Here is a 287,674-nt window from a genome sequence, read left to right as displayed (position 1 = left end):
ATTGCTATTCATAGCTATGCAGAGTCGGACACAAGTGAGCACTAACACTTTCACGTGCTTTGTCTCTCAGTCATGTCCAGCTCTTTGTAACCCCATGGACTGTAACCCTCCAGGCTCCTCTGTTCATGGAGATTCTCCAGGCAGGAATACTGGAGTGGGTTGCCATGGCGTCTTCCAGGGGATCTTCCCAATCCAGTGATCGAACCCAGGTTTCCCACATTGCAGGTGGATTCTTTACCTTGTGAGCCACCAGGGAAGCCCCAGGGGCACATCCAAAAGACCGCTTGCTGGTACAAAGGAGCTCCCAAAGGAGGACTGGCCACGGGGCCCACAGGTCAGGGCCGCAGCACAAGCTCTCTTTCCCTCTTCCCTCTCTCAGGCAGCATGTCCCCCCAACATCCCCCAGCCCCCGGCCTCAGACGCAGAGGTAGGGGGACACCGTGTCTTCCAGAGCTATGCAAATTGCCATTTCTTATAAACATAAATATAGAAAACACTTTCATAGCTACGCAAATTACCATTTCTCAAAGAGACAGGAGCCATTTTCCTACATACCAAGTTCTCAAGTTTATGGATATAAATTCTAGAATCTAAGATAACAGGATTTTGCTATATGGCTTTGAGAAAGCCTGTGTTTGTCTCAAGAATCCCCAGAAAGTCTGTAAGAAGAGAAAAGCCCAAATAAGAGGTAAGTTCAGAGACTCATTTCCCACTCTCACATCCTTATGCAGGGTAGATATTGAGCAAGAGTGTCAAGACGACCCACCATTGTTGGGGCCTGCTTGTGAACGGTCTGGCCCCCTGGAGTAACCATGGGCCATGAGAGGAAGGCTATTATTTAAACTGCCTGGAGTGTGTGTGTGATCAGTCGTGTCAGAATCTTTGCAACCCTGTGAACTGTAGCCCACCAGGCCTCTCTGTCCATGGGGTTCTCCAGGCAAGAATATCGGAGCAAGATTGAACCCACATCTCTTGTGTCTCCAGCATTGGCAGGCAGATTCTTTACCACTGAGCCACCTGGGAAGCCCCACACTGCCTGGAATCCTGCTGCAAATCTTTACAGAAAAACAGACTCCCGTTGGATCAGGCTTTCATGGGTCTCCAGGGAATGCTGATTTTGTTTGTTAATGTCACAACAAATGTGTCCCTGAATGAGAGAATTGACAGGACACCTGTCTCTGCATTGAAACCTGATTAAAAGCAAGTCCAGCCCCTACTATTCTCAGAAGTCTTCACAGTTTCTAAGCTGTTTAGTCCTTTGTGATTTAGTCATTTCTATGGCAGGAAGTTTCATCCTTGTTTCTTCTAGGGATAATCTATCCACAGCACAGCGTGAATACTTAAGGAACGGGCTGCCTCTCAAATAGAGACGATTGCCTAAGTGGAAGGACTTGATAGGAATGAAAATGCATCCCCGTGACACCAAAACCCATCCCAACAAATAAGAATTTTTACCTACCTCCTGTCACTGACACTGTGAATTCTCCTCTGGAGGCAGAGTGGCTGGCAGGCAGCACCCCAAACGTTTTCATGAAAGAACTCCTCATAAAGAGGGTAGTAGTGAGGCGGTTGCACAAAATTGTGAATATACTAAAAACTACTGAGTTGTAGACTTTAAAGTGGGGACAATTATGTTATACAAATTTCAGAAACGGGATATTTCCTTCCATACCAGTAAACAAGAATGGCACGGTCCTCAGAGATTGCAGCCACCACAGATGGTGAGCTGGTGAGCCCTGAAGGAACCCAGGAAAGAAAGAATACCTGCCATCTAGCAGCCATCAGACTACAGCCGCTCCCTAAGGAGAGCCCTGAGGAAACTCAGGGTGAGACAGCACAGGATACTGGCCCCAGAGAGCTGAGGTGCAGATCAAAGGAACAATTTCAGTAATCCCAGACTCTTGAATGTTCTTATACACAGAAAAGTGCTAAATTCCTTAATTTGGGATATCTTGTTTTCTCTAATTAACAGTAATTTTTTATGTTCCCAACTACCTGCCTTTTGTTGTAAAAACTCCTAAATATCCTAGCTTCTCCCCTCACCTCCTCAGAGCAGTTTCTCAGCGCTATCTGAAACACTGTCTCCCAGGCTGCAGTCCTCATTTTGCCCCAAATAAAGCTTAACTTGCAGCTCTCACATTGTGCAATTTTTTTTCAACAATTATATCTTAAAAAAAATTTTTTTTAAACATGTTTTTTAAAAATAGAGAAACTCAGCATAGGGAAACTTGTCCTTGAGAGAGCTGGAGAGCCCAGACTCAGTTACAGCTCTAGATAGGGACTCATTGCACATTGCATTCTGTTCCACAATATATCTATACTTATAATGTTTTAAGAGTTAAAGCTAGTTTAAATGTTCAACCTTTATCCCCTCAGATATTTGAATAAAATTGATAGCCCAGGAAGATGTGCCTTGGTTTCCTGGCTGTTTGGAGAACCTTGTGGCAGCACCACTTGCCCGTGGGCTTAAGAACCGTGAGAAGACAGCCAGGCTTACCAGGATGTGATCCTAGGTGTTAGCATCCCAGGATCTCAGGATGCTATCCCAGTGCTTACCAAAAAAATGTTGTCTGCTGTTCCAGTAAACAACAAATGGGGTCCACCATCAAGCCATCAGCCACTGCAGCCACCTCCGATGGTGCTCTGTGAAAGGAATTCTGGATGAAGAAAAATGGGGTCCTGATCCTAGTTAGGATGCAAATCTAAGGAATAATTTCGATGAGTCCAAATTCTTGCCTTTTCACATATACAGAAAAGCACTATTATTAACTTGAGATTTCTTTTGTGGTTAGCAGTAATCTTTCAATATTCAACTAAGTTTCATTTTGTTTTTCAGCAAAAGTTTCTATATATCCAGGCTCCTCTCTTACCTCTTTGAAACAATTCATCAGAGCTATCTGAGAGGCTGCCTTCTCAGGCTTTGCTACTGCTTCTAAGTCACTTCAGTCGTGTCTAACTCTGTGCGACCCCATAGACGGCAGCCCACCAGGCTTCCCCGTCCCTGGGATTCTCCAGGCAAGAACACTGGAGCGGGTTGCCATTTCCTTCTCCAGTGCATGAAAGTGAAAAGTGAAAGTGAAGTCGCTCAGTCGTGTCCGACTCTAGCAACCCCATGGACTGCAGCCTACCAGGCTCCTCTGTCCACGGGATTTTCCAGGCAAGAGTACTGGAGTGAGGTGCCATTGCCTTCTCCCAGGCTTTAGTCCTCAGTAAGGTCCCTGAATTAAAACATAACCTGCAACTTTTAGGTTTGCTTTTTTTTGGTTGACAGTCCTAATGTGTGATTTTGTTCCCAGTGAATGCAAGTTTCTTTCTCTGTTGCAAAAGGATTCAGAGACAAAGCAGAGAGATAAAGAAAGTAAAGTGAGAGTCTATTTAAGCAAGGATACACTCTCAGAGGGAGAGCAGACAGATAGATGAGGAGCTAGCCCCCTGGGTTTCTTTGGCAAGCTGGTCATGAGGGGCATGCAAATGAAGGGACGGAATCGTCACTGGGGAAGAAGGAGTTTGGATGTCTTATTTCTTGATTTTCATCCCAGCTCCATTTTTCAAAGGGGAGGAGGGATTTCTGTCTTTATTTAACTTAGATCAGAAGTGTTGTTGCATTGGTGCATGATGGGTACTTCTTAGCTGTAAGGTTAATTTTATTGTAATAAGAGCATAATAAGCAACAGGTGACATTCAGAAGCTGGAGAATTCCAGGTGAAGCAAGAAAGAAAAGTTCCTCCATCCAGGAATGGAGCCCTGTGAGGCGAAGTTTAGGGCTGACTTCTGCAGATGAAAGGACCATCCTTTCCTCATTGTAGGTTCAACCTGTACATCAAGAACAAAATAAATGCTTGTTTTCACAACAGTGTTCACTCTAATAGATCAAATGATAAAAAGAAGTGATGATTCCAAAGAGAAGACTTAGAGGACCTGGGTCCATCCTCACCCACAAAACTGGAACTCAGCCTGACTTCCTTCCTGTGCCAGTATGCAGAGGCCGAGGGCTGACTCTACAGTCACAAGTGTGGAGGTGGTCACTGTCATGAGGAGACCAGCAGGAGCAGTACAGGGCTTAGGCCTGGGCAGGCAAGGGGCCCTGTGTCTTCAGATGCCTTCGTTGACAGTTTCTAAGTCCCCTTCGGGGCCTGGGATCTGCTGGGGCCAGCAGCTCCATCTGACCAGGTGCCTCAGGTCCAGGCCCAGGACTCAGAGAACTCCATCCATCTCTCCCCTCCTCAGTGCTGACTCTCTACCCTGGATGTGAGGATGCCCAGAGGGCTCTGGAGTGTGTGTCTATATGTCCCCAGGCCAGCAGTTGGGCCAGCAGCTCACTCTTCCTACTTAATGCAGTATTTCTCTGTGATGACATGCAAGATCAGGCCCTTAAAATGGTGCTAACATACTGATCTGGGGGTGACACATTTTCCACAAAACAAGTTCAGGGCCACCCCCTTCCCCTCCCTCATGTTCTCTGCCCAGTCCCACCTCAGATCTACAACATCAGGCAGCAGCAGGTGTGACTTATCCTGTGTGTCCCTGCTGCTGGAGCCCAGGGAGGTCTCCCAAGCCCTCACAGGCTCTACGCCACACATCCAGCAGTCCTCTGGGGGTGGTCTCACCCACAGCCTCTAAAACGTCTTCAGATCACCACTCTGCAACATCAGCAGGTGCTTTAATTGACGTCTCTGGCTCAGTCTTCAGCTGTAGAATGCTCACAATGCTCATACCTTTCACTTCTCACTCACCCCTTAGGTCCCTCACCCATCCTCCCTGCAGACAACATTGTCTAACAACATTGAAAGAGACCACATTCTAGGAAGGAAGTGATTCAAGCCTAAAAATTTCAAGAAAGGATGTGGTCTACCTTTAGGTTAAAAAAATTCCAAATGGTAAAGGCAACAAGCCCAGAAAGCTATCGCTCTCATTTTCTTATATGCTCTGAGTAAGATTTTTGTGCTCCTCCACCACGAAGCATGGCAACATTTGAGAGAGTCATTGAAAGCCAGGATTCACAGATAGCCTGATGCAGATGTTGACTGTGAGGGCTACTCCATTTCTTCTAAAGGATTCTTGCCCACCATAGTAGATATAACTGTCATCTGAATTAAATTTGCCCATTCCAGTCCATTTTAGCTCACTGATTTCTAAAATGTTGATGTTCACTCTTGCCATCTCCTGTTTGACCACTTCCAATTTACCTGGATGCATGGACCTAACATTCTAGGTTCCTATGCAATATTGTTCTTTACAGCATTGGACTTTACTTCCATCACCAGTCACATCCACAACTGGGCATTGTTTTCTCTTTGGCTCCATCTCTTCATTCTTTCTGGAGTTATTTCTCCACTTTTCTCCAGTAGCATATTGGGCACCTATCGACCTAGGGAGTTCATCTGTCAGTGTCCTATCTTTTTGCCTTTTCATACTGTTTATGGGGTTCTCAAGGCAAGAATACTGAAGTGGTTTGCCATTCTTGCCATTCCCTTCTCCAGTAGACCATGTTTTCTCAGAAATCTCCACCATGATCCATCCATCTTGAGTGGCCATACACGGGCATGGCTCATAGTTTCATTGAGTTAGACAAGGCTGTGGTCCGTGTGATCAGTTTGATTAGTTTTCTGTGATTGTTGTTTTCTTTCTGTCCACCCTCTGGTAAGGATAAGAGGCTTATGGAAGCTTCCTGATGGGAGAGACTGACTGTGGGGGAGACTGGGTCTTGTTCTGATGGGCAGGGCCATGCTCAGTAAATCTTTAATCCAATTTTCTGTTGATGGGTGGGGCTGTGTTCCCTCCCTGGTTATTTGACCTGATACCAAACTATGGTGGAGGTAATGAAGATAATTATAGTCAAGGCTGTATATTGTCACCCTGCTTATTTCACTTATATGCAGAGTACATCATGCAAAATGGTGGGCTGGGTGAAGAACAAGCTGGAATCAAGATTGCCAGGAGAAATATCAATAACCTCAGATGCACAGATGACACCACCCTTATGGCAGAAAGTGAAGAGGAACTGAAGAGCCTCTTGACAAAAGTGAAAGAAGAGTGAAAAAGCTTAAAACTCAACATTCAGAAAACTAAGATCATGGCATCCAGCCCTATCACTTCATGGCAAATAGATGGGGAAGCAATGGAAACAGTGACAGACTTTTTATTTTGGGGGGCTCCAAAATTACTGTAGAAAAGGAAGAGGAACCAGAAATCATGTATGGATATGAGAATTGGACTATAAAGAAAGTTGAGTGCCGAAACATTGAGGCTTTTGTATTGAGGTGTTGGAGAAGACTCTTGAGAGTCCGTTGGACTGCAAGAAGATCCAACCAGTCCATCCTAAAGGAGATCAGTCCTGAGTGTTCACTGGAAGGACTGATGTTGAAGCTGAAACTCTAACACTTTGGCCACCTGATGTGAAGAGCTGACTCATTTGAAAAGACCCTGATGCTGGGAAAAATTGAAGGCAGGCAGAGCAGGGGACGACAGAGGATGAGATGGTTGGATGGCATCACTGACTCAATGGACATGAGTTTGGGTGAACTCTGGGAGTTGGTGATGGACAGGGAGGCCTGGTGTGCTGCAGTCCATAGTGTCACAAAGAGTCGGACACAACTGAGTGACTGAATTCACCTGAACTGAAAATCACTGCAGATGGTGACTGCAGCCATAAAATTAAAAGATGCTTGCTCCTTGGAAGAAAAGCTATGACCAACCTAGACAGCATATTAAAAAGCAGAGACATTACTTTGCTGACAAAGGTCTGTCTAATCAAAGCTATGGTTTTTCCAGGAGTCATGTATGGATGTGAGAGTTGGACCATAAAGAAAGCTGAGCGCCAAAGAATTGATGCTTTTGAACTGTGGTGTTGGAGAAGACTCTTGAGAGTCCCTTGGACTGCAAGGAAATCAAACCATTCCATCCTAAAGGAAATCAGTCCTGAATATTCATTGGAAGGACTAATGCTGAAGCTAAAACTCCAATACTTTGGCCACCTGCTAGACCCTGATGCTGGGAAAGATTGAAGGCAGGAGGAGAAGGAGATGACAGAGAATGAGATGGTTGGATGGCATCACCAACTCAATGGACACAAGTTTGAGCAAGCTCTGGGAGTTGGTGATGGACAGGGAAACCTGGCATGCTGCAGTGCATGGGGTCACAAAGAGTCGGACATGACTGAGCAACTGAACTGATGCATATGTAGCATTGTAAGCAGTAATGTCATGTTACAAGCATTTAATTGCAGGTATCAGGAAATTTCAGGAACTAGAAGATGTATGTTGCTTCAATACAAAAAGCCACAGTAATGGGAACAGTAGCAGTATTGCTAACTTTTTCTCATAATGAGGAGTATGAAATTAGCCAAGAATGGTGCATTTGACAATAAAAAACATGAAGAATGGTTCCTGGACCTGAACAGGATGGGAGGATGCCAGGCCACCACAGTCTTCACATGTACCAACTGGACAATGAACAAATCGATAAGTACCTCTTCATCCATTTTTCTGTGTTCCAACAACAAATCACTATGACACACAAGCCCCTGACCATGGATTTTAAATTCTTTACAATTAATTAATTTAAACTTTAAATTATTGCAATTCTTTGTCTTAAATAGTTTCATAGCTTTACAAAAAAATATTTGCTCAGAGTCCTGCACATGCTAGAGGTTCCCTGCCAGGAATACATCTTTCTAAGATAGAGGAGGAAAGAGCTGGGCAGAAACATGCTTGGGAAAGTGCATTCAAATGTGAGAACAGGAAAACCTAGCTATGAGTGGAGACTTTTGTCCCCTTTAAGTAATCTTTATTAGCCCACTAAGAGCTTCCCCAAATATAATAAAAATAAATTTTATAAAAGAAAAATAAACATACTAAGTTTAAAAACTTGAGGCTAATATCAAGAGGAAGTATAGCAAGAATAGTAGTTGCTAAAGCATATTGCCCCACGTTTAAACCCTTCCTCTACTATGCATAGCCATGTGACCTTGAACCTACCTGGGCCTCAGTGCTCCATTCTGTAAAATGGGAGAATAATAGTACTTCTCATCAAGGCACTTACTGTACAATAAATTATCCACCACTGTCAGCTGCTATTATTTGTTTGTGGAAGGAACTAGCTAACCATATGCAGAAAAAAAAAAATCCTACATCAGCTTCTATAAAGTCCAATTTATATCTTTATATATAGAATACTTCAAATTTTAAAGTTTTTAAAGATATAAATCCTCCCACTTAAAATCATACTGTGTCTTAGTAAAGACAGACAAAAACAAATTAATCCAGGGACTTCCCTGGCAGTCCAGTGGTTAAGACTTCACCTTCAAATGCAGGGGGTGCATGTTCGATCCCTGGTCAAGGTGCTAAGATCTCACATGACTCATGGCCAAAAAACCAAAATACAAATAGAAACAATATTGTAATAAATTCAATAAAGACTTTCCAAAATGAAATCCAAATTTATAAACACCATAATTAAATTGTAGAATTGCAGCAGTAAAGAGAAGATCATAAACTTAAGAAAAAAGACAGATTGACTGCAAAGCAATAGCGTTTAGAGTGACGATAGATTTTCTAGAACACACTAGAATCACATCTTTAACGTAATGATGGAAAACAATCATCATGGTGCTGGAGAAGATTACTCAGAGTGACTGCAAGGAGATCAAACCAGTCAATCCTAAAGGAAATCAGCTCTGAATATTCGTTGGAAAGACTGATGTTGAAGCTGAAGCTCCAATACTTTGACCATTTGATGCGAAGAGCCGACTCATTAGAAAAAACCCTGATGCTGGGGAAGACTGAGGGCAGGAGGAGAAGCAGACAACAGAGAATGAGATGGTTGGATGGCATCATCGACTCAGTGGACATGAGTCTGAGCAAACTCTGGGAGATAATGGAGGACAGGGAAGCCTAGTGTGCCGCAGTCCATGGGGTGGTAAAGAGTCAGACATGACTGAGCGACTGAACAACAGCAAATTCTACACCTAAGTATTCTATAATTTAAGAATGAGAGGGAAATCTTTTTATTTGCTATTTTCACTGACTCTAATGCTTTGGTCACCTAATCAGATCATCACCCCTAAACCCCTTCTACAGGGAAACTGGCAACCACCTATATAACTAAAGAATATATTGGGAATGCCTGAATCCACATCTAGAATGAGAAATATAGACACAATCAGGGAGCATTAAACCCAAGTGTATTTGCCACCTCACCTGCAGCAGCTGATGAGTAGGAATCATGTGATCATTCATACACAGCCACACACCAGACATGGATGCTCCAAACCCTGTGCCTTTGACTAATAGGAATTCTCATGCTTTGCTGCAGTATCCTCCCTAAATGTTTCATATCTCTCAGAATTTACATGTGAAATCCAAATGTACCTAAATCTACCCATCTGTGGGTACCAGGTAAGGTCTTATTCCTTCCTGGAGGGCCCGGAGTGCCCTGCATCAACACAGAAATTCTGCCTGAGCCACTGTTGGCTCTCACCTTCCCAGAGCTGAAGCTCCAATAATTTGACCATCTGATTCAAAGAGCCAACTCATTAGAAAAGACCCTGATCCTGGCAAAGATTTAAGGCAGGAGGAGAAGGGGACAACACAGGATGAGATTGTTGGATGGCATCATTGACTCAATGGACTTGCGTTTGAGCAAAATCCTGACCTGCCTTCTGAGAAATCTGTATGCAGGTCAAGAAGCAACAGTTAGAACTGGACATGGAACAACAGACTGGTTCCAAATCGGGAAAGGAGTAAGTCAAGGCTGTATAATTGTCACCCTGTTTATTTAACTTATATGCAGAGTACATCATGCGAAATGCCGGGCTGGGTGAAGCACAAGCTGGAATCAAGATTGTTGGGAGAAATATCAATAACCTCAGATACACAGATGACACCACCCTTATGGTGAAAGCGAAGAACATAAGAGCCTCTTGATGAAAATGAAAGAGGAGAGTGGAAAAGCTGGCTTAAAACTCAACATTCAGAAAACTAAGATTATGGCATCTGGTCCCATCACTTCACGGCAAATAGATGGGGAAATAATGGAAACAGTGACAGACTTTATTTTGGGGGGCTCCAAAATCACTGCAGATGCTGACTGCAGCCATGAAGAACATGAAGAATGGTTCCTGGACCTGAATTAGGAACGCTTGCTCCTTGGAAGAAAAGCTATGAACAACCTAGACAGCATATTAAAAAACAGAGACATTACTTTGCTGACAAAGGTCCGTCTAGTCAAAGGTATGGTTTTTCCAGTAGTCATGTATGGATGTGAGAGTTGGACCATAAAGAAGGCTAAGCACTGAAGAATTGATGCTTTTGTACTGTGGTGTTGGAGAAGACTCTTGAGAGTCCCTTGGACTGCAAGGAGATACAGCCAGTCCATCCTAAAGGAAATCAGTCCTGAATATTCATTGGAAGGACCGATGCTGAAGCTGAAGCTCCAATACTTTGGCCACGTGATGTGAAGAACTGACCCATTGGAAAAGACCCTGATGCTGGGAAAGCCTGAAGGCGGGAGGAGAAGGGGACGACAGAGGATAAGATGGTTGGATGGCATCACCGACTCGATGGACGTGAGTTTAAGTAAGCTCCAGGAGTTGGTGATGGACGTGCTGTGGTGCAGGAGGTTGCAGTCAGACACGACTGAGCGACTGAGCGACTGAGCGACTAAACTGAACTGAATGGGAGAGTTTGCTCAACTCCGCTGCCCCCTGCTGGTCTCACTGGACATATTCATCCCTTCCCCTGGAGTTCAGACTGCCATTTACTAGCTTCTTCCAGGCCACCCTTAAACCGCTATCTACTTCTTACAGACACCACCTGCCTCTGGTCTCAACTACTCCCTTCTCTCTTCCCAGAATGGGATGCTCTCCTTTCTGAGACCTAGTTCTCTCTCCGTGATGTGTGGGCCCCTAGTGACACAGTTATGAACCCCAGAGTTCCCACAGGGCTTTTTTAAAAAGTCATTTTGTTTCTGTTATACATTAACCACAAAAGAACTAATTCCAAAGCAAAAAAAAAAAAAAGACAATTATGTGAAAAACGGCTCAGAACCATGAAATAGATGTTGATTATAAATATAAGCCTTAGGCATTACGAAATGAGGCAGCTCTAAATTTTCAAAGAACTAAGAGAAAGCAAGAGGATCTTTTAAATATCAAAAGGACTTTCAGGTTATAATTAGTAAATTGACTAGCCTTTTTAAAGGTAAAAGTGAATTTCCAAAGCCTAAGGCATTCATGGGATTATAGAATACTGTAAGTCTAGAAGATCGTCACTGCCAAGCTTCTCACTTTACAGGTGAGAAAACAAATGTTACATGACTTTCCCAAGGTCACAAAACAGGTCTGTGGCTTTCAGGATTTGAATCAGGGCTGCCTAGTTCCCTGCTTCAGGCTCTTTCCACTCAGTCTATGGTAGAAGCTATGTTTACAAATGAGTGACCGTCCCCAGAATTATGGTACAGTGGTGATGGTTGTGGAGGTGATGGTGGTGGTGGTGAGGAGGTAGTGATGATGATGATGGAGATGGTGGTGGTGGTAGAAAAGATGGTGGTGATGGTGGAGGAGGTGTGGTGAGGGAGGTATGCGTACGCGCTGGAAAAACTGAAAAGTAGGGTGCGGGGAGCCGGTGAGGCATTCTGCTCATGACAAAGGTCATGAGGAAGGAGGCTCGGCATACGCAAGCCTCAGGAGTCCGCCCAGATATTCTCGAGCATTTTCCCCCAAAAAACCAGAGTCTGCCTACTTTATTGCTTTGTGCTCTCACCTCTGACTTTACTGGGGGCTGTCCCCTACCACCATCTCTCTCTCTCTCTCTCTGTCAAAGAGTTAACTTACAGCTCCAATTAATAAAGTTCCTGGGCAATTAGGAGTGTTTAAATCCAAACCCCTCAGATGGCTCTCTAACTCGCCTGACAAGTTGACCCGGACTCCTGCAGCTGTGCATACGATTGTTTACAGTCTCCCAGCCTCGAGAGGCACGGGAAGCTTAAGATATTCAAATAGCTTAGAGCCTCTCAGAGAGTTAAAAACTGTCAGAATAAACTAGTAAAGGATTTCATTGATGAGTCAATGCTTGTTGCCAAGTTTTCACATCCCCTGAATTGTATCCTTGAATGTGTATTAATTAATAGTTGGTATATAGTAAAAAATAAGTAGTGGCCTTGGTGTTAGTAACTTTAGACCCTTAAGGTAATAAATTCTTTTCTTTGTTGTAAACCCATTACACATCCGCCCTATAGGAATGCAATTTTATCTTTGGAAGATGGTGCCAAACCTTAAAATAATTACTCTTAGAGAAAATAAGTCTTTGTTGATAAGTCCTTGTCAACAGTCATAAAATGTTAGTAGGCCTTCTGGCCAGAAGATGATGTAAATCACCTAAACCATTTGTATATGATAAATTTGCAGGAAAGAAACCTTGGTTTTTGATAGGAATCAAAGACTGCTGACTTTGCATCCCCTATTATCCTCTATGTGTAACTTAGGGTATAAAAGCCCCTGTTAAAAATAAAGCTATGGGCCTTGTTCACCAGCGCTTGGTCTCCCCATGTCATTCTTCCCTTTAACTTCCAGCTGAGTCTCCATCTGGAGCGCGGAACCCACCACGCTTACTAATTATGCCTGGGCTTCTAAGACCCACTCGAGAAGGTGTCTAGGGTGAGGCACCTTCCGCTATTCGAGAGGGCGCCTGCGGCCTACGTAAGTGGTGCAAACTTCTTGTCTTGAAGTTTTATTGGTCTCCCGCGTAAACCAAGCTACTCAGCCTCTTTTCTCCACTGAATTTTCCTACTGAGCTATCCTCATTCTATTGTTCTCTATATCTCTAATTAGCATATAAATAGTCGCCTAGGCCGTCTCTCCTTCGAATACCCTGGATCAGCTGGGGCTGGTCCCCAGCAGTAGGGGACATTCATCGGCAGCTCAAAGGCATGTCAGCCCAGACTGAGATTCAGTCATGACTGGGTTTATCTAGCAGATTGATGGAATGAGGCCTGGATGTGGCAGGTATGGGCAAATCAATTAGATGTATCTATAAACAAACTGAGAGAAATGGCAAAGAACTGAGGAAGCAGTGAGGTCATAAGGACTTTTCTGTGCAGGGTTGTCCCCTGGTGTTGGATACTTCCAGGCTGGGGAAACCTCCTGAGAGTGAGTCTCCTTGAGAACACAGGTTGTGAAATCCCATCTGTATCTATTGATTGCCTTTTCCACACAAGACTCTCTGCTGGGCTTTGGCAACACAAGGGTAAGCAGGAAAGCACGACAAGTCCCTGCTCTACACTTATCTTCAAAGGTTTTTGATTTTTGCTTTTTTATTGATAAGGCAGTTGCCCAGTTGAATAAGACAATCTGCCAAGTCCTGCCCACCTGATCTGAGTGGTGGTGAAGGATGGAAGAGCCCTGGTTATCTCTTGCAGAGGGGTCCACATGCCCTTGAGAAGTCCTCGTGAGCCATCCAATCCGTGGCCCACAGTGCCACTACACGGTAGGCACCCGTGGGCTGATTTTGCAGAAAATAAAACAAGCAGTAGCAGCTGCTAAGCCTACATACCACTTCTGATCAGGAACTCAAAGCACTTTCTCTATATGACTATTGTGCTGAACTATGGCAAAGAAAAGACACTTGAATCTTGGGGCTCGATGGACCCTTTATGATTTAGCTATCGGTCCCAAGTTCTCCTGGATCTCCTCTATAAGATCTCTGATTACGATCAAAATCAAGGAATCAGGACTTCCCTGGTTTTCCACTGGTTAAGACTCTGCACATCTACTGCATGGGGCATGGGTTCAATCCCTGGTTGGGGAACTAAGACTCCACATGTCACACGGCAGGGCCAAATTACAAAAAAATATTAATTTAAAAGATAAATAAATAGAGCTTTCCCTCAGGTTAGATTGTTGCTAATGTTAAAAAAAAAAAAAAAAGAATCATAGACTTAATGAGCAGAGGGCAAGCCTCCACTCCTTTAGACCATCCATTTGATCCATGCCACCGATGGGCTCTGTTAAGTATGCAGCACATCTTCATTCCTACAAAGGTGTGACACAGACCAGTTATTGCAGTGGCAGCAACAGTTCAGTTTATTATCTCATCCTGGTCCAGGTCCTCCCATTGACTCCCCTCTGACCTTTATTCTGAGTCCTCTCTATCCTTTGGGAATATGTTTCTTTCCTTGCTTAGGTTGGTTCTTGTCTCTTGTCATTAGGTATGTCGTCGTGACATACATATGAAGACACCCCTGGCACAATAACTGACTTGGAATCGGCCCTGTCAGCGTATCAGATGGCGAGTGTCTAATCTCTGCAGAAACAGATGGTACAAGGATCAGCGACACATCCCCGTCCCTAAAGAACTTAGCAAATGTTAGTGTCTGGCAGCTCTATCTTCTATTATTCTAATGCTGAACCTGCACCATTATGTCCAGCAGGGAGTCGGGTGTGTAAATGTCTATAATAGCCACAGGCACAAGGACAGAGTAGGCCATATGGATCAGAATGATTCTTTCCACATCCTTTCCTCCCACAGAGGATTTGAAGGATCTCAGTATCTCCCCTCACAAGCTGGCAGGAGACACACATCAGGTAGAGTGAAAAGTGCAGGATCACACCTGAAGTTTTGTTGACTTTAGAGTCTGCTTTACTTCAATTCACTATAAACTGAGAATTGATAACAGCGTATAAATCAACTTACGTCATTTCACTTTAGATTTTCCAAAACTGAAAATGGTCTTACTGTGTATCTCAGGTTCCCATCACTATTAGATTCCAGCCATGATATCAAAGCATCTTCTATTTCCTAAATTGTAGGTTCAGATTTTTAGATGATTAAAAAAAAAATCTTCTTCAGGACGTAGCCATCAACCTATTACAAACTTCCAGTCATTATTATCCCTACATGCATGTTAGTCGCTCAGTCGTGTCCAACTCTTTGTGACCCCATGGACTGTAGCCCACCAGGCTCCTCTGTCCATGGGATTTCCCAGGCAAGAGTACTGGAGTGGGTAGCCATTCCCTTCTCCAGGATATCTTCCTGACCCAGGGATCGAACCCAGGTCTCCCACATTGCAGACAGATTCTTCACCATCTGAGTAACCAGGGAAGCCCCCTATATGCGTAAGTTAAGCTTATTATTGAAGTTACATCAGAAGATACAACTTATTACACTTTTGTTTTCATGTTGAGTCGTGCAATCAGGGAACGGATGGTCCACAGATACAAACTGTGCTTCCCGAGTGCCAGGCTGGGGACCAGAGCTGGTCCATAACCAAGCCTTTGTTTGTTCACCACATCTCAAAGTGAATGAGTGAAATGAGGGATGCATGTCGTTGTAAGGGGCCTATTCTTGGGAAGTTGAGTTTTCTATTCCAAGACTCACCCCATCTCATTCTTCTGGTATTAAAAATCTTCTATAAAATAATGGTGCTAGTGTGTTAACTGTTGCATACTTTCTGTTATCGGCAAAATAAAAGCCGTTAACCTTGAATCACATTTTGTTGATTGAGCCTACAGCACACTGGCGCCCCACACTAACATGGACTCTGCTCCCCTCTACAAAGAATCAGCCTGATGGAAATCCAGAAAGAATTGTGAGATCCAGAAAGAACTGTGAGAAACAGAACACTTTACTTAGAAGTATTCAAAAGATACCCAATTAAGGTTCAAGATAGTGCTTTGCTATCAAATGAGTTGTAATTAGGATTTCAAATGAGTTGTAATTAGGATTCATGAAGCTGCATGTTGAGCCATCCATGTTTATTTGTTCACTTATAAGAATCTGATATAATTTCAACTTTGAAAATTAGCCAGTAGTAAAATTCTGAGAGGTAAAAATAATTTTGTGTCCTGCAAGATGATGAATTTTAATGATTAAGAACAGTACAATTCCAGTGCCAAAACTGTCAATTAATGGAATAATAAAAAGTCCAAAAACAGACTTAAGCACATACAATGATTTACATTTGATAAAGGGGATATTTTTTTAAATGAAGAAAGAATAAATTGTCAAATAATGTTGGTGAGACCCCTGGCTAATTTTTTGGAAAAAAATAGGTAACATCCCTAACTCACAGCTTATAGCCATCAATCCTCCACACACAAAGTCCAGATATATTAACAGTCAAATTTTAAATTTTGTAAAAGAAGTAAAAGAAAAATATATTTGAAACTGTATGAATACTGGAATGAAAAAAGCCTTTCTAATTCTGACACCAAAGACATACATCAGTTGGATATAAAGGAAAACATCAGTTAGATATATAAGAATTTTAAACATCTCTCTATGAGAAGGAACCTATAAACAAAAAGACAAAAAGCAGCAATGTGACAATGGATTAATATTTTCAATATGTATAGACTTTTAATATAATAGTATAATTTTAATATTTTTATATATTAGCAATACATATATATAAGCTATATGAAGCAAATTAATTAAGATACAATCTCTAAAAATCAAAAGTATAATGAAGAAGCAAACCAAATTATATAGCCATTCAGTAGCATAACCACAGAGAGAAACTATTGGATGTGATTTTAAAACATAGTAATTTAACTGCACATCCCCAGTGGGATATACCCTAAGGACCCCAAAACTCCAAAATGTAACAGCAATAAATGTTAAACTGTTTCCAATTATCATACTGTGGACAATAAAGTTGGTGTTGCTATTCTGAGACTGAGATTGTGCTGTTGGGAGCCAAGACTCTTTAGAGCGGAAGAAAAAAGATACAAATAGATGTTAGATCAATGAAATAAAGTAAAAATCCTGTAGTCATAAATTTGAATGGGAAATATCAGTATGAACTTACCTTTTCTTACTTGTTTATTTCCTGTCTCTGTCCACTGAAAGGGCTTAGAAGTAATGACAAGACCAATAGTAATCAGCACCCCTTGCACCCAGATTGTGTCTGTAAATACCACTTTCCTCTAAAAGAAATCAGGATTCACCCAGAGAAATTACTAATTTCAAATCTGAGGCAGGAAATGTATGCTATGAGTCTGGATCACTCTCATAACAGATAGCAAGGAAGCTATCAGATTACCAAGGTCATTCAAAAGGACCCAGGAACCAACTTGAAGAGGCACCCATTGGCCAAAGATGGGACAAGTTCAGCAACAATAAGGATAACAACTACAATCAATTTCAACAAATCAAATATATTTCAATGTAGGAGTTCATATGGTACCCATGGAGAATGCTAGGAAACCATCTTATTATTTTGAAAGAGGAAAGAATCAGTCTCTTAGGTGCCTTACCTATATAAACTATATCTTAAGGCAACCAGGCAGTTCTATTTGGGGAATTTCCCCTTATAGAAGTTTTCCAGCTAGTAAATGCCAAAGGAATTTTGGAAATCCCTAATCAATAGATTTAGGCAATGATCTTCAATATATCATCAATGTCATCACCAACACCATAAAAAGAGAGAACCAGGCATTATGTGCCTCCTACCAGAGGTGCATAGTGCTACATAAGAAGTTCTTGTCAAAAAAGAATCAAAAAATCATAAAAGTTGAAACTGATCACGTATTGGGTCTTTATTAGTCCCTCAGTCATGCCAGACTCTTTGCGACCCCATGGACTGCAGCCTACCAGGCGCCTGTGTCCATGGAATTCTCCAGGCAAGAATACTGGAATGGTTTGCCATTTCCTTCTCCAGGGGATCTTCCCAACACAGGGATCAATCCAGGTCTCCTGAACTGCCTGCAGATTCTTTACCAACTGAGCTACCAGGGAGGCCTGATCATGTATTTAGATCTAACTATAAATTTACAGATAGTTCAGGGGAAAGAGGAATGCATTAGACACCATCATAGCAATGTAGTAGCAAAATCCAGACCAGGGGAATTCTTCTAGGCAAATAACCGAATCTCTTTAGCAACAAAAACAAAATAATAATAAAGATTGTGAGGAAGAAAATGTGGGAGGGAGGGAAGGAAGGGGAAAGCAGAGAAGGAATCTATGGATTAAAAGAGTCTTAAATATACAGGGAAAGAGAGGACACATGAGCACAGTAGATATTAGATGATATTTAGAAGATATCACTGATTTTTTTTTTAGTGGTGGTGGTATAGTGGTTATTTTGGAAAGAAAATACATATGGAAGATACATATGAAGTATTTGTAGATATAATAACATGACTATTTGGGGGAGGTTGCTAAGAGATTTGCAGGAAATAAGAGTCATCACATATTGATAATTATTAAAGCTGAGTGATGAGAACATCAAGGCCATTATACATTCCCTGTATTTTTATATATGCTGGAAATTTTCCATAATAAACACATAAAGAAAAAAGCAACTAGGAAAATTGCATCAACTGACCAAAAAAGCACTAAGAATATAATCAGGCAATTAATGAAAGAAAAAATAGAAATAATCAATAGGAAAATTAAAAAAAAAAATCCTGCCTTAGGAGAAAAATAAAAAATGTAAACTTTTTCAAAGATGAGGTTTCATTTTTTACATATCACGTTGTCCAGGCATTTAAAGATGAATGATACCCCCTGGTGGCAAGGGAATGCTCAAAGGAGCATCTCAAACCTTAGACTCAAGTGGCTCACGTTTTCTGGAGAACGTTTATGTAACAAAAATTCCCTAAAATACATGCTGAGGAGCCAGGGCTCCAGGGCTTGCCAGCCCCATTGGATCCCAGTCATACCACTTACTGGAGACAGGATTCAAGGCAAGTTTCCTGACTGCTCTGTGTCTCAGCCCCTGGTCCCCAAATGACTGTAAGAGCATCATCACCTCAAAGAGTTGCTGTGAAGTTCAGTGAATATTCATAAGAAGCTTGGACCAGTGCCTGGCATACAGTGCTGGCTTTCATTACCATGTTGGTTCAGCAACCTCACTTCTAAGTACTTATCCTAAGGAAATCTTAATTAAGTGCACAAAGATGTATATACACATTTGTTTATCATTCCATGATTAATCAAAGGCCCAAAGTAGAAATGCCTGGTTAAATAAATTTTTGTAATCTTTTCCATGTGATACTATGTGGTCATTAAATATAATTAAGTTGATACATATGTACTGATGTAAGGACATTTATAATCTATTTTCAAGAAGGAAAATCAAGTTAGAGAAGAATAAATATAGTTGAACTGTAGGAAGGAGACATATGTATTTTTTTAATCAGTGCTTGTATATCTAGTAGTTGACTCTGGAATTGGGGGTTATTCAAATTTATTTTTCTTTTGGATCATCTGTGTTTTCTAACTTTTCTACATCAATCTTACTGTTTGGATAATTTTAAAATAATTTAATACATTACATATTGTGATGGTTAATTTTATGTGTCGACTTGACTGGGCAAAGGAATGCTCAGATAGCTGGGAAAACTTTATTTCTGGGTATGTCTCTCAGGGTGCCTTTGAAAGAGATTAGCATTTGAATCAGTAGACAGAATAAAGAAAACCACTCTCACCAGCCTGGCTGGGCATCATTCAGTCCACCAAGGGCCCAAATTGAACGGAAAGGGAGAAAAAAGAAGGAAGCGTGACTTAGCTCTCTTTTCTTGAGTGGGATGTCCATCTTCTGCCCTTGGGCATCCCAGCTCCTGGTTCTCCAGGACCAACACCAGGGACTCTCCGGTTCCCCACCCTGCATACAGCAGATCAAGGGACTTCCTGGCCTCCATACTGTATAAGCCAATTCCTATAATAAATTTCTTCTGTGTAGTTAAATCTACATCTGTATCTATATCTATATCCTATTGCTTCTGTTTCCCTGGAAAAGTTGAAAGTTGCTCAGTCATCCATGGACTTCTCCAGGCCAGAATACTTAAGTGGGTAGCCTTTCCCTTCTCCAGGGGATCTTCCCAACCCAGGGATCGAACCTAGGTCTGCCGCATTGCAAGCAGATTCTTTACCAGCTGAGCCACAAGGGAAGCTCAAGAACCCTGATTAATACACATGTTCCAAAGTTCTTATAAATCTTGCCCCTAAATTTTTCAATGTATTTGAAAGTGGGAAGGGGTAAACAGCATTTGCTCAGTTGCTAAGTCATGTCCAACTCTTTGTGGCCCTATGGACAGAAGTACACTAGGCTTCCCTATCCTTCACTATCTCCCTGAGGTTGCTCCAACACATATCCATTGAGTGGGTAATGTCATCCAACCATCTCATCCTCTATAGCCCCCTTCTCCTCCTGCCCTCAATTTTCCCAGCATCAGGGTCTTTTCCAATGAGTCGGCTCTTTGAATCAGGTGACCAAAGTATTAGAGCTTCTGTTTCAACATCAGTCCTTCCAATGAATATTCAGGGTTGATTTCCTTCAGGATTGGCTGGTTTGATCTCCTTGCAGTCCAAGGGACTCTCAGGAGTCTTCTCTAGCACCACGGTTCAAAAGTATCAATTCCTCAGAGCTTGGCAAATGAAAAACTAATACATTAGTCTCCAAAGTAGAAAAACAGATTTGGAAACACAGAATTTAATTATGAACATTCAGGAATAGAGTCATTCTTCATGGGTGATTATCACCAGTGTGTGTGAAAACACACGGGCTTTCACATCTATTTCACTTGGGTCACCATGAAAGCAGAGCCTGAGGCAAAGATTTGGGTACAAGTGAATTTATTTCAGAGGTACTCCCAAGAAGCAAATGTGAGTGAGAAAAGTGAAACCAGATGGAGAAAGGCCAGCAACTGGGATTCACCTACCCTGGGGACTTTGAAAAACTGTGGAATAAACCTCCGAATTGTCAAACCAAAGCGCAGGAAGCTGGAGCAATTATTCACCAACTCCCACTCCACCTCGAGTGCAGGCTGCCCTGGTAGAGTCAGCTCTCTGCCACTTCCAGGCTGTACCTGCATGTAGTCCGTGCAGCCTCCCACATCAGAAACAACCCTGAGGACAAGTGGCAGAGATCCCAGCGTGCACAGTGATGTGGGGAGCTGGCATCTGTAGTGCACTCAGAGCTACAGGAAACCAGGAGGTGGCAAGGGACCCCACAAACATCTTTTTTTTTTTAACCTCCCTCGCCCAAAGCCTGTGAATAGGAAAGCATGACTTTGTTGGCAGAATTCTGAGAAAGGGATGAACCTCACTAACACTCCCTACTCACTGCCCCTTCCTTCCCCTCCTCACTGAGTCACTGGGATAATCCATACATATTCTCAGCTGGTCAAAGGTATGAGACCCCAAAGGGAATTTACGCCCTAGCAGCAGAGGTGGGCTGACCCCGGGTCCCACATAAGGCCCTTCATAAACCATGCCCTGGCCTCACTGAACAGCTTGGTACCATGATACCCCCAAGCCTCCCCACCCCCGGACCCCTTTATCCTCGGCAATGCCTTTCCTCCTCACTTCCCCTAGTTCTTTCTGCTAGAACCTCAGGGCTTACCACCCAGAGGTCAAAAGAAGCCCGGATGGAGATCCGGGGAGAGACCCGAGGTAGTGGGAAAAGACAGATGAAGCCAGATTGGCCATGAGCTGAGTTGATAAGGGTTGAAGCTGGGTATCAGGGATAGGCTCATGGGCTCATGAGCTCTGCTCATGGGCTCATCTCTCTGCTCCCTCTACTCATGAGGCCTGGAGGTGAACGGCTGGGCTTCCCTTTAGGGAAAACTATGGCTGCTCTACTAGTTCTCTCTTCTGGGCACTGCAGTCCATGGCCAAGCAGGGTGGGGTGCCTGGCTCTGGCCATCCTGCCCAGTGGGGACTCCCTGGTGGGCTGGGCCTGCTCTGGAGCTCCCACTGACTTGGTGGGGCTGTCAGCTACACAGCGGTCTGGCCTCCCCTTGCCCACTCCTGCTGGCTGCTCTTCTCCTCTCCTGGGGGTCAGACCCGCACTGCATTTGAGCACTTGCCCTGATCCAGCTTCTTCTGCCTTCACCTTTCACAGGAGTGACTCCCCAACAAACCCATTGTACTGCCACCACCATCTTGGCAACTTCACCCCAAAGTCCTAAACTGACAGCTGGGGTACAGATGGCTCTGGCCCCCACCCAGTCTCTGCTGAAGCTCCAAAAACAAGGAAGAAATACCAGAGAGTGATAAACATGCTGTATTTAAGGGTTTATATATAATAAATTAATGCTCTTTACATTAAAAAAATACTATAGATATGTATATGTATATAACCTAATTTTAGAAATATTATCAAAACTTAATTTGTGGTCCCTTGGGGATATGAGGCCCCAGCCAGGTGGCCCGCCTTCCCTCTCACCCATGAGCAGGTCCTGAGGACATCAGCTCCGGGCAGTGCTCCACATTCACACCCAGCTGCACTGAGAGGCTCTGTCTGTGCTCCCATAACATCCCAATCTCTGTTATGACCCCATACTTTTCGTCTCCCCCCTCATCTCTGCCTACACTCTGGCTCAGCAGTAAGAGGCCAGACGACCTCAGTAAATGACTTTGGGTCAATTACTGAATGGCTGACTCAGGCATAAGTCCCCCAAAGGACCCCATAAAAGACCCAGCTCTACAGTGTTGCCAAGGTTTACAAAACGCTGAAGAGTAGAGACCAAGTGTCTCCTTTCAGTCTGGAGCGAACATGGAGGTAGATGAAGGATGCTCTTTCAAGGTCCTGTTACAACCCTTTCTCAGCCCTGGGACCCATGGGACACTGCCAGAGCTCTCACGGGGGATGGTAGAAATCATATCTGTCTTCTACTCTGCTTCTGTCCAAGGAGAAGACCTCTCAGCTTCTGGAGAAGACAAGAAGCCCAGCAGCCCCATCGATGGGGGGTTCTGAGCCAGCCCCACCCAGCTGGGTGACAAGGCTGGTCCTCTGGCTGCCAGAATCAGAAGCGGGCTCACCAGCCAGGGACCCTGGGTTGACTGGGGCTCCAAGAGCTGGTGCCAAACTTCTCCGGGAGCTTTGAGCGAGACAAGGGCTTCGGTTTCTCTCTCTGGTTTAGGTTCTGTGGGAGATCTTCCAAGGAAGAGATCTCCAAGTCACTCTCATCCTCAGAAAGCTGCAGGGAGAACAGGGGAGAAGAAAATGCATCTGACCAGGGAGGACGGATGCGGGGAGAAAATGCAGATCTGGAAGAAAGCAGGAGGGGCGCTACTCCTCCCATCTTCTCATGTCCATGTCTTTGAGAACCTGCTTCAGAGACCTGGGGTCACAGCCATTGCAAAACACCCCTGAAATTCCACTGGCCACACTGAGGCCAGCCCCAAGGCCTGTAGAAGATCAGGTTTCTCTTGTTGAAATTTAAACTTTGTCCAGATTTTTGAACTGCCCACAGTGAGGAAGTCCAGGGACTTAACTTCTCCAAACTCCTGAGCTGACGTACCAGTGCCTAATGCACCTACCCCACCTGCCACAGGCTGCTGGTCCAGGGCTGGGAAACACTCTGACCAAAGGTGCGTGAGGGGAACTCCAAGTGCAGGGATCCTTCAGCCTGGAAAAGGTCTGAGCTAGGGCCAACAGGGGAGCCAAGAGTGGGCCAAACTCCCAGGCTGTCCCGGAACCAGAATCACGGTCACCCCACCCCAACCTGAGCTCTCAGTGCCCAGACCATTTGCCTTGGAACGTAAGGACAACCAATCAGAAACCTCCAGGGCCCCAGGTGGCAAGCAGGCTCTGGACAGTGCCTCAACTTGCATTGGGCGGTTGGTGCTCTCTCACAACTGACGATGAATTCTTTTTGAATACATTTTGAATCATTTAGACTCATTACTCACAAACACACATGAGCTACATAATAAACCGAACATATCACATAGCACAGGGTGGGTGTCGGGGTTGCCAGGGGAGGTGTATTCTGGGAAAAACCAAAAAGTGATTGCCCATTATTTCTGAATTTTAGAGCAATAACATAGGTCATCCTAGGATGCATCTTTCTGATTGAAGGGAGGGTAAAATTACAAGAGCCAGAAATGTTTTTGCCTAAGAAAACACAACAGGAATACAGAAGTGGTTCCCTTATGGGGAGAGGGGAGGTGGCAAGGACATCCTAACAGGAATGGTCTGGGAGGCTGAGCATCTGAGCGATAAATCTGATGGCAGCTGGAGCTGGAGAGAGGCAAGGCCATTAAGACATTCTTAGTGATGAGGAAATGGCCTTGGATATTTGGAACAAAGGTGCCTAATATCCCCACTGTGTACTGTGGAGCAGTCTGCTCTGCACACAGTCCTGCGCTGGGGTCCTCGGGGAGTGAAGAAAGGGGAGAGCTTGGCTGTGGGATGAGCTGGAGCCCGAATAGAGCAGCTACTGCTGGAAGCCAGGCACAAAGCCAGGTCCAGGCCCCATCAGAGCCAGAAGTGGGGGTGTGCGTGGCTGGGAGAAACAACCCGCTGAGCAGTGGTTCATGTAATGAACCACGAGGCTTTTCGATGTTAACAAGGGACACGAACAACAAGCACTGGAGAGTGGGCATCGTGCCACTCCTGCAGGGGCAGAGGAGGCGAGGGGCAGGAGGGCAACTGTAGTGTCACACACGGGCCCTCCCTCAGGCCCCGTCCAGGGCCCCAAACTCGAGCTGGCTCGGTAGGAGACTGCAGGGGAGCCTCCTAGGTCCTCCAGCCTACCTGGGGCTTTCCTCCTGGCACAGCAGCTCTCTGTGGCCCGGCACTGGGCACTGAGAACAGACTGACCCCTCCAGCAGGCTTCTTGGCTGGAGCCTCCAACTGCTTCTCAAGGTTTCTGACCATCGATTGCACCAGTGTTCCTGGAAGGTAACCAGAGTATGACTGCATCATCCCCATGGGTCACGTCCCAAGTCCAGTGTGGATAAAGGGAGCATGGAGAAGAGTCCGAAGGGAAAAAGGAAAGACAAAAGCAGTAGAAGACAGGCAAAGAGAGAGAGGCTCAGGCCAGCATGGGCGGGGAAGAGAGGCTTGGAACATCCAGAAATGTACTATGTCCTGAAGGGCACAGCTGGGCACAGCAGCTTAGCAAGCTGCCCTTTCCTCTTAGCAGGAGGAACCGCTGCTCAGTCGGTACATGAACTGCAAGATTAATGTGTAGTTTTTCCTCCAACATCTTCACAGAGAAATGAAGAAATATCATCAATATAAATTCGCTCAGGGCTGTGGGGCCAGATCCACTTTCTATGACCTCCTCACAGGAAGGGGGCTAAGCAATGACTACATTTTCAGTGTGAGAAAGCAAGGTGGATGTTCAGACCTCAGGACTGGCCAGGAAGCAGGGAGCCAGCCATGGCCTTCCAGGATTCAAATGTCTGGGGGCCTGAGCAGAGGTCCAGAGTGATGATGACCCTTGGCTCACTGATTGATTAAAAACCAGTTAGTTAAGGGTCTATTATATTCATACTATGTTCCTTGCCCCTCATCACTCATCTTATCCAGATACCTCCCTTTACAACACAGGAACCAAAACTCTCCACACCAGCACACAGGGAGCAAGTGACAGAGCCCAAAGCGTGTTCAAAGACTCCACATTCCCAGTTCCTAGATGTTTACACCCTATCATCCACCTGGCAGGTCATCAGTTCTTCTCCAGAGATCTGGTTCTGGTGGGTTAGATGGGCTGGCAGGCTGGGACCATGCCATGGACAAGATGAAGTTCCACAGAATTCATGACACTGTAGACTTGACAGATGGCACAGAACTGGGATTACCCCCTAGCTTGTCCACTTTCTGCCTTTGGAAAGACAAAACCTAAGCTCTATATTCTTTAAACTTTGGCTAGAAAATGCAACTGAAGCCCAGAAGCTACAAGCCTCATTAATAGTCTTATAAGAAAACCTTCCTCACCTGAGGAGGCCAGCCCGCCCGAGCCCTTGCCAGGGGACTGGGCACTCCCCTCCGAGGTCTCGGTGTCAGACCAGTCCCAGTCATCCTGCGGCCGGGGCCCCACCCTTGAAGGAACTCTCGGGGGCTGCAGGGATGCACGAGGCCCAGCATCTCCCTCTGAGTCCTCTTCAGAACTGAACGGGGGCGTACTGTCAAGAAGGAGAGGAAATGAGGAGTGCGTGAGCTGGAAGGAAGATGGTCAAAGCCACACTTCACCACTTGCAAGCTGGTTGGCCCAGAGCCAGTCCTGCCCCTGGCACCCCTGGGCCCAGACACCAGCCAGGAGTCATCTGGAGAGGGGCAGCCACCCTCTGTTAGAAGATGAAGACCCAGCCCCTCCAGGGTGGCAACTGGGGCTTGGGGATGAGTCGTAAGAGGAGGGGAGGTTTGCTCTGGCCTGGCTCCTGGAGTCCCAGGAGCAAGGGACTCCAGTCTCTTCATGGGTTGGACCCCACCTGAGGCCCCTCCTGTTCACTTCTTTCTCTGCCCCTCACCTGTCTGCGGAAGCTGGTGGGGGGCCCAGGACAGGGTGGGAGTCACACCACGGACCCTGTGAGAATGCAGAGCCCAGCTCACCTCAGCCCAGGCCCTGGGGAAGCAGGGGTGCCGGGGGGTCCAGATGCTCTGGAGCGAGGAGTAGGGCTGGGCCCCGGGGCCAGGCCCAGGCTATGGCTGCTGCGGCTCTGAAGACTTGTCACAGGGGGCTCTGCCGGCTTGGATGGCTGTGCCACATGCAGGGTCCTGGCCTTTGGCTGGACCTCTTTGGTGACCAGCGGGCTCTGCTGGCTTTTGACTAGAAACACAGATAAGAACGCGTTTCAGGGCATATCCATCTGGACTCTCAAGCCCAAGAGGAGGCAGAAAGAGGCTCCAACACACTGGAAAAGAACAAGTCACTCTGTGCAGTGTACTGCTATTACCACAGCAGATTTAATTATTTCCCCCACCCCAAGTATCCCACGGCCAGCCAAGCCTGGGCACCAGGTTCTATCAAAGACCAGAAGAGCAGCTGGTGTTCCGGGGTCATGTCATCATTCCAGGAGACCCAGGGGAGGCAGCAGGTCTAAGGAAGCCCAGCGTGTCTGCAGCCCACCCCTGACACAATCCGAGAAGCTGGCCCTGCCAAGGCCACCTACCCTGTCTACCCAACTCCAGCGGCTGCTACTGGAGTTCAGGCAGCCTTGCAGGAAGGCCTTGATGCCACCAGAGGGCACTGTAGGACCACCTGGGCTGTCAAGATCCATACACCTCCTCCCAGAAGGGGCCTGTAGCTGGAGTGTTTAAGGCAGGAAATCAGACACAGCCCCTCCCTTTTCCCAATTACCAGGAGGGTCAAGCGTGGGGGCGGGTTGTGGTGGGGGCGGGGAGTGAGGCTGTTCTGCAGGACCCACGATTTTTTTATGCAAAGAGAAGAGCAGAGAAAGTACATCACAGGGAGGCAAAGTAAGTACTGGTTCATGAAACTCCAAAGTATGGACTGAGCCACAGCATAAAATGCATTTCTTACTGTAGTTCAAAGTTAAAAGTGTTTGAAATGCACTACTCTCGGAGGATGCATTCACACAGAAGTGGGCCTTCTAGGAAAGAGTAACCTAAAGGCAACTTGTTAAAGTAAACTTGCTGAGGGAAAATAATAATAGCTACAGTTACAGTGGACAGACCAAGCTAAGCACTTTACATCCAACATCCATTTAGCCCCAGACAGGCTTCCAGAGCTTCAGGAACTTGCTCAAGACCCACGATTCCATGGGAATCCATGGCAGATGCCAACCCAGGTGGTCAGTCACCCCAAATCTCAGGCTTTTGCCACTAACAAGACTACATCCCCCACCTTTGCCTCCAGATAAAAGAGGCATGGTCTGAGCAGAGACAGGAGGTGCGCATTTGTACAGCACTCCTGAGGACTAGAAGGAGAGCACATGGGGGTGCAGAGCCAGAAAGCGGCCTACGAAATGCCAAGAGAACAGAGCTCATCCCATAGGTCAGTAACGGGCCCTGAGAAGGAACAGCCCCCCACCCCGCCCCAGGGAAGGGGAGAGAGACAGTGGGGGGCAGGGATGCTTCCACCCCAGGTTCTGGGACCACAGGCACAAGCGCTGGGGGAGGGGGTGGCACCACAAGAGCAAGAAGCCTTTCTCTTCTCTTGGAAACCAGGACAAGGAGGGGCTTCCATCCACCCCTCCAGCCCTCAGCCCCAGGGCCTGTCCCCTCTCCTCTAAGCTGCCCGGGCCTGTGCTGGGCCCCATCACATCACCTAGTTCTGGCTGGTTTCCAGCTGAGGGGCAGGCCCTGGCCCAGATCAACTTCAGTAAAGGGAAAAGTGAAAGTCTCTCAGTCATGTCTGACTCTTTGTGACCCCTTGGACTGTGGCCCACCAGGCTCCTCGGTCCATGGAATTCTCCAGGCAAGAATACTGGAGTGGGTAGCCTAACCTTTCTCCAGCAGACCTTCCCGACTCAGGAATCAAACCAGGGTAAATACTGCACCTCAGTAAATACTGCACTAAATTAAACAAATTAGGAATGAAGGAGCATTTGAGGCAGAGGGCTTTGTGACAAATTTCCTTCGGTCTGAGATTTCTTTCTGTGTGAAACTGAAAACTATCCTTTCCTTAGTGATTTTAAGGTCAGGTGTTTAAACCAAATAGAACAGAGTTACCCAGACCATTGATATAATTTTTACCATATTCTCATACCAACTGTCCTGTTTTCTATGTAACATTTTTATAGAAAATGATACCACTTTTAAACATAAAATTCCCACTTTATACTTACCCAAGTAATCATTTCCATGAGCTTTCAGGGTTGCTATGTTAGTAATATTTTTCCAATGTACATAAAGAAAAATAAAGATTAAATCTTAAAATTATTGATTCGTGTACCAAATAACAGATAACTAAAGTACGGATAACTAAAATCATCTTGCATACCTCCCAGAGATGTGTGGACCACACTTTGGAAATTTCCTTTGCACAAAGAGCTCAGGTTGGGTCTGCCTGGACATGAGGAGATTACACAAGTGACCCTCCTCTGACCAGCTACTCCCATGACTGCAAGGAGCTAGGGCATCGCCCTGCATGAGGATCTGGGACCCCTCTAGAGATGGGGGCTCCTGGTGCAAAGACACAATTCCCTTGCTCCCTAAGTTCCTTGAGGACAGAGACCAGAGGGTCCTCACTCACATCCTTCAGTCTTCCACAGGAACCACAGGGCCTTTCCTTGTCACAACTCCCAGGGACAAAGCAGCTGGCTCGCCCAGGGAAGGAGTCTGAGCTCTGAGGATATGTCTGCCTGCTGAACTGGCCCAGCCTCTCATGCCCTCCCACTGCTCTAGGGCAGAATATTCCATTTGATTGATCCTTGCTTCCATCTGGAGCCCCTGTGCTGACAACACTCTGTTGGAGCCAAGTTCAGCCTGTGGTCCAAACAAGCAAAACAGTGCAGAACTGAGCTGCTGAGGAGGCCTTGTGTCTGAGCAAGGACAATGGCCCTGGTTCTCCTCTGCTTCCCTGAGGGACCCGGGTGACCACCCCACCCCTAGACCCTGTTTTTCCAACAGAGGTCTTTTGGACTCAGCCACCTGCAAGAGCCCTATGTCTGGACCTTCTGAGCAACAGGCAACACCCCGATGAGGACAGAGATTATATCCCTCCTCCACACAAGCCTGAACCCTCCCAGCTCCCAGTCCCAAGCAGGCCCTCTTGCCAGCTCACCTGGCACCTCGCCCTCTGGCTGGGACACTGGGGCCCGGTCCCTCTGTCTGTCCTTGACTCTGCTGGTGGCTTCCTTAATGAGCTTCTCCCTCAGGCTCAGAAACTCAGAAAACCTCCTGGCCTTCTGCTCCCGCTGGGCTCGCAGGATGGACTCCAGGTGTCTGAGGGTCTGAGCGGGAATTCCCTTGGCATCCTGGAAGACACAGAGGTCCCCTTTGGAGATGGGCTCCCCTCCTCCCTCCCTCGGCCTCTCACACCTGCTGCTGGCCTGGGAGTCGCTGGGATCCATGCTGGTGCCTCTGGGAGAGATGAGCTGAGCATCAGGGCAGGGCGAGCAGGCTGCTGAAAGTGAGGTGGGCTAGGGCTTGGGAGCCCCAGCAAAGCACGAGCAGAGAGATGATGCAGAGGGGCTACGCACAGTTCTATCAACATCAAGCATACAGGCTGAGATGGGACATGCCTCTCCACTATCCTTGTGGGAGACTGCGGCTTGCTCCTTTCTGTACTTGCATCATCATCTGGCCAGAAACATTGTCCTCCGTGGCTGACAATGGTTGAAAACATCAACTGCAAAAAATCGAAGCCAGGCACCCTTCCAACACTTAATGGAAGTTTCTTGGGCTTTTGACATCCACCCTTGAGGAATAATTTAAGATTAGAAGAAATGTTTTAATCAAGTCTGAACATAAGGCCAAAGTTAGATTGACCGGTAGTTGAAAAAAGTCAATGATTAAGGGGCATCTTTGCTAAATTAAACCTAGGTGTTTGGGTTTTTTTCTTATTTTACTCTATACACAAAGTATCCTCAATGATGTGATATTCCAGCTGCCTTAGTAATAAGGTGGGTGTTTTTAATCATGGATTTCATTGATGCCTTTAATGATAATATCCATACTCTGGTTGAACAGGAGCATGAGAAAACAATGGTGTTCAAATATTAATTTGTACCAGATAGGACTTTCAGAGCCTGCTCCACCCACAGCCACCTGCTGAGTGGGCATGGCCAAGGGTGCTACTGATGATAGACACTTCACCGCTCCAAAGGCCAGATTGAGCCAATTAAATTCCTCTTGTCAGAAAATACGGTCCCTTTGTCCAATAGAAGATGGGACATCTTGTTTAATAGATCCACCAAGACTATCTAATTGTAAGTTGTCAAAATAATATCAATATGAAAAGTGAAAGTATTAGTCACTCAGTTGAGTTTTTTGGCAACCCCATGGACTGTAGCCCGCCAGGCAGCTCCTCTGTCCACGGAATTCTCCAGGCAAGAATACTGGAGTGGGTTGCCACTCCCTTCAGGGGATCTTCCCAACCCAGGGATCAAACCCAGGTCTCCTGCATTGCAGGTGGGTTCTTTACCGTCTGAGCCACCAGGGAATCCCTTGTCCACTTAATGTCCACCATCAGACCCGGACCTTCAAACTAAGGCACATCCCCTTATTATTCATTCTTATAGTATCCAATACTTCACTTGCAGAGCATTTCACAATGTTAAGTTATTAAATTCTGGAAAAGCATTGTTTAGTATCTGAGTTCCCTACCATCTATAAACTCCATGAAAAAAATTTTCAGTTCTAATTCATCGCTGTATTCTCAGCATGCGTGTGTGCTGTTACTTCAGTTGTGTCCGACTCTGTGACCCCATAAACTGTAGCCCACCAGGCTCCTCTGTCCATGGAATTCTCCAGGCAAGAATACTGGAGTGGGTTGCCATTTCCTTCTCCAGTTTTCTCAGAACCTAGTACAACAGTTAGCATAAAGGTGCTCAATAAATATTTGTTGAATATGTGAACGACAACAAAGAAAAAGCAATAGAGACACAGAGAAAGCAGCCAGTAAGTGGAGAGCACGGAGAGGTCAGGACACGGGATGACATCTCAGGAAGCCACTGGAGGAAACAGAAGAGATCGCAGTGCCAGCTGCGTGGGTTTACATTCCCGGACACCAAGGGTGCCCCACCGGAACGAACGAGATGAATAAGCCTACACTATAAAGAACAATTGACCCTTTGTTGGTTTAAGAACGCCCTGCGTCCACATGGTAGGTGCGGCCCTGCCACGGTGGTACCGGAACTCACTCTCTTTATCCCCATGCTTTCCAGCTTCTCCTCCAAGGTGTCCTCCAGGACTGGCCTGAACTGCTTCAGCAAGGTGGGGTTTCGCCTCAGGGCTTCTAGCACCTTCTGCTGTCCGCTGTGGGAGTCCTCCAGCTCTGCAGCACAAGACACCACCAAGGTCAGCCGGGGCGCCCAGAACCTCCGCTCCCAAAGCCCCAGTGCACCCAGCCAGGAGTCATGGTCTCCAGCCTATGACCCAGGGCCACCGACCCCACCTGAGGGTCCATCCCCAAGTTGTTCCTCTGGGAATCACGGCAGCAGACCCTCCACCCACCTTTGAGATCCTCATCCCCTGGACCTTCAAGATCTGGATCAGTCCCGTCCCAGGTTGACTCAGAACTTTTGGGGTTCTGACTCTCAACAGCAGCTTGTTCCCCCGGCTCCATTCTTCCTCCCCTCTCTCCCCACCCAAATTTATTGAGTATAATTTACATACAGCACTGTATACATTTAAGATGCACAGCATAATGATTTGATTCACATTCATGATATATGTATACACATATATACTGTGGACAGACAGCTGCCTGCTCCCCTCGAGTCTACTGTCTAAATTAGGTGTTCTCCCTCCAACTATACACAATAGAATTGCATGGGTTTAAAGTACAGATTCTCTGGCCCCACCTTCCAGAGTCTGATTCCACGGATCTGGAGAAGGGCCCTGGAATCTGCATTTTTACTTGCTCAGATGATTCTGATGGAGGTGACCCACAGACCACTCCTTAAGAAATACTGACCCAGTGTGCATGCGTGCTAAGTCGCTTTAGGCATGACCAACTCTTTGCGACCCCATGGACTATAGCCCACCAGGCTCCTCTGTCCATGGGATTGTCCAGACAAGAATATTGGAGTGGGTTGCCATGCCCTCCTCCAGGGGATCTTCCCAACCCAGGCATCAAACCTGCGTCTCCTGCAACTCCTGCATTGCAGGCTGATTCTTTACCGCTTAGCCACCAGGGAAGACCTACTGACCCAGAGGGTAATGAAACAGGCAATTAAAATACAATGTGATTACTGCTATAAAGGGGCCGTCCAGGGTGAGTCAGGGTAGACCTCCCAGAAGTGCTCTTCAGGTCTAATGCCAGGGGCCACTGTGGTTAGAGGTGGACCAGCCTACTGACAAGTAATATGAGTGTGAACAGGCCAGCACTGGGGACACGAAAGAAAACCGTCAAGGAGCTCAATGTCAAGTAGTAATCTTATCCCTTGGTTGCTTATTTGAAACACCTGGGCTCCATCCCAAGCTAAGTACATCAGAATCTTGGAGGGTTAGCCCCAGGCCTTAAGATCTATTTGTGAAACTTCCCAGATCTTCTAACAACAGTCACGCCTGAAGACCAATTGGTCTAGAGCAGCGGTTCTCAAAGTGTAGTGTAAGCCATGGCACGGGAGCCACCTGTCACTTATTAAAAACCCAGATTCTCAGATCCCCACTCCAACCTGTGTGTGAGTTAGTCGCTCAGCCGTGTCTGACTCTTTGCAACCCATGGACAGTAACCCACCAGGCTCTTCTGTCCATGGAATTCCCCAGGGAAGTTGCCATTTCCTACTCCACCACTTCAACCGGACTGAATCAAAATGTTAGGAGGTGGAGCCCAGCAGTCTGTGTTTTAATAGATCCTCCCTCGCCCCCAGGGTCAATTCTCTGCTGAGTCTGCACAGGGCATGAGCCCCAACTGGGCTGTATATTGAAATCAGCATTGGAGCTCTGTGTACTACTGCTGCCCGAAGGTCTGCCCCGCGTGTGGTGATCTAGGCAGCAGGCGGCCGGTTGCTCCTCCAGAGCTGCAAGCAGCCCAGGAGATTCTTAGTGTGCGACCATTGCAGAGAGCTGTGGGACGCACAGAGGTCCTCAAACTTGAGCAAGCACCAGAATGCCCAGGAGGGCATTCAGACAGAAATGGCTAGGCCCTGCCCCAGAAGTTCTGATTCAGTCTGTGCAGTCTGGGACTTGAGAATCTGAAAATCTGCATTTCTAGCCAAGTCCCCAGGGGATGCTGCTTCTGCTGGTCTGACACTAGAAGAGTAGAAAAGCAAGTGAAGAGGAACAGCAGAGTCTGACCAAGGTCTGGGTCCTCCCTGCAACGGGATGGGGTGTGGAGGAGGTGGGGAGGGGTCCCCCTCACTCGGTGACCGCCTCCTAGAACTCTGTGCCCCACTGGAGGATTTGGCTCATCCTCACTGTGGACCTTGTGTTACTCAGGGTTACCTGTATAACTTATTTTTACTACTATATTCCAAGGTTAAATGCACTGGGGTGGGAGAGTGGCAGAGGACTGATTAAATTTTGGTTCATCCATCCAATGGAGTACTTTGAAGTCCTGAAAAAATAATGGAGCAGCTCTATATAAAGGGATAAGAAATGACCCCCCATATGGTTAAGAAACAACCATAGAACAATATGTATACTGTGCTCCCATTTAGGGAAAAGGAAAAGAACGCATACATGGACGTGCCTGTGTTTGCACCAAGTGTCTCTGGAAAGAAACGTGACAAACCATTAACAATGGAATCTCTGGGCGGAGACTGGATGGCCTGGCAGGAGGGAGACCTACTGTGCACCCTTCTGCTTTTTCTGCCAAAAGCATAGATAACTGCCTCAAAAGTACATTAAAAAACAACAAAATACCCCCATGATGAACTCTCTGGTGACACAAATAAAACCCATTCCTCAGTGCACCTGTTGGGTCACTCTGGAACTGTCACATCACAGCAGGGCTGGGCATGCGGGCCTGGTCAGCAGGCTGGCTGTGAGCTCTCTCTGATCTTTCCTGGGAGTTCCTCCTCCCCGACTCACCCAGGAGAGTCTATTTTTTTCACTTCTCCTTTGCATCCCCTGGAAACATTCTGTTGAGAGCTCTGCAAATCGGAGTCAGTCACTGAACAGAGTGAATAAAAGTGGCAGGCTCCCAGGGCTCCGCAGAGGTCGCCGAGGAGGATTCCTGCACATCAGGTTGGCCGGTGTGATCTGCCTGCTGCATGCTCGCCACGCAGAAGAAAACTGCAAAAGTCACCTAAGCCCACACAGTGAGGCCACATCCACTGCTCTGGGTCATACCAGGCGAGAGGCGGTGGGGTGGGCACCAGGGATGGGCGAGGCAGCAGGCGGCTCTGGGCAAGCCACTGGTCCTCTCCGAGCCAGGGAGAACCAGGAGGTTGCACATGTGTGCCTTCATGTCACGTGCCTGACAAGCAGCGGGTGGTTAAATATTTACCGCTTATCCCTAGTTCCCTGCACCCAGATTCAGGCAGCCAGATCCAGTTAAGTAGAGACAAAGTCAACAATGAAGAGGGCAGCCCCCAGGGAAGAAATCGGAGCCTCACCTTCCTCGGAAGAGTCCTCATCTGTGTCCACAGCCTTCGGGCCTTCACAGATCCCTGAGGAGAGCAGCAGTAGTTAGTATCTCCAGGGCCTTGGGCCCCACCCCCACCTCAGAGAAGAGCCAGGACAGCATGTGAGTGCAGGCCAGAAACAGCAAGGACTTGAGTCAGTCCTCTAGCAGACAGGGGCAGGACGAAGCAGTGGTCACAACCATAACCTGGGAGGCAGCAAGATCAGAATCCACATTCCAGCCCTGCCCCTCACTGGCTGCCCATGACAGAAGCCCTTGAACTTCTCTAAGCCTCACGTGCTCTTCTAGAAAGTGAGGACAGTCATACCCGCCCCACACTAAAATGTGGGCACAAAGTGCTGAGACAACGGATCTGAAGTCTATGACACACAGCTCTCATTAATGGCCCACCCCAGCCCTGGGCTTCCCAGGTGGCTCAGTGGTTAAAAAAATTGGCTTGCCAATACAGGAGACGCAAGAGATGCGTGTTCGATCCCTGGGTTGGGAAGGTCTCCTAGGGTAGGAAATGGCCTACCCACTCCAGTATTCTTGCCTGAAGAATTCCAGGAACAGAGGAGCCTGGTGGGGTCGCAAAGAGTCGGACGTGACTGCGCAACTGAGCACACACGCACATGCCCCAGCCCCAGCACTCAGATCACAGCCATAGAACGGCGCCTCTCCGAACTGGTTGCAAGACTGCAAAAGAAACATCTAACCTCAAGGCAGAGGCTGGGAAGATGTGTGGGTTTGCCAGAAAAGTCAGAAGGGAAGCTACAGGCATAGGGCAGCAGAGGTGGGGTGGAGTCGGAAGGTTTCACAAGGGGCTAGCCAGGTCCTCCAAGCAGGCTGGTCCCCCATAGGTTACTGTCGCCCTTTAGACATCAGCACCTCATCTGTCAGACATGCACACTAAGAAGCACGCACATAAGACGAGGAAGGCAGACTCTAGACAGGCATATTCACAGAGATTTGGGGTCAACTTGCTGTAGGATGGAAACAAGGTAAAGTTGGATGGAACTGAATCACAGTTGTGGTGAATTAGAAAGAGCCTGTTCATGAGCCCATCACCTCCCGCCCAGGATTCTCACCCCTCACCCCACCTCATGTCTCCACCGTCCTACAGAGAAGAGCAGGCCAGACAAGAAACCCTGCTACCTGCACAGAATGCCTTCAGCATGAACCTGGGCTGGAGCCCTGTCTGTCCCAGAAACAAGCATCTTCTCACCCTCCCTTGTCCAGCCAGAGAGCCTGATGCCACAGGTCCCTGAGCAGCTGCCACCATCCTCATCCTATACATTGACTGGTATAGCATGACAGAGACAGGAGAGGGGACCAGAGGCAGGAGAGACAGGAGACAGGAGAGTCCAAGACAACAGACTCACCCTCCACCTTCCGGAGAGACAGGGCCTGCATCTGCAAAGACATGGAACAAAGCAGGTTACAGGCAGCAGGGGGCTCTGCTGTGAGCGGTGGGGCTGCCTAGCTCTATAAAGAAGGGACAGCCAGTGTTTCCACACCATCCACTGTGAGCTGGAGCTCAGAATACTCTGCCCTGGCCCCGCAACATACCTCCCGCTGTGCAGATGTGAGGGCATGGCGTCAAGACTGAACAGTGGTAATCAGGTTGGCACCATGCTCCATTTTCCCATGGTGGGGAGGCAAGAAGGCCCCTCTACAGAGAGGGACTGTGGCCTGAAGGACAGGAACCCCCATGCAAGCAGAGGGGCACAAGCACACAAGTAACCTCAGCCAGGACAAGGGAGCTGCCCCTCCTGAGATGTGGGCTCTGAGCTGAGTGCCCCCTGGGGGTAAGGGGGCATGATGTGAACAGCCACTGACTCTCTGCTCAACCCCTCTTTTCCAGGAAGTGCCTCTTCTTCCTTGGTTTACATAGTCACAGACAGGACAGCCCCTTGTAACTTTGTGACCCCCACACCACAGCCATAGCTGACTGTCCAGGTTTGGGCAGAGAATTCTGGATTGGTGACATGTCAACTCATGAGCTCTGGGCAGCTAACTGGTTTGAGTTTTTATTTTCTTTGTTTGTTTCTTTTGCCACGTGGGGCAGACATGGAGTAGAAGCTGACCTTCACAGGGAAAATCAAAACAGTTACAGAAGAAGGAACAGAGACATATCACAGAGCAATGACTTGACCACATTTCATGTCTCTGGATTCAATTTATTCCTAGACTTAGCTGTTCCGCTGCCTTGAGCTTTCTGAGAGACCTTGTTGAACCTTATGACAAATCTCCTCTTCGGCTTAGGCCTGAGTCGCTTTCCACCACTTACTGATGAATGATTCATCCAACGTCCATTTCCATTCCTCCTTTGCTTACCTCTATCCTAGAAAGTATAGAGCTAATTATTTCTTTTCTAACCTCTCTCACAACTATAGTTTCCACAGTTTTGACTAGTAAAATATAAGTAGAAGCCTTGAGAAGAGCCTTTCATCAACTTTCTCCATTGAATATGGTTGTGATGGTTGGGGCTATGGCAGCCATTCTGCAACTATCAGAGTCAAGCCTAAGTCAATATGCTAAAGTGAAAATGAAAGTGTTGGTCACTCAGTCACTGACACTTTGCAACCCCATGGACTATAACCCATGAGGCTCCTCTGTCCATGGGATTCTCCAGGCAAGAATGCTGGAGTGGGTTGCCATTCTCTTCTCCAGGGGATCTTCCTGACCCATAGATAAAACTGGGGTCTGTCGCATAGCAGGCAGATTCTTTACCATCTGAGCCACCAGGGAATATGCTAAAGACGGCAATTAAAAAAATAATAATAATAACAGTCTAGAATTCCAATGGCATAATGTTGCTGCTAAATCAAATGTGACCTCTTTTGGTGTTACAATAAAAATAAACACCAGTTAACCTATTCTATTATATTTAGCCAGTGGGTTCCTAACTGAAACAACTATAAATAAGAATTCTGGTAACAAAAGGAGGAAACCTCCAGGCAGCCACAGCTTTGAAGAGCTAAATGTGTTAGGGGAAGTAGTGAAAAAGAAAAGCAGCAAGGAAGTGGGTTAGATATGTTAACAGCTGGAAGAACAGAAAGGGACAAATAGCGAGAGGATCAGTGGATTAGATAGTGACAGTAGGTGTTCCGCCCAGGAAAGCTCTGGGGAGGGTGGTTCACGGCAAGGACCTGAGGCCACAGCAGGGCCCAGCTGGGGACAGATACACGTCTCCACTGACCTGGGGCTCAGAACGGGGAGCTGCACCCTGACTGGGCAGAGAATGGTCCACATTAGATGAAGAGTCAGAGGGGTGGTTTTAGAAGAAGGGTGCGTAGTAAGTGATGTCTTCTCGTCATACTAGCTTATCTAACAACCTCCTCAGAGGCTGTTAACTTATGAAAAAGGAATTAGTTAAGAAATGTGTCTGAGAACACAGCGAAAGGAGCACAGGCTTCACATTCCACCTACCTGGCTAGGGTTGATTCTCACCCCTGTCATTTATAACATGCACTGTGTAGACTCAAGCGAGGTGCTTAAGTTCTGCAGCCTGCCTCATCATCTGTCAAAGGAAGCTGGGGAAAAGGTAATGTCTACCTTGAAAGGCAGCAGTGAGGTTTACATGGAGGAATAAACAAAGTATTAACCAGGCGCTGGCATTCACATGGTCTCTGCTGGTACTGTGAACCCACCAACACAGCCCCTAAGGACAGCAGTCACGTCATCCTCATCGCTTTCTGCCCCTCAAGTCTGAAGACCCTTCCCTCTCCTCAGAGACCCTAACTAATGAGACTGGAGCCAACAAGTCCAAGAGACTCTAAGGAGATCCTCACAGGGAAGGGGTCTATGGCTCCAGGTCCCGACTGGGAGGAGGGACACGCCTATGAGGAGGGACACGCCTACCATCTCCTCCTGGGAGGCAATGAGCCTGGCTTGTTCCTGGAGCTGGGTGCGGAGGGCATGGATCTGGCGCTGGGCCTGGGCGGCTGCTTTCCTCTGATCCTGAGACAGGGTAGCCTGGAGCCTCTCGTTCTGCTCCTGCAGCTGGTGGCACAGGGTGGCTGGTCAGTCACATGTCTGCAGGGACCTCTGAGAGCTCAGTGCCTGCAGGACCTGCACCTGCAGGCAAACGCTGGCCGGAGCTTCACCTGAAGTAGGTGGAGGGTTTCCAGACCTGGGCGAGTAGCTTTCTAACAAGACTGACTTCCTTCCTATTTGAGGACATATTAAGTGGTACCTGAGAAGTGAGAATTGAGTGCAGGCCCCTAAGCTCAGGGCAAAGGCTCTCTGTCAGCTGTGTCACCCACGGAAGGACAGTCAGGTAAGCTGAGGTCATTCAAAAATCATCAAATGGGTGCTTTTAGGTGAAGACAAAAAATGAAGGAAATGTGGTTACAAGCAACCTCTGATGTAAGAGCAGAGAGAAAATGACACCACTTATTTCTGCATAAAGAACCTCTAGAAGAATACAAGAAAGCAATAAAAGTGGTCACCTGTGGGGTGGGTGTCGGGGATAGGTAGATGGAAATGGAGCAGAAGTGAGACTACTCCATGTACCTTAATATAGTTCTTCTGCTCTTTGGAATAAACTTGAATGCATTTCCCATTTTTTAATTTTTCAAATAAGATAAACCTATCAGGGACTTCCTTGGTGGTCCAGTGGTTGAGACGCTAAGATCCCACAAGCCACATGGAACAACCAAAAAATAAATACATAAAGATTTTTTTAAAAAGATAAACTTATCAGAGGGGAACCACTTGAATGGGGGGCCATCCATCATGCACCAGACTCAGATCTAAGCACCTTTACCTTCTGAGCTTTCTGAAGCAGAACCTAGGGCTCTTCTTAACTGGCTTCTTCCACTTGCCTTCTCCTCAGGGACATTTTTATATAAGCTGAGGACTACTGCTCTCTCCCCACTGGTCTCAGTGTCTGAACCCTTCCATTTGAGCTGCCCCTGAACTATCGCTGAGGTCCACAACCACCCGGATCTCTCCTGGGTGGGGTTTCAAAGGAGGGCCCAAACACTGAATGACCAGGCAATTCTCTGAGTTTTATAGCACAGCCCTACTTAGAGAGCCTTAAGCAGTCACTGAAGAGGAATCCATGGAGAAAGGATGTGCTGGATTCAGAAGAGAAGGCCTTGAGGCTCCTGCTCCCAGCCAGGGAAGCAGCCCTCTGGGCAGCTGACCCCTCTGTGTATTGATGGGGGTCAGCAACGGGGAACCGTATCAGCAACAAAATATCTGCCAAGCAGTTCAAGGCAGGGGGCAAAGGATGGGGAGCTGAAGGATGAAAGGAAGTCACCGGAAACCAGGCTCCCCAAGACAGTCCGGTGAGACCTACCTCTCTCTTCTGAGCTGCATGCTCTTCCTGCAGTGCCTTCATTTTCCTCCTCCATTCTGTTTTCTGAAAAAGATTAAATGCTTATCAAATGGGCCCCTCCAGATATTAAAATACAGTACAAAGCTAAAAGAATTAAAATGTACTGGCTCACAGAGTAGGCAGACAGAGCAGTGAAAAGACTAGAAAGCCCAAAGACACAGGGCGGGGGTGGGGCGGGGGGAATGGAATCTCCTCTGGGGGGAAGATGCATTACTGACAAATGGTGTTCAAACAAGTAGTTAACTACTTGAACTTGGATTGCAAAAAAATATGAACTTGTATCCTTATTTCACATCTTAAATGAAAACAAATTCTAGGTGGTCAAAGATTTCATCTTAAAAAATGTAAGAGATGTCAGCAAGATGATGGACTAGTAGGCTCCAGTTCTCAAAATACCCACAGATGAGAATACCTTTATGAGAGCTTGGGAATCCAGCTAGAGGTCCTAGCACCTTGATGAAGCAAAAAAATCCAAGAGTGGATACACTGAAGAGGGGAAGAATAGTTTCACCTTACCTGTGTTACCCCTCACCCAAACCAGCACAGCTTGGTGCTAAGAGAGACCCCCTCAGCCCACAGTCTCTCCCACAAGGAAAGTGAGTGCAAGTGAGCACCTAACTGCCCAGGGCTTGAAGGATGCTGCCCAGGAGGCCCACTTCTGTCTCACTCCACCAGAACTGAGGGAATCAACATAGCTGAACTGGTTTTCAGCGCTGGCACACAGATCTCAACGCCAGCTTCAGATCCTACTGGCTAGCTTGTGGACACCAGAAGGTGCGGAGGAAGAGAAGGAAAAGTGTAGACTATTTGTATGTAATCAAAGTTAAGTTGTTTCCAGCTTAAAATAGAGTGCTGTAATTGTAAGATGTTTTATGACTGGAAAAGGTCAGTTTTCATTTAAATCCCAAAGAAAGGCAACGCCAAAGAATGTTCAAATTACCATACAATTGCACTCATTTCTATGCCAGCAATATTATGCTTAAAATCCTTCAAGCTAGGCTTCAGCAGTACACGAACTGAGAAATTCCAGATGTATAAGCTGGATTTAGAAAAGGCAGAGGAATCAGAGATCAAATTGCCAGTATATGCTGGATCATAGAAAAAGCAAGGGAATTCCAAAATAAAAATCTACTTCTGCTTGATTGACTATGCTAAAAGCCTTTGAGTGTGTGGATCACAAGAAACTGTGGAATATTCTTAATGAGATGGGAATACCACAACACTTTACCTGCTTCCTGAGAAACCTGTATGCAGGTCAAGAAGCAACAGTTAGAACCAGACATGGAACAACAGACTGGTTCAAAATTGGGAAAGGAGTACATCAAGGCTGTATATTGTCACACTGCTTATTTAACTTATATGCAGAGTACATCATGAGAAATGACAGGTTGGATGACTTACATGCTGGAATCAAAATTGCTGGGACAGGTATCAATAACTTCAGATATGCAGATGATCCCACTTTAATGGCAGAAAACAAAAGATGAACTACAAAAAAGATCTTCACGACCAAGATAATCACAATGGTGTGATCACTCACCTAGAGCCAGACATCCTGGAATGTGAAGTCAAGTGGGCCTTAGAAAGCAATACTACAAACAAAGCTAGTGGAGGTGATGGAATTCCAGTTGAGCTATTCCAAATCCTAAAAGATGATGCTGTGGAAGTGCTGCACCCAATATGCCAGCAAATTTGGAAAACTCAGCAGTGGCCACAGGACTGGAAAAGGTCAGTTTTCATTCCAATCCCAAAGAAAGGCAGTGCCAAAGAATGCTCAAACTCCCGCACAATTGCACTCATCTCACATGAGTGGAGAAAATTCTTCAAGAGATGGGAATACCAGACCACCTGACCTGCCTCTTGAGACACCTGTATACAGGTCAGGAAGCAACAGTTAGAACTGGACATGGAACAACAGACTGGTTCCAAATAGGGAAAGGAGTATGTCAAGGCTGTATATTGTCACCCTGCTTATTTAACTTATATGCAGAGTACATCATGAGAAATGCTGGGCTGGTAGAAGCACAAGCTGAAATCAAGATTTCCGGGAGAAATATCAATAACCTCAGATATGCAGATGACACCACCCTTATGGCAGAAAGTAAAGAAGAACTAAAGAGCCTCTTGATGAAGGTGAAAGAGGAGAGTGAAAAAGTTGGCTTCAAGCTCAACATTCAGAAAACTAAGATCATGGCATCCAGTCCCATCACTTCATGGCAAATAGATGGGGAAACAGTGTCAGACTTTATTTTTCTGGGCTCCAAAATCACTGCAGATGGTGATTGCAGCCATGAAATTAAAAGACACTTACTCCTTGGAAGGAAAGTTATGACCAACCTAGACAGCATATTCAAAAGCAGAGACATTACTTTGCCAACAAAGGTCCATCTAGTCAAGGCTATGGTTTTTTCAGTGGTCATGTATGGATGTGAGAGTTGGACTACAAAGAAAGCTGAGCGCCAAAGAATTGATGCTTTTGAACTGTGGTGTTGGAGAAGACTCTTGAGAGAGTCCCTTGGACTGCAAGGAGATCCAACCAGTCCATCCTAAAGGAAATCAGTCCTAGGTGTTCATTGGAAGGACTGATGTTGAAGCTGAAACTCCAATACTGGCCACCTGATGTGAAGAGCTGACTCATTTGAAAAGACCCTGATGCTGGGAGGGATTGGGGGCAGGAGGAGAAGTGGACGACAGAGGATGAGATGGCTGGATGGCATCACCGACTCGATGGACATGAGTTTGAGTAGACTCCAGGAGTTGGTGATGGACAGGGAGGCCTGGTGTGCTGTGGTTCATGGGGTCGCAGAGAGTCGGACACGACTGAGTGACTGAACATTAGATCCATGCCAAATATCTTCAAAGCCAGGAGACTGTCACACTTTCAAAGAATAGTTTTCAACTGGGTTGGACTCAAAGTGAGGGCAATGGTGTCCAGTAAGATACATGGCTGAATGTATTTTCGAAAAACTCCCTGGCAAATCTGACACTGCACATTTGAATGTCACCAGCCACACCTGAGAACCCTAAGAACTCTACTCTATGCTTTCATTAATTGGCACAAGGTCTGAAATATAGAACTGTGATGTCTTTAATCTCCCTAAATCACTTGGCCAACAAAGGTTCAAACAGTCAAAGCTATGGTTTTTCCAATAGTCAATGTATAGATGTGAGAGTTGCACCATAAAGAAGGCTCAGCACTAAAGAATTGATGCTTCTGAACTGTGGTGTTGGAGAAGACTCTTGAGAGTCCTTTGGATTGCAAGGAGATCCAACCAGTCCATCCTAAAGGAAATCAGTCCTGGGTGTTCACTGGAAGGACTGATGGTGAAGCTGAAACTCCAATACTTTGGCCACCTGATGCGAAGAGTTGACTCACTGGAAAAGACCTTGAGGCTAGGAAAGACTGAGGGCAGGAGAAGGAGACAACAAAGGATGAGATGGTTGGATGGCATCACCAACTCAATGGACATGAGTTTGAGCAAACTCTGGGAGATGAAGGACAGGGAAGCCTGGCATGCTGCAGTTCATGGGGTCACAAAGAGTCAGACACGACCAAGGGACTGAACAACAGCAACCACCCTAAAACCAGAGTGAAAACAAGAAACTCTGTTGGGAGACAGCACATTTCTTGCCTGGTTCAGGAAGAAAGGCATGGGACCTTGGCTCACCTGAATTTCCATCTTCTCCTTCAGAGCCCAGAGCTCCTGAGCCTGCCTGAGTCGCTCCTCGGGCTCCTCATCCCGCAGGGACCCCAGGTTGGACTTCATCACACTGTGGGACTGCAGTGCCTGCAGCTTCTGAAAACGCCAAAGTGTAGTTTCATTCGGATGAAGATCTAATCGTGACATTGTCTTTTATATCCTGAGCGGTGTCAGAAGGGCATACTTACCCCAACCACAAAGCCCCAACTTGAACTTACTGGGTATCTGCATGCCTGCAAATGTTCCCACAAGTCCACACTCCCCTTCACTACGGTTCTCCTGAAAGCTCAGTTCTTGCACAGGAGAAGAAAATCCCATGGAAGAACACAATTCAAGAGTGTCATTTCCATTGCACTGAAATTCTGCTGTACTTCAAGCCCAAAACTTGTCTGACAACTTTCCCATTTCTTCTTCAGTCTCAAATAGGCTAAAGAGAATCAGACTCTCAGAGCCTTGAGGAGGGTCTCTGGCATTCCAGACCACTCCCTGAGGACTCCTGCTCCTCTTTCAACAAAGAAAAAAATCTTGGCTGTCACCAAGAAGTCCTGGCTTCTTCACAGCTTGGAGTCATGTCACCAATGCCTAGTGAGTGCTTCCTGAGCTAACAGTTCCTGAGCTAATGTGAAGGAAAAGGTAAGGAAAAGTGGATCAAAGAGAAGATACCTTTCCACCTCCTCCCCATAGTTATGTTTTTAAATAGATCACTACTGTAGTGACAAAAGCAATTACCTACATCTCTATTACCATATAAAACTCACAGACCCTGTTACAGCTTTAGAGAACTGGTAAGCCCCTGAGTTTAACTTCACATTCTTATTATCTTTAACTCTTCTGCTCAAGCAATATTGGGTCCAAATGTTAACCATTTCTCATACAAAATACAGTAGTGCGTTCTCAGTCATGTCTGACTTTTTTGAGACCCTGTGGACTGTAGCCCACCAGGCTCCTCTGTTCATGGGATTTCCCAGGCAAGAATACTGGAGTGGTTTGCCATTTCCTTCTCCAGGGGATCTTCTTCAACCAGGGATCAAACCTATGTCTCCTGTGTCTCTTGCATCACCAGGTAGATTCTTTACCACTGGCACGACCTGAGAAAATCATTTCTAAACCCCTTGAATATTTTTGTAGCATTAAATGCTTTATCAGATGTATGCACAACTTTCAGCCTCCAATGCGTCACTTCTGTCTTCACACAGCTGCTTACGACACACTAGAGACCGGCTTTCTTGATGTTACAAACCATCGTGGTGCTTTCCTTTCAACTGGGGCCTCCTTTGACAACTGGACTTAACCTACGTCTAATCTAAAGTTCTCTCTTTAATGAGATGATTTAGCCAAAGTAAGCTCTCTGACTTCTGTAACAGGGAAAAAGTTATGAGAACAAATATTTTCAAAATGCACTTAGCTCTCACTGGCACTCCAAACATCTCTTGTGCTTTGAAAGTAGACTTACAGTGTTTTACACAATCATTCTAAATGCAATCTTACCTGTTTCCCCCACTCCCAGAATTTTTAAAAAGTAAACTAACAAAATAATTATCCAAGTACACTGAGAATTTTGTATCCAGTTTGGTTCCTATACTTTAATAAAATTAAAATAATAAAATTTCAGGTGAGAGGAGATGAGGGGAGACACACAAACACAAAAATTCAACAGAAGTCATCCTACGGGGGAAGACAAAAAAATGGATGTTCCAGTTTAAGACAATGCAATCCCGGTTAAAAGGAAACCATGGATGGTAATAAGAATTATGTCCTTATTCACCACAACTCAAAATTTCCTAACAGATGTAACCTTTTAAATTTTGAGTACGTGGTTTATGAACAACAACTCCAAATTTAAATCAGTACCTATTTACAGAACGTGTCTAGTCAGTGAGCAATGTCAGGGGAAGCGTGGGAGTCAGAGGTTCAGATGAGCTCAGAGATGATGAGTGTGGAGCTGGGGTCAGAACCATGACCACATGGTGGAGCAGCATCCTGTCTTCCATAAACCATCCCTGTCCACGCTAGGGGACCATTTAGGATGGGAGGGCTCAAGTCCCTACACACACACATACATGCATGCACACACACACACACCCTTATCTCTCGTTTCAACCCCACCACCCTCCATCCTTGGTTTTCCATCTCAGATTGAGATGATGGATCACTCAAGGCTCCCTCCATATCCTACAACAATCCCCTTATGGAAAAACTGCCTAGGTGTTTCTTTAGGCAAAATGTAGAATGATCGTGAGAAACACTATTAGACAATTCATTTTCAAAAATAAGAAAATATATTCCTTGCTGTTCGGAGAACCAATAACAGCTGAATACATTCTGAAAATACTTCTCTTCAAACCTTTTCCCTGATACAGCTCCCCCAGTGACTCAGCAGTAAAGAATCTGCCTGCAATGCAGGAGACTCAGGAGAAGCGCTTGATCTCTGGGTCAGGAAGATCCCTTAGAGAAGGAAATGGCAACCCACTCCAGTATTCTTGCTTGGGAAATTCCGTGACAGAGGAGCCTGGCAGGCTACAGTCCATGGGATCCCAGAGTCAGACGTGACTGAGTGACTAAAACACAACAACATTCTGAAAATATTTTTCAAAATGTTTCCCTTACACAGGTTTATATGGGAAGATACAGTCCAGGGATAATTTTAATAAGTTTTTTTGTAAATAAATTTGATAATATTTATCAAAGGAGCAGAGCTTTGAAGTTTAAGGAGCTGGGTTCAAATCCCAGTCTACCTCTTAAAACAGCTGTTTGGGCAAGTTATGTGGCCTCAACGTGTTTGCTTGAAAAGGGGGAATGATAATAGCTTTTCCTTTTTTTTTTTTTTAAAGGCATTTTATTTTTTACCTTTTGTACTCACTGTGGAGAAGGAAATGGCAGCCCACTCCAGTGTTCTTGCCTGGAGAATCCCAGGGACGGGGCATCCTGGTGGGCTGCCGTCTATGGGGTCACACAGAGTCGGACACGACTGAAGTGACTCAGCAGCAGCAGCACTCACTGTGCGGCATGTGAGATACCCAATCGGGGATCAAACATGCACCCTGTACAGTAGAAGCCTTACCCACTGGACCACCAGGGAATTCTTTTAAAAAATAAATTAGGGAGGATTTCCCTGGTGGTACAGTGGATAAGAATCCACTGCCAATGCAGGGGACACGAGTTCAGTCCCTGGTCCAGGAAGATTCCACATGTCGAGGAGCAACTAAGCCCCTGCATCACAACTACTGAACCTGTGTGCCCACGCTACTGAAGCTTGCATGCCCTAGAGCACGTGTTCCACAACAAGAGAAACCTCCATGATGAGAAGCCTGCACATGGCAACGAAGAGTAGCCCCTGCTCGCCGCAACTAGAGAAAGCCCACATGCAGCAACGAAGACTCAGCACAGCCAAAAATAAATAAATTTTTTAAAAGCAAACTTAGGGACTTCCCTGGTAGTTCAGTGGTTAAGAATCCACCTTGCAATGCAGGGGACACAGATTCAGTCCCTGGTTGGGGGAACTAAGATCCCATCAGAGCAACTAAGCCTGATGCTGCAACTAGAGAATCTGCACCACAATAAAAGATCTCTGGGTGCTGCAACTAAGATCTGATACAGCCAAATAAATAAATCTTTTTTAAAAAAAGAAATTAACAAACTAACGACATGCCTACCTTTAGAATATTAGAGTTGTTTGGTTGTTATGAGAATTAAAAGCTAGTGTACATAAAGAACTTTGTACAGGGGTAGAAATGTTTCAGTAAATCTTAGTTACTGTGTGACTCCACAGGTCCCAACAGAGTGCCTGCTTGTAACCAGCGCTCAGCAAATACTTGTTAGAAGAAAAATGTTTCCATTTACATTTTGCCTCATTTCTTGTCCAGTGAAGCCCTTTGCAAAAATAAGCATAACATCTCTGGAGCTCTTACTATAATATATGCCAGATAATGTTAGGTATTGTTGATGTGCTAATTTAACCCTTTCAGAAACCTATCTTACAGAAAGGAAACTGAGGCAAAGAAGATTAAGTAACATGCCCAAGATCACACAGCCAGTGTGTGATGAAGCATGGGTTCAATACCAGCCACTGCCGTCTTTGTCTGGACTCAGAACTAGTACAAAGAAATAAATGTTGTGAACAAATAAGCAGGTTTTCAGCTAAAGAACTCTGAGAAGTCTTTTACGTTGGGTACCTCCTCTAAGGTAGAGTTCTGGTTGGCAACACTTTTAAATTCATCCCAAAATAATTTTTTGAGCTTGTCTATTTCCCCATATAGCTTGGCCCGCTCTTTTTCTTTCCATTCATCAAATTCTTTCTTAGTTTCTGCTTCCCTCTGGCGAATGATCTCTGCTTCCTACAAAGAAAAGCAAGAACAAGAGAATCATTATTAATTCCACACTATGACAAATATTTACTAAGAAACTGCCAGGGCCCCTTTTCCATGTAAGTCACTCTGGAGACCCAAAGAACATTTATCCCCCAGTCCCCAGTGTTTGGACTGGGAGTGGAATTAGTCTTATCTGAACTGTAAAGGATGGGGATCACGTCTCTTCTCTCTTTATATTCTTCATGATGCCTGGCAAGGAGTGATGAATGAATAAGTGATGGAAGGCATGACGCAAGTGTATGTATTTTCATTCTACAAATATTTACTGAATGCCTCCTCTGAGCTGCCTTCTGGAGTTTACCCAGTCTTTCTCCTCCTGTTAACAAAAGCTAACAGTATGTTTTAAGAAGTTAAAATTCAGGCTCAAATGCCCTCAGAGGGTGCAAACACAGGAAGCTGCAGCTCTCTTTTGGCCACACAGTTCTGGCCAAATAATTGAATTTTCCTTCCCAGACTACCTAAAATCACTTGGCACATCCAGGAAGACACCATCCTAGCCCTGAATCTCAGCTCTGGGAAACAGCCAGAATTGTCGACTCTGGGATCTGAGCACATTACGGGTCTCCTGGCCAGTCTGTGACTGAATCCCCTGTCATTCCTCCTCCACGCCCACCTGGAGCTGCCGCTGCCTCTCCGCCTCCCTCTGGGCTTCCAGCTCCCCTTGGGTCCACTTCAGTTTGGCCCGCAGCTCTTCTAACACCTCCTCCACTGGCTGCTCCTGCTTCCTCTGCTTTCCTGTGGGATCCACGCAAAGCGAGGGTGACCAGCACAAGTCAGAGTCAGTGGTGTGTACAGTTCCTTGTGTGCAGTCACACCTCAGTCTGAGACCAGCTTTGCCACTTACACTGTGTACACTGACTCTGGGCAAATGACGTAACCTCCTTGACCCTCTGTTTCTCCAAAGTAGAAAATGGAAGCAATAACAGCACCTAACCCAGAGGGTCAGGAGGAGAAGGGGATGACAGAGGATAAGATGGTTGGATGGCATCACCAACTCAATGGAAATGAGTTTGAGCAAGCTCTGGGAGTTGGTGATGGACAGGGAAGCCTGACGTGCTACAGTCCATGGGGTTGCAAAGAGTCGGACATGACTGAGTAACTGAACTGAACTGAATTGAAACCAGAGGGTCACTGTGAGGATGAAATGTGATAATGCCAAGTGCCTAGCATAGCACCTGGCAGGACAGCTCAATACATGTGAACTATAGTTGTCATTTAAAATAACTATTTTTTAAATATGTATTTATTTTTGTTTATTTATTTGGCTGTACCAGATCTTTGGTTGCAGTATGTGGGATCTAGTTCCCTGACCAGGAATCGAATCTGGGCCCTTTGTATTGGGAGCTTGGAGTCTTAACCACTGGACCACCAGGGAAGTCCCTAAAATAACTATTTTGACAGTACTTACAAATGGGAAATATGAATGCAAAACTGGTAGAGTAACAGAATCGGGATACCAAATAGTATGTACACACTGATTATTAATACAAAGAGGGGAATTTAAAGTAATGATAAGAACTGTAGTTTTAAAGTTCATTCTTTTCAATAATGTAGTACAGTTCAAATGTGTAGTTTTAAATTTCAAATTAAAAAAAAAGGCACTGTGCACTATGAAGAAAACTTGAATTATAGAAGAATATTCTAACTAAACCACATACTGATAAACTAAGAGTTAAAGGTTAATGAAAAAGACACCAATTGTACTTGGACATCTGTTACTTTTCAAAGTACATTTAGGGATTATTAGATGGTACTTTTATTAAAACTTCAAGCTTTTTTTTTTTTAAAGATATATGGCTTCTCTCAAATGGGGCTTTTTAGAAACAAGCAACTTCTAGATGCAGTGAAAATTAATTTGGATTAATAAAGTGATTTGAGGGACTTCCCTGGAAATCCAGTGGTTAAGATTCAGGGCTTCCACTGCCAGGGGCACAGGTTTGAACCCTGGTTAGGGAACTAAGATTAGGCATGCCATGTGGCACCGCCAAAAACATAAAATAATAAAATAAAAATAAAGTGATTTGAGGTGAGTCTGGAATGGGAGAACTGCAGTATCTGAGAAGTCAGCTGCCTGATAATAAATTACTGAACATTAATGTAGCCAAAGTTGTCTTAATTGTTGTTGTTTTAGTTAAGTCACGTCCAACTCTTTTGTGACCCCACGGACTGTAGCCTACCAGGCTCCTCTGTCCATGGGATTTCCTTAAGAACATATTTTTCCTCTCCGTATTTTCCCACCACTGTACATTAAGGAAGTAATAAGGAACATGCACAAGGATTTATGCACAAGAATGTTGCCACCATGTGATTTATAATTGGGGAATGTTTTAGTTATCCAAATAAATTAAGAAATAATTCAGTTTTGAAATAAATTATGATCAGCACATGATGAAATACTATTCAGCCATAAAAAACCATGTTTACAAAGATGATTTAATGATTTTGGAAAATATGATATATTCTTAATTGAAAATAAGCAGTATCAAAACTGCATCCTATATGATAATATTCATACACAAAAAATAATGACCACAGACACACCAACATATTAGCTGCAGATGATATCATCCATGGTTTTTATTTTCTCTTTTCTACCTTTCTGCATTTAAATTTTCTATGTGAAAGGCATGTATTTTCCAATTTTTTACTGTAGTAAATATACCTAACATAAAATTTACCATCTTAGCCATTTTTAAATGTACAGTTCGGTAGGATTAAATACATTCATAATGTTGTTCAACCATCACCACCACCCATCTTCAGGACATTCTTCATCTTGTAAAACAGAATCTCTGTCCTTACTAAACACGAATTTCCCATCCCCTCTTCCTCCAGCCCCTAGCAACCTCCATTCTACTTTCTGTTTCTATGCATTTGGCTATTCTATGTACCTCATATAAGTGAAATCATATGGTATTTGTCCTCTTTTAACTGACAGTTCACTTAGCAAAATAACCTATTGTAGCAAATTGCAGAAGGACCTTTCTTTTTAAGGCTGAAAAATATTTCTTTGTATCTCTCTCCCCCTCTCTCTCTCTCTCTATATATATACACACACATACATATACCACATTTTGCTTATTCATTCATCTGTCAGTGGACATTTGGGTTGCTTCTACACCTTTAGTTACTGTGAATAATGCTCCTATGAAGATGAGTGTACAACTATCTCTTCAAAAACATATATCTTTTCCAGAAAAAAGTATTTAATAAATAGAAAATCTGTTTTTCTTTAGTTGCCTCCAATGTAGAACTAAGAAGAATCAGATATACAATAAATGCATAGTAATTAGGTGACTAGTGCTATTTTAAAACTCTGTTCTTTCAAAAGGAAATTAAAATAAAGGGAAAAATGTTTTATTCAATGAAATTTTATATTTAATTTATATTACATTTTATCATAATATATTTGCATTAACAGATATTTTTTACTGAACCTCAAAAAAATCTCTTAAAGGGGAAAACATATAGCCTTGCTACTTGTTTTAGAATTTGAAACAGTAAAATGACAGTGATTAAATCATAATGAATTCATGTACATTAAAAAGTCAAAGAACTGGTCTGACTGCTCCTTAGGCCCAGTTAGGCTTACTCACAGTCAGCACCAGATTCACAGAAGGCTGGGAGGTAAGGGCCCGTCCAAGTCACTGTGTCTAACTGCCCCAGTCACAGGCAAGGACACTGAGATTCGGAGAGAAAAACCACCCTAACCATGGTCACATAAGAGTAGGGGACAAAGTGAAGGCTGGAACCTACCTGTCTGACTCCCAGACCTTTTTCTCTAAACATGGGGTCAGAAATGTTCCTACCCGCTGTGGGATCCCTCCACGTGGATGGTGGGATCACCAGCTCCTCGACTGGATGATGAGGTTCTGACCTTTGTACACGCCCTCCACCAGCTGAGCTGGGCTGGGAGTCAGACAGGCAGCGTCCAGGCTTTGTTCTGTCCCTTATACCATGTGACCATGGTCAGTGTTTCCTCTCTGAGTCTCAGTGTTCTTGACTGTGAATGGGACAGACTGAGTGACTCTAAAGGGCCCTTACCTCCCAGCCTTCTAGAGAAGCCCAGGCCCTTCCACTCACCGCCTTCCACCATGCCTGTGTGCCTGCGCTGGATGTGACCCCGGAGAAAGGTGGCGTTCATGAAGGTCTTGTCACACAGGTGGCACTACACAGAGGGAAGCAGTGGGAAGTGCAGGATCAGCTCACCTGAGTCATCCTGGGATGATTCTCCCTCTATCAACACTCCCATTCCTTCGGAACCCTGGGCTGCTTCACAAATGAAGAGTTTGATTTACAAAGTAATGTAGTGATGCAAATCATATATATATACATATACATATATATGTATACATATATACATATATAAAACATATATATATACATATCATATATGTATACATATATACATATATAAAACATATATATATATACATATATATGTTGCTGTTGTTTAGTTGCTAACTCATGTCCAACTCTTTTGCAACCCTATGAGCTGTTGCCCCCCAGGTACCTCTGTCCATGGGATTTTCCAGACAAGAATACTGTAGTGGGCTGCCACTTCCTTCTCCAGGAAATCTTCCCAACCCAGGGGTCAAACCTGCATCTCCTGCATTGCTGGCGGATACTTTACCACTTAGCCATTAAATACACATATATATTTTTTATACAGCCCCTTCAAAATATTTATTTTCTGAGCTTTAAAACACTACCAGTGCTGTAGGGAGCTATGAACAAAAACTAGGCATTTGATGATACTAAGGAATTTTTGTTGGTTTTTCAGGGCATGATGATGGTATTATGCTTATGTTTAAAAGCGGGAGTCCTTGCCTTTCAGAGATACAAAGTGAAATATTTACAGATAAAGTCATATGACTGATACACTTCAAAATAATCCAGGGGTGGGGGGAAGCATGTAGGGGAATGAATGCAACAACATTGGCCATGAGTTGAAAACTATTGGGCTAGGTAGTATGCAGATGAAGGTTCGTTATATTATTCTCTCTACTTTTGTATACATTTAATATTTTCCATAATTTTCCCCTCCTCCCCCACTTCCCTACTTCCCCTTTCCCACCGCAAGCAGCACATTCACAAACCAGGCACCAAACATGGCCCTCTGCCATGCCAGCTCTGAACCTGGGAAAATGAAGTACTGGCACTGCAGTGGCCCAACTTGCTACCACACAGACAGACTCTTTCTGAGAATGGAATCCACACTGACAAAGAATTGCCAAGAGCTGCAGAGAGAGAAACCAGATTCTGGTGCCATTATCTGAGTCCACCATAATCCATAAACCACTGAATTCCTTATTGGCCTAAGCCAGGTTAAACTGCTGTTTTGTAATTTACTACTGGAAAAGGTCTGACCCTTTTATCATAATTAACATTGTATTAATTGCATCAATTACCATTCTAGTCACTAACATCATATCTTAGTGATTCTTTCTGTCCAGTCACCCTTACTATGTGAATTTCTGAAAAATCTGAACCAGCATGATTGATGCCTTCATCCTCAGAGCCTGCCAGAGGATCTAGCCACCAACAATTCATTAAAGGGCAACTGATCCCAATCTACACTTTTCATGGAAAGAGACGCAAATGCTCAAATGCCACTTTGAATGATAAGCTGTCACTTGGTTGACTAATGGGGTCACTTTTCCAGAACAGGCTTGTCTTCACCAGTTCCTTGTCACACACTGATTTCACACATACCCTCACACATCTCTTATACATGTTTATCACATCACACCTCTACACACACACAAAGCCTTCACACATACACACTTAGGCCTCTACACACATACACACCCTTCATACATCCACACATGCGACAAAAGTGTATCTTTACATGCACATTTTACGTAAGTGTGTTATATGCCACACATTCTACATACACACATGCACACCCATTCACAGACATAACCTTCCAAGCAATCATATACACACCTTAGGTATGTTTACCCACCATCTGTAAACTCACACACACCGTACGTATGTTCACACATGCACACACGAGACATAACACATAAGACATCTATACTCTGAACTCATACACACCTGCCACACAACTCCACATGCATTGTAGACCTAACCAGACTGCAGGGGGCTCTCTGGTGATGAACGGCATCTCTAAAACCTGCTCCCAGCCCCAGTGAGAATGGCCACAGCTGCCTCGGGGCCCAGGCGGCACTGCCACAGAGGTGGCCACTGGCTGGGCGCAGAGCCCTCCCAGGGTCCCCGCCCCACAGAGGTGCTCACGGTGTGGTAGCTGTGGGCGCCCGTCTGCAGGAGCAGCTGCTGCAGGGCACTGATCATCTTGCGCCGCCGCCGGCTCTCCTCCCGCACACCCTTGAGTTCGTCGGCCTGGCGGCCCAGCTCCTGCTGGCCACGCTCCTGCTGGCCCAGGCTGGCCTGCAGCCGCGCCTCCAGCTGGGCCACGCTGGTGCTGAGGCAGTCCTGGCAGTGCAGCAGGTACTCGATGCTGAGCTGCGCCAGCCGCAGCACCTTGAGCAGCACTGGGTCCACGGGCTGCCCGCAGCGGCCGCACACCTCCCGGTCCAAGTTGCAGAAAGTGACACCGGCGATGTTCTCCTGCAGGGTAGCCACGTCCAGCTCCCGTGCCACGCGGTCCACATCCAGGGCACTGATGCGCCTCCAGTCCACACTCTCACGGCGAGGCTGGAACTTGAAGGTGGGGAGAGTGTAGGCCCCAAAGAGGGGGCCGCTGAGGCCCTGGGCAGTGGTGGTGGGAGACTGCATGGGTGGGGGAAGCCCTGGGCTGGCCACCGGGGAAGGGTGCCACCAAGGCCACGGCAACAGGCACAGGAGCTGAGAGAGGGCCTGGAAAATGAGAAGAGAGTCGAAGTTAGGCCTGCCGCATGTGGCTGCGTGTACCATACTGGACAGCAGGAGCTTTAGTGTGCAGCGTGCGCTGACATGGCCAAAGCAAGCTGTGGGCTTTATAACACACAAATGTGGGTTCAGATCCTCAGCCTTGAGCAAGATCCTTTGTATTATTAAGCCTCCATGTGTACTGGGAATCATGGTGCCTCCTCTGCAAGCCTGTGGTTAGGAATGAGGAAGGAAAAACACCCAGCCCAGTGCCTGACACACAGCAGGTCCTCAGTGTACCCCCCCCACCCCCGCCCCACCATGCCCAAGTGCACTGCAAGAGTGCCTGTCAGAGGGCTGGGTCAGGAGGGAGCTGTCAAATGCATATGGAAGCCTTTCTGCAACCCTATACTGATCACAGGATAAAGTCCAGTAACTTTGCCTTGGGAGGTAGAGCCACTTAACAGTGGACATTAAATGGTTCTCCTCTGGTAATTGCAAAAATTTAATGGATGGGATGGGCTACAGTTTCCAGTCTCCCCGGCTGTAAGGTGGACCAATATGACCATGTTTTCTTTAGTGAGATGTGAGTGAAATGATGTCCACCTCTGCCATGAGGTGGCGCTCAAGACAGCAGTTGGGTCTCTGCACAGAGATCTTGTTCGGTCCACAATGGTCTCTTTTCCAATCCTTATGGTTTAGAAAACAGCTCCAGTTTGTTGTTAAAAGCCCCAGATTCTACTCACCACTCTCTTGTTAGACAAAGAAATTGTTCTCTTTGTAACTTTACAATAGCAACTGGAATTTAAAATGAACATTCCATTACTAAGAATTATAGTTTATTCCACAGATAAACTCATACAGGTGTGCAAAGGTGCTTGTGCAAAATTTGTCATTGTAGTATTATTTGTAATAGTAAAGTACAAGAAAATTATAAGAAAGTACAAAGTAAGGTATCTCTATACATGAAATACTACGCAGCTATTAATAAGAAGGCAGCCTTTTATGTACTGATAGAGAATAATGACTATATATACACACATATATATGCATTTCTGTTTAAATAATATATTAACATGACATGTAATAATAATTTGTAAAAATAAAGGAGATCGGTGTATCTCACATATGTATGGGTATACACACACACACACACACACACACACACACACACACATATATATATATAGGAGCTTTCCAGATAGTTTAGTGGTAAAGAATCCACCTGCAATACAGGAGACATGGGTTCGATCCCTGGGTAGGCAGGATCTACTGGAGAAAGAAATGGCAACCCACTCCAGTATTCTTGCCTGGAAAATTCCATGGACAGAGGAGCCTGGTAGGCTACAGTTCATGGGGTTGCAAAGAGTCAGACATGACTGAACACACACACACACACACACACACACACACAGGCTCCAAAGCTTGTGGACTTTGAACTGCCCTACATCAATTCTTGAGGCTATCTGTCCTACAATTTTGCTTTGATCAGATCATCACTCCTTATCCATCAAATTCATCCACTCATTCACTTAACCTCCCCCCGTTTAGAGCATGCTTACCTTGGCCAGGCCTGGTGCCAGGCACTGGGGCCATGGAGATGCATTAACCACACAGCTGCCCCCCATTCCTCACCCCAGCAGCTTAGCACACAGCTCCTTGCTGCCACAGGACCCAGTGCAAACCCTTAGCCTGGTCTTGAAGCTGCCCCTGGATGCCACTGACCCACCTTTCCCATTTCAGCTCCCATGCTTCCCTTTCTCAGATACTCCTCCTCAACACAAACTCCAGGAAAAAAAAAAAAATCCAGCCACAAGCATACCAACCACGGCCATGAGGAGACTAGCACGTTTCTCTTAATAAGGTACATTATTTTTTTAAAAAAAGAAGGCAGGTGACATGACACTCACCATGCTCAGCTGCTGGCTGCAACCTTGTCACCAGAGCCTCAGAGACAATTGCCACAACAAGCTGTACCTTGGAGCAACAGAGGTTACCAGGCGTGCTGTGGGCGAGGGTAACAGGACTCCTGCTTCCTGTCCTCCCACAGACCAGGAGCTCACCTGAGAACTTGCTGTTTAACTATTTAAGCTTTGGCCTCAGATGTCTGCCCACAGCCCCTCTCTAATAATAAGGCCAAGAAAGTTCCGTCAGCCACTCTCTCGGCTTGCCTCCCACCTCTTTGAATGCCTCTCCCTTGAATAGTTACTATCTTTTTGCCCTTCCTTTAAGGCAGAGTATGCCGTGCCCCCGTGACAGTCTGCTGTTCACCCCCCACCTGTCACTCCCAGCACATGCTCCCTGGGGATGAGCTCACACATACCCTTAGCTTCAGCTACCATAAGCTTCAGCCACTCCCAAATCTGTTTTTCACAGGCCTATCTCTTGATATCTTTAGATTGACCTTCCAATATTGATTATTCTGGCTTCCCTAATAGCTCAGTTGGTAAAGAATCCGCCTGCAATGCAGGAGACCCCGGTTCGATTCCTGGGTTGGGAAGATCTGCTGGAGAAGGGATAGGCTACCCACTCTAGTATTCTTGGGCTTCCCTTGTGGCTCGGCTGGTAAAGAATCCGCCTGCAATGTGGGAGACCTGGGTTCAATCTCTGGGTTGGGAAGATCCCTGGAGAAGGGAAAGGCTACCCACTCCAGTATTCTGGCCTGGAGAATTCCATGGACTTTAAAGTCCATGGGGTTGCAGAGAGCTGGACACAAATGTGTGATTTAAAAAAAAATTGATTATACTGAAATAGCAACGGAGAAGGCCAATGGCAACCCACTCCAGTACCCCTGCCTGGAAAATCCCATGGATGGAGGAGCCTGGTAGGCTGCGGTCCATGGAGTCACTAAGTTGGACACGACTGAGTGTCTTCACTTTCACTTTTCACTTTCATGCATTGGAGAAGGAAATGGCAACCCACTCCAGTGTTCTTGCCTGGAGAATCCCAGGGATGGGGGAGCCTGGTGGGCTCCCGTCTATGGGGTTGCACAGAGTCGGACATGACTGAAGTGACTTAGCAGCAGCAGTAGCAGCAGCAGAAATAGAAAATCTAAATTCCATCAGGACCAGGAAGGTAATGTTAGTTAAACGTAGGAAACATGCCAGGCATAAGAAAAACCATAAGTTTGATGATAAGTGGCAACTAATTCCCTAACTTAGTGTCCAAGATGTAACTGGGCAGGGACTTCCCTGGTAGTCCAGGGGCTAAGACTCCATGCTCCCAATGCAGGGGGCCCAGGTTCGAACCCTGGCCAGGGAAGTAGATTCCACACGCCGCAACAAAGATTGAAGATCCTATGTGCTACCACTAAAACTAGGTGTAGCCAAATAAATATTTTAAAAGATACAACTGGGTTGTGGTTCTCAAGTGTGGTTGCTGGCCGGCAGCATCAGCATCAACCGGAAACTCATTAGAAATGCAGATCTTCAGACTAACTGACTGAGAACCACTGCAGGGAGTGTTGGCATAGGCAGCGTCAGGGACTGGCAAAATAGGGAGTGCATGCCCTGTTTACAAGGGGCAGCCACCACTGAGCTTCAGCCATACGGGAAGGGATGTTCTGTGTTCCTTGTGGGCTAATTCCAAATTCATTAAGAAGATATTCAAGTAGGTATGGGCAATACGGTGCAGTAGGAAGACCCCAGCTCACCTCCTCCCACAGACACACCAAAATTACAACTATTTACAGGAATAATTATTTACAGGAATGACCTGAACACTAGCAGAAAAGATTTTCCACAACTAAAGATATAAAGAAGAAACCATAAGCTAGGTAAAGGGATTGGGGGGAGTGGGTGAGTGAACCACAAACAAAAGGATAATGACAATTGCGGAGGTTCTCCCCAAGGAAGAAGGGGTCTGAGCCCCACCTCATGGCTCCCAGCCCAGGGGTCATGCACCATGAAGATGAGTTCCCAGAACATCTGACTCTGAAGGCCAGCAGGGCTTGCATGCTTGCATATGGGAGCGCTGCCACTAGCCCTGAGCCCCACAGCCAGCTGTTCCAGGACTCACCCCTGCTCACCAGGGGGCTGGCAGCCACCATGGGAGGCAGGGCCACCCACGCCTACCAGCACACTCACAGCAGCTAGCCCAGCCACACAGAAAGGCCCACTCAGCCCACATAGCTGGCACCCCTAGAGCAAATAGCTCTGGTGACCAGGGGGAGTTCGGTGCTAGGCTCCATGGACATGTCCTATGTAATGCCACTTCTCCAAGATCTGGAAACAAAACCTGACCTACCTAATACAAGAAATAAACAGAGAATTAGACAAAATGAGGAAGAGACTCATTTCAAAACTCATTTGAAATGAGTTTCAAATGAAGGAACAAGATCAAACCCCAAAAGAATAAGGTGGAGATACGCAATCTACCCAATGAAGAATTTAAGATCATGATCATAAAGATGCTCCACAAACTCAGGAAAAGAATGCATGAACACATTGAGAAGTTTAACAAAGAGCTATAAAATATAAAGGAGAACCAAACAGACCTGAAGAATTCAACAACTGAAATAAAATATATACTAGAACAGGGGTCCCCAACTCCCCAGATTGTGGACCAGTACTGATCCATAGTCCGTTAGGAACCAGACTGCACAGCAGGAGGTGAGTGGCAGGCGATCTAACGCAACTTCATCTACTGTTCCCCATCACTCACATTACTGCCTGAACCATTCCCCCGACCCAGTCAAGGAAAACTGTCTTCCATGAAACCAGTTCCTGGTGCCGTAAAGGTTGGGGACTGCCACACTAGAAGGAATCAACAGTAGGTTGGATGATACAGATGAATGGATTCGTGAACTACAAGACAGAATAGTGGAAATCACGCAAGGTGAAAAGAAGAATGAATTTTTAAAGTGAGTGCAGGGCTTCCCTGGTGGCTCAGTGGTAAAGAATCTGCCTGCCAGTACAAGAGATGTGGGTTCAATCCCTGGTCTGAGAAGATCCCACATGCCAAGGAGCAACTAAGCCCATGTGCCACAAGTATCAAGCCTGTGCTCTAGAGACCAGGAAACACAACTACTGAAGTCGGCCCGCCCAAGAGCCAGTGCTCAGCAATGAGTGAAGCCACTACAGTGAGAAGCCCACGCACCGCAACCAGAGAGCAGTGCCTGCTCACTGCAACGAGAGAAACAGCCATGCAGCAACAAAGACCCAGGGCAGCCAAAACATTATAAAAATTTTTTTAACTTTTAAGTGAGGGAAGTTTAAGAGATCTCTGGGACAAAATCAAATATACTAACATTCACATTATAAAGATCCCAGAAGAAGAGAGAGAAAAGGGAAGAGAATTTATTTGAAGAAATAAAAGTTGAAAACTTCCCTAGCCTGTGAAAGAAAGCAGACATCCAAGTCCTGGAAGCACAAAGAGTCCTAAACAAGACGAATCCAAAGAGTTCCATACCAAGACACATTAAACTTAAAAAAGAAAAACATTCAAGATAAGAAGAGAATCTTGAAAGTGGCAAGAGGTAAGCAACTAGTTAGGTACAGGGAACTCACATAAAACTATGAGCTGACTTTTCAATAAAACTTTTCAGGCCAGAAGGGAGTGGCATGACATGAAAAGATGCTCAGAATCACTCATCATCAGGGAAATGCAAACTAAAACTACAGTGAGATATCACCTCACACCTGTCAGAATGGCCATCATCAAGAAGACAAGAAATAACAAGTGTTAACAAGTAGAGAAAAGTGAGCCCTCAAGCACTGCTGGTGGGATTGTAAACTAGTACAACTCTATGGAAAACAGCGGAGGAGGGTCTTCAAAACATTAAAAATAGAACTACCATACAGTCCAGAAATTCCACTTCTGGGTATTTTTCTAAGGAAAACAAAAGCACTGATTCAAAAAGATACCTGCACTCCTGTGTGCACTAGAGCATTATTTACAGCAGTCAAGATATGGAAGCAACCTAAGTGTCCATCAACGTATGAATGGATAAAGGAGATAAATATATATATATATGTATGTATGTATTACTCAGCCATAAAAAAGAATGAAATCTTGCCATTTACAACAATATCGATGGGCATAGAGGGTATTATGCTAAGTGAATAAGTCAGACACAGAAAGACAAATACCGTATGATCTCACTTAGTATGGAATCTAAAAAACAAAACAAGTGAACAAACATAAAACAGAAACAGACTTATGGATACACAGAAAAAACTGGTGCTTGCCAGAGGGGAGCGGGGCGGAGGAATGAGTACAGCAGGTGAGGGAGATTAAGAGGTACAAACTTTCAGTTACAAAATAAATAAGCACTAAGATGTCATGCAGAGCATTGAGAACACAGTCAATAAAATTATAATACCTTTGTGTGGTGACAGATGGTAACTAGACTTATAGTGGTAATCATTCAGTAAAGTATAAAAATATTGAATCACTATGTTGTACCCCTAAAACCAATATAATACTGTAAGTCAAATATACATCAATAAAAATTTAGATATTCAAACATTTCTATAAACTGTTTCCCAACTACCTTTCTAACTGCATTTCCCACCTACCATTTACTTGCTGTCCAAACTTTCATATCTCTGGGTTATTTATCAATAGGCACGGTTTTTAAGTGCTTTATAAGGAATAACTCGAGACTTCCAGTTCAAGATGGTAGAGTAGAAGGAAGTGTGCTCGTCTCCTCCTCCAAGAGCACCAAAATTGCAACTAGTTGTTGAACAATTATCCACAGGAGTGGAGCAGAGCAGGACCATATGGTCCTTCCCCACCCTGCACCATGTCCTCTGCCTGCCTTTTGCCTGCGGAAAACTTTAGTCAAAAAATAAGTTTAATCAGAGAAGTGAGAAATGCTGAAACAAAGGAAAACCGTCTAAGGAAACTAAGTAATAATAATGTAGTCATTAAGCAGAGTCAAGGACCTTTAGTTCTTTCTCAAGGGCTAAAGATAATATTCTGAGCCATATCCTGTGAGCTGTCTTATAGATATACCAAAACACCAGGCGGAGAAGTTAACTACTTGATGACCACAGACTACCCAGGACATGAGCTGCCACAATTCAGGGAACTGATGCAAAGAAATGGGAACAAGTGCACCCAGGAACTGAAGATTAACTATACCTAAAACAATCAAGATGATGCTAGTCAGACAACTGATGACCATTTGGAAGATGACTATTAGAAATGACTGTACTGGTTCTGCATCTTTCCCAGACACACACTTTGTCCATAAAAGCTCTCACCCTCTGCTTGGGGGAGAGGGCCACCCACCCCAGTTGCCAGCATCTGAAATAAACCAAACTTTCCTTTCCACCGACCTGGCCTATTTACTGACTTTTGAATGGCAAGCAGCCAGGTCCCTAACGCACACCTTTTGGTAACAGAAGGACACTGGAACCCACCAAAAAAAGAAACTCCATGTCCAAAGACAAAGAAGAAGCCACAGGAATGACACAGAAATTGCTAGGCAGTCAGTGAAGGACTCTGAGACCTTGGTTTTGTTTTCAATAAACATCTCACTCCATTAGCCTGAAGCTATACCTGTTGTCACAAATTCCTGGAATGTGTCCTTGGTCTGATAAAACTATCAGCAGTGGGATCCAGGGAAGAGCAGTAATTAACTTCCCATCCATTTGCCTGAGAAAAAAACAACCCGAGATCATTAATCTTAAGGCCATTCAGATCAGTTTGGTCTCAGTCGTTTCCAACTCTTTGCGACCCTATGAACTGCAGCACGCCAGGGAAGCCTGTCCATCACCAATTCCCAGAGTTTACTCAAACTCACATCCATTGAGTCGGTGATGCCATGCAACCGTCTCATCCTCCATCGTCCCCTTCTCCTCCCCCCTTCAATCTTTCCCACCATCAGGGTCTTTTCAAATGAGACAGTTCTTTGCATCAGGTAGCCAAAGTACTGGAGTTTCAGCTTCAGCATCAGTCCTTCCAATGAATATTCAGGACTCATTTCCTTTACGACTGACTGGTTGGATCTCCTTGGAGTCCAAGGGACTCTCAAGAGTCTTCTCCAACACCACATTTCAAAAGCATCAATTCTTCAGCACTCAACTTTCTTTCTAGTCCAACTCTCACATCCATACAAGACTACTGAAAAACCCATAGCCTTGACTAGACAGACCTTTGTTGGCAAAGTAATGTCTCTGCTTTTTAATGTGCTGTCTAGGTTGGTGATAACTTTTCTTCCAAGGAGCAAGAGTCTTTTAATCTCATGACTGCAGTCACCATCTGCAGTGATTTTGGAGCCCAAGAAAACAAAGTCTGTCATTGTTTCCACTGTTTCCCCATCTATTTGCCATGAAGTCATGGGACCAGATGCCATGATCTTCATGTTTGAATGCTGAGTTTTAAGCCAAGTTTTTCACTCTCATCTTTCACTTTCATCAAGAGGCTCTTTAGTTCTTCACTTTCTACCATAAGAGTGGTGTCATCTGCATATCTGAGGTTATTGATATTTCTCCCAGCAATCTGGGTTCCAGCTTGTGCTTCACTCAGCCCACCATTTCTCATGATGTACTCTGCATTTAGTTAAATAAGCAGGGTGACAATATACAGCCTTGACGTACTTCTTTCCCTATTTGGAACCAGTCTGTTGTTCCATGTCCCATTCTAACTATTACTTCCTGACCCGCATACAGATTTTTCAAAAGGCAGGTCAGGTAGTCTGGTATTCCCATCTCTTTAAGAATTTTCCACAGTTTGTTGTGATCCACACAGTCAAAGGCAATAAAGCAGAAGTAGATGTTTTTCTGAAACTCTTACCTTTTCGATGATGTTGGCAATACATCTAGTCTATTTTAAAATGGCCAGGGGGCATGAAAAAGGATGGTGATTTAATCCAAGGATCAAGAAAAGTCATAAAGATGTTAAATTAAACATTGTGACCTTTAAACTGATTGGTTAAAAATGATGTATTTTAAGGACAGGAGCCAACAAAAAATGTACAAATTAATACTGGTAAGGATATAAAACTGCTGTAATATCCACCCTTTGGGAGACTCTTTACCCCCTCTCAGTGCCTATGCTGAGAGCTTTGTACTTTCCTTCTCTTTAATAAATCCTATTCACTTGCTACTGTGTTTGCATGTTTGTGAAGTTCATGTTCCACAAACAAGAGCTCGGATTCCCAATTCAGTGAGATGGTAGAAGGGACACAATCATGATAACAACAACTCTCACAGCTGCTGGATGGGTGACCTACAGCCTGGACCGTGATACCAAAGAAGTTCTCACACTACTGTGAAGGTTCTGAACCCCACATCAGGTTTCCCAGCCTAGGGATCTGACAAAGGACTGGGAATCCCCAGGGAATCTGGCCTTGAGGGCCAGAGAGATTTGACTGTAGACCTTCCAGAGGACTGAGGGAAACAGAGACTCTAGTCTTGGAAGGCATAAACAAAATTTTGCATGCACCAAAACCCAGAGGAGAGGAGCAGTGATCCCACAGGAGACAGAACCAAAACTACCTGCTAGTATTGGAGGGCCTCCTGCAGGCATGGGTCGGCAGGGGCTCACCACAGGGATGGGGCACTGGAAGGTCCCCCTTGGCCTAAGTCCTCTTGGTCACTCACTCAGTCATGTCCGACTCTGTGATTTCACCAGGCTTCCCTGTCCATCACCAGCTCCCGGAGCTTACTCAAACTCATGTCCATCAAGACGGTGATGCCATGCAACCATCTCATCCTCTGTTGTCCCCTTTTCTTCCCACCTTCAATCTTTCCCACCATCAGGGTCTTTTCAAATGAGTCAGTTCTTTGCATCAGGTGGCCAAAGTATTGGAGTTTCAGCTTCAGCATCAGTCCTTCCAGTGAATATTCAGGACTCATTTCCTTTACAATTGACTGGTTGGATCTCCTGGGAGTCTAACACCACAGTTCAAAAGCATCAATTCTTCAGCGTTCAGCTTTCTTTATAGTGCAACTCTCACATCCATATATGACTACTGGAAAAACCATAGCTTTGACTAGACAGACCTTTGTTGGCAAAGTAATGTCTCTGTTTTTTAATATGCTGTCGAGGTTGGTCATAGCTTTTCTTCCAAGGAGCAAGTGTCTTTTAATTTCATGGCCGCAGTTACCATCTGCAGCGATTTTGGAGCCCCCAAAAATAAAGTCTCTCAAACTGTTTCCATTGTTTCCCCATCTATTTGCCATGAAGTGATGGGACCAGATGCCATGATCTTAGTTTTCTGAATGTTGAGTTTTAAGCCAGCTTTTTCACCCTCCTCTTTCACTTTCATCAAGAGGTTCTTTAGTTCTTCTTCACTTTCTGCCATAAGAGTGGTGTCATCTGCATATCTGAGGTTATTGATATTTCTCCAAGCATTCTTGATTCCAGCTTGTGCTACACCCAGCCCACCATTTTGCATGATGTACTCTGCATATAAGTTAAATAAGCAGGGTAACAATATACAGCCTTGACGTACTCCTTTCCCTATTTGGAACCAGTGTTTTATGTTCAGTTCTACTGCTGCTTCTCGCCCTGAATACAGAATTCTCAGGAGGCACATCAGGTGGTCTAGTATTCCCATCTCTCTAAGAATTTTCCACACTTTGTTGTTATCCAGACAGTCAAAGGCTTTGGCATAGTCAATAAAAAAGCAGATGTTTTTCTGGAACTCTATTGCTTTTTCAATGATCCAATGGATGTTGGCAATTTGATCTCTGGTTCCTCTGCCTTTTCTAAATCCAGCTTGAACTCCAGGAAGTTTACGGTTCATGTACTGTTGAAGAATTTTGAGCATTACTTTGCTACCTTGTGAGATGAGTGCAATTGTGTGGTAGTCTGAACATTCTTTGGCATTGCCTTTCTTTGTGATTGAAATGAAAATTGACCTTTTCCAGTCCTGTGGCCACTGCTGAGTCTTCCAAATTTGCTGGCATATTGAGTGCAGCACTTTCACAGCATCATCTTTTAGGATTTGAAATAGCTCAACTGGAATTCCATCACCTCCACTAGTGATGCCTCCTAAGGCCCACCTGACTTTGCATTCCAGGATGTCTGGCTCAAGGTGAGTGATCACACCATTGTGGTTATCTGAGTCATGAAGATCTTTTTTGTATAGTTCTTCTTGCCACAGTGTATTCTTGCCACATCTTCTTAATATCTTCTGCTTCTGTTAGGTCCATACCATTTCTGTCCTTTATTGTGCCCATCGTTGCATGAAATATTCCCTTCAGTTCAGTTCAGTTCAGTTGCTCAGTCATGTCTGACTCTTTGCGACCCCATGAATTGCAGCATGCCAGGCCTCCCTGTCCATCACCAACTCCCGGAGTTCACTCAGACTCATGTCCATCGAGTCAGTGATGCCATCCAGCCATCTCATCCTCTGTCGTCCCCTTCACTTTCTGCCCCCAATCCCTCCCACCATCAGAGTCTTTTCCAATGAGTTGACTCTTCGCATGAGGTGGCCCAAGTACTGGAGTTTCAGCTTCAGCATCAGTCCTTCCAAAGAAATCCCAGGGCTGATCTCCTTCAGAATGGACTGGTTGGATCTCCTTGCAGTCCAAGGGACTCTCAAGAGTCTTCTCCAGCACCACAATTCAAAAGCATCAATTCTTCGGCCCTCAGCCTTCTTCACAGTCCAACTCTCACATCCATACATGACCACAGGAAAAACCATAGGCTTGACTAGACGGACCTTTGTTGGCAGAGTAATGTCTCTGCTTTTGAATATGCTATCTAGGTTGGTCATAACTTTCCTTCCAAGGAGTAAGCGTCTTTTAATTTCATGGCTGCAGTCACCATCTGCAGTGATTTTGGAGCCCCCAAAAATAAAGTCTGACACTGTTTACACTGTTTCCCCATCTATTTCCCATGAAGTGATGGGACCAGATGCCATGATCTTCGTTTTCTGAATGTTGAGCTTTAAGCCAACTTTTTCACTCTCCTCTTTCACTTTCATCAAGAGGCTTTTTAGTTCCTCTTCACTTTCTGCCATAAGGGTGGTGTCATCTGCATATCTGAGGTTATTGATATTTCTCCCGGCAATCTTGATTCCAACTTGTGTTTCTTCCAGTCCAGCGTTTCTCATGATGTACTCTGCATAGAAGTTAAATAAGCAGGGTGACAATATACAGCCTTGACGTATTTCTTTTCCTATTTGGAAACAGTCTGTTGTTCCATGTCCAGTTCTAACTGTTGCTTCCTGACCTGCATACAGATTTCTCAAGAGGCAGGTCAGGTGGTCTGGTATTCCCATCTCTTTCAGAATTTCCCACAGTTTATTGTGATCCACACAGTCAAAGGCTTTGGCATAGTCAATAAAGCAGAAATAGATGTTTTTCTGGAACTCTCTTGCTTTTTCCATGATCCAGCAGAGGTTGGCAGCTTGATCTTTGGTTCCTCTGTCTTTTCTAAAACCATCTTGAACATCTGGAAGTTCACAGTTCATGTATTGCTGAAGCCTGGCTTGGAGAATTTTGAGCATTACTTTACTAGCATGTGAGATGAGTGCAACTGTGCAGGAGTTTGAGCGTTCTTTGGCATTGCCTTTCTTTGGGGTTGGAATGAAAACTGACCTTTCCCAGTCCTGTGGCCACTGCTGAGTTTTCCAAATTTGCTGGCATATTGAGTGCAGCACTTTGACAGCATCATCTTTCAAGATTTGAAATAGCTCAACTGGAATTCCATCACCTCCACTAGCTTTGTTCATAGTGATGTTTTCTAAGGCCCACTTGACTTCACATTCCAGGATGTCTGGCTCTAGGTCAGTGATCACACTATCGTGATTATCTGGGTTGTGAAGATATTTTTTGTATAGTTCTGTGTATTCTTGCCACCTCTTCTTAATATTTTCTGCTTCTGTTAGGTCCATACCATTTCTGTCTTTTATCCAGCCCATCTTTGCATGAAATGTTCCCTTGGTATCTCTCATTTTCTTGAAGAGATCTCTAGTCTTTCCCATTCTGCTGTTTTCCTCTATTTCTTTGCATTGATCGCTGAGGAAGGCTTTCTTATCTCTTCTTGCTATTCTTTGGAATTCTGCATTTAGATGCTTATATCTTTCCTTTTCTCCTTTGCTTTTCACTTCTCTTCTTTTCACAGCTATTTGTAAGGCCTCCCCAGATAGCCATTTTGCTCTTTTGCATTTCTTTTCCATGGGGATGGTCTTGATCCCTGTCTCCTGTACAATGTCATGAACCTCATTCCATAGTTCATCAGACACTCTATCTATCAGATCTAGGCCCTTAAATCTATTTCTCACTTCCACTGTATAATCATAAGGGATTTGATTTAGGTCATACCTGAATGGTCTAGTGGTTTTCTCTACTTTCTTCCATTTGAGTCTGAATTTGATAATAATGTCAGAGCTTCTCTATCTTTGGCTGCAAAGAATATAATCAATCTGATTTTGGTGTTGACCATCTGGTGATGTCCATGTGTAGAGTCTTCTCTTGTGTTGTTGGAACAAGGTGTTTGCTATAACCAGTGCATTTTCTTGGCAAAACTCTGTTAGTCTTTGCCCTGCTTCATTCCGTATTCCAAGGCCAAATTTGCCTGTTACTCCAGGTGTTTCTTGACTTCCTATTTTTGCATTCCAGTCCCCTATAATGAAAAGGACATCTTTTTTGGATGTTAGTTCTTAAAGGTCTTGTAGGTCTTCATAGAACCGTTCAACTTCAGCTTCTTCAGCGTTACTGGTTGGGGCATAGACTTGGATGCTTGTGATATTGAATGGTTTGCCTTGGAAACGAACAGTGATCATTCTGTCGTTTTTGAGATTGCATCCAAGTACTGCATTTCGGACTCTTTTGTTGACCATGATGGCTACTCCATTTCTTCTGAGGGATTCCTGCCCACAGTAGTAGATATAATGGTCATCTGAGTTAAATTCACCCGTTCCAGTCCATTTTAGTTCGCTGATTCCTAGAATGTTGACATTCACTCTTGCCATCTCTTGTTTGACCTCTTCCAATTTGCCTTAATTCATGGGCCTGACATTCCAGGTTCCTATGCAATATTGCTCTTTACAGCATCGAACCTTGCTTCTATCACCAGTCACATCCACAGCTGGGTATTTTTTTGCTTTGGCTCCATCCCTTCATTCTTTCTGGAGTTATTTCTCCACTGATCTCCAGTAGCATATTGGGCACCTACTGACCTGGGGAGTTCCTCTTTCAGTATCCTATCATTTTGCCTTTTCATATTATTCATGGGGTTCTCAAGGTAAGAATACTGGAGTGGTTTGCCATTCCCTTCTCCAGTGGACCGCATTCTGTCAGACCTCTCCACCATGACCCTCCCGTCTTGGGTGGCCCCACACGGCATGGCTTAGTTTCATTGAGTTAGACAAGGCTGTGGTCCTAGTGTGATTAGATTGACTAGTTTTCTGTGAGTATGGTTTCAGTGCCTCTGCCCTCTGATGCCCTCCTGCGACACCTACCATCTTACTTGGGTTTCTCTTACCTTGGGCGTGGGGTATCTCTTCACGGCTGCTCCAGCAAAGCACAGCCGCTGCTCCTTACCTTGGATGAGGGGTATCTCCTCACCGCCGCCCTTCCTGATCTTCAACATGGAATAGTTCCTCTAGGACCTCCTGCGCCTGTGCAGCCACCGCCCCTGGCCTGGGCGTGGGGTTGCTCCAATTTCTTGAAGAGATCTCTAATCTTTCCCATTCTACTGTTTTCCTTTATTTCTTTGCATTCATCACTGAGGAAGGCTTTCTTATCTCTCCTGCTGTTCTTTGGAACTCTGCATTCAAATGGGTTTATCTTTCCTTTTCTCCTTTACCTTTCATTTCTCTTTTTTTCTCCAGCTATCTGTAAGGCCTCCTGGGACAACCATTTTGCCTTTGTGTATTTCTTTTTCTTGGGGATGGCCTTGATCACTGCCTCCTGTACAATGTCACAAACCTCTGTCCATAGTTCTTCAAGCACTCTATCAGATCTAATCCCTTAAATCTATTTGCCACTTCCACTGTATAATCATAAGGGATTCAATTTAGATCATACTTGAATGGTCTAGTGGTTTTCCCTAATTTCCTCTTGGAGGTCACCATTAACCTTACCATAGAGCCCTTAGACCCTAGGGCTGGGTCATCTCAGGCCAAACAACTACCAAGAAGGGAAACAATCCCACCCATCAGCAGATGGCAGATAGGCAGAGTCCAACACGACTGAAGCGACTTAGCAGCAAGGATTATATAACAACAATGTATCCTGCTTGAGGACAGTTTCTCCTTCCTGAAAACCTTCCTGCTAATCCTGTTATCTTAAAATGTAAACTATGGGAGTGGGTCTAGTAAGATCTTTACAACCTTGAGACATTCTTTTGATTTATTGTAATAATTAATTAAAAAGTATATAACTCTCTTGCTAACACTAGTGAGGGGGCATTCTCCGATCCCTTTCTGATGTCTATGTCAGAAACTCTCTCTGTCCCTTTTCTTACTTTAATAAAACTCTGCTACACACACACACAAAATGTAAATGGATTAAATGCACCAGCCAAAAGACACAGAATTACCAGGTAGATAAAAACATGTGCAAGTATGCACTTCCAATTACCACATCACTCTGCTTGACCCACCCCCACCCCCACCCCCGCAAATAACTGTATGTAATTATTTTATAGTGTTAAGTTAATCATGTTCCCATTATGGCTTGCAATTATAATTGTCTTTTAATTTTTGTCTGGCTATTGATTGTGAAAACTGACAAACATCTCTTATGCTTGTAATTATGTAATTATTACTCACTAAATACCATTGTCCCCACTCCAGTACTTTTGCCTAGAAAATCCCATGGACGGAGGAGCCTGGTAGGCTGCAGTCCATGGGGTCTCTAGAGTCGGACACAACTGAGCAACTTCCCTTTCACTTTTCACTTTCATGCATTGGAGAAGGAAATGGCAACCCACTCCAGTGTTCTTGCCTGGAGAACCCCAGGGATGGGAAGCCTGGTGGGCTGCCGTCTATGGGGTCGCACAGAGTCGGACACAACTGAAGCGACTTAGCAGCAGCAGCAGCAGCAATACCATTGTATCATTATTGATCAACAGCAAAATTATAGAACTCTATCTCACCAAAACTAGGATCTAATAGAAAAGCTTGTAATCATTTATTAAAATCCAGATGCATATCAAAAAAATCTTGAAATTTTTTGAAAAATGCTAATGCTCAGGTATTGCTTATTTTCTCCAGAGCTCCAGATATGTTTCTAATGAGCAATCATGTTTAAAAACAACTGTACTATATGATGATCTTTTACTTTTATCTAGTTTATTTCACTTTTTCTATTTCATATTCACTGTGCCAATTTCATTAAGTTTATGCTCTCCAATTTCTCCATCTCTTCTTTTTTTTTCTGATGTTCTTTCTCAAGCCTTTATCAAGTGTAGTAGAAAAACTTTTGTGTATATATATATATATATATATATATATATATGTGATTGAACAAGGAGCGCATGAATGAGGAGCCTTGAGGCCCCCTGCAAGGCTGAGTTCAAGTTTGATGCAGATGAATATGAAAACATGGCTCATCCCAGAGGTCAAATATATCCCTAATCATAACCCTCTGGACAAACAGCAGACCCCACACTCATGAGAGCCTTGGCACTGTCCCCTCCTTACTCATGCCCATCAATAAATCCTACTTTCCTATCAAAAAAAGAAAAAAAGAATTAGGACAAAGAGTAAGAATGGAATTGTACTTAGTTGCTCTTTGCAACCACATGCACTGTAGCCCACCAACCTCTTCTGTCCGTGGGTTTTCTCCAGGCAAGAATACTGGAGTGGATTGCCATGCCCTCCTCCAGGGGATTTTCCCAATCCAGGGATTGAACCCAGGTCTCCAGCATTGCAAACGGAATCTTTACTGACTGAGCCACCAGGGAAGCCCAAGAATTGAGTTAGGGTGAGTTAATTTGGACTCCTTGGAGAGAAATGCCATTTGGACAGTAAAATGCTCGATTTGTTGACCATCTGTGTCCTCAGCTTAATCCCCCAGGCTGCTAATGAAAGCTTAGCATGCAGGAACCCTTATGGGTGGGTGCAGGCTCATCAGGGAGATGCCCCAGGGTACACATTGACTGTCAAGAGGTAACAGCTGTGTTCTAGTTGGCCTTCTAAGCAGCCCTTAAACCCTCATGTTTACACTCTGAGCACACTCTGTAAATAGCCAAGGTGGCAGCCCCAATCTCAGTTATAGAAAATACTGAATTAGGGGGTCTGTGTTCATGAGTTTTTGCATTGTGTGGCATGCTCAGTCATATCCGACTCTTGGCAACCACATGGACTATAGTCCAGCATGTCCATGGAATTTTCCAGGCAAGAATACTGGAATGGGTTGCCATTTCTTACTCCAAGGGATCTTCCCAACCCAGGGATTGAACCCACCTATCCTGCATTGGCAGACGGATTCTTTACCACTGCACCACCTAGGAAACCCCTCGTGAGTTTTTACTGAACCACAAAAGTATCATCCTTGTTTGTCACTGAAACCCTAAGAGTCCAATTCTCAGAAGTCCCAGGGCTCTGACATAAAAATATGAGCAGAATTCCCTGGTGGCCAAGTGGTTAAGAATCTGCCTGCCAATGCAGGGGACACGGGTTTGATGCCTGGTCCAGGAAGATTCCCCATGCCACAGGGCAACTAAGCCCATGAGCCACATCTACTGAGCCGGAGCTCTAGACCTCAAGAGGTGCAACTACTGAAGGCCATGTACTCTCCGCAACAAGAGAAGCCACCACAATGAGAAGCCCGAGTGCCGCACTAAAGGAGACCCCCTGCTTGCTGCAACTAGAGAGAGCCCACGCACAGCAATGAAGACCTAGCACAGAAAAATTTATTTATGTATTTTAAAAGGTGAGCAGAACTGTGGAAATCTGAAGCTGATTAAGATGACAGCAGCTATTACTTATTAACTACCCATGTGCCAGGCACTGTGCCAGCATTTTATAGTTCTATTTCTAACCATCATACAGCCTTGTATGTGGCTATGATTTGCCTCATCTGATAGATGTAGAAACTGAGGCTCAGAGAGACTAAGGGATCTGCCCCCAGTCCTTCAGTTACCAAGTTAGGAAACCAAGATCGAAATCAAGTTCTGAGTCCAAAGCTTCTGAATTTTGCCAAACTACCTCCCATTGGTGATGATGATAATACAAAAAATCCTTTCCCATTTTGTAAATTATAATACCTGAGATTTCTTGATCAAACTGCAAGGACTGAAAGAGTTTACAGTACATCATAACAGATCAGTGCTGGAGACCCTAACGTTTCCCTGTCTTCTTGTAGAATTTAGCCAAACACAACTCAGCTCCTCAGCTTGCATCCTGGTGCAGATGGGCAGAAGACAAAGCCAAGTGAGAGTGCTTCTGGTTACCTGGAGACCACGCGCCCCAGAGGCAGGAACGCTGTGTTTTCTTCAAACTAAATTATCAGCAGACTGCTTTCCCACACCTGGGAACAGAAATGCAAAGCAAAAATGACTCCCCATCATTAGGAAATCAGGAACTATTAACCATCTCTAGATGTTTCAATGGGGTCCCAGGAACTTCCCAATACTAGACCACTATCATTAACTAGTGGGATCCAAAAGAATGATATTTGTGCTAGCATTCCAAATCATTCATCATTGAAGAGACAGTTTCTACTTGGAGTAACCTCACAGCTGAAACAGCAAGCCATCTACCACCTATCTTTGCACACTCCCAATGATGGGATGCTCACTACCTCAAAAGGGAGCCACCTCTCAGTGAAACAACTCCTGGAAACTTTAAAATTCTTCTGAAACCTGCCGCCTATCAACTGTCAAAGATGGTTTCCACAAAAACGACCAGTTTATTTTTTCAAAATAAAATTCTGATTTTTTTTTTTTTAACATAAATTAACAACTAGTGTACACCACCACCACTGCAACCTTGCTGTCTGTCCTGCTTCTTCAAGGATGCTGCCAGCACTTCCCTGGTGGTCCAGTGATTAAGAGGCGAAAGTCAAAGTCACTCAGTCATGTCCGACTCTGTGACCCCATGGACTGTGGCCCTCCAGGCTCCTCTGTCCATGAAATTCTCCAAGCAGGAATACTGGAGTGGGTAGCCTTCTCCAGCGGATCTTCCCAACCCAGGGATCTTACCCAGATCTCCGGCATTGCAGGTGGATTCTTTACTGTCTGAGCCACCAGGGAAGCCCAAGAAAACTGGAGTGGGTAGCCTATTCCTTCTCCAGGGGATCTTCCCGACCCAGGAATCAAACCAGGGTCTCCTGCATTGTAGGCAGATTCTTTACCAGCTGAGCTACCAGGGAAGTCCAGTGATTAAGAATCTACCTGCCAACGAAGAAGACTTGGGTTTGATCCCTGGACCAGCAACTTAGTTGCCTCACGGCAACTAAGCCCACACACCGCAATGTGCCCTAGAGCCGGGGCTCTGCAACTAGAAAAAGGCTGCGAGCAGCAATGTAGACCTAGTGCAGACAAAAATAAAAATAAATAAGAAACAACCTCTCGACAATTTTTTTTTTTTTTAAAGAATGCTGTCAAGCCAAGAGGAGCATTTGGAGGAGCCAAGCTTCCAAGGCAACTGCCAGGCAATCATTTACAAGCCTGCCCTGACTACCAGCTAACTTGGCAGTGCAGGCCCCGGGGAACTCAGGTGTGTCATTAGCACTAATTGTTCTGGCTGCCAAGGAAACCCTGGCAGAGTTTGCAAACAGGCTGTGCACACATGGTAGGCAAGGGAGCACTAGAGACCCCAATGGAGACAGGAGTGACCCAGGAGCACTTTTGGAGCACTACCATTACAGACCTTGTTCTGCCTTGCTCTTTGTTTCTGCTTTTTTCTAAAACAAGGAGACTTCCCTCCCCTTTTCAGTCTTTCTTGCCCATTATGTAGCAAGAGAGAGATCCACTCGACCAGGCACACAGCTCTCCCTTTATAGAACATCTCCAATTTTTAAGAGACGATTCCTTGTTTTGGTTAAAGCTTATTTTAAGTTTGCCACAAAAGAATTGTCTTTAAAATAAAAATGGGATGGGACTTCCATGGAGATCCAGTGGTTAAGAGACTGCACTTCCACTGCAGTAAACATGTGTTCGATCCCTCGTCAGGGAACTAAGAGCCCGAATGCTGTGCAGCTCTGTCAAAAAATAGAAATAAATAAATAAAGTAAAATATAAAATAAAAATGGGAGATAAGGATTTGATTGACATCTCTTCGAAGTATTTTAGACATGACTACATACTGATAAGATCTATCTCTCCAGGTGCAAAACCGTCAAAAACCAACACAACTTTTCACATCTAAAAGAACAACAGTTTAGAACATACTGGGCTTCCCTGGCGGCTCAGATGGTAAAGAATCTGCCTGCAATGTAGGAGACCCAGGTTCGATCCCTCAGTCAGGAAGATCCTCTGGAGAGGCGCGTGGCAATCCATTCCAGTATTCTTGCCTGGAGAATTCCATGAACAGAGGAACCTGGCGGGCTACAGTCCATGCGGTCGAAAAGAGTCGGACATGACTGAGCAACCTTTTTCTTCTTTCCTAGAACATACTGGTGTTTTTCTTCTCCATGGAGAAGCCATTGCTTCTCAGTAGAGTTTTTCCAACTTCAGATCCTGGGACACCAGATCCCCTTCAAATCCTCCCTAGAGGTAGGAGGTCCAGTGACAGATGGCATGCAAGCGGTTAGCCTGCTGATCAGGACTGGCCCTCCCTGCAAGGGGCCCACAAGGAGGGCCCATCAAATTACTTCCTTCCCTCTTTCTGTCAGTTTCAGCTGAGCAACCAAGAAGTTGGACCAAACTTCAGTTCCCTGGCAGAACCCAGTTATGCTGCACAAGTGAATTCAGGTTTCTGTTTCCACCTAAAGCAAATAGCTTCATGTGACCATCTTATCAAGTTGGATGGTATCCAAAAAGATTTCCACGTGAGGGAAACGTCTCCAGAGCATTGGTGCTGACAGAGACGACGGAATACCTCTTATCAGTCACTTGACTGCAGAACCGGCCTTCTCTAGGTGGGGTTGTCCTCACAGGCCAGTTCTCAGCCCCAGGAGGAGGTGTGAGAAACTGAGGCAAAGGAAAGAAAGACCACCCACCCAGTCTGCCTCTGTGGGAGGCCGGTCAGAGCACCGCCCACTCATCAGGCCTCTCTTCAAAGTCTGGTTAGAAACGTTACAAGAGACCCTGCAGGGGCAGGGCCTTAAGGAACAGACCTGGATAACTCCTTCCCAGGTCCCGGACCCCCTCCTCTGACGGGCCTCCTGGACACTTGTCAGGTACTAAGCGAGTTCCCCTGGGCTTTTATCTGCAGCCACCCCAAACGAAAAACATGGTTGCTGCCTCCTCCTACACTCCAGCCTCGGGAAGCAAGGCGGAGGAACCAGAGATGCTAATCCGTCTGTTTTTACATCACCTCATTACTAGAAGATCCCCCTTTACCTACAGAACGCAAAGCAGCAACCCCACCCCCACGCCAATCATTTTACTTTTTCCCAAAAGTGAAAATCCGAGGCCGTCCTCCCAGGGAAGCCCAGTCCTGCGGGTTCAGTCATTCCTTCTACCCCGCCCTCGAGTACCTCGGTCCGGAGTGGGCCAGGCACCGGGGATGGGGAAGCCGCCGGGCGCAAGGGGCGGTGGGTCCGGAGGCAGAGCTCCCCGCCGGACCCCGCTGGGCGTCGGAGGCGCTGCTGTTGAGCCTACTGCGACCGAGGCTAGCGTCTTGGACTGCACGCCGCTCCCGCTCGGGCCAAATTCCTGGCATAGTTTTCCCACGCGGTCCGGCTCACCTGGGGGTCCCCGGAACCCAGGCAGTGGGCAGAGGTCGCGAAAGAGCGGCTCCGCCCCTCCGCCCCGGCCCTGCCTCCCGACTCGCTCCACCGCCCTGGACGGAGGCTGTTCCCGGAATCCTCGCCGCCGCGCCGGCCTGGGATGCTTCCTCCGCTCCCCGGCCCCCCCACCCCCACCCCGCGCGGCAGCTCGGGCTCTGAACGGCACGGGGCAGAGCCGCCCGGCCACCTGCTGCCAACCTGTGGGACCGGGGGCACAGAAAAACCTCTGGGCGCCCGCAGCTGGAGGCTGGGGTCTCCGCTGCCTCCTGCTCCCGCGAGAGCCACCCCACCCGACCCCAAGGAGGGGCGGAGCCTCTCCCCAGTCCCTCCGGGACAAGCTATTTTTAGGTCCGTTACGGAAGCGGGAAGGAGGGAATGCCACGTTTAATCCTTCAGGAAAATCCAGGATCCTAGTGAGTGGCTCCCAGGCCTTGCTGAGAAGCAGGGACTCTCTCCCGTCTACACACACACACACACACACACACACACACACACACACACACACACACACACCCCCCCTACACCCAATCCAGGATCCTAGTGAGTGGCTCCCAGGCCTTGCTGAGAAGCAGGGACTCTCTCCCGTCTACACACACACACACACACACACACACACACACACACACACACACACACGACCTGCTGAATGCTGGGGTCCACCAGTACCAAAGTAAAGGGACCTTCTTGTTTTCTGATGGAGAAGGAAATGGCAATCCACTCCAGTATTCTTGGCTGGAGAATCCCATGGACAGAGGAGCCTGGGAAGGGGGCTGCAGTCCATGGGGTCGCAAAGAGTCGGACACGACTGAAGCGACTTGGCACGCACGCAGCCACTTGGTTTCTGATCCGAACCCATGCTAGTCCTTTGAGTAAATCCCAGGTCTGTTCAGATGGCCACCACTTTCCCCGCAACCCCCAACCATCTGGTCAGCCCCGGGAATCCAGTTGGGAAATCCAGGACCATAAAAAGCTCTTTTTGGGTAACGGTCTTTGACACCTTCCTATAGCCATTTGTTGTTTTACTGAGACTCGAATTTCTGGGTTTGTTTTTTTTCTTCCCCCCTTTAAGCCTTCTTCCCACCCCAGCTACTAAGCTGTATGAGGGGATATTCAAAACAAAACTGCATGGAGAAAAGTATTGGCAATAATGTGGAGAAATTAGAACCCCTGTACACTGCTGTGAAAGTGTAAAGTGGCATAGCCATTGTGGAAAAGAAAATGATGACTTCTCAAAAAATTAAACACGGAGTTACCATACGATTCAGCAATTCTACTTCTGTGTATATACACTAAAGAATTAAAAGCAGAGACTCAAAAAGATATTTGTACACCCATGTTCATAAAAACATTATTCACAATAGCTAAAAGGTGGAAATAACCGGAGTGTCCATTAACGAACAGAAAACAAAATGTTATATATACATTCATATATGCACACACACACATATATATAAGTCCTTAAAAAGGAATGAAATTCTGATACATGCTAACACGAGTGAATCATGAAAACATTATGCTAAATGAAATGTCAGGCACAAAAGGACATAGATGATATGATTCCATTTATGTAATGTACCTAGAATAGTCAAATTCATAGAAACAGAAAGTAGTATGGTGATTGCCAGGGCTAGGGGAAGGAAGGAATGGAAATTATTGTCTAATGGATACAACAGTCCACAGTTGGAGTGCCCTCTGCCGTCAACTGCTGGCATCACACTTTGGAAGCCAGCTGGGTTCCAGATCCCAATTTTTGAAAGGGCTTCTGGTGTGTGGGGGACAGGTCTCCCAGGGCTGGGCTGCTGACCATTGATGGTCCCAGCAGTGATTTGAGGTCAAAGGTGTACTGTTGGGTTCTCACTGTATCAATGTATATAGACAGGCATATAGTTAGAAGGACATTTTACATAAAAACCTGGTTTACTAGTTTCTTCTTGAAAACTTTGAGAATCTGGCACCAAAAAGCCTGCACTCACATATCAAGAACTGGCTGGAACTGAGGGGGAACCTCTTACCTACTCTCTAACCCATTCCCTGAAAAAGATTACTTTGAAGAAGTCTGTGCGCTTAGAGAAAAACCTCTTTTCTCAGGAAAACTCTCTCCTCTATTGCAGAATGAGATGCAGGATCAGTTTAACCAGGACCCACTCTCTGAGTCTAGAAACAAACACTAGTTGGGGCGGGCTGAGACAGATTGAAAAAAAAAGTGCAACAAAATAATAAAATGTTTGTGTCCATGATATACAAAGACCAGTTAAAAATCAATAAGAAATAGAAAAGCAATCCCATAGAAAAGTGAACAAAAGATTAGGCAAGTCATAGAATAAGAAAACATACCAGTTAAACATATGAAACTCAACTTCACCAAAAGTAAAATAACTAGATACATTTTTAAACAATCATATTGGCTAAAATTAAGTAGAATGTTGGCACTGGTGAAGGATGGGGAAATGAGAAATTTCAAACAGCCTTTTTGAAAACAATTTGACAGCACATACCAAATTTTAAAGTCTTAAAAATGTGGTAATCAGAACTACAGTACCATTTGTATGATTAAAATTAGAATCATCTTAAATGTCCACCAGCTGGGTTTTAAGTAAATAGATTATGATATATCCTACAATAAAACACTCTGCAGCCCTTATGAAGAATATATTTTGTTAATGAAAAAAGGTGTCCAAGACATATGCAGTGTTAAATTAAAAAACAACTAACATAATACTATGTATTATATGAATCCATTTATGTTTTTTAATTATACATATAAGAAATTCAGGGGTGATATTCAAAATATTTAACCATTATGCTCACACAGTCATTAGCCCTCTGGGGCAAGTCTTCACACGTTAGTTGCTGCATCATGGAGATCCTGGAGAGAAGAGTTAGGGCAGATAAGCTGATAGTGGGGGATACTGGGAAGACTATGGCCAAAACTACTTACAAATAGCATGGACATATATTCAGAGAAAAGTGAGAGACATACCAAACTTGACAGTAGTACAAGAGGGACTTTCATCTTTTATTCCATGCAATCTTATCATTTGAAATTCTAAGAATGAGTGTCAGGTTTGAAAAAAGAAAAGTTAACATGGGGGAAACACTGCTGCTGCTGCTGCTAAGTCGCTTCAGTTGTGTCCAACTCTGTGCAACCCCATAGATGGCAGCCCACCAGGCTCCCCCGTCCCTGGGATTCTCCAGCCAAGAACACTGGAATGGGTTGCCATTTCCTTCTCCACCGCATGAAAGTGAAAAGTGAAAGTGAAGTTGCTCAGTCGTGTCCGAACCTCAGCGACCCCATGCACTGGATTTTCCAGGCAAGAGCACTGGAGTGGGGTGCCATTGCCTTCGCATGACCTAATTTCAAACTGTATCATGATGTAAACGTGTGGCATATGTTCACCAAAGGCCAGAAGGAACCCAGGGTCATCTGGAATCCACATTTCTGATGGCTCATTACTCTTTTTATTTTGCCCAGTACCCTCCTCACCACTATGTTTTCTTTCCAGCTTTATTGAGAAGTAATTGTTATTTATCACTCTATAAGTTTCAGGTATACAGCATGGTTTACATATATTGTGAAATGACAACCACAGTGGTTTCAACTAAAATCCGTCTTCTCATATAGATACAATAAAAAGAAAAAAGGAAACAATGTTTCTCCTTGTGATGCAAACTCCAGTATTTACTCTCTTAACATCTTTCCTGTGTTTTACACAGCAGTGTTAGCTGTAATCATCACGTTGTACGTTACATCTCTAGTACTTATTTTTTAATTACATACCTTTTAGTCTATGCATTTTTCCCATCGCTGCCAAGTTTTGAAATATTCTTTTCCACTAAACAAACTGCATTTATTAAGTAATACATTATTAATTTCTGCCTGACGTGTTATCAATCAAAAACATCTTGCTGCCAGGTAAAACTCTCTATAACCGTCGAATTATCAGTATTGCTACAGTGAATTCATATAATCACAGCCCAGCATAAAGAAATGTAACATTCAGCTTGACCTATTTGATCCCATCATATAAAACAGTTCATATATTTTTGAAATATTGAAAATATTTCTAATCAAACTTTTCAAAACCCTAGTGATTGGGAACATTAGTCATGCATTTGCCATGCATTCTCCAGATGCGGAAATTAGGTTCAGTGTGTGACCCTGCTCCACCCTCAAACGGCTAGTGCTAGGAGACACGCCTATGGAGACACGCAGGTGAGCTGAAACCCAGCAGGGACTTTGGGGACACTGGTCAGAGGACCGCCACAGTGAGTAGCAGCAAGTCTCAAAGTCTCACTCTAGCATCAGACTGGACCTAAGAATCCAGAGCAGTTAGCTGGGAATAAACAAAGCTAGGGCAGGAGACATGACTTGTGATTATTTTTTAGCAGGACAGTCAGAGCAGTGATTCTCAAAGAGGGAAATATCAGAATGAAAGGGGATGGGTAGATGTAGTTTGAAAAGCATCATCACTTCATATCTGGAGAAAAACATAAATTTATGCTTTCCTTAAAAGCAAACTATCAAAACAATTTTCTAGAAAATCTTGATTGATGACTATTTGTGGAAGAAATATTAATTCTCATACCTCCTAGGAAGAGGAAGTAAATTTTTATGTGACTGTAGAAGGGGAAGCTGTTTTTAAAATTTGAGTGAGTGATTTGCTTTTTTAAGACAACTGGAGTAGAAAAGGGAATAGCAGGCACCCTAAGGAGCAGAGGAGACTATCCCAGAGGGGATATGGCCAGTCATTAGATTTAAGTACTGGGGACCTCCAATGGACTGAATGTGATCCCCCCAAAATTCATATGTTGAAATCCTACTACCTCAAAGTGATCATATTAGGAAGTGGGACCTTTGGGAGGTAATTGGGTCATGAGGGCAGAACACTCATGGATGGGATTAGTTCCCTTATAAAAGGGACCCCAGAGATCTCGCTTGCCTCTTTCCACCATGCGAGGATTTAACAAGAAATCTGCTATCTGCCACTTGGAAGAGGATCTTTAATAGAGCTCAGCCACGCTGGCACCCTGATCTTGGGCTTCCCAGCATCCAGAACTGTGACAAATACATTTGTGTTGTTTAACCACTCCGTCTATAGTACTTTGTTATTGCAGTCCAAGCTGACTTAGGACCTTGTCTGCTTGATCCAGCTGAATCTTCAGCATCTACATCAGTGCTTGGCACACAGAGAGACAGAATTAACATTACTGACTGAATGCTTTAATGAGTATCAAATTAAAGGGTAGGAATCAAGCCTCTTTTTTCCCCAGCCAATTCTCTAACACAGCTGTCCTCAACCTATATGTCACCAAGGACAGATTTTATGGAAGACGATTCTTCCTTGAACCAGGGGTTGGGGGGAGGGGGATGGTTTCAGAAGATTCAAGTGTACTTCAATCTAATTTCACCAATGATTTGACAGGAGATACCTGTCCACAGCCCAGAGTTTGGGGACCCCTGCTCTATCAGATTCTGTAATTAATTTTACAGAAGTAAATTTAATGCTCTATCGGACTCTATAATTAATCTTACAGAAGTAAATTTAACATGTAGTAAAACTGTCAGCCACCTATCATAACACCCACTTTTCTTCCTCCTTAAATGTCCCAGCCTCTCTTGCAGCTACATACTGGTCACTGAGATGTAAGGTTAAATGTTATATGGTAAGTTGCAGGAAGCATTTATAAAATAAGGAAAGTGCACCTTTCCTCTTTCCTTCATCCTGCTGCCTGAAACGCAGAAATGATGGGCTGGAGACCATATGAACCATGGGCTGTGGATGCTAAGGATGGTAAGCAGAAAGATCCAAGAAGCCAGGGTCCCTGATGACTGCAGTGACCATACCCACCCTGATCTGCCTACCTTCAGACTACTTTTACATGAGAGACAAACTTCTATATTTTATATACCAATGGTCTTCGGGATTTCTATTGTAGACACAGTCCACCCATCCCAACTGACAAGCAGGGCCTGCAATTCCGCCACTGCCTGCAGGGAGCAGTAAGCGGGGGCTCGCGAGAGGTTTCATCTCGCTCTGTTGCGGAGCTCAGCCTCCTTCAGCACCAGTACGGGTTTCACTTCCACATACCACAGGTCAGCGCTGTCAGTGCTCGGTCTTCTGAGGACCTGATGAGGTTTCAATTTGAGGACAACATGACACTGTGTCCATGCAGATAGGAACAGTTTTCTCAGGACAAGCCCCAGGAGGTCCCATGGGGAGAAAACGGTGAGGGAAAAGTGAAGTGAGGGAAGGAGGGGAGAAACTTCTTGTGAGCAACTGACTGCTGGGAGTTGAAGGTTGGTGGTGGTTGGGGGGAGTCCATCTTCAGAGGACCCAGGAAAGGAAGATCTTGACATGGAAAAGTGTAGGTTTCTAGCCCGTGGTATGTGCAATGTATACTGTGTCCAGTGTCATTCTTTAGTATGGAGTCTAGTTTTCCTTGCATTGTTTACTGAGGGGATTGCACTTGCCCGGCTGTATGTTCTTGACCCTTTGGCTATAAATAAACTGACCACATCCATGTAGGTTTATTTCTGGGCTCTCTATTCTGGTCCTCTGGCCTGTGGGTCTGTCTTTGACCTCACAATTGTTCTGGTTACTGCAGCTTCGAAATACAGTTTGAAGTCAAGGAGCAAGATACCTCCAACCTGTTCTCCTTTTTGAGGATAGCTTTGGCTATTCCTGGTCCTTTGTTGTTCCACATAAATATCAGGATTCTTTGCTCTATTTCTGAAAAAAATGCCACTGGAATTTTGGTATAAACTGCTTTCAGTGTGCACATTGCTTTGGGTAGAATGGACATTTTAACAATATTCATCCTTCATGAGCATATGATATCTTTCTGTTTCATTGTATCTTCTTCAGTTTCTTCATCAGTGTCCTAAAGTTTTCAATATGCAGGCCTTTCACATCCTTGGTTAAATTTATTCCTAGGTGTTTTGTTCTTTTTGATGCAAATGTAAATAGAATTGTTTTCTTTTTCTTTCTGATGGTTCATTATTAGTGGTTAGAAATGTAGCTAATTTTTGTGTATTGATTTTGTCGCCTTACTGAATTCATTTTTTAGTTCTAATGGTTTTTTGGTGAAACAACATGGAAAATTGTGACTGTAAGTGATATGTGGATGAGCCTCTGCACTCCAGGGAAGTGGAGATCAGGTGAAAACCTGGCACTCTAGGAAGTGGCTAAATCCGCAGTGTTGCACCAACAGCCCAGCATTGGCTTATTTGTTACCTGGACTCTGCTCCCTAGTCACTGACCCCTCTGGACCTTGAAGAAGGTCCCTGTAAGTCTTGGGACAGTGCTTACGGTAGAGATGTTCCACCAGTGTATTGCTTCCTCTGACCACAGCCTTCCCTTCCTGGTTCATGTGGTTCCACAGATGCAGGGCATAGGAATTGTTGAAGCTCGGTTCCGTATCCCAGACTTCATAGTAGCGCCGCCAGGCTCGAAAAGAGATGGGGTAAAATCTTTGGGGGTGTAGGAAGGAGAAGTTTAAACACTTGAGGTCACTCACCTCCTGGAAGTCTCTGAGTTTGCACCATACTCTCAAAAGCCTTGTCATCAATTCGGGACCCTGGTGGCCCCAAATATTTGGATTATAATTTTCCACAAAGTTTTCCATGCACTGCCACAGGAAAGGGTGGTGGGGGAGGAATCCAAACACCCCATTACTTGAGAACCGAGATTTCTGTGCAGCCAGAAAGTTGTCCTCAGGGATGGGTCTGATGGAGATGACATCTGTGTCCATGTAGACACCGCCATACTTCCAGATGAAGGCCAAGCGGGATGCATCTGAGCTGATATGCAGCCAGAATCTCTCGGTACTGCTGTTGATCTGCAGGAGCAGGTACAAATCAGCCCCCAGAAAGGGGAAAGGGGAGGCCTGGCACAGGTAGCTAAGGAGGAAGCAAGTCGACCTCCCAAAAATCTATTTGCCAAAAGCCCAATGTCGCAAATTTATCAAAATTACCTCCAACCCAAAAAAGTTGCCTTTAAGTGAAAAGTTTACAGCAGTAGTATCAATAGGAAGATTTTTAACAGCTTCTAAAGATTTCATGAAATCGTTTTTTTTATAAAAGCAGTAGAAAGATGAAACCCAGAAGGGATTTCATGAGTCGCTTTCAGCAGGATAGAAATTAACCACAAATATGAAACTGTGAAGAAAGAATTTTTTGTACATCCTAAAAATGCTGAGAACTGATAAAGGAAAAAATGAACTCTGAAACTATAGGACATATTAATATCTATGTTCTTTGAAAAGTTGGTAAAAGAATCTTAAAATCCATACCTTCGTCCACTGATTAATTCATTTAATAACATTCATCAAAGGCCTACTTACCATTCACACAGCTCTAAGCTGCTAAGGATACAAAAGTGAACAAATAGACAAAAATCTTTACTGGCAGAATATAGACAATAAACAAATAAATACATCATATGTTGGGTTTTCATAAGGCTTGGAAAGAAAGTCAGGCAAGGGGGTTATGAAGGGGACAGGATGGAGCACGATCTTCAGTTCAGACAGAACCCTGGATGAAGCGAATGGATGAACTATGTTGGTATCTCTGAGAGGAGGGTTCTAGGTAGAGGAAACAGTAAGTGCAAGGGCCCTGGGGCAGGAACACACTCATGGTGTATAGGAACAGGAAAACCGCAGTGCAGAGTAGTGAAAAGAGAGGGATAGGAAACAAGATCAGAGAAGGGGCAGGGCAGGAGTGAGGGCAGATGCTATGCTGGGGTAGAGACCGAAATGATTTGGAAGGTTTGGAAGAAAGGAGATTTGACCTGAATTAGTCTAAAAAGGGTCACCCTGGCTATGGTATGGAAAATAGATGGGGGCAGGAGCAAAGAGGCAAATTTGGAAGCTGTTGAAATAATCCAGGCAGGAGACGATGACGGTGTAGACCAGGGTGACAATAAAGGAGATGACGGAAGTAGTCAGATTCTGAGCACATGGGAACGATAAAGCTGGTCAGGATTTGCTGATGAATTGGATATGGAGCTGGAGACCGAGGAGTCAAGGACAACTGAAAAATGCTAAAATGTGAGCAGAACAGAAAATGACTTTGAAATGAATAGAAATAAACCATTATAAATTAAATATCCGTGTTCCCAAGTGGAATGCTAAGATTTTGAATACAGAAAGCAAAATAGATTTTTCTAAATTTAAACATGTTGATTAAAAGATTAAACCATGACCCTTGGCTTTTGACAAAATAAACATTTTTTTTAAAAATTCTGCTCTAAAACCAAACAAAAGAAAGTCAGCTAAGACTGCCAAAATCCTCACCTGAACTATTAATAGCATTATATTGTATACAATTGCCAAAAATCTCATGCATAATAATAGCTAAAATTTATCAATAACTGTTATAATTTCTAATCTACACAAATCCTCAAAAATCATAGTACCTGGCTTCCCTGGTGGTCCAGTGGTTAGGAATCTGCCTGCCAGTGCAGGGGACATGGGTTTGATCCCTGGTATGGGAAGATCCCACATGTTGAGGCAACTAAGCCTGTGCCCATGTACCGCCACTACTGAGCCCATGCACCCTGGAGCCCGTGCTCTACAGCTAGAGAAGCCACTGCCATGATATGCTGGCACACCACAACTAGAGAGCAGCCACCTGCTTGCTGCAACTAGAGAAAGCCCAAGCACAGCAACCAAGACCCATCCCAGCCAAATATAAAAAAAATAATAATAAATCTTATAGTACCTATATACTACGATTATTCCTGTTTTTCAAGTGAAAAATTGAAAGGAAGGAACAAGAAGTTCAATCCTTTGTCCAAGGTAAGAGAGGCAGAGGTTGGATTTTAACCCAGGCAGTCTAACTCTGGAGGCTCACTTATTTTCAGTAAAAATAACTGAAGTTGATTGTTAGTAAATTGGTGATTATTAATGAACAGACCCAGATATCAGAAGCCACACAGAACCAGGAGGAGGAAGCCTGCCTTGATGTGGACATTGGACTGACATCAAGGTAAAATAAAACTTTCCCTGGAGGTGAGCACCAGAAAGGGGAATCAGATTCTGGTTGCTCATTCCCTCCCCAAGTTCACAGTATTCATCTCTGGGCATCTTCAAGGGCTGCTGCTGCTAAGTCGCTTCAGTCGTGTCCGACTCTGTGCGACCCCATAGACAGCAGCCCACCAGGCTCCGCCATCCTTGGGATTCTCCAGGCAAGAACACTGGAGTGGGTTGCCATTTCCTTCTCCAATGCATGAAAGTGAAAGTGAAGTCACTCAGTCGTGTCCGACTCTTAGTGACCCCATGGACTGCAGCCTACCAGGCTCCACCGTCCATGGAATTTTCCAAGCAAGAGTACTGGAGTGGGGTGCCATTGCCTTCTCCTCTTCAAGGGCTACAGTTGCTCAAATCAGTGCAGTGAGTCCAGTGATCATCAGCAGGTGATGGCGCACTCAGTCATCCTTACAGCTGGCCTCCAGCTATCCTATGGTGGCTAACTGGGGCAGAAAATGCCACTGCCCAGCTCCCCCAAGATGCAAGCATGTCCCCCATCCAGGACACCCCACCCAGTCCCTAGGTGACTGAGAGAGGGTGTGGGACAGAAGTTTTCTCTTTTTTTATACAAATACTGTAGATTGGATAACAGCCACTCAATGGTCCTAATTCCTGAAACCTACAATTACCTCCTTTAGAAAAAGGGTCTTTGCCGATGTGATTAACTTAAGGACCTTGAGCCGAGGAAATTAGCCTGGATTACCATGGGCCGTAAATGCCACCACAAGTGTCCTTTAAAGGGAAAGGTAAAGAGAGATTTCGCACAAAATTACAAAAGTCCTAAGAACCCCAGGAGTTTCTTGATCATCTCTCAATATTACACAATCCTATATAGCTGCACCCACCTGATCTTTCATGAATTATCTATTTAAATCATTTTCTAGTTCAATATTGCCTAATTTCCCCCCCCCTCAGGTGCAAAAAAAGTTTAACATAGATGGGTTTAAAACTGTCAGTGAAAAATGAGTGGTCTATACACCTAGAAAAGATACAGAAACTCATTCAATTAAGAGTAGTCTCAAGACATCCTAAGAAATAAAATGAAAGTAAAAGGCAGCAGGGTAGAGATAAGCTTAAATCAAGACTCTCCTGTTTCCTTGAATTGGGACTCAACACTATAGAAAGAAGACCAGGCAAGAGTCAAAAGATCTGGGTTCTTGCTTATCTTTGATACCCTGTCTCAGCCTATCTTATCCTCAGTGTGAAAGTGAAGTCGCTCAGTCGTTGCGAACCCATGGACTGTAGCCTACGAGTCTCCTCCATCCATGGAATTCTCCAAGCAAGAGTACTGGAGTGGATTGTTATTCCTTCTCCAGGGGATCTTCCCCACCCATCTATCCTCAGTGTACCCATCTATAAAATGAGTAGGTTGGATCCAATTTCTATGGTCCCTCCCAACACTGGGATTCTGAGGTTCTCTAAACACTTACTTGAGTGTACCACGAAAACAACGGTGTGTCTTCAAACAGGCTTTTCATATCCAAAGGGAAGAGGAAAACGTTGTCAATTGCTGAGAGGAGGGAAAGGGCTGGGGAAGTGGAGTTTGGGGGCAGTTGCATGGAATTATTGAGCCCTTTCATAAGTAACAGCACAGGCTGCTCGGGGTAAACCTTTGCAGCTGACTCCACAGCACAGGAGACCAGTGGGGTTGGCTCCATTCTCTCCGAGGTTTCTAGGAACACGATGCTGTGCCCACGACCCAGGAGAGCTTCCAGCCCCTGATGGGACTTGTAGGAAGGTAGGTAGCAGATGAGGCAGCTGGGTTTCAGGGTGAACTGGTAGAGGAAGCCACAGGCAAACAGCAGGGTGACCGACAGGGAGAACTGGAGCTTCGTCAGCATGTCCACCCCTCTCTCCTGGCCTGCTCCCTAAAATCAACACTATTCATTAAAAATTATATTCATAAAACTTGATAAGATATAGTACACAAGAAGATAATATATGAATATCACTTTCAAGCTTAGTTTTTTAATTGAAGTATAGTTGATTTATAATATCAGATTACTTTCAGGTGTACAGCATAGTGATTCAGTATTTTTATAGATTATATGCCAATAAAAATATTACAACGTAATGACTATAATTCCCTTGCAAGACAATATATCCTTGTTGCTTATCAATTTTATATCTAGGGTAGTTCATATTTGTTAATCCCCTCCCCCGTCTCCCCCTGACCCCTTCCTTCTACTCTTCGGTCACTGCTAGTTTGTTTTCTCTCTCTTTGGGTCTGTTTTAGTGTTGCATGTGCATTCATTTATATTACTTTTTACATTCCCCATGTTAGTGATATCATACAGTATTTGTCTGATTTGTTTCACTAAGCATAATATTCTCTAGGTGCATTGACACTGCTGCAAATGGCAGAATTTCATTATTTGTATGGCTGAGTAATAATTCCATTGTGTATATATATATATATATTTATCCATTCATTTATTGACCGGCACTTGGGTTGCTTCCATATCTTGCCTGCTGTAAATAGTACTGCTATGTACTTTGGGGTACATGTGTCTTTTCAAATTCATGGTTTTGTTTTCTTTGGCTATATACCAAGGAATAGAATTGCTAGATCATATGGTAATTCTGTTTTTAGTTTTTTGAGGAATCTGCATACTGTTTTCCATAGAGGCTGTACCAATTTACATTGCAACGGACCCTGCATGAGAGTTCTCTATTCTGTACCTCCTCACCAACATTTGTTATTTATAGACTTTTTGATGCTAGCCATTCTGACAGGTGTGAGGTGATATGTCTTTGTGGTTTTTGTTTGCATTTCTTTAATAATAATAAGCTTTGGTTTTTAAAATTCTAAATAAAATGTGATCCAATCAAATCCAGCAATGTTCAAAAGAAAGGTGCATTGATTAGGTTTTACCTGAGAAATTTAAGGATGATTTGCAATAGGAAAATAATTAATTAGTAGGAAAACTATTAATGAAATGCATTCTTTTAACAGATTAAAAAAGAAAAACTGTATGATCATTTTAGCTCAATAGACGCTGACAACGAGATAAAATTTGATATCCATTTATGATTTTTTAAAAGCACAAGGAAACTTTCTTAAGCTGACAGTGTCTACCAGAACATATAGCAGTGATTGTGCTTAATATGAAGCATTTGAAACCTCCCCATTAAGACCAGGAATGTAGTATGGATGTCCATTATGAATGGTATTTTCCCCATCATTCTGCTAAGTCTAACCAATGCAATGAAACAAGATAAAAGAATTTCTACTATGAATATTAGAAAGGAAGAGACAAAAATATCACTAGTTGTAGAAAATATGATTGCCTACAGAGAAAATCCAAGACAACTTACCGAAAAACTAATAGAATTAAGAAGAAGCAAACTGAAGGTTAAATCACTTGCCAAGATTACACAGTTAGCAGACCCATGACTTTAACTTGGGTCTACCTGTCCCCAAAACCTAGGCTCTGAGCGGATACCTGCAGCACCTCCCTCTCCTTCAACATAAGCTCTAACTCCAGCCAACACCAGGAGAGCAGACATCTCATTCATTAGCAGTTAGTTTTTTGCTTTACATGTAACTCTTTCAAAAAATACAAATCCAATAAATCAGAGCTTACCTTCTAGCCAGAAACTTGTAGTTGGCCAATACCCGTGGCCTTAGCAGCAGCGACAAGTTTTTTCCTACTGCACTTTCTGATAAATGACCACCTAATCTTCAATTCAACAGTGCCAAGGGAAGTAAATCATTGGCAGAAAATTAATGCTAAACACCAGAACTTCCCAGGAAGCTCCTCCCTTTATTTACTAAGCTGCCCCAAACACAGAGACTTGCAGATCAAGGGGTTCACATGATTTTTCAGGTGACCCACACACTAATCCTACCTGTTGGTGGGCCTGTCAGGGTGTTACAAGGCACCAATTTCACCTGGGGAAAACTGAATCCATAGTATAGTCTTGGAGCCAATAAAGTGTGCACCCAAGTAGTTTGGCCTCAGTCAAAATCATGGGCAGAGACTTGGGAAATTTCTTCAACACACAACCCTGTTTGTCCAAGCTCTGCAAACAAAAGGTTTTGTTAAAGGAAAAGAAAATCCACCTTCACAAATAGGTAAGTAGTGTACAAACCCCAAGGGCTCCCCACATGGCTCAGTGGTTAAGAATCTGCCTGCCAATGCAGGAGATGCAAGAAATGAGGGTGTGATCCCTGAGCCAGAAAGATCCCCTAAAGGAGGAAATGACAACCCACTCCAGTATTCTTGCCTAAAGAATCCCAAGGACAGAGGAGCCTGGTGGGCTACAGTCCATGGGGTTGCAAGAGTCATGATGAGCAACTGAGCTCACACATGCAAACCCCAGTAGTCCAAGGCCTGGTGATGTGGAACTAGAATTGATTCCCTGATTTCAGTTATGGTGGCTTCAGGAAGGGCTTCCCTGGTGGCTCAGATGGTAAGGAATCTGCCTGCAATGCAGGAGACATTGGTTTGATCCCTGGGTTGGGAAGAACCTCGGGAGTAGGGCATGGCAACCCACTCCAGTATTCTTGCCTGGAGAATCCCCATGGACAGAGGAGCCTGGCAGGCTGCAGTCCATGGGGTCACAAAGAGAAGGGTGCCTTTGCCCAGAGGTCCCTGGGCTTCCTCTCAGTCTCATGAGGTCAGTGTCACCACCCTCCACTGATGTGGTAATCCCCACATTTCCCCAGACAGTGTGACTCTCCTGTGGTCTGCTCCCCATCACCCCTGAAAGGTGTAATTTTATGCGTTCTAAGTTGTTTCAGTCACGTCCAACTTGTTGTGACCCTATGGACTGTAGCCCACCAGGCTCCTCTGTCCATGAGGATTCTCCAGGTAAGAATTCTGGAGTGGGTTGCAATGCCCTCCTCCAGGGGATCTTCCCAACCCTTCTCCAGGCAAGATTGAACCCACGTCTCTTATGTCTACCTACATTGGCAGGTGGGTTCTTTACCACTAGCACCACCTGGGAAGGCAAACAGGCACGTGTAGTAATCCTCTTTCGAGCTATCCTTTGCTCTATCTTCATCCAGAACCTTCTTTCAGCCATAAATAGGTATCCACTGGATGCTCTGGTATGGACAGAGAGGCTCCCTCCTAAGCAGACTTTGGATCCTGATATAGCAGCTCAAGGAAAGTAAAGCTGTCCCACTCATCGATGGTTTCTTGTTTTCTGTTTGGTTGGCCAAAAAGTTCATTTGGGTTTTTCCATAACATCGTACAGAAAAAGAATGAACTTTTATTCAACCCACTATGTGCCCAAGGCTCCCCAGGAGCAGTTCTTTGGGTCTCTACACACCCCTCTTCCTTTTGGAACTGAATTTCTTCTTTGGACCTCGTCAGGTCTAGGGTCAGAGTCCTTGGAATCTTTCCAAAGTTCCCTAGCCCTGGATAGACGGGTTGTTCCTTCCTCATGGAGGGGTGGAGGAAGCAGAGCTCCTGGTCCTCACTCTGGGGTAAAGAAAGGACTCCATTAGTGGGAGTGATGCATTCCTAGTGCCCACATTTCATGGGGATCATGAATCCTGGTGCCTTCTAGCTGTTTTCAAGATAGCCAACACCATCACACAAGTGGTTGAGGTGAGAGCCTGGAAGTAGTTGGTGATCTTTGTCACAGTCACAGGGATGAAAGTGAGCATGAGTGATGCAGTTAAATCTTTTTTTTCTCACTCAAGGAATTTTATTTAATATTGGAAAAGTGTAAACATCAATTCATTACACCTTTACAAGTCTAGTATTCTACCCATCTATTCAGTTTCATTCAGTTCAGTCACTCAGTCATGTCCGACTCTGCGACCCCATGAATTGCAGCATGCCAGGCCTCCCTGTCCATCACCAACTCCCAGAGTTCACTCAAACTCATGTCCATTGAGTCGGTGATGCCATCCAGCCATCTCATCCTCTGTCGTCCCCTTCTCCTCCTGCCCCCAATCCCACCCAGCATCAGAGTCTTTTCCAATGAGTCAACTCTTCACATGAGGTGGCCAAAGTACTGGAGTTTCAGCTTTAGCATCAGTCCTTCCAAAGAACACCCAGGACTGATCTCCTTTAGAATGGACTGGTTGGACCTCCTTGCAGTAAACCCATCTATTAGGCTCACATTTTATATATTTTTTAAATTTTTAATTGGAGGATAATAGTTTTACAATGTTGTGTTGGTTTCTCATGTACAGCAACATGAATCAGCTACAAGTATACATACATCCCCTTCCTCTTGAGCATCCCTTCCTCCCCTTTAGGTTATCACAGAGCACTGAGCTGAGCTCCCTTGTGCTGTACGGCAGCGTCCCACTAGCTATCTATTTTACTCATGGTAGTGTATATATGCCAATGCTACTCTCTCAATTCATCCCACCCTCTCCTTCGCCAGCCTGTATCCACAACTCCATTCTCTACATCTGCATCTGTATTCCTGCCCTGATGCAGGGAAACCTTCAGCACAAAACATAGGACCTGTCTGACCAGGGACCAAGTAGAGGGTATAACAGAAAGAGCACTGAGCTTGGAATCATGCCTCTACCCACTATAGGTCAAGGGGGCCAGGGCAAGTCTCCAAGCTGCCCAGAGCCTCTGCTCCTCTCTGCAGTGCTGATCTCAGGCCCATTGTGAAGACAGAAGGCTCTAAAAGCCAAAGAAGTGATTCCACCAAGGCTAAGAGGAGAAAAATAGAACACTAGTACTGTAGATGGCATGGATTCCCTGATGATAAACATTAAGTCGTTACTGTTTTCAGATGAATGAAATCTTCATACTTTCCAGTGAACAGTTAAGAAGGAAATTCTCAGCCCTGTGTGAGAATTGTTGAAATGGGTGCAGAGGCCAGCAGTCAGCCTCTGGTGCCTGGGGCCTTTTTAGCATCACAGCCTGATATCCTTGTAGAGTCTTTCCAAGGATGTCTCCTGTCATCTGAGCTGCTCTACCAGGAACATCCCCAGATTCTTCCAGCCTTCCCTCTCATGTTCAGAGCAGAACTGCCTTCCCTTCTGGCTGCTCCCATGTCTGCCTTCTCTGGCCTGTACCACACTAACTTTCTGTCTGTGCAGGTAGCTGCCACAGAGACAGCTTCTATCCTGAACTCCACAGACCCTTAGGGGCTCAAGGATGGGCTTCAGGAGACCCTAGATACTGACGCCACAGCTTCCATCAGTACCTTTACCCTGGATGCCACTTATCCACAGCTTCTCCTACCTATCACCTAAGGAATGTCCCTACTCTTTGACCCGCTCTGACATTAATTCTGTTTAAAATTCCTGAAGATGTCTTCACCATCCAATCTCAGGTCTTCTCCAACCAGCCAAACAATCCTTGGGAACCTCAATACAGATATCTGAGTAGAGATGGTCCCAGAGTTCTTTATCTTTACACAACAGTTGGGTCTGAATGAACTGGTGACAGTCACATATGCATCCAGGTCTGTTTTGTCTCCTTTCCTAGAGTTTTGGCCTCCTGTAAGAGAGTTCTTACTTCCTACACTGTAATGTAAGCCAGACTTGGTCAATCCAGTGGATCATGGAGCCTACGTAATTGTTGCTCTGTGATGAGACCATAGGACATGTGGATTGGTGTAGCCTCAAATGGGGCTTCCCTAGTGGCTCAGATGGTACAGAATCAGCCAACAATGCAGGAAACCTGGGTTCAAACCCCGGGTTGGGAGGACACCCTGGAGAAGGGAATGGCTACCCACTCCAGTATTCTTGGAGCTTCCAAGATAGCTCAGACGGTAAAGAATCTGCCTGCAATAAGCTAACAGAATGGGTAGAAACTCTGAATCAATGTTCTTTTTATTTTACAAGGCTGTTCTTTGGATGCTTGAAGCTAGTGCAAAGAAAAGGGAGTACAGGGAAGAAAATCAAAGAAGAGCCTAGCTTTCCCCCACTTGTTGGCCTTACAGATAACCTCTGATCACCTCAATTGGAAATAGTTTGGTGTTTGGATCTGAACTACCTCTGTTGTAAAAGATCCACTGTGTCAAGAAGGAAACATTAAAGGAATTTTTAAACAATAAATGTTTGTTGAGTGCAATTACACATGAAAAGCCTACCTCTTAATTCTGTAGTTTCTTTGAACTCTGATTTACTGCGAGAAGGAAATATTCAAGCCAACAATACGTGTCCTGTTTTCTTTGGAGCTGTTGAAACCCCAGTTCCTGTTTCTAACATATGTGTCAGACCAGTGGGACTGATAAACTTGTTAAACCATTTAGCTATTAGCAGGGCAAAACCAATACACAGAGTGATATCTTATCAACCTTGCCAATTCCTTTCACCACTCTTCTGAAGCTGAAACTGGCTGGTGTGTTGGTTTTCCATGACTGGAGAGCAGATCGCTGGACAGAGGCAGTTCACTGCTGCAGACTGAGAAAGAATCCACAGCCTAACCCTTGGCACACTGAGGAGTGATATTGTCAACATCAAATCTTGAAAAAATTTTTTGTTACTAAAAATCAGTGAGTTCATGCCAGAGTAAAATCTCCTTTTCCCATGGCAATAATTTAAACTATTCTGCATTTCCAAGAAAAATGCTTCTAACCTCGTGTTTCTGGAGATAATAATTTTTTTCTCAACACAGCCATACTAGTCAAACATGCTCCTGTTGACAAAACCTTATATAGCTACCAAGAATGTGCTTCTGGATTTATCCTGGAAATTACTCTATTCACACATGTAATTTCCCCCCTTTTTAAATTTACTTGCAGCTAAAAGAAGGGGTGGGGAATAAGGGCAGGGATACAAGGGGAAATAATCGTTCTCCATAAATCAGCTGTGCCACAGACGCCACTCTTCCAGGATAGAGAACAGGATCTGCAATAAGCCCACAAAAGTCAGTGGAACCAGCCTGATCCTGGCAGGTTGTTCAAAGGGGCTTCGCTGTTAAATTCTATTTGTTGTTGTCTAGTCCCTAAGTTGTGTCTGACTCTTTTGCAACCCCTTAGACTGTAGCCCACTAGGCTCCTCTGTCCAAGGGATTTCCCAGGCAAGAATACTGGCAAGGGTTGCCATTTCCTTCTCCAGGGGATCTTCCCCACCCAAGGGTCGAAACTGTGTCTCCTGCATTGGCAAGTGGATTCATTATCACTGAGCCACCAGGGAAACCCCATTAAGCTCTGTAAGTCAATGCTTAATTTCTTCTTCCTGTAAGGAATTGGGGACATCTTGAAGCCACATATGCCAAGAGGCCACATGACACAGGACCTTTATAAAGACTGTGGCCTTAAGAGTGAATACTTCCCATTCTGAAAGAAATTGTTATGGACTGAATATTTGTGCCACAAACTCCCCCATCACCAAAACTCATATGTTGAAGCCCTAAGCCCAATGTGATGGTATTTGGAGGTAGGACCTTTCAGAAGTCATCAGGTTTAGATGAGATCATGAGGGTTGGATCCTTCTAAGGAGAGGAAGATGGAGAATTCCCTGTCTCCACAAACATGCACAAGGAAAGGCCATGTGAGGACGCAGCAAGAAGGCAGCAGTCTACAAACCTCAATGAGGGCATGCCAGGAATCCAGTCTGTACCTTGATCTTGGGCTTCCCAGCCTCCAGAACTGTTAGCAGCAAGTTTCTGTTGAAGAAACCACCAGTGGGCAGCATTTCATGTAGCAGCCCAAGCGGACTAAGACAGAAACCTCGCAGTAAGCTGCTGCTCTCTGATCTCCATCCATTTGTTTTCCTAAGAATATGTTTTTGCAGTTGGAGCTACTCTTAAGGTTTGGAGAACCGACACCAAGCCTCCAGTGTGGAAAGGGCAAATTCATCTGCAACAGAAACCTGTACCAGGTGGAAGTGTCCTCCTTACCTGAGACGTCTCTGCCTTCCCTTCCTTTTGTCCTTCCACATACCCCACAATCTGCCCTCTTTTTATGACTTCTCTTTCTCTGCCTTCCCTTCCTTTTGTCTTTCCACACACCCCACAGTCTGCCCTTTTTACAACTTCTCTTTTTAAATGGAAATCCCTGGTCTCCCTCATCTCGTGCCTGACAGTCACCAGGCACCACCATCCAAGTCAGAAATCAGGGACTCATTCTTTTTTTTTAATATTCTTTTTTAAATTGAAGTATAATTGATTTACAATATTACTTTAGTTCCAGGTGTACAACATTTTTATAGACTATACTCCATTTAAAGTTATTACAAATAATAGATGTATTTCCCTCTGCTGTACAATATATCCTTGTTGCTTATCAATTTTATACACAGTAATTTCCACCTTTTAATGTGCATGCGTGCTAAATTGCTTCAGTCATGTCCAACTCTTTGTGACCCTACTCCATCGTCTTCTCCAGACAAGAATACTGGCATGGGTTGCCATGCCCCCCTCCAGGGGATCTCCCCAACTCAGAGATTGAACCCACATGTCTCCTGCCTTAGCAGGCAGATTCTTTACCACTAGCACCACCTGGAAATCCTGTACCTCTTTGTACCCTACCCCTATCTTGCCCCTCCTCCCTTCCACCATTTCGCTGGTAACCACTGCTTGGTTCTCTATACCTGTGAGTCTGTTTTGTTATATACATTCATTTATTTTTCAGATTCCACATATAAACAATATCATACAGTATTTGTCTTTCTCTGACATTTCACTAAGCATAATATTCTCTAGGTCCATTCACATACTGCAAATGTGGCAGAATTTCCTTCCTTTTAATGGATGAGTAATATTACATTGTGTATATGTCTGTATACAAAATGCAATAATACTATATATTATACATTATATATTTAATATATATTATATATACACACATATAGATACATCACATCTTCTTTATCTATTCATCTATTGATGGATATGTGTTACTTCCACATCTTAGCTATTGTAAATAATGCTGCTATGAACACTGAGATGCATGTGTCTCTTTGAGTTAGGGTTTTAGGTTTTCTTAGATGTATATACCCAGGAGTGAACTTGCTGGATTGTATGATAGTTCTATTTTTATTTATGAGGAACTGCCATACTATTTTCCACAATGGCTGTACCAATTTACATTCCCACCAGCAATGTGCTTGGATTCCCTTTTTTTCCACATCCTTGCCAACATTTGTTATTTGTAGACTTTCTGATGTTAGCCATTCTGATGGGCATGAAGTGTGGTTTTGATATGCATTGCTTTAATAATTAATGATATTTAGCATCTTTGCTTGTTAAAAATCTGTATGTCCTCTTTGGAAAACTGCCTATTCAGGTATTCTGGCCATTTTATAAACACAATTTATATGGTATTTGTTTTTTGGTACTGAGTTGTATGAACTGTTCATATATTTTGGATGTTAACCCCTTATTGATCATAATATTTGCAAATATTCTCCCCCATTTAGTATGTTGTCTTTTTTTTTCTTGGTGGTTTCCTTTGCTATGCAAAAGCTTTTAAGTTTGATTGGGCCCATTTATTTATTTTTGCTTTTATTTCTTTTGCCTTAGGAGACAGATCCAGAATAATATTGCTACAATTTATGTCAGAGTTTTCTGCCTATGGTTTATTCCAGGAGTTTTGTGGTTTCAGGTGTTACATTTAGATTTTTAATGCACTTTGAGTTTATTTTTGTATGTGGTGTGAAGAAATGTTCTAATTACATTCTTTCATGTGTAGCTGTCCAGTTTTCTCAGCATGACTTATTGAGGAGACTGTCTTTTCTCCTTTGTATATTCTTGCCTCCATTATTGTAGATGAATTGAGCATGGATGTGTAGGTTGATTTCTGAGCTCTCTATTCTATTCCATTTAATCTGTTTTTGTGCCAGTACAATGCTGTTTTGATTAACGTAGCTTTGTAGTATAGTCTGAAATCAGGGAGTATGATACCAACAGCTTTGTCCTTTTATTCTCAAAATTGCTTTGGCAATTAAGAGTCTTTTGTGGTTTCATATAAATCTAAGGATTATATGTTCTAGTTCTATGAAAACTTTCTTCTTTTGATAGAGATCATATTAAATCTGTAGACTGCTTTGAGTATTATGGACATTTTCACAATATTAATTCTTCCATTCCAGGAGCACAAGATACTTTTCTATTTCTTCTTATTATCTTTGATTTCCTTCATCACTGTTTTATAATTTTCAGAGTATAGATTTTTCATCTCCTTGGTTAAGTTTATTCCTATATATTTTATTAAAGATCATGGCATCCGGTCCCATCAATTCATGGCAAATAGATGGAGAAACAGTGGAAACAGGGGCAGACTTTATTTTGGGGGGCTCCAAAATCACTGCATATGGTGACTGCAGCAATGAAATTAAAAGACTCTTACTCCTTGGAAGAAAAGTTATGACCAACCTAGACAGCATATTGAAAAGCAGAGACATTACTTTGCCTACAAAGGTCCATCTAGTCCAAGCCATGGTTTTTCCAGTAGTCATGTATGGATGTGAGAATTGGACTATAAAGAAAGCTGAGTGCCAATGAATTGATGCTTTTGAACTGTGGTGTTGGAGAAGACTCTTGAGAGTCCCTTGGACTGCAAGGAGATCCAACCAGTCCATCCTAAAGGAAATCAGTCCCGAATATTCACTGGAAGGACTGACGTTGAAGCTGAAACTCTAATACTTTGGCCACCTGATACGCAGAGCTGACCGATTTGAAAAGACCCTCATGCTGGGAAAGATTGAGGGCTGGAGGAGAAGGGGACAACAGAGGGTAAGATGGTTGGATGGCATCACTGACTCAATGGACATGAGTCTGAGTAAGCTCTGGGAGTTGGTGATGGACAGGGAAGCCTGGTGTGCTGCAGTCCATGGGGTCGCAAAGAGATGAACACAACTGAGTGATTGAACTGAACTGAACTGAATCTGATTTTTTTTTTTATTTTAAACAAGATTGGTTTTGTGCTTTCTCTTTCTAATAGTTCATTATTAGTGTATAGAAAAATCAACAGATTTTTTTATATTAATCTTATATCCTGAAGCTTTACTGAAATCATTTAATAGTTCTTACAGCTTTTTGTTGGATACTTTCTATATACAGTATCATATCATAGAGGTATCATATCAAACAGTGACAGTTTTACTTCTCTTCCAATCTGGATGCCTTTCATTTCTTTTTCTTACGTGATTGCTGTGGCCATGGCTTCCAGTACTACGTTAAATAGAAATGGCAAGAATAAGAATTCTTGCTTCATTCCAGATTTCAAAGGAAAGGCTTTCAGTTTTTCATCATTGAGTATGATATTAGCTGTGGATTTGTCATAAGTGGCCTTTATTATGTTGAGATATGTTCCCTCTTTGCCAACTGAGATGAGAGTTCTTATCATGGAATGATGTTGAATTTTATCAAAGGCTTTTTCTGCATCTATCAAGATAATCATGTGATTTTTATCCTTCCTTTGCTAATGTGGTTATCTCATTGATTGATTTGCAAATGTTGAGCCATCCCTGGAATTGATCATGGTGTATACCTCTTTTTATGTATTGTTGGATTTGATTTGCTAATATTTTTTGAGGATTTTTGCATCTATATTCATCAAGAATATCAGCCCCTAATTTTCTCTATTTTTGTAGTATCTTTGTCTGGTCTTGGTACAGGGTTATGGTGGCCTTATAGAATGAATTTCAGTGTGTTCCATCTCTTCTATTTTTAGGAATAGCTTGAGGAGAATAGATATTAGCTATTCTCTGTATGTTTGGTAGAATTTACCTGTGAAGACATCCAGTTCTGGACTTTGGTTTGCTGTGAGTTCTTTTTACTACAAACTCAGTTTCACTACTAATAGTCAGTCTGTTCAAATTGTATTTCTTTTTGGCAGGTTGCATTTTTCTAGAAATTGTCCATTTCTTCTAGGTTGTCCAATGTGTTGCCATATAACTATTCATAGAATTCTCTTATGATTTTTGTCTCTCTGTGGAAATGGTTGTTATTTCTGTTCTTTCATATCTTGTTTTATTTTTTGAGGTCCTCTCTCTTCTTCTTGATAAGTCTGACTAAAAGTTTATCAATTTTGTTTATCTTTTTAAAAAATCAGCTATTAGCTTAACTCATCTTTTCTATTAAGCCCAACTGGTCTTTGTGTCATTTAAGACTGTTGCTTTATTGATTTTTTTTTTTAATTTTTTGGCCATGCTGCATGGCATGTGGGGTCCCCAACCAGGGATCAAACCCATGCCCCTGGCATTGGAAGCACAGAGTCTTAACCATTGGACCTCCAGGGAAGTCCCTATTGATTTTCTTTCTAGACGATCTGTCCATTGATGTAAGTGGGCTCTCAGACTCCCCTACAGTTATTGTGTTATTGTCAATTTCTACCTTTATGTCTGTTAGTATCTGCTTTACATATTAAGGTGCTCCTCTATTAAGTGCATATATGTTAATGAGTGTAATAACCTCTTCTCATATTGACCCCTTTATCATTATATAATGCCCTCCTTTATCTTTTGTTATAGTTTTTGTTTTAAAATCTACTTTATCTGATATGAGTATTCCTACCCCTGTCTTCTTGTCCTTTCTGTTTGCATGAAGTATCTTTTTCCAGCCGCTCATTTTCAGTCTGTGTGTGTCTTTAGCTCTGAAATGTGTCTTTCGGAGGCAGCATATAGAAGATTCTTACTTTCTTATCCAATTAGCCATTCTGTATCTTTTGATTGGAGCATTGAGTCCATTGACACTTAAGTAATCATTGGTAGGTGTGTACTTATTACCATTTTATTACTTGCTTTCTTGTCAGGAAGCATTTAACAGGAGGCTTCCCGTGTACTGTTTTGGATCTGTCAGGAATCCTCTGTTCCTTATTAATTCCTGAATATTCAGGAATTAAGAGGAGAGGCAAGCCTCTCCTGGGGCTGAGGGACGCAGGCATTTCCTTCGTTAGTTTTTCAATACGGTGATAAGTACCCTCTTCCTTCTTGTGAACCATACGGTAAAAGTGATTGTTTACAACTCTCTCTCTTTGATATGGATCACCTACGTTTTGTAAGTCTGAAATTTTAATCTTTATCTTTGTTGAAGAATAACTACCTTGTAAGACAGTATATATGCCCACACCATGTTGATTAAAACACCTTTGCTCCATCAGACAGAGAAGGCAATGGCATCCCACTCCAGTACTCTTGCCTGGAAAATCCCATGGATGGAGGAGCCTGGTAGGCTGCAGTCCATGGTGTCATGAAGAGTTGGACATGACTAAGCGACTTCACTTTCACTTTTCATTTTCATGCATTGGAGGAGGAAATGGCAACCCACTCCAGTGTTCTTGCCTGGAGAATTCCAGGGACGGCGGGGCCTGGTGGGCTGCCGTCTATGGGGTTGCACAGAGTCGGACACGATTGAAGCGACTTAGCAGTAGCAGCAGCAGCAGCTCCATCAAGAGCTTTGGTCCCCGTGTCTTGCTTTCTCTCTCTCTCTCTCTCAGGCTCTTTCTTTGGAGCGCAGAGGCCCTCTGGGTTCACTTTCCTGCCTGGGCTTCTAAGACCCTCTCAAGAAGGCGCTCTGCACCTTCACCCCATCAAGAGAGCGCCTGAGGCCTTCATGAACAGAGCAAGCCCCGTGTCAGGGACTTTATTGGTTTTCTGCGTAAACCAAGGAATATCAGCCTCTTTCTCTCTCCTTTACTTTCTTATCGTCGACTCTGGACCACCAGGCTCCAGTCCATTAAAAGATCTTAACAAGTGGCGCCCAGAATAGGAGCCTGGTACAATTGGCAGATTTGGACGGAGTGACCCTGAGGGCCTGTTGAGGCTGATGAGTACTAAGACATGGGCCAAATGGCTGGAAAGCCCCATCACTTTTCTATTTTACTTCAGCACTTATTTAAAGTTCAGGGATTCTCAGTTTCGCCTCAGCACATAGAGGCTTGCCTTGAGACAGTGGTTGAATGCAACCCTTGGTTCCCTGAAGAAGGCAGTTTTGATTTAGAAATTTGGCACCGGGCCAAAGAGAATATTGAACGTGCCACCAGACAGGGAAAAAATATCCTGATAGATTTTTGGCCCCTGTGGGCTCATATTGAAGCCGTGATTTTGCCATTACAAGGTAATTCTAGCCCTCCTAATATTCAGCAACAGGCAGAACACTTATTACATGAATATGAATTAGATGATGATACCTTATGAAAGGCCCAAGTAGAACAACATAAAATATTTCAGAATTTTCCTACAAGCCCTGCCCCAGTTGCTCTAAGCACTCCTCCCCTGCCAGCAGGCACAAATTCCAAAGTCTCTCCCTTGCTAGAACCTAATGATTCTGGAAACTACTCCCCTAAAACACCTTTTGATATTAAAACCAACAACACCTTTCTGAATAGCAATAATCTACCTACTCACTCTCCTTCACAACAGAGGCTCTCTGAATTGCTGGCTTTGCAAACACAAGTCTCTGAAGCCGACGGTTTGTCCGCCTTTCCAGTTTTTAGAAATCCTGACAATCAAGGGAACATAATACCTCATTACGAGAGTATTGGGCTTCCCTGGTGACTCAGATGGTAAAGCGTCTGCCTGTGATGCGGGAGACCAGGGTTCGATTCCTGGGTCGGGAAGATCCCTGGAGAAGGAAATGGCAATCCACTCCAGGACTCTTGCCTGGAAAATCCATGGACAGAGGAGCCTGATAGGCTACAGTCCATGGGGTCGCAAAGAGTCAGACACAACTGAGCGACTTCACTTTTCATGAGAGTATTAACCTTTTCACGTGCAACAAATTTAAAAAGCTATAACTATGTACAGCCCACATTCACCTTTTACTAAAGCACTTCTAAATTCTGTAACATCCTCTATTGGAGGTTTTATTCCCCATGATCAGTGAACTTTAATAAAAGCTCTCCTTAAACCAGGAGAATATCTTCAGTGGATGATGTGGTTTCATGATATAGCCAGAGAACGTGCTAACAGAAATGCTCGAGCTGGTGCTCCCCAAAATCAAATTACTTTTGAAATGCTAACTGGCACAGGACAATCTGATGCTATAAAAGCTTAAATACGGTGCCCTCCCTTGTTACATGAACAATTAAAAACAGTGGCCCTTGAAGCTTGGGATGGAATTACTCCTCAAGGGGAGCCTACAGGTAGCTATACTAAAATATTACAGGGGCCCAATGAAACATATGCTGATTTTTTAGCTAGATTACAAACTGCTATTTCCTGTACTGTAATTGGAGAAGAAGCCAAAAGGCAACTAGAGAAATTACTTGCTTATGAAAATGCAAATCAGGAATGTCAAAAAGCTATAGCTCCAATTCGTGAGACAGGGACCATTATTGATTATTTGAAGGCTTGTCGCAACCTAGGATCAGAAACTCAAAAGATGCAAATGCTAGCTGAAACAATGGTTGCTGCCTTAAGAAAGGAAAATGAAGGATGCTTTACATGTGGAGATAAGAACCATTTAAAAAGGGACTGCCCTAAGAAAGTTAATTAAAAAAACCTCCAAAAATCTGCCCTCGCTGCCGTAGAGGAACGCATTGGGCCAAAAATTGTAAATCTAAATTTGACATTGAAGGGAAACCTATTCCGGGAAACTCCAAGCAGGTCCCCTTCAACAAAAACCAAGGGCAAATTCCATCTTTTCCCTCAAACACTCAACATCCGGCAGTGCTGCCATCGATATACGGTTCTCCTTTACCCCCAGGCAGTCCCCTCTAGAATACCTACCGGACTTTTTCGACCCCCGCCCCCACAAAACTTCGGTCTTTTACTTGGGCGATCTAGTTTGACTTCTAAAGGAATTACTGTTCACCCTGGAGTAATTGATTCAGATCATAAAGGAGAAATTCAAATTATGATGTCATCTCAGATTTTATGGCAATTCAAAAAGGGGGGTAAAATCGCTCAATTACTCCTTTTACCTTATATTTCTATTAACTCCTCTAATGATGTACAGACGGGTGGATTCGGCAGTACAGATCAAAAACGGTCCTTTTGGACATCATCAGTATCTGAATTCACCTGACTGACTATAAATATCAAAATTAATGGTAAAAGATTTTCTGGTCTCCTCAACACTGGATCTGATATTACTATTATTTCCAAACATTTATGGCCCAAATCCTGACTGGTACAAAAAATCTCTTGCCAAATTGCAGGGATTTCTCAAACCAAAGTACAAGAGATTTATCAGAGTACTCAGATTTATCCATGTGAGGGACCGGAAGGCCAACTTGCAACATTAAAACCTTATGTGATAGATGCACCCCTTAATCTAATAGGAAGGGACTTACTTATGCAATGGCAAACTCAGATATACATCCCACATTTTTTTGTAGGGGCCACTGCTCATTTAACAAACAATACAATTATTAAAATAACTTGGAAGAATGACGAGCCTATTTGGACAGAGCAGTGGCCCCTCATGAAAGAGAAATTACAGGCAGCTAAGGAACTTATAGATACACAACTAGGATTAAAGCATATTGAGGAATCTTGTTCTCCTTGGAACTCTCCTATTTTTGTTATAAAAAAGAAATCTAACAAATGGCGTCTCCTAACAGACCTTAGAAAAGTTAATGTATCTGTGAAACCTATGGGTGCATTACAACCAGGAATTCCATCACCTACCACTATTCCTCAAAATTGGCATATTATTGTTATTGATTTACAAGATTGCCTTTTTAATATACCTTTAGACCGAGAGAGATTCGCTTTCTCTTTCCCTTATCCTAACCATATTGGACCTCATAAACAGTACCAATGGACTCTACTGCCACAAGGGATGATGAATTCTCCCACCATGTGTCAGGACTATGTAGCCAAAGCCCTTGAGCCTGTGAGAAAGCAATTTCCTAACCTTCTTGTTATTCACTATATGGATGATATATTGTTTTCAGCTCCATCTATCATAGAAACTCAACATATATTTGATACAGCTCAACTATGCTTAAAAAACTCTGGATTAATCATTGCCCCTGAAAAAATTCAAACCTCTACACCTTACCATTACTTGGGGTTTGTTGTTAATAGACAACGTATTACTCCCCAACTAACTCAGATCTGTACTGATAAATTATCAACCTTAAATGATTTTCAAAAGCTCTTCAGTTCAGTTCTGTTGCTCAGTCGTGTCCTACTCTTTTTGACCCCATGAATCGCAGTACGCCAGGCCTCCCTGTCCATCACCAACTCCCGGAGATCACTCAGACTCACATCCATCGAGTCAGTGATGCCATCCAGCCATCTCATCCTCTGTCGTTCCCTTCTCCTCCTGCCCCCAATCCCTCCCAGCATCAGTCTTTTCCAATGAGTCAACTCTTCGCATAAGGTGGCCGAAGTACTGGAGTTTCAGCTTTAGCACCATTCCTTCCAAAGAAATCCCAGGACTGATCTCCTTCAGAATGGACTGGTTGGATATCCTTGCAGTCCAAGGGACTCTCAAGAGTCTTCTCCAACACCACAGTTCAAAAGCATCAACTCTTCGGCACTCAGCTCTCTTCACAGTCCAACTCTCACATCCATACATGACCACAGGAAAAACCATAGCCTTGACTAGACGGACCTTTGTTGGCAAAGTAATGTCTCTGCTTTTCAATATGCTGTCTAGGTTTGTCATAACTTTTCTTCCAAGGAGTAAGCATCTTTTAATTTCATGGCTGCAAAAGCTCTTAGGGGATACTAATTGGATTAGACCTTCTTTAGGCATTGCTAATTATCAACTGAATAACTTATTTAATACTTTAAAAGGAGATCCTGATTTAAATAGCCTTCGTTCACTTTCTCAAGATGCATGAGAGGAACTCTATTTGGTGCAAAAAAATTACAAAAACAATTTCTTACTCGCATCAAACTAGATTTACCTCTAGAATTGTTTATACTCCCCTCTCCCCATTCTCCCACAGGACTTCTTGCCCAACAAGAACACCCAGTAGACTGGACATATAGCTGTTTTAGGGGAATAAAGTCACTTACACCCTACCTTGATTTAATTGCTCTAATAATTATCAACAGAAGAAATAGGACTAGAACTCTAATTGGCTCCAGTCCTCATAAAATTGTAATACCTATCAATAAATCTCAATTTGAGAATGCTTTACAAACTTCTACCAATTTCCAAATAGATTTTCTGGAATATTTTGGAGAAATTTCATTTCATTATCCTTCTGGTAAGCTGTGGAATTTCTTCAAAAATACTGAATTTATTATTTCTTGCATTATCAGCTCACAACCTATACCACAGGCCAAGATTTTTTTATATAGATGGGACTAAAAATGCCAAAGCTTCATTCTGGTCTCTTAAGGAATATAAAGTCTTCTATGCTAAATTTCATTCTGCTCAACAAAATTAATTATATGCTCTTATTCAAGTTATTTGCCTACCTCCTTACCCCATTAATATAGTCTCTGACTCTATATATTCTGTTTTTGTATTAAAAAATATAGAAACCTCCACCATAAACTCCAATCAACCTATTATGCAACAACTCTTTTTCGAACTACAATCTGTTGTTAGAAACCGCAATTCTTCCATTTATATTGCAATTCTTCCATTTATATTACACATATTCAAGCATATTCTTGTCTTCCTGGCCTGATGACTTATGGTAATGAGCAAGCTGATAAACTGGTTTCCTTTGCTACTCCAGAGGAACAGTATGCTCTGTTGCATAACAATGCTGGCTCCCTACACCAGCTATGGAAAATCCCATATTGCCGGGCTAAAGAAATTATTAGTAATTGCTCTACTTGTAGACCCCTACATCTTTGACCCATTGCACAAGGTATTAATCCTCATGGTTGGCAGCCTAATAAACTATGGCAAATGGATGTAACTCATTGCCCTGAACACTCGCCATCTTCTTTCTTGAATGTCTGTATCGACACTAATTCTTCTTTTATTTGGGCCACACCTCTTCAAGGTGAGACTACACAACACACTATAACTCACTTATTAGCTTGTTTTGCTGCAATGGGAACTCCTAGTTCTATAAAAACAGACAATGTCCCTGCCTTTATTTCTAGACACTTTAAACAATTTTTACAATCTTTTTCTATTAAACATATTACAGGTATTCCTTATAATCCACAGGCACAAGGCATAGTCGAACGAGCACATCACACACTAAAGTTGCAAATAAAAAATTTTAAAAAGGGGGAATACACAGGAACACTACTGTCTTCCTTATCTAAAGCAGACTTTACTAGATTCCAACATAAGATATTTTCTAAACCTATAACTATTGTTAATACAGCTTTATTTGTTTTAAATTTTTTAAACTTAACACAGAGAGATATCTTAACGAGAGCAGAAAAGTATTTTGAGGAATTGAAGGGCACTTCTCTTCCTCTGCCCATTTGGTACCAAGATGGGTTAACGAAACAATGAAAATCTGGGAAACTAATCTTACAGGGAAGGGGGTATGCTTGTATTTCCCCAGATGGATCCAACAAACTCACATGGCTTCCTCTTCTGAAGATTCGACCCAAGAGGGCCCCCCGCCTTCAAAATGGAGACAGGACAACAAGGACCCCAGGAGGAAGAAATTCCAATACAGGCCATGGCGGCTCTAAAGATCTCTAGGAAGCACCGCCCTCAGCGGCATCAACACTATGATCTCCCCACTTGGGGACAAATAAAAACCCTTTATAATCGAGCTGAAAATTTGGTCTATCAACAGGGAATGCCTCGGAGTCCTGAATACATTTTCCTGGCAATGCTCAGTCTTTTGACCTGTACCTCCCGCCACTCAAGCTCTGATTAATACCCAACCTCTATTGCATGTCGTAGAATGGACAGAGAAAAGACTGATCTTATCAACCAATGTCTGGCTCTACGTGAGTGATCACACCATCGGGATTATCTTGGTCGTGAAGATCTTTTTTGTACAGTTCTTCTGTGTATTTTTGCCACGTTTTCTTAATATTTTCTTTCTTTTCTTTCTTAAAATGTTAGGTCCATAACATTTCTGTCCTTTATTGAGCCCATCTTTGCATGAAATGTTCCCTTGGTATCTCTCATTTTCTTGAAGAGATCTCTAGTCTTTCCCATTCTGTTGTTTTCCTCTTTTTCTTTGCCTTGAACACTGAAGAAGGCTTTCTTGTCTCTTCTTGCTATTCTTTGGAACTCTGCATTCAGATGCTTATATCTTTCCTTTTCTCCTTTGCTTTTCGCTTCTCTTCTTTTCACAGCTATTTGTAAGGCCTCCCCAGACAGCCATTTTGCTTTTTTGCATTTCTTTTCCATGGGGATGGTCTTGATCCCTGTCTCCTGTACAATGCCACGAACCTCATTCCATAGTTCATCAGGCACTCTATCTATCAGATCTAGGCCCTTAAATCTATTTCTCACTTCCACTGTATAATCATAAGGGATTTGATTTAGGTCATACCGGAATGGTCTAGTGGTTTTCCCTACTTTTAATTTCAGTCTGAATTTGGTAATAAAGAGTTCATGATCTGAGCCACAGTCAGCTCCCGGTCTTGTTTTTGCTGACTGTATAGAGCTTCTCCATATTTGGGTGCAAAGAATATAATCAATCTGATTTTGGTATTGACCATCTGATGATGTCCATGTATAGAGTCTTCTCTTATGTTGTTGGAAGAGGGTGTTTGCTATGACCAGTGCGTTCTCTTGGCCATTGCCATTCTCTTGGCCATTTGTGAAGTCAAGTGGGCCTCAGAAAGTATCTCTATGAACAAAGCTAGTGGAGGTGATGGAATTCCAGTTGAGCTATTTCAAATCCTGAAAGATGATGCTGTGAAAGTGCTGCACTCAATATGCCAGCAAATTTGGAAAACTCAGCAGTGGCCACAGGACTGGAAAAGGTCAGTTTCATTCCAATCCCAAAGAAAGGCAATGCCAAAGAATGCTCAAACTACTGCACAATTGCACTCATCTCACACGCTAGTAAAGTAGTGCTCAAAATTCTGCAAGCCAGGCTTCAGCAATACGTGAACCGTGAACTTCCTGATGTTTAAGCTGGTTTTAAAAAAGGCAGAGGAACCAGAGATCAAATTGCCAACATCTGCTGGATCATGGAAAAAGCAAGAGAGTTCCAGAAAAACATCTATTTCTGCTTTATTGACTATGCCAAAGCCTTTGACTGTGTGGATCACAATAAACTGTGGAAAATTCTTCAAGAGATGGGAACACCAGACCACCTCACCTGCCTCTTGAGAAACCTATATGCAGGTCAGAAAAAAAGTTAAAACTGGACATGGAACAACAGACTGTTTCCAAATAGGAAAAGGAGTACGTCAAGGCTGTATATTGTCACCCTGCTTATTTAACTTCTATGCAGAGTACATCATGAGAAACTCAGGGCTGGAAGAAGCACAAGTTGGAATCAAGATTGCCGGGAGAAATATCAATAACCTCAGATATGCAGATGACACCACCCTTATGGCAGAAAGTGAAGAGGAACTAAAAAGCCTCTTGATGAAAGTGAAAGAGGAGAGTCAAAAAGTTAGCTTAAAGCTCAACATTCAGAAAACTAAGATCATGGCATCTGGTCCCATCACTTCATGGTAAATAGATGGGAAACATTGGAAACAGTGTCAGACTTTATTTTTCTGGGCCCCAAAATCACTGCAGGTGGTGACTGCAGCCATGAAATTAAAAGACACTCCTTGGAAGGAAAGTTATGACCAACCTAGATAGCATATTCAAAAGCAGAGACATTACTTTGTCTACAAAGGTCCATCTAGTCAAGGCTATGGTTTTTCCAGTAGTCATGTATGAATGTGAGAGTTGGACTGTGAAGAAAGCTGAGCACTGAAGAATTGATGCTTTTGAACTGTGGTGTTGGAGAAGACTCTTGAGAGTCCCTTGGACTGTAAGGAGATCCAACCAGTCCATTCTGAAGGAGATCAGCCCTGGGATTTCTTTGGAAGGAATGATGCTAAAGCTGAAACTCCAGTACTTTGGCCACTTCATGCAAAGAGTTGACTCATTGGAAAAGACTGATGCTGGGAGGGATTGGGGGCAGGAAGAGAAGGGGGCAACAGAGGATGAGATGGCTCAATGGCATCACCAACTCGATGGGCATGAGTTTGAGTGAACTCCGGGAGTTGGTGATGGACAGGGAGGCCTGGCATGTTGCGATTCATGGGGTCGCAAAGAGTCACGACTGAGTGACTGAACTGAACTGAACTGATCAACCAATGACTCCACTCATATGCCCCCTCCCTGGAACGTGAAAGGGCCCTCACACCCTGGGGAGGAGGGAAAACTAACATTCTTTAGGCTATGAAGTCCTTCCCTTCTGCGTGGGCCAGCAGAATTGAGCATAAACGTCAGCCGACAAACTTGGGCTTTCGCCCTGCCTCCCAAAAAGGGTTTTTGGACGTTGCTTCGACTATTTTCTGCCCTTTCTTTGTCTCTGAACCATGTGTATACTACTGAGACTTTAGGGAAAGAGTTAGGGAAAGAACAAAGAACATTATGCAAAGGTTTTACTTATAAAAACTTTACACATACTTTACATATATTCCTGTTCGTTGGGACAAATGTCAAACCAAATCAAGAAAATTAATGTTTGTGGCTAATCATTGCTTTCTCTCTCTCTCTCAGGCTCTTTTTTTGGAGCACAGAGGCCCTCTGGATTCACTTTCCTGCCCGGGCTTCTAAGACACTCTCGAGAAAGCACTCTGCACTTCCCCCCATCGAGAGGGCGCCTGAGGTCTTCGTGAACAGAGCAAGCCCCGTGTCAGGGACTTTATTGGTTTTCTGCGTAAACCAAGGAATATCAGCCTCTTTCTCTTTCCTTTACTTTCTTACCGTCGACTCTGGACCACCAGGTTCCGAGCCATTAAAGGACCTCAACACTTTCTGATTGTTTTTGTAGTTCTCTGCTTCACGTCTTTTTCTTTTTCTTTTTTTCCTTTTTTCACGTCTTTTTCATTTGTTTGTTTCTTCCCTTGTGGCTTGATGATTTTCCTCAGTAGTATACTTGTGTTTCTCTCCTTTAAGTTTCTCTGTATCTATTACACATTTTTAATTTGTAATTACCATAGGGTTCATATATGTTGGCCTATAACTGTATCTGTTTGCTTTAACTATAGTCATTTAAGTTCAAACACACTCTATAAGATCTACCTTTTTTACTCCCCTCCCCATTTTGTGTTTTTGATCTATTTTACATCTTTGTGTTTATCCTTTAACTGCTTATTGTAGTTACAGTTACTTTAACAATTTTTCATCTTTTGATCTTCACACTGGCTCTTTTAAGTGGTTGAGCCTCAATCCTAACTATGTATTACCCTTTTCTACTGGGATTTTCCCCTTTCCTACTACTTCTTACTTCTTTTCCACCTAGAGAAGACTCTTTAACATTTATTTTAGGGTAAATTTAGTACTGATCAACTGTTTTCCTTTGGGCTTGTCTGAGAAATTGTCTCTCCTTCCATCCTCATGATAATCTTCCTGGGTAGGGTATCCTAGGTTGCAGGTTTTTCCCTTTCAGCACTTTGAATATATCATGCCACTTCCTTCTACTTGTGAAGTTTCTGCATAGAAATCAGCTGATAGCCTTCTGGGGATCCCCTTTTACATGACTCTGTTTTTCTCTTGCTGCCTTTAGATTTCTCTCTAACTTTTGCCATTTTAATTATGACTTTATTGGTATGGTTCTGTTTGGATTCATCTTGTTCGGGATTTTCTGTGCTTCCTATGATACCTGGATAGCTGTTCCCTTCTTTAAATTTGAGAAGTTTACAGCCATAATGTCCTCAAACACATTTTTGACCCCCTTCTCTCTCTCTTTTCCTTCTAGGACCTCTACAATGCAAGTGTTGGTATACTTGATGTTATACTTCAGTTCAGTTCAGTTCAGTTCAGTCGCTCAGTCATGTCCGACTCTTTGCGACCCCATGAATTGCAGCATGCCAGGCCTCCCTGTCCATCACCAACTCCCGGAGTTCACTCAAACTCATGCCCATCGAGTTGGTGATGCCATCCAACCATCTCATGCTCTGTCGTCCCCTTCTCCTCCTGCCCCCAATCCCTCCCAGCATCAGAGTCTTTTCCAATGAGTCAACTCTTTGCATAAAGTGGCCAAAGTACTGGAGTTTCAGCTTTAGCATCATTCCTTCCAAAGAAATCCCAGGGCTGATCTCCTTTAGAATGGACTGGTTGGATCTCCTTACAGTCCAAGGGACTCTCAAGAGTCTTCTCCAACACCACACTTCAAAAGCATCAATTCTTCGGCGTTCAGCCTTCTTCACAGTCCAACTCTCACATCCATACATGACCACAGGTAAAACCATAGCCTTGACTAGATGGACCTTTGTAGGCAAAGTAATGTCTCTGCTTTTGAATATGCTATCTAGGTTGGTCATAACTTTCCTTCCAAGGAGTAAGCATCTATTAATTTCATGGCTGCAATCACCATCCACAGTGATTTTGGAGCCCCCAAAAATAAAGTCTGACACTATTTCCACTGTTACCCCATCTATCTCCCATGAAGTGATGGGACCAGATGCCATGGTCTTAGTTTTCTGAATGTTGAGCTTTAAGCTAACTTTTTGACTCTCCTCTTTCACTTTCATCAAGAGGCTTTTTAGTTCCTCTTCACTTTCTGCCATAAGGGTGGTGTCATCTGCATATCTGAGGTTATTGATATTTCTCCCAGCTATCTTGATTCCAGCTTGTGCTTCTTCCAGCCCAGCATTTTCATGATGTACTCTGCATAGAAGTTAAATAAGCAGGGTGACAATATACAGGCTTGACATACTCCTTTTCCTATTTGGAACCAGTCTGTTGTTCCATGTCTGGTTCTAACTGTTGCTTCCTGACCTGCATATAGGTTTCTCAAGAGGCAGATCAAGTGGTCTGGTATTCCCATCTCTTTCAGAATTTTCCACAGTTTATTGTGATCCACACAGTCAAAGGCTTTGGCATAGTCAATCAAGCAGAAATAGATGTTTTTCTGGAACTCTCTTGCTTTTTTGATGATCTAATGAATGTTGGCAATTTGATCTCTGGTTCCTCTGTCTTTTCTAAAGCCAGCTTGAACATCTAGAAGTTCACGGTTCACGTGTTGCTGAAGCCTGGCTTGGAGAATTTTGAGCATTACTTTACTAGAGACCCTTTAAACAGTTATTTTTATTTGTTTGGGGGTTTTTTTGTTTTGTTTTTGTTTTTTTTGCTGTTCTGGTTGGATGATTTCCAACCAGATTTGAAAGATTTCCAAATCACTTGTGTGTTCTTCGATATCACTTAGTCAGCTATTCATTCCTTCTAGTATGCTTTTCACTTCAGCTATTGTATTCTTCAGTCCTAATTCATTCCTTTTTATATTTTCTAGTTCCTTATTAAAATTCTCACTGTTTCCATCTGTTCTTTTCCATAATTCAGTTAGCTTTCTTATTACTAGTGCTTTGATTTCTTTATCTTATAAATTGTTTATTTCTGTTTCATTATTTTTTCAGGGGTTTTCTCTTGCTCATTCAATTGAGATCAGTTCCTCTGTCTTTTCATTTTGCTTAACTTTCTCTGTCTCTGTGAATTTAGGTGAAACAGTCACCAATTGCAGGGGTATTCTTGAAGGGGTATTCTTTGAGGGCATCCCTATGCAATCTGTGTGTTGCTGTTCAGTTGCTATGTTGTGCCCAACTCTTTGTGACCCCACGCATGCCAGGCTTCCCTGTCCTTGGTGTGAATAGGAGATTTGATGTGAACAAGAGTCACATCAGCTAGATTTGATGTGAGCAGGAGTCACATCTCTCCTCAGGGTGTGCTGGCAGCTATCACCTTGGTAAGGGGTAGGGCAAGAGATGGAGGGAGTAGAACCAGGTGTGAGGCAGTGCTTCCCCTCTGCTCAGGGGCCATCACCACCCTATTGGGAGCAGGGGCAAATCTCAAGTTGATTCAGAAGCAGACCACAAGATGAGATGAGACTGAGATGAGATGAGGTTAACTGTGCAAAGATTTTATTAGGAGAAATGCCAGCATAAAAATAGGAAGGGAAATGTGTTCAGCTGGGAGAGCTGTCAAATCATAGGGCAAATCTGAGAGAAGCTGGAGTGGAATTGTCCTAGGCTGTCTCGCCCAAGGCTGTCCTTGTTTAAGGAAGGCTCAGCAAAGTCATCAGAGTCCTCAAACCAAAGTCAGCCACTAGAGGAGTCTTGTGTCTCCCGGGAATGAGTCTACCTCAGTATTCTTGCCACACACAGTGACTTCTGGGAAAAGCCTGTGGCAAGAGAGGCCTCAGCACAACTCAGTGATACATTTCATAGTGCAGTAGCTGGGGCTGCTGGTCACTTATGCTCCCTCCAGTTGGAGAGCCATGAGGCACAGTCTCACGACTGCCCCAGTGCACCCTTTGAGATGCACACATTTACTTTTCCAGATAGTTTTGGGGAGCAGTGTTTCCATGGTTCCCACGGACCTCGCTTACTGAGGGGAAACTAACAAGTAGCAGGATAGAGGAGTGAACTACAGACCCTGTCACTGTGGTTGGAGTTGATCTCAGGGCCGCAACTCATCCTCTCCCTCCTCTAATGTCCATTGCCTTCACCCTCAGAGATCACCTCATCATAATTTAGCTGGCTGTGCAACTTATTTCCCTGAAGGGCCTGAGCCTTTCATAGTCATACTCTTCCTCAGGTCAGGGATGCTGCACATGCCTGTTAATTTATCATGGGGCCAGGGAATACCAGGAAGCCCCAAACTGAATCTCCTGAGTTCAGTACATAGTCTTCCCTGGTACCATTATGTAAAAGTAGCCTGACCTCCTCCTTCTGATTAGAGTCAATTACCTTCACCAGTGTAACTGCTCCCTTTACTTGCTGGTCCCTGGACACGAGAAGTTCAACGTACTCTTGCAGCAGTTTGTCATTCAATGAGACACTTGCTGTATCACCTGGCAAGAATTGGCTTTACTGGGGACCAGAACCTATAACACTGAAGAGTCCAGATTTACAGGGTCAGAAGCACAAAATCCTCTAATGAGGTCATTCGGAGTGGTGGTCAGTGGGGCCACTCCTATTTACAGTCCTTGATTACCACATCCATCTACTCTTTCTATTAGGAACAGAGCATCATACACAAGTCTCTGAATTGACATGAATATGCTGTGTACTGAAGGATAATATTCAATTTCTCAGAGTGTTTTCTCCAAGCTAGCAGTTCAACTGCACCTTTAAGAATGTCTTTTCAGAAAACCGTCCCTGGATGGTGCAAAATATGATACAACCAGTAGATTCCACGATACTGGAGCCACTCCTGCACCTCCATAACAGCAGAGTGAGTCCCCTTTTCAAATGCTATGCTATATGAGATCCCATGCCTGTGGATCATGCAGTACATAACCCCAAATAGTGTTGTAGCTGAAGCCGACAGACAGACAAACTCATACCTGGACTATTCATCCCTATGACAATGAAGCATTAGCACTTCCAATGGAAAGGGCTTGATATAGTCAACCAACTGGGCACCAAGTAGCCAGCTGGTCTCAAGAAATAATGCCAAACCAAGGACTCGGTGGTGATCTCTGTTGCTGACAAGTTGGATCAATCTTGGGAAGTGAGAGTCTATACTATTGGACAATATATGGCCTCTATTTTTGTTACCATACCCATCCTATTAGTGTGCCCATTCATGTGCCCATCATGCCAGTTCTAGGCTGGTAACCAATTGTTAGATTGTCATCAGTATACCAGCATTCTGTGAGGTATCTCACCATTGCTGTAAATTGCACTTCTCTGGTAACTAATGAGTTTGAGTACCTCCACACATATGTTAGCTATTTGTTTTCCTCTCATATAAATTGCTTTTCCATATGCTTTGCTGGTTTGTCTATCATTTGTTTTGCTCTGCCTTCTTCTTATAAATCTACAAATCCCTTGTAGAATCTAGATATTAATTTTGTGTTGTTTTAAACACTGTAATTCTCTTTTCCCAAAATGTCATCTGGATTAATTTGTCTTTGATGTCCTCTATTTAACAGATATTCTCATTTGATGCAATAAATACAGCAGTTATATTTTGTTGAATGATTTGCTTTTGGAGAATCCTATTAAAGAAAGCCTTCCACACTCCTAAGTGACAAAGATATTTTCCCACATTTAAAAAATTTTTTTCGTTATGTCATAGTTCACATTAAGTTTATTCATCCACCTGGAGCATACATTTGTACGTGGTAGGACATAAAGATTGATTGTTCTTTTTTCTCCATGTAGTGAACTAGTTTCTCCAACATCATCTACAGTACAGATGTGCTTTCTCCATTGGGTGATGATATCAGTGGTGTCATGTAGCAAGTCACCATATTATGTCCCCATATATATATGTGCACACCTGTCTTTGAATTTTCCCTTTTGTTCCACTGGTCTGATTCTTCTGTTCCTATAACTGTACTTGTTAAATTCTATTGGTGTTTTTTTTTTTTTTTTTTTAATCTGTGGTAGGCATTGAAGAAGTACTCCCTTTTCTGATTTCCCCACAAGCCTTTGGAGAAGCTGCACTGGCAGCACAAAATAGCTGGAAGAATGATGGTGAAACTTGTCCTTAGAATAAATTGATGGAAATAAAGAGTTAAGAGACAGGCAAAAAAGCTGTGACTGGATGGAACATATTCTTGGAGGAAATGAAAGAGAAAAGGGAGGGGGCAGAAAAGGAGAAAAAAGAGCAAGCAACCATATCTTCTTGGGCGGGGGCAGAATTTGCAGAAGAATTTAAATTAGTGTAGGAGAAGAAAACATTGGTGAACTATTAGTGAAAAGCAGTGGTTCAAAAGAAGTACATGACATGATAAAAACATAAATTTCTCTTGAGGGATTTCAGCAGGATTCTGGGAAAATGATAATAGCAGCAGTATAAAATCTAAATCCAAATCTCTATGTAAAAACAGGCAGAACAACTAAATTATAAAGTCAAAAATCCAACAGACAACATTTACAGCAAACTAGGTGACACGGTATCTCCTTAAATCCCAAAGATGGTGACAAATCACCAGTAGCCCCAAGAACTCCATGGTTTCAGCTTCTGTACTAGAGAAAGCAGAGAGAAGCAGCCAAACCTGAGAGGAGGGAAAAATCAAAGTATCCAACTGATATTTACTGGAAAGTGTGGCCACACTGAAACAGGGAGGTGTTTTATCCAGTATAGGTGAGGCGGGATTTCCCTGGTGGTCCAGTGGCTAAGATTCCACATTCCTGATATAAGGGGCCCAGTTCCAATCCCTACTCAGGGAACTAGACCCCACATGCCTCAACTAAGACCTGCCACAGCCAAATAAATAAGTAAAAACAGTGGATGAGGGCAAGGATGAGGGCTTCCAGTAAGATCTGAAGCAGGTGACATAGTTCTGTGAGCTTTCTCTTCAACATAGAGCCTCACACAGAGGAGATACTGATATGAATGGAACAATAAAAAACATACAGGATAAGGAATTCCACTTCCAGAGGCAGAATAAAGGAACCAGGCTTATCCTCCCACCTGAAACAAAAAAATGTAGAACATATGAAACATGATTTTCAAGACACTGAGCATCAGGCAATAAAGGACAATCATCCCTGATCGATGGGAAACAAACAAGGTAAGCCTTCTGGTTAACCCAGCTTCCTGAGAATTTCTAGCCTCAGCGCAGAGTGGGAGCTCAGGTGGAACCCACATTTTGTATTGGGGAGAAAAAAAGAGAGCTGAGAATCCAAAAGCCTGAGGTAAGCAGAGTACTAGAGAAGGGAGAGTCACAGAGCGCAAATTGCCAACATCCGCTGGATCATCGAAAAAGCAAGAGAGTTCCAGAAAAACATCTATTTCTGCTTTATAACTATGCCAAAGCCTTTGACTGTGTGGATCACAATAAACTGAAAATTCTGAAAGAGATGGGAACACCAGACCACCTGACCTGCCTCTTGAGAAACCTATATGCAGGACAGGAAGCAGCAGTTAGAACTGGACATGGAACAACAGACTGGTTCCAAATAGGAAAAGGAGTATGTCAAGACTGTATATTGTCACCCTGCTTATTTAACTTCTATGCAGAGTACATCATGAGAAACTCAGGGCTGGAAGAAGCACAAGCTGGAATCAAGATTGCCGGGAGAAATATCAATAACCTCAGATATGCAGATGACACCACCCTTATGGCAGAAAGTGAAGAGGAACTAAAAAGCCTCTTGATGAAAGTGAAAGAGGAGAGTGAAAAAGTTGGCTTAAAGCTCAACATTCAGAAAATGAATCATGGCATCTGGTCCCATCATTTCATGGGAAATAGATGGGGAAACAGTGGAAACAGTGTCAGACTTTATTTTTTTGGGGCTCCAGAATCACTGCAGATGGTGACTGCAGCCATGAAATTAAAAGACGCTTACTCCTTGGAAGGAAAGTTATGACCAAACTAGATAGCATATTCAAAAGCAGAGACATTACTTTGCCCACAAAGATCCATCTAGTCAAGGCTATGGTTTTTCCAGTGGTCATGTATGGATGTGAGAGTTGGACTGTGAAGAAGGCTGAGCACTGAAGAATTGATGCTTTTGAACTGTGGTGTTGAAGACTCTTGAGAGTCCCTTGGACTGCAAGGAGATCCAACCAGTCCATTCTGAAGGAGATCAGCCCTGGGATTTCTTTGGAAGGAATGATGCTAAAGCTGAAACTCCAGTACTTTGGCCACCTCATGTGAAGAGTTGACTCATTGGAAAAGACTCTGATGCTGGGAGGGATTGGGGGCAGGAGGAGAAGGGGACGACAGAGGATGAGATGGCTGGATGGCATCACCGACTCGATGGACGTGAGTTTGAGTGAACTCCAGGAGATGGTGATGGACAGGGAGGCCTGGTGTGCTGTGATTCATGGAGTTGCAAAGAGTCAGACATGACTGAGCAACTGAACTGAACTGAACAGACAGGGCTATGTTTGAGAATTCTGCAAAGCAATAATCAGAGCAGGTGTGTGAGATAACCATCTGAGGCTGAGGAAAGAACCACCAAAAGGGATCAGAAGAAGAGTATGTGGCATTCACACAGGGCCAGAAATAGCGCCCAGGCCCACCAGTCAGGCTGAGAAACCTGATAATTCATAGGGTATGGGGTAGAAAACTCAGAATGCTCTTGTCTCAGTACTGGGGGAAAAAATTAGCCTTACACTAAACACAGCTCTGATGCTGCCAAACAGATTTTTTTTTCTGCCTAACAAATTCTAAAAGCAAGACCTGAGAGGATGGAGCAGAGGAGGCGGCCAAGATGGCAGAGTAGGAGGACCCTGAGCTCAACCCTTCCTGCAGGCACGCAAACATCGCAACTATGTACAGAGGAACTATCTCTGAGAATGACGTGGAAACTAACAGAAGAGATGGTCAGGGTTTCCCTGGCGGTCCAGTGGTTAAGAATCCACCTTGCAGTGGAAGGGACACCCTGTTCAACCCTTGAGTCCTGGAAGATCCCACATGCTGTGGCACCAGAATTACTGAGCCTGCGCTCTAGAGCCCCACACGGTGCAACTCTGAGACCATGTGCTGCAACTACACGCCTGCATACCCTAGAGCCTGTGCTCTGCAAGAAGAGAAACCGCTATAATGAGAAGCCCATGCACTGCAACTAGCGAGTAAACCCCATTCTCCGCAACTAGAGAAAGCTTGCATGCAGCAATGAAGACTCACCACAGCCAAAATATAAATAAGTAAATCTTTGAAAAAAAAATTTTTTTAATCTATTTTTTAAAAAATTTCCACAACTAAAGACATAAAGAAGAAACACAGTGAGTCTGGTAACAGAGGTGAGATGGAGTATAGTCAAGACCCACACCCCTGGGAAGGCAACCCACAAGAGGATAACCAAAATATGAAGGGTTCTCCCCGAGGGAGGGGTCCAAGCCTCAATCAGGCTTCCCGGCTAGGGGGTCCTGCACCAGGAAGATGATTCCCAGAACATCTAGCGTGGAAGGCCAGTGGGACTTCTGTTTGGGAAAGCCAGAGGTCTGTGGGAAACAGAGACTCCACTCTTAAACTGCACACAGATCTAACACTCTCTAAGAATCAGCACAGAGGCAGTAGCTTGAAACAGCACTCAGTCAGACTGACTTGCTGCTCTTGGATATCCTCCTGGAGAGACAGGAGGCAACCAGGACTCCCCTTGGGGACATAAATGCTGGTGGGACACAGCTAGAACACAGGTTCTAGCAAGTTCCATACTGGAGTCCTCCCTCTAGCCTATGAGTGCTGGGGGCCTACCTCCTCACTAGCAGCCCAGAAGCAGTCCTGGACCTCCCCAGCCATACAAGACCAAGCCCTTCTGATCAGTGGGCCAGCATCAGTGCCAGTCCCCTCAGGTCCCCAGCTAAATGCCCCAGGTTCTTGCCCATCTCCCAGCAGGTAAGCTCCAATCCCAGAACCCCTGGCTCTGTGGCCAGCCACACAGGGCCCAACCCTGCATACCAGTGGGCCGGCCCTGGGATACTACCCCACCCCCAGATTATGTACCTAGCCACACCAGGACCCAGCCTACCCTGTAGAAGGCCAGTACGAGCCTGGGATATCCTGGGCCACACAATCAGACATAACAGGACCCAGCCCCACCTACCAGTGCACCCACAGTAGTCAGCCCAATCACAGCAGAAGGGCTCTCCGAGCCCAATAGCTGGCACTCCTAGAGCATATAGCTCTGGTGAGCAGAGGGGAGTGTGCTTCTGGATTCCCTAGGAAGTCTCCTACATAAGACCACTTCTCCAAGATAAGTAAACATAACCAACCTACCTAATACATAGAAAAAAAGCACAGAAAATTTGGCAAAATGAGGAGACATTCTCACCTGGAATATGTTCCAGATGAAGGAACAAAACAAAATCCCAGAAGAAGGACTAAGCAAACTGGAGATAAGCAGTCTAACCAATAAAGCATTCAAGGTCATGACCATAAAGATGCTCAGGAGACGACTTGCTGGACACAGTGAGAAGCTTAACAAAGAGTTAAGAAACACAAAGAAGGGCCAAATAGATTTGAAGAAAAAAGTAACTGAAATAAAAAATACACTGCAGGGAATCAACACTAGGTTAGATGATAAAGAGGAATAGATCAGTGAACTGGAAGACAGAGTAATGGAAATCAATCAAGGAGAAGAGAAAAAAGAATTTTTAAAAAATGCTAGCAAGATCATTCTCAAAATCCTCCAAGCTAGGCTTCAACAGTACATGAACTGAGAACTTCTAGATGTACAAACTGGATTTAGAAAAGGCAGAGGAACCAGAGATCAAATTGCCAACATCCATTGGATCATAAAAAAAGCAAGATGATTCCAGAAAAACATCTACTTCTGCGTCATTGACTATGGTAAAGCCTTTGATTGTGTGGATCACAACAAATTTGTAGAAAATTCTTAAAAGAGATGGGAATACCAGACCACCTGCTCTGCCTCCTGCAAAACCTGTATGCAGGTCAAGAATCAACAGTTAAAACTGGACATGGAACAACAGACTGACTCCAAATTGGGAAAGGAGTGTTAATGCTGTATATTGTCACCCTGCTTATTTAACTTACATGCAGAGTACATAAAGAGAAATTCCAGACTGGATGAAGCACAAGCTGCAATCAAGATTGCCGGGAGAAATATCAATAACCTCAGATATGCAGATGACACCACCCTTATGGCAGAAAGTGAAGAGGAACTAAAGAGCCTTTTGATGAAAGTGAAAGAGGAGAGTGGAAAAGCTGGTGTAAAACTCAACATTCCAAAAACTAAGACCATGGCATCTGGTCCCATCAATTCATGGCAAATAGGTGGGGAAACAGTGGAAACAGTGACAGACTCTATATTAGGGGGCTCTAAAATCACTGCCGGAGAAGGCGATGGCACTCCACTCCAGTACTCTTGCTTGGAAAATCCCATGGACGGAGGAGCCTGGTAGGCTGCAGTCCATGGGGTCGCTAAGAGTCAGACATGACTGAGCGACTTCACTTTCACTTTTCACTTTCATGCATTGGAGAAGGAAATGGCAACCCACTCCAGTGTTCTTGCCTGGAGAATCCCAAGAACGGGGGAGCCTGGTGGGCTGCTGTCTGTGGGGTATCACAGAGTCGGACACAACTAAAGTGACTTAGCGGCAGCAGCAGAAAATCACTGCAGGTGGTGACTGTAGCCATGAAATTAAAAGGCACTTGCTCCTTGGAAGAAAAGCTATGACAAACCTAGACAGCGTATTAAAAAGCAGAAACATTACTTTGCTGACAAAGTTCTGTATAGTCAAAGCTATGGTTTTTCCAGTAGTCATGTATGGATGTGAGAGTTGGACCATAAAGAAGGCTGAGAACTGAAGAATTGATGCTTTTGAACTGTGGTGTTGGAGAAGACTCTTGAGAGTCCCTTGGAAAGCAAGATCAAACCAGTCAATCTTAAAGGAAATCAATCCTAAATACTCTTTGGAAGAACTGATGCTGAAGCTGAAGCTCCAATACTTTGGCCACCTGATGCATAGGGCCGACTCATTAGAAAAGACCTTGATTCTGGGAAAGATTGAAGGCAGGAGGAGAAGGGGACAACAAAGGATGAGATGGTTGGATGGCACCACCAACTTAATGGACATGAGTTCGAACAAGCTCCAAGAGATGGTGAAGGACAGGGAAGCCTAGAATGTGCTGCAGTCTGCCAGGTTGCCAAGAGTCAGACGTTACTGAGCTACTGAACAGCAACAACAATATACATGGAAACTCCAATAAGCTGACTTTTCAGCAGAGACTTTATAGGCCAGAAGGGAATGGCATGAGAAAATCAAACTAACAAAAGAAAAAAACCTACATCCAAGAGGTTAAGGGAAACATCCTGCAATCCTTGACTTTGAATTGGAAGTATCAGTGTGAATGTGTGAGGTGTTTTGATGTGTGTGTTTGTGTGTGTGTGTACACTTTTCCTAGCTCTGTCCATTTAAGAGGCCTAGAAACAATGACCAATTCAATTGTAAGTAACTATCCTTGCACTCAGATTATGGTCTTGAAATATGTCTCACCAAGAGAAACAAGGACTTTTGGAGGAAAATGATTAATTTAATGCCTGAGGCAGAAAAACGTATAAGGTAAGTCTGAAATATATTTTCATACCAGATAGCAAGGAAAGAGTCATGCAAAATGATTCAGTGATAGGGGTTTCTACTAACAGAAATAGGATACTCTGATTTACAAGGCATAAATGAAACTGATTGAAACTCAGTATGTTTTAACCCATAGGTTTTAAAAACTTATTGACCAGTTTTGGATTGTGTTGTTGTTGTTCATCTCTGAGTCATGTCCAGCTCTTTGCGGATCCATGGACTGCAGCAACCAGGCTTCCCTGTACCTCACTATCTCCCAGAGTTTGGTCAAACTCATGTCCATTGAGTCAGTGATGCTCTCTAACCATCTAATTCTCTGTGCCCCTGTTCTTTTTCTGCCCTCAATCATTTGCAACATTAGGGTCTTTTCCAATGAGTCAGCTCTTCCCATCAGGTGGCCAAAGTATCGGAGTTTCAACTTCAGCATCAGTCCTGTTAATGAATATTCAGAGTTAATTCCTTTAGGATTGACTGGTTTGATCTCCTTGCAGACCAAGGGACTCTCAAGAGTCTTCTCCAGCACCACAATTTGAAAGCATCAATTCTTTCATAGAAAAGGCATTCAGTCTTCTATGGTCCAGCTCTCACATTCATATATGACTACTGGAAATAGCTTTGACTATACAGTCCTTTGGCAGTAAAGTGATGTCTCTGCTTTTTAATACACTGTCCGGGTTTATCACAGTTTTCCTTCCAAGGAGCAAGTGTTTTTTAATTTCATGGCTACAGTCACTGTCTGCAGTGATTTTGGAGCCCAAGAAAATAAAGTCTATCACTGCTTCTACTTCTACTTTAGATTGTGATAGAGAATCTATTCACTATGTGAAGACTTGTAAGAGAAAGAATCAAATATTCATCCTTTATTTCCCATATAAAATTGCACTGTTGGTTATTGGCTATACAGATAGCATTGTTATAAAAGATATTCCAACTAATAAATGAAAAATACATTATGGAATTAGAATATCACTATTTTTCAACACCCAATAAATGACTGGATCTACACATTGGGCATGAAACACTGCTAATATCACAAAAAGAATGAAAACCAGACATGCATACCTGCTGATGAAGGAACACAGCACCACCTATGGTCTTTTCAAAGGAATTTCCCCTAAGTCTGATAAAGCATCTGGCTTCAGCTGCAAATCTGCAGGAAAAACATAGGGGAGTCTGTTGAACTGCACCAAAACCAAATCCACACTGTGGGAAACTACACATCAAAGTCACAGATTTTTCATCTGAAATATTGTAAATAAAAGAAAAAACAGACTGAAGTCCTGAAGATTGAAAGCCCCTTAAACACATAAGTTTTGAATGGACAAAACTGTAGTATCTAGGATTGCTCACAGATGAAAAACTACAAAGAAACACAAGAGAGTGATTACTATAAAAGACAGGCTAATGGATACTTTTGGAAGAAGGAAGGGTATTGAGATCAGAATGGAGCCACGGAATGGATAAATGGCAAGGTTCTAGACACCTGAGTGTCCTGCATTATACTTACAAGGGTGTTCACCTAACAATAATTCAGTAACAACACATTGTCTTATGAGGTATTCTGATTCTGTGTTTTATTTGATTTTATAATTTTATTTTATAAAAAGACCTACAGACCCTACAGTGATTACAAACTCCTTAATAGTAAGTCAGAGATAATCAAATAGTAAAGTTAAAAATTGCCTGTTATATATAAAGTTTATAAATAAGTAAGAAATTAAACTTCAATTCAGTAGAAAATTAGGGGAAAACTATGACCCGGAAGTCTACAGTAAGAGAAATCCAAATAGATTGCAATATATGAAGACAGTCTTACTCATAAGATAATTAAAAGCTGCCCTGAGATACCATTTTTCATCTCTCAATGCCTATTAAGTTTAATAACAGAAGGTATTGGGAAAGGTGTGGAGAAACAGTCACTCACAAATTGCTGGGAGCATGAATCTGTATAGCTTCAGCAGAGGATAGTCAAGCTCTACTTATCAAAATTATAAACCAACATATCTTATGTCCAGGAATTCTATTTCCAGGAATTTGTCCTAGAGATCTAGGTGCACCTGAGAGAAATGATAAGTTTTCATTTTTGTTGAGTTTATGTTCAAAAGGTTGTGAAAAACTTAATGTCTATCAAATGACATGGTGGCTCAGACAGTAAAGAATCTGCCTGCAATGCAGGAGACCAGGGCTCGATCCCTGAGTTGGGAAGATCCCCTGGAGAAGAAGTTGGCAATCCACTCTACTATTCTTGCTTGGAGAATTCCATGGACAGAGGAGCCTGGCGGGCTAGAGTCCATGGGGTCGCAAAGAGTCAGACACGACTGAGCGAAACTCTTTCGTAAATTTAGATGCATCCATAGGGTCGCACAGAGTCGGACACGACTGAGTGACTTCACTTTCACTTTTCACTTTCATGCATTGGAGAACGAAATGGCAACCCACTCCAGTGGACAGGGGAGCCTGGTGGGCTGCGGTCTATGGGGTCGCACAGAGTCAGACACGACTGAAGCAACTTAGCAGCAGCAGCAGCATACAATGGAATTGGAGGAGGAAATGGCAAACCACTTCAGTATTCTTGCCTGAGAAATCCCATGGACAGAGGAGCCTGGTGGGCTACAGTCCATGGTGTCAGAGTCGGACACAACTGAGCACACACACATACAATGGAATGATGAGCTTCCATAAAAAAACAAGCAAAGCATTTTATATACAGACATGGAATCATCTCCAAGATATATACTTAAAGTGATTTAAAAAACACGGTAAAGAAGAGAACCACTATCATTCTTAAAAGAAAACGAAGCAATCAAGTGACTTGGAAATAGAGACACAAAGACATTTTTCATCATATTCACGTAGTACTATTGGAATTCAGTTCTATGTGAATATACAAGCAATTCCCCCCATAAAAGTTTGAGTTAGAGCAATTGAGTGTCCCAACAGAGTGATGAACAGATTTTATGATTAGGGTTCAAAAGTTTGATACAATTACTAGAGAAGAATTCAGGAAATCATTAGGAACTTCCTATCTTGGATTCAGTAAGTCAATAGGTAGAGAAGTCCAAAGTGGACAAAGGAAAGCAACTGAAATGCTTTGGAATCCTTTGATATTCTTCCCTAACCTTTCCTCAACAGACTGTTTCCAAATTGAGAAAGGACTATGACAAGGCTATATAGTGTCACCCTGCTTATTTAACTTATATGCAGAGTACATCAGCGAAATGCTGAACTGGATGAAGCAACAAGCTGCAATCAAGATTGTCGGGAGAAATATCAATAACCTCAGATATGCAGATGACACCACCCTTATGGCAGAAAGTGAAGAAGAACTAAGAGCCTCTTGATGAAAATGAAAGAGGAGAGTGAAAAAGCTGGCTTAAAACTCAACATTCAGAAAACTAAGATCATGGCATCTGGCCTCATGACTTCATGGAAAATAGATGGGGAAACAATGGAAACAGTGACAGACTCTATTTTGGGGGCTCCAAAATCACTGCAGATGGTGACTGCAGCCATGAAATTAAAAGACGCTTACTCCTTGGAAGAAAAGTTATGACCAACGTAGACAGCATATTAAAAAGCAGAGTCCATCTAGTTAAACCTATGGTTTTTCCAGTAGTCATGTATGGATGTGAGAGTTGGACTATAAGGAAAGCTGAGTGCCAATGAATTGATGCTTTTGAACTGTGGTGTTGGAGAAGACTCTTGAGAGTCCCTTGGACTGCAAGGAAATCCAACCTGTCAATCCAAAAGGAAATGAGTCCTGAGTATTCTTTGGAAGGACTGATATTGAAGCTGAAACTCCAATACTTTGGCCACCTGATTGCAAAGAACCGACTCATTTGAAAAGACCCTGAGGCTGGGAAAGATTGAAGGTGGGAGAAGGGGACGACAGAGGATGAGATGGTTGGATGGCATCACCGACTCAATGGACATGAGTTTGAGTAAGCTCCAGGAGTTGGTGATGGACAGGGAAGCCTGGCATGCTGCAGTCCATGGGGTCGCAGAGAGTCGGATACAACTGAGCAACTGAACTGGACTAAAATGAACCTTTCCTCTTCATGTTTTATACATTAAAAATAAAAATAATGGTCACATCAATAATTCACAGCATTCTTTCTTGTTACCATAGTTTTATATACTGTTAGAAGCTGATTCTGAATCTTCTTTATAATTTCAGTACAATAATTTATATTAAAATTTAATTTGCCAGCATTTGTTAAATTCCCAGGATGGAGTCAACATTTTCTCCCAGTGGTTTGGGATAATTGGTAGCTGTTGATACAGCAAAAATTGACATCTTTACAATGTTAAGCTATCACATCTGGAATCCTAGAACATTCTCTCATTCATTTAAATCTTTATCTACTTTAAAACAGTTTTCAGTTTTTCCCTACTGAAGCCTTGTGCAATTTTGATAAACTATTTCTCATAAGTGTTTTCACTTTTCTTGTTGCTGTGCTGTTATATCTATCACTTTTGCTTACTGATTATTGCTGTTTTCGAAAATAAATATTGGTGGTCCGGTGATTAAGCCTCCGTGCTCCCAATGCAGACAGCACAGCTGGAGAAGTGGGATCCCACATGCCACATGGCCAAAAAAGTTTTTTTAAATGCTATGATTTTTAAAGTTTTCTTTGAACTAGCAACTTTCATTGATCTTGTTCATTTCTATAAATCTATTTTGCTTTTTTCCTTTCTGTATAGATGATCTAGATATAGATGGTCTGCAAATAATGATGTTTCCTTTCCAAATTTCATATATTTTTTCTTTTTTTAAAGATACATCTATTATTTTATATCTACTTAGAGCATAAATATACATTCATTTGCTTATCTTTTTTAAATGGCAAAGCCTTTTTATTTTTATATAATTTTTAAAGGTTACTTTCCATTTACAGTCATTATAAAATATTGGCTATATTCCCCATGTTATACAACCTTCCTTATTTTATAGCTTCAACCAAGACCCTGGTCATTTATATTATACTGTGAATATATCTGTCGTTTTGATTTGCTCTTATGGTACCATGTTCCTCTCATTTGTCACACTGCCATAGTTGGAACTCAGGTATTAATGTGATTATTTAATTAATGTTAAATTCCCTCATTGTACTTTGAGCTCCATGAAAGCTGGAGTTATAACCAGGTGTAGTGACTAGGACATATTTATCTCAATAAATATTTCTTGAATGAATAAATAAATAAATGGCATAAATTAATAAAGAAATGCATAATAGATGGCCTGACTTTTCTTATTTTGCTTTTCTTTGCCTATTCCAGTTAGAACTCCATTAACATCCAAGAGCATATGTATCAGTCAGGATATTTGCATTGCAAGTACCAAACCTCATACTGACTAAATTAAATACGTGGAGAATTTAGTGGAAGAAGATCAAATAGGGGGTTGGGATTAGAAGATGAAAGGAACGCTGAAACACTAGGTTAAGAAAAGAGCAGTCCTGAGTGTGTGGAGCAGATAGTGGAAACTGCTCCAGAGTATTGTCTGGGTACTGCCACGGAAACAACTGCTTTCTTCCTTTTCTCTCTCTAATCAAGAGCCATATTCCAAGGAGGGAGCATCCAACCAGTGTAACTTGAGTCACATGACTGCCTTTGGACAGGGCAGGGCACCAGTGCAGTAGTGGTGATTCCCAAAGAAATAATGTGTGGTGCTACTACCAGAAAGAGGAAGTGACGCTTGCAGGCCATGAATCAGTGGTCTCCACAACTTACAAGTTTTGGCTGTCTACCACTTTAAAGATCTACCTGCAATATCACCATTTCAGACACTAGGATAAAATAGAAACTAACAAAAAGAGTTGGGGAAGGAAAAAAAAAAGAGTTGGGGAAGGAGTAGGGTGAAGAGGCTCAGGACTGAAGGAAGATATCTCTGAGTACACCTTTTAAATATAGTTTGACAGCTACATTAAGGTGTCACCTTGCACTGGTCAGAATGGCCATCATCAAAGTCTATCAGTAATAAATGCTGGAGAGGGTGTGGAGAAAAGGGAACACTCCTATGCTGTTGGTGAGAATACAAATTGGTGCAGTCAATATGGAAGACAGTATGGAGGTTCCTTAAAAAAATAAAAACAGCCACATATTATCCAGCAATTCCACTCCTGGGCATATATCCAGAAAAGATGAAAGCTTCAATTCAAAAAGATATATGCACCCCAATGTTCATAACATCACTATTTACAGTAGCCAGGACATGGATGCACCCTAAGTGTCCATCAACAGATGAATGGATAAAGAAGATGTGGCGTATATATACATACATACATACATATATATATATAAAATGGCATATTACTCAGCCGCAGAAAAAGAATGAAATACTGCCATTTGCAATAAGCGGATGGACCTAGAGAATATCATACCAAGTGAAGTAAGTCAGACAGAGAATGACAAAGGTTACATGATATTACTGATAAGTGGAATCTAAAAAATAATACAAATTAATTTATTGACAAAACAGAAACAAACTCACAGATACAGAAAACAAATTTATGTTTACCAAAGGGAAAAGGAAGGAGGGGGAGGGATAAGTTAAGAGTATAGGATTAACAGTTACACATAACTATATGTAAAATAAATAACAAGGATTTACTGTATAGCACGGGAAACTATATTCAGTATCTTATAATAACTTACAATGGAAAATAATCTGAATATATATACATATGTATATATATACAAATCACTTTGCTATACACCTGAAACTAACACAATATTGTTAGATCAACTACACTTCAATTTTTTAAAAAAGTTTTGACTTTTGAGACATGTAAATGTTTTACAAATTCAAATCTAAAAAAGAAACAAGAAAGCAAGGGAGTGAATTTTTCCTTCTCACACAGAAAATATACACTGCTCTCTACATTGATTTTTTTTTAACTTAATATAACCTAAAATTCATTTTGTATCAGTTCATGAATCTCCCTTTTTTTAAGTGTACAATTCAATCGTTTTTATATTCACAGTATATTCACAGAGTTGTATAACTGTTACCATAATCTAATTTTAGAACACTTCTGTCACCCCAGAAAGAAATCATATCCATTAGCAGTCATTCCTCATTATTACAGACTCCATTCCCCAAGTCCTAGGCAACCAATAATCTACTTTGTTTCTATGGATTTGTCTATTGAGGACACCTCATATAAGTGGAAACCAATTAACAAACAATTCTTTTTGTATCTGGTTTCCTTCATTTATCACAATGTTTTCAAGTTTCACCCATGTTGTAGCATATGTCAGTACTTCATTCCTCTTTATTGGTGAATATATGTATTTTATGTATTCATTCATCAGCTGATGGACATTTGGGTGATCTCTACTTCTGGCTATCATGAATAATGTTGCTATAAACATTTGTATACATGTTTTTGTGTTCCACATTTTTTGTACTAATCTCTCAAACTTTTATTAGTGAAACAGATTTGTTAAGCTTTTTATTTTACATGGGAGTATAGTTGATTAACAATGTTGTGTTAGTTTCAGGTGTACAGCAATGTGATTCAGTTATACATATACATGTATCTATTTTGCAAATTCTCTTCCCTTGTTATATAATATGGAGCAGAGTCCCCTATGCTATACAGTAGGTCCTTGTTGGTTATTTATTTTAAATACAACAGTGCGTATATGTCAGTCTCGGGCTTCCCTGGTGGCTCAGTGGTAAAAAAAAAAAACTCGCCTGCCAATGCAGGAGATGTGGGTTTGATCCCTGCATCAGGAGGATCCTCTGGAAAAGGAAATGGCAACCTGCTCCAGTATTCTTGCTGTGAAAACTTTACGGACAGAGGCGCCTGGTGGGATACAGGTCAAGGAGTCACAATGAGTCAGACACAACTTTAGTGACTGAGCACACACAGAATCACATGTCAATCTCAAACTCCCTAATTATTACCCCCTCCCTCCAACCATAAATTCATTCTCTGTGAGTCTGTTTGTGTTTTGTAAATAAGTTCCTTTGTATCATTTTTATTTTACCTTTTCCATATAAGCGATTCGATATTTCTCTTTGTCTGGCTTATTTCACTTAGTGGGCTTCCCTGTAGCTCAGCTGGTAAACAATCCACTTGCAATTCAGGAGAGCCTGGTTCGATTCCTGGGTAGGGAAGATCCGCTGGAGAAGGGATAGGCTACCCACTCCAGTATTCTTGGGCTTCCCTGGTGGCTCAGTTGATAACAAATCTGCCTGCAATGCAGGAGGCCTGGTTTCGATCCCTGGGTTGGGAAAATCTTCTGGAGAAGGGAACAGCTGCCCGCTCCAGTATTCTGGCCTGGAGAATTCCATGGACTGTATAGTCCACGGGGTCAGGAACAGTCAGATGAATGTGACTGAGCAACTTTCACTTTTCACTTCATTTAGTATGACAATCTTTAGGTCCATCCATGTTGGTGCAAATGGCATTATTTCATTCCTTTTAATGGCTGAATAATACTTTACTGTATGTGTACCACATTGGTTCTTTACTATCTGAGCCACCAGGGAAGCCTGTGTATCCATTATATAGACGCAAAAATCCTCAACCAAATACTAGCAAACCGAATTCAACAACACATTAAAAGGATCATACACCATGATCAAGTGAGATTCATCCCCAGGGATGCAAAGATTTTTCAGTATCTGCAAATCAGTGTGTAATACACTATATCAACAAATTGAAGAATAAAAACCATATGATCATCTCAATAGAGTCACATTCTTTTTTAAAGTTGTGTATCATTCCATTGGGTATTTGTTCAATTAGTCCTCTCCTGGTGAACACTTAGAAAGTTTCCAATAGTTTGTTATTACAAATAAGGCTACAATGAATACTCCTGTGCTTATGCTTCCTTTTATTTTGAAGACAGAATGGCAACCCACTCAAGTATTCTTGTCTGGGAAGCCCATGGACAAAGGAGCATGGTGGGTTACAGTCCATGGGGTTATAAAGAATCAGACACAACTTAGCGACTGAACTACATCTTTAGGACCTATCCTCGGAGAAGGCAATGGCAGCCCACTCCAGTACTCTTGCCTGGAGGATCCCATGGGCGGAGAAGCCTGGTGGGCTGCAGTCCATGGGGTCGCTAGGAGTTGGACACAACCGAGCGACTTCACTTTCACTGTTCACTTTCATGCATTGGAGAAGGAAATGACAACCCACTCCAGTGTTCTTCCCTGGAGAATCTCCGGGACAGGGGAACCTGGTGGGCTGCTGTCTATGGGGTCACACAGAGTCAGACACGACTGAAGCGACTTAGCGGCAGCAGCAGCAGCAGCAGGACCTATCCTACAAGTGTAATTACTGGGTCTATATAAAGAGTTCTTTATATTTTGCAAAGGTGAGCCCTTTACCTGTGATATGAGCTGTAAATATATTCTTCCAGCTTGTCATTTATCTTTTAACATTGTTTATGGTGTTTTGTTTGCCATGAGAAAGGTATCTATTTTTGTATATAGTCACATGTGTCAGTCTTTGTTTCTGGATTCAGAGACAGAGTTACAAAGGTTTTCCTCAGTTCCAGACTATAAGAAAATGTACCCATGTTTTCATCTGATATTTTTATGGTTTGATTCTTTACATTTATCTCTCGTATTTTTAGATTGAATTTTGCTATATTAAAAAAAAATGTTTCTTTCCAAGGGGATATCCAGAGATCCAATCTTATTTATTTAAAATGTCATCTTTTTCCTCACTGATTTGAGATGCCACTTGAATAATATATTAAACTCTTATATATGTTTGGGCCTATTTCTTGTCTTTCTGTTCCACTGGCGTGTCCACTAATGGAATAGTACTGTGTTGTTTAATTACTATAGAGGCTTTATGGTGCTGCTGCTGCTGCTGCTGCTGCTAAGTCACTTCAGTCGTGTCCGACTCTGTGCAACCCCATAGACGGCAGCCCACCAGGCTCCACCTTCCCTGGGATTCTCCAGGCAAGAACACCGGAGTGGGTTGCCATTTCCTTCTCCAATGCAGGAAAGTGAAAGGTGAAAGTGAAGTCGCTCAGTTGTGTCCGACTCTTAGCGACCCCATGGACTGCAGCCTACCAGGCTCCTCCGTCCATGGGATTTTCCAAGCAAGAGTACTGGAGTGGGGTGCCATGGCTTTATGGTATGTTTTAATAACTGATGTGGCCAGGATATGTCCATTACTCTTTGAGAGGTGGGATTTTCCTGTCTATTTTAACTTTTTTTATCCATATGCACTTTAAAATCAACTTGTCCAGCTCCAGAAAAGCAAACAGAAAAGCATGTATTGATTTCTAACTAATGCTAAATTTATGTATTGAGAATTGGCATCTTTATAGTATTGAGTGTATCTATCCAAGAATAAGAGATGGTTTTGTATTCAAGTCAACTTTTGCATTTTGTGGGTACGTTTTAAGGATTTCATTGTAGACTTTGCACATTTCTCATTATTTCTTTTTACTGTTTTGCTTATACCATGCCACTCATTGGTAATTTCGTATGTGAAAACCATTGATTTGCATGTTAATTTTATATCTTATTACTTTGCTGTACTGCTTTATTTATATATTACTTTAGTGATATTGATATATTAGGTTTAGTTTTGATATTCTGATGTTTTGCTATCCCATGGAAACATTCAGGTCATCCATATAAAGATGTTTATGCCTTTGCAATTCTGATCCCCCTCATAGTTTTATCTGATTGTTTTGCTCTTTTCACCTGTATTAAAATGTAATGGGGATAGTAGGTATCTTATTCCTTGATTTTGTACTTTCCTTTGATGGGAATGCTTATAGTATTTCCCTGTTAAACAAGATGCTAGATTTTACTTTTCAAAAAATCAGAGTGTTCACCTTTGTCAAAGGCCTTTCCATCATCCATGATCATATTTGTCCTTAGATCTATTAATATTACTGTGTAAACTCTATGAACAGACTTCCTAATATTGAACCATCTTTGTATCAGTCATGCTGTATCTTAAAAACGTGTTATAGATTCTGTTTATTAATATTTTATTTAGGACTTTACTTAGGATTCGATATTCATATGTAAGATTGGATTGTAGTATTTTTGTGCAATCTTTGTCAGATTTAGGTATCAATGTTATATTAGCTTCATGAAAAGAAACTGAATTTTCCTTCATTTTCTATATTTTGGAACACTTTACATAATGTTAGGGATTACCTGGCCTTTAAAAGATTTGGTAGTTTCTCCTGAAACCATGTAACAAGTAGTCCCTTGATAACTATTCCTTCCCCAGAAATTATTTTCACTTTCTGCCTCTACTAGGATTTCAGTAAATTCTATTTTCCTACGAAATTAATCATTTACTTATCAAATTCACTTGTACCAAGCTGTGTAGAGTAATCCTATTAGTTTGCTTGAATATCCTGTTTTAGTGGCCATTTCTCCCTTTTATTTTTTTCGTATTTGTGCTTACTCTTTCTTGACTGGGTAAGCTAGGGATTATCTTTTTTTTCCCTTGAGAAAGACCACTTATCAACTCTATTATTTATTTTATATCTAATTACTTTCTGCTTTAAACTTTATTAAAAATTTCTAAAGAAGAATAATTGTCAGAGTTTATGGAAATTCAATCAAATCAGTGATGGGGAAAATCCATAGTTTTTAAATATTTTATATGAGAATTAAAATCAGTGAATTATTCAACACAAAAAAGAAAGTAAACAAGAAGATGGAAAGCAATAAAGATAAAACCCCCGAAGTCGAAGACATTTTTCAAGTCAGATGTTGACAAGACAGAAGCCAAGTGCCAGCACATTCTCCTAGATTAGCTCCTGAACTTCAACTGCTGTGGGAGGATGGAATCCTGGAATAGTCTTTGGGTTCCATGAGTTCTGACCCAAATGCTGGGTTACAATCTCCTCTGGTGGCCCAGGCATTCTAACCAGAGACAGAACAGAATGCGGCTTCTCCACATGGATCTTTATACACTCTTTAATATTAGTAACCTGTTATGTAGCATGAGAGGCAGCACCAATGCAACTTGACCCCTACTAATAACTTTTGTCTTTTTAAAGGTGGTGTTAGAGCATACATTTTTTTATTTTTTTAATTCAAGTACAGTTGATTTACAATGTCATGTTAGTCTCAGGTGTACAACACAGTGATTCAGTTTTGCATATATATGCTTCCCTTGTGGCTCAGCTGGTAAAGAATCCGTCTGCAATGCAGGAGACCTGGGTTCGATCCCTGGGTTGGGAAGATCCCCTGGAGAAGGGAAAGGCTACCAACTCTAGTATTCTGGCCTGGAGAACTCCACGGACTGTATAGTCCATGGGGTCGCAGAGTTGGACACGACTGATTTTCACTTCACTTCATGTATGTACATACATATATATATATATTCTATTTAAAATTCCTTTATAGGTTATTACAAAAATTTTTTCTAAGTAATTTTATTTTTGGCTGTGAGATCTTTGTTGGGCAGGCTTTTTTCTCTAGTTGTGGAGAGTGGGAGCTACTCTATAGTTACAGTGCAAGGGTTTCTCACTGTGGTGGCTTCTCTTGTTGCAGAGCACGGGCTCTAGGACACACAGGCTTCAGTAGTTGCGGCTCCCAGGCTCTACAGCATAAGCTCAATAGTTGTAGCGTGTGAGCTTAGTTACATTAAAATTAAAGCTAAAGTTAAATATAATATGTAAATGTCAACAGGTTTATATTAATCTCAGCAAATAAGTATACGATTTTATGTTTGCCAATGTTGAGTACTTATTTCCTGAAATCTTATCTACCCTCTTTAGTTTCAATTATATTTGACAGACATTGATGGGGAAACAGTGGAAGACTTTATTTTTGGGGGGCTCCAAAATCACTGCAGATGGTGACTGCAGCCATGAAATTAAAAGATGCTTACTCCTTGGAAGAAAAGTTATGACCAACCTAGACAGCATATTAAAAAGCAGAGACATTACTTTGCCAACAAAAGTCTGTCTAGTCAAAGCTATGGTTTTCCCAGCGGTCGTGTATGGATGTGAGAGTTGGACTATAAAGAAAACTGGGTGCCAATGAATTGATGCTTTTGAACTGTGGTGTTGGAGAAGACTCTTGAGAGTCCCTTGGACTGCAAGGAGATCCAACCAGTTCATCCTTAAGCAAATCGGTCCTGGGTGTTCATTGGAAGGACTGATGTTGAAGCTGAAACTCTAATACTTTGGCCACCTGATGTGAAGAACTGACTGATTTGAAAAGACCCTGATGCTGGGAAAGATTGAAGGCAGGAAGAGAAGGGGACGACAGAGGATGAGATGGTTGGATGGCATCATCGACTCAATGGACACGAGTTTGAGTAAACTCCGGGAGTTGGTGATGGACAGGGAGGCCTGGCGTACTGCAGTCTATGGGTCACAAAGAGTCAGACACGACTGAGTGACTGAACTGAACTGAAGAGCTGACCAGAGAAAATATTTATAACAAATGAAAAGAGAGCACATATAAGTATAGATACAATAATGACTTAACTCTGTAAAAAATATATATAAATATGCCATATTTTATACACCAAAATACTTATAGTGGTAGTAACTCTCTGAAGGCAAGAATCCTTGTCTTACTCATCCTTGTAGTGCCATCTTATAGAAGAGTAACTGGTACAAAGTATGTGTTCAGTAAGTGCTTGCTGAAAAAAAATTAAAGTGAATTAAGTTCTCAGAAAAAGGGGTACTCAATCAAGTAAATATATGAAATTTTAATATCTTTTTCATCTGAAATATACAAAGTTCTAAAGATAAAATATATACCGAACTAAAATCTTCTTATGTAACTTCATTATTACAAACTTAAGTCTTGAGTCAAAGATCCAATTCTAAAAATATAGTCTTAAAAATCATGTATCTACATATAATACTAAGACAAGTAAACTGTCTCAGGCTGTATCATTATCATCCACTGCAGCATAGATGGCTTGATTCCTTCTCTTGATTTTCTTTCTTTGTTCAGGTTCATGTTCATCACTCAGCCTCTTCAGTGGCACCGTGGTTAAGTCCTTTCCATCCCCCAAGTCCACAGGGTCACCAGAATTCCCCTCCTTGCACACTGGGGAACCCGATGTATCGTCAGAAGATACAGTCATGGAACTTGGCAAGATCCTGATGTCAGAGAAGCTTGCAGAAAAGTCAGAAGCTTGATCACAAGACGGTTCTACAGACGGTGTATTCGTGTCACTGTGTGCACTTACAATACTATCATCATACTCCTCTTCTTCATCTAACATGATCTCATCTGGATTAATAGAGGACAGGGCAGATGTGTCTGTGTTATATTCACTAGGGTCTTCTCCAGAGTCATTACCCTCCGTGTCATCCTGCCCTTCATAGTCACCACACAAGTGCTGGTCTTCCTTGGCCTTCTGAAGCCTGACGTTAATGTCTGTGATGCCAAGTTGGGCACAAAATTCAGTCGTCTGAGGACTGATCCTATGAACCAACTGCATCTGTGTCTGTGGCTTGCTAGGGTCATAACAAGCAGCTGTTATACTAAAGTTATTTGGAACTTTGAGGTCATGATTCAATTTCTCCAGTACTTCGTTAATAGCTTCTTTTGTTGCACTGTAATCCCATCTAAAAAGTCAAAAACAATAGCTTTTTACATTTTATCGACCTCAGCAATAAATAATGAAATCTAAGTATGGACTGCAGGTGAAAGAATTAAAAAATTAACCACATTTCAAAATTAATAAAATTATAGTTAACTTAGCAAAGGGCCATTTCTGAAATTAAAACAATTTTTAGAAAAAGCTGTCCTTAACTCATGCCCTAAAACAAGTACAAATTATTTTAATGTGCAAACCAAATCTCCACCATCGTACAGTTTGATGCACTTATACACTTACTAGAGCTGGTGCTCAGCAGTCCATTTTCTTGGATTTCTTAGATGGAAAAAGTGCAGTTTTCATATCAGTCGGTAAACTCTGACTTGTTCTGACAGTCGTTTAACAATAACTCCTTTGATTAAAAAAATTATAACAAGGTGGAGGAGACAAAAACTGTGCATACAATGGAGACAGCAAATCCTAAATAAGGCCAGACTTACCTTGTATGCAGGCCATTATTCTCAGGCATATTCCACAGGCGCTCAGTCACATTAATAAGATCATCAGTAGCCCTGAGAACAGTGAGCCATTCAGCATCATATTCCAAGTAATCAGGAGCACTGGGGTCATGTTCTACTTCTATTACCTACAGGAAGAAATCGGTAATTTTAAGAAATACATACGCGTTCTTATATTCTAGAAATGTCAATATAACAACACAGTTTAGGAATTTAATTTAGTAGCTTAAAAACATTAACTTAAACATTCCCCAAGAAAACTCAGAATATATAAATTACAAAGAACAACAATAAATTCTGAAAGAATAGTTAGTAATTTCTTTTTTAATCATAGGAAGAGCAAACTACATGGCAAAGTTATTTCATTTTCTCTTTACCTGAAGAAAGTCTCTGTGTGGTAAGCACTTGTCCAAGGCTAGAAATTTGGTTGCTTTGGTTGACTGTCCTTTATCCATGGTCTAGAAAATATGAACTATGATTTAATAAAGAATGTTAAAACATCCTCGGGTGGGTGGGGTGGGGAGGGAGAGGTCATATGTATACCTATGGCTGATTCATGTTCATTATGGCAGAAACCAACACAACATTGTAAAGCAATTATCCTCCAATTAAAAATTAAAAAAAAAAAAATCATCTCAGGCAAGTCATACATTGAATAGGATAGAAATAATCTTTATTACCCATACCTCTAAGCTGTGTGTTAAAGGAACAACTGTTACTTTTCCAAAACAAGTTAGCTCTATTTCTACTTGTACAATGGCAAGCAAGGCACTTAAATTCTCTGCATTTCAATTTCCTTACAAGAGGACTTCCCTGGTGGTCCAGTGATTAAGAGTCTGCCTGCCAGTGCCGGGGACACAGGTTTGATTCCTGGTCCAGGAAGATCTCACATGCCACAGAACAGCTAAACTGGGTGCTACAATTACTGAGCCCACACACTGCAGCCACTGAAGCCCACACACCGCAACTAGAGCTGTGCACTGCAATTAGAGAAGCCCAGGCAAAGCAACGAAGACCCAGCACAGACAAAAAGAAAAGTCCTTATAGTAGTCACAGCAGAAAGTAATGGTGGTAATGATAATGTTAAAGCAAATAAAACACAAAAACCAAAGTGTATAACACAAAGGTTAAAGAACAGACAAGAGAAGAGCTTAAAAGCAAACTGGCAGAGCTAAAACCATAAAACTTGTAGAAGAATTAATAGGAGAAAACTTTTGTAACCCTGGGTTAGGCAAAGATTCTTAGATATAACACCAAAGTAGATATTCACCAATAAAAATGAAAGCAATAGTGACACTCGCTACAAAAATGATCCTCAAAGCAAGTAAAAGAAAGAAAGCAGAAACCAAAGACTATTTATTTTATGATTCCACTTATACGAAATGTTCAGAAAAGGTACGTCCACAGAGATAAAAAGCAGTAGTTGGCTGGGGCTGAGGGCAGGAACACAGACTGACATCAAAGAGGCACACAGGATCTTTTGGGGTGATGGAAATGTTCTAAAATTGGATTATATATGATGTTTGCACAACTCCAGAAATTTACTAAGAATCACTGAATTCTACACTTAAAACAGGTGAATTTTTTGATATGGAAATAAAAATCCAATAAAGCTCTTTTTAAAAAGTGAACTGGCAGAAAGCAACATGGGGGGATCACAAACATGAAAGTCACACTGGAAGAAGTAAAAAGTGACTCACTAAGAACAGCAAGGAAGCAAGCTCTTCAACACCCTGCTGAGAGTTTTGACTCCGTGGTGGGGAGGGAGTGGCCGGTGGGAGGCACAGAGACCACGAGCAGATTCGGGAAGCACGGTGGTTCTGAGGAAAGGTGATCTCTGGTGTTGGTAAAGAGCTCAAACAGAAGACTGGTGAAGTCAGAGGTGCCAAGAAAAAGGGGATCAAACATAGCCTTAATTCAGAGACACAAGCTTCTGAGGTTGACACCAGAAGACTAAGTTGGGCAGGTGGGGGTGGGGGTGGAATATCAAGTCAGGTGCTTCAGTAACAGTCCAAGAAAGTCACAAGCCCAGAAGAGATTAACAAGGACGCGGGGCAGGTGACTGACAGAAACAGAAGACTTGGAGATGAGGATAATCACGTTGGCAATAGCCCAAAGGAAGATGAAAGAGGTCACCTTGCTTCCTTCCCCCAGTGAAGCTGGGGAGTGAGAATAAGAGAGGGCCCACAGGCATGTTTTCAGACAGAACCTTCCAGACTGTGTTTGAGGAGCATCACTGAAGTACACCTCTACCATAGAAAAGGATTTGGTCCAGTAAGTTCAGGAAGCACTGCATACCCCATCCCCAATCCTGGAGTAAGGTGATGCCCATTAGGACATTAAAGACTCTCAGGTTGACTTCCCAGGCGGTCCAGTGGTTAAAAAATCCACCTTCCAATGCAGGGGACACAGGGATTAGGGTTAGGGAAAAAAGATCCCACATGCATGGGGCAACTAAGCCCACACTGCAACCACTGAGCCTGAGAGCACGCTCTGGGGCCCATGCACCACAACTAGGGAGAACCCAAGTGCCACGTGCGATCCCACGAGTTGCAACTAAGACCCAATGCAGCCGAATAAATAATAAAGACGCTCAGAAATTCTAGAGAAGCTTCTGAAAAGGTATCTCTGTTAACCCAGTGTGTTCTAAACATTTTCCCTAGGGAATACTTTATGGGAAAGTCAGAATTAAGTCAGAATTGGAGGTGAAAGGAAGAACCATGTATTTCCATAAAAGCCTAGCTCTAAAGTCTATATTATCTACCTGCTATCAAGCACAATCAGCTATGCAGTTACCCAAGGAGCACTCCAGAAGTTTTCCTCCCTCTGTCACTAAATTCTGATGATTCTGCTTCCAAAATATCTCTGGAGCCTGCGTCGTTCTGTGTTCCCTCTTGCCATAGGTTAGAACCTCATCTTTTACTTACATAGCCTGCTCTGTCTCCCACTTTACATTACTCCAACCCACACACAAAACTGTTGCCAAACTAATCCTTCTGAAATGAAACTCTCATGTCACTATCTCCCAACTTTCCCAAACTGCAGAGAAGGGCTGGGAGGCAGCTATGATCTTGCTCCAGCTTTCTCTCTCCCTGTGCCTCAGCCCCAGAGACCAATTGCACTTCCCCAAAGACAGAGTGCCGAAGAATTGATGCCTTTGAACTGTGGTGTTGGAGAAGACTCTTGAGAGTCCCTTGGACTGCAAGGAGATCCAACCAGTCCATTCTAAAGGAGATCAGTCCTGGGTGTTCTTTGGAAGGAATGATGCTAAAGCTGAAACTCCAGTACTTTGGCCACCTCATGCGAAGAACTGACTCATTGGAAAAGACTCTGATGCTGGGAGGGATTGGGGGCAGGAGGAGAAGGGAACGACAGAGGATGAGATGGCTGGACGGCATCACTGACTCGATGGACTGAGTTTGAATGAACTCCAGGAGTTGGTGATGGACAGGGAAGCCTGGCGTGCTGCGATTCATGGGGTCGCAAAGAGTCGGACACGACTAAGTGACTGAACTGAACTGAAAGATGCCACACTCTCAGACTTACAGCCTGTGCACACACTGGTCCCTTGGCCTAGATTACCCTGATAACCTGCTTCTTCTTGGCAACATCAATTCCTTTAGAAGACCTCCTCTATCCCTTCATCTCTCTGTCCACATCCCCACCTTACCGTGGCCTGGTTCAGGTGCTCCCACAGTACCCTAGCACTTTTGTCACAGACCTACTACACTATTCTATAATTGACTGCTTGTCCCTTCTTCCATTTGGATGCTGAGTTACTCACAAAAGGAAACTTATCTTTGATTTCTTTCGCTAACTTCCCAACTGTGCCCATGGTGCCCATAGATGTTCAGTAAGCGTTTATTAAATCAAAGAATAAACATTTTGGTTCCTACCTGGTGCTGCATCAAGGCTGCAAACTTTACATGTAGGTGGGCAGAAAACCAGTAAGTAGGTTTTAAGTGCTCTAAAAGCTCGGAGGCAGCAGGACTTCCTAGTGTGTTATTTTCCACTTCTTGTCGGAAAAAAGATTTAGTCTTAAGAAGTTGCTTCTTGTTTCCATAATGATAGATACTTCTTGGCCAATCATGAGATAAGAATATGTCCATAGGCTGCTTCAGCTTTAAAAGAAAAAGAAAAGAAAGCAAGCTCTTAAAAAGAGATTAAACAAAAGGAATCCTCTGCCTTCCTTCCACTATCACACAACCACTTACCCACAGAGTTCTCTAGATTTCAGTGAATTCATCCTAGGGACACTTTATTTAATGAAATTATAGAAATACTGAGCTACTCACTCATCAAGGCAAAGAGAAATAACTTTCTCTTTACCTCATAAATGATCCTTATTTTCTATGGCAAGGCAGCTCAGTAGAGACACACTTTGATTAGACTGCCAGGCTCAGTTCAGCCTGGCAGACTCTACCACTGAACAGTGTGGGAAGTCTCCGGCAGGTGACTTTACCTAACTGAGCCTTGGCCTCTCACCCTTAGTGTGACAAAGTTGAGCAATATCTATCTCACAGAATCTGAGTGACATTTATATGAACTATCACAGATGAAAATTGCTAGCCCAGTTAAGCACTGAAAACTGAAAGTGAAAGTCACTCAGTCATGTCCAACTCTGTGACCCCCTGGGCTACACCGTCCATGGATTTCTCCAGGCCAGAATACTGGAGTGGGTAGCCTTTCCCTTCTCCAGGGGATCCTCCCAACCCAGGTCTCATGAATTGCAGGCAGATTCTTTACCAGCTGAGCCACAAGGGAAGCCCAGGCACTAAATGGGATCACAAACAAAAACCTAGTCTCACCCACTCTCCAATTAAGCCAGTGTTTCAATATGACCTTCACGATTTTCCTATATCCTCTATTATCACTATTATTTTCTATTTAATATCACTATTTAAAATAAAAAAGTAATACTTTCTGTAAACTATCACTTTTTTCCAATATGTATTCATCAGCTTTACCTTAAGGAATAGTAGCTGAAATCATGGATCAAACATTTTATTATTAATCACTAAAATAAATGTATAGCCATTAAAAATTTATAAATGTTCATCTGTGAACCTCCTAAAAACAACTCAAGATCCAAATTTTAGAAATATAGAATTAAGCTCTTCTTGGAAGTAGTAGACTAAACTGATCAAAATACATTCTGGTACACAATTTCTTTACATTTTTTTCAAGTCTGCCATAGTATAGTTTTTACATACCTGTTTTAATTTGTAGACTTCAATATTTCTCACATGATATATACTCCTTACTGTAGCTGCATTATAAGGGGGGCACTCAAAATGACCTTAAAGAAGAGAAGTTGTATTCAACTCCTTTAAATACTGAAAATATAAATACATACATATACTGCTCCAAAACTGATGTTTGTCATCAATACTTTTGGTTTTTAAAAATTTTATTTGAAAAACCCTGCTCTCTAAATGCTGGTATTTTCTAATAAGTAATTACAAAGTATAAATCTAAATGACTAGAGGGGCTTCTGATTTTTAAAATTAAATTATATTTAATTTTAGAATACACTGCTTATTCACATAGTTTAAGATTTAAAAGATGTACCATCTGATAGGTATAGGGGAATGCGAAAGAAGAGTGAGGGAAGGATGGATGGGGAATTTGGCATATGGCATGTGGGATCTCAGTTCCCTGACCAGGGATTAAACCTAAGCTCCCTGCAGTGGAAGCTTGGAGTCTTAACCACTGGATCGCCAAAGAAGTCCCTATATCGTGATATACTTAACTAGTTCCCATCTTTTGCAATTACAAAGAAGACTGAAATAAATAAATTTGTTTATATCATTTTGTACTTGTGGACTATATCTGTAGATAAATTCCTAGAAGTAGAATACCTTAGTCAAAATACTTGTATAATTTCCACAGATATTACCAATTATCCTCCAAAGAGTGGTTCCTATTTGCATCTCCACCTGCTACATATGAGATGGCCTATTTTTGTAGACCTGTTCCAACAGTTTACAACAGGGAGCAGGGCAGCAAGGAACAGACTTGAATTTAATAGCTATACTGAGGATATAAAAATTTTAGCTGCCAATTTAATTCATGAAAGTTTAAAATCAATGGGAATCCAAGCTATTTCTTTAAAATCAAGTTACGATTCATTCAGATTCAGTGTGGTATACTTATACAATGGAATACTATTCACAAATTAAAATGAATACAGTTACATGTATCAACATGGATTTCAAAAACATATAAACAAATGTTGCATAAAAATATATGTAAAATGATACACTTATAATGAAGTTTAAAGCACTCTATATAATACAATGTTTAAAGCTATTAACTGATATGGTAATGACATAAAATAATCAAGTGAATGATAAACACCAAATTCAGACTAGTGACTGCCTGGTGAAGTAAGAGAGGAAAAAAGGGGAGAGATGGGACTGAGGACAGACAAACAATGAATTTTGATTGTATCTGCACTCCTTTTTTTTTTCTTAAAAATCAAAACTAAAAATGGCAAAATACCAAATAAAACTAAATGGTGGATACACAGATGATACATTCTAATGTTCTGTATGTTTTCATATGTATATAATATTTTATAAATTTAACAAACCTATTCATAAAAGAAATTCAATGAAAAAGTCAAACTATATATTACGTTTAAGTTACTCTGTGGCATACAAGTTCTAAAGTTTAAAAACAATTCTCAGGGGACGACCCTAGTGGTCTGGTGGTTAAGAATCCACCTTCCAAAGCAGGAGACATAGAGTTGATCCCTGGCTGGGGAACTAAGACCTCACAGCCATGAGGCAACTAAGCCCACAAGCCACAACCAGAGAAGCCCCCACAATGAAATTAGAGACATCCTCCCACCACAACAAAGACTAGTGCCGCCAAAAATAAAATAAAAACTTTAAAATAATAATAAAAATAAATAATAAGAAATTAAAACAATTTTCAGAATAACAATACCCACTTTGTTGTACACCTGAAATTAATGTAACAACGTAAGTCAAGTTTACTTCAATTTTTAAAAAAAGAATGTAACTTTTTTTTTTTTTAAAGGATAATAATACCTTTTCGATAGTCATGAGATTTAAAGATACCAGAGATTCCACCAATTCTTACTCCTCGGTATTTTACTACTCCTGCCAAACCTGAAAAATTACACAATTAAATAAAATTACTATAGGATAAAGCAATCTCTTTACTAACTTAACGGTTTGGAGGCCAAGAATACCATTCAGTCCTAAAATTATGTGAAAATTAAGTATCATGATGAGGTTACCCTTTTACATAGAAATATGCCAACAATATATAAGGTGGACGAGGGAGAGGGGACTAGAAGCAAATCAGGCAAGAGACTGAGCGGAGAGGGAGGAACAAATGAGACAGGGTGTGTGAAGAGGGAAATTGTGGTTTTGTTGTGTAGTCAGTCACTCCAGTACTCTTGCCTGGAAAATCCCAAGGATGGAAGAGCCTGGCAGACTACAGTCCATGGGGTCTCGAAGAGTCGAACATTACTGAGTGACTTCACTTTCATGCATTGGAGAAGGAAATGGCAATCCACTTCAGTATTCTTGTCTGGAGAATCCCAGGGACAGAGCAGCCTGCTGGGCTGCCGTCTGTGGGGTCGCACAGAGTCGGACACAACTGAAGCAACTTAGCAGCAGCAGCAGTCATTAAGTCCTGTTCGACTGTTTTGTGACCCCATGGACTGTAGCCTGCCAGGCTCCTCTGTCCATATGATTTTCCAGGCAAGAATACTGGAGTGGGTTGCCATTTCCTTCTCCAAGGGGTCTTTCCCACCCAGGGATCAAACTCGTGTCTCCTGCATTGGCAGGCAGATTCTTTACCACTGAGTCACCTGGGAGGTTGGTACCTAATAGAATATGGGGAGGGGGTGGGGGAAATAGGGGAAAATGTTCTATGATGGATTTATATGTTATAAACCTAAAAGTCAAAGGTGTAAAGTATAAAGAACCTGCAGTTTCTATATTTCATTTCTGATTGATCATCTTCAATTTCACCCTTTCACAATACTACAATTGTCAAAAGAAGATCAATCAGTAAAAAAGAAGAAGAATGAAGTTTCTAAAGTTCAGAAACATCTGTAAACATTTAAATAAAGACATGAAAGGACTGTATAGTTCAAAAGAATTAAAAATGAACCTGAACCTAATCAGGACTATAAACCTAAATGCAAATTACAGGCAACACACAGGATAAAAGGAGTGCTAAACAACACGAGGGAATCCAGTCAGCTAAACCTAGAAAGCAGGAAAGTCTGTTACTGCCACATAAATTCCCCATTTTCTTCAACATAAATAGCATGAGGGGTAGGGAGGAAAGTGAAAAGGGACAGTTAATAAGATTCCAGAATCATGACAATCAAATAAAATGCGCAGACCTTGTTTGGATCCTATGTGAATAAGTCAACTGTAAAACAGACTTCTTTGTGATAATCAGGGAAATATGAACATAAACTAGGTAACAGATAATAATAGATAATTGGTATAATCCTGGTACTGTAGTAGTGGTATTTTAAAAAATCTTCATCCCTTAAAAATACATGCTAAAGTATTTACAGGTGAAATAATCTGATGGCTAAGATTTGCTTTAAAATACTACAATCACCTCCTTCCACAAAAGAATTTAGTGGGGAGTGGGTTAAAAGAAGGAACACAGAATGATAATCGTTGTTACAGCTGGTTAATAGGTACAGAGATTCATTATACTATTCTCTATTTTATCAATGTTTAACAATTTCCATTATTAAAAGTTTATTTCTTTAATTTAATAAGAGGAATAGGAAAAAAATAAAGAGAATGCAAACAGTGTGGAAGCTCTTTGCAGTTACATTAAGTATTGCTTAAAGCACTAAATGATGCATGGGCATATTCTCAAGATTGCCTACTTATGTGAATTATTTTAGTTAAATTTTCATAATTAACTATTTAAATCAAGACAGTCCACAAACACCACACATCTCAAGATGCTGATCAACTGATATACAAATCCTGGCAGGCTCTTCCATGCCATCAGACCAAGAAATTACCCATAAACACATACCTAAATAATAAATGTTTGGTGCTACCCAGCCACCGTAGGGTAACTCTTGCAAATGATTTGAGGCTTCATGGTTTCCCCCAATGAAAATCGTGAGAACTGGGGCCTTCTTCTCCCCAGAGTAATACCTAGAACATAAGGTTAAAAGTTGTCAATTGGTATTGCAGAAATGAGACACAGAGAAACGCAAGTGGGCACGCCTATACAATTAGTCACAGCAGAAAAGCAAAATGATCTCAAGGAAAAAAATCTGAGCTCATCATAAAAACTTTAAAAGCTCTTCCTAAACGAATTCCCCATCCTTTTCCTTAAGAATGAAGAGCTGCCACTTTGGGTTTCAAGCCAAAGTATGTTCAGTGAGCTCAAAAACTTTTGTCAGTTCACTGCTAAAGCCTTAGTTTCTAGAATGAGGACTGCTTTGTGTGTGCTGTGTTTAGTCCTCAGTAGTGTCCGACTCTTTGTGACCCCATGGACTGTAGCCCGCCAGGATCCTCTGTCCATGGAATTCTCCAGGCAAGAATAATGGAGTGAATTGCCATGCCCTCCTCCAGGAGATCTTCCCAACCCAGGGATCGAACCCACGTCTCTTGCATTACGGGCGGATTCTTCATCTTCTGAGCCATCGGGCAAGCCCTGAACGAGGACTAGCACACAGCAAGGATCCAATAAAAACTCTTGGATCATTAAATGAACAAGTCCCAGAGTTTTATCAAGCATTAAGGTAGAGGAACCTGTCACTTTCTTTCTCCAGGTGTCCCTCTCAGGCTGAGATCCCTTTCGAAACAAATAGATGAATGGAAAGAAGAAAAGTGACTGACATTTACTAAACGCCAGTTCCTAGATACACAGCATGAACAAAGACGAGAAACGAGAACTAAGAGAGACAGCTGGTCAGTGGTAGGCACACGGGATTGGAACCCAGCCCCCACCGCTGGCTGCCCCACACCTCGTACCGCGGGCCGGGCCGCGTCCCTCACCTGTAGAAGGTTTGCATGTGGCGGTACTTGGGCGGCACGGCCATGCAACGCAGGTCGGCCTCGTTGCGCACTGCCTGGAAGTCGCCGCAGCAGAGCAGAAGGTCTATCCGCCCCGGGCCGCGCCGCTCCGCCAGCGCCAGCGTCTCATAGATCTTGTCCAGCTCGCCGTGGCAACAGCCGGCCACAGCCACGCGCATCCCTGCCGGTCCGAAGAGGGGAGCGCTGCCCGCAACCCCTTAAGCCAGAACCAGCCCAGGACAGATAGCGAAGACCAGACTGAGCTCAGCAGCCGCCCGCCTTTCCTGACATGCCGCCTCCTGCAACCAAGTCTCCAGTAGTATAATTCACTTCCGCTTTCCAAATCTCGCGAGAAAGGGATCGGAAGGGCAGCATCCACTCAGGGATTGCAGGGAAAGTTCAAAGACTCGGATTTTGCCTGTCTTGGCGGGTTTTTGAGTACGAACAGATTGACAGATGCTAGAAATTAAAACCAGAATAGTAAAATAAACATTCCCGAAAATAGTGTAGTTTGATAATATGAAACCAAACTTAGGGTGTATACCCCTCACGGCAAAGATAGTTGCCTGAAATTGATTAGAAATTAAAAGGTTTCTAAAAGACACTCCAAAATAAAAACAAATTTAAAATAAAACTGAAAAACCCACTGACGATTTTGAAATTATCTCTTCGAGGAGTTTCTAAAATTATCAGGGGTTTTTGTTTGTGTTTTTTTTTTTTTAAGGGGACCGGGGACTCTTCATTTTCCTACTAGTCGTTTGTATAACTAGACAGCAAACTCAATGAAAGCGGAAGAATGTCTCGAAAACATCCAGGAGGGAAAAGGACCAGACTGACAGTTGATGAATTTGTGGCCAAGGCAGAAACAAATAAACAAATAAAACCCTTATGGCAAATTTAATCAAGAAAAGAATCGAACTTCTGGAGATCAAACCCAGGTTTCTTGCATTGCAGGCGGATTCTTTACCGTCTGAGCCACCAGGGAAGCCCAGGAATACTGATTCTGTTAGAGTAAAGACAGTATCTAGATAGAGGCACTCATTTTGTTTAGTTGCTAAGTCATGTCCATTCTTTTGTGACTCAATGGACTGTAGCCTACCAGGCTTCTCTGTTCATGGAATTTCCCAGGCAAGAATACTGGAGTGTTGCCATTTCCTTCTCCAGGGAATCTTCCTGACCCAAGGATTGAACCTGTGTCTCCTGCTTGGCAGGCAGATTCTTTGCCTCTGAGCCACCAGGGAAGCCAATACTCAATGATGAGCAAGATGAAAAAAGAAACCACATGTGAACTATGGAAACAGGCTAAAAAAAGCCTAATCTAGGGTAAAGCTGAACAGATATTAATTAAAACTTTGTAGCTACAACAAGACCTTTCTCCTCTAAATCAAGTCTGCTTGTTGAAGTGGTTGATTCCAAGGCAGAAGTACAACATGAGCCTGGATCTTCTTGTACCAAAAAAAAAAGGTGTGCTCCTTGAAAATATGTGAGTTATTTTCAAATATCTTTTGATATTAATTTCTAACATAATTCCACAGGGATAAGAGAACAGACTCTAGGATTTCAATACCTTTAGACCATGAAAATTTTGCACCTTGTTTTATGTCCCTGGATATGTCCCCTATTTTATAGTCTGTGGTAACTGGAATAGAATTTGTATCCTACTGTTGTATGAAAATTGTATTTTCACCTAATTGTGCCTTTTAGGCCTACTATATGCTTCTACTTTTCTGTATATTCATTCTATTAGTTTTTAAGAGTTTGATAGTGAAATTCCAACTAAAAGTCTTAATTAATCTACTTAAAAAATAATTGTAATATACAGTGGAACTGTATGTAACTCTGTTCTGTATTTTCCAAGTCTCCTATAAATGTGTTATCATATTTTCATAATTTAAAAAATAAAAAAGAAAGACAAAAAGAAAATGAAAACAGGAAGTACTCAAAGAATCTGGAACATCAAAATGACATTGACTGAAGGCTTTCTTACAGGCCAAATCTGAAACAATTTCAGCATCAAAATGCATAATTGTAGTAACAGACATTAGCCCATTGAATAAAGTAAGAATACACTATTTCATTCTGGCAGAAGTAAGTGAATAAACAAGTAAATAGGAAAAGAGAGCTCACATTTACATAAGAATGCTGATTGATAAGTATAGAAGGAAAGTTGGAGTTAAAAATTACCATTTACCATCATCATCATCACTGTTCCAAGTAAGAATTTTCAATGAATGTTAAAACAACTAGGAAAAACTTTGAAGAGTAATAGGATATTTATAGGGCTTCCATGGTAACTCAGCGGTTAAGAATCCATCTGCAATACAGGAGACACAGGAGACCTGGGTTCAATCCCTAGGTCGGGAAGATCCCCTGGAGGAGGGCATGGCAACCCACTCCAGTATTCTTGCCTGGAGGATTCCATGGACAGAGGAGCCTGGGGAGCTACCGTCCATGAGGTCACAAAGACTCAGACACGACTGAAGCGACTGAGCACACGCGGACATACACACACACAGGATACTTATATAGTCTCAACGTATCTATTATTTGAAGCTATTTATATGATCTCAATTATTGGAGAAGGAAATAGCAACCCACTCATTTATTCTTGCCTGGAGAATTCCATTGACAGAGGAACCTGACTGGCTGCAATCCATGGGGTCACAAAGAGTCAGATAGGACTGAGCGACTTGCACTTCACTTGTATGATCTCAAAGTTTCTTTCCAAAAGATACTTTTCTTTTTTTTTAACAAGGAGACAAATAGGGATTTTACACTAGAGAAACCTTACAGACACCACTTAATAGAGTGATCAAAGTTAATCTCACTAGGAATGGACAAATCCACATCATGTGTCTCCTGAGATGACTTACATTATTTCTGTGGTATTCCTACAAAAAATGCATAACCTGAATCTAATCTTGAAAGATAGGAGATAAATTGAAATTGACAAAAAATATTAAACTACCTGGCCTGTCTTTTATTTTTAATATGATTGTTGTGAAATACAAGGACAGACTGAGAAAGATTAAAAACCAAAGGATACTGAAGATTTGTGAGAACTGAATGCTATGTGCTGCTATAAAAATACATTATTAAGATAATTGCAAAATCTGAATAAAATCGGTAAATTAGATAGCACTGTATCAGTGTTAATTTCCTGATCTTGATCATTTTACTATGGCTACATAAAGGATTCCCTTGTTTTTAGAAAACACACACTGAAATATTTAGAAACATATATATCTGCCCATTCATGTGGTGCAGGGGCTAGAAGCTAAGAAACTACATTTCTTAGAGTTCCTTGCCAGCTGAAGTCTGGATTAGGTTTTGCAAATGAGAAACATTTGTGTAAAGTTAGGAGGTAGAAGAAAAGTAAAAACCATTTCTTTTCTCTTCTGGCTCTGGCAACAGTTGTGGCAGCTCAGCACCCCGAGCTCATTTAGTGATGGTAAACTTCTTGCTGTTCCTGATCCGGAGTAAACTATTCCCTCCCTGTTTACCCAATAATTTTATAATCTTTTTGCTTAAAATACCTAAAATGGGTTCTGTATTCTTGTGTGTTATACCAGCTTAGATATCATTCAAGCAAAAGGCAAGAAGCAAGATATTTTCAGCCATGAAAGGCCTCCAAGGAGACAATACCCATGAGCCCCTCTTGAAAAAATATGACTTGACAATGAAATCCAGCCAAGTAAGAGTTGAATAAAAATAAATAACACAGGAAAGAACTGCATTTAAAAGATGGATGATTTAGAACAGAGTGAGGGAATCGGAAGTGCTGTGGTAGGGGTAGGGCACTTAATGAATGTAGGGTGGTTCTGCAAGACTATGTTGATAGGGTGACACTGAGCTTCACGAAATAAGGGAATGAGCTATGGAGCTATCTGGGCAGTGAGTTTTCTAGTCAGTTTATAAATAAAATGTTATAAACATCAAGATAAAACATCCATCCCTGCTATCTGTATCTTGTAATTGAACTAAGTGGTTGTGGCACTACCACACCTGATGCTGCTGCTGCTGCTAAGTCACTTCAGTCGTGTCCGACTCTGTGCGACCCCGTAGACAGCAGCCCACCAGGCTCCTCTGTCCATGGGATTCTCCAGGCAAGAACACTGGAGTGGGTTGCCATTTCCTCCTCCAATGCATGAAAGTCAAAGTGAAGTCGCTCAGTCCTGTCCGGCTCCTAGCGACCCCATGGACTGCAGCCCACCAGGCTCCTCCGTCCATGGGATTTTCCAGGCAAGAGTACTGGAGTGGGGTGCCATTGCCTTCTCCAGGCAGTACACTAATTGCAAGAAACAAGTGAGCAAGTCTGCCGTGGGAAAACTAGAGAGGCAAACATCACAGAGATATATTAATAAAAAGAGTTCTGCGGCGACTCTAGGCTCTGCATTTTTAACTTGTCAGACCTTCCATCAGACTTCCTAATTTCATCAGACTTTTTTATTTAAAGCTAACAATATCTCTTGTTTATAGGTTTGGTGTCTTTTCAGATTCCATTCCTGTCTTGTAAATGGTGAAGATTGAATTTACTTTGCCTAACTTGTCACCTTTACATCTCCATTTTCAAACTCATTTGCCTACTATGGTCATTATTGCTTGGAGTGGGGATGTGGGTGTCTTTTCAGTTCAGTTCAGTCACTTAGTCATGTCCGACTCTTTGCGACCCCATGAACCTCAGCATGCCAGGCCTCCCTGTCCATCAGCAACTCCCAGAGTCCACCCAAACCCATGTCCGTTATGTTGGTGATGCCATCCAACCATCTCATCCTTTCTCGTCCCCTTTTCCTCCTGCCCTCTACTTTCTCAGCATCAGGGTCTTTTCAAATGAGTCAGCTCTCTGCATCAAGTGGCCAAAGTATTGGAGTTTCAGCTTCAACATCAGTCCCTCCAATGAACACCCAGGACTGATCTCCTTTAGGATGGACTGTTTGAATCTCCTTGCAGTCCAAGGGACTCTCAAGCGTCTTCTCCAACACCACAATTCAAAAGTATCAATTCTTCTGGGCTCAGCATTCTTTATAATCCAACTCTCACATCCATACATGACTACTGGAAAAACCATAGCCTTGACTAGACAGACCTTTGTTGGCAAAGTAATGTCTCTGCTTTTGAATATGCTGTTTAGGTTGGTCATAACTTTCCTTCCAAGGAGTAAGCGTCTTTTAATTTCATGGCTGCAATCACCATCCGCAGTATTTTGGAGTCCAGAAAAATAAAGTCAGCCACTGTTTCTCCATCTATTTGCCATGAAGTGATGGGACCGGATGCCATGATCTCAGTTTTCTGAATGTTGAGCTTTAAGCCAACTTTTTCTCTCTCCTCTTTCACTTTCATCAAGAGGCTCTTTAGTTCTTCACTTTCTGCCATAAGGGTGGTGTCATCTGCGTATCTGAGGTTATGGATATTTCTCCTGGCAATTTTGATTTCAGCTTGTGCTTCCTCCAGCCCAGCGTTTCTCATGATGTACTCTGCATATAAGTTAAATAAGCAGCGTGACAAAATACAGCCTTGATGTACTCCTTTTCCTATTTGGAACCAGTCTGTTGTTCCATATCCAGTTCTAACTGTTACTTCCTGACCTGTATACAGGTTTCTCAAGAGGCAGGTCAGGTGATCTGGTATTCCTATCTCTTTCAGAATTTTCCACGGTTTATTGTGATCCACACGGTCAAAGGCTTGGCATAGTCAATAAAGCAGAAATACATGTTTTTCTGGAACTCTCTTGCTTTTTCCATGATCCAGTGGATGTTGGCAATTTGGTCTCTGGTTCCTCTGCCTTTTCTAAAACCAGCTTGAACATCTGGAAGTTCACGGTTTATGTATTGCTGAAGCTTGGCTTGGAGAATTTTGAGCATTACTTTACTAGCATGTGAAATAAGTGCAATTGTGCGGTAGTTTGAGCATTCTTTGGCATTGCCTTTCTTTGGGATTGGAATGAAAACTGACCTTTTCCAGTCCTGTGGCCACTGCTGAGTTTTCCAAATTTGCTGACATATTGAGTGCAGCACAGCATCATCCTTTAGGACTTTAAATAGCTCAACTGGTATTCTGTCACCTCCACTAGCTTTGTTCGTAGTGATACTTCCTAAGGCCCACTTGACTTCACATTCCAGGATGTCTGGCTCTAGGTGAGTGATCACACCATCATGATTATCTGGGTCGTGAAGATCTTTTTGGTATAGTTCTTCTGTGTATTCTTGCCACCTCTTCTTAATATCTTCTGCTTCTGTTAGGTCCATACCATTTCTGTTCTTTATTGAGCCCATCTTTGCATGAAATGTTCCCTTGGTATCCCTAATTTTCTTGAAGAGATCCCTATCTAGTCTTTCTTATTCTATTGTTTTCCTTTATTTCTTTGCATTGATTGCTAAGGAAGGCTTTCTTATCTCTCCTTGGTGTTCTTTGGAACTCTGCATTCAAATGGGTGTGTCTTTCTTTTTCTCCTTTGCTTTTTGCTTCTCTTCTTTTCACAGCTATTTGTAAGGCCTCCTCACACAGCCATTTTGCTGTTTTGCATTTCTTTTTCTTGTGGATGGTCTTGCTCCCTGTCTCCTGTACAATGTCACGAACCTCCGTCCATAGTTCATCAGGCACTCTATCAGATCTAGTCCCTTAAATCTATTTCTCACTTCCACTGTGTAGTCACAAGGGATTTGATTTAGGTCATACCTGAATGGTCCAGTAGTTTCCCCACTTTCTTAAATTTAAGTCTGAATTTGGAGTCCCCAGTAATCCAGAAGATGGTAAGCCATCTGAAGCCCTGCTGGTTTTATAGTGTCTCTTTTCCTATAAATAATTGAGGTCCTTGTCCTAGCATTGATCTTGGAAGATCTGTCAGTGTTTCCACATCTAAATGCAGTGAAGTGGTGTCTTAATTGTTTCATTAGACAAATATTTATGGAAAAGCCACGCTCTGTGTGGAGCAGCACACAGAGCTTTGCCTGGTCTGTTTCTGTTGACCCTTTAGGTCAGAGCTTGGGAGCCACCTCTACCAAAAGGACTTCTTATGACTTTAGTCCTGATGAGGTTTCCTCGTAGACCCTCTCTTAGCCCCACACCCTTTCACTAGTCATCCTACATTCTAATGACTTGTCTCTCTTCTTCCCCACCCTCCCCCAGTGTCACAGGTGTGATATTAGTTCCCTAAGATTGAACTCATGTCCCCTGCAGTGGAAAGTGGAAGCAGAGTCCTAACCACTGGACTGCCAGGGAAGTTCCTCTCTTTCCTTTTTTGAAAGCTCTGTGATAACAGGGAATGTGCCTTTCTTGTTAATTGTATTAGCACCCCTGACCACAGTTCCTGGCACATAGTAGGTACCTAGTAAATACATTTTGTTGAGTGAATTAATTTCCAGGATCCTTGGTCTTCTGATTATTATTCTCTAAAGGAGTTCTTTTCTCATTATTAAAGAAAAAACAGTTGCTTAACCCACAGTGACTCCATTTTTACACTTTAATTCTTCACTCTGTGTTTTCTAAGAACAAAGATATTTTCTTATAACAGTACAGTTATCAAAATCAGTACATTAACAATACCTCATCCACAGAATTTGTTCCCACCTAGCCAGTGTTCCCATTTATGTGCTATGTAGCAAGAGGGGAATTTTATTTTTTTCAGGATTCAATCCTAGAACACAAATTGCATTTAGTAAGTGTCATGTCACTTTAGTTTCCTTTAACCTCTAACAGTTGTTCAGCTTTTCTTGTCTTTCATGCCAGTTTTGAAGGATGTAGATGTGTTATTTTATTGTATGTCCCTCAAGGTTTGTCTGATGTTGGCAGGAATACCACAGAACTGATGTTATATCCTTTTCAGTGAATAATACCATGGGATGTCTATTTATCCCACTAGTGGTATTATTAATTATAATCACTATAATAAAGTGGTATCTATCAAGTTTGAAAGTGAAGTTGATCAGTCATGTCCGACTCTTTGCAACCCCATGGACTGTAGCCTACCAGGCTCCTCAGTACATGGAATTTTCCAGGCAAGAGTACTGGAGTGGGTTGCTATTTCCTTCGCCAGGGGATCTTCCCAACCCAGGGATCGAACCCAGGTTTCCTGCACTGCAGGCAGATGCTTTACCATCTGAGCCACCAGGGAAGCCCATCTATCGTTTATCTACTGTCATTAGTAACTTGTGGGGAGGTTCTGTTTCTCATCATATTTCTCCCAATTAGTTTGAGCATTCATTGATTCTTGCCTCAATTAGAACTCCTATGGTTGTCAAAAGAGTGGTTTTCAAATTCATCATTTCTTCTAAATTTGTAAGTTGAAATCCAGCCATAGCAGTTACCTAGTTATAAAAAGTGCATTTTGTGGACTTCCCTGATTGTCCAGTGGCTAAGACTGTGCTCCCAGTGCAGGGGGCCTGGGTTTAATCTGTGGCTAGGGAACAAGATCCCATGGGCCACACCTAAAAGGTTCCACATGCCACAACTAAGACCCAGCACAACCAAATAAATACATAAAAAACAAAAAGTGCACTTTCTACTTTACTGCTGTTTCTATTAAGAGACTTTTTTATTCAATTCTGCTTTATGTGTATACATATTTTACATCCTCCAAACACCTGAATTATGGATGCAGTATTTCTCATTGCAAAGCTCTTGTCGATTTTCTTTAATTGGTTGCTTGCTTAAGTGCTCTGTAATCCCATGTGGGAGAGTCCTATTGGGTCACAGAGGACTATGTATTAGAGAGCAAAGTATTGAACCTCTCAGAGACTCACTCTTTTCCTGTCTGCTTGAAGGCAGGAGCCACATCTTTATTCACTTTGAATCCCTAGGACAATGTGTGCCAAGTAAACCCACAGTTAGTGTCTGTTGAACCAAACTATATCTCCTCTGTACCACTGTTAGTCCATTTTTTTCTTTTTAATTGATTTAAGAAATCGCTTCTATTTTCAAATCTTTTAAAGGGTCCTCTAAATTCCTTTTGGGATCATTCCTTTTTTGTTTAGTTGCTAAGTCATGTCCAACTCTTGCAGCCCCATGGACTGTAGCCTGCCAGGCTCCTCTGTCCACGGGATTCTCCAGGCAAGAATACCGGAGTGGGTTGCCATTTCCTTCTCCAGGGGACCTTCCCAACCCAGGAATTGAACCCAGGTCTCCTGGATTACAGGCAGATTCTTTACCAGCTGAGCTATGAGGAAAGGTCTTTCTACACCATAAGCTTTCCTTATTATTTTTTTTCTTTCACATTTTTTTTCTTTTCACATGCTTCTACTTTCAAAAATATGGCTTTATTTCTCTACCCTGGCAATTCCCTTTAGACATTTATAAATACTTTTCAGATTTCTTTCCTGCTGTGTTGTTCTTAGTTACTCAGTCATGTCCAACTCTTTCTGACCCCATGGACTGTAGCCCACCAAGTTTCTCTGTCCCTGGGGGATTCTCCAGGCAAGAATACTGGAGTGGGTTGCCATGCCCTCCTCCAGGGTATCTTCCCAACCCAAAGATCAAACCGCATTGCGAGCAGATTCTTTACCATCTGAGTCACCTGGGAAACCCAAGAATACTGGAGTGGGTAGCCTATCCCTTCTCCAGGGGAACTTCCTGACCCAGGAATCGAACCAGGGTCTCCTGCATTGCAGGAGGATGCTTTACCAGCTGAGCCACCCTTATTTTCTGTTGTGTATTCCTACTTTTTCTTTATTAAACTCACACTTTGTTGTGATTTTTTTCATAAATTAATACTGCTTTGAGAAAGGGAAGGATGGGCTGAAATTTCATTCCTGTGTGTTGAGGAGTCTGTGTGGCTGTTCCCAAAGTTAACTGTTTTGTTGTTGCTGTTCCATGGAGGCTGAAACAAATTTTTTAAATTACCCCTCAATTTCTACTCATTATTTAGGTTTGAAGGATGTACTTATGATTCACTTCAGCTCAGTTCAATTGCTTAGTCATGTCTGACTATGGCCCCGTGGACTGCAGCATGCCAGGCTTTCCTGTCCATCACCAACTCCCAGAGCTTACTCAAACTCATGTCCATTGAGTTGGTGATGCCATCCAACCATCTCATCCTCTGTCATCCCCTTCTCCTCTCACTTAAGATTATTTATTAGCAAAATTTGGACTAGAAATGGGATGCCTGATCTCAGAGCTTAGGGCTTTGCTAATCAATACTTCCTTCCTGTAAAACAGTCGTGTCATATTCTGGAAATAAAACAGAAAAGCCTGGATGCTTTGATTTTAGCCACAGTTGTAATGAGGGTTCTATTGCAAGTTTAGATGTATGCTATCTAAATGCATGCATGCAGCTTCAGTCATGTCCAACTCTTTGTGACCCCATGGACTGTAACCCACCAGCCTCCTCTGACCATGGGATTCTCCAGGCAAGAATACTGGAGTGGGTTGTCAGGCCCTCCTCCAGAGGAACTCCCCGACCCAGGGATCAAACCTATGACTCCTTCATCTCCTGCACTGCAGGTGGATTCTTTACAGCTGACCCATTAGGGAAATGTTCTCTGCATTCTACCCTAAATGTGAGCCTTCACATTCTGCTTTTCTACATCAGGTTAGGGAAGCCCTCTCTGTTCTATGCAGAAGTACAATCCAGGAGGGTAGAGAATTAAAAGCTGTGGGAAACTCTTAGTACAGGATGGGAGTGGTGCATTAATGCTCCAACCTCACGATGGCTATCCAGGATTGGAGGCATGCTATAAGTTTTTCAGGGGTCCTTAAGGAATAAGCAGTGACTTCAACAATGGACCCTTACACCGACTTTTTCTTCTTTCTTGTCCCACTCTTGCTGATCCATCAATTCTGTTCCATGGAAACCCTTTCTAAATAAACTAGCTGCACCCAAATCATTGTCCCCAAGATCTACCTTTGGGAGTGCCCAAACTAAGCCACCTGGAGGAGGGCATGGTTTTCTTGCCTGAAGAATCCTGTGGACAGAGGAGCCTGGCAGCCTACAGTCCATAAAGTCGCACAGTTGGACACGACTGAAGTAGCTTAGCAGGCACGCTCTGTACGAGGGCTATGATCTGCTCTTTTGTGGTTTGTAGTGGTATATGATATGGTCCTAGGTGATACATGATGGACATTTAAACATTTTTGTAGTTATTATGTTAATGTGTACTAGACTAAAAATATACTTGACTTTTCAGAGCCTTATGGTTTAGGATGAGGCTAAAATTAATGAGTTGAAATTGGTTTTAAAGAAAAACATTGAGGGAATAATACCTGGGTGCAGATTGGCAAACATTGTGTGGGTGGTATGCAGGGTAATGAAATTTGGGGAATAGTGTTGCGGCAGGAAGAAAACCTAAAATGAAATCCCTGCTTTCTAGAAGGTCAACAGTGAGGGAACACTGGCCCACAAGCAAGAATGATTAGTACCACAATAAATTTGGAAACCAAATACAGGGATAAGATAGGAAAACAGTGAGGAGCAAAGTGAAAGCTACGCTAGAGCTACAACCTCCATGGGAAGGCTATTATCCTAGTCCAGGGGAGAGGTAATACCAGCCTGCGTTAGGGAGTGTCTTCAGCAATGGCATAAGGACGAGTAATATAATAGGTTCATTGCAATCATGCTGTGAAAACCTCGCTGGTTGCGAACAGCATGGAGTTGAAACCTGTTCAGCCAAATCCAGAGCAGCTTTGTCCACATATATACACAACCACACAAATGGAATGAGAGAGCTGAACTCGTCAGTCAGAAAATAGAATTAGAAGCATATTTTTATTTGGCTTCAACGATCAGAGCGGTAGTGTGAATTAGTCAGATTCTTGCCCCCATTTTTTTTTTTTTTTCTACTTGACTCAGAGGCTCGAGAAACGCTAACACATATACAGCGCTTTCTATGTCTCAGGCATGTTATAAGAGCTTTACATTTTCCATTCTTCTAACCCTTTATTTGACACAGGAGGAAACTGAAGCATGGGAGATGCCCAGGTAATGCAGCTCTGTGAAACAGCAAGGAATAAATTCAGGCGTTCTGGCTCTAGAGTATCTATTCTTTACACTAGAATAAAGAGTCGGAAAATGCTGAAACAGCTCACCCTTCAGCGTCGGATCGTGAAATACTCTTACTGGTGGCAGAACACTTGGCTCTGGGATCACAGTTTCTCCTTCTGTAAGATGGAGATAATAACGACGCTAGGAGTTTGGTGCAAAGAAGGAGTGAGATAATGAATGCGAAAGTGAACTTCAAATTATGTAGGTGGCTCCACACACCAGTCTTTTGGAATAATGAGAACGGGAACTCAAGAAATTGTAACGAATCAATCTATGAGGCTCCCGACTCCGCCCCTGACGCTCCTCCCTCCGCGAGCCGCAGGTGGGGCGGCAGGTCTTCTTTGCGCATGCGGGAACTGCTGCCCATCTCTAACCCAGGCTGAGAGTAGCTGCCGTTTCTGAGAGGACGATTCGTAAGGAGGCCCCTGGCGCGGTTTCCCATTGCTCGTCCCTCTGCGGGCTTTGGCCATAGTTCAGCGGTGTCTAGAGGGTGGTCTGTTCTCGTTTACCTGCCTGACTTTCTGCAGAGGTACCTGTGGTTGGCCCAGTAGTAGGCTGTCGAAAGTGCCGGCCCCCGCGCCGGCGCCGGCTGCAGCCGGGTGGGAAGGCTCAAGATGGCGTGCCTGTTGGAGACCCCAATCCGCATGAGCGTCCTCTCGGTGAGTGACCCGCCGCAGCCGCTCGCTTGCCCGCGCGGGAGCTCGGGCCCAGCCCGCGCCATTCACCACCAACGCCGTCTGCCTCTTGGGCACCACCCCTTGGGGTGGCCTCTGGCTCAGCTCTGGGCCGGGGAGTGAGAGAGGGTGGGCGGGCGGGATAGACTGGATCCCAGCCGAGCTCGAGACGTCTCCAACTCCCGGAGCGCTCACCGGTGCCGGTTCTCAGGACGGCGTCCGGCGGGCGGGGTGGTTGGGCATACGGGCAGCTGGCCCAGCGGCGCGGCTTGGGCTTTGCCAGTTGTTTCACCGAGCCCTCCTCTTAGCGATGCCGGTTCCCCGGGGCCGAGCACTCTGCTCCGTGAGGCGCCGGGCTTGCCGCTGACCTGGAGATGAGTGCCCACTTAGCCACCCCTCCCCCCGGCCGCTGTGGCAAAAAGAGATAGAGGGTTCTTGGCCCCCACAGGCTTGGAGCTACCACGCCAGATCTGTGTGGCTTCTATCTCTTCCCAGCACCTGGTCACGGGCTGGAGCTGCTTGCTTCTTGGCAACGGGGATTTCATATCAGTTGCAACGTCTCCTAGTGTGTGTAGTTCTTTAAGCTCCCTTTCTCCGCTCTGCTGTGGAGGTCTCAGCCCTGTGAGTCTGAAGGAACCTGTGCCTGGCATTCCTTTTTCCTTCAAGGGGAGTCAAATGTTTAAAAAAAGGAATGTATTGACATACCAGAAAGCAAACCTAGTTTGCTTGTTGAAGTTTAAAAATAAAACCAGAACGCGACTTTCATCGTGTACTGTGTTGCTCTTGAGAGAACCAGGACCAGGGTTGAAAGTTACTAGAAGGTACCTTAGAAGGGTTTTGCAACAAATGAGAGCTGTGCAACTGAGAAAAGTCAGTTTACCAGAGGCCCATTTGTTGTAGTTGGAAACCAGCCGGCAAAGATTGGTTGACCATCTTTTAGATTTGTCGTGGAAGTCAATCCGATGTTGAGAGGGTGGCTGGATTGTAGATGACTTGTCAGGTTCCGTGAGTCTGTGGCTTCAACTGGTTTCTTTTCTCTTCGGTGACTTCTCCCATAAACACACTCACCTATCTTAGCAGTTAGCACGTTTGCAACAATTCGCTTTAGAGCATTGTTGCAGTTAGAACATTGTTGCAGTTAGAGCATTGTTGCAGTTAGAGCATTGTTGCAGTTACAGAATTGTGGTATATTCTACCTTGATAATTTTTTTGTAAGGAGGGAAGCCGTACAGAAATATTTTCTCTGATCCATTTTAGTAATCCCTTTTTAAAAATTTTTAACTGTGACTGGGGAAATAATGTTCACCTAAGCATTGAATTTAAATTCAGTTACCACACCTCTGACTGACACCTAGGAACATTTTATGGGCGAACAGGCCAATGACTTTTCCATCATTATGCTGTTGTTTTTAAGTCGCTTTTCTCAATTCCCTTTAATTATTCTCATTTATCCTTAACTTCACTTGAAGCGTCTTTATTTTTGTACGTTTTCAACTCATGTAGCGTACAGTTGAATTTTTTGTTTTGTTTTGTTTTCACTCCCTTAGTAATATTTCCTATTAAACTTTGTGCAAAAACTTCTTGAAGAGTGTTCTGTACTTCTAGTTGGGATTTGCTTTAGCCCCAGTCTCACTGGGCCTCTCTTCCCCTCCACCTCCAACCACCTGTTATTTTTGTTGTTGTTGTTATTGTTGTTGTTTTAAGGTTTTCAGAGTCTCAGGGTCTGGTCTTTCAGTTCATCAGTTCTGGAGCCTTGGGAAATCAGAGCTTTGGATAAATGATTTAAGCTGTCTAGCCTTATTGATAATAATAATTTCAACTGAAGCCTGGATCTTTCAAAGTTCTACCTAGGGCACCACTTTTTGAAATACAAAATGCAGATGGAACAGGAATTAATAATCAAAAATTATCTTGAAAATAATTGACCCCTTTAATAGGCTACTTATTTTGCACAAGCTGTGTACAACACTGTTTAATGTATGCTTTAGGGAATGCACGATTGAGCTCAGCTATACCCTCAGGGAACTCACTGGTCTGAATGACTCCATAGCTTGAAAAACATAATTCACACCAGGGGCAGATCAAATGGTTTAGAGAATTTCCCTTCAAGGCCCTTTATATCTTCTCCTCTCTGGTGGCTCAGATGGTAAAGAAATCTACTTGCAATGCATGAGACCTGGGTTCGATCCCTGGGTTGGGAAGATCCCCTGGAGAAGGGAATGGCAACCCACTCCAATATTCTTGCCTGGAGAATTCCATAGACAGAGGAGCCTGGTGGGATACAGTCCATGGGGTCACAAAGAGTCAGACATAACTGAGCGACTAACCACAACCTCTCTGAGAGATCTCATTCATTCTAAACGTTACCTGTAGTCAACTCACACATCTACATTGTCAGCCTTGACTGTCCTCCATCTGATCTCATGTGTTCAGTTGTGTGGATGTTAGCCATCACTTCCAACAAAGCACATTCCTTCTCCTAAGAGAACTTAGTCCTGACTTCCCATTTCTGTTAATGATACTGTCTTTCATGGATCACTCACCATTAAACCGCTTGAATCATCTTTGACTCTTCCCTCTTTCATGCCCCTGAAGCTAATCAGTCCTTAAGTTCTTTTGGCTCTTCATTCTCAGTGTTTTGCACATCTGTCTGTTCCTGTGACCGTCTTCTCTTTCAGGACCTCATCATTTTATGCCTGCATTACCACAGTTCCTTGCCGTTTATTTTACTGCCTCTAATAGTTTTTACTGCCTCTAGTAGTCCAGTTCTCCACATTAATTTTCCTAGCACACAGGACACACAGTTTCCTTGTTTCAATTCTTCAGTGGATTCCTGTTGATGAAAGGATGCTATTCCTATTCAGCTTTGGATATAAGATTCTTTATCCTCTGCATGAACCTCCTATCCCATATAAAATGGCTTTCTCAAGTTAGAGTGATCTCGGATTCTTACAAACCTCAGCAGCCCTTGTCTGCCTGCCCATTTGCACACATGAATTCTAGCTTTATATGTAACATATTTTGAGCTTTTGTCATTTGCCGAGCATGGCATTGGGTTTGAGAATACAGTGGTGAACTGCACAGACTGTCTCTGCCTTCTTGGAGATGAGTCTAATGGGGGAGAGATGTCATAGATCAAAATGTCACAGAGGTCTTTGTGAACGATGATTAGTGTTATGAATGAAAAATACAGGATGCTGTACCAGCATGTAATAGAGGAATGTGTTCAAATATAGAGGTCAGTGAGCTAGGAAAGGTTTCCCTGAAGGAGTGACAATGAGCTAATAGTTCAAGGACAAGTAAGAACTAACTAGAAAAACAAGAGCATTCCAGGCAAGCTGGAATCCAGCTGAAATTAAGATTGAAATCAAGCTGGAATCAAGATTGCCAGGAGAAATATCAATAACCTCAGATATGCAGATGACATCACCTCCCTGATAGCTCAGTTGGTAAAGAATCCACCTGCAATGCAGGAGACCCAGGTTCAATTCCCGGGTTGGGAAGATCCACTGGAGAAGGGATAGGCTACCCACCCAGTATTCTTGGGCTTCCCTTGTGGCTCAGCTGGTAAAGAATCCGCCTGCAATGCTGGAGACCTGGGTTCGATCTCTGGGTTGGGAAGATCCCCTGGAGAAAGGAAAGGCTACCCACTCCAGTATTCTGGCCTGGAGAATTCTATGTCATGGGGTCATAAAGTGTCAGACATGACTGAGTGACTTTCACTTTATGGCAGAAAGCAAAGAAGAGCTAAAGAGGCTCTTGATGAAAGTGAAAGAGAGTGAAAGAGTTGGCTTAAAACTCAACATTCAAAAAACTAAGATTACTTTATGATGAATAGATGGGAAAACAATGGAAACAGTGACAAATTTTATTTTCTTGGGCTCCAGAATCACTGCAGATGGTGACAGCCATGAAATTAAAAGACACTTGTTTCTTTGAAGAAAAGCTATGACCAACCGAGACAGCATATTAAAAAGCAGAGACATTACTTTGCCAACAAAGGTTGTCTAGTCAAAACTATGGTTTTTCCAGTAGTCATGTATGGATGTGAGAGTTGGACTATAAAGAAAGCTGAGTGTTGAATAATTGATGCTTTTAAACTGTGGTATTGGAGAAACTCTTGAGAGTCCCTTGGACAGCAAGGAGATCAAACCAGTCAATTCTAAAGGAAATGAGTCCTGAATATTCATTGGCAGGACTGATGCTGAAGCTGAAACTCCAGTACTTTGGCCACCTGATGCAAAGAACTGATCCATTAGAAAAGACCCTGATGCTGGGAAAGAGTGAAGGGAAGGGGGTGACAGAGGATGCGATGGTTGGATGGCATCACCGACTCGACGGACATGAGTTTGAGTAAGCTCCGGGAATTGGTGATGGACAGGGAGGCCTGGTGTGCTGCAGTCCACGGGGTCATAAAGAGTTGGACATGACTAAGCAACTGAACTGAACTGATTCCAGGCAAAGGAAACTTGTGTTGCAGAGGCCCTGAGGCTTTTAGTAATTATTCTGTTTTATCTTCTTAGAGAGTAAAGTAATTCAGAGGTAAATGTTGGACCTTTCCTTCTTTTTAATCTAGCTACTCTTTATAGATCTTCCCTGGTGTCTCAGACAGTGAAGAATCTGAAGGCAATGCTGGACACCCAGGTTCGATCCCTGGGTGGGGAAGATCCCCTGGAGGAGGGCATGGCACTCCAGTATTCTTGCCTGGAGAACCTGCACAAAGGAACCTGGCAGGCTACAGTCAATGTGGTGGCAAAGAGTTGGACACAACTGAGCCACTAACACACTTTCACTCTTTATAACACTATGTTTTTTGTATGCTAGATTCTCAATAAATATTTGATTGAACTGTGTATTTGGAGGAATTGGAGGAAATCTCCAGGTGTCTTTCTTGGTCATAGCCATGATCACCCTATCCCTCTTTCGTTTGCATTTAGCATTACAGTGTCACTGTTTTCAACACATTTATACATTTTCCCAAACTTTGGGTGATTTTACATTGATTGCATTTTTTAAAAGTTTTTATTTTGAGATAGCTACAGATTCACAGGAAGTTGCAAAGAAAGTACAAAGAGATCGTTATGTATACTATGCCCAGTTCCCCCTTTTGGTCACATTTTATTTAACTATTATATAATATCAAAACCACATAACCATTATTGGTATAAATATGTATGTACCTCTCTATCATGTTATCACATGTGTATATTTGTGTAACAACATGGTTAAGATCTCCCTCATGCTACTTTTTTACAGTCACACCTTCCTACTCCCCCACACCCGGTATCTCTAACTCTGGGCAACAATTAATCTCTTCTCCATCTCTATGGTTTTGTCATTTTTCTATAGTGTTACATAAGTGGAGTCATATGGCATGTGACCTTTTGAGATTGGGTTTTGTCGTTCAGCATAATGCCCTGGAGATCCATCTAAGCTGTTGTAGCTGTGTCAATAGTTTCTTCCTTTTAATTGCTGAGTAGTATCCCATGATATGGATTTATGATATGGATGTCTGAAAGATAGTTTGCTTAACTGTTCTCCTATTAGAAATTTCGGTTGTTGCAGTTTTTGGCTGTTAAAGCCTGCAATGAACAAACAGGTACAGGCTTTTCCGTGGACATAACTTTTTGTATCTCTGAGATAAATGCCCAGTAGTGCAATTTTAGGTTCTGTGGTCAATGTATGTTTAGTTCTTAAACTGACAAACTTTTCCAGAGTGACTGTACCATTTTACATTCCCACCAGTAACATAGGAAAGACCCAGTTTCTTTGTATGATCACTAGCATTTGGCATTAGTTTTTATTTTAGCTGTTCTAATAGATGTATAGTGATATCTCATCATGGTCTTAATATACATTTTTAGTAATATTTTCATTACTTGCCATTTGTATTTTATTGAAATATGAATAAAATATTTTAGTGAAGTATTTTTTCATGTCCTTTTGCACACTTTCTAATTGGACTATTTGGTTTTTGACCGTAGGGTTTTGAAAGTTCTTTGTATATTCTAGATATGAGTACTTGGTCAGATAGATACTTCAAGAATATTTTCTCCCAGCGTGTAGCTTATCTTTTCATCCTCTTAAACATAGTTTAGAAAATGAACTTTGATCTCAATTTCACACCAGAAATTAATTCAAAATGGATCATAGATTTAATTGTAAAATATAAAATAAAACTTCTAGAATAAACAGAAAATTTCCAGAACCTTGGGTTTGGTAACAAATTCTTAGATATAACATCAAAAGCATGATCCGTTTTTTTTTTAATTGATAACTGGACTTAAAATGAAAATTTATGCTTTTTGAAAGACCCCGTTAAGAGGATGATTACACTTTGGTCACTTTGTAATGGTTTGAGAGACAAAATGATAAAATACCTTTGAATCATACTGTAGGCTGCAGAGACAGCTAAGACCTTCCTTACATTCTTTTTCCAGTGCCATTATGCCTATTTGACAAGCAGCTATTTGAACTGTATAGGATGTTCCAAGTCTGGATATTCCTTGATTTTGTTCTGTTCTTGACGATTATAAACATTAGTTGGTCTTAAAGTGCATAGTGATTTACTTTTTTACATGGACAACTGACAAGAGTTTTAAAAAGTTGTTCTTTTCTGTGAAGTTAAGCCCAACCATCCTATAAGTATGAATTTGGTCTCTCTTGGTTTTTAGTAGCAAATGCAAAGTAAAATCTCGTAAGCTCATTTTAAAGTTTTCTCTTTGTTTACTCTACAAAACACCTGTGAAGACAGGGTATGTCAGGAGTTGGTGCTAAAAGAAAATCAGTATGAACTTCCTAATCTTTAATGGGAATGTGTGAAGAACAGAAGATGCTCATTGTATGTTTCTGGACATCTTGCTATCTTTTTAAGGAAAGATTGCCACCTGAATTCAGACATCAAATGGTCAAGAAGTCATTTATGCTTTATCAAGAATTAGGTAGGGTCTTCCAGTTTCACTTGGAGATCTGGTCTTATTTCCTCCCATTCTTACCAAGAATTTTTAAAGTAGTGCCAAGAGCCAGGAATTTCAGTTACTTTGATTTTTATCTTTTTGATTTCGACAGTTGTTTTGCAGTGCTGTGTATCGTGTTGGCTTCTAAGTAAAGGTATGGAATTATTGACAAAGGGGGATTTCTGTTATTATCTGGAAATTGGAGAACACCTACCCTCACTGAGCAGTAGTGCTGTGATCCTTAGGACTGTTTAGATAGGAATGAAAAGTATTCCAAATAAGAGCTGTTTTGCAGAAACAGCTCCCACTTGTCACTTCGGTAAAAGAAAACTGTTTTGATCTCATTTCATAAACTCAGAAGAATAAAGAATTAGCTGCATTCTCTGGTATAGTCATAAAAAAGTTATTGGGGGAGGGGAATGATGAGACAGAGTTGTGCTTTCTATTAAAAATGAAAAGTTCAGATTCCAGCCTGTAGAATCTATTAATATTTGGAAGTCTTTACCACCTGCAAAATGATTACAGACTACACAATTCTTTTGTTTCAGGAAGAATTTATTAGGCTTTCAATAAGTTGTAAGACATGACTGATTGAATAAGGGGAATGAAGAAAAGGAGAGTCATAATCATGGTCAAGTATGATTGGCAAGATTTTTAGCTTTATATCTAGGTGGTATCCTCTACTGATATGGTGAGGATTAGAAGCAGAACATGTTAGACGAAAGTGAAAGTGAAACTCTCTCAGTCTCATCCGACTCTTTGCAACCCCATAGACTATACAGTCCATGGAAGCCAGAATACTGCAGTGAGTAGCTGTTCCCTTCTCCAGGGAATCTTCCCAACCCAGGGATCAAACCCAGGTCTCCCACATTACAGATGAATTCTTTGCCAGCTGAGTCACCGGGGAAGCCCAAGAATACTGGAATGGGTAGCCTATCCCTTTTCCAGCAGATCGTCCCAACCTAGGAATCGAACCAGGGTCTCCTGCACTGTAGGCAGATTCTTTACCAGCTGAGCTACCAGGGAAGCCTGTGTTAGAGGAATAAGGAAGAAAAATGAGTTTCATTTTGGACATGCTGCGTTTTCTGGAAATTCATTTAGAGGTGTCCAATAGGCAGTTGGATATTCTGGAATGTTTTCCACAGCACCAGGCAGTTTTCTCTAGTCCTCTGTGGATATCAGCTGGGTGCCCTACAGTTTAGCTCAGTTCTGATACTGTTTACTTGAAAATAGTATTTGATTCCACAGGTTAAGTCCTGTAAGACTGACCCTGCTTCAGACAGCAGTTGCAAGTCCACATTGTTATCCTGTCCTCTGACTGACCAGATATAATCAAGGGATTGTACTACTCCCTTCTTGGATTCAGTTATTTGTCAGAATGGTTCACAAAACTCAGCAAAACATTTACTTATGTTTACCAGTTTATTTTAAAGGATAGATGAATAGCCAGGTGAAGAGGTACATAGGTCAAGATCTAGAAAGGTCCCAAGTTCAGGAACTTCTGTCCCTGTGGAACTGGGGTGCAAAATCTTCCTGGCCTGTGGATCCATTCACCTACCTGGAAACTCATCACATTTTATTTAGGAATGTTTATAGAGCTTTAATCTCCAGCCTCCCTCTCTTCCATTTCCCAGAGGTTGGTGGCTGGGACTGAAAGTTCCAGCCCTCTAATCACTTGGTCTTTCTGGTAACCAGTCCCAACTTGAGGCTGTCTAGGGCCCCAGCCTGATTATTTATTAGCATAAGCTCTTGAAAGGGATGCCTTATGAATAAGTAAAGATACTCATATAACGCAGGAAACTTTTCAAGACTTTCAGGAGCTTTGTGCCAGGAACTGGAAGAAAGACTGAATATACTAGGCTGACCAAAAAGTTCATTCAGGAATGGAAAACCTGAATGAACTTTTTGGTTAACCCATTCTTTATTAAACTACAGATATAAAGGTTTATGATTACAGCCATGAAATTAAAGGATGCTTACTCCTTGGAAGGAAAGTTATGACCAACCTAGATAACATATTCAAAAGCAGAGACATTACTTTGCCAACAAAAGTCTGTCTAGTCAAGGCTATGGTTTTTCCAGTAGTCACGTATAGATGTGAGAGTTGGACTGTGAAGAAAGCTGAGCGCTGAAGAATTGATGCTTTTGAACTGTGGTGTTGAAGAAGACTCTTGAGAGTGCCTTGGACTGCCAGGAGATCCAACCGTTAGTCCATTCTGAAGGAGATCAGCCCTGGGATTTCTTTGGAAGGAATGATGCTAAAGCTGAAACTCCAGTACTTTGGCCACCTCATGTGAAGAGTTGACTCATTGGTAAAGACTCTGATGCTGGGAGGGATTGGGGGCAGGAGGAGAAGGGAACGACAGAGGATGAGATGGCTGGATGGCATCACCTACTCAATGGACGTGAGTTTGAGTGAACTCCGGGAGTTGGTGATGGACAGGGAGGCCTGGCATGCTGCAGTTCATGGAGTCGCAAAGAGTTGGACATGACTGAGCGACGGAACTGAACTGATAAAGGTCTAATGGGCTTTCCAGGTGGCACAGTGGTAAAGAATCTGCCTCCCAATGCAGGCCATGCAGGAGACATGGGTTTGATCCCTGGGTTGGAAAGATTCCCTGGAGAAGAAAATGGCAACCAAGTCCAATATTCTTGCTGGGAAAATTCTGTGGACAGATGAGCTTGGCAGGCTACAGTTCATGTGGTCATGAAGAGTTGGACATGATTGAGTGATTGAACATACGTAAAGGTCTAGTGCTTACACCTGGGGAGATGATTATTATTGGGAATCATCAGTACATTGATCTGTGGATCCTAGCCTTTTAGGTTTAAGAGGCTCAACACCATCTTCCCCAGAAAAACATGCATCTGCCTAAAGAATCACATAATTTCAAGAGGCTCATGAATTCCCTGAAACCCACACAAAAATCTTGAGTTAACAGTTCCTATTCTTTATTCATTCCAGTCAGTCAGAAAAACATATCACAGAATTTAAAACTCATCTAAAATAATTTTAGAATGGTAACAAATTATAATACAAGGTTTTAAAAGTCATGTAAGGTACCATGTGGGAGACTTGGCTCTGAAGAACTATAATCTTTTTCCCAGAATATACCAGTGATCTTCCCCAAGGTGTACTGTATCTACAGAAAGGACTTTGTTGTAGCAGATGATGTAGCAGACCTGGGAGACAGAGCTAAGTGAGAAATTTCAGTAGGACAAAGTAAGGTCTGTTGCTGCTGCTGCTAAGTCACTTCAGTCGTGTCCGACTCTGTGCGACCCCGTAGACAGCAGCCCACCAGGCTCCCCCGTCCCTGGGATTCTCTAGGCATGAACACTGGAGTGAGTTGCCATTTCCTTCTCCAATGCATAAAAGTGAAAGTGAAGTCGCTCAGTCGTGTCCGACTCTTCGCGACCCCATGGACTGCAGCCTACTAGGCTTCTCCGTCCATGGGATTTTCCAGGCAAGAGTACTGGAGTGGGGTGCCATCGCCTTCTCCGTAAGTAAGGCCTGGACACAGGCAAAGTGGAATAGATTGAAATTACAAGTGGCCCATGATATTGGCATAATAGTCACAGACCTCAATGTGGATGATGGTCAGGTAGATCCTGAGTGGTACTATGATCCAAAAGTTAACACACCAATTGCTGGAAGAGACAGACTGAGTATGGGTCAAGCACCATGGATACCTCCAAGGCAAAGGTATTTACTGCCTCTAAAACTGAAACAAAGAAAGCCCTTTTTCCCCCCTTTTTTAAATAAGGAGACAGGTAGCCTGTCTGGACTGTGTCACTTCTGAGGTGTACCATGAAAGATGGTACCCTGGATCTCTACGTCATTACATGACTGTAGTCTTGAAGAATAATTCAAACTATTTTTATGGTCTAGGACAATATCACACCCATGTCTGAGTAGCCTCATTCTGTTATGTCAGGATTGAGAAGTCAGCATTTCAGTGCACCCTAGTGGATTTCCTGGGCTATCTTAACATTTTAGAAGGCATCTAAATAAACCTTTGCCAACCTAGAGAATGTCTCAATCTCTGTAAAACTCCTCACAACCCTTGTCACTCCAATGAGAAGGTTCTTGCTCCCTTGAACTTCAGATTCTCCTGTTTGGCACCATAAATCCTCACATGATTCATTTATTCTATCCAGAGGGATCTCTTTTTGGCCCTCAGTCTTCAGACATTTTTGTCTACATTGAAGAGTAAATGAATATAATTTAATAGTGAGAAGGAATCTTAAAAATCATCTAGACTCAAATATGTAAAGAAAGCTGAGTGCTGAAGAATTGATACTTTTGAACTGTGGTGTTGAAGAAGACTCTTGAGAGTCCCTTGGACTGCATGGAGATCCAACCAGTTCATCCTGAGGAAATCAGTCCTAAATATTCATTGGAAGGACTGATGCTGAAGCTGAAACTCCAGTACTTTGGCCACCTGGTACAAAGAACTGACTCACTAGAAAAGACCCTGATGCTGGGAAAGATTGAAGGCGGGAGGAGAAGGGGACAACAGAGGATGAGATGGTTGGGTGGCATCACCGACTCAATGGACATGAGTTTGAGTAAGCTCTGGGAGTTGGTGATGGGTAGGGAAGCCTGGTGTACTGGAGTCCATGGGGTCACAGAGTTGGACACGACTGAGCGACTGAACTGAACTGAGCTGTTCAAATAGCTGTTTGTGATTTGTACCATACTTTAAAAAGATAAACATTGCAGTATGCATGTTAAATTGCTTCCAGTTCTTCAGACCACCTATTACAGCAAGAGCTGTAATAATATTTTATTACATTAGAAACTCACTACAGAAAAAGTGGGCTTTTTTGGTAGCTCAGACGGTAAAGCGTCTGCCTACAATGCAGGAGAGAAGGAAATGGCACCCCACTCCAGTACTCTTGCCTGGAAAATCCCATGGATGGAGGAGCCTGGTAGGCTACAGTCCATGGGGTCACAAAGAGTCGGACACGACTAAGTGACTTCACTTTCACAGAAAAAGTAGAGGCTGTTCTTCATATTTCTTTTAAACTGTCATCTGATTTTCCTGTTGTGAAAAAGAATCCTCTTTGTGTGAGTAAAATTATGGAGTCTTGGTGTGAAAGAAGCTTGCAGACAGTCTTTAGTTTGTCCTAGTCACTTTCTTATTGGGAAAAACTGAGAACCAGAGAGGTTGACCTGTCCACTGTCATATACTATCATCTATAAAGTGTCAGAGTCAGGTTTCCAAACATGTAATTAGAAAAATATTTTTTGTGTGCACGACCTTACATTTTAGTATTTTATTTGCAGACTTTCTGTGAGTACTGACTTATTTGCTAATTATTTTAAAATAAGTTCTTTTAACATGTAAAATCTGATTTTCAGTCTTAATCATTTACTAAGAGGGAGCCTGGTTGGTTTCCATCTATGGGATTGCACAGAGTCGGACACAGCTGAAGCAACATAGCAGCAGCAGCAGCAGCAGGCTGCCTCTTATCCAAGTAGGTTAAGTTAACAATTACATATTTAAGTATTTTCATGATTGTGTTTATGAGATTGAAACAGATTAAATTCTAGGAATTTTGGTTGTCATAAGTACGTTATATTCTATGCAGATGGGATCTGGCCAGACTCAAGTGCCATTTTATAAACTTTGAAAGTTGCTAGAGACTGCAGAAAAGAAGGGCTTTGGTGAATTTTGGGAGGGAGGATGCTTCAAACTTCTAGAATCACCAAAGAATGAATCCCATGATTTTTTAAAAAGTAAAGATAAAAGTAGTTTAAAAAATACTATGTGATAGGTCTGCAAAAATTGAATGAGAACCTGATTGAGTCAAATCAGGCTAAAAGTTTACTAGAATACAGAAAAGTAAAAGAAAAACCAAAATATGTACGAAATTTTGAGTTTACTTAGGCATTTTCTTCTAATTTTTCTTCCTTTTGGAGGCAGGTGGGAATTTTTTAATACACAGGAGGGTATGATAGCTGCAAGGAAAAGGTCAGTCTTTGTTGATTGGAGCTGAAACTCCAATACTTTGGCCACCTGATTCGAAGAACTGACTTATTTGAAAAGACCCTGATACTGGGACAGATTGAAGGCGGGAGGAGAAGGGGACGACAGAGGATGAGATGGTTGGATGGCATCACCTACTCGATGGACGTGAGTTTGAGTAAACTCTGGGAGTTGGTGAAAGACAGGGAGGCCTGGTGTGCTGCAGTTCATGCGGTCGCAAAGAGTCGGGCACCACTGAGCAACTGAACTGAACTGAACTGTTGATATTATCCTTTTTTGTCCTGTTTCAGAGGGAGGTAAATTTTACCCCATCAATATTAGGGAAAAAAATTCTCCAGCAGTTAGTTTTCTTTAATGGTGAAATTATGGCAGAGAAATACAGTGTCACTAGAACTCTTCAAGCAGCAATGAGGCAGTATTTAGGATATTGTGACTTTATCTCACCAGAACACAGTCAAAACATGGGGAAGGGGTGACATATGATTTGATAGTAAAGCACAGTTGAGTAAAATTTCAAAGTACCAGATTTCTGATGTTCTGGATTGTGACAGCCCGGATCTCTTTAGTGATACTATACAAACACATCAGGGACTTCCCAGGTGGTGCTAATGGTAAAGAACTCACCTGCCAATGCAGGAGACCTAAGAGACACTGGTTCGATCCCTGGGGTTGGGAAGATCCCCTGGGGAAGGGCATGGCAACCCACTCCAGGATTCTTCCCTGGAGAATCCCATGGACAGACGAGCCTGGCCGGCTACAGTCCATAGGGTCGCAAAGAGTCGGACACGAGTGAAGGGTCTTAGCACACATGCGTGCACAAACACATCAAGTTTTCTTGGACTTTAAAATGAATAATTGTGAATCTGTGACTGATCTAAGCAGTACAGTTATTTGGGAGTTCAGAAAATTGGGAAGCATTTGTTTGGACTGAGAGTTTTGGAGGCATCAGAAAATCAAATCTTGGTTTTAAATTGGGATGGAGAAGAGGATCTGAAGCTCGCAGTTGACTGGAATTTTAAGAACTGTTTCATTTAGTGATTCTCAACTCTACCAGACTCCACACCCTCTTCTTAAAACATATTTAGAAGCACCTCTTTGGCTCTCCTGAAGTGAAATTCATTAGTAACTGTTCTCACATGTAAATTTTTAAGGGTTGGCATGATGCCCCAGCTGTGTTAAGGGAGAAAGAGTAGGAAACTATGCCATTTAAATGAGTAAATACTCAGGTAATGGGAAGAAGTAATAAAGTAGTGCTGTGCTGTGCTAAGTCATGTCCTACTCTTGAGACCCCATGGACTGTAGCCCACCAGGCTCTTCTGTCCATGGGGATTCTCCAAGCAAGAATACTAGAGTGGGTGGCCATGTCCTCCTTCGGGGGATCTTCCCAACCCAGGGATCGAACGCAGGTCTTCCGCATTGCAGTCAGATTCTTTACTGTCTGAAACACCAGGGAAGCCCAAGAATACTGGAGTGGGCAGCCTATCCCTTCTCCAGAAGAACTTCCTGACCCGGAAATCTAGCTGGGGTCTCCTGCATTGCAGGTGGATTCTTTATGAGCTGAGCTACCCAGGAAGCCAAATAAAGAGGTGATGTATTTGCAAGTAAGGTTAGTTTAGCTATAAATATGACTGTTGTATGACAGATTGATATAGGTATGATGTGATGGTTACCTAAATATAATAAATGATATTAATTTTAATGTGACTTTCTGAAACAAAAGGTACTTTTGGTAAAGTACCTAACAAGACAAAGTTCAAGTCCAACCTTTTCTATATTCTTTTGGGAATTGCATTTTTTGAAAATGTTATAATAAAAAGATGCTGAACATATATTGTGTTTGTATGTAAAATGGAGTTAGAGTCTAGGCTCAGGATATTAAAATAAAGTTTATTTTGCGACATGACTCTATAATGGAAAGTCTTTTGGAATGTGGGCCTGTTGTCCCTCTCACAGGACATGTAGCATCCTTGGTCCTTGCCCATTAGATATTAGTAGCATACACTGTCGTTCTGACAGTCCCAAATCACTTCCATAGATTTACAGAACGCATTTTAGGCAGTAGTGCTGTCCGTGTTGAGAACAGTTCTCTGGTGATGTGTGTGTATTAGTATGCCTTCCTCTTTCTCCTCTGCACTCCTCCCTTCCCCCAGCTTGTGAAGTGTATAGTATGAGATGGAAATAAAATGTGCTGTTAAACGTTTCCCCCCATAGCATGTATAGCCCTCTAATATCCGGCATCATTTATTTACTATGTTTATTGCTTTTTATCATACTCCCCTTACTGAAATGTCAGTTCTGCAAAGGTGGGCTTTTTTTGGTCATTGCCTAGGCTGTGTAGTTGTTTAACTGTTGACTGAATTAAAGAGTACAACTTTAGCTTTCTTTTGTAGTCCCGAGTGTATGTTATAATCACGGTAGTACTAAACTGCATTTCTCAAACACACCACATTGCTTCAGAACTCTTGCGTGTGCTGTGGTCTCTACCTCAAGTCCTTGTCTTTTTTTCTTCCCTTTTCACCTAACAATAATATTAGTCTTTCAGATTAATCATCCTGCTGCTTAGATACCATCTCCCATTCCACCTCTAACTTCTGTACTTCAGTTAATTATATCTTCAACTTTCTTTTTATTTTGTGTTCATTTTTATGGTTATACTTATCCTCTGGTAGAAATAACAACTGTAACTTACTTACCTGTTTCCTTTCTGTGTTGAATGCCTTGAGGGTAAGGGACTGTAGCTTATCTCTGTTACCAGCACCTAGTAAATTAAAGATATTCACATGTTGAATTTCAGCATGAAATAGGTTTTAAATGAATCTTTGTAGAGCTCAGACATTCTGTTTTTGGGGTTGTATTCCTTTCATCTCTCCCCTAAACTAAGGTTTTCCCTGACAATGCTGAATGATCAACATTATGAATAATTTTATCTTGAAGTTCCTAGTAGTTTGTGGAATAATTGACATACTAAAGTTTGATTGGCAATAACCAGTTTAAAATTCATTTCGTAGGGGTCAGAATTCCCCATTGAGAATTAGAATATTTTAGTTTCTAAAGAACACATGAATTAAATGAGAAAATAGATATGAAAGTGCTTTGTAAACTATAACTTGCTAAACAAGTATCAGGTATTATAAAAATATTTATATTCTGTCTACCTTTTCTTTCTGGGTTGGTTGTATGGGAACGAGAACACTAGAGATGACTACTCCTTGGAACTTCCCCAGTGGTTAAGACTCTGCACTGCAGTGCAGTGCGTGCGGGTTTGATTTCTCTTTGGAGAACTAAGATCCTGTGTGCTGTGCACTGTGGCCAAAAAAAAAAGATTACTCCTTGACCTATGTATTGCTATTCTTAACTGTGATCAAATATTTTCTGAGTCTGTTGTTATACCTGCAGTTATAATGAAAGTTAGTAATAAAAAGTGCACTAATGATTGCTTTTAATGATTGTTTTCTACATTTTTAAGTTTTTTAAAAATCTCAAGTAATGAAAGGTTAGAGTTTTAAGTTCAGCACTCAAATGCATACTTACTTCTTGCTAAGTGCTTAGTTTGCTCTGAGAATAAGGCTGTTATCAGGTGAGGACAGGTATCTTTCTGAATGTGCTATGCTTGGTCACTCAGTCATGTCTCACTCTTTGAGACCCTAGGGATCTCAAAGAGATCCTGCTACGCTCCTCTGTCCATGGGGATTCTCCAGGCAAGAATACTGGAGTGGGTTACCATGCCCTCCTGCAGAGGATTTTCCCAACCCAGGAATTGAACCCAGGTCTCCCACTTTGCAGGCAGATTCTTTACCATCTGAGCCACCAGGGAAGCCATCTGTCTGAATAATTAAGCTTTAACCATGAATATGAGTATCAATACCCAAGAAGAGCATTTGTTACACTTCAAAAAAATATTTTTTTTAATTCAAAAATAGAATTTTCCTGAAATCAGTATTTGTATGGATCATACATACAAAACAGGAGTTTCTCCTGTAATACATGCAAATGTATTATCTCATTTGCTCCATACTCTGAACTATGCGGTGACATCACCATTTTATACTTGAAGACAACAGTCTCAAAATTTTGTTTTTGCCCTGAGTCGTCAAGTAGTAGAACTAGGTTTCAAACCCATCTTCTAATGCCGGATCATGTTTTCTATTCTACCACTCAGTGCCTGAATATGGTAGAAATAAAGAACATACTATTTTAATGAAATATACATAGAGCAAGATTTTAATGAAATGAAATTGATATTTTCTTATTAACGTTTAAGAAATGTTAATGAAGACAATGAGTTCACTGTTCATTGTCTAATAAACCCATTGTTTCATTTCAGGTTTTAAAACTTCAGTTGAACACATTTACTTCTAATCTTTGAGTTAAATCCCATTCAAGTCTAGGACTTAGTAATTTAGTATTCAAGACCTTCCCCAAAGAATTTTTTTCCCCCCTAAAGTTAGGGTTTTATTCACCCCAGCCATGGGTAGTTTATTCAGAAGGGCAAGTAGATAATGTTCTAGTGTGCCTTTTCAGCATGTCTGACCAGTTTTCTGAGCTATCATTTTTTCCTCTTTTGTGCTACCAAAGAGGAATAAAAGGTAGGGTGAGCATATAGCCTGGTTTGTCTCCAACACTCTGCATTTATGCGTATTATCTGTGACAAGTGTTAATGGTGCTGTCTTTCAGTCCTAAAAGTATCCTGGTTTGGATGGTAAATTTGAATGTCTGTTCATTGTCTGTTTATTGTTATGTAACAAATTACCCCAAAACTTATCTGCTTAAAACATTTGTTATCTCAGTTTCTGTAGGTCAGGATTCAGATGTGGCTTAGCTAGTGCCTCTGCCCCAGAGTTCCTTGTGAGGTTGCAGTCAGGGTATCAACAGGAGCACCTCTTCTCACCCGAAGACTGAATTGAGGGGCCCTACACTTCCAAGCTCACTCACAGGGTTTTTGGCAGGATTTAGTTCCACATGGGCTGTTGACCTGAGGGCCTCAGTTCCTTACTGGCTCTTGGCCAGGTGCTCCCCTTAGTTCCATGCCATGTGGACCTCTCCATGGGGCAGCTTGCAACAAGGCAGCTGGCTTTTGACAGAGGGAGGGACAGACAGACACAGACATGGACACACACAGAGGGAGAGCTCTGCAATGACATTATATCACTTCCACTGCTTTCTTGCTAGAATCAAGTCACTATGACCAGTCTTTACTCAAGGGGAGACATCACACAGGACTTGAATTTGAGAAAGTGGGATCGCTGGGGCTATCTCAGAGACTGCCTGTCACCTTATAAAAGGGAAATTGCTTCCACATAATAGTTCTCCACAGTGGAATACAACTTGTTTCTGTCTTCCTTCAAAAAGAAATTTGTTTCAAGCGTCTCATCTTTCTTTAATGTTTAATACCTGTTCATACATGTGTACATTCAGCTCTACTTAGAATTAACACTAGTTCACAGATTTGGCATATATAAACTTTCCGCTTGAAGGGATCTGTGTACATATTCCCATAATTTGGAGGGGTGCTATTAAGCATAGAAATGGAACAGGTTTTTAATACATTTGCGGTGGCTTCTGAAGCTTTGAATGGGTAAAAGGAGTTTAGAGCTCGGTTTTGAGGGCTTACTAGGCCATTTGTTTGAAGCCTTGTGCCAAAAGGCAGAGGTCATAGTGTGACCCTGGCTAGCATTGCTCTCCTTCATGGGCACAGACTGTACCCTGAGCTTCAGCTGGCTCCCTGGCACATCTGCTCTCTTGGTGGGGAGGATGGAGCATCACTGTGTACAATCCCTTCCAGCTCCTGAAAGCTATAACTACAGTTGAAAGGGTATTGGTGTTTTGAAGTGAGGGTGAAGCCACTTCTTGAAAGGACGGATCATCGGAAACTCTAGCCTTTTGGCCTCTGTGGGAAGGAGGGAGGAAGGAACTCTAGTGCTTTTCATATTTCAGGAGTAAGTACGTGCCCAGATGAAACTGTCCCTCACCAAAATCCACACTGTTGCTGGCAAGAATGAAAGAGCCCCCAGGTTCTCTTCACCCCTGCCGACCCCAGTATCACAGCCACACTCATCCTTCCCTCCAGCTCATCAAGATTAAACTCTTATTCTCTGTTTACATTAACCTCCACAAGAAGCCCAGGACTCTAGGGTCCTTCCTCTTGCCCATGTATCTCCATTTACTTTTCTAGCCAGATTCCTTGCCTCTCTCCTTCTTTCACGGGATTTCCCTTGTCCTCAGCCTCTTCTCCAAACATTTCCCTCATCCTTCTGTTTCGACTGAAACTGAGCTTTTCACTTGTTGACATCCCTTTCCTCAGTTTTCTCCTGCAGTCTTCTCAGCTGGTGGCTCTTTTCCTTCCCATGTCCCTCATATCTCCAGGAGGTACAGGAGAGAATTGTTCTCATGGATCTTTTCAGGCCCCTCTCTTCCCTTTTTCTGAATGTTCCAGCTCTGCATCTCACCAGACTCTACCTTGTTGTAGTCATCGATAGATCCCCTGGCTTCCCAGGTGGCACAGTGCTAAAGAATCCTCCTGCCCATGTAGGAGACACAGGAGATGTGGGTTTCATCCCTGGGTTGGGAAGATCCCCTGGAGAAGGGAATGGCTACCCCCTCCAGTATTCTTGCCTGGAAAATTCCATGGACAGAGGAGCCTGGTGGGCTACAGGTCATGGGGTTGCAAAGAGTCAGACACAACTGAGTGACTGAGTATGAGCATAGATCTTCTGGATCAGTCCCCCTCATTTCTTTTAAGGTTTGAGCTCCTAGCTCGTGATCACTTTTTCCCTAGCACTATTTCTGTGGTAATTTATGCAAATTTCACTAACTATATAGATAATTTTTCTAAAATTCTAGACTTCTCCAGTGATCATATCCTCTGTCCTACCTTGAGGTATTTGTCCTCATGGTTTTTTCCTAGACCTTGACGTTGATGTAATAACTAAATCCCTTCGCTAACTAAAATCCCTTCATAATCTCAATTTTTCACATCCTGGCCACCACCTTCTGTCCTCCCTAACCATTCCTCCTACTACCCGAACACCTGCAACCCTTCTCAGTTCCCTTGTTACCTGCATTGTATTAATTCTACCACTCTTTCACTGGTCTTCAGGAGGCCTGTCATAATCACAATCTTGCATATACTCTCAACTCAGCTGACCTCTTCCTCTGGCTTTGTCATCCTGGCCTGGTGAAATTCCAGCTCTGATTAAATCCAGCTCTCTTATTCATGCCTACTTCTGTATATTTAAATGTAGTTGGAGAAAAACACAGCCGTGCTGACTGGTCTCACTTTAAATTCATAATCATGAGCCTCAGGAAGGTTAAGTGCTGCCTGGCAGCGCTGATATATTTTCTGGCCCATACAGTGTCTTATTCTCGTCTTTTTCTTCACCCACCCTCCCATCCATCCCCACCATTTTAACTTTAAAAAAATAGAAATAATCGGAGAGAATGTCCACAAGCTTTCACCACCATATCCACCTGATTAATTGCCTCTGGCTATTGTGGGGGCAGGAATCCTTCAGAAGAAATGGAGTAGCCATCATGGTCAACAAAAGAGTCCGAAATGCAGTACTTGGATGCAATCTTAAAAATGACAGAATGATCACTGTTCGTTTCCAAGGCAAACCAATCAATATCACAGTGATCCAAGTCTATGCCCCAACCAGTAATGCTGAAGAAGCTGAAGTTGAACGGTTCTATGAAGACCTAGAAGACCTTTTAGAACTAACACCCAAAAAAGATGTCCTTTTCATTATAGGGGACTGGAATGCAAAAGTAGGAAGTCAAGAAACACCTGGAGTAACAGGCAAATTTGGCCTTGGAATACGGAATGAAGCAGGGCAAAGACTAATAGAGTTTTGCCAAGAAAATGCACTGGTCATAGCAAACACCTTGTTCCAACAACACAAGAGAAGACTCTATTCATGGACATCACCAGATGGTCAACACCGAAATCAGATTGATTATATTCTTTGCAGCCAAAGATGGAGAAGCTCTATACAGTCAGCAAAAACAAGACCGGGAGCTGACTGTGGCTCAGACCATGACCTCCTTATTGCCAAATTCAGACTTAAATTGAAGAAAGTAGGGAAAACCACTAGACCATTCAGGTATGACCTAAATCAAATCCCTTATGATTATACAGTGGAAGTGAGAAATAGATTTAAGGGCCTAGATCTGATAGATAGAGTGCCTGATGAACAATGGAATGAGGTTCGTGACATCGCACAGGAGACAGAGATCAAGACCATCCCCATGGTAAAGAAATGCAAAAAAGCAAAATGGCTGTCTGGGGAGGCCTTACAAATAGCTGTGAAGAGAAGAGAAGTGAAAAGCAAAGGAGAAAAGGAAAGATATAAGTATCTGAATGCAGAGTTCCAAAGAATAGTAAGAAGAGGTAAGAAAGCCTTCCTCAGCAATCAATGCAAAGAAATAGAGGAAAACAACAGAATGGGAAAGACTAGAGATCTCTTCAAGAAAATTAGAGATACCAAGGGAACATTTCATGCAAAGATGGGCTCGATAAAGGACAGAAATCCTATGGACTTAACAGAAGCAGAAGATATTAAGAAGAGGTGGCAAGAATACACAGAAGAACTGTACAAAAAAGATTTTCATGACCCAGATAATCACCACGGTGTGACCACTGACCTAGAGCCAGACATCCTGGAATGTGAAGTCAAGTGGGCCTTAGAAAGCATCACTATGAACAAAGCTAGTGGAGGTGATGGAATTCCAGTTGAGCTATTTCAAATCCTTAAAGATGATGCTGTGAAAGTGTTGCACTCAGTATGCCAGCAAATTTGGAAAACTCAGCAGTGGCCACAGGACTGGAAAGGTCATTCCAATCCCAAAGAAAGGCAATGCCAAAGAATGCTCAAACTACCACACAATTGCACTCATCTCACACACTAGTAAAATAATGCTCAAAATTCTCCAAGCCAGGCTTCAGCAATACATGAACCGTGAACTTCCAGATGTTCAAGCTGGTTTTAGAAAAGGCAGAGGAACCAGAGATCAAATTGCCAACATCTGCTGGATCATGGAAAAAGCAAGAGAATTCCCAAAAAACATCTATTTCTGCTTGATTGACTATGCCAAAGCCTTTGACTGTGTGGATCACAATAAACTGTGGAAAATTCTCAAAGAGATGGGAATACCAGATTACCTGACCTGCCTCTTGAGAAATCTGTATGCAGGTCAGGAAGCAACAGTTAGAACTGGACATGGAACAACAGACTGTTTCCAAATAGGAAAAGGAGTACGTCAAGGCTGTATATTGTCACCCTGTTTATTTAACTTATATGCAGAGTACATCATGAGAAACGCTGGACTGGAAGAAACACAAGCTGGAATCAAGATTGCTGGGAGAAATATCAGTAACCTCAGATATGCAGATGACACCACCCTTATGGCAGAAAGTGAAGAGGAACTAAAGAGCCTCTTGATGAAAGTGAAAGAGGAGAGTGAAAAAGTTGGCTTAAAGCTCAGCATTCAGAAAACTGAGATCATGGCATCTGGTCCCATCACTTCATGGGAAATAGATGGGGAAACAGTGTCAGACTTTATTTTTCTGGGCTCCAAAATCACTGCAGATGGTGACTGCAGCCATGAAATTAAAAGACGCTTACTCCTTGGAAGGAAAGTTATGACCAACCTAGATAGCATATTCAAAAGCAGAGACATTTCTTTGCCAACAAAGGTCCGTCTAGTCAAGGCTATGGTTTTTCCTGTGGTCATGTTTGGATGTGAGAGTTGGACTGTGAAGAAGGCTGAGCGCTGAAGACTTGATGCTTTTGAAGTGTGGTGTTGGAGAAGACTCTTGAGAGTCCCTTGGACTGCAAGGATATCCAACCAGTCCATTCTGAAAGTAATCAGCCCTGGGTTTTCTTTGGAGGGAATGATGCTGAAGCTGAAACTCCAGTACTTTGGCCACCTCATGCGAAGAGTTGACTCATTGGAAAAGACTCTGATGCTGGGAGGGATTGGGGGCAGGAGGAGAAGGGGACGACAGAGGATGAGATGGCTGGATGGCATCACTGACTCGATGGACGTGAGTCTGAGTGAACTCCGGGAGCTGGTGATAGACAGGGAGGCCTGGCGTGCTGCGATTCATGGAGTCGCAAAGAGTCGGACACGACTGAGTGACTGAACTGAAGTGAACTGATTGTACTTTCCATGCTTTTCTTCGTCAGTAAACCCACTTTCTTCTCAATTATTCATGAACATTGTTCCAGAAGTTCTTCCCCTACCCCAATGCAGCATGTTTTTCTTTATATAAAAAAAATTCCCTCAATGAATAAATATGCTTTAATGTATTCCTTCTTAAAAAAAAAAAGCTTCTCCTGACTTCACCTTTCTAACTACTTCTCTCTTCTCTCTCCTTTACAGTGAAACTCCTTGAAAGAGTTGTCTGTATTTACTTTCTCTAATTCCTCTTTACCCATTCTCTCTTAACCCTCCCCAAGCAAGCTTTGGCCCCACCACTCTGCACACACTGTTACTGTCAAGATCATTGATGATCTCCATGTTCCTGAATCCAACTTTTGTTATTGTTGTTCAGTTGCCCAGTCGTGTCTGACTCTTTGGTACCCCATGGACTGCAGCACGCCAGGTTTCCCTGTCCCTCACCATTTCCCGAAGTTTGCCCAAGTTCATGTCCATTGCATCATTGATGCCATCCAGGCATCTCATCCTCTGACGCCCTCTTCTTCTTCTCAACCTTTCCCAGCATCAGAGACTTTACCAGTGAGTCAGCTGTTTGCATCAGGTGACCAGAAGACTGGAGCTTCAGCTCCAGCATCAGTCCTTCCAATGAGTATTCAGGGTTGATTTCCCTTAAGATTGACTGGTTTGATCTCCTTCTTGTCCAGACTCTCAAGAGTCTTCTCCAGCACCAGAGTTTGAATTCATCCATTCTTTGGCGCTTTGGCCTTCTTCACAGTCCAGTTCTCACAACCGTGTGTGACCACTGGGAAGACCATAGCCTTGATTATACGGACCTTTGTCGGCAGAATAATGTCTCTTTTTTCCAATACACTGTCTAGGTTTGTCATAACTTTCCTGCCGAGAAGCAATCATCTCTAATTTCATGGCTGCAGTCACCATCTGCAGTGATTTTAGAGCCCAAAAGAGGAAATCTGTCACCGCTTTCTACCTTTTCCCCTTCTATTTGCCATGAAGTAATGGGGCCAGGTGCCATGATCTTAGTTTTTTTAATATTTAGTTTTAAGCAGACTCTTTCACTCTCCTCCTTCACCCTCACCAAGAGGCTCTTAAGTTCCTCTTCGCTTTCTGCCATTTAGAGTGGTATCATCTGCATATCTGAGGTTATTGATGTTTCTCCTACATATCTCTATTCCCAGCTTGTAACTCATCCAGCCTGGCATGTCTCATGATGTGTTCAGCATATAGGTTAAATAAACAGGGTGACAGCAGACAGCCTTGTTGTACTTCTTTTTCAGTCCTGAACCAATCAGTTGTTCTATTCAGAGTTCTAACTGTTGCTTCTTGACGCACTTACAGGTTTCTCAGGAGACAGGTAAGATGGTCTGGTAGTCCCATCTCTTTAAGAGATTTCTGAAGTTGTTATGATCCACACGGTCAAAGGCTTTAGCATCATTAATGAAACAGGAAGATGTTTTTCTGGAATTCCTTAGCTTTCTCTATGATCCAGTGAATGTTGGCAATTGATCTCTGCTTCCTCTTCCTTTTCTAAACCCAGTTTGGACATCTGGAAGTTCTTGGTTCACATAGTGCTGAAGCCTAGTATGCAGGATTTTCAGCATGGCCTTACTAGCATGGGAGATGAGTGCAATTGTTTGATGGTTAGCACATTCTTTAGTACTACTCTTCTTGGGAATTTGGACTTTTCCAGTCCTGTGACCACTGTTGGGTCTTCCAGATTTGCTGACATATTGAGTGCAACGCTTTGATAGCATCATCCTTTAGGATTTTGAATAGCTCTATTGGAATTCCATCACATCCACTAGCTTTATTAACAGCAGTGCTTCCTAAGGCCCATTTGACTTCACACTTCTGGATGTCTGGCTCTGGGTGACTAACCACACCATCATAGTTATCTGGTTCAGTAAGATTATTTTTTATACAGTTCTGTGTATTCTTACCATCTCTTCTTGATCTCCTCAGCATCTACTAGATCTCTACTGTTTCTGTCCTTCATCGTGCCCATCTCTGGGCAAAATGTTCCCTTGGTATCTCCAGTTTTCCTGAAGAGACCTCTAGTCTCTCCCCTTCTGTTGTTTTCCTCTGTTTTTGTCCACTGTTCGTTGAAGAAGCCCTTCTTGTCTCTCATTGCTGTTCTTTGGAACTCTGCGTTTAGTTGGGTGTACCTTTCCCTTTTTCCCTTGCTCTTGCTTCTCCTCTTTCTTCAGCTATTTGTAAAGCCTCCTCAGATGACCACTTTGCCTTCTTGCTTTTCTTTTTCTTTGGGATGGTTTTGTTCGCTGCCTCCTATACAATATTATGGACCTCCATCCATAGTTCTTCAGGCACACTGTGTACCAGATCTAATCCCTTGAATCTATTTGTCTCCTCCCCTGCATATGCATAGGGGATTTGATTTAAGTTGTATCTGACTGGCCTAGTGGTTTTCCCCACTCTCTTTAGTTTAAGCCTGAGTCTTGCTATGAGAAGCTGATGATCTGAGCCATAGTCAGCTCATCAACCCAACGTTTAGGTCTTAGTTATTATCTTATGCTACACATCCGTAGCATTTGGCATAATTGATTACTCCCTTCTTAAAACATTACCTTTATCTGGCTTCTTAGACTTCTTCCCATCACACTGGCTGCTTGTTCAGGTGCTTCAGAGTTCAGTCTTCTGGCTCTGCTTTATCCTAAGTGAACTTATCCTGTTGATACTACTTCTGTTTATACTCATCTCCCTAAATTGTATCTCCCACTCAATAGGTCTCTCCTAACCTCTTGACATATATTCAACTGTAACTTGACATTCTCACTTGGAAGGCTAATAAAATTTTCAGTTCTAACAAAAACTGACCTTTTGATCTTCTCACTCAGAGTTGCATTTCCCACAGCCTTTCCCGTCTCAGTAACTGGCAGCTCAGTCTTTCTGGATGCTCAGGTAGAAACTTTAAGTATTATCCTTGGCTCCTCTATTCTTTGACGTCCCTCATCTATTCCACCAGCATATCCAATTTGATAGTCATTTCAACTTTAACATTTATCTGGAATCTGAGTGACTCTTACTACCTCCAAAACTCTTGCCCTAGTCCAGACTTCCTTTATCTCTCTGAAATAATAGCATTTCTGATTATTGAAACAGCCTCTTACCTAGTCTCTCTGCTTTGTTCCCTAGCCCAGCCCACATATTTGTCTGTTTCTATAGTTGCAACTAGAGCAGTCCTTTTAAAGCAAGTCAGTTCATGTCTAATGGCTTCCCAAATCACACCATAAAAATAAAAATTCTTAAAATGACCAACAAGACTCTATACCAATGTTGTCCAGTGGAAAAATAATGCAAGCCACGTACATAATTTAAAATTTTCTAGCAACCATGCTGTAAAAATAAAAAGAAAACAGATGAAGTTAATTTTAATGTTAAATCTAATTTAAACCTATATACAGAATATTATTTGAACATACAGTTAATGTAGGAAATTGTTAATGAAATTGTTTTACTTTTTTATATCAAGTCTTCAAAAATCTGGTATGTATTTTACATAATTTTGATGCCAAATTTTGGTTGGAAATACTTGATTGGTATTTAGGTTTTGTGAAATTTAGTAGAAAGTAGATTTACATACCCAAGTAACAGTCTTAAAAGTTTTCTAATAATTGAATCCAGCATTGGTTTTTACATTTTTAATTTTAATTAATTAAAATTTAAAATTTTTAAATTCAACTTCTAGCCACATTTCAAATGTCCAATAGCCATATGAGGCTAGTGGCTATCATATTGGACACCGCAGCTCTTTACCATCTGGCCCCTCTTCTCTGCACTCATCTCCTACTGTTTTCTCCTTTGCTCATTCTGCTTCAGCTGTCACAGCCTCCTGTTCTTTGATCCCCTCAGACACTTCCCGTTTCAGAGCCTTTGCATTTGTTGTTCTCTTTGCTTAACGAGCTTTGCTCCCAGATAGCTGCATGACTTACTCCTTGACCTTTTTCAACTCTTTGCTCAAGTGTCACTTTTTCTCTGAGCACCTATTTAGTATCTGTACCAATTGCCTTCTCTCTCAAAGTCTTTTATTTTCAGGCTGCCTTTTTTTTTTTTAATATTTATTTTTATTTATTTATTTGGCTGTGCACGGTCTTAGTTGTGGCATGTGGGATCTAGTTCCCCAATCAGGGATCAAACTCAGGGTCCTAGCATTGAGAGAGCTTAAGAGTCTTAGCCACTGGACCACCAGGGGAGTCCCTCCAGGCTGCCTTTTGAAAGACAAGAGAAGAGGGCTGAAAGTGGAGAGATGGCTTGATCTACAAAGGAAAGCAGTGAAATATGAGAAATGTCCTGTACAAACAACTAAATGAATATGTTAAGCAGAAGCATAGAGTAAAGTCACTTTGAACAACGGACTATATCCTCTCAGCTTGCTACTATGTAGGCAGCTCGAAGGATCCATTTTTGTACATATGACCAACCCCTTTATAGGTGTAAGCTCTGTACAATTCTGCCTTAGCTTCCTCTTGTATCTCTTTGGCACCTAACATAGAACTTTGACCCAAAGGCAGTGTAACATTTCACTTATTGGCTACGTATTGATTGACCTTCTGTGCTTTATAGTCTGCAGTTACCTTTCTACCCTCTCCCCTTCTTTTTCAGTGCCGCCAACTGGTATCCTTGCTGATGGTATTTGGGTGTTGGCTTCACTCGCCTTATGGCTGTGGTTGTGACCCTGATTCTTTCCTTATCTATTCTTGTGCACTCTTACTCATCTTCTAAAACCAACTCCTCTAAGAAGTCTTCACTGATTCTCTCAGTTTATTAATACTCTCCTAAGTGCTACTACTGCACAATTACACTCATCTCACATGCTAGTAAAGTAATGCTCAAAATTCTCCAAGCCAGACTTCAGCAATATGTGAACCGTGAACTTCCTGATGTTCAAGCTGGTTTTAGAAAAGGCAGAGGAACCAGAGATCAAATTGCCAACATCCGCTGGATCATGGAAGAAGCAAGAGAGTTCCAGAAAAACATCTATTTCTGCTTTATTGACTATGCCAAAGCCTTTGACTGTGTGGATCACAATAAACTGTGGAAAATTCTGAAAGAGATGGGAATACCAGACCACCTGACCTGCCTCTTGAGAAATCTGTATGCAGGTCAGGAAGCAACAGTTAGAACTGGACATGGAACAATAGACTGGTTCCAAATAGGAAAAGGAGTACGTCAAGGCTGTATATTGTCACCCTGCTTATTTAACTTATATGCAGAGTACATCATGAGAAACGCTGGACTGGAAGAAACACAAGTTGGAATCAAGATTGCTGGGAGAAATATCAGTAACCTCAGATATGCAGATGACACCACCCTTTTGGCAGAAAGGGAAGAGGAACTAAAGAGCCTCTTGATGAAAGTGAAAGAGGAGAGTGAAAAAGTTGGCTTAAAGCTCAACATTCAGAAAACGAAGATCATGGCATCTGGTCCCATTACTTCATGGAAGTGCAGTGGAAACAGTGTCAGACTTTATTTTTTGGGGCTCCAAAATCACTGCAGGTGGTGACTGCAGCCATGAAATTAAAAGACGCTTACTCCTTGGAAGGAAAGTTATGACCAACCTAGATAGCATATTCAAAAGCAGAGACATTTCTTTGCCAACAAAGGTCCGTCTAGTCAAGGCTATGGTTTTTCCTGTGGTCATGTATGGATGTGAGAGTTGGAGTGTGAAGAAGGCTGAGCGCTGAAGACTTGATGCTTTTGAAGTGTGGTGTTGGAGAAGACTCTTGAGAGTCCCTTGGACTGCAAGGATATCCAACCAGTCCATTCTGAAGGAGATCAGCCCTGGGATTTCTTTGGAAGGAATGATGCTAAAGCTGAAACTCCAGTACTTTGGCCACCTCATGCGAAGAGTTGACTCACTGGAAAAGACTCTGATGCTGGGAGGGATTGGGGGCAGGAGGAGAAGGGGACAACAGAGGATGAGATGGCTGGATGGCACCACTGACTTGATGGACATGAATCTCAGTGAACTCCGGGAGTTGGTGATGGACAGGGAGGCCTGGCGTGCTGCGATTCATGAGGTCGCAAAGAGTTGGACACGACTGAGCGACTGAACTGAACTAAGTGCTACCTTTATTTGTGTATACTTCTGTTTTATATTCTAATAGGGAATATAAACATGTAAACATAGTTACAATAGAATATGAATTTTTGAGGGGAGAGACCGTGCCTTTTTTTTTTTTAACTTTAATGCTTTCCTCTGTACCTTGCATATCTTATTAATAGATAGGCAGTGCTTATTAAATGAATGTACAGAGAAGTAGACTTGTTGTTAATGGGAGAAATGTGTTATTTAAAATATAGGTTTAAACCCAAGTACCTTTTTAAAAACCACATTGAGAGGCAAGAGATATAGAGCTGTGGAGACAAACAGTAAAATCAAAGATCAGTCCTTACATAGCAGGGAATCTTGAGAGTCTGAAGTTCTCAGACGGACTTAGCATTGTTGGAAAACCAGGAAAGCACATGTGCTCAGATGAAGTGAGAAGACATATCTGTATTATGGGAATGCTGTTTTCAGTTTTATCCTGGATTTTGCTCTTGGGTATATTATTTTGAGGAAACCAGACCCGTTAGCAAGTACTTTATGTTACCTGTTAGGCATAGGAATTTTCATCAGTGTGTCTTTATTTGCTGCCAGTTTGTTCTTTATAAATGGAATATGTATTAAAAATAGGTATTTGTGTTGCCTATAAGGATATTTTTGTTGCAGACCCATAATATGAACATACACTTTGATTTTTAGCTTAACTATATTGTCTGAAATTTTTTCCAGAGTTATTTTCAGAGACTCAGAATTTTAAGCTGACACTGTGTCTTGGCAGTTAACTCTTTTCTGATCAGGGATTCTGGGTAAACTGGAAAAGTATTTCTTCCTCTCTATAAAAATTTATTGCTAATGGTTGATAGTATATGAGCAGCATATTCCAGCAGGCATCAGAAAGAAACAGCAAGGGATAAAAGTTCTTTCTTTCTGGTTCTTAAACATATGTTCTTTGTTTTAAATAATGTTAAGCATTGAAAATTAAATATAAAAATAAGTATACCCCCCAAATAAGTATTACAGGAAATAACATAATAGAGCAAACCCCAAAATACAAATAAAAGGAGGTAAGTGTCTCCCTTGTTCTTCATATTCTAATTCCTCCCCCTTCTGGTCAGCTTTAGCCAATTCAGACTGGGTAACTCTTTTGGACCTGATAAATCACCCTAATTTTTAATTTTTTTTTTTCTCACAGAAAGTGTGACAACAACTCCTTTATATTAGTTTTTATTTTTTACATATGTCTGCTTCTTAGCAATAGAGCTCCTCTGTGTCACTCTGAGGGTCTTCCTCTTGCACCAAGACTACCCTTCATAAACTGTTCATGAAGTCCTTTCCCATTTTTCCTTGATGAGATCAGATTTTCCCTCCCTTTAGTAGATATAAACAGAAACAACATTCCTATCTTTTTTTCATATGTAGGTGACATCCAGCACTTAATTAAGAAACTTAGCTTGCTTGCTTCTTAATACTTAGGCTCAGTTCTGTTGGCAAAGCTTGCAGTGCTCACTACAAAGGTTTCACTGTCTAGTTATGCTAGTAAGAACCGGGTATCTCTTTCTTGCTCATCTTATTTTTTATCTTGTCACAAGATTTTCTCAGATTGATTTAATATGATAAGTATATATAAAAATTTGAATGCTTCTGCTTTAAGTTAGATTATATAGCTATTTGATGTTATAGGTGATACTGTGAATTTGTGATTTGCGTGGCTTCAGATGTCATAATTTTTCCCCCCACTTTCTAGGAAGTAACAGCTAGCAGTCGCCACTATGTTGACAGGCTATTTGACCCTGATCCCCAGAAAGTTCTACAAGGTGTCATGTAAGTAGTATGTATTTAAGAGTCTATCAAAAAATCTTGTTTGTTTTATGTTTGAATCTGTTAAGTATTATAATTCTGAAAATGCAGGGTTATAACTTTTCTGTTTTGGAAAGACCCCTTGACATTCATGACTTTAATATGATACTGGAAAGAATTGTCTGTTGGGTAGTTAACTGACATGGTTAGCTTCATTTTTTTTTGTAGAATACTTGCTTTACATTTTTTAAAATGTTTAGTTTGGAGAAGGTTTTTGTTACTTTAATATTCAGCAAAAGCAAGAGAGTAAAATTGGTGATCTTTTATCATTTGAAAAGGCCTGGAGAATAGGTCATTGGGGTTAGAGGTGGTTTTGTTTTGTTTTTGGTTAACTCATTGATGGTCTCTATAAAGTTTGGATTTCCTAGTGATGTTTTAAATATCAGGATTTAGAAAGCAGTCATTAGAAAATTTAAATAAACTCTTGATAACCTTAATGTCCATCTTTTCTCCAGAATTGCCTCATGTTTAATGAGAGGAAATGTTTTTAAGCAACATATCTGAGGTGATTATACTTAAAAATAATTAGGTGGTACGAGTGCAGTAAGATTGCAAATGATTGAAAGAATTCTTTCTCCTAAGAGCAGGTTTTTATGCTCTTATCACACCACTTCTAAGAAAGAAAAAGGTGAAAATGAAAGTTGCTCAGTCGTGTCTGACTCTTTGCGACCCCATGGACTATATAGTCCATGGAATTCTCCAGGCCAGAATACTGAAGTGGGTAGCCTTTCCCTTCTCCAGAGATTCTTCCCAACCCAGGGATCAAACCCAGGTCTCTTGCATTGAAGGTCTAGCCTAAGGCAACTCATTGGGTTGGGAAGCACAGAGCACCCATAGCAGTGAGCTGTGTCCTGGGAAAGGAGGACCCCGGAAGTAACAGGATGAGATACATGTGGGATAGCAGTGAGGCACTCACTTGTCCTTTCTTCTTCTTACCCTGTTAGTGTTATCAGCAAGAGAGCATCTTTAGCTTAACTCTTGCTCAACCTTGGCACAGCTAGGATGCTTTGTTTATGGAAGTTTCTACTGACTGTTCATTCTTATTCGATGCTCAGCCCCCACTTTCCAAAAAAAAAAGGGGGGGGGCTATATATAAAGGATGTCTTGGAGGGAGTGGTTTATTTCTAAAGTAGAGGCAAGATAAACAAGCAAGGCTGCTTAACTATTCAAACTGAGCTAGAAGGAAAGGTGAGGAGGAGCTGAATGGAGACCCACGTGGGATACTTAACACCTTCTTTTCATGTCTTCTCAGTTTACAGAGACAGGAGATGGTATTTCTTGTTTTCTCATTATGTTAACTTTGCCTTTATCTTTTTAACTAGGCTAGACTTTATAATGATTTAATCAACCCCTGTAAGTCTAGTTTGATTAATACCAGGGTAAGTGGTATTAAATCCATCTGTTAAATCTGGAGAAGGAAATGGCAGCCCACTCCAGTATTCTGGCCTGGAAAATCCCATGAACAGCAGAGCCTGGTAGGCTACTGTCCATGGGGTCGCAAAGAGTAGGACACGACTGAGCGACTTCACTTCACTTTACTTCACACACACATATTAGTTGAAGGGATAGGTCAAATTGATATGCTTTCTTAGACAAGCAGACACTTCCCCCATACAAAGCCAATTGACAATCCTGGATATCACTTAAGATTCCTCAATAAACAGTTCAGTTGGAAATGTCAAACTCATTAAGTGTTCAGTAAATGATAGAAGATGTTATTGTTGTTGTTGTTTTAATTATTTCTGCTACTGTGGTTGTTTAGGAGAAAAGCTAAATTTCTCAGTTAAGAATTCATCATGAAAGACTTGTATCTTGAGTTGTGTCTCATATATGTAGCTAATTCAAGTGTTAATTATCACTGTTAGAAATTTCTCATTTACCCAAAGATATCATAGCTTCTTGAAAGGTGATAAAATATCAAATAAAGCATAAAAAACACTGGGAAGACTGTATTATTACAAACCAACTAACATATAGTTTGATAAACTTAATGCCTCTTAAGAAATTGTCAAGTCTCAGACACTTAGCTGTCAGCTAAGAAGATAAGAAAGGTTTTGGGGGAGGGAGAGGTAGTAGAGTAGAAAGAATATGGGCTTTCAAGCTGGACAACTGTAAGTTAAATACCTGCCTCTGATATTTCCTAGTACAGTCCTTTCCTAGTGTAATGCTTGGGCAAGTTATCTCATTTCCTTGAGCCTCAACTTTATCATCTGTAAAGGGAGAGTAATACTGCCCATCTTGCCAAGTTGTTAAGGATTAAGTCAGAAATATAAAATTTAGTACCTGGTATGTTGTGGATACCCACAAATTGGCACTTCAGTGGTTAGTAGTTATCAGCCCTAATTTAAAACAACTTCAAAAGTAAGATGATTCTTTTCAAAGAAGAGAAAGAGATATCATTATCTCTTGATATTAAATATCATATTAAATATCATATCTCATGATATTAAATATCAAAGAGATAAAACAATTCCCACCGAAAGAAGAGGGAGAGGAGCTAGAAATTTTTGATTCAGATAAGAAAATGTGAGTGATAACATTTTCCAGTAAACCTGATTGCTACCTATAGTTTTAAAATCTATTTTTAGCTTGAAATGGACCGATCAACCCAAGTCCTTTCACTTTATGGCCTTCTAGAGGTGTGTGTAGTATGATTTGATAAAGCTTTCTTTACCCCAGAGAGAAAAAATTATTTTTCTGACTTAATTCTTGCCTGAACTTTGTTACTGCCTGAAAATTAATTGTGCATAGTCAAGAGAATGAAAAGTGAATCACATTTTTAACATTGTATTCATTTTTAAGTAACCTTATCTAATATAAGAATAATACAGTATTGATAGACAAAAAGAGGGAACCAAAATGATGTTTAGGAATAGAGAGTTGACCAGTTCTTTTTTTTTTAATACACATTACACAGCCACTGTTGAGTCATTCATACAGAGACCATTACTAGACCAAAATAAGCAGGTAGAAGGGAGGTGGCCACAGATCATAAACAACCAAAGGTAGATTTCTAATTTTAGAGAAGGAAAAGAACAGAGGCTGAAGTAATCTGCTTTGAATCTAAAATATCCAGTGAGAAAGGCATAAAAGAATTGACTAGCTTTAGCTATAAGAGTTCTATCATTTTTCTAGCAATATTTATCTGATTTTTCACTAGTGGGAAAAACAAAATTGAAGAGATTAAAGATGAATTATAACTTTTCATCATGACCAGTAGCTAATTTACTCAGTTGAGTTAGAGCCATAGCCCTACCTGTAAACAGAGGGAACTTTGTAGATAACCTGTGTTGTGAAGGACCATTTTACCTAGTTAGTGATGATTGAGGATTTATCGTAGAACAACTTTTTTTTGTTAATAATGCAGTATTTAGCATACATTTGAATGGTCCTATTAAAGGTTGAGAGCACCGTATCTTAACCACTAGACCACCAACGAGGGTATATTAAAGCTTTGAAAACAGAATTAGGTCCTGAAAAGCGAGGTTTCAAATGCAGAACTGAGTAGTTTGGAGTCAGATAGGAGTCAGAGAGAACAGGGAGGTCAGCTGTGTAGGTCATAAATGTATAGCCTCTGCATCTACAACAGAGAGTAGGTACATCAGATAAGCTACATTGTATTGCAGATTTTGAGCTTCCTCTAGTGTGGTGATCTGTGTGTGACTTAAAACAGTTACAGATATTTTTGGTGCAGTTACTCTGGTGTTAGCTCAACCATGTTAAATCTCATAGCTGCAGAAGAATAGCTGTTGAAATATTTTTGTAGATCTTAGGTCAAAGCTGCTTAAACATTGTGCTTTTTGACATACCTAAGTTAGAGCACCTGAATCTAGTTTTTACTTTAGTGATTCTCCATGAAAAAAATAGGTATCCCTATGCGGCCTTATGTTGATGATATTCCCTATGTTGAAAGGCAAAAGATAGTATAAGCAAATGTGGCTAGCTTTATAGTTTCAAAGTTGAATCAAAGTAGAGAACTAGATAACTAGGTAATCAAACTCTTTCTGATAAACTAAGGCAGGCATTTGTGGATACTGTAGAATTGTGTGGTTTTCATCAAGTATCTGTTTTTAAAAAGTGTCTTCTGAAGTGTTTTAATGTACTGCTGAAATCATTTGGTAATGATTTTTCTGTACATCATTTTCTGGTTTCAGGGAAATATATACCTCTGGTTTCAGTAGAATATAGACACTTTGCATTTTCTTGCATGAGCTAAAAATATGAGCTGCCATAAAAATGAAGCCTCTGGTTTTTGGAAATTTCAAGTTAAAGGATAAGTTTTAGGATAATTCAAAAGAAATATCCTGTTAGTTAATTTTAACAGTTAAAAGTTAACTTTGAACTTTTAAAGGTGTTACAGGTAAACACGAGTGAAGATGACCTTAATACCAAATGCAACGGAGTGATTCCTGAGAGTTACTTGTTTAAAACTTTGTATCCTGAGACAGTTTAGTCTGGTTAAAAGAGTAGCAAGATTTTCCAGACATTATGAGAACAAATTGACATAGTTTTGTGTCCAGATATTTAAGCTGTTTGTATATGTATGTTATATTAACTTTGAACATTAAAAAATAGTGGAATATTTGTACGCATATGTGTATATAAATCTTTTCATATTTATAAGCCACTTAACTGTATGCTTGCATATTCATAATGTTCTAACACATTTTTTATGTTCTTTGGCATGATTACATATATTAAAAATATTTATTAATGTACTATAAAAATATTTTGGCATTTATTAGTACAGTTATTACATTGCACTTTTCATTTTTGGAGAATGTAAGGTGATTTGTGACCATATATTGACAAGACAGAGTTAAATACAGCTCTTAATTTCTGAACTAGTGTTTATACAAATCAAAACTGTAGCTGATACTCCTTACATTCCAAAAATATACACCTCAGAGTAATTTGTTTATAAGAATGAATTAAATTACTGTCAGTTCTTAATTTTGTTCAGTTTATACATATAGTAGAGAGAAGGCAGTGGCAACCCACTCCAGTCATGGACCGAGGGGCCTGGTAGTCTGAAGTCCATGGGGTCGCTGGGAGTCGGACACAGCTGAGCAACTTCACTTTCACTTTTCACTTTCCTGCATTGGAGAAGGAAATGGCAGCCCACTCCAGTATTCTTCCTTGGAGAACCCCAGGGACGGGGGAGCCTGGTGGGCTGCCGTCTCTGGAGTCGCACAGAGTCGGACATGACTGAAGCGACTTAGCAGCAGCAGCAGCAGCAGCAGTTGCATAATAAATGCCTTGAGTTGAAGTTCACTATAAGTCTCAAGTGACTGCTGAATCAAAGCCTTATATTAAAAATAACTTTAGTTTGAATAATAGATCATCATTATCTAATCCTTTTAAAATTGACAGTTTACATGCGGTAATGGTTATTCTAATTGGAATATGAAGACTTTCATTCCTTAACCATGTTGGTTATTAGAATGCTTCTTGTACTTGGATATTTGGATGTTACATTCTCCAGAAAGAACATCATAGCAATTATTATTACAGGGTCAGAACAGTGAGTATGTTTGTAATTTTCCAAGTCCAAATAATTTTGTTAGGGTGTTTATCCTGTTACCTTATTGTAGCTACCCATAAATATGTATTTTTTTCCTTATGTCTTGTAAAAAGTTAGTTTTCATAAATTGGTCAGACTTTATACTGAGATTGTAGTTTTCCATATCTACTGTACTTTTTGGCTACTGCTGCTGCTAAGTGGCTTCAGTCATGTCCGACTCTGTGTGACCCACCAGGCTCCCCTGTCCCTGGGATTCTCCAGGCAAGAACACTGGAGTGGGTTGCCATTTCCTTCTCCAATGCATGAAAGTGAAAAGTGAAAGGGAAGTCGCTCAGTCGTGTCTGACTCTTAGAGACCCCATGGACTGCAGCCTACCAGGCTCCTCCGCCCATGGAATTTTCCAGGCAAGAGTACTGGAGTGGGGTGCCATTGCCTTCTCCCACTTTTTGGCTATTTCACACTGATTAGATCAAGAATGAATGTACATATTCCAAATAAGAGCTGCTTTCAGGTAAGTGAAAAGTCATACTGGTTCAGAATGAAAATGACATCATTGATCTTTAGTTTTTGGCTCTAGCCTTCAATGATTTTAAATATAATTTTCTATTTTTAGATGCTAATTAGGTTTTCAGTTAAAATTTATGCTATTTTGACTTTTTAGGAATAAATATGCTCGTACTTGATTGACTTAGACTTTGTTTTTCCAATGGGTCTAGATTCCAATTATTATTATTTTGCTTTTTCTACTATTTAAATGGCAACATGTGGTTTTATTTTCTCTCTTGGTTTTGATCACATATCATAATACTCTGGTTTACATGTATGCTATATTAAGTATTATATATGTTGCTTTCATATTCAAGATCTTTTTCTCTACCATGCTAAAAATTATTCACCGAAAGAGCAAAGAAAGGAATTTGAAAGATTAGCCTCCATGTAAAAGTGGCCACATTTTGAGTCTACTTATTAATGGTCAGGTTTAAGATTTAAGCTAGATGTTAGCTGAAAATGTTCCCTGACAAATGTATTTCTATAACATCTTAATATTGGCTCCTTTTCTCCCATCCTCAAAGAGTAAACTGTCCCCAAGGCTTACATTTTAGCTTTTCTATCTGGATATTCTTATCTTCAAAGATAATTCAGTATGTATAAAGTCAAGATAGATCCTTGTCTTGCTAAGGGAATTATTCTCCAAGCTTTCTGTGTTCCCTGCACCCAGGCACCCAGACTTGAAGTAGTCATTTAAGACATGTCATATGTCACTTTCTCTCTGCTTATAAAATCATCTTATTAACTGCTTCCTTAAGATGTCCTCTCTATTAATGATTCCTGTGGCTGCTACTTAGTCAGTCTCATATAACCAGATACCTGGGTGGAGTAATTTCTGTAACAAACCCTGAGTGCCAATCAGGTGCTAGGTAGGCGTTGTGCATTGTGCACGTGGTCACTGCTCTGGGGAATGTCTAATGCAGGAACCAGATAGCTAAAGAGCTAGTTCACTACAGTCTGATTAGTGAATGTTGTGATAATGATAAGCACAGGGGGTCTTGGGGCCACAAAGGAAGGGCATCAGCCATTTAATTGCTACTCTTGACTCTAGAATTATTGTATTCCAATCTGTTCCACGTTCAGCTTATCCTCCTTTGTCATTGCTTCCTTCATGTCCTTTTTCTGATCAAAAACATGATTTCTCTTAAATTCATCTCCCTTTAGTTTGTCTCTTCCCCCTGTCACTTTTCTAACTTTGTTCCAGGCTTAATGTTCCCACCTTAAAAGGAATGTTCTTTTCAGTCCTGGCTCCTAGTACTGCCCCAGAAATATGCCATATTCCATTTCCAATATGATCCCCTTTGTCCTCCTTATCCACTTACCTAAATCCTAGCCATTTCCTAAGCTAGTTCATCTTAGTTCCTACCATTGCCTTGAAACCTGTTAAGCTTGTCCTATCTCCTTTTCTCAACCCTCTAAGCACACTGTTTATAAAATGTCACTGCCTTAGTGATTAGTTGTTAGTGTTACGTTTGTCTCCTCAAGAAGATTGTAAACTCTTCAGGTCAGGCATCTCTTTATGTGATGCTTTTGTATCCTTCATAGAGCCTTGCACAGTGCTGAGCCAAAAAAAAAATAAAAATCATTGAATTTCAGTAGTGTATAAGCAGGACATTCCCCTCCCACCATCAGTATTAAAGACTGGTGGACATGAGATTATATTTTTTTGATCTACTAGGAAAAGGATGTCTTTGACTAAAAGACAGGCTTTTATTTTATATAAATTGAAAGACAGGAGAAAAAAGAAATACATTTACTGAGTTCTTTTGTCTTTTCAGTCAGTTTGTTCTGAATGCCTGATATGCTGGAGATGATGGAAAAAAACACTTGGCATAAAAGACATGGGTTGAGAATGGCTCTATTATTTATTATGGGGCTCTGAGAAGTGCCCCAAACCTGAGTCTTAGCTTCCTCATCTGTAAAATGGGGTTAATATTACTTAAGGTTGTGATGAAGATTAAATAATAGGTATGGAATGCTTTGTAAACTTCAGAGCAATGTATAAATCTTGCATAGTTTTGTTGTGCTCCCATCTTTATAATTGTGAGTTTCTCATTTACAAAAATATGGATTTCTGTATGGTATGTTTTGTGATCCATTGATAGTAATTTCTCTGATATTTCCAGATCATACTGGTTTCTTGCCTCTGAAGAGGAAAAAAGTAATGAGTGTGCTATGATAAAGAGCACTAGGAAGGATACTTACCCAGACCTGGGAGTTGTCAGGGCATGCTTCCTGGAGGATGACACTGACATATAAGCTCAGACCTGAAAGATGAGTAAAGGTAGCCAAGGAATGATACAGGGAGGGGATGATAAGGAAATGAGAGAGAGAGTAGCTACACTCTGGAAACTGAAAGAAGCTTCATTTGGCTGGCTCTGAAATTGAATCTAACACTGTACTTAGGTCTGCTAAAAATGAATATATGTGTTGATTATTGTCTCTTGCAGTTTTTAACTCTTTCATAGAAATGATCTTCTGGTATCCTTTTATATTAATGACTAAATATAATTGATTTGCAGGGCATTAACATCTCTTCTTTAGTATAGATAATATTTACTTATTAGAGCTAGAGCAAGAATTGTTTTCTTTAGACATTGGTCCATTTAATTATTTTTAAATTTATTTATTTATTCATTTTTTGGCTATGCTGAGTCTTCACTGTTGCACTCGGGCTTTCCCTAGTTGTGGCGAGCGGGGACTACTCTTCGTCACAGTGCGTGGGCTGCTCATTGCAGTGGCCTCTGTTGCTGATCACAGGCTCTAGGTGCAGAGGCTTCCGTCGTGGTAGCACGCAGGCTCAGTAGTTGTGGCACATGGCCTTGGTTGCCCCATGGCATGCAGGATCTTCCCAAACCAGGGATCGAACCCATGTCTGCGGTATTAGCTTACGGAGTCTCAACCACTGGACCGCCAGAAAAGGCCCATTGGTACATTTTAATTGTGTTCTCTTTAGTCTGCATTTACTCTATAACTACCAGCTGCCTCCTTCATGTCCATTTTTCAAACTAGTAAGGAAATTGGAAAATTGGTTTTGGAGGAGTTTTGTTTGCTTTTGTCTATAAAAACATTTACTCTGGCATGGTTTCAGATATTTGGGTTGTATTTATAAGGTTAGGGACACTCATTTCTGCTCAGTTTAGGAAGAATGGGGAGAAATCTGGGAAAATGTTAGAATTAGAAATTCCATAATAGAAAGCCTCTAGAATGGCACCTGGCAAAAATAAACTTTCAGTAAGCTACCGGATGCATGAATGTGCTGCGTTAGTATAGGCAGAACACATTAAGAGAAGAGAAGAAGAAAGAAAATGACAGACTGCTAGGTTAGCGTCTGTAAGCTGACAACTGGGAAGTAAGTTTCTAAGAAAACGGCAGGCATCTATAAGGAGGCAGGAGCCTAGATGTGCAGTCTCTCATTAACTATATTTTGCTCAGTGAAGCTTCGATATCACATGAATTTTAAAATCATATATCAGAGCTTGGTTAAAACCATAGTAAGCTTCATTCAATTTAGTCCTCATGAGCAAACAAACTAACAAAATACTCCTGCTTATCTGCTATAAATCATATGGAAGATCTGAGGGATATTCTAGAGAGAGAGAGAGAGAGAGAGAGAGAGAAGGCCCTCAAGCACTGAGCTATAGGAAGAAGCCTAACAAGTACAGCGTTTGGCTCAAGACTTGTGAAAATGCTATTCAAAGCCTTATGGGGAGGATCAGCTTTCAGCAGACCACCACATCATAACAGCACTTTCCTGTAATAATAAAAAAAGATAATTAAGGAGAGGGGTATTATCGTTACCAGGGTTTTTAATGCTGATGAAATTGGTTGGTATTGGAAACACAAGCTGACAATAACATGAAGTCATTGATTTTAATAACTCCCTCTCCACCCCCACCCCCCAACCCTACCCCCTGGTTTTCTATCCTGTTTTTCTTTAAGATCATAGTTTGCCAATTACAGGACTTTTTTAGGAGTATAACTTTAATGGTTGACAAAAAGTTTCTATATGTTGTAGAGCTCTGCCACCTAAAAGAGAAGTTAGGAGAGATGCTCAGCAAGTATTTTGGCATACGAAAGAAAGATAACTTATAATGTTTCAATATGTTAGTGCTTAAGCATGATCATGTTAGAAAACTCAGTGAGGTATGAAAGCAAGAGCTGTAACTGTGGACTAATATTGGTATGGTATTGATGACCCCATCTACCATGAGTGCCACTTATTTGATTTTCAAAATGAAGTAACTTTTAATAAAAAGTTTAATCTCCCTTTTATTTACAAGGCAGGTACAATACTGAAAAGTACAGTTTTCTTGAAGATTTTGCAAAAACTGCTTTCTGTTTTAAAACTATGGCCAGAAATTTCCAGACACCTTCATAAGCTTCTGAAGTGTCCCTGGGAGGCTCTGATGCCTTCTTCCACAAGAAGAAGAAGGTTTGAGAACCATAGTGTTTTTATATTAAGATAGCACTACTGACCAATTACCTTAAGTTTTTTTTTTTTTTGTTAAACATTTTATTAGTATTGGGCTTGCTGCTGCTGCTAAGTCCTTCAGTCATGTCTGACTCTGTGCGACCCTATAGACGGCAGCCCACCAGGCTCCTCCGTCCCTGGGATTCTCCAGCAAGAATACTGGAGTGGGTTGCCATTTCCTTCTCCAATGAATGCATGCATGCTAAGTCGCTGCAGTCGTGTCCGACTGTGTGCGACCCTATGGACAGCAGCCCACCAGGCTCCTCCATCCACAGGATTCTCTAGGCAAGAATAGTGGAGTGGGTTGCCATTTCCTTCTCCAAGTACTGGGCTTATTTTGAGCTGTTTATTTTTTCTCTGCCTGTCCTTTGAGAACAACCATGTGTTTGTGAACCAACTGATCATTGACAGAGATACTCTTATTGTGAAAAAGAGTTTCACTCCCAGAGAAATGGAGATCTGAGTGTAGCAAGAGTAAAAAATACTGGTGAATAAATGGGAAATATAAAAGATATTTTCTGGGACTTCCCTGGTGGTCCAGTGGCTAAGACTCTGTGCTCCCAATGCAGGGGGCTGCAGTTCAATACCTGTTCAGGGAACTTGATCTCACATGCCACAACTAAGACCTGGTGCAGCCAAACAAGTAAATATAAATAAAAGATGTTTTCGTATTTTTTAATCTCCTTAAAAGTGACTGTTTAAGCAAAAATTGTACAATATAGAAAATTCCCTGGCTGTCCAGTGGTTAGGACTCTGTACTTTCACTGCAGGGGTCCAATCCCTGGTGGGGAAACTAAAATCCCTCAAACCTCGTGATGCAGCCAAAAAAAACAGTACAATATATCATGTTGTTTCTAACTAGTTTAAAGATGTATAACAGCAGGTCAAAGAATGAATGGGAAGATGGAAGTATGTTTGCAAGGCTCTTATAGTTCACATGAAGTAGGACACTATCCCTTGAAGACTGTGATAAGTTAAAAGGTACATATTGTAAACTGTAAATCTACCACTACAAAACAACAAAACAAAACCCAAAGAGGTACAGCTAGTCAGACAATAAAGGAGATAAAATGGAATCACGGAAATATTCAGTCCAAGGAAGTCAGAAAAAGAGGAAAGTAAAATCATGGTCCCTGAAACAAGGTCAGGTCCATTCCTTGGGCTGGCTGCTTTTACTGCCTACTGCCAGAGCTATACATGAGAAGATGGCCTGTGTTTCTTTTTATTCAAAAGATTGGTGGCCTTTTTTTTTTTAAGAACTCGGCTTTCTTTGTATTGAAAGTCTTTTGCTGATTCGCAAGCTGTCTCTTACTCCCCCTCCACTGCCCTCCTGTTTCATGGCCCCAGGTTTGCACAGCCCTGTCTCTGTCCTGGTTAGCACTCCAAGTGGAGAAGCGTCAGGGTTTTACTTTGTCACTAACATCTGTACTTGACAATCCAAGATGCTGTAAAATAAAGATAAACTAGTACCTCAACACATCTTACCCTTTTCTCTTTTCCTTGAATTCAGAGACATGAAAAATGCTGTAATTGGAAACAACAAGCAGAAAGCCAACCTCATTGTTTTAGGAGCTGTTCCAAGGTAAGTTTGCTACCATCCCCTTTTCTGCTGTTCATATGAAGTTTCAGATGTGTTCTCATTCTCAATCATAAGACTCATCTTTTTTCTGTATTGTCTGTCCTACTTTTTTTTTTTTTTAAATAAATGCTTTGAAGTATATGAAGCATCTCTTAAAAAAAAAAAATAAGGTACCAGGGAATGGAATATATGAATACCTTTTAGAGGTTTGGGAAGATCATTGACCCTGCCATAAAAGGAGACCTTGGGTAGATAAGCAGTGTACATCAACGTGATTCTTCCTTGTCTCCTCAGAGCTCTGGCAACTTTTATATGATTGGATAATAATTTCTTAGGATTCTCAAAACCCTTTTTAAAATTAAAAAAAAAATTTTTTTTTTGACCCTGCTTTTCTAGTTTTAGAATTTGCTGGCATTTAAATTTACATATAAAGTTTCATGTCTTCTGATGAAGCTATTAAGCTTCTTTTTGGCAGACAGTGACAATTGTTTAACTGCTTCTTTGCCTTTGCTACCCAGAATTAAGTTTTATGTGCAGTTATAAATTTTTCATTCTGAATTTTTAAATGTTTTGGTTTTCTCTCTTCTCTTTTTTCTTTCCTGTCTTTTAATGTAGGATTATTTAATGGTTTTGTTGTTTATATTATAATCAACCATTGATAACTGTAAAGCTGTCAGCAGCCTTTCTTAGGGGACTAGTGCTCAGTATATATAAATACGCTTTAGGGAGCATGAAGGATGTACCTTAGAACATAAAGGAGATAGTCATATGTTGTAGACAATTGGAATTTGGGGAGTAGTTTTTTGACAGGCTAGCCTAGAATAGAATAAGATCTTTTGATGCCCCAAATAGGAGAACTAGAGAAAGAAGAGAACTTCCCTTGTTTGAAGAACTGCACAACAACTCTGAGTATTCCCTCTAGGCTAGATGTCTGTGATCTCTGAACTGTAGTAGTGGATATCCAGGGTCCTTAAGATCCACCAGCACTTGGCTTTGGGTGTCTTCATATCTTGGAGTGGCAGATAATGTAGACTGTCGTGCTGGCTGTTTCCATAGACATCACTTGTGGACAACTCTCAGATTTGAAGTTCTGATACACTAAGATTATATGATAATTCTGTTGTTCAAAAAAGAAGAAAATCTCTTTTGGTTCTCCGCCCTGCTGATATTCCTTTATTAAATTAACAGCTTATATAAAGATATGACCATTTCCTAGCAGCCTGTAAACTCACCTACCATATTTTCAGTGTGTAGGATGTATTGGTAGCCTTTTTCTGTAACATTACTTTTAGCTAATGTTTACTTTTAAGTTTTTTAGTCTCTTCTGTTTATCAAGTTCTTTCTTTTTAGATTATTGTACTTGCTTCAGCAAGAAACCTCAAGCACAGAATTGAAAACTGAATGTGCAGTGGTATTGGGAAGTCTTGCTATGGGTACTGAAAACAATGTTAAGTCTCTACTAGATTGCCATATTATCCCTGCCTTACTGCAAGGTATGTAAGGAAGTCATTTTTATACAGGTAAAAAGTAGAATCAGTTTGCAGCGTTTTAAATATGAGTTGAAAGCATGAGTCTCAAATCTGTTTTCTCTTAACAGGACTACTGTCCCCAGACCTGAAGTTCATTGAAGCTTGCCTCAGATGCCTGCGCACCATCTTCACCAGTCCCGTCACTCCAGAGGAACTACTGTATACAGTGAGTTTTAGGTGTTTTTCAATCATCAAGTTACATTTTTACTAACAGCATACTTTTGATTTACTTAGCATCTCATAACTGATCTCAGCTGTGATAATTATGTTATAGAAAAGTCTCAAGAAGTATTTGAATTGCTAATTTGCAAATATCAAATGTTCTAGGCTTTGTAAAGCAGTGAAAGATAGTCCCAGACCTTGAGAAATTTATAAGCTTGGGGTTTTTTTGTTGTTTTTTGTTTTGTAAAGACCCTTCTTAATTTCTTAATATGTACACATAAAGGAAACACATTTAATGCACTCACTATAGGTTAAATCTGGTAGAAGAAGCTTTATGGAGAAGGTAGAATTTGACCTGGTCTTGAATAATGGATAAGATTTCAAAAAGTGTAGAGAAAAGAAGCTGTTCTAGGACATATCTTTGAAAAAGAGAATATGCAGGACAGTGGACAGAACAGTTTAATGCAGGAAGGGAATCATTGTTCATTTCAGCTGGAGAGGTGAACCAGAAGCACTTGTTAGAGGCTTACTTACCAGGCTAGGATCAGAGAATACATGTGAGAGAATCTAAAGATCTTCAGAGTCATTCATTGATTTTTAAAAACTTCAGGGATTATTAGGGTGTATTTTTATCTGTTGCTTATCTGGGGCTTTCTTAATAAAATTATCACGGCTAGTATTTTTTAAACTCCCTTATCCACAATTCACAGTAAGAATTATATTTTCCACTGCTACACTGTGTGTGGGGGGTGGGAGGTGGGGGCGCAGAGTGGTGGTGGGAGTATCTTGAGATAGTCTTCACAAAACAATTGCATAAATGTGGTGCCTTCTGACTTCTATTTTATTCTTTTTCATTTTAAAAAATGCTGGTTGTGATTCTCTGAGCTGAGATGTAGAATCATAGTTTCAAAGTGGACACATATGTATCAGAGATCTTGTCCAGGGTCATGTTTTACAAATACTTCAAGAATATAAGTAGTCAGGAGGCACAGGCAAAGCAAGCAGGGAGAGGGACATGTCACGTGCCTTCAGAGTTTGTTTTTCCTACATTAGACACTTGCTCCTCTGGCCTGTAATGATGCCCAAGGTCTGTAAATGAGGCTTGTGGGTCATCTCACACAGCAGGAAGCTAAATTATGAAGCATCTCGAATTTGCACCTCAAGGATTTGTGTAACATTCTTTGGGGAGCCATGCCTCATAAATCCAGACCATTTACTACAGTGGTTCTCAAACTTGAGCAGGCACCAAAATTACCTGGAGAGCTTATTAAACACAGAATCCTGGACCCTACCTCCCGAGTTTCTGATTCAGTCAGTGTGGGATGGGGCCTGAGAATATGCATTTCCAATAAGTTGACTGAACTGGACTGAATAAGTTTACCAATAACTGGTAAACTTTAGTATCTGGTAAACCAGATGCTACTGGTCCGTGAACCTGTCTTTGAGAACCACTGGTTTACCGTAAGCACTTCTAAATTGAGGAAGCATTCTCACAGCATTCTATATAGAACTCTCCATCTGAATATGAGTCTGTTTACTTAAGGATTTCCGATTGTCATTTTTACAAAGAAATTAAGCCAATCATTCATCTTCTTTACCCTAGAAGTTTTTCCCCCAACCCTCAGCCCAGTAATGGGGAAGGAATTGACCCTGGTCAACTTACTCATCTCCTTCCTTCTCTCTCTCTAAATTGATTTCATGATCTACTAATGGATTGTGGTGCATAATTTGGAGAATGCTGTTATATACCAACTTAGCTTCTTTTTGCAAGAAAAATTAAGACACAGGGACTTAAGGGACTTTCGTAGGATACCTAAATTATGAAACAATTTTATGCCTCAGAGACGGTGGAGACTGAAAAATGTTGGGTGGGATAATGACAGAGAGTAGTATTTCAGTGTAACTAACTGACATCTGTGGGTAGGATTGTATAGAGACCAGCTGCCATAGCAACTCAGGCACTAAACTAACGAGCACACAATCCTGTTGAAGAGGGCAGAATGTCTAGTTTTAAATTGTTTATAAGATGAGTGACTTTGGGGGAAATTATGTAACTGTTCTTTGCCTTGTTTAATCAACCAGAAACTGCAGATATGTAACACAGCAGCTTGCAGTATCTTAGTTCCCTGGCCAGGGATTGAACGTTGGGCCCACAGTAGTGAACACCCTGAGTCATAACTGCTGGACTGCCAGGAAGTTCCCTCATTTTGTGTTTAAAGTGTTTATGACAACACAGGGTTATAACAAACAAGGGGAAAAGATTCTATTTGTAGGCATCTTCTACAAAAATAGCCTACTGTTTTCCTACTTAGCTTTTATGTGTCTTGGGCATTCTTTTCGTACTGAGGGAAACCCCACAAACCCTGTTTATCCCAACAGTGGTATTCTTTTACGTTTCCTTCCTTGCTCTCTGTTGTCTTTTGTCAAAGTGTGGTCTGTGGACCAGCAACATCAACCATTAGTTGGGAGTTTGATAGAATGTGAAATCATAAGTCGTACTTCAGACCTACAGAATCAGTCTATACATACAAAATACCCCCTGAGAACATACATGCAATGTGCGTTCATATCTGAAAAGCATTGCTGCAGGACCTACAACAGCACTGACTAGGGCACTCGAGCTACGTCTCCTTTTCCATCTGTGGTTTGGGCCAAATATCCTCTCAATGTTTAAATCATGAAAGAGCAGATTTTTTGAGAGCCCTGAGGCAGATTGGGTGGATTCTTCTTTCTTCTGTACCATCATGTATGTTGTGAAGTGTCAGTAGTAGGCAGAGAGTGGGCTGTAAGTGAGAAGCTGCTATTATATAAACTGTCTTGTCTTGTGAAGACAGAAATTAGCTCACTACAGTTATTAGAAGTGTTAATCTGTTACTGATACTTACCATAACATCTCAGACTTCAAAATTGTGAACTTTTATTTTAATACAGTAATTCCTCCTTATAAGCTATGTAATAAGTATTTATCTTATTAATTATGTCACATTTTGGTTTTGGAATAGATTATGTCAAGTCTTATTGAAATGATTTTGTTTTATTGTGGGGATGTTTATGGGAGAGAGATTGAGAATTTCTTGTTCTTGTATTTTATTATCAAGCATGAAAATTGAAGCCCCTTTCCTTGTCCTTTGCCTAGACAGTTTTGATTACATGTTGCTTTTGTGTTGCTATGTTCCTTAAACAGACTTGATTTACTGTCATTAAGATAAGAGGCTTACATGTGTACCTGTCCTTGGAAATCAGTGTTAAAGACACTCACCGAGTCTGAGTTCCCTGTTGCTCTGCTCTGCTTCCCTTTCACTGCAGGATGCCACGGTGATACCGCACCTCATGGCGCTGCTTAGCAGGTCCCGCTACACCCAGGAGTACATCTGTCAGATCTTCTCACACTGCTGTAAAGTAAGAACCAGGATAACTGTTCTCTATAATGTAAACACTTGTATGCCCTCAGGAGATGTGCCTTCTTGGTATGTCCTCCTGGAGCTAATCTATACACATATAAGCAGACCTATGTATATAATTTCCCCTCTTTTTTTTTTTTTGACACAAATAGTAACAGACCATACATACTGTTCTGTACCTTGCATTTTTTACTTAACATTTTGAGGGATATTCCATATCAGTACATAAGGAGCTTCCTCTTTCTTTTTTAAAAAACAGATGAATAGTATTTTATTGTATAGATGTACAATAATTTATTCAACTTTTTTTCTACCATTGGGCATTTAGCTTGTTTCCAGTCTTGTGCAGTCAGTGCTGCAACAAATACCCTGTATGCAAGACATTTTTATAATTTACAAGCACCCTCATGCCACTAACAGAACTCAGCTTTCTTTTAGCCTGATAAGTAACATTTGCTAGCTCTGCTCAGGATTATCCATCAGTTTAAATAGTTAAATATAACTAGACTTCAGGAAACATTGTAGCATGTATAAACCCATGGAGCAGTGACAATAGTAATAGCCTAAAATGCAATATTGATTTCCCTACTGATACACTAACAACATGTGTCTTTGAAAACAACTGATCTGATGATCTCTGTATTGTCATTAATTATAAAAATTTTTTATTTTTGTATTGTTTACATACAAGCCTGAAGTTATAAGATTTGTAATAGCATTTTAAGACTGATCTACAAATTTGCATATACTAGTATCAATATGAAATAAATTTACATACTTTGGTCAGGGGAGATAAAGAGGTTTCTAAAACATTTGTTTTCTAAGCTAATCATCATTAAAGTTTTGAAATTCTCTCCTTGATTTATTAAGAAGCAAAAGAAGGCTAGTAAGAATATTGATTGAAACCCTAACTTCTAAGTTGTTGCCACTTCCTAAGCAGTTATTCAGATTTTGAGACCAATTATTTGGTGTTTAGTTTAGGAACATGAGGGCTTATGTACTTCCTACCTTGAGGAGACTGCTTCACTAACTCCAGGTTCATGCAGGTTGATTTGGAGAGATTCAAGAGAGACTTAATAAGAATAGAACAATAGTTCCTCCTCTTTAGTTGGCTCAGCTACTCATTCCTTCATTGTAATTGTTTTTACACAATCCTGTCTACAACCACAGAAGGAAGAGGTTCTTTTGTAACATATTTGCTGCAATTTGGACAAAGGATGTGAGGAATTAAAAGGTACAATGTCTTGTAAGCGATGGAGAACAGTATGTACAGAGAATTGCTTTGTGTTTCACCATAATTTCTAAACATAACTCCAAGACTGAAAACAATCTAAATGTCTAACTATCTGTGTATATATGTAGTATTTATATGGGGCCTCCTTGGTGGCTCAGTGGTAAAGAATCCACCTGCCAATGTAGACATCACAGGTTCAGTCTCTGGGTTGAGAAGGTCCCCTGGAGAAGGAAACTGGCAACCATTCCAGTTTTCTTGCCTGGGAAATCCCATGGACAGAGGAGTCTGGCAGGCTACAGTCCATGGGGTCACAAAAGAATCAGATACAACTTAGCAACTATACAACAAGTATTTATATATAGTATTTTTTATATATAAATATATAGTATTAGTTTACCATTTGTGTTAAAATGGGGGAAAGAATATACTTGGGTATTTGTTTGTATATATGTGAAATGTCTTGAAGAGTATAAAATAATCTATTAGTATTAGGTCACCTGAAAGTGGGGACAGATTGGCTGAATACAATGGGAGAGCAGTGAAGTACAGGGAGTAAAGGCAGCCCCCTGCCCACTTAGCTGTTCTGCTGAACATTACCTGTATATAAGTCAGCATGTTAAAATTTGTAAGCCAAGGCTAACTGAGGCTTATCTTCATAATTTATTCTAGTAATGTATTTATTAATAGGTAAGAAAAAAATGGATCAGATTCTTAGAAGACCCTTCTTTTCTTTGGCTTCCCCATCATAATCTCCACCACTACCCTTATAATGAATAAGCCAGAGACTCATGTTTCAAATGAGTCAATTCAAATAGAGCATTTAGAGCAGGCCCCACAGGTAGCAGATACCCAATAAGGAGTGCCTGTAATTGTAACTGCAGATGCATGGGTGAGAATGAGGTAGGAAAAGAATACACTTCAAGCCTGTGCCCTGGGAATGTCAGTATTTTCAGTTATTATAAAAGCAAGTTTGTACTGTTCTGAGTGGATATATACTGATAAATAATATCAAGAAGTTGTAGCCCTGGGAATGTCAGTATTTTCAGTTATTATAAAAGTAAGTTTGTACTGTTCTGAGTGGATATATACTGATAAATAATATCAAGAAGTTGTACTCTGGGAATTTGTCCTCATACCCTAAGAATCTGCACTGAGATGCAGCTTTACTAATATTCAACAAAACATTGTTTATAATAGTGAGACATTAGAAACTACTTAAAATATGTAATGGGGGTTTGCATGAGTAAACTGTGGAATATTATGTGGTGATTAGAAGTTAGAAAATGTATAGGATCAATTAAACTTCAATTTTTTAAATGTGTGAAAATTAAGACAGAAATTGCTGTTTGTTTGTTTTTTTTAAGTACTCTTAATAATAGATACGGAGAAGGCAATGGCACCCCACTCAAGTACTCTTGCCTGGAAGATCCCATGGATGGAGGAGCCTGGAAGGCTGCAGTCCATGAGGTCGCTGAGGGTCGGACACGACTGAGCAATTTCCCTTTCACTTTTCACTTTCATGCATTGGAGAAGGAAATGGCAACCCACTCCAGTGTTCTTGCCTGGAGAATCCCAGGGATGGGGGAGCCTGGTGGGCTGCTGTCTATGGGGTCGCAGAGATTTGGACACGACTGAAGTGACTTAGCAGTAGCAGCAGCAGCAATAATAGATAAAATGTTTAGGAGCCTATAAAATAGAATATGGCTCTTTTACTACTCAGAGGTAATAAAATGCTAATCTTTCCACTTCAAATGATGGATATTTTGGTCTAAGAAAGAATGAGCATCTGTAAGATCGTTATTAGCTAAACAGTGAATTAGAGAAGCTAGTTTAAGAGCTCTTTTTCTACACTAGGAACTGGTTTCTTCTGTTGAATCCAGACAGATAGCCTACTTTTTGATGCTACACTTTTATGTCCTAAATAATGATAAACATGAAATACCATCCTTGTTTGGCTTTAATTGACTTTTCATTATTTGAGTGGATGGGTGGGATATAAAAGAAATGAATTAAGTACTGGGAAAATTGAAGCCTTGCATTAACCTTTAGTCACTTTGAAGATCTTCAATGAATTGATTAGTAGAAAACAGAGTCAGTAAAGAATAAAATACCTGAATTTTCCTATTTCTTCACCTACTAACTCTAAGAAGTAGTAATTTTAAAAGAAATGAGAGAGAAAGAGAACTAAAACATGTTTACTTCCCAGTTACAGAGTGTTGTTTCCCACCAGCCACTGCTCAGACCTCCCTGATGTGTGGAGGTAGCTTGGGCTCTGGTCCAGTTTCTCTTGCAGCTGATTAGTTTTAGACTTCCTCTGACTAAGTCATCAGTCTTAAGTTATAAGAATGACTACACTGTCTCCTTGGGCATAGGAGATAAGGGTGTGCAAGTGAAATGCAAAATTTGGAGTGCTTCTATTGCTGTAATGATGAGGGCCAACGTCAGAATATTCTGTGCCCCCTTCCTTATTCTGGGGAGGTAAGGGGCCAGCGAGCCGTTCTAGAGAACTGAGATGAGAGGTAAACTGTGACGGCCCTTTGCAGGACTAAAAACAGTGTCTACCCTGCTCTTTGGGAATGGGTTTATACAAATGTAGAACTGAAAATCCTACATTGCAATGAATGTGGTTTTCCCCTTTTAAGTAAATGTATTATTGGAATGAATTATTACTCTTCTTAATGTATTTTCTCTTTTCTTACAGGGTCCAGATCATCAAACAATTTTATTTAACCATGGTGCAGTTCAGAATATTGCTCACCTACTAACCTCAGTATCTTACAAAGTAAGATGTTAAAAATTATGGCCTGATTTTTATGTTTTATTTTTAGTTTTTAGAGTCTTGGTCTGGAAAGAGGCCCACATATTTTGTTGTTTCTTTGGTAGATATTGTGATCAAGAATCGTATTTTACCACTAAAATGTTGTGAGGCATTGTTTTTCCTACAGAATGCTTTTAAAAGCAATCTACCTTGCCTTTCCTTTTTTTTTTTTTTTTCTTTTTTTAGGATATGGTTGTGGTATAAATTGCTACTGAGTTTTACTTGTGATCATTAGTAATCTCTTCTGGTATGGTGTCAGTGCCAAAGTTGCATGTACCTTGAAGTATGTAGGAGCACTGGCTCACTTGCTAGATTAGGAAAGACTTTGGATTGATTTCCTATTTGAAATCTTTATTTAACCACATTGACTCAAACTTCCAGCATGGTGGTGGTAGTTTAATTGCTAAGTCATGTCCAACTCTTGCAACCCCATGGACTGTGGCCTGCCAGGCTCCTCTATCTGTGGGATTTCCCAGGCAGGCATACCGAAGTGGGTTGCTGTTTCCTTCTCCAAAACTTATAGCATATACCCACATATACATTGACATTTAAAATGTGTTCTATTTTTTATTTTGAGTTAAAAAAAATCAAGGGTTTTCAGATGTGTTAATTTAATTTCTTTACTATCTTTTATATACAGGTAAGCAGTATCATGATACTCTGTCAGGCATTTAGTTAAAACTTTGATCGTTTCATTATTGTCCCATTGGTAAGTTGTAGCAAATATTGGGACATTGTCTTTCTTGTGTCACATTAGAACTAAGTATGGTAGGAATTTCTTTTAGAGCAGAGAAGCAGTCATTCTTGTTTTCTATCCATTTATGCTGATCCTAGTCTGCTGTTGTGGTCCTTAGCTTTATTGAAGGTATGGCCTGCTAATATGTATGTTTTCCCTACCCCAGACATCCAGAGTTATTAATAGATCTTGGTGAAGATCTCGGAAGGATAGGAATGGGGACTGGAACCAGCTTGAAACTAGCTAGAGGCAAGGGGAAGAAGTATATGCTAGAACTGCTTCCTCTGCTCTACACAGAGCATTATAGGCTGAGACCAGTCAGCACTTATACATCAACAAACAGTTGCTGGGGTGGTGATCTACTGCTCTTCTTTTCCATCCTCTAGCTTCATTAATTCCCCTAGTTCTTCCTCCATTTCTTTCTTTTCTTTTCCACACTAGACTTCCTTATCTACTACGACAAGTTACAGGTTGTGGAAGGAAAAAGGTTTTGATAACTACTCTTGCCAAGGTTTGCTCCACTGACAAAGTGTCATGAACATATTCTAGGTTCCACCTGTGGGCTTGTGCTTGTGCTGCAGAGCATCACCCAAGTGAGGGACAGGGCTTCCTCACATCCCAGCTACCTATCCTGCCACTCTCAGGCTCCACAGAAGAACCTTAGTCAGACTTAGAAGTAAGGATTAGGTCATTTGGTGAAAACTGAACAGAAAAAAGGAAAACTAACAACTTAATAAACTGTGTCGTGTATGGTCAAAAATTTGAGCCTAGGTGTCATCCCAGACCAGTTACCTAGTTTTGAGGTATAGTAGCATAATTCATGGAGAAGGCAATGGCATCCCACTCCAGTACTCTTGCCTGGAAAATCCCATGGATGGAGGAGCCTGGTGGGCCGCAGTCCATGGGATCGCTAAGAGTCGGACACGACTGAGTGACTTCACTTTCACGCATTGGAGAAGGAAATGGCAACCCACTCCAGTGTTCTTGCCTGGAGAATCCCAGGGACGGGGAGCCTGGTGGGCTGCTGTCTCTGGGGTCGCACAGAGTCAGACATGACTGAAGCGACTTAGCAGCAGCAGCAGCAGCAGCATAATTCATACAGGCTTCCCTGATGGCTCAGTGGTAAAGAATCCACCTGCTAATGCAGAAGATACAGGTTTGATCCCTGAGTTGGGAAGATCCCCTGGAGAAGGAAATGGCAACCCATTCCAGTATTCTTATCTGGGAAATCCCATGGACAGAGGAGCCTGTCAGGCTACTGTCCATGGGGTCGCAAAGAGTCGAACATGACTTAGCAACCAAACAAAAACAACAAAACGCAATTCATAAGTATTTCGAAAGTTGAATTAGTCCTCTTTTGAACTTTTTTATAACTTTCTTTCCTGTTCTCTTCCCTCACTTCAAACTATAAGAGTACTTTTTTTGGTCTTCTCTTCAGTTCTCTGGTTTGCAATTTGGGAATAAGAAATGTCTCACTTGAAAAGCAATTAGTTATTATTGTTATTAAGTTCCTTTTGCCTTATCAACATTGTATTTTTTACAGCATTCTTTTTAAATTTGATTGGGATTTATCTAATTCAGTTTTAGTTGCTACTTCTTTCCTGTTCTTTCTTTTCCATTATTTCAAAATTAATTTTAACTTTTTATAATTAATTTTAATTTACTGTACTCTTCAGGTATACAAGTCTTGTTTTTATTCCCTCAAACCCTTCCTTTAGTACTCCAAGCAGATTTAAATAGTTATTTCTTCAGAAGACTTTAGAATCTGAGAGATTAAAATTCGTATTTGCAAAATTAAAATAAATACTTTGTTTATTTTTATAGGTTCGAATGCAAGCACTGAAATGCTTCTCAGTTTTAGCTTTTGAAAACCCCCAGGTATCGATGACCCTGGTAAATGGTAGGCTGGAACTTTCAGTGGCACCTACATGATTTAATTTATGAACTTTGTAGATGTAAAAAATTCCTTACTCCTTGTTACTTGTTTTATTTCTAGTTTTGGTTGATGGAGAGTTGTTACCACAGATTTTTGTGAAGATGTTACAGAGGGATAAGCCCATTGAGATGCAGCTGACATCGGCAAAATGGTAAAAGTGAAGATGGTGTGGGAGAACGATCCAGCTTCACCTGTCTACTGTGGGGAGAGAGACAGCGCTTTTCCTGTCTACCGTGGACGGCCTAGTCAGCTCACTCTCAATCCCCATCTTGTTTGGGGATTTTGAAGTTTGACAGTCATGGGATTATGTCATCTTCTTAAATCGTTATGGTTTTTTACTCAGTTTGCATGCAGAACAAGAACTCTCATAACATCTAAGACTGCCTACAGGAAATTACTTCAGTACATTCCCTTCTCCTTGTATTTCAGTTGAAATAAGACAGAATTAGATCAGATTTAACCAACACAGATTATGCTAAGTATTGTCAGGAGAATATAAAGAAACAGAATTAGTTGAAGTTGATAACCAAGGCATGATTTCAGAGAATGTGACTTCTTCCTCTTTAGAAAAACAAAACAAAGATTCTCATAGAGACCATTTATAAAATAGTTTTTTAAAGTTCTTATTAGCACAGTTCCTGGCTCATGTAAGCATTCAATACATGTTAATTCTGTAATTATCAATTCATTACCAGATAGAGTTAATACCTGTTGTGTAGGGTTCTGTGCTAAGTGAATGGTTTAGTTCCAATATTTAAGAAGCTATGGCTCTAATATTTTGGCCCAGATGAGGAATTTTCAGTGAATCATCCTTGCATCATGAATTTTCTGTTTTCTGTTTATTTATGTGGTTTGTGTTTTTTGTTCATCTGCTTTTTGTCTTCAAAGCAGCATTTGCCTTTTTGTTAGTAAGGTAATGGTCTCATGGAACTGGCTTCAAACAACAATGCAGTAACAAATCTTAAGATAATGATAACAGTAATAAAGAATTTAACTCCTACAATATAAGTAAGGAATTTTACTGATTTGTTTAAAGCTTTCCCTCAAAGCCATAACATGGGATATTTTATTTAATTTTTTTCCCTCCTGAAAAGGAATCTAATTCAAAATGGACATTCATTAATTTAAGTGCTTAATGTTCAGTACTTGCTTAGAGAGGAGAAAGTAATTTTATTCTTATTCAAAGTCAGATATAATTGTGAAGGTAAATTGTTTTTCAAAAGAAGCAAATCATTAACTAATTCTCAAAGCCACTACTGTTAACATCTGACTAGTTAGTTAGTATCTTAGGGATAGCTGTAAGTATTACAAGTTAAATGCTTCTTCTGTGATAATTCTACTGTTATTAGATTTGAAATATCCCAATTTAACCTCATTTAAACTTAGATACTTTGTTGACTTTATATTTTACTTAAAAATTTTTTCCTTATTGTTATGGAAAATTTCAAACATAAGAAGTATAGAGAAAGGTATAAAGGACTCAAGTGTGCCCAACACCTCGCTTTAATGTTTATCCACTCATTTGGCCATTTAGTTTTGAAACAATTTTGTAGGTATTTTAAAAATATCTGGCTTACTGTCTGCATATATCAGATAGTTTTGTTTAATTAACAGAATCTCAGGTAAGAAAGTGTCAAAACCTTCTCCCTCACAATAACTAAGAGTAGTTGTCTTTTTTCTCCTCTATAATATCTTAAAAGCAAGTAGAGTTTTTTTGTTTTTTTTTAAATTTTAAAATACTAGCAAAAACTTACTTTCTGCCATCTTATTCCAGTTTAACTTACATGTGTAGAGCTGGAGCAATTCGGACAGATGACAACTGTATTGTATTAAAGGTGAGCTAATTAATTCTTTCTAAAAACGTGAAAATTACCCAGCTATTTAAGCGTTGGCTGTAAATATTGATATTCCTTTTTCCTTTTACATATTTATCACTACGGCATTTGAACACAGCAAGAAATAATATTAAAACATAATGCTCTTCAACGGGATAACTTGTAGTTTTTAAAAATTGGTTTTAGATGTGTTTTGAAAGTCAAAGTAAATCTTTATGTGTCAAATTTTTCACTTTTATGGTAATTAGAAGGATGTAAATACTATAAAAATATGTAAGATTCAAGTTAAATAGAAAATATATTTTAATACTTGATTTTCATTGTTTTCAACACAGTTTTGTAGGTAAAGCAGTTTGCTAACTCTTCAGATGAAGACTTAATTTCACCCTCATGGCAGACAATAAAAAGGCATAATGAGAAAGAATAAGAAAATAACACTTGAAAGCAATCATCATTATTGTGGTGTGTCAGATGCAACTAGAACTCAGAAAAGCCCAGATGAAAGACTAGCCCTAAAAGTCCTAAGACCTGGATTCTGGTTTTAGCACTTCCACCAGTGACTGGGTTGGTAGCCTTGGGCACATCCCTTATTCTTTTGGTGCCTCTGAGTCCTAATTATGAAAATGGGAGCAATAATTCCTGCTTATCTATCCCATAGGGTTGAGAATAATAATAATACATTAAATGCAGTAAACTTCTTATTAACTCTAAAGAACAGAATAGCTGTAAATAGTGTGTCATTTTGTGAGTGTGAAATCTCTCATTATCTGTGTTCAAAATGAACCCAAGGATAAAAGACCATTAAGAAGATTAATGTTTCCTTTAGTCTTTGGTGAAGCAGACAGTTGATGTAATGAGATCTGAGGACCCCTAAGTAGGTAGCCCTGCATAGAGCACTGAGGGCTTCCACATCCTTACTTAACTGCTCTATCCCTACTTTTCTTTCTCATTGATAAACTTGTTTAATAGTATCTTCTTTGGATAGTAGTTGTGAGTATTAAATTCAATAATCCATGAATTTATGGTATTGAAAATGTTGGTAACTATTCAAAGGAAAATAAGAATAAGGCTTTCTTCTTGGAAGCCTAGGGTTATATCTTAAAGATGGAATCAACCTGATAAGAGATCAATAGTGAACAATGAAGTGCTGAACTCTGTGGTAAAGCTATGATAGGAACTTAGAACAAAACATAGTTGACTGTGGCTGTAGAGGAAAGCTTCATGTAATTCTAACGTTTCAGTTTCTATTTCCATATCAACCTTTAAAGTTAATTCTTCAGCCTTAGAAATATAAACATGGGATATTTTTAGTGAGAACCTAATGTAGGGCTTCCCACGTAGCTCAGTCAGTAAAGCATCTGCCTGCAATGTGGGAGACCTGGGTTCAATTCCTGCATCAGGAAGTTCCCCTGGAGAAGGAAATGGCAACCTACTCCAGTATTCTTGCCTGGAGAATCCCATGGACAGAGGAGCCTGGCAGGCTACAGTTCCTGGGATTGCCAGAGTTGGACATGACTTAGCGCTATCTTTATCTTTATCTTAAGGTAGGTTAATTACCAAGCCAAGATTTTCAAAGGACCTCAGAAGTAAAACTGATATCACAGTCATTCCAGGGAGTTCTTTGGAGAACCAAGGAACTGTGATTGGTACAGTTCACTTGGATTAGAGGAGAACTGGTAGAATCTGAGCAATTGGGAAGATCACTGAATTTTTAAAGCTGTATTTTGTCTTTGTAATCTCTAAACAAAAAATTGAAAGTCATCCCAGCCATATCACACTCATTAAGGAAAAGATTCTGGAGTAGGAAATGGCAACCTATTCCAGTATTCTTGCCCAGAAAATTCCATGGAGAGAGGAGCCTGGCAGACTGCAGTCCATGGGGTCACAAAGAGTCGGACACGACTGAACACAAGGAAAAGATAGCATGCTTTTTCTATGGCAAAATTTTTCCTAATTAAACTGCTGAATTATTTTAGGTAAATAAATACATAGGGCAGAAGCATCAGCAGTGATATATTAGGGATTCTTGAATGTCTTTTGTAAGGTTGTATGATAAAGCTTCAGTCTCATCAATCACAAAAGCCTAAAATATATGTGAGTTTAGTGTGCCAGTGTAAATGATTAATGCGCACTGAATTTTGTTTTTACATTCCAAAACAAATCCTTTTATTCTCTGAAAGTCTTTATTGAAATATTTGATTACCAACATGACTCCCAGTAAAAACCATTGGGTTGATTTAGTTACTGTATGATCTCCATCATGCTTTTTCCCTTTACCAAAAAAGCAAATAATTAATTTCACTCCTTCCAGACATTGCCTTGTTTGGTTCGAATGTGCAGTAAGGAGAGGTTACTAGAGGAGAGAGTTGAAGGAGCTGAGACACTCGCCTATCTGATTGAACCAGATGTTGAGCTGCAGAGAATTGCTAGCATTACTGATCACCTCATTGCCATGCTTGCTGATTACTTCAAGTATCCCAGCTCTGTGAGTGCCATCACTGATATTAAAAGGGTATGTTCTCTTTTCCTTTTCAGCAGCTCGAGAGAGGGATTTTTAAAAAGATTTTCTTACTGTTCACTACTTTGAACCACTTGATAAATTACAGTTCAAAGCCCTTATAAATAAAGAAATCTTTTACTTTTGGTAAGAAAGATGATGTTGCTTTATGAGTTTTTGAATTCATCTGTTAAGTTTTTTAGTAAGGAGGTAATCAAGAAATTTAATCCCTGATTCCCACCTAACCCCAAAATAGTAGGGTCTCTAAGCTAGGGTTATTGACATTATATCAACATCCTCATCCTTTTCAAGGTTCCAGAATCATCTCTGTTGCTATATTCTCATTCTTTAGAACAAAGATAATCTTCTGTTCCAGAAGACTGAGTGGCTTTATTTTACTCTCTGCCACTGTTTTTTCCTATCTTTTCTAATTTTTGCCATCTCCTCTTTCTTTTCTGCAGTTTCATACTGTGTTTTGGGCCTGGTAGTTGACAGTAAAGCACCACCTAACCTGTAGTTTGACAGCATCAAGGACCAAATTGTGCTAACTTTTTCTCAAACTATCAGTGCCTTAGAATGGTAGATATTCTTTTTGGCTTTGTTTTTCTCAATCTGTTTGTCATATGCACTTCTCTAAGCATGAGAGATAAACATTCTGTTAGAGAAAGTTTATTTAAGGAGGTCATAGTAGAGAGAGCATTGCCTCTTAAATGGTAACCAGTACTGTTTCACATATGTGACTGTGTTTTTAATGCCACTGGTCCCAATGGTAAATTTTTAAAACTGTTCTTTTGACCTCTCCCCTGCCCTTGGGTTTCAAAAAACTTCATCTGGTAGGCAACTGTTCTTTTGGCATTTAACACTAAAAATAAAACAAACTATTAAGGGTATACCTTTCTCTGTCTCAGAAAGAGCCTAGAATAACTTTCATTGATATTTGTATTTATGTACTCTGCCCTTTATACATTAAAGTTTTGTGCCTACCCTTCCTTCAGTATAGCTCAGTTGATAAAGAATTCACCTGGAATGCAGGCGACCCCAGTTCAATTCCTGGGTCAGGAAGATCCTCTGGAAAAGGGATAGGCTACCCACTCCAGTATTCTTGGGCTTCCCTCGTGGCTCAGCTGGTAAAGAATCCACCTGCAATATGGCAGACCTGGGTTCTATCCCTGGGTTGGGATGATCCCCTGGAGAAGGGAAAGGCTACCCACTTGAAGTATTCTGGCCTAGAGAATTCTATGGACTGTATAATCCATGGGGTCGCAAAGAATCGGACACGACTAAGCCGCTTTCACTTTCATTTCCCTCAATAGTATTGTTTTTCTGGCAGAAGTGGTAGATTATATTGAGCCATCTTGCCTTGTCTGTTTTCCCTCTGACCACTTGCTCAAACTGACACAGTACTTCTCAGTACAAACATATATGAGCAAGTCCTAACTATAGCCTCATGAACCCCTTTAGTTGACCATCCCAGCAAGGCAAATAGAACACTTTGATGGATACGAGAGTGAACAAACAGTTATAAGAACTTCTAGCCTACATATGTGCAAAACTAACTGGTATATAGATTATCCCTTCTCCTAGGGTTTTTCCATCACAATAAAACTGGAATAATAATGGCTTTTAAAAATCTCCTAAACCTAAGTATTAGTTTGTTTTGTCATCTTTATTTTTGATACAGTGGTTTCTGACATAGAAGTGTGGATACTAGACCGAAAAGGGACTTTTTGCATATTAATAAATGTGTGATTTTCACGATACTTTATTTAAGTCCAAGTCAGTATTCTAGTGAGTTATGACTGGAAAGTAGTTAAGACATAAGAACACATATTTTAGAACTTACACATCAAAATGAATATTGTATATTGGGAGATTCCTCCCATAAACCATCTGTGCCTGCTTTGATCAAGATATTTTTGGAGCTACGTTAAGAATTGCCTTTAGAACCACCCCATCTGAGTTTCAGTTTTTTTTTACTGTGGAGTTTTTGTTGTAGTTGCTACTCTAAATGACATTACCCAGCTGGGTTTCTCCAACTTCACACACAATGACAATTAAAACTCTCTTAGTTGATGAAAATATGTTATTGTCAAGATTTGCTTGCTTGTATGCCATTCAGTTCTTTAGGAATTTTCAAAAGAGGGTCTCAGAATATTATGAACAACACCTACATCTTTGCATAAGGCTGAAGTTTTCCAAGGCAACTTATTTGGGAAAAGTTGCCGTCATTTGGATGAATAAGTTATATCTCTTAGTTGTGAAATTATTTATTGATATGCCTTATAAATTTACTGGTTCGTATTTAGTCACTGAAAGTGTCCTAAGAACATACTTCTTTTTTATCTTTTTGGTAGTTTGGTGATAAATCAGGTATTTGGAAGAACTGATAACTGAGAAAGCCAGTTATGCATGTGAAAGACAGCATTAATTATTTCTTACCAGTAATTTTAATAAATGTATCCCAAAAAAGTCTCCTGAAAACAACTCTCAGATAGCTGTAATAGACAGATGGTAATGATTACCATTTTCTGTTGTTTATTAAGTATTTTTACAAAGATTTTCCTGCTTCTAAAAAGCTTTTTAAATGCTGACATTTGGCTAGCACTATTAATGTTTGGGAAAACCTTCTCAAAGATTGCAGCAGCACTCAAGTTATCAGCTGTATTCTAGGTCTGGAAAGGCCTAAGTATGCCATGTTGGTGAGAGCATTTCAAAGAGCTGGTGGGGAATTCTCTGGTTGTCCAGTGGTTAGAACTCCACGCTTCCATTGCTGGGGGCACAGAGTCAATCTCTGGTTGGGGAACTAAGATTCCACATGCCATGGCCAAAAAAAAAACCAACTGGTGCAAGCAAGCATCGGTGCCACTAAAGAAACTGAATTTTTAGGGCTCAAAGATCACAAAGGTTTTTCATATACTAGTGTTATCACATTTTAGACAGAAGCAAACTGCAAGAATTCCAGGTCTTCCTGACACAGACCCAGTAAGGTCTTAGTCATATGTGAGCCAAACGCCAAAATAACCAGCACTAATATGTTAGTAGCTGTTAAGCATTATTTTTTCTTCAACTCTATTAGTTTTATTGAAAATTTAATTTGTGGACTGGGTTGGAACACATCTTTTTTTCCTCCTGTAGCTTGATCATGACTTAAAGCATGCTCATGAACTTCGCCAGGCTGCATTCAAGCTCTATGCCTCTCTTGGAGCAAACGATGAAGACATCCGGAAGAAGGTGAGTCTGGGAGAGGGGCGTCCCCCAGTCCTGACAGCCAGCAGGCAGGGAGTGACGTCAACCTGAAAGTCGTGGTGAAGAGCACTAACAGTGACTGTTTGAATATAATAAAACAGAGTGACTAAAGGCATAATTGAAGAATGAATGGGACCCGGATTTGGGGGGTTGTTTGTTTTTTTAGAACATAGAGTGGCATGGCCGTGCTGGAATGACAAATAACCGGCGTGCTTTTTTGTGTCATTAATATGGATTATTATGTTGCACATTTTTGCATGTGTTCTGATAAAAACCAATTCTAGCACTGTGAAGCTTCAGATACCTTGAAAGACCTAACACTAGAATTGTAAATGTTATTTATGGAAATCCTTTCCAATGCCATTGAGAAATTCATATCTCTATTGTATATTGTTCTTTGATATGTGGCTTAGTTATGTTTTGATTTTTTTTGCTACTGTGCAAGTTTGATGTGAATAAAATCTTTGTGGAATAATGATTTTATGTTTAGTGAGTGGTCATCTGAATTTTCCAGCTCCCAAAAAATGTATCACTGGTATAGCACCTTATGTTATTGCAGTCTAGTCCAACACTGAGCTCATGTTCTTCATGAGAATAGTTCTAAGCAGGGAGTAAAGTATTGTAAGCTCTGATCTGGCTCCCTCTACAGACCAAAATGCTGGAGCTTACTACACACAAAAATGTATAATCTAATAAATTATACACAAGACTTTAGGAACATCAGTAAATTAATTCATATGTTCTGTCTTGATGAACCATAGCAGAAAGCAAAATGTGGCAGTTTACTAAATCTTCCCATCCTGTGTATTGGTATTTTAAGGAGCCCTGAGAGAGAAATCACAAGTGTTGGGACTTTAACATGATTTAGAGAGGTAATTTGGGCTTGTAGAGAGAGAAGTATGTAATTAACTATAGGTTTATTAAAATAAATTGGACCACTGTTGGAGATAATTGAAATTAATAGCAGTAAGATTAGATATGTAAGTAGCTTTGATTTAAAATCTGTGCAGAAAACACAACTAAGCTGAATGTTTTCCATGTACCTCAATTTAGTTCAGTTAACAAGATGTTTTTGACTTGATATGTTTTAGTAAATATCTATGAAAATCCTTTTCAACACCTCTAAGCTTTAATTTGTAAACTGTTACTTCAAGGCAGACATACTAGTGGTATGATATTCCCTCTGTCTAAGCATGATTTATGGATATTGATGTTCATATGTTTCATTCAGTTTAGGAACATGGTATGTTGCCAAGGGGAGAGGCTTCTATGGCAATTCATATAGATAAAACATTCTAAAAATTGACGTGGACTATGTAACTTAAATACATAATGATTTGTTTGGGGATGGTTTAGTAGGGCCCAATGGAAAGAGAAGTATTTTACCCATTCTTTTAGCTCAAGAAGGCCATGCCATGGACTGAAAGGGAGATAGATAGATGGACCATAATGAGGGGAAATAGGATGTCCATTTGTACTTCTTTGTACTTTTTTGTTAATAAACTATTGTTTTGGAATTAATGACTTTAATTTGTGATATCGTGTTCTAGAAATACAACATAACAGTCTGGTGATTAGTAGTCTAAACTTGTATTTATAATGTGTATAATTTCCTGGTAAGGCTAAATCCTGATAATTGCTGTAGAAAGATGACAAATAAAGAATAAGTTATAATTATTATAGTTTTTTTTGTGTGTGCTGAAGAAAAGATACTGTGGTATGCTGATGTGATGGGGATTCTATAGAGTTTTTAGGAAGATATTTAACTTCTGGGGAATTAAGTGAATAATTTACAGTTCATAGCAACTACTGAAGAGAGAAATTGTAAACTGAAAAATATAAAATAATTTTGTGATAAAATCTGCATGAAAACAGTTCCTAGTGGAGAATTCTTATTTTCAGTGTATAAAAAATGATAAATGATAACTCTTCCTTTGAATGCATTTATTTCTATTCTATTTTTTGTTGAAATAATTATTTGGATAGATTTTTATTTACTTTCTCTATGAAATATTTATTTACTTTTTGCACTTATGCCTTAATGAACTTTGATTGTATTTCATTTTTTGGTGTAGATTCTTGAAGTACAATGTTTATTATTGTTTTATTTTTGATGCAATTTTCATACATGCCAAGATGGAATTTTAGTTTACTGAGTTAATGAGTGGGTAATCTCTGAAAGAGATTTCAAGGACTGTAGACCTATTTCCACCCCCTCCTTTTCCCTCACCCCAAATAAAAGCAACAAAAAGGCTTTATGTTTGCTCCAGGATACAAATAAGAGGTGTTCAATTGGTCTGCCCTTTAAATTGAAGATAGGAATGCGATTCAATAAATATAGGAAGTAACATATATCCCATTGCCTTTTTATGACCAGTTAAGGAAATGAGGCAGAATGAAGAAGAGAAAACTAGACCAGAGAACTAGAGACAGTGAGAGGTATACACAGAAGTAAAGGAGAAAGATACAGGCCTCCTTTCTTCATGGAATTATGGCTCTTTCTATCTTACTGCTTCTAAAGACCTCTTAAGGCCTGCTGTGATTTCATTTCTTGATACCTTCTCTCTGGGCCACACAGAATTAAGCTGAAGACTGAATATGACCTATAGGTCAGAGATGTACCAGTCCTGCTTTGAAGCAGTGTTGGTGTGTTCCCATTAAAAGTAACTGTGTAACAGTCCCAGAACCTCATAAGCACTCAATGAATATTGTTGAATGAATATATATAGAGAGAAATATAGAAATGAAAGTGCAGAAATCATATGCAGAGTGACATTTCCTTTAATACCTCTGGATCTTTTGGTATCCTGTGCAGAACAAAGTCGGTATCCTTATTCCTAGCTTGGCATCCTTTATCACTCTGTGGCATACCTACAAATTTCCTGATTTCCTGTGGTGTCCTGTCAGTGAAAGAGGGTGGAAAGTGTCCTGCGGTGAAAGTCGAAACCATTACCATTAGCTGTGACATGAAGAGGGAGAAGAAGCCCAAGAAAAGATGAAGGACCGCTCAGCTTGACAGCAGATGTGGACTGGCCATATTAAACTTAGATAATTCATGATTTTGCTTAGAGAAAGCAAGGGCAGAGTAGGAATTGAGAGCTCGGTGAAAGAAGGGTCCAGAGCACAATAGCAGTGCCTGCACTGACAACTATGCCAGGTAAAAATTAAGTAAAATGCCAGGTAATCTTTGCCATGGGGAAAGTCTAGTTTCTAATGATAACCTTTACCACATGCTGCTGCTGCTAAGTCGCTTCAGTCATGTCCGACTCTGTGGGACCCCAGAGACGACAGCCCACCAGGCTCCCCCGTCCCTGGGATTCTCCAGGCAAGAACACTGGAGTGGGTTGTCATTTCCTTCTCCAATGCATGAAAGTGAAAAGTGAAAGTGAAGTCGCTCAGTCGTGTCCGACTCCCAGCGACCCCATGGACTGCAGCCTACCAGGCTCCTCCGTCCATGGGATTTTCCGGGCAAGAGTACTGGAGTGGGATGCCATTGCCTTCTCCTTTACCACATAGTAATGCTGACTAAGAAGTGTAAGTTCGGTTAATGGGATGGTAACAAACAAGTTAGAAAACTAACAAATTATTTCAAGTACTGGTATCCCAATCAAAACCCCAGTCAGTTGGTTAAGTCATGCAGAAGCAGCAGTGGCAAACAGTCCTGTAATTGTGAAGTCCATTGTTTTATAACAAAGAACTGCTTTTTTGAAGACCATCTCTTGATTGGTATCTATTGATCATCAATTAGGTTGGAAATTTAAAAGGATTGTCTCTCTTACTTTCTTCAAGGAGGTTATAGAATTTATCAGAAATAGCTAGGAAGTGTAAATTGAGGAAAATTAGGAGTATATTAAATATGAATAAATTAAAATTTAAGGAAATTAATAAACTTAACTAGATGTTATTTTTATTTTTGATAAAACACGTTACAAATGTTAATGTAGTACTTATTGTAGCCTTTGCTCCTTTGAGATATCAGACTAATGGAGCCTTTCAGAAAGCTTTCCTCTTGGATTTTGAGTACTTTTATTTTAGCTGGAGATCTCCTTTATGGAACTAGACTGTAAGCCCCACGAGGGCAGGGATTTTTTAAAATATTTTGTTCCTGACTGTAGTCCCAGCATCTACAATACTATTGAGTGCATAGTTGACACTTAACTAGTATTTGAAGAATAAATGGATGAATGGGAAAAAAAAAAAAACCAAGCAGATAATTGAACCATATTGCAAAATTGGATTGTTAAGCACTGTTAATTGTATTATAAATGGACCTCTCTGCATTAAGAACTTTCATAACTTTTCTAGCAATTCTACGGGTATGTGAAGAGAGGAGATTTAAAATAGAGAAAACCTACATCTGATCATACAGGCAAGGGGTTTCACTATACTTAGCATAGAGGGGGTATAGGAATTTTCTATTTTCAAGAGGCAAACAATTCCAAGGGCATGTCTTGTACTTACTTTGATACAGATCAAAGAGAACATGTTTTATGATATGGTACTTGTTTAATTTTGAAATAATTTTTTACCATTTCTTAGTTTTTTCCTTTCTAAATGTGTGATTTTTAAAGATATATAGCACTCACAAATGTGAATCTGCACAGTTTTTTCCCCTAGGGATAAAAGTATGATTTGATTTATAGAAATTAGCCCAACTCTTAGAAATCAGCCTATTCTGTAAAGTGATATACAACTGGATAAAATAATTCCCAATTAATGAATGTCAGATTTTTATGAAAATCATAATTAATGAAGGTCAGTAATTTAATTCTACATAGATTGATTGAACTGCCTACATTGTATAAATAATGTTAGATGGGTGGAGAGAGGGGGGAAAACAGAAGGTGTGATAAAGAGAAGTAAAGACACAGCCCTAATATTCAGAATTTATAATAAAACCTTAGTAAGTCAGAGAAAAGTAAGGAAATGCCAGTAAGAATTTGCAAGGGGCTCAAAGAATTATTTGGAACCAATTAAAGTGGATATGGTGATATCAGTGGACCTATCCTTGAATCAATTTGGAAATGAATAATTTAATATTTTGATGTTTTCTAAATGCCTGTTCTATCTTCAAGAATCAAAAACACGAAATCTTAAGTTTCTGTTCTTTGTAAGGGGAAAAAGACTAGTCACAGTGGTTTTTACATAACACATGTGAAGAAGGTAGCCAAGGGTGAGATATATTTTCTTTTTAAATAGCAATTTTTTTTCTTAGACAGTTTTTTTGAGAAGTATAGGCAGAGAAAAATGAGGAAAGCAAAAAGAAGATTGAGACTTTGTCTTATACCCTCTTTTTCCTAGCAGAGGAACTTTTATCTGCAGGGACATTTTAGTTTGAGATACAATGTATTTGAAATATCTAGCATGGTGCATGTAGGTGCTCAATAAATGGAAGCATTTGTTAGAATACCTTCCATGAATAATTTTATTGGAAGATTAAAGATAAATATATTTTTAAGTGTATTAGGGAAAAAAATTGAATGATATTGGGGCATAAATAAAAAGGTTTATAGTGAAGACTGCTTTTGTGCTATAAATTTCCAAGACTATTAGTTATTTGTTTTAGTAAAAATAATATAATTCAGAAGCATAGGTCTTTCCTTAGTTTATCTTTTATTAATAAGTTGTCTTCCTACTCTTATATTTTAAAATATATTTAAAATACTCATTTTCAAAACCTTTTTGTTGCTATTCCGTGCCCTCTGAAGCACAAAAACACTTTTGTTTTTCTTGGAGTGAAATAGAATTTACAATATAAATCAATAATTGGTTAAAATCATAGGTAGTAGATGTCTTGAGCAAAGTAAAGAGACCAAATTCTATCTAACTTTATCTAAGTATTAATTATTACTGTCTATGATTACCATAGATGTCATTTCTCCAAAGAATCATCATTCTTCAGAAACCATATCCCAAATGCACATGTTCAAATTTTGAACAAATGTAAATCTTCTGTGTTTTTGAAGTTATATGATTTTAAAGTGTATTTGTAAATTTAGGCCAGTTTTTCTTACTATCTTTTTAATATCTCAAAAATTTAATAAGCACTTCACTTTGAACTTTTTTAATCATTTGTTGTAGCTTTATTTTATTTTATAATTGGTCTTCTGTGTAACAGTATAATTGTACCATGAGTTTATATTTTTAAATATTTTGTGAAGTTCAGTAATTCTAAATGGTTATCTAAAAGGTATACTGTCAAAATTCTGTATTTGTCTCTGCCATGAAATCAGGCAGATGCAGAGAATTCTTTCTAAGCATTAGTCTACATGTTGAAACAAATGCCTTGAACATTTTGAAGGTTTTCGACGGTATCACAGAAATAGCACCCTTCAGGACTTGGTTCTGCTACTGAATAACAACAATTCATTCAGAATTCAGAATTACTTGATTTAATCTGTGGTTAAATTGTTAGTTATCATCTGAAAGCTAATCTACTAAAGAATTTTAAATGAACTCTGCAACACTGATTCATGATGGTAAGTATTTTTTAAAGAGTTCACCATGACAGGACCAGGTTTTGCCACTTGTCCACAGTATTAAGACCCTTGGCCTTCAACATACTGAAAGAAGCAAACCTGGGAGCGATAATGCTATATACATAATAGAGGTATTTATACAATCAAGCAATGAACTTATAGTTTAGACTTTCATTAAATGGAGACATAAAATTGAGAGTTATACTGTTTTTGTGGTATTGTAGTTACATAAATCATTGAATTACAGTTCTTGTTCTTTTTTTCCATAAGAAGTACAAACTGGTTGTTTCATTAGTTGTTTATAATATAATTAAGACAGATGTCTAATAAACCAAGAAATTGGCTAAAATATGGTATATATTAAAGACCATATTACATTATGGTCTATGTAGAGCTAAAATTAGTGACTTGGTTGGATTTTCAAGAATGTTCTATCTAGAAATGAATTAATTGTTTGGGATGATAAAATATTTGTGCAGAAGTAGACCTTGAGAAGATTGAGTTTGTGATGAAGAACCAGAATCAGTGCTGCATACTTCACTATATTGATACTAGCACAGGAGTTGGCAAACTATATCCTGTGGGTACTTATCACCTGTGTAATAATCACCTGTGTAGCCTGTGAGCTAAAAATGGTTTTTGCAGTTTTAAATGGTTGGAAGAAGAAAACCAAAAGAAGAGTAATATTTCCTGACATGAAAAGTAAATTAAATTCTAATTTGTGTCCATAAAGTTTTTCTTCCTCTGTATCTCTTTTCAGCTTTATTGAGGTATAATTGATGAAATATCTATCAAGTTTTATTGGAATATAGCCATGTTGACTTGTTTATGCATTACCTGTGGCTATTTTGCACAATCACATGGCCCAGAAAACCTTAAAGTTTACTATTTGGCCCTTTGCAGAAAAACTTTGCTCACCCTGTGCTAAAACTGCATAGCTAAATAGAAACACCCATAAACCAGTTTGATGAAAAACTGTATTTCTCATTCTCTTCTTCATACTGGACTGTAGAAAGAAATGGGGCCCTACCAAAACCAGAGGGGAGGCGGGGAGGTGGCGGGGGGTGACTTGGAGATCAGTTGTCTGACTTCCTGAAAGAGCGGCATTGTCAAGTGTTGACAGTATGACATTGCCACTGGATGCTGTCCTACGTGCTGTTTCCCTTGTTTGAATGATTTTGGCATGTGACAGATCCCAGACAAATTGGATGGTAATTACGGCTTTTGGTTATGATAGGAAACCTTAGATTCTGTATATTGATTAGCAGAGTTGTCAGAATAAGATTTTTCACCTTGTCAAAGAGAAAAATTAAGATCCATCCAGTTCCATTATTAAGTAAATATCTATTTAGCCCTTACTACATATGAAACATTGTGTTAGGTGTTGTTGGTCAGTCACCTAGTCGTGTCTGACTCTGCGACACCATAGACTGCAGCACCGTGGTATGGGGCATGTAAAAATCATGTAATTCAGATATTTACATCAAGAGATCATCTGTTTGGGAAACCAAACTTAGCAGAACTACCATTTATTGAGCACTTACTGTGTGCTGGGCACTGTGCTGATAAAGGTGCATTAGCACATTATCTCCCTTAAACCTTATACAACCTTGTAAGGTAAGCTGTTGCAGATCAGAAAACAAATGGTTTGACCAAGACCATCCAGCCAATAAGTGGTAGCCCCTAAATTGTGTTCCAGTCTCTCTCACTCCAAAGCCTGTGCTGTTAACCACTTCATTACTTTACTCATCTAAAATTAAATGCCCACTAGAGCCAAATTATGAAATGGCAAGAAATTCCACTGGGAGATATGTGATAGTCTGAAAAAAAAGTGTTCTGAATTCAGAAAACTTAATCATCTGTATTAAGTGGTTGCAAAGTATAAGATTCAGAAAATGTGTTTTTTCTCTCACATAGTTTTTGGTACAGAGTGAATAATGAGATGCATCAGTCACATCCGTTTATTCATGTGGCATTTATGGTATACCTCCTCCTGTATTCCAAGAATAAAGCACTAGACTTGTATGTAGCTTGTGGGAGCCTACAACTTAAAGCAGTTAAGGAACGAGACACTAAATTGCTGTGTAGTAATTCTAGCGCCTCATGTGTGTGTAAAATGTCTCATCTACATTGAAAGCCAGTTTTGCTGTGATCTACCTAGATATGATTAAAATAAGGCTGTAGTTGAAGTCCATTTATATATTATAAAGAAGTTTACTTAAAAGCATTCTCATCCTTTCCTTCTAAGATATTAAGAAATAAAAGATCTCCATATCTGTTTTCCTTCTACATCCACTGAAGATTTAGTTTCTAAGGCCACTATCTTGATATGACTACACTGTAAATTAATATTCTGGAAAGGAAGCATCCAGAGTTAATGATATCATCTCAGAATTTTATCTTATAGACGGCTTCCTTATGGAATAGATTTGAACTTGAGGCAGCATTTTGAAATCTTTTAGTAGTTATCTCTTATCAAGCTATAATGTTCATAACTAGAATGTAAGCTCCATAAATGCAGTACTTGATAGATAACTGTGCTTGTATTTATTGAGTAAATTGTGTATGTCTGGGCATCAGAAGTCAGCCAGCCAACCTGTAGGATATTTAAGACTGTTGCGTGCACAGCTTTGTGCTGAGGAACAGGGACTGAGCAAGCCATTGTGTTGCATGGTTCTTGGGGCAGCACGTCATTCAGACCCCTGAAAAACAGTAGGAGATCGAGGGGAAGTTTCTAGTTCTGTTGTTTGAATACTCACTTATAATGGTTTTGTCTATATGCTAAAATAAAAGTGTAATTCAGCAGCTGTTTAGGTTTTGTTCTGCCATAAAGCTAGTGGTTGAACTTTTAAAATTGAACTCTTATGTGTAGAGAAGTATGTTTTTGACTGAGGAAGTGTTGATCGATTTTTAGATGTTATAAGTATTTCTCACATGCTGTATTTATATTTTTGGTTTCAAGAGAAGGACAGTTTGGGCCAAGAGAGTTCTCCTATTTTTTTCTCTACAGTGTGGAAAAGTTTAGAACTTTGGAGTGTTTCTCTTAAACACTTAACATAAATGAAGTTTCACAGCTGTTAAGAATCTGCCTGCAATGCAAGAGACCCTGGTTCAATTGCTGGGTCGGGAAGATTGCCCGGAGAAGGGATAGGCTATCCATTCCAGTATTCTTGGGCTTCACTGGTGGCTCAGACGATAAAGAATCTGCCTGCAGTATGGGAGATGTGGGTTCAGTCCCTGGGTTGGGAAGATTCCTTAGAGAAGGGAACAGCTACCCACTTCAGTATTGTTGCCTGGAGAATTCCATGGACACTGGAGCCTTGTGGGCTACAATCTATGGGGTCACAAAGAGTTGGACATGACTGAGCTACTTTCACTTTAAGAAGATAAAAAGGTCCAGAGGTAGAAATGACAAAATGCCACTTAAAGAGGCTTAAAAGCAAGAATGAAATACAGAAGGCCCACCCTAAGAACCCCTCCTCTTTGTCCTCCACTCCTAAAGCAGTGATACTGCTCCCAGGCTTGGACCTGCAGGAGAGCTTAGATGTTAATTTAGTTCAATGCCTTCAAGAGAAAGGACCAAAAGGAGGCCCTGCAGACCAACTCTTATGATGTTTGGTTTTTCAGTTTCTCTGGCTGAGAGAACGTATACTATTTCCCCCAACCCTGTCTCCCAAGACTGGGGTTAGAGAAGTTTGGTATGAATGTGGAAATGAAGAACCATGGAAGACTGAGAGAAGGGAAGAAATGCCTTGTAAAATGTTTACTGAGACTCTAGGATATAGTTTTGATCAGTAATCTGTCTTTAGAGAAAGTGAAAGTAAAGTCGCTCAGTCGTGTCCGACTCTTTGCGACCCCATGGACTGTAGCCTACCAGGCTCCTCAGTCCGTGGGATTTTCCAGGCAAGAATACTGGAGTCAGTTGCCATTTCCTTCTCCAGGGGATCTTCCCGACCCAGGGATCGAACCCAGGTCTCCCACGTTGTAGGCAGACGCTTTACCGTCTGAGCTGAAACTGTGTATATTTTAGAGAAAAAAAAAGTCTCCGGTAAAAAATTACCCTTTTTTCTTTAAATATTTGCTAGAGGAAAATGTCAGAAAATCTTGTATGGAGCAGTGGCAAAAATATGACAGAATAGGCTGTAGTTGGGGAAAACCTGCAGGTCTCATCCAGAGCACGTAGGGCTTGCAGCCTGAGAACAGTAGAATATTAGTCTGTTTAGTTGGTATCTGCTGAAGCTGGGTCCTGCTTCTAGAATGGAGAGCAGATTATAAGGGAATTGAATTTCACAGTCAGTACAACTCACTCTTGTGGTTTCTTCAGTGTTCTCTTAACTTTTCTTCATTGACTTGCAACCTCTCTGATCCTTGGCATTTATACTCCCAACCCAGGCTGAATGATTTGTCATTTTTCTTTCATGTAGGTGTTGTGAATTAGACCTTTTCTGTTATCTTTGTCTAGCTTATTAGCAATGCCCTTTCTTGCCTTGTGTAGTATATATTAATCTTTATTGGCCTAGGATGTCAATAGGTAATCTGTAGTTCCTACAACCCTGAAAACTTTTAAGTTCTCTTCATTCCTAATTTTCAAACTCAGGCCTCAGCCTCATAACTGAGGCTAAGCAAATATCTCATCCTTAAGCACAGTGAGCAGAAAGGCCCTCAAACTAGAAGCCAGAAAATCAGGTGGAATTGTCTTGCCCCAAATTTGCCTTTTGCCTAGAGAACCTGAATCAGTGACTTAATCTTTCTGAACTTCAAAGACCTCATTGTCAATAAAGAAGTTTATTTCTAAGACCTCTGTAGATTTTTAAACCTTTACAGAGTTTATTTCCAAAATCTGTGTAGATTTGAACATTATTCAAGTAAAAATTAACAGCCATAAGTTCATTTAGTTCTTTCAGAGAGTTATGTCTGCTGCCATTAATGCCACGAGAATTCAGTAAGAGGGTTGGGTTTCCAGTTGAACCTGTTTAAGAGCTAGCATTGCAGCTGTCCTTGCTTGATTCATGGAAGGCCATGTACTTTGGGGGATTTAGTTTGTTTTGCTTTGTTTTAATAAAGGAGTAATGGCATGAGGATGTACTCAGGAGTTATAAATATTAAGTGCTCGAGCATTTCCATGATATGCATGGCAGCATATCCTTTAGTTAAAGTATTCTGTGGCAAAATCAGTATGCTCACATCCTAAAACCTAGGAAAAGTTTGATTTTCTACTTGTAGGAACAGATCCCTCCCCAGTCCGCTGCAAATGCTACTCAGTCTACCAGATCAGCTGGCTGTACTTACCTCACTCCAGTGTTTACTTCGTTATCTCTTAACCCCTCTTCATCCTCCTAGCCTTTACCTCATTTCCAAAGCCAGCCAACTCCACTGTCATCTGATCTTGTGTTCACAGGGCTCATCTTTTAAAAAGATAACTTAGATGAGGGGCTGGACCTTATGTAAATGGCTCCAAGTAGGAAGACCCAAGTGTGTGCCCTGAGACTGACACTTGTGACACTGAAGTGTTGACATAGCAAGTTCAGGGCTCTTGTAGATCCTTTTTCCTTGCCAGACCTACTTTTTCTCCCTGACCTCCTTGTGCTACAGTCTGCTTGACTGCTTGGTCCTTGCTGCTTTAACTAGACTTTCTGGATTTGATACTTTATCATCTTAGATGGCAGTGTCTTCTGACTTAAAAGTTTGATTCCAAGTCTTCACTCTTTCTGGACAGTTCTGTTTTGTTATCCTCTGTTGGAACTCTTTCTAGGAACCTTTCACGGAAGCCCATTTGGAATTGTGTTTATCTGGCCATTGTGCACATTAGCATAAATAACTGAGCCCACCTGCTTTGAATTGTCTAAGAAGTTTGGTGATGCCGCTAAGAATCTGCCTGGTTTCCATTTCCACATCTTCATCTAATTTCATCAAGTTCAAAGTCCACTCTGAAGTTTGCAGTACTTGGAAAATGCTTCATCCTGGATCGTGCTGGAAGAGTAGCTGTGTCTTGTTTTGTTTCTGTTTTGTTTTTAGCTCTCTGACCCTTCAGTTCTTCAGTTTTCTGAGAAAGAGGTGGTTTATGACTTGGCCACAACTAAGTCATAGATCCACTAGAGCTCATGGAGGGCTGGGGAATTCCCTTGTAAGCCAAGGCCACATAGGGTTGCAAAGAGTCTGACATGACTGAGCGACTTTTACTTTCACCTTTAACTTGGTAATATTCCCATGTATGCCATGCACCTCTGCCTTAGGATAATCTGGGTTCCACATTTTCCCCCTGACCCGCTAGGCTGACCCCTTCTCTCCCCCAGGCCATAGGGATCTCCTGTCCCAAAACAGGGGCCTCACATGCTATTCCAATAGATCTTCATCTGCCCCTATGAGAGCTCCAATGTCAGAGACAAAAAGCTTATCAAAAGCATGTAGTGATGAAGACACCAGCAGAGGGTACATAGCACCTAGCCCACAGACCTCAAATGTGGTCAGTTTGGGGTACAGCATTTTTTATATGCTTTAATTCTGTAGTTAAAGGTACAAACCAGTCCCCTTGAAGAGCAGGGAAAGAGAGATGACTCCACTCTGAGAATTCAGTCCGTTACTAATACTCCTCCTGGCCAGACGCAATGTCTGTGTATCTTTCTCTCAGAGCAGATTCAACAAGCTATGCCACAGGGCATATTTGCTGAGCTATGGTGAGGAATCTCCAAGAACCATGAGGTAGAACAACTTCAGACCCCACTTGTCATTGCTCTTATACCTGGAAAGACGTAAAGATCCTTTGCAGGGACTAGGACTGGCTGTCCATCATTATTAACTCTACAGCACAGTACTAGGGTTGTTGAAAGACACCTTGGAGAATGTGTTTTATTGTATTTGGCTTTCCAGCCCCACATCTGAGAAGCTATCCAGTGCTTTGTTAGACTTCACGTGGGTCAGAGAGCTACTGTGGCAGTGGCCACTGCCAACTCCTTCCCAGGTGACCTGAAAATTGTTTCTCTGGATTTGATTCCAAACTTTTTCCTACCTCCAAGAAGCAACAGTTAGACCCAGACATGGAACAACAGACTGGCTCCAAACTGGAAAAGGAGTATGTCAAGGCTGTATATTGTCACCCTGCTTATTTAACTTATATGCAGAGTACATCATGAAAAATGCCAGGCTGGATGAAGCACAAGCTGGAATCAAGATTCCTGGGAGAAATATCAATAACCTCAAATACAGAGATGACACCACCCTTACGGCAGAAAGTGAATAAGAACTAAAGAGCCTCTTGATGAAAGTGAAAGAGGAGAGTGAAAAAGCTGGCTTAAAACTCAACATTCAGAAAACAAAGATCATGGCATCCGGTCCCATCACTTCATGGCAAATAGATGGGGAAGCAATGGAAACAGTGACAGACTTTATTTTCTTGGGCTCCAAAATCACTGCAGATCGTGACTGCAGCCATGAAATTAAAACACTTAACTCTTTGGAAGAAAAGCTATGACCAACCTAGACAGCGTATTAAAAAGCAGAGACTACTTTGCCAACAAAGGTCCGTCTAGTGAAAGCTATGGTTTTTCCAGTAGAGTTGGACTATAAAGAAAGCTGAGCACTGAAGAATTGTTGCTTTTGAACTGTGGTGTTGGAGAAGACTCTTGAGAGTCCCTTGGACAGCAAGGAGATCCAACCAGTCAATTCTGAAGGAAACGAATCCTGAATATTCATTGGAAGGACTGATGTTGAAGCTGAAACTCCAATACTTTGGCCACCTGATGCGAAGAATTGACTCACTGGAAAAGACCCTGATGCTGGGAAAGATTGAAGGTGGGAGGAGAAGGAGGTGACAGAGGTTGAGATGGTTGTATGGCATCACCGATTCAATGGACATGAGTTTGAGCAAGCTCCAGGAGTTGGTGATGGACAGGGAGGCCTGGTGTGCCACAGTCCATGGGGTTGCAGAGTCGGACACAACTGAGCAACTGAACTGAACAGAATCACATTTTAATCCTCATTTTGGTTAGTGTATTCACTACAGTGCTCCTTTTATCCCTGCATAGATGTCTCAGTATGCTCAAGGCTACAATTGCAGTTAGATCCTTTTGCTCATTCATGTAGCCTCTCAGGGCACTCTTTGGAGTTTGAAACCTAAATTCATTCACATTCTGACTTTGCATCATTTTTACCCACTTGCTCCCCGACTGATACCTTAATGGAAAAGGTAGGTCAGACACTTAAGTAGTGTGCTCTCTGGAACCCTAGGAGGGTTCCGCTATGATGAATTTAGTTACAAATCTGGGCCTCCTACTGCAGACATGTTGATAGACTATGACCAATAGTCTGAAGGGAATATACTTCCAGATAGTTCTACTACTTGATATCCTAAATCAGGAGCGAGGTTTTCCATCTACCTTAAAGCTCCCCTCTATCCCCGAAGTGTTAGCCATCACACCCCCCAGGAAACTTGAAAGAAAGTTCAAAGCTCCACTCTATGTCTCAGTGACTGACCACTAGCACAGTTCTCCAGTGTTCTCTGGTCTGAGCCAGAACATTTTCTGCTCGAATTAATGTCCACTTCCCAGTTGATAATAGAACTCCCACTCTTAAGAATGGGCGTTTTTCCTACTTACCTTTTGTACTTATTTCACTCTGTTTGCCTTAGACCTATGACTTGTGTCATTCCTAAAGTGCTCTTACTGACATAGATTCAAGTGCCATGGCACTCATTAAATAGTTGATTGCACTTGCTTATTCAACACTATAAGTTTATTGGGAACAAGGGCTCTCTCTCCTCCATCACTGTATCTTCAAGTTTTAAAACCATGCCTAGCACTCAGGGGGCACGCAGATATTTGCTGAATAGATAAATGCGGGCATGTAAATAGGAGCTGTGTCCTGTTTGCCCTTCCTTGCCTGCTCCCTGATTTTGTCCCCCTGTCCTGCACTATCTCCATTCTCTTCTAACCAACCTGGCTCCCCATGTCATTTCTGAACATCACTGCAGTTTTGCCCAGACAGACTTATACAATTTTTATTTCCCTAACTTCAAAGAATTGGAAGTAAAATAATTATTGTTGCATCCCCTCATTTTCCTGAAGGCCCAGAGAGGTCAAGCGAGTTGCTCAGACGCAGGAATGGATCTGTATGTCTACATGACTACTACACCTGTCCTGTGCCTTGGCAGATTTCCATCTTTGGTGGGATGTGGCCGATAAATATTGTCCAGGAGCCTCTAACACGTCTGTATTTACTGTGCCCAGGTTTCTTAAGCAGCAGAGCCAGTCTAATAGTATTTCTCGGGTCTTGGAGCGTAATCAGGTGTCCCTGCCCCTGCGCCTTTCCCAGCCCTCAACACTTTATTTTCTGGTAATGTGATTACACTCAATACAGGGAACTGTTTCTCCCAAGTTATCCCTTCTTATTCTTAAGTAGGAATTACTTCCCAAGTCATGGAGGAGCTTTGGGACTTCTGCATCTAGCTGTTCAGTGCCCAGAGTTTTGCCCCAACTTCTAATCTCCTTCCCGTGCCGAAGGCCCGTGGTTTGGCCTTGCCTTTGTCAAGAACAGTGGCTAGTGCCTGATTAAAGGGACCTGTCAGTCAAGCAGTCTTTGACAGTTGCTGTAGCACAGAAGATTAGATAACTTGGGAAAGGCTGTAATCCCAAAGAAATAATAATAAGGTCCTAATAAGTTTATTGGAGTGAGATCAGTAAGAGAATGAATAAAAGGTGTAGAGTGCAAAATCACTTGATTGGGTGTTCAGGAAGAGATGAAATCAGAATTAACAAATGTAGCGCCTGGGTGATGGGGAGAATAATAACACCTTTAACAGAGTGACAGAGACAGACATGAGGAACGAGCACATTTAGGAGGGAAGATAACTCAGTGTGGGACATAATGGGTTAGATTTCATGGAAACTAAGTTTGCATTGAGCAGGCAGTTAGGAATATGAAGCTAAAGTTCAGGAAAAGGAAGTATCCATATCAAGCTGATTTCAAAGTCACAGCCTTTTCATTTATGTAGAGTGAGGATGAACAGAGCTTTGGGACCATTTAAGGAAGGGAAGGGGTGAAAAGTCTAAAGTTTGGGCACTTACGTCTTTTAAATAGAAGTGGGAATGGGCAGTGGGGCAGACGTAGGAAGGGGACTCAGTGGGGTAGAGCAGAGTAAAGATTGAAGAAGAGGAGTGGAGAAGCGAGAAGGGCTTTGAGCTGGAAGTACCCAGCCTCAACAGGAGTGAAGAAAAGTATGGAGACATGTTAATGAGAAGAAGGAAGTTGAGGCAACTTGTGTCCCAGAAAGAAAGCAGTGTCCCTGGAGAATGAGGTGAGCACAGAAGGACTGAGGGTATGAGGGAGAATAGAAGCACTAGAAGGAGGAGATAAACATTGTGAGAAAAACGGTGTCTCCTGCAGCGGAGTGCGAGGCTCATGGGCCCACCGTGAGCCAGGGTGGCATGCCCTGGGACCAGGCAGGCAGGGTTGGTGGGTTTTTTATTCTAATATCAGCAGGGTTTTTTGTTTGTTTATTTTTAATTGGAGGAAAATTGCTTTACAATGTTCTTGGTTTCTGCCATACAACAACAAGAATCAGCCATTAAGTATACATAAGTTGCCTCCCTCCTGAGCCTCTCTCTCCTCCCCGCATTCCACCCCTCTCAGCCATCACAGAGTGCCAGGCTGGGGTCCCTGTGCTATACAGCAGCTTCCCACTAGTAATCTGTTTTACACATAATAGAATGTATATGTCATTGTTACTTTTTCCATTCGTCCCACCCACTCCTTTCCTTGCTGTGTCTGCAAGTCTGTTCTCTACATCTGCATCTCCACTGCTTCCCTGCAAATAGTTTTCATCAGTACCATTTTTCTAGATCCCATATTTGTGTGTTAATATACAGTATTTGTTTTTGTCTTTCTGATTTCACTCTGTATAACAGGCTCTAGGCTCATCCACCTCACTACCACTGACTCAAATTTGTTCCTTTTTATGGCTGAGTAATATTCTCTTGTATATATGTACCATATCTTCTTTATCCATTCATCTTTCTGTGAATATCTAAGTTGCTTCCATGTCCTAGCTATTGTAAATAGTCAGCATTTTGGGATCTGCAACAGAACTGAGTGGTGGGAGGACAGTGGAAAGGAGTCTAATTAATATGTGGAATATCTGAGCATGACATCCAGGTCAAAGAGAAGATATATGAGGGTCAGGTTGATAGACAGTGAGAAGGGTGGTGTTCAGGGGCTGGAGATGACAGGGAGGACACAAAGGTAAGGATGAGATGAGGTCTGATCTAGGCTGAGAAATAGATCAACATGTAAGTTTTCATCAGCCACTTTGGAACCTGCAAATCATTACTTTTTTTTTCTTTTTTAAAATGAGCATTCCTCCTGCCCTATGACTGCAGTGTGGTTGCCTGTTCTTAATAGTCGATGGTCTTTCTCCCAGGCACCGTTCATTTCAATTCTTCTCGTCCCGTTTGGCTTGAACATCCTGAGATTTCCCCCAGGCACCGTTCATTTCAATTCTTCTCGTCCCGTTTGGCTTGAACATCCTGAGATTTCCCATCCTGTCCTGTTCTGAGGGCAGGCTTCTAACGCCTCTCATTTTAGCGTAGGTCAGTGGCGCTCAACCTTGCTGCACACTGGACTCTGAGGAGCTTTCTAAAAACATACGGGTGCCTGGGCCCAGCACAGAGAATCCGATTTAATTGGCCTGGGAATTTGTTAAACTCCACAGGTGATCTTTGTACGTGTTTGCCCAACCGGGTGTTCTCCCGGGTGAAAATAATGACTCCAGTTGTGTTGCCCGCACTGGGAGCTACCTGATGAGCACAGACCCACCCCTTCTCTAACCATGGCAGTATTACAAGTGTGGCTGCGCATGAGGACTCCAGAGTCTGATGCCTGGATTCCTATCTCAGCTCTGTGATGCTAGGCAAACTCTCAGTTATCTAGAATCCTCAATTTCCTAATGTGCTGATGGGGAATAATAATGCCTACAAAAGGCTTAATTCTCAGAATGTAACATACTTACTAGCACAATGCCTGCCACATAGAAGTGCTCAACAAATAGTAGTTGTTTTTGTTAATATTTGTGTTGTGATTGCATTAGCTTTTTTTCTAATATGCTGTTTTTTCATAGGACCACACAAATTAATTTCTTCCACATACTATTTTGTGCCTCTACATTGGAAAATCATAGGCTTTCTTTTTCCTAAATTTAAAAAATAATAAAGCTTCATGACTGTAATGATTACAAGTAGCAGGACTTAGTGCTACAATGAAAGTTGGCAAAGATTACTTTTCTAAATATTTAGCTTAGTTTCAGTTTGCTTGGTAAGAGAGTGGCCACAGGATGGCTCTGTGAGAAACCCACAGATTTCTTAAGGACTGAGTGTGGACCATGATTTTTCGAGAAATTCACTCTGGCAGGAACCTGCCCAATGGTAGTTCAGTTATATCTTGCTTTTTCTCAAAACTATTTATGCAACACCACCACAATATTTATCACATGTAATTATTGTTTTAAGTGTCTTTAAAAATAAAGAAAACATAATCTGCCCTTTACGCCTACCATTCCGCCTGGCAGTTCCTTGGTGGGGTAGTCACACCTTTCTGATCAGCTGTCTGCCCCCACTGCAAAGTGATTGTTCCAGAGGCCAAAACTCTTGCTAAAAACAGCATTAAGCGTAAAATGGACATTAACATACTTGCATTTACAAGCAGTGAAGTTTGTCATCTTCGTGTTGTTATTTATGCAGCATTAACCTTTTTCTCCAGATCATTGACACTGAAAATATGATGGACCGAATTGTGACTGGCTTGTCTGAGTCTAGTGTCAAGGTGCGGTTAGCTGCCGTCAGGTATGAGCTTTAAATGGCCTGAATAAAAATCCTTTGCCATGTGTTTAACCTTTTTCCTTTCCGGACCTTCACCGAGTAAGCACAGAATCCAAATGTTACTTGACAGTATTCTCAGGTGAATTCATACAGTGTGTAACACTATTTAACAGAGAAACTAGCTTGAAAAGCCCATGAAGTCCTGAAGTAGTTGAATTAACGCTGTGTGTAGATAAACTTGAAATGTATATTAGTAATTGTGCAATGCCCAGCAGTGTGTTTTAAAAGGAAAAGTTTTGGCTTCTTGTGAAGCTAATTTTGATTATTCTTTGTAGATGTTTGCACAGTTTATCTAGATCTGTGCAGCAGCTTCGAACCAGTTTCCAGGATCATGCCGTGTGGAAACCTTTAATGAAGGTAAGAAGAAAACATCAAGTCCACACCTATTCCCGCAGAGCCATTAGTGGGCAAGGTAGCTGACAGCTCTCCCTGACCTAGGAGTGTGTCTGATTTTTATGTTAAAGCGTTGTGAACATTTACCTCCTCCGATCTATGTTCTAAGCCTCTTTAGAACAGGCGGACTGTGTTTCTGAGGTCAGCATCTCGTGTGACAAGGGAAGTCCACACCTGGCTTTCTTGCATTAAATAAAACTTCAGTTATTCATCGGATCTTCCTCCGTGACTAGTATTACACTTTAGACTTAGATCCAGAGTTATCTTTGTGATTTTTAGTTGTTAAAAAAGAAAGGAATCAGCCATTTACAGATATAACCTGTTCTTAGTCTTTTGGCACTCCCTTAATATTTTTAAAAAGTTGTTACTTCCTGCCTCTCCATTCCAGAAAGACTTCTTTGTTAAGACCTAAAGGTCTTTCCTTTGAGGGTACACACACAAAAAAGGGTGGTTTAGGTGAAAGAATTATCTGAATTGAGACTTAGAATATGCATCAGGTTTCTGCTAATAATGTTATCCCTCATACATTACAGAACCACAGGTCACTGTGGTCTCACCATCTTTTTTCTTTTTTTTTAAGCAACTGTATACTTTGCGTTTGATCTGCAGATTTTTTTTGTCTAAGTTTTTTGCTTTTTGTTTTGCTTTTTAGTACCTACTGTGAAAGCCTCTGGGCACAGTAAGTCTACCAAAAATTTGTACTACAGAGCTCTTGCCCTCAGCTTAAAGCCTCAGTTACAGTAGAGGCTTCTGTGTGGTAGACTTAGTCAGAATAGTCGGGGGAGGCTTCTGTCAGATTATAAAGTGACTTTGAAGGCAGAAGGAAGGCAGGAGGATTTCCTAGAGAGGAATAGCCTGAAGAGCAGAAACATTACATGTGGTGTGTGAAGGAGGACTGAGCCGCCTTCAGGACTGTGGTGGAGGGTGCGCCGTGGGCACCGGGTGGAAGCTGGGCACCAGCTGGAAGGGTTGGGCCAGTGCCTTCCCCAGGAAAGGGAGTTTACTGTTGCCACTCTTTCTTGTTCTTAGATTTCACCTTTTTTTGTAGCAGCTTCATCTTAGTTTATTGATTCTGTCCATTCAAGATTTTTTTTTAAGTGCTCTACTATTTCCCAAAATAGCTTCCAGATATTTTCTCTGGAGCCATTGCTCATTGCTCATTCTGATTGCTCAGCTTAGTACCCCTCTATCATATGAATCAGAAGTGGTTTCTGACTAGTTCTGCCTGGGCACAAGTTGGGTGAGCAGTCTAAAAGGATTTGTGCACTTGGGTACATGTGGGTATAATTACCATCAAACTATTACTGTTTTGCACATTTAAAGTATAGTATTAAATCCCTGAAAGTAAATGAGTGATTTATTTCAGGTACTTTTAGGTTTTTTTTAGTTCAGAGATTGCTTGCATGTCTATTGATTCTTTTCCCCCTTTTTCTTGTCTGTTGTTTTTAAATGTTGATTAGCAAACTATAGAAGAGTAGGCATTCAGTTTTAACTAAAACTTTCATTTGTGGATTATTTTTTGTTCTTATTTTGGTGAAATTCTATTTGGTCAGTGTTGGATGTCAGCTTCTAAATTTCGTATGTTATATCTGATACTGCTTTCAAGAATTTCTTGAATTTTTCTAGCATGTCTTCTGTTTTATCATTTAGTGTTATCTAATTTGAGAATAAAACTTGGTAAAAGCACATGAATCTCTGTAAAACAAATAATATTTTTTTAAATGAATCATAAAAGTAAAGCAACTTTGTGAAACAAGTAGTAACTATTTATTAATGGTTCTTTTTTACAAAATACACATTTTGAAAGTCATTTTTTTTTTTCTTAACAAGACACAGAACGTCCCTTCCTCCCAAAATACACTACCCTGAATTCATATTATTGTAAATTCCTGAACACATAGACAAGAAACAAAGCAACTTTTTAAAGCCTTGTTTGGCATTCACTTATTTCAACCAATGATTCTAAGTAGTATAATTTTGGAAAATCATTATTTCTCTTAATTCATAAGCGTTCTTTGAGTGCCCACTTTGTGCAGTGCCACTTAGGCCTGGATAAATTAAACTATAGATATTATTATAGATTATTCTAAACTATAGATATTATTATAGATTATTCTTTCAAAAAGCTTTAGTTTGTAAGTAGGAAAGGAGATTGGCAGGGCTGCACAAAGAATTTGAATAGTGGACAGTAATACGGGCCCTAAGAGAGGTCACAGACAATAGCAGTGGACTCAGGAAGATAGAATGACTTCTTTTTGGAAGGGCTTCTGGAAGAAGATGACTTTAAAGCATGGATAGAGATGTAGGAAGGACATGGCAAGGGAAGGGAAGGGTGAACAGAGTCTTAGAGTAGATTATGGCGAACACAGAGATTGGCCAGCATAGTATATGAGATTTGATCTTTATCACCCAGCTAACAATTCACAGGAGACTTAAAACACAGTATTTTAGGAGAATTGCTTCGATTTTGTAATTCTTGTTTGTTCTTAACATGGGAACTTCAGACTTGATTTAGCTGAAGAAAGCAGATAATCATTTAACTCTCCAAATTTTTTCTTTTTTTTAATGATCCATTTTCATTTTGTGTAACTAGAACTCCTAGGATTCCTTTTGGGGTCATAAGCCTGATCCTGGTCTGATTCCAAGTGCAAAGGATTTCTTTGAAGTGGATATGGCATATAACTGGTGGTGCTTATGAAGCCTTCTCTCTTTGAATCTAGAAGGAAGGGGTTCTGATAATAGCTAACAGCAATTAACCTTTGTCATCATGCTGTGTTGTTTTCTCTAAGTTCAGCAAGAGTCCATGATAGTTTGCTGTATAACTTGTATGAGTCTGATATTGTGTCTGATAGCAATTATGGCAAGGAGTTACCTTCTTTAAAACCTTATTTTTATGTAGCCATTACTGTGTGATAGTTTCTGCTCTAAAATCTTTTTATGTATTAATTTTCATACACATCCCTGAAGCAGACTCTGTTATTATCCTCATTTTACAGGCAAGGAATTCAGAAACTTATTACGTAATTGAACTGAAATTTGCATTCAGGCATTCTGCGTTCTTACGTCCATGCTATGCCACTTCCCTTATTCAGCAAATGACATTTAATCTTAAATATTCCCATCAAGGAAGTGTTGCGAAGTCTCAGACAGGTTAAGAAATGTGTTTATGTTCACGTGTCTAATAAGTGGAGGAGTGACGGTCAGGACCATGTGATTCCAGTCCTGAGAACCAATTCTTCACCTTGCTCTTCCTGTGTCATAGTTTGATCCATCCACATTCCTGTTCAGACAGGTCCTTCCAGAAGCAATGGAAAGGCTCAGGCCCTCGGGCAGTTCTGTGGTTTCCTAAGTGCCTGATGTGGTGGAATCAATTGGGTTAACTTGCCTCAGAGCAGTTCTCTGGTCTTCAAACCAGAGCACCCCATCCTAACTCGTGTCTGTCTCCTTTTCCATGTAGCAGTGAGCTGTAGTTCTCCAGCAAGACAGACCTGAGGGCCTTGGTCAGTCATCATGACAGCACTAGGTGAAGTCTCACTCAGTGTCAGGTGGATCTTTCCTCTCTCTCCAAGATGAGAAATCAGATTAAAAGATAATTGTTTTTGTTCTCATTTATTCTGATGATCTCACCTGCACGATTGCAAACTATTAATAGTATCCTTTTTTTTTTAATTCCATAGGTTTTACAAAATGCACCAGATGAAATCCTAGTAGTAGCATCGTCCATGCTATGTAATCTCCTTCTTGAATTTTCTCCAAGCAAAGAGGTTAGTGTTGATTTTCTCTTCCTAGATGACTTCTGCCCAGTCTAGAGCTTAGTTAAATAATTTTCACAGTAGTTGACATTAAAATTTGAGGCTCGGGGTTTAACACTACTTCTGAATTGTTTGGATGTTTAGATGTTGGGGGGCATTAAATTAATTTTAAAATATAGCTGTCATTCCCTGTTAGCCCTTCTCTGCCTGGCATATGCAGCTTATTTCAAAGATATTATAGCTTATAGTCAATCTGAACTGTCTAAAATTGTAAATATAGAAAATAATTACACAAGTAATAGACTATTTTCAAATTATATTTACTAAAGAATAAATTAAGACCCAATTTTGTAAACCAAGATTACATGGCATTGCAAGGAGATAACTGCTGGCACTGAAAAGTAATCTTTTTTTTTTTTTAAGCTTTATTTTGAAAAGTAATCTTTTTAATGTTAATTGTACTTATTTAGGGAGGGTTTACATTTGGGATTTTTTTTCCCCCTTATATGCATTTTATACATTGTTTGTGCATGCATTGTTTTTATGATAGAGAAAATGGAAATAAATTTTAATAAAGGGAAGAGGTTACCTGATAGAATTAGTTTTACAGTGTTGAAATGTCTCTGGTCTGCCTAGTCACGAGCTAGGTTTGGACACCATCCGTTACTAAGTGCATTTAGTGTCCCATTTTGGTGAATTTCTTTCCTGCACTGTAATACTTCAGACTTTTGACTGGTGTTTAGGAAGACATTAGTAATGAGGTGGTGGTTCAGAGACCATCATTCAGCAAGCGGAAATCTTGGGACAAAGTGGGAGAGACTGGTAGTTGTTCTGAAAGAAGGGGAGGCAGGATAGGACACCAGAGCACCTATCTCTGCTGAGGATGATGTGGTTGCAGTCAGTGTGACACTTTTAATCATCCTGAACAGCTACCTTCAGAATATTTAGCTAGCAAGGAAGGTAGATGGGCTCTGGTGTAGAGTCATTAACATGATTGATTTTTTAGTATTAAAAGTAAACTGGATTCTTAACTGGAAGGGAAGGAAATGGTATAAGCATTTATTGGGCTAGTTGACACAACTGGAATATGGACTAGTTTTAATAAAAGTATTGTTTTACTATCAGTTTTTCTGAATTTGGTAACTGTTCTATGGTTATCTAAGAGAATATCCTTGATCTTAGGAAATACTCATTGAGGTATTCAGGGTAAAGTGGCATGATGTTTTCATTCTACTTTTAAATGGTTCATAAAAAGGGTAAATAATGTGGATATGGGTGTGTAGAATGCAAGATATGATGATAAGTATGGCAGCATGTTAAAAATTGGTGAGTCTGGAAAAAGAATATATGGAAGTTCCTTAAATTGGTCTTGCTACCTTGTAAGTTTAAACTTATTTTAAAATAAAAAGTTTTTTTTCAACTGTACAGTTTGTACTAGTAAAGTGTATTTTTCTTCAAATATGTCATCTTGAAAGGCACTGACCTTTGTCTTAGTATGCAAGTCTGAATTGCTTAAGACATTTCTAGAACCCACTTCAAAAATAGACCTTTCAAGCATTCGCTGGTGATGGTAAATCAGTCCTCTAAGGTTTGAATTTTTTAGAAACTATCAAAACCTATTTTCAGCCAAATACCATAAATAAAGCAAGTCGTCAGACTAACACATGCTATTTTAGGTATAAAATGTATCACATTTAATACCTAAAATATTTGACTAAATATTTATACCTATACTTGACTATAAAAGTACAAGACTATTTTGCTTGTATAATTGATAGGTAGTCCTGAAAGTAGTTCCAAAAGCTGAATTCTGCAGCACATTGATGAATAAGGTTAACAATTTGGAAGGAAGTTAGTTCTGTTCTAAACCAACCATGTCACTTCGTAGTCACAGTTTGTGAAGAACACTGGCACACATGCTGCCGCAGAGCAGGGAGTGGCTGTCTCAGAGGAGGGCAGGGAGCGTGTGGAACTAGGTAACAGATCACAAGGGCAAGAGTCAACGTACACAGAAGTGGGGTATCTCCTGAGTCTTTCAGGACTACAGGGAAAAAGGAGACAACAGGCTTTACTTTGGCTTTTGGATCTGTGACAGAGTCATTGTCCCTACACTTGCCCTTCTCAAGGTGATTTTTGTAGCCACCTCACTCCCTGCCTTGTGAAGGTTGCTTGGAATTGGTAACAGGAGGAAAGAAATCGTAGGCAGAGTGCCAGGCTGTGTATATTATATACACTTCATTTACAAACCTGTCTTTAAAACTGTTTTTTCTCCTTTCCAATCACAGCCAATTTTAGAATCAGGAGCTGTAGAGCTACTTTGTGGACTAACCCAAAGTGAAAATCCTGCTTTACGAGTGAATGGAATTTGGGCTTTAATGGTATGTTTCACAAAGAGGAGAAAGCAGTTACTGAAGTTAAAACTAAAGAATGTTTTATTTGGAGTGTCTGAAATTTTCTTTTTTAAAATCTTAACTCTTTTGGCTCAGTTTTATGAAGACCTAGGACCTAAAAGATTTCATTCACCTTTCAGATTTGAATATAAGCAAGTTTCATGGCCACTGTGTTCCTTGGTTCTCCTATTTATTAAGAAAAGTAGAATTTGGGGGAAAAAGTTTTCTTCATCATGAACTCATTGATATCTGTGTAGAGCTACATACTTTGCAGGGTGGTTTTGTGTCTCCTTTAAAACGTCTTTGTGAAGTAAGCTAGAGTATACGTATTTTACAGATGAGAAAACTAAGCACAGAGTGGTTGAACAGCTTGCCCAAGGTAAGAGAGTTAGGTATACATGCTCAATAATTTCTTAGCAGTTTCTAGTGAATAACTTGTAATAATCTGAATTCTAAAACTGTGTAACTATGAAGTCAGAAAACCATTTTTCCTTAAAATTTTTTCAAATAAAATCTATTGAAATTGAAAATCATAATTCTACATGAGTTTTTTAAACATAATTATAGCAGTTAATAATTCAATCCAATATGCCAGAAACTAAGCTAAGAGTTTATATTTTCTATCTGTAATTTTTATTTTACATTATATTGGTATTGATTCACCTTGCAATTGAGAAAATGGAATTTAGAGGGTAAATGAATCATCTAAGGCCTCACAGCTAATATATGCTAGAAACGGGTTCTGGGCCTGTCCCCGGCCCATGTTCATCCTCTGGTACTGTGCTGTGTCTGCTGTCTTTTCACCCAAATTTTGGGATGGAAATAATCGTCTTTCAGGAAAGCACTGAGTGTATCAGATTCAGTTATTTTTCTTCTTAACTTAACAGCTTTTGGACTTCTCTTTCTTGAAACTCTTTCCCAGGAATTTTTTTCCCCCTCACTTTGTACTCAGCCTCCTTTTCAAGCTTTTTCTCGAGACACTCCCCCAAATTTCGTTTCCCAGTTTCCACTTCCCTTTACACTATAGTTTCAGGGACTTCATCTGCGCTCATGGTTTCAGCTCCCGTCACAGAAGAGGTTGCTTTGGAATATGCATATCCAGGTAGACTTGTTCCCTGTTTCACAGGTTGTCACTTCAGTGGCTAATGGGACTTCATTTGAGGGCTCTCTGACAAGTACAGTTTTAATGCTGAAAACTAAACTTAGCCCACTCTTCAAATTCATATTAACTGTCTTATTCTCATCAGTCTCCTTATTACCAGCTGTTATGTTCTGATTCACAGAGTATAAAACCTTGGAATTCTCTTTGGCCTGGGTTTCTTGACACCCAACCCAGTACTCTTTTTGCTCTGACATGTTGCCTATATTCAGAATTTCATCTTTCATATGTCTTGGATCCTTCATTTCAAAAAGTTCCTGGAGGGCAATAACCACATATTATATTAAGTCTCTAGTTTACAAGAGATTTTTAAACCAGAAGTTGATTTATGAATTATTTGGAATTTGCCTTTTTTTTTTCCCTTCAGACATGTTGTTATAGCTTCAGGTTAAGCTAGGGTAATCTATAATATGTCCAGAAAGGAGAAAAAGGAGCAAAATAGCTCCTGGCCATCTGGGGCTGCTGGTCTTGGGTACATCTCTCCCCTCCGCCCCCGAGAACCTCCTGCATGGTTTGGCCAGCCATATCAGCAGTACCAGAGAACTGTGAATGCAGTAGGTGGTTTGTGCCAGTAAAGTTAACAAAACCCGCTGTTTATTTCATGCATAATAGAGGAGTAGCTTTAAGTCTTTCTCAAAGTACTTGTCACAGTATAGTTGTTAGCAGTCATTTTGTTATTAAAGTACACGGAAAGCAACTTGATAGCCAGAAGGGTATTCTCGAAAATAATAACCAAGCTCATAGATACAGAGAACAGATTGGTGGTTCCAGAGGTGGGGGTGGGGGTGGGAGAAATGGGTGAACTGTTTTGTTTTTGTAGTTTAAATAAATTGAACTAAATAAATGAAAATTTAAAAATTATAATAGTAGGTTTTGTATTTATTTGAGAAGTCTTAAGACATGAAGATGCCATGTCAGAAAGTGGTCATATTTCTCATTGAGGAGTATGTATAGGAGTGACAATTAACTTTTCTCTTGACAGACAGAATTATAGGTGATTAACAGGAATTATAAAAATAATGTGGCTTATCCTTAAGGATTTTCTGCAGATTCTGTTTATACTTGAAAATTATTAGAATTACTATTAAAATATAATTTAATAAAGCAAATGTAGACGTGATTCTTGAAACTTCTTTAATCCTTCCAGAATATGGCATTTCAGGCTGAACAAAAAATAAAAGCAGATATTTTGCGAAGCTTGAGTACTGAACAGCTCTTCCGGTTATTATCAGATTCAGATTTGAATGTGCTGATGAAGACATTGGGACTTCTTAGAAACCTACTCTCTACTCGCCCTGTAAGTAAAATCACCCGAGTTTCCAGATTAACTAGCCTGGCATATACATTACAGAGCACTGCCCTGCCTCTCTGCTCCCATCAACATCTGCCCAGAAGTTATGATCCAAGGCATGCCCCTTGCCAAAGAAGCCAGGAGTTGATATTTAGACCTGGCACCTTCCTAGATGTTCTGGAGCTGCTTCACCATGTGGCCTCCACTCCTGCATGCCTGTCCTGTCTCCCCCTCTTGGTCCTACATGCTAGATGGGAGCCTGCCTTTGTTGCTTTATTCTGACTTGGTTTGCCAGCCAGAATGGGTTTTCTCATCTGCCTAAATCTCTTATCTCTGGGGCCTGAGCTTCTGTCCCTTGGTAGACTCCTCAGTGCCATCTCCTTGCCCACATTGACTGGACTGACCTCTAGAGGTGTCAGCCTGGAGAGCAGTGGGCATATGTCAGAGCAGGAGAGGCTGAGCCTTGTTGTGGGGTCTTTCTTGCTGTTCTCTAATGTTCCCCAAACAGCAGGGTCAGTGGCCTTCAGGCAGATAAACATGGGTGGTTCCCTTCTGTGTGCATCACTTTTGTTCTGAGTCCTTTCTGTACATTTGTGCCCCAAAAGCGTATTAGTAAATCTACACCATATTTTCCAGGTCCCTGGCTTCTCCTCCTCCCCAATCCACTTTTTAGCTTCCTTACTATTTAGTATCTTTGGGCTCAAGAATCCTCAGTGATTGCAGTTCTATATTCTGTCAGGCCAAGTGTCTGCTATCTTCATCTTGAAGTCATCAACAGCAAAAAATTGAAGGCAAAATATAGCTTCACAACATAATACAGGCACACCTTGGAGATACTGCTGGTTTTGGTTTCCAGACCACTGCAATAAAACAAGTCACAAGAATTTTTTTGATTTCCCAGTGCATGTAAAAGTTATATTTACACTGTGCTATAGTCTGTTAAGCATTATGTCTTAAGAAGAAAATGTATTGTTAACATGCCCTAATTAAAAAATAATGCTGTTGGAAAAATGGCACCAATAGACTTGCTCCACACGGTTACCACAAACCTTCAATTTTTTTTTTATTAAAAAAAAAAACAAAACAATATATCGTCAGCATGCAATAAATTGACTTGAATTTGAGCAAACTCTGGGAGATAATGGAGGACAGAGAAGCCTGGACTGCTGCAGTCCATGAGGTTGCAAAGAGTTGGACACAACGACTGAACAGCAACAACATACTTGTAAACAGGGTTCTGTGGCCTCTGGTCCTATACTCATGGTGTTCTCTATGAAGCAATTGTGTACTGCCCTGTAATGTTTAACTTTTGGAAGCCTTCTGTTCTTTCCTATTGTCTTTTTCTTTGTTCTCCAGATGATAATTGTGGATTTCCCATTGTTTTGCAGCACATAGATAAAATAATGAGCACTCACGGAAAGCAAATTATGCAAGCCGTCACTCTTATTTTGGAAGGGGAGCATAACATTGAAGTCAAAGAGCAGGTATGTGTTCCCCCTTGTTTTTTTGAGGAATATCTTTTGAGTGTGAGTACCAAGAGGAATAGTAGTTAGGAACCTCCTGAGTCACTCTGTTGCAAAAGACGGTGCTGAGTTCAGAAGTGCTGTAGACACAGGAAGGGTCTGAAGGAAAAGACCCTCCACCATCCCTGAAACTCTTTGCAAGAATTCTTCCTCCTGGAATGGAAGAAGACACGAGCAGAGTCTATAGTTTTACCCTGTGTCATGCACTATATACAGTGTCTGTCACTATGGGGATGGACGCCTCTGACCATCTTAGAGTGAATCCTTTTCCCAGGATTCACATTTCTAGCCCTCTGTATCACTATGCTCTGAACCAAATTCCTGCAACTTCCTAATGAAAACCCCCTTATGCTGAAGACATCTTTTATTTCTTTACTCTCATACATCCTTCTTCCTTATTTCTATCTCATACCCCTTCTTTCTGTTGTGTTTCAATAGGGCAAGTTTAGGATAGACATAAAAGTACAGAGGCTGTATGTTCATTAGGGAACAGTTTGGGAATTACTTTTCTCTAGTTCCTGGGGTTTATTACAAGAATTTTAACATAGTATATACGACATTTTGTCGTAAAAGAAAAAGTCACCTGCACACATATTTTTAACTCAAGATCTGAGATAATGGTAATGTTCAACTTGCCGACTTAAATGTTGGCTCTGTGGGTGTGTTCATTTCACAGTTCATTGAGCTGTACACTTACATGTATGGAAGAAACTTGCCCAAGATCATCTGTGGAGAGTTGGGCCCACTTCCTTACCCTCTGTGTTCCTGAGTTAAAGCAATTCATCAGGCTTCAGAAGAGCAGTCCAGGAGGCAAGAGTAGTAGGACTGGGGAGCTCTGTTGGAATTTGTGAGCAAAGAAGGTGATAGATTTGACAAAGTGATTTTAGACAGACATTTTAGGTGATTCTTATTGAAATTCAGTAACGAACAACTATGTTTTGTGATGAACAAAATTTGAACACAGAAAAACTATGATTTTGTAGGCATCACTGAAGTTAGGGTAAATGAGATTCATTTCTAGAACACAATAAAGACACAGTGGTCAAAATAAGCTATTCTACATGGAGAGCATAGAAATTTGTCTGTGAAGAAGCTCACCTAGATGGAATTCCACTAACTTGAAAAGTGAAGCAAGGTAGAAAGGTGAGGCAAGATTCGGATGGGGGCAAAAGAAAAGACCAACAACAATAAGGTGTTTTGGTAGAATCCAATGATACCTACTCACACAGGTTTGGGTAATGGGAAGTGTGGGTGACTATGGGGAGGCTTAAACTGTCTGCTTTTTAGCTAGATGTTTAATTCTTCTCAAAAGAATCAAAGATACATTCTCTTTTTATATTTTATTGAGGTATATGAATATATAATAAGGTACATATATTTAAAGCATACAGTGTGATAAGTTGACATATGTATATGCCATGAAACAATCACTGTGATCAAGATAGTGAACATATCTGACCTTAAAACAGGAACACAAGAAGTGTTCCATTCTAACCTCTCCTATTGAGCATCATACTAAAACTGCATTATCCATTTCAGGGGTTTAGCACACTTGTTTCTACAAAGGGCAAGGTAAATATTTTAAGTTGGCAGGCTATACAGTCTCTGTAGCAACTTCTTAACTGCGATGTTGTAACCTGAATTCAGGTATAAACATTATGCAAGCAAGTAGATGTGGCTGTCTTCCAGTAAAACTTTATTTACCAAAACAGGTATTGGGTTGCTTTGGATTCAGCCTACAGGCCATAATTTGCCGATTACTACTCTGTATCATTGATTTCCAGTTGTTCACATGAAAGCTTGGATGTGTGTATGTGTTGCTTTTATCTCTGCTCCCTAGCTCATGTGTTAAATAGGCTTGGCCCAAGAACTAACTTAGTCTCTTTAAGATTTGGTTTCTTGTCTCCATCAGAATACTCACAGTAGGAGTGTGTGGGCTTGAGAGCAGAACTGTAGCTCACTCTGCCATGCTGGACAAGTCTGAGGATGCATGGGTGTATTCTTACCTGCAAGAAGGGGAATCACTTACCTATCTTGCTGGCCTAGTCTGTTCTGAGGGCTGTTTCCTGAAATCCTCCCTTCTATCCCTTGTCCTAGTAGGTAAGAGAGAGGTAGTTCTTCCCTAGGTGAGTCTAAATTCTTGTCCATAGTTAAGAGTCCAATCCTGTTTTTCCTCTTTGCTGTCTCCTCAGTCCTGAAAAATTCAAGGGTGTTGTGCCTGTCAACACTTCTGACAGACACACCATGTACCAGATTTCAGGTCACTGAAATCTGACATCTTCCTCAGGTCATCTCTCTCCCACTTGTGGGGCATATCAGGGTCTCCTCATTATGATCTAAGCACCCTGGAATAATAGTCCCCCAATGCCTTGGATCATAAATGGTCTATTTTCTGTTTCCTGTATCCTAGGGACAACCTCAGTACTCACTCCTTAACAGTCTAATCACTGTGGTGTTGTTAACCCAGGAAAAATAAGACCATATACCCTTTAAGATATTTGAGGGTTTGGGCCATAGGAAGAAAACATCCTCTTCAATTAGCTATAACCTGTAAGCTTAACAAACTGAAGTCTAGCAAAGAAAAAGGTTAAAATTGGAGAAAATGTTTTTGAATTCAGATCCCATCCCCGCCTCTGGTCCCTTTTCTTTGAGAGATTCCTCACTGTGCTCGTGGACTTGGTGCCACTTCCTCCAAGAAACCTTCCCTGGCCCTTCCCTGCCCTTGTGTTGTCACACGGATGGACTTGGTGCTTTCTCAGTTCTGCTTTCACCTCAGTTGCACCACAGTGAAATGTAACTGTGTGTTTGCCTTTGGAGTTAGGGAGTTTGTCCTGTTCCTCTCTCAGCCTGTTGCCCAGTGGAGTGGGCGGAGTTCAGGCACATTACAGGTGCTCGGCCAGTGTTTGTGGAATTGCTGGGGCTGGCACTGGCTCAATATCCCTGCCACAGGCCCTTCACCTTTACCTTAATCCCTGCTACCTGCTGGTTTGGCTGTGAGGATGTAACAGCTGACAAGAGTAGGCTCTTCTTCCAGTACCAAGGTGGGCACCGTCCTCAAGAGTGCCAGCTGGCACAGGCTCCCTCCACCCTGCACATTAGGCCAACCTGGACCAGCTCCTGCACACATTTTTCTTCCCTTTCTGTTCCTCTGGTAGGGTTCCAAAAAGTCAAGAGGTCCTCATCTCATGAGGCTAATGGACAGGGTCAGGTCTCTATCTAGAAGGTCATGGGCTTGGAAACAAGTAGCATCTAGAAGGAGGAGTAGGAGGAGTTATAGCACCTACAAAGCTTCTACTCAAGAGACTACTGCTTTGAAGAAACCTTGTGGGTTAGTAGTAAGAGTGCCTTTTAAAAATGAGAATTTCAAGAAAATAATAATAAATTACATTTTCCCTTTGATTTATGTGATAACATGACCATGGCTGCCTTTGCCTAGCAGTGATGGTTTATGCCTAGAAAGAAGCCTCTGAAGCATTTGGGTTTTCGTCTACCTAAGGCAGACTTTTTTAGGTGTGGTTACTTTTCTGGGCAGTGACGTTAGGGGATAAGAAATCAGGGCATTCAGAGGGGAACATGTGAGAATCAGGAACATGTACTGCAGGTGGGAAATTGCCCAGGTTCTTGAAAGAGCTTGAGTCTGGGGACTTCAGAACTTTCCTGACCTCCTCCCGCCCTTTGTTCTTTTCCAGACACTGTGCATCTTAGCCAACATAGCAGATGGGACAACAGCAAAAGAACTTATTATGACCAATGATGACATCCTGCAGAAAATCAAGTATTATATGGTAGGCCTTTGTCCCTTGCATGACTCTACCCTAGCTGCACATTAGAAGGCGAGGACAGGTAGCGCTGCTAGCTTGAAATAAATTGTGCAGAAATTAAACAAAGGATACAGTCCTCTGTAACCAATCCCAGAAATCCTCTTCCATCCTGAAAACTGAAACACCACCAAGCCCTTGAGGCTTGTACCACTGGGCAGTGTCCCCACTCATCACCCCATTTTTCACCCTGTCACCTGATTGCAGCCTTCTTACACAGTGAAGAACTTGGGCCCTTGGCCTTCTCTCAGCGCCCCTAATCCTGTCTTCCCTCTCAAAGTTTCAATCCTGTGCAGATGAACCCTCTAGTCTCTGGTACCTCTGGCTCTTATTCTTTGACCAGTTTGTTTTCAATCATAATCTGCTACCTACCTGTAGACACCTCAGCTATGTACTGCCAAAGCCTTACTGGGATCTTGTCAACACCAGAAACTGCCCCTTGCCAAAATCTGGAAGTTAGACATGCTTCCTCTCTTCATTCTGTCAGTGTCTCCTGCTGCTGCTGCTGCTAAGTCGCTTCAGTCGTGTCTGACTCTGTGCGACCCCATAGACGGTAGCCCATCAGGCTCCCCCGTCCCTGGGATTCTCCAGGCAAGAACACTGGAGTGGGTTGCCATTTCCTTCTCCAATGCATGAAAGTGGAAAGTGAAAGTGAAGTCACTCAGTCGTGTCCGACTCTTAGCGACCCCGTGGACTGCAGCCTACCAGGCTCCTCTGTCCATGGGATTTTCCAGGCAAGAGTACTGGAATGGGGTGCTGTTGCCTTCTCCGCAGTGTCTCCTAGGGAAACCCTAACTGTGGATGAACCTGTCTTCTCTTTGTCTGCATGGTGGAGTTAACAACTATAGAGAAAGGCACAAAACCAGACGGACTGGTTTCTTGTTAAATGCACACCCACGTGTGCACTCAGCACTGCTTAGTGTCCCCTCTGCTTCTCCAGCATGCTGGCACCTCCATCCTCCACAAGAACAGGCTCTTACCTTCTCATTGTTTAGACCTCACCTTCTCTTTCCCTCATCACTCCTAGGGGCGACCTCACCTTTTTTTTTATGAGGGAAATAGAAGCCAAAGTCTTCAGTGGTTGCCTATTACACCTTGAATAAAATCCATCCTCCCCCCACCTTTTGCTGCCTGTGAAGTCCTGCATGACCTGGCTCATCTGTGCCCCCAGCTCCTTTCTTTCCCCTCATACCTTTGTTCACTAGTGTGGCCTCCTTTTGTTCTTCAGAGAGGCCGTGCAAGTTCTTTCCTGCCTCAGGACCATCACACATGCCCGCCCTTTTGCCTGGAGCACTCTGCTCTCCATTCCTTCATGGGGTTCCTTCTCGCCTGTTGGATCTTAGCTCAGCTGACACTTCCTTCTGGACTCTTGTCTGCGCAGGTTATTCTTTGTTACTGCATCCTATTCCCTTCTTCAGAGCACTTAGCTCAATTATCACCCCTTATAGTTGTTTGTTAGTGAACCTACTGAGCATAAGCTTCACGAGGGCAATGATTGTGTCAGTTCTGTGTATAATTGTATATCTATCACCTGTAGAGTGCCTAGCCTTTAAGTATATGCTTGGTGTTTGATGAATAGAAAAGTACAACTTCAACCAGGAACTCCACTACCTTTCCAATACCAGATCCATGTAGGATCGCCATAATCTTTTAAAGGTTTCTCTGGACTTCCCACGCCCATCGAGGACACCTGTCTCTCTGCTGCTGTTCAGAGCCAGACTTCTCCAGAGCATCTTCTGAATGTGCTCCCTCCTTCCTCACCTCTAAATTCACTCCCAAGCCCACTTCATCTGGCCTCTGCCCCCATTGCTCAACTCAAATTGTTCTGGTTAACGCCACCATTGATTCCATGATGCCAAGTCCAAGGGCTGGTTTTCTTTCCTCATCTTACCTCATTCACAGCAGATTTCAACTCAGCTGGCTGTTTCCTCCTCCTGGAAACATTTTTTTCCCCTGGCTTCCATGACATTATGCCTCCCTTCTTAGCCCTGGACCCTCTTCTCTTTTCTTCCTTGTATGGTCCTGAGATTGATGGTTCAGTGCCTCTGTTGCATAGCGGAGGGAGCTTGCAAAGACTGTTGTTTGGCCCCTTTTCTCACGAGATTCTGATTTAATAGTTCTGGGGTGTAGCCTGGGCATCAGTGTTTTTTTTAACCAACTCCCAGGTGGTTCTTATGTTTGACCAGAGTTGAGAACCATTGGTTTAGGGAACCTTATCCACTCCCATGGCTTTGACTGTCATCTCTGTTCTTTGTTTGGTTTCTGGGCTCCAGTTCAGTAGTCAGTTCTGATAGATTAGTCATTATAGTTTTTACACTGTCATTATAGTATTACAGTCATTATAGTATTTACATTGATACCAAGCAATGCAAAACACAACATGGCCTTCAAAAGCCTTGACAAGAAGCTACTCCGATGGTGTCTACAGTTTTACAAATGCCGGTTCTTTCTTCATGAGGGGAGCAAGATCCAAGGGCCACATGGAGGGTATACCTCCAGCCTAGACCTCTCGTCAGAGCTCAGGACTCACATATCCTCCTGCCTCCTCCGCATCTCCATGTGGCTGTCTGAAGCCTCTTGACATTGATGCTTAAAAATCAGTTCTTAAGTATCTCCCCTAAACCTGAATTTCCCTCTCCTGACCGTTTCTATCTCGGTACAGTGGCACTGCCATCTACCCTGTTGCTCACCTCTAGGAGTCAATTTTGATTTCTCCAGCTCCTTCACCTCATTAATCCGGTTTGTCATAGGTCCTGTTAGCCTTCCCCAAGACCGATCTGTATGCTGTTGACTTTTTTCTGTCACCACAACCCTCACCCTTCAGGCCACAGCTACTCGTGCCCTGTGGACCATGATAGCCTCCTAGACACCTCTGCACTGTCATTCCAATCCCTTCAGCCTGGATGATCTTCTAAAAATGTAAATCAGATGTTGTCCCTCCACTGCTTAAATCCTTCAGGGCTTCCTGTCAACTCAGTGAAATCCATCCTTACTCTGGCCTACAGGGGCCCACAGTTAGCCATGCCTGCTTCTCCACATTTTACTCTGCTTTTCCTTCTCAATATGCACAGCTTTACAATTTCTTCTTACCGCAAACCCTTTCAGGAACTTTTCCTTCTTCTTGGTGCCTCTTGATCTTTGTATACCTGGCACCTTCCTATTTTTTATTCTTCCTCTGCATAAGTATTGCCTCCTTTAAAGAGATCTTTTCTGTACGTTTCACTTAAAATTAGTGAAAACTTCACCCTTCAGTTTTCTCTATCAAGCAATTTGTTTTCTCAAAAAAAAATTCATTGAGTGAATGCTGGATGTAAATACTTAGTGTTGCAATATAAATAAGTTTGTTTATTCAACAAATACTCATTCATGGCCTGATGCTGGGAGTAGATGGTGCATTTTATTCTGTTTTGTCTTAGTGGAGCCCAAACTGGACAGCTCTGTAAAAGCCTTGGCAGGTAGGAGGGAAAAAGAATCACCAGCCGTAGAATTCTAATGAAGGAAACCATATCCTTTATCTCTGCTTAGTTCAGATACAGTTTTACGTGGCAAGAAGAGTCTGTCCCAGCCTTCAAGAAACTGTTGAGCATATATTATGTCATGGTATTTCCCAGATATGCATGAGTTATTTAAGTGTACTGAGAACTTTATTTTTTTAATTGACCAATTGAAAAATCACCTGTATGAATTTCCCTGGCGGTCCAGTGGTTACCAGTGGTTAGGACTCCATGTGTTCAATGCAGGTTGCAGATCTGACCTCCGGTCAGGGAACTAACATCCCACATACCACATGGTGCAGCCAAAAACATCATCTGTAAAGATGTTTAGGGTCCTCTTTCATTTAAGAAAAAGCACTCTATCTGGATAAATAATAACAAGCAAAAATGGTTGTACTTTCAGTACATTATTAAGAGAAATAAATGAGACTGCGTTTAGAAGAATAAGGAGACTCCTTAATAATAGTAGAGACTCAGTCAAATTTTTTATGCTGTTCCTAAAGAAGCAAGCAATTTGAATCAGATAATCAGTAGCCAAAGGGATAAATATTAAGTGCACATCCATCCAGTTTATTGGCCCTGAACACTTCCTTATGTAGACAGAGAATAGTCAAAAGCATAGACTTGTCCTAAGCCAGTGTTCCTGTGTGTATGGGTTGAGTTTTGCAGACTGCACCTGTGGCCCTTGAGGTGTTTTGCTTGGCCAGCCCGAGGGTCTCTAAAATTTGAGTATGGAGTCCTGGCAGCCTTCACTCCCCAGTGTACCAGATTTCCCACCACTCTCTGTTGTCTTTAGCCCAACCTGTTCACCCATTAGCACTAACTTTGTACCCCTTGAGACATTTGGATTTGAGGCCCCTGCTTCAGACTTTTAGGCTATTGGAATTGTCTGTGGTATGTTACAAAAAATTACCTCAAATGAGAGTACCTCCTTTTTTTTTTTCTGTTTCTGCATCAAATAGGGTCATTCACATGTCAAATTGCAGCTTGCCGCAATGTTTTGTATATCAAACCTCGTATGGAATGAAGAGGAAGGTAAGAGATTGGTGAGATTTGTTCTAAAAAAAAATTATGGAGAAGAAGGTGTCAAACAGGAATGGCATCAACTGCCTCAAAATCCTGGGTAGAGGCACCACTCATTGGGCCCCAAGCACCCAACAAAGTCTCCTAGGTATGAATGAGAATCTGCTGGCCTAGCTAACATGGAGTCCCCACCTTGGAGTCAGCACTGTTCCGGAGTACTGAGCGTGGGGATTGGAGGAGACCCTAGAGAAGTGACAGCCCTTGCCCTTGAGAGCTGAGGAGGAGGATGGTGAGATGCACTTGAAGAAGATGAGAGGTGAGGGTGGGCGGGAGGGCTGACCTTTCACTGTGTGCAGGGGGAGCACACGGAAGGACCACAGGCAGGTAAGCTCGGGGGAGAAGAGGGTGGCTGGTGAGAAGGGAGAACTGCACCGTGCCTGGTGAGGCGGTGAGTGTGAGCAGGCCTCTATAGCGCTCCACCTTGACTGTGCATTCGCATCAGCCAGTTAAGTCAGAATCCCTGGGGTGGGCTCCAGGCATAAGTGGTTTTTTAAATTCCCCATGTGATTCCAGTAAACAGCCAAGGTAGTGAGGAGTGCAGTGGGCCTCAGTGTTGGATTGGCTGCATGAGCACCACCTGAGGGACTTTGTAAAATGCAGATTTCTGCGCACCACCCCTGGAGATTCTGGTTCACTGAGTCTCAAGGAGGTCAGTGCATGAGTGAGTCACTGTGGGCGCCTCAGTGAGGAGAGAATCTGGAGGAATTACACTTTGCAGTGGGTCCAGAACAAAGCAGAAAGAGGAGGAGCTGGGTTCAATGCATGGGCCAAGAGACCACTTGCCGGCCTAGGTGCCAGGGAAACAAGCTGCCCTCAAGGAGGTCCTAATCTAGTTGGAAGATGGGACAAAGCAATGTGGAGTTGGAGGTGCCATGGTCTGAGAGGCAGCAGGAAGTGCTGGGAAATCAGAGGAGAGTGGGTGGGAATAGAGGGGGTGGGAAACGAGACTGGTTTGGAGTAGGAAGAACCTGGCTAAGTCTGTCCAGAAAAAAAATGATGAAAATGAGGCCTGATGGCAGGACCTTGTGCCCAGCTGAAGACTCTGGCCTTGACCCTGTGGTCTGTGGAGAAACTGATCCAGCAGCAGAACCCAGGGAGCAGGGTCCAAGAGGCCAAGAGACCAGTTAGAACACTGTTAGAGAATCCCAGCACAAGGAGATTGGGTTACACTGGGGGAGCTGGTTTGGGGGGGATGGAGGGGGCAAGAACACTGGTAAGGCTCCAGACTGTTGGCTGTACATTAAAGAGAGCAATGGCCTGGGTAATATTCCCAGTAACCTGCTAGCTTTCATCTCTCAGGCTCACAAGAACGCCAGGATAAATTACGAGACATGGGCATCGTAGATATTCTACACAAACTGAGTCAGTCACCAGATTCAAATCTTTGTGACAAGTGAGTATCAAAGTTAAAGGTCCTTGCTTTGGGGTGTTGAATTCTTTGTTAAAAGAGTTTAAATTGCTTAGTAAGCCACAGGGTCAAACTCAAAAGTCTTTTAGATTCTTGGCTTCCCTTTTTAGTAATCTGTGAGCCAACTGTGTGACATCTGAGTCAGAGATAAACCAATAATTGGCAGATTATTACAGATTTTCATCTCACTGTGAATGAATGTGAGCCTGGACCACCATCATGGGAATCTAGAAAGGATCCTGAGGCCATTCCCTTTCAGTCTCTTGATCTTTAGAATAGAAAAGCATGTGGCCTTTTGGAGAGCAGAAATGAGGGCCAATTATAAAAGCATTCATTAGCTCAGAACCTCACTAAGTGCCTGCCTTGTGCCAGCCCAGCCTGGCTGCTGGGGCTGCAGCTGTGACCAGGAGGGAGTCCCTGTCCTTAGTGAGCTCACCATTTACTAGAGGAGGCGAGAGTACAGTCTGAGACCCCTCTAACCTCTGGATAGCCAAGAATGTTTTTTCTGGCTGTGAACACTTATAATACAGCCTCCACGTTCCAGCTCACTTTCATCCTGCAGACTCTTGGGCAGGTCTCAGAGTGCTCCGTGGTCTGGCCCTGCCTTCCTCATGCCCCCCTGCCCCCATGCCTCCTCTGTGCTGCAGCCACACCTGCCCTCTTATAGGATCACACCTTCGTGTGTTTACACATTCTGTTCCACCAGATTTGCCATCCCAGGCCTCTCTCCTCTGACTTCCCATTCATTCAACAAGTACTTTTTTTTTTTTAATACTGACCTCTTCCAAGCATTGCTTCAGGCATCAAAGATATAAGGGTGAATAAAATTGATGAAGTCCTTGCCCTCGTGGAACTAACGTTCTAGTACAGAAGACAGACGATAAGCAAGTGAATATGTAATGTGATCACAGATAGTGAGAGGTACTGAAGGTATAACCAAGATGAAGGGATGGAAAGTAAGAAAGTTTCTTGTCATATAGATTAGTCAGTAAAAGCTTCTCTGAAGATGTGACATTATTTGATCTAAGACCTCGGTGAAATGAGAGGGTCTGCCTAGCAGATGTTTAGAAGAATAGTATTCCAGACAGAGGGGACAGGAGGTTCAAGGTCCTGAGGCAGGAGTGAGCTCGAGCATTCAAGAAACAGCAAGAAGACCAGTGGAATGCGGAAAAATAAATGGGCGGGAGAGTGAGAAGAAGTAGACGCAGGGAGGCAGTAAGAGCCTTGTAGCCTGTAGCATGAACTTTGGCTTTTATGCAGTTTAATAGGAGGTCATTGGAGGGTTTTGAATGGAAGAGATAGTATCTGATGTGAATTTTTAGAAGCTGGTTCTGGTGGCTCCGTGGAGAATGGTTCGCAGTAGGGCAGGAATGGAAGCGGGGAGACCAGTCAAGGCTGTTGCAGTTGTGTTAGGTGAGAAGGGAGGGAGGTAGTGGTGGGAGTATTGAGAAGTGGTTGGATTCAAGATTTAATATAAAGGCAGAGCCAACAGATTTGCTCATGGATTCGATGTAGGATATTAAAGAGAGGAAAGGAAAATGCCTAGAGTTTTAGCCTGAGCAACTGAAGAGAGGTCTACCAAGATGGTCATTTGCCAAGATGCCAAGAAAAAGAGAAGAGAAGGATAATCAAGTCTTGGAGAATCAAGAGTTGTCATTTGGTGTGCCAGCTTTTGGATGCTATTAGCCGTCCAAGGGACTCAGAGGAGAGGGGCTGAAGATATGAATTGGGATAGTATATCAACCATGGAGCTGCCTGGAGTCACCTAGGGAGAATAAACAAGAGGAGAGAAGACAGAAGGGCTAAGGACTATGGACTGGGATACCCCACCTCCACCCCAGCATTTAGAAGAGAATGAAAAATGTCCAGCAAAAGGTCAGAAAGAACAACCACTGGGAGACGCAGAGACCTGGGCAATAGGTGTCCTAAAAGCAAAGGCAGAGAACGCTTGGACAGTGACCATCCGTCCTTCAAATCAGGTTATCACCTCTGTGGAAGTCTTGCCAGATCCATTCTCCACCCTGGCCCCCAGACTTTGCTATGGACCCCTCTGTGCTCCCATAGCACCCAGAGGACACACCACACTGTGTCATGGCTGTCAGATTGCTTATCTGCTCCAGGGAAGGAACTTGTTTAACAGCTCCTCGAGTAAATGGCTGGGCCAGATAGAGCACACAGAGCTGGGCTCCTGCCTTCCTGAAGCTTGCTATCCAGTGGGTTAAAGAAAACAGATCCCCAAGCTGCTGCTCAGATGAGTGTGCCATCGAAGGCACATTGAAGTCAGGGCGGCGCATGCTGAAGGCGGGATTTGAGCTCCACCTTGAGAGCAGGAACCTCCGCCTCCACAGCAGCAGTAACAGACTCTGTCAGCCCATCTCTTCTGGCCAAGAGCCAGGCTGTTCCCAGGGTTTTTTCTTGTGTTTGTTCAGAAATTAAAATAGTTCTGCTTAAAACCCTCTCTGGAACGACCTGAAAAGAGACCTCACCAGCATGAAGTGAGGTAGGTTTAAGTTCTGGCCTAACATTACTTGGAGAAGGAAATGGCAACCCACTCCAGTATTCTTGCCTGGAGAATCCCAGGGACGGGGGAGTCTGGTGGGCTGCCATCTCTGGGGTCACACAGAATCGGACAAGACTGAAGTGACTTAGCAGTAGCAGCAGCAGCAGTATTGTTTCCCAAAACCTGCATGGCACATATGTTTTCAGCATTTCTTAAACCCCATGAAAAGAATCAAGGTCCAAGCTACTCTACCTCAGTCCATTTAAGGAAAGGTGACCTTGCCTTAAAGCCATCCATTGGAAAGACTCCTGAGATAGTAATAGGTAGCAGAAAGATCACGGGGGCACAGTCTCTGAGGTCCAATATAGCCAAACCCTTAGAAAGATCCGCAAGGAGTCTGACTTGGCAGTTTTAAAGAGTAATGCAGAATTTTGATCAAGACCCTCAGGTAGACATTCCCACCATGGCACAGTCTGTGACCTAACAGCAACATCTCTAAGTTTCTTTCTGTATTCAAGGCTGTGTGACCTTTTGACTTTCAGACACTTAACAGATGTGGAGTTATTGCCAACTAGACCTCTCCACCCCAGGCTCAGAGGGCCTCGGGTTTGTGAAGTTATGGCCAATGAGAGGTAGCCTATGGCATTATTCAGAAACTGTTTCCTAGGAAAACGACCTCATAGAACCCAACTCGCTCATAACTTGGAACGGTTTTTATGGAGCTTTCTGTTCTAATGGATTGGACTGCTTGCAACGATCATCTTTATAGAGTCTTAAATAATTGCAGGAGTATCCCTGAGCTGATTCCTTTTAAGACTATAGATTGTATCCATTACACCACCAAAGAAACTGTGCTTGAGTCCAGCTTTTTGCATGCCCTGTCTGCTTTGGTATATAGCTAATAGTAACAGAAAATTTTAGCCTTTTCTTCTCATAACTTAGAAGGGGAAAGAGACCATTGCTAAAACTTGACTTCCACAGTTGCAGCTTTCACCAAGCGCATGATGGGAGAGTAAAGGAGGCCTTCTCAGTCCCAGGTCAAAGGAAGGCACTTCTTTGGGACAGGTTAAGGCATGGCCTACATTGCACACACAGTTTCCTCTTCAACTAGCTACCTTCCCCAGTCACCATAACAACCCACATCAGTCAGTGTCATCAGGCATGATGTGAAGGACAGGATAAAATCATAACCTACCTCCCACAGTTTTGAGCCATGCAACAGACTCATCCCATGAGCTCTTGGCCCCTCCCATGCACTTTCTAATCAGCACCTACTCACCCCTGCCTAGGTCAGGTTTGACAGAGGAGAACTATAGAATGTCCGTGAGTTGCAGCAGCTGTAAGGACAAGAGCAGGACTACAGGAAGGGGATGTAGCCAGCATGAGTTTGCAGTGTGTGCTGACCACAGATCTTTGTCCCTTATATAGTAGGCACTCCGCTGGGCTCACCCCAGTTCCCTTGGGGGAACCTATTTTTTTACTTTCCCAGCTGCCATCTTTGAGCCTTGATTACACTTCTGAGATGATGGCTAACAGGAACTCTGTGATTCCAGGGCAAAGACGGCGCTGCAGCAGTACCTGGCATGATGAGAACACCCTGGGCACCTGCGGGCATCCCACATCCTTGATAAAGGAAGTACAGGAACTAGCCTCATTTGATTCCTTCTATTTGCACAAGTCACCTTGGACTGCAGGGAGCTGTTTTGCAAAAGCAATTTGGTAGGCTTAGATCTCAAATTCATCTTGAGAACATTTTTTTGAGGTAGTAATTTCCTCAGAGGACTATTGTGTTTTGTTTTGTTTCTTTCTGAGCTACCTGGACTCTTTATTAGAACAATCAATTATTTTCCTTTGGACCTACAGTTTTTTGCATATGCTGCAGCCACTTTGTGAGTGAGAATGGATGTATGTCTGCACACACACGGATGTGTGTGTGTTTGTGTATGTGTGTGGATGAAGGTCAGAATGAATGAATATGTGTGTGTGAGGGATACCTCAGAGTTTTCTTTTCTTATTTTGTGTGAAAATCTCTTTTCTACAGATTTTCCAGGGTTTAAGCATTGCTTGCTGTATTAAAAAAAAAAAAAATTTACTGAATTATATACAGTTTGAATGAAATGTTATTTTAAAAACAAAACAATTGTTAAGTGTTCCATAAAGGTTATGTTGAACTTTGGTCAGATGAATATTTGTAAGTAAAAAAATATATGCATTTCTGAACCTCAACTTACATAGATTTTCTTTATAAAAAAAAACAAAAAACAAAAAAAAGAAAAAAAAAAGAAAAGGTTGGCTATAGTTGGCCTGAGTAACAGGCATGATATATGGTGCTGTGCAAAATAGTAAGCTAGCATCTTACTGCCGTCAATATCAGCAGGTACAGAGCCTCTTTTCAGACTAATTCAATAAGCTCTCAGGCTTCCAAGTCAGATGGACAGGTTGGAGTGGAGTGAGGCGACAAATACAGACATCAAAGGGAAATGTAACTACTGATAGTGGAAACCCAGCCACGACTGGTGGACTCCGCTCGGCAGGAACTGGGCACCAGGAGCCTCCCAGCTGCCCTAAACCCTGTCACTGGTGTAGCAATAGATGGCAGGATTTAGATCCAGTCATGGAAACTTGTGCTCCAGCGAAAGTAGGTCACCACTTCCTGGAAACGAAGTCCAATCACCTTGTGCTTCCTGAAACAGCATATATCACTGTGAAACTAAAGAATGTCCTACAGATGCATCTGTAGGAAGAAGCAGAGAACAGAATAGTTTAGAAAGCTGTTTTTCTCTTGGCTGTACTCAGCAAATTCTATATACTTGTCACTCAGGACTGCTCTTCAGTGTGCTTTCGTAAAGTGAGATGGAAATTTTAGTAAATGATGTGGCTAAGATCTTTTCCTGCATGAAGCCCAAAGCACTGAAGTTTGAGAGAAGGGAAGGGGGTCCCCTTGGGAGGACCGAAGATGACAGCTTTTTCCAGTCAGGACTGCTTTGCCCTTTGGCAGCCCTTAGCTTGGTACCTGCTCCAACTTCTGGGTCAGCTTCAAGGTGAACTCAACATGATTACTCCTGACTGTTTGAAGGTACAACCAACCTTCCTTTTCCCTTGGCTATAAGAAGTTCAGAGGCATCGTGGCCAGGAAGCAGGGTCTATGCTCAGAAGCTTGCCCTGAGTTTGTGCACCCGATGGGCTCCCAAACCTGCCTGCCATTCCTGACGGAGCTGCCGGTGGTGCAGCCACTCCATCACCAACCTGCTCCTTCCTTGGAAGATTTAAATATGTTTGATTGCAAATGAATGTTTTTAAAATGTATTTAATGCCTTTTTTTTTTTTCTGTTCTCAACATGACCACCCAAGATTCAAACACAGAGATTTCCAAGTTGTATTTTTTCTTTCAGAACATTAATGATTTTAAAATCTGTCCCAACAGGGACTTGGGTTTTGTGCAACCATCAGAGTGCTAATGTGCAGAAGCCAGTTTAAAGAAAATGGAGTGTTCTGGGGGTAAAAGCCTTATTTAGGCCCACTCACTGACATTTCTAGTACTGAGAAAATATCCTTGGTTGGCATTTGTAACACAAAACACTATAGAGTTGGTATTTTTAAGTACCAGGTAAATATAAATAAACCAGTAACGAATTGCTGAGACAATCTTGAACCCAGATAGCATTAGAAAGCTGAAAGCCCAATGAAATGACACTTTGACACTTAAACTCTGTGGATAAATCTTGCCTGTGGCTATAAACAGATGGTCAGAGGAAAAGTGCTTTATGATAATTAACTTTTCTGATTTGAATGAAGGAAAATGTATTTATTAAAACAAAGCTGTTTGCTGCTTTATGCAGATGCAGTGTTCTGTCTGCAAGGAAGTGGGGGGAATGGAACGTGGGCTTGTGTCTCCACCCAAGTTCTTAACTAAGCTTCTCGCTCTCTCTAATACTGCATTCTGTTTCTCCTTTTGTGCCCTGATTGTAACCCAAAATTTATGAACTAGAAAAGAATGTCCGATTTAATAAGTTGCATTTTTTTTCCTTAAGCACTTTATGCAGAACAATACATGTTCTTCTGGTAGTGTTTGGATAATGATTTTTAACACATGCTAATAAAAGCCAAGAAAAAAGCATGCAACTTCTAAAAAGGAGTCTGTTTTCCAAATATCTAGAACAGTAGGAAACATTAGAAGATGATGTGGACTGACTTTCAAAACCCGGGATTCTTGATGATTTAGAGGCTGGGAAGTGACTGCATTTCAGAGACAGAGCTAGTACCCTAGGATAACTGTGGCTTCCAGGAGCCTCTGCAGCTGTCTGCAGCCCCCTTTCCCACTGACAGGTGCACACTCCCAGGGCTCCCCCTCCGTCCTCTCCTCTTCTCTTTCTGTGTGCCACTCCCCCGCCAGCACCCGCTGGACTCAAGCCCGGAGCTTAGCAGATGACCTGTATTTCCAGCGCGCCACCTTCTTCCCCTCCTCCCCCATGTCTGAAACGTAGGGACACGCCACCTGTCTCTTGGCCTCACTAGAATCTGAGGGAAAGCCAAGGATGCCTGCCCTAGAGCGTGAGGGGAAGATGGTGAGGTGGTTGGTGGGGGAGGCGATTCCCCTGCCACAGGAGGAGCTTGGAGGCGAGGCTTGGAAAAGCAGGGACTGACCACTGATCCTGCTGGAGAGCTGACAGAGAAGTCCCAGGACCTTGCCACCTGTGGTGGGGCTAGTGCTGCCCTGGACCTGCCCCTGGCACTGACCTCCCTGGGTGCTGGGCAGGAGGCATGTGTCCATTCCCAGCCTGAGGAGGGTTTTGGTCCTGACCTGGCTTCAGGGCAAGCTGAGGGAGCCATGCTATGGCCCCCCAAGTGCCTTCCTCCCTCTGTCCCTTCAGCTCCCAGCCTTGGCCTTGGCTCTGCTGGACGGTCAACCCCCTGGCTGAGTGGAGGGCCTGAGACAGTCAGGCCACCTCCTTGACTTAGTGGGACTAGGCCTGCCCTCCACCCTCTCGGGTGCTCACACCTGGGAGAAGCCGTAAGGCCTAAAACGGTGCCCATCCCACAGGCCCAGGGTGTCTACCAAGGAGTTCCCTCCTCTGTTGGTGAGCAGACATTTCCATCACTTTCAGGAGCTTCTCTTCCTCTCTCTTCACCCCACCCTCATTCCTTCTGCCAGGAACCTTCTGGACTCTGAGAAAAGAAGCACCCTTGCAATAGAAGGAAGGGGTGTGTCACCACACCTCCTACCCCAGCCATGTCACCTATGTCCTCCTGCTTTCCCCATCCCAGCCCTGCCATCCCAGCCACATCCTGGGAAAGCTGAAAGGTCATCACAAACACCTACACACACAGGTCAGTCCCTCCACCTGCTCTTCTCTCCCCTGCTTTCAGAGGCCTTGGTCACTCCATTTCTCACCTAACCTCTCTCCAGGAATGGAAGCTTGGCATCCCAGCTTCTGGGGAGACCAGATAGCTGTGAACTGGATGTACCCCCAAGCAACTCATTCAAAGCCAAACAACACCCATGGTGTGGAAGACCAAGTGTGGGGCTCTGGAGCCAGCTCAGAGGTGAGCCCAGACTGACAGAGCCACCCCATCTTGAGACCACTCACAAAGGTCAGAACACAGCCCCTTGGTGGGCTCTGTATCTGGGGAGGAGGGGGGGTTGTCCTGCCTTGGTGGAGTCAACTTTCCTGACAAGAGTCTGTCAGGGAGGGCTCCACTGAGTGTTCTCACGGGGCCTGTGCTGATGGTGCTGAGTACAACGGGCAGGCAACTTTCCATCCAGAGGTGACCCAAGGTCGTGGGAAATACCAAGACTCTATGCGTGTACATCACCAGATGGTCAATATCGAAATCAGATTGATTATATTCTTTGCAGCCAAAGATGGAGAAGCTCTATATAGTCAGCAAAAACAAGACTGGGAGCTGACTGTGCCTCAGATCATGAACTCCTTATTGCCAAATGCAGACTTAAGTTGAAGAAAGTAGGGAAAACTACCAGACCATTCAGGTATGACCTAAATCAAATCCCTTACGATTGTACAGTGGAAGTGATAAATAGATTCAAGGCATTAGATCTGATAGAGTGCCTAAAGAACTATGGATGGAGGTTTGTGACATTGTACAGGAGGCAGTGATCAAGACCATCCCCAAGAAAAAGAAATGTAAAAAGGCAAAATGGTTGTCTGAGGAGGCCTTACATATAGCTGAGAAAAGAAGAGAAGCTAAAGGCAAAGGAGAAAAGGAAAGATATTCCCATCTGAATGCAGAGTTCCAAAGAATAGCAAGGAGAGATAAGAAAGCCTTCCTCAGCAATCAATGCAAAGAAATAGAGGAAAACAATAGAATAGGAAAGACTAGAGAGCTTTTCAAGAAAATTAGAGATACAAAGGGAACATTTCATGTAAAGATGGGCACAATAAAGGACAGAAATGATATGGACCTAACAGAAGCAGAAGATATTAAGAAGAGGTGGCAAGAATACACAGAACTATACAAAAAAGAACTTCATGACCCAGATAACTATGATGGTGTGCTCACCTAGAGCCAGACATCCTGAAATGTGAAGTCAAGTGGGCCTTATGAAACATCACTATGAACAAAGCTAGTGAAGGTGATGGAGTTCCAGTTGAGCTCTTTCAAATCCTGAAAGATGATGCTGTGAAAGTGCTGCACTCAATATGCCAGCAAATTTGGGAAACTCAGCAGTGGCCACAGGACTGGAAAAGGTCAGTTTTCGTTCCAGTCCCAAAGAAAGACAAGGCCAAAGAATGTTCAAACTACTGCAAAATTGCACTCATCTCACACGCTAGTAAAGTAATGCTCAAAATTCTCCAAGCCAGGCTTCAACAGTATGTGAACCAAGAACTTCCAGAAGTTCAAGCTGGATTTAGAAAATGCAGAGAAACCAGAGATCAAATTGCCAACATCCATTGGATCATCGAAAAAGCAAGAGAGTTCCAGAAAAACATCTGCTTTACTGATTATGCCAAAATCTTTCACTGTGTGAATCACAACAAACTGTGGAAAATTCTTCAAGAGATGGGAATACCAGACCACCTTACCTGCCTCCTGAGAAATCTGTATGCAGGTCAAGAAGCAACAGTCAGAACTGGACATGGAACAGCAGACTGGTTCCAAATTGGGAAAGAAGTACATCAAGGCTGTATATTATCACCCATGCAAAATGCTGGGCTGGATGAAGCACAAGCTGGAATCAAGATTGCTGGGAGAAATAGATACTCAGATGACACCACCTTTATAGAAGAAAGCAAAGAAAACTAAAGAGCCTCTTGATGAAAGTGAAAGAGGAGAGTGAAAAAGTTGGTTTAAAGCTCAACATTCAGAAAACAAAGATCATGGCATCTGGTCCCATCACTTCATGGCAAATAGATGGAGAAACAGGAAACAATGGCAGACTTTATTTTGGGGGGGCTCCAAAATCACTGCAGATGGTGACTGCAGCCATGAAATTAAAAGACACTTGCTCATTGGAAGAAAAGCTATGATCAACCTAGACAGCATATTATAAAGCAGAGATGTTACTTTGCCAACAAAGGTCCATCTTGTCAAAGCTATGGTTTTTCCAGTAGTCATGTATGGATGTGAGAGTTGGACTATAAAGAAAGCTGAGTACTGAAGAATTGATGCTTTTGAACTCTGATGTTGGAGAAAACTCTGGAGAGTCTCTCGAACTGCAGTGAGATCCAACCAGTCTATCCTAAAGGAAATCAGTCCTGAATATTCATTGGAAGAACTGATGTTGAAGTTGAAACTCCAATACTTTGGCCACCTGATGCGAAGAACTGACTCACTAGAAGAGACCCTGATGCTAGGAAAGATTGAAGGTGGGAGGAGGAGATGACAGAGGATGAGATGGTTGGATGGCATCACTGACTCAATGGACATGAGTTTGACTAAACTCTGGGAGTTGGTGATGGACAATGAGGCCTGGCATGCTGCAGTCCACGGGGTCACAAAGAGTCGGACACGACTGAGCAGCTGAACTGAATTCAACCCAGTGTCACAGGCCTTGATCCCAACCTTCTACAGCCTGACTCTTCCTTGTGTCCCTGGCCCCAGCCCCGAAGGGCTCATGTTACAGACTGGAGGACAGAGTAGTGTGCCCAAAAAAGACAGTTTGTGGACACAAACTGTCCATTTAGAGAGTTTCTTCAGGTCATAAGCACAGAGTCACCTCATGAGAAAACCAGCCATCTGCCTCATGGTGTAGAAGAACACAGCCTTTTCCCAAGTCAGAGAGGAAAGAGTACGCCCAGGCTCAGTGTATTTACAATAAAGCAAAGAACAAACCGGTAAGAAGGGGTAGCTGGCGTGTTACTACTCACAGGAGTAGTGACAGTTACTGAACAGCTCCTGCGACCCATGAAGGAACAACTAAACCAGGCAATTAAGTGAAAGCTGGTGCCACCATGAGGAGCTCTCAGGTTTTAAAATTAGGCTTGGTGATTCCCTGGTGGCCCTATGGATTTGGAGCTTTCACTGCTGGGGTTTGATCCCTGGTTGGGGAGCCAAGATCCTACAAGCCCATGGTACAGCCAAACAAAAATTTTTTTAAATACAATTCAGCTTTAGCCAAAATCAGAAACCCGAGAAATGAGGAGAGAGGGGCATTAAGAAAATTAGTTGAACCCTGGTTCCAAATGTAACCCCCACGCACTGTTTTCTGAATGTGTTCTGATTCATGGAGAACCACAGATGGTGAATCAGCTTATTCCAGGACTGCCCGTTGTAGCCAGGGCGCATGGCCTGAATTAAAGCTGATTTATATCTGCCCCCATAAGCCCTGAAGTGTCACGTCCAGTCCTGTTGCACTGATTTCAAGTTCACTGTTACCAAGTTAAGCTCTAACATTGTTTCATCCATGGGACTTCCCTGGTGGTCCAGGCTAAGACTTCACTCCCAATGCAGGGCGCCTGGATTCAATCCCTGCTTAGGGAACTAGATCCCGTGTGCTGCAACTAAGAACTGCAGTTAAAGATGCTGCGTGGCACAGTGAAGACTGAAGCTCCCAGGTGCTGCAAAGAAGACCCGGCACAGCAAATAAGTATTTTTAAAAAAATTTTGTCTAAAAAATAAAATCATTTCATCCATAATGTAGATTTAATCCTAGGGAGACACTGTCCTCTAGCTCAGTAAGTATCCCCTGAGATGACATCGTGTCACAGCAGAGTTCAATAAACTGATGTCCATTTATTTTCTAAAAATGTCAAAGATGGCCCCCCAAAAGTACATATTCCACATTCATACTGTTTAGTAAGGCAGGAAAGTGGATACCATTATTTTTATTCATGAAGGATAGCTAAATCAAGATAGTATCGGTGCTCAAGAGAGGAAGTTCCAGTTCTGGAAGTTTCCTTATGTGCAGCAGATATAAACGTTCCGACTTCAGCTTGTGGCCTCACTCTGGTCACGGGCTGCCTCATCCACATCCTCCGGGGAGCACAGCATTTTGTTGGGGCCCTCCGCTCCTTCAGCCTCATGGCCTGTGGGATGACAGGCATTTTGTAGGATTCTTACAGCAGGCCAGTCCTGTTCCCCCACCCACAGACTGTCCACCACAGAACAGCAGAAAGATAGACAGTGAAGCTAGGGGTCAGGGTGAACAGAGCAGCAAAGAGGTCCTAGTATGTGGGTCAGGGACTAGGGGAGAATTAGGAAAGGAAGTGACTCTGGCTGAGCATTTGTGTCAGGGCCCCAGGCTATGAGTGTCACAAGAACCCTCTGAGAAAGATGATGATTATGGGGCTATAACGGGTCTCATCATCTCTCACAGATGAGACAACCGAGGTCCAAAAGAGTAACTTTCCTGAGGTTATTCTGCTAATAAATAGCAGAGGCAGGATTCAGACCCAGGACTCTGTCTCCAGGGCCCAGAAAAAGTGCTGAGTACACGGAAAGCACACTCTGCTCCTGATGGCTGAGAAGGTGCAGCACATACATCAGAAAAGGGCAGAACACTCGCACCCCAACCAGGCTACTTCCGGGTCATCCCCACGGGAAGCTGTGCACTTACACCCAGGTGTGATCCAGGCCCAGACCCTTCAGCTCCTCATCACGGGAGGTCAGGCTCACACTCTCCCAGCTCTCCCCAGTGAGTGTTCCCCAGCCAGTTCCCTCTCCTCCTTCCCCAGAGTCATACCTACCTGTTCCAGTCACTACCCCAAACGGATGAGGAGGTCCCCTGACTCACATGGTGGGCTGTCTGTGAGGACAGGTCCCTAGAGGCAAGCTGGTCTTCCCAGTACCGCCCACACCAGGGCGAGAGTTCCTCCCTAAACTCCATCTCACTCCCAGTTGTCCCTCAGCCAGCAGTAGGCCGCACCAGGATTAAACAAGGGCCAGCAGGGGTCAGATCTCACCCTTCCCTTCCTTGCCTTCGGACCACTTATTCTTACTTGGCTGGTTGTGGATCTTGAGGAGACCATGATGAACATAAACATTTAGGGAAGTATTTGGGTGAAAACCCCTAACATGGAGGCATACAGAGGTTATTACCGTTTCAGATCTGCAGGCAGCCCTCTCCAAAAAAGGCCACCTTCACATCCTTTGCTTTTCCCAGGATGTTCACTCCTGGCCCCTTCCACCTCACCTGAGGCTCAAACAGAGATGTGCAACTCGGCAGGGGCAGCACAGGCCTTGTTCTCCCACTCATGGAGTGGGGCGGGTCACATGTGCTCTGAGCCCCATGGGTTTCTCACCCGGATTTGGAAGGGGTACCTCCAAAAAAGCCCAGCACACTTTTCCCAAATGGGGCTGAGGGATACGAGCGGAGAAGGCAATGGCAACCCACTCCAGTACTCTTGCCTGGAAAATCCCATGGACGGAGGGGCCTCGTGGGCTGGGCAGTCCATGGGGTCGCTAGGAGTCGGACATGACTGAGCGACTTCACTTTCACTTTTCACTTTCATGCATTGGAGAAGGAAATGGCAACCCACTCCAGTGTTCTTGCCTGGAGAATCCCAGGGATGGGGGAGCCTGGTGGGCTGCCGTCTATGGGGTTGCACAGAGTCGGACACAACTGAAGCGACTTAGCAGCAGCAGAGGGATACGAGAGCCACAGCAGCTCCAGGCAGAGGGTACTTCTGTATAACCCTCTATTTCTCGGCAACACCATCAAAGGCTTGGTGGGGCCTGCGGAGCTCAGAGGAAGTGACCAAGCGACTGTCTGGCCTCTGCCTTGGAAATTGGCTTCTGGAAAGTTAGTTACATTTTCCTGTGGTTTCCAGGGGCCAATGCAAAGTAACTTTGCAACAAGAGTTTGGCTTCAAAGTGAAATATGCAGCAAAAAATGTAATGAGATATTAAAAAGCAACACTGTTACTCTGAAAATAAAACAGCAGGACAGTTGCTAAAGTTTCCTAAGGGGCCCAGTTTTTCCTAAAGGTGGTTACCACATAGTTACTATCAGTAACCAACGCCCCCTCCCCAAACCACACACACACACAGACACACACCATCCCCACTGGGGATTAAATACAGACCAGATCTGCCTGGATGACTTACCCAGAGGGGCGGATTCTGGAATCTGGTCTGAAAACTGAAAACCGGGGAAGAGCAGGGCCAGTTCCCGACGGGCGTCTTCTGAGTCCCAGCTTCCATGGACTGCATTAAAGGGCATTTCTGTGCCATACTGAGCCCGGAGACTAGCAGTGTCCAAAACGTACAAGAAAGAACGGTCTCATTTGAAAAGAAATGTTTTGATCTCTGGCAACACAGCTACCCATCAACAGGCAGCATTTCTGTGACGTGGCTTTCTCTGCTGGAAATGCCAGGAACGGCATCAAGGGTTATGGTAACCAGCGGTGTTCTGACCTTGTTTCATTTGTGCAGCAACCCTGTGAGGGAGACTAGGGAGACCGTCATGTCCCCAAGTTTAAATATGCATGAGTCAGGACTTCCCTGGTGGTCCACTGGTGAAGAACCCGCCTGGCAATGCAGGGAGTGCGGGTTTGACCCCTGATTTTGGAACTAAGATCCCACACACCATGGAGCAACTAATCCCGTGTGCCGCAACTACTGAAGCCCTTGTGCTCCGGAGCCTACGTGTGGCAACTAAGACCTGATACAGCCAAATAAATATTTTTAAAAGGGAGTAAATATGCATGAGTCATGGTGTGAGCCCAGGAGCTGTCATTTTGTAGCTGTTACTACTGGGGGCTAGGCAAGCACCCTGCTGAGGGCTTGATACAAATTGGCATAGTTAATCCCTCAAGGTTCCCTAAAATAATACTAATACTGATAAGATTTCCTTTATCTCAGTGTTCCAAGTTCCCTCTTTCTCTCTCTTAATCTGAGGCAGGTCCTTTCCCGTTGTAGTTCCCATTTTCCAGATGAGGACATTAAGACAGAGGGATTAAAGCACAGATGACCCAAGACCACAAAGTTAGCAAGAAGAAGAAGAGAGATTCTAACCACAGTGCTCTAACAGCCTCCCAAGATAGGTGCTCACAACCCCATTTTATAGATGAGAGAACCGAGGCTCAGAAAACCTAAGATCTGAACTCTGGGCTCTTTCATCAGCCCCAGCTGCCCCAAACATGAATGCTCCCGGCTCCCTACAACTATAAAGTACAACTGCAGTTAGTCTCTTGCTAATGTCTTTCTTGTTGGCAGGGCCTCCCTCAGCTTCTTCAAAGGCAAGACAGTGGATTTGGCAGTGGTGGTGTCAGGCTAAACAATCACACGGAGCCAGGGAGCTGACCAAGGCAGCCTAGCGCTGTGTGCAGAACAGGGTGCTCAGACTCTAAGGGACCTCAGGACACCTTGGGTATGGAGTAGGGGGTAAGAGATCAGGGGGCTGAGTCTACACAGCCGACTCCTAGGCCCCACTCAGTCTCTGACTCAGCAGGCCTGGGTGTAGCCCTGGAATCTGTACTTCTGGGTCAGGGTTTCAGATGGCTCTGGGACCACAAACCCTCTGCTACAGAGAGAACAGTGAGGACTGGACCCACAGCAGCCTTCAGAAGAGGGCAAGAGGCAGCAAGGAGGCATCCTCTGAAGGGCTGGGGTGGGATCAGAGGGGGAGGACGTCAGGGTCTCCTCAAATACATAACAAAGGGCAGGGACTCCCCAGCATATAACAAACAGGGAGCTTCATGGCCATCAGAGTGCCTTCTGTGTTACCCACAATTGGCTGAGCCCCTAGCAGGGCTCTCAGCTTCCTCGGATGCAGGTGTTGAGATGCATGAAAGGACCATTGCTGCTGACATTACCTGTCAGGCTGCTCCCTCCTTGCCACATGAGGGTCACAGGGCCCCATGAGGGTTCGCCAGGCAGTGACCACGTCCTCGGTGCCCTCAGTCCTGGCAAGGATCAGGAGGTGGCTTGGTCCACTGCACATGTGATGTACCAGCTTCTCAAATGTGTCCTAGCACAGGGAGGGAAGGGAGTGAATCAGGCCAGGGGCCCCAGAGGCCCATCCCACCCACAGGATGGGAGAGGGTCCGTGAGCTGCCTCACCACCAGCCAGCATGCCCTGGAAGAGCCCAGGGAGGGGAAGTGGTACCCAAAGACACAGAGAACCCAGATATGAGGCTCTGAAATGACATGTTTGGGGTTGAGCATGAAATTATAAGAAGTTGGATAGCATTTAGAAGACCACACACATGGAAACCAGGGGATACAGCTGAGACTTCTTTGCAGCATCTTGCAACCTTTCCCACTTCTTCAAGTAGCAGCACTCAAGCTTCCTTTGGGGAACGACCCTTCCCCGTTTCACTCAGTCCTAGTCTGGCCGACAACCACAATGCCTATCCACCCCTCCCCACACACCCTCCTCACCTGAGAGGTGGGGCCCAGGCTAGGAGACCCTGTCTCCCAGGTGGGCGGGTCAGAAGCAGAAACAGATGAAAAGTGGTTGAATCTGTCACCCAACAGGAGCACCTGAAGTGACTGCCCGTGAGGTTTTGTTTCAGAAATCCACACCCCTGCCTTGGTTCTTCTTATCCCCACACCTTCTCATGCAACTCCTTCAGCCTTCTTTCTTCAGTTCTGGGAGTCACAGAGAGTCCCCCCAGTAATTCCTATTTCATTACTTAAGTTAGAGTCAAACTCTAATCTTTGGGAGCATGCCAAGCAACGTCTCCCTGACGCAGCCTGTAATCATTATGCTGAGAGTAATTTCATGGCCCACTTGCTGTTCATAATCTTGTTCTTCATAATAGTCTAGTTTCTCCCAAACTAATATCAATTTACAAACATAATGTTGGAGAAAGAGAAAGAAATGCAAGCATGTTGGATACATGGAAACTGAAAAACTGACCTCTCCAGCTCTGTGTTGGTAGAAAAGTCGCATTTCTGCTTCTGTCATGGTTCTCTCTTCATTCGTTAAAATGTCAAACCCAGCTTCCTGGATCTGTAGGAGATATACACACATATATATGGTAAAGAGCCAGACATCCTGGAATGTGAAGTCCTATGGTCCTTAGAAAGCATCACTATGAACAAAGCTAGTGGAGGTGATGAAATTTCAGTTGAGCTATTTCAAATCCTAAAAGATGATTCTGTGAAAGTGCTGCATTCAATATGCCAGCAAATTTGGAAAACTCAGCAGTGGCCACAGGACTGGAAAAGGTCAGTTTTCATTCCATTCCCAAAGAAAGGCAATGCCAAAGAATGCTCAAACTACTGCACAATTGCACTCATTTCACATGCTAGCAAAGTAATGCTCAAAATTCTCCAAGTCAGGCTTCAATAGTACATGAACCATGAACTTCCAGATGTTCAAGCTGGAAAACACAGAGGAACCAGAGATCAAATTGACAACATCCATTGGATCATCGAAAAAGCAAGAGAGTTCCCAAAAAACATCTGCTTTACTGACTATGCCAAAGCCTTTGACTGTGTGGATCACAATAAACTGTGGAAAATTCCACAAGAGATGGGAATACCAGACCACCTTACCTGCCTCCTGAGAAATCTGTATGCAGGTCAAGAAGCAACAGTCAGAACTGGACATGGAACAACAGACTGGTCCCAAATAGGAAAAGGAGTACATCAAGCTTGTATATTGTCACCCTGCTTATTTAACTTATATGCAGAGTACATCATGTGAAATGCCAGGCTGGATGAAGCACAAGCTGGAGTCAAGATTGCCGGGAGAAATATCAATAACCTCAGATATGCAGATGACACCACCCTTATGGCAGAAAGCAAAGAAGAACTAAAGAACCTCTTGATGAAAGTGAAAGAGGAGAGTGGAAAAGTTGGCTTAAAACTCAACATTCAGAAAACTAAGATCATGGCATCCAATCCCATTACTTCATGGCAAATAGATGGGGAAACAATGGAAACAGTGACAGACTTTATTTTGGGGGGCTCCAAAATCACTGCAGATGGTGACTGCAGCCATGAAATTAAACAATGCTTGCTCCTTGGAAGAAAAGCTATGACCAACCTAGACAGCATATTAAAAAGCAGAGACATTACTTTGCCAACAAAGGTGCATCTAGTCAAAGCTATTGTTTTTCCAGTGGTCATGTATGGATGTGAGAGTTGGACTATAAAGAAAGCTGAGTGCCATAGAATTGATGCTTTTGAACTGTGGTGTTGGGGAAGACTCTTGAGAATAACTTGGACTGCAAGGAGATCAAACCAGTCAATCCTAAAGAAAATCAGTCCTGAATATTCATTGGAAGGTCTGATGCTGAAGTTGAAACTCCAATACTTTGGCCACCTGATGTGAAGAACTGACTCATTTGAAAAGACCCTGATAGTGGGAAAGATTGAAGGCAAGAAGAGAAGGGGACGACAGAGGATGAGATGGTTGTATGGCATCACTGACTCAATGGACATGAGTTTGAACAAGCTTTGGGAGTTGGTAATGGACAGGGAAGCCTGGCATGCTACAGTCCATGGGGTCAAAAAGAGTTGGACATGACTGAGCAACTGAACTGAACTGAAAGCAAGCACAAATTCACATTTCAATGTGTTGAAAGTAAAAGATGATGGAAAAACAATATTAAAAGCAGCAGAGACCTTCATTCTCATCATATCCGACCTTATTTAATTTAAAAATTGTAATTTAGGACTTTCCTGGTGGTCCAGTGTTTAAGAAATCCACCTGCCAATGCATGGATACAAGTTCGATCCCTGGTCTGGGAGGGTCCCACATGGCACAGGGCAACCAAATGCATGCACCACAAGTACTGAGCCTGTGCTCCACAACAAGAGAAGCCACCCCAATGAGAAACCCGTGCACGGCAACAAAGAATAGCCCCCACGTGCCACAACGAGAGAAAAGCCCTCACACAGAAACAGAGACCCAGCACAGCCAAAAATAAATATTGTGATTTATCTCATTGGAATTTTAATTAAACTCCTTAGACGCCTCTTCCCCCTAGGACATTGCTACACTATGCCCCAGCCCTGTTTTCCACCAGAGAAGACACAAGTATAGTCTGTAAGGAATATGTTGTCTCTCTTGCTGCTGGGCTAGGTCTTTCTGTCATGTCCAACTCTGTGCGACCCCATGAACTGTAGCCCACCAGGCTCCTCTGTCCATGGGGATTCTCCAGGCAAGAATAATGGAGTGGGTTGCCATGCCCTCCTCCAGGGATCTTCCCAACTCAGAAGTCTCCCGTTGTCTTACCTTCATGATAATCTCATCTGTCTTCCCATGGACCACCGCATCTGGTTTAATGATGGCCAAGGTGCAGGCCTTCTCTGATGACACTGCAACAAGCCGGGGATGGTGCTGTCAGACCCTGGACTCACAGGAGGCTCTCAGGATGCTCTCCACAGGGACTGTGCAGCTCCACACAGCCCCCGCCTCCCTCCCCCAGCCTCTTGGCTGAGCTTCTGCTGACCTGGACTCTAGTGGATGCAGGGGTCTGGCTCCAGACCCCAACCCCAGCCTGGCTGCAAGGGACACAAACTGGTAGGGAGAGTGTGGGGAGGGAGGAGAGGGTGGGAGGTGGAGAAGGAAATCAAAGACGATTCAGGAGCAAAACCCAGAAACAACCAAATCAGCCTGGAGAGGGGACAGAGCTGGAACAGAGGCGAAGCAGGCCAGGACACTCTGGTCCCTTCCCGTCCCCACCTCATGATTCTTGGCCTCTAACTGCAATCTACTGTGTTCTCGTCTCAGGGCATCTTTCTGACTTTCTAGCATGTGGTCAGTGGTGGCTGCCCCAGGCTCCAAGTCCACTCAGGGCTGACACGTACTACCAAACTCCTCTGTCTCTATCCCGTTCTCCTGAGAATCAGCCGCTTTGTTGTTTGGAGCCCAGGCACCAGACAGAGCTCACTGGCCAGGCTACTGGGTGGCTGTGTCCACAGGTCAAGTAGCTGTGGTGATGAGGGAGATGCCACATGGCTGCTGTCCACTGCTCAGGCCCACAGACGCCTCCGGGGAACCCACATCTGTGCATAAACCCATCCCTGTCGGATTCCGGTTTGTATGGACTTGGCCTTGGTGAGCTCTGCACGCTGTCCACAGACTATATCCCCCACGGCCTATTTTCTCTTTTCAACTTTCACATCAGTTGTGTTGACTCTGAAAATCTAAAAAATGTGGGCTGAAAAAGTGTGGATCATGTTAAGCAGCCAATTGGTTCATTCTTCCCTGAGCACTATTTCTAACGTCCTATGAATCCTTGGACTTTAAATCCCCTTAGAAAGTGACCAGTTAAAGAGACCACACAGAGGTATAAGGTGAGAAGAGGAGAGGCCAGAGCAGGAGCCCAAGAACTCCAGTCTGAAGAGAGAGCAAAAGAAAAGAAGCCAAGGAAGGGGAGGCTGTGGACAGGCCAGAGAAAATGAGAAGGAAAATGAGAAAGGTTGAGATGCCTCAGACATCAGACAAGAAGAGGAATACTTTGGTTTTTGTGGGGTTTTTATGTGGACCATTTTTAAAGTCTTTGTTGAATTTGTTACAATATTGCTTCTGTTTTGGGCCACAAGGAATGTGGGATCTTAGGGCTTCCCAGGTGACGCTGGTGGTAAAGAACACGCCTGCCAGCACAGGAGACATAAGAGATGCGGGTTCAACCCCTGGGTTTGGAAGATTCCCTGGAGGAGGCAGCCCACTCCACTCTTCTTGCCTGAAGAGTCTCATGGACAGAGGAGCCCGGCGAGCTACAGTCCATAAGGTCACAAAGATTTGGACATGACAAAAGTGACTTAGCACATGTGGGATCTTAGTTCCCCAACCAGGGACTGAACTCATCCCCCTTGCATTAGAAGGTGAAACCTTCACCACTGGACCACCAGGGAAGTCTCAAGAAGAGGGTTTTGAGTAGGAAGACACTGTGGACGGCAGCCAAGCCTGCAGCAGGATACCATAAGCTCTGACTGGTAACTGCCTGCTGGATTTGGCCCCAGGAAGGTCACTGGAGCCCTGGGAGCAGCAGAGGGGCAGTGACAGAGGAGAGGGCGGCCCAAGGAGTGTGGACCAGGAAGCTGAGCTGGGAGGAGTGGAAGGCTAAGGGCAAGGGCAGGCGTTGTGTAGTTTCCTAAGTGGAGAGACTGGATTTAGGAGAAAATAATGGGAAAGAGAAGAAGAGATAATCCATAAACGAGACAACGAATGTTTCCTGTGGAAGCCAAATCGCTGACTTCTCTTTCACACTTGAAGTTTCTTGCTCTCCTAAACTGCACCACATCGCTTATTAGAATCCATTTCAGACAGTCCTTGTTATCGACACATAAATAGCAGTTTTTCTCGTTCAGGCAGTAATCAGAACTTCCTCCTCTCTCCTATTTGGCTCCTGAGCCATATCCTGGTCTCCTCTGGTGGCTCAGGGACCATCAGGAGCCACCTTTCCAGGAACAACTTCTCTAACTTCTAGCTTCTCTTCCCACTGCCAGGTCAAGATGTTCGTACAGTAAAGGCTCAGGAAGAACAGTGATGCTCAGGAGTGTAAAATCCATGAGTTGATACTTGGGGACTAAGAGGAAGAAGGTACAAGGCTGTGGGGAGGGAAGGGGTTCAGTACAGCTGACTTTCTCACATTTGAGAAAAATGGTTAAAGAAACTCAAGTTCTTAACTCAAAAAAGGACTAAGGAAACCCTAGTACCTCATTTACCTTATTAGTATCATTCCCCTCCACTTTATTAAGAAAGCCTTTCCTGATGCTCAGTAATTGTCATGAAAGTCACACTTGTTATAGTTGAACATGATCAGAAAGACACTCAAGATGCCATTAAAGCAGAGGGAGATTAACACAGTATGTTTGAAGTCAGGTGATTGGAGATTAAATGTTTTATGGGTTATTTCCCCAGAGTTCAGATTATTCAGTAAACTTACTACTCATATATTTTTTTAAAAAACACATCAAGTCCGAGTCTGCACTGCCTTTTGCTTGCTTGTTGGTTCTGTACTTACCCAGGTCCTCATCATCACCATTGTTCTTTTCATGAGAAAAGCATTCATCTTCATCAGAAAGAGCTTCATCTTTAATCTAGTACAAATTGGTCATGGACAGAAAGTAGATAGCTGATTAAAATTCCACAAAGACCTTCAACAACCAACAGAAGCCAAGTAAAGGTTCCAAATGCAGAGCAAAAGAAGAGGGTCAAGATTATCAGTCTTGGAAACTTTTCAAGGTCCTTTTGAGTAACTGGACGGTAGTAGAGGGTGAGAGCAATTGAACACAAGGAAATCCACGCTGATCTTCAGGTTTAGAGCCTGCCTGTTTCCATGAGCATCAAGTAGAAACTAAGGAAGAAGAAAGATGAAATAGAGAGTTGACAAGCAGACAAAGAACTGAAATACAAATAGATAGAAAGCAACTGGCTACACTATGTGGGGAAGTAGTAAAGACAGATCATTTATCTGTGGAGGAGGCACAAATGTTTTCTTTCTTGGGGAAAATTTGCCAGTTTTCTGGGGGGAAATGTATGGTTTGATTCCAATCCATTCTATGAGAACAGTGCTTTGCTCTTTGGAATTGAGTATGAAAACTTGAACACTGGACACTGCACAGCATTAAGGCTCCTGTGGCAGCCGCTCAGAGCACCAGGAAATACTTCTTTCTAACTAAGGGGTGTCAGTTTTCAAAGGCTGCTGATTCTTTATGAAAAACTCACAGCCCATGTTATCCTGAAAATGTTGTACCTAAATCACAAGTAGTGCTTTCTGATCCTATTTCTCAAAGTAATGACCCCTTTCTAGTTAAAGAAATGAACCCCCTGGGGTCACAAATAAAACCCAGGAATGAAAGGGGAGGGCAGGTCACCAGGAGAGATGTCCCCCTGAGGCTGACTCCTCCAACCCACTCCTGGATCCATAACTTCATTTTCATTTCTGAATTCACTGTCAGGGTTACAGAAGCCCCTGTTGGGAGATGAAGTGGGGATGAGCGAGAAATAGGTGAGACACTGAAGTGTTCTGGATGAAGAGGATGACTTCCTCAAAGACTTCCCAGTGGGCCTTGCACCTCCCCTGAGGTGGGCATTTACTGAAGCTTTTCAGGAACAGGGAGGACACTGGCGGGGCAGGGGAGGGACCTGCTGGCCTGGCCACTTACCACCCTCCGTTCTCTGCCTTCAGCCAGCACCCTCTTTTCTGCCTCCAGCTGCTCGCGGATGGTTTTCTCCAGCAGTGGGGCATTCGCTCCTCTCACCACCGCCACCAGCTCTCCTCCCTGGAACACAGCACAGAGGTCCTACTCAGATCACATGACAGCAACCTCTTTCAAGAGCTAGCGAGTGTCCAAGGGCTTTGGGAGTGTGCCCAAGGTCAAGGTCCATGGACCCCACGCCCACGGCTTCCAGTCACTTCTCTGCCCCCTACCCCATGTCCCCCTCCCTTCAAAACTTCCTTCAGGGCAGCGGGGAGTTAGGTGGGGGAGGACCAGGGCCATAGGTTGTGAGTCACTAAGTGTGGCCTCTCTGTGGCTCCTTCATCCAACAAGTATCAACTGAGCACTTACTATGCCCAACACCAAGACAGAGGCACAGAACATAAACCCAAAACATGGAAAGACACAGACACCGCCCTCAGTGAGTGGGTGTGGAGTGGGGAGGGCGATGGTGGTGTCAGAGAAACAACTACAACAGGATAAGGCCATTGCATTAATAGGGGTGCTTGGGATCTGGGGCAAGAATCAATTCCCAACCCATCTGGGGTGATCAGGGAGAACCTCACAGTGGAGGTGCTGTTTGCAGTGAACTGGAGGTTCCCATCTTTGATTCTTCAGAAGTCTCCATGCCCGTCACTCACAGACCATCATATACACTGGGTCCTCCTTCTGTGTCCATCCCACCCTCAGGGGACCTCCACTGCGTGACGACAGTGACCAGCTGCCACATGTCCCCACATGGCCATTATAACTGACGCTTTAATCCGCGTGCTCCAGGCTCAGGCAAGCAAACCACTGTGGTAATGATGCCTTTTCTGCCACTGAGCTCTGATGCCATGTGGCTGGGGGCATGTCCATCTCAGCATCTCCCACTCCCCCTCCCTCCCCCACCAGGTTCCATCAAATAACTTCAATCTCCCTCCTGAAGGCCAAAGCTCAAACGATGTTTCACCAGA

At 42.1% G+C, this 287,674-nt stretch overlaps 5 protein-coding genes, 1 long non-coding RNA gene and 1 other non-coding gene across 22 annotated transcripts in view; 2 read left to right on the top strand and 5 right to left on the bottom strand.

The window, feature by feature from the left end:
* Positions 1-21,989: 21,989 nt before the first annotated feature.
* Positions 21,990-76,707, bottom strand: DZIP1L (DAZ interacting zinc finger protein 1 like). Of its 5 annotated transcripts, none has more exons than XM_024996266.2 (17): positions 76,620-76,707; positions 73,429-73,505; positions 54,550-55,131; positions 52,372-52,456; positions 48,902-49,023; positions 48,094-48,255; positions 43,889-44,017; positions 40,182-40,244; positions 38,738-38,878; positions 36,256-36,286; positions 34,866-34,919; positions 31,503-31,636; positions 29,423-29,615; positions 26,287-26,503; positions 25,672-25,859; positions 24,484-24,623; positions 21,990-22,921 (listed from the first exon to the last, which is right to left on the bottom strand). In XM_024996266.2, the coding sequence occupies exons 3-17, from the start codon at positions 55,048-55,050 to the stop codon at positions 22,760-22,762; spliced, it is 2,322 nt and encodes a 773-aa protein (XP_024852034.1). In that variant the 5' UTR covers positions 55,051-55,131; positions 73,429-73,505; positions 76,620-76,707; the 3' UTR covers positions 21,990-22,759. The 5 variants fall into 5 exon arrangements, with proteins under 5 accessions (XP_024852034.1, XP_024852036.1, XP_024852032.1 ...); XM_024996268.2 differs by lacking the exon at positions 76,620-76,707 and adding an exon at positions 74,179-76,018; XM_024996264.2 differs by lacking the exons at positions 73,429-73,505; positions 76,620-76,707 and adding an exon at positions 57,033-57,103.
* On the top strand, positions 58,311-58,383 carry TRNAW-CCA (transfer RNA tryptophan (anticodon CCA)). The gene has a single exon. It is a non-coding gene; the product is annotated as a tRNA-Trp (tRNA).
* A 2,887-nt stretch (positions 76,708-79,594) lies between the features above and the next one.
* A4GNT (alpha-1,4-N-acetylglucosaminyltransferase) lies at positions 79,595-90,813 on the bottom strand. 2 transcript variants are annotated; one of them, XM_005201887.5, is made up of 3 exons: positions 90,488-90,813; positions 88,331-88,768; positions 79,595-84,710 (listed from the first exon to the last, which is right to left on the bottom strand). In XM_005201887.5, exons 2-3 carry the CDS (start codon positions 88,739-88,741, stop codon positions 84,096-84,098), a joined length of 1,026 nt encoding a protein of 341 aa, XP_005201944.1. In that variant the 5' UTR covers positions 88,742-88,768; positions 90,488-90,813; the 3' UTR covers positions 79,595-84,095. The 2 variants fall into 2 exon arrangements, with proteins under 2 accessions (XP_005201944.1, NP_001179713.1); NM_001192784.2 differs by lacking the exon at positions 90,488-90,813 and having other exon boundaries at positions 84,096-84,710; positions 88,331-88,741.
* A 46,588-nt stretch (positions 90,814-137,401) lies between these two features.
* On the bottom strand, positions 137,402-149,151 carry DBR1 (debranching RNA lariats 1). 2 transcript variants are annotated; one of them, XM_005201876.5, is made up of 8 exons: positions 148,811-149,151; positions 147,837-147,961; positions 145,841-145,921; positions 143,996-144,081; positions 142,679-142,903; positions 139,160-139,240; positions 138,765-138,910; positions 137,402-138,292 (listed from the first exon to the last, which is right to left on the bottom strand). In XM_005201876.5, exons 1-8 carry the CDS (start codon positions 149,005-149,007, stop codon positions 137,599-137,601), a joined length of 1,635 nt encoding a protein of 544 aa, XP_005201933.1. In that variant the 5' UTR covers positions 149,008-149,151; the 3' UTR covers positions 137,402-137,598. The 2 variants fall into 2 exon arrangements, with proteins under 2 accessions (XP_005201933.1, NP_001073759.1); NM_001080290.1 differs by lacking the exon at positions 145,841-145,921 and having other exon boundaries at positions 137,408-138,292; positions 148,811-149,042.
* Positions 149,152-161,175: 12,024 nt separating this feature from the next.
* Positions 161,176-270,309, top strand: ARMC8 (armadillo repeat containing 8). 5 transcript variants are annotated; one of them, XM_005201884.5, is made up of 23 exons: positions 161,176-161,458; positions 192,407-192,483; positions 204,577-204,648; positions 205,996-206,138; positions 206,243-206,340; positions 209,643-209,735; positions 213,673-213,753; positions 216,350-216,425; positions 216,522-216,612; positions 218,236-218,296; positions 220,608-220,808; positions 223,929-224,024; positions 243,263-243,345; positions 243,657-243,738; positions 247,452-247,538; positions 249,812-249,904; positions 250,254-250,295; positions 252,223-252,372; positions 253,755-253,850; positions 257,579-257,674; positions 262,164-262,236; positions 263,584-263,677; positions 267,746-270,309. In XM_005201884.5, the coding sequence occupies exons 1-23, from the start codon at positions 161,414-161,416 to the stop codon at positions 267,777-267,779; spliced, it is 2,064 nt and encodes a 687-aa protein (XP_005201941.1). In that variant the 5' UTR covers positions 161,176-161,413; the 3' UTR covers positions 267,780-270,309. The 5 variants fall into 5 exon arrangements, with proteins under 5 accessions (XP_005201941.1, XP_005201942.1, XP_024846863.1 ...); XM_005201885.5 differs by lacking the exon at positions 192,407-192,483; XM_024991095.2 differs by lacking the exon at positions 209,643-209,735.
* Positions 252,287-256,961, bottom strand: LOC132345897 (uncharacterized). 3 transcript variants are annotated; one of them, XR_009495468.1, is made up of 3 exons: positions 255,919-256,961; positions 254,587-254,724; positions 252,287-253,226 (listed from the first exon to the last, which is right to left on the bottom strand). It is a non-coding gene; the product is annotated as an uncharacterized lncRNA (long non-coding RNA). The 3 variants fall into 3 exon arrangements; XR_009495466.1 differs by lacking the exon at positions 252,287-253,226 and adding an exon at positions 253,844-254,042; XR_009495467.1 differs by lacking the exon at positions 252,287-253,226 and adding an exon at positions 253,844-254,042 and having other exon boundaries at positions 254,644-254,724.
* Positions 270,310-275,364: 5,055 nt separating the features above from the next.
* The window catches only part of NME9 (NME/NM23 family member 9), a 23,624-nt gene continuing 11,314 nt past the window's right edge, over positions 275,365-287,674 (bottom strand). For 3 of the 4 annotated variants that reach the window (XM_059880584.1, XM_024983785.2, XM_024983874.1), the window contains 7 exons: positions 286,665-286,781; positions 285,521-285,596; positions 282,784-282,866; positions 280,456-280,548; positions 279,407-279,561; positions 277,698-277,837; positions 275,365-275,677 (listed from right to left, as the gene is read on the bottom strand). In XM_059880584.1, coding sequence (XP_059736567.1) covers positions 275,580-275,677; positions 277,698-277,837; positions 279,407-279,561; positions 280,456-280,548; positions 282,784-282,866; positions 285,521-285,596; positions 286,665-286,781 — 762 coding nt within the window. In that variant the 3' untranslated portion in view covers positions 275,365-275,579. 4 annotated transcript variants of the gene reach the window in all.

Source organism: Bos taurus, chromosome 1 (genome assembly GCF_002263795.3).
Source record: "Bos taurus isolate L1 Dominette 01449 registration number 42190680 breed Hereford chromosome 1, ARS-UCD2.0, whole genome shotgun sequence".
Taxonomy (NCBI): domain Eukaryota; kingdom Metazoa; phylum Chordata; class Mammalia; order Artiodactyla; family Bovidae; genus Bos; species Bos taurus.
This window is presented reverse-complemented; position numbering and strand designations above follow the sequence as displayed.

What these genes read in the sequence shown, in the direction of transcription:
- DZIP1L (XM_024996264.2), bottom strand. An exon ending in GCCAGAGGGCGAGGTGCCAG is followed by an intron (nt 26,504 to 29,422) that starts GTGAGCTGGCAA and finishes CTGTGTTTCTAG; the next exon opens with TCAAAAGCCAGCAGAGCCCG. An exon ending in GGGCGGGCTGGCCTCCTCAG is followed by an intron (nt 24,624 to 25,671) that starts GTGAGGAAGGTT and finishes GTTACCTTCCAG; the next exon opens with GAACACTGGTGCAATCGATG.
- A4GNT (XM_005201887.5), bottom strand. Translation starts at nt 88,741, where the DNA reads ATGCTGACGAAGCTCCAGTTCTCCCTGTCGGTCACCCTGCTGTTTGCC. An exon ending in TGTTTTCGTGGTACACTCAA is followed by an intron (nt 84,711 to 88,330) that starts GTAAGTGTTTAG and finishes CTGCTCCTGCAG; the next exon opens with ATCAACAGCAGTACCGAGAG.
- DBR1 (XM_005201876.5), bottom strand. Translation starts at nt 149,007, where the DNA reads ATGCGCGTGGCTGTGGCCGGCTGTTGCCACGGCGAGCTGGACAAGATC. An exon ending in AAGTCTACAAATTAAAACAG is followed by an intron (nt 142,904 to 143,995) that starts GTATGTAAAAAC and finishes TTTCTTTTAAAG; the next exon opens with CTGAAGCAGCCTATGGACAT. An exon ending in CACACAGAGACTTTCTTCAG is followed by an intron (nt 138,911 to 139,159) that starts GTAAAGAGAAAA and finishes TTCTTCCTGTAG; the next exon opens with GTAATAGAAGTAGAACATGA.
- ARMC8 (XM_005201884.5), top strand. Translation starts at nt 161,414, where the DNA reads ATGGCGTGCCTGTTGGAGACCCCAATCCGCATGAGCGTCCTCTCG. An exon ending in TATCCCTGCCTTACTGCAAG is followed by an intron (nt 206,139 to 206,242) that starts GTATGTAAGGAA and finishes TTCTCTTAACAG; the next exon opens with GACTACTGTCCCCAGACCTG. An exon ending in AGAAAATCAAGTATTATATG is followed by an intron (nt 257,675 to 262,163) that starts GTAGGCCTTTGT and finishes TGCATCAAATAG; the next exon opens with GGTCATTCACATGTCAAATT.